This window comes from Drosophila grimshawi, unplaced genomic scaffold, assembly GCF_018153295.1.
Source record: "Drosophila grimshawi isolate 15287-2541.00 unplaced genomic scaffold, ASM1815329v1 contig_1377, whole genome shotgun sequence".
Classification (NCBI taxonomy): Eukaryota; Metazoa; Arthropoda; class Insecta; order Diptera; family Drosophilidae; genus Drosophila; species Drosophila grimshawi.
In genome coordinates this window covers 16850641-17094433 of record NW_025062900.1, presented here as the reverse complement: position 1 = coordinate 17094433, position 243793 = coordinate 16850641, and the positions used below count along the sequence as shown (strand labels likewise).

General features: G+C 39.7%; 47 protein-coding genes, 1 long non-coding RNA gene and 2 other non-coding genes across 66 annotated transcripts; 26 read left to right on the top strand and 24 right to left on the bottom strand.

Annotated features, from left to right (window-relative positions):
* Window positions 1–1641: 1641 nt before the first annotated feature.
* Window positions 1642–2470, bottom strand: LOC6562884. The gene has a single exon (XM_001987866.3). It carries the CDS (start codon window positions 2360–2362, stop codon window positions 1688–1690), a length of 675 nt encoding a protein of 224 aa, XP_001987902.1. The 5' UTR covers window positions 2363–2470; the 3' UTR covers window positions 1642–1687.
* A 556-nt stretch (window positions 2471–3026) lies between these two features.
* Window positions 3027–5585, bottom strand: LOC6561627 (cryptochrome-2). Of its 2 annotated transcripts, XR_004365107.2 has the most exons (4): window positions 4836–5585; window positions 3806–4778; window positions 3336–3424; window positions 3027–3195 (listed from the first exon to the last, which is right to left on the bottom strand). XR_004365107.2 is itself a non-coding variant. In XM_001987867.3 (2 exons), the coding sequence occupies exons 1-2, from the start codon at window positions 5482–5484 to the stop codon at window positions 3811–3813; spliced, it is 1617 nt and encodes a 538-aa protein (XP_001987903.1). In that variant the 5' UTR covers window positions 5485–5584; the 3' UTR covers window positions 3740–3810. The 2 variants fall into 2 exon arrangements, 1 of the variants encoding a protein (XP_001987903.1); XM_001987867.3 differs by lacking the exons at window positions 3027–3195; window positions 3336–3424 and having other exon boundaries at window positions 3740–4778; window positions 4836–5584.
* A 68-nt stretch (window positions 5586–5653) lies between these two features.
* LOC6561628 (sperm-associated antigen 7) lies at window positions 5654–6882 on the top strand. The gene has a single exon (XM_001987868.3). The coding sequence runs from the start codon at window positions 5815–5817 to the stop codon at window positions 6562–6564; it is 750 nt and encodes a 249-aa protein (XP_001987904.1). The 5' UTR covers window positions 5654–5814; the 3' UTR covers window positions 6565–6882.
* Window positions 6883–7046: 164 nt separating this feature from the next.
* LOC6562667 (transmembrane protein 230) lies at window positions 7047–8766 on the top strand. The gene is made up of 4 exons (XM_001987869.3): window positions 7047–7152; window positions 7334–7438; window positions 7621–8382; window positions 8444–8766. Exons 3-4 carry the CDS (start codon window positions 8188–8190, stop codon window positions 8630–8632), a joined length of 384 nt encoding a protein of 127 aa, XP_001987905.1. The 5' UTR covers window positions 7047–7152; window positions 7334–7438; window positions 7621–8187; the 3' UTR covers window positions 8633–8766.
* On the top strand, window positions 7187–7265 carry LOC116805356. The gene has a single exon (XR_004365144.1). It is a non-coding gene; the product is annotated as a small nucleolar RNA Me28S-Cm2645 (small nucleolar RNA).
* Window positions 7487–7554, top strand: LOC116805354. The gene has a single exon (XR_004365142.1). It is a non-coding gene; the product is annotated as a small nucleolar RNA Me28S-Cm2645 (small nucleolar RNA).
* Window positions 8767–8805: 39 nt separating the features above from the next.
* LOC6562668 (protein brunelleschi) lies at window positions 8806–14223 on the bottom strand. The gene is made up of 10 exons (XM_001987870.2): window positions 13615–14223; window positions 12701–13543; window positions 11814–12634; window positions 11487–11730; window positions 10868–11424; window positions 10314–10804; window positions 10061–10254; window positions 9811–10002; window positions 9543–9750; window positions 8806–9477 (listed from the first exon to the last, which is right to left on the bottom strand). The coding sequence occupies exons 1-10, from the start codon at window positions 13805–13807 to the stop codon at window positions 9186–9188; spliced, it is 4035 nt and encodes a 1344-aa protein (XP_001987906.1). The 5' UTR covers window positions 13808–14223; the 3' UTR covers window positions 8806–9185.
* Window positions 14224–14759: 536 nt separating this feature from the next.
* Window positions 14760–16049, top strand: LOC6562580. 3 transcript variants are annotated; one of them, XM_032736234.1, is made up of 2 exons: window positions 14760–15721; window positions 15797–16049. In XM_032736234.1, exons 1-2 carry the CDS (start codon window positions 14813–14815, stop codon window positions 15887–15889), a joined length of 1002 nt encoding a protein of 333 aa, XP_032592125.1. In that variant the 5' UTR covers window positions 14760–14812; the 3' UTR covers window positions 15890–16049. The 3 variants fall into 3 exon arrangements, with proteins under 3 accessions (XP_032592125.1, XP_001987907.2, XP_043070457.1); XM_001987871.2 differs by having other exon boundaries at window positions 14797–15730; window positions 15797–16028; XM_043214522.1 differs by having other exon boundaries at window positions 14797–15740; window positions 15797–16028.
* Window positions 16050–16345: 296 nt separating this feature from the next.
* Window positions 16346–19012, top strand: LOC6562373 (eEF1A lysine and N-terminal methyltransferase homolog). Its single transcript, XM_001987872.2, has 8 exons — window positions 16346–16516; window positions 16634–16756; window positions 16828–17064; window positions 17133–17337; window positions 17400–18018; window positions 18081–18273; window positions 18332–18471; window positions 18534–19012. Exons 1-8 carry the CDS (start codon window positions 16425–16427, stop codon window positions 18938–18940), a joined length of 2016 nt encoding a protein of 671 aa, XP_001987908.1. The 5' UTR covers window positions 16346–16424; the 3' UTR covers window positions 18941–19012.
* Window positions 19013–19023: 11 nt separating this feature from the next.
* Window positions 19024–33083, bottom strand: LOC6562374. Of its 2 annotated transcripts, none has more exons than XM_032736617.2 (6): window positions 32847–33083; window positions 32085–32741; window positions 23847–24040; window positions 21749–23787; window positions 20263–20947; window positions 19024–20196 (listed from the first exon to the last, which is right to left on the bottom strand). In XM_032736617.2, exons 1-6 carry the CDS (start codon window positions 32897–32899, stop codon window positions 19478–19480), a joined length of 4347 nt encoding a protein of 1448 aa, XP_032592508.2. In that variant the 5' UTR covers window positions 32900–33083; the 3' UTR covers window positions 19024–19477. The 2 variants fall into 2 exon arrangements, with proteins under 2 accessions (XP_032592508.2, XP_032592509.2); XM_032736618.2 differs by lacking the exons at window positions 32085–32741; window positions 32847–33083 and adding exons at window positions 24135–24290; window positions 26931–27077.
* A 259-nt stretch (window positions 33084–33342) lies between these two features.
* Window positions 33343–36079, top strand: LOC6562287 (serine/threonine-protein kinase TBK1). Its single transcript, XM_001987874.2, has 7 exons — window positions 33343–33500; window positions 33576–34602; window positions 34664–34815; window positions 34898–35025; window positions 35092–35167; window positions 35230–35354; window positions 35415–36079. Exons 1-7 carry the CDS (start codon window positions 33417–33419, stop codon window positions 35959–35961), a joined length of 2139 nt encoding a protein of 712 aa, XP_001987910.1. The 5' UTR covers window positions 33343–33416; the 3' UTR covers window positions 35962–36079.
* A 218-nt stretch (window positions 36080–36297) lies between these two features.
* Window positions 36298–37363, top strand: LOC6562288. The gene has a single exon (XM_001987875.2). The coding sequence runs from the start codon at window positions 36380–36382 to the stop codon at window positions 37250–37252; it is 873 nt and encodes a 290-aa protein (XP_001987911.1). The 5' UTR covers window positions 36298–36379; the 3' UTR covers window positions 37253–37363.
* A 3686-nt stretch (window positions 37364–41049) lies between these two features.
* LOC6561614 (probable nuclear hormone receptor HR38) lies at window positions 41050–70543 on the bottom strand. Of its 2 annotated transcripts, none has more exons than XM_032736601.1 (5): window positions 69580–70543; window positions 45549–45871; window positions 43100–44287; window positions 41480–42635; window positions 41050–41407 (listed from the first exon to the last, which is right to left on the bottom strand). In XM_032736601.1, the coding sequence occupies exons 2-5, from the start codon at window positions 45567–45569 to the stop codon at window positions 41151–41153; spliced, it is 2622 nt and encodes an 873-aa protein (XP_032592492.1). In that variant the 5' UTR covers window positions 45570–45871; window positions 69580–70543; the 3' UTR covers window positions 41050–41150. The 2 variants fall into 2 exon arrangements, with proteins under 2 accessions (XP_032592492.1, XP_043070578.1); XM_043214643.1 differs by lacking the exon at window positions 69580–70543 and adding an exon at window positions 68856–69027.
* Window positions 70544–79339: 8796 nt separating this feature from the next.
* Window positions 79340–81519, bottom strand: LOC6562680 (F-box/LRR-repeat protein 2). Of its 2 annotated transcripts, none has more exons than XM_032736253.2 (3): window positions 80916–81519; window positions 80132–80835; window positions 79340–79601 (listed from the first exon to the last, which is right to left on the bottom strand). In XM_032736253.2, the coding sequence occupies exons 1-3, from the start codon at window positions 81448–81450 to the stop codon at window positions 79527–79529; spliced, it is 1314 nt and encodes a 437-aa protein (XP_032592144.2). In that variant the 5' UTR covers window positions 81451–81519; the 3' UTR covers window positions 79340–79526. The 2 variants fall into 2 exon arrangements, with proteins under 2 accessions (XP_032592144.2, XP_001987913.3); XM_001987877.3 differs by having other exon boundaries at window positions 79340–79593; window positions 80916–81492.
* A 1224-nt stretch (window positions 81520–82743) lies between these two features.
* LOC6562681 (carcinine transporter) lies at window positions 82744–85783 on the bottom strand. Of its 2 annotated transcripts, XM_032736595.2 has the most exons (8): window positions 85618–85766; window positions 85512–85548; window positions 85324–85425; window positions 84843–85043; window positions 84426–84684; window positions 83622–84213; window positions 83128–83526; window positions 82744–83066 (listed from the first exon to the last, which is right to left on the bottom strand). In XM_032736595.2, exons 1-8 carry the CDS (start codon window positions 85680–85682, stop codon window positions 82790–82792), a joined length of 1932 nt encoding a protein of 643 aa, XP_032592486.1. In that variant the 5' UTR covers window positions 85683–85766; the 3' UTR covers window positions 82744–82789. The 2 variants fall into 2 exon arrangements, with proteins under 2 accessions (XP_032592486.1, XP_001987914.1); XM_001987878.3 differs by having other exon boundaries at window positions 85324–85548; window positions 85618–85783.
* An 88-nt stretch (window positions 85784–85871) lies between these two features.
* LOC6562784 (transmembrane 9 superfamily member 2) lies at window positions 85872–89612 on the bottom strand. Its single transcript, XM_001987879.3, has 5 exons — window positions 89206–89612; window positions 88454–88648; window positions 87401–88386; window positions 87176–87335; window positions 85872–87109 (listed from the first exon to the last, which is right to left on the bottom strand). The coding sequence occupies exons 1-5, from the start codon at window positions 89338–89340 to the stop codon at window positions 86606–86608; spliced, it is 1980 nt and encodes a 659-aa protein (XP_001987915.1). The 5' UTR covers window positions 89341–89612; the 3' UTR covers window positions 85872–86605.
* A 228-nt stretch (window positions 89613–89840) lies between these two features.
* Window positions 89841–94485, top strand: LOC6562215 (importin subunit beta). Of its 2 annotated transcripts, none has more exons than XM_001987880.3 (7): window positions 89841–90100; window positions 90324–90533; window positions 90933–91174; window positions 91284–92312; window positions 92372–93298; window positions 93365–93805; window positions 93881–94485. In XM_001987880.3, the coding sequence occupies exons 2-6, from the start codon at window positions 90476–90478 to the stop codon at window positions 93761–93763; spliced, it is 2655 nt and encodes an 884-aa protein (XP_001987916.1). In that variant the 5' UTR covers window positions 89841–90100; window positions 90324–90475; the 3' UTR covers window positions 93764–93805; window positions 93881–94485. The 2 variants fall into 2 exon arrangements, with proteins under 2 accessions (XP_001987916.1, XP_032592562.1); XM_032736671.2 differs by having other exon boundaries at window positions 89895–90096.
* Window positions 94486–94557: 72 nt separating this feature from the next.
* LOC116805343 lies at window positions 94558–98329 on the top strand. The gene is made up of 3 exons (XR_004365138.2): window positions 94558–94910; window positions 96495–96640; window positions 96801–98329. It is a non-coding gene; the product is annotated as an uncharacterized LOC116805343 (long non-coding RNA).
* Window positions 98330–98334: 5 nt separating this feature from the next.
* On the bottom strand, window positions 98335–99646 carry LOC6562216 (alpha-methylacyl-CoA racemase). The gene is made up of 2 exons (XM_001987881.3): window positions 99450–99646; window positions 98335–99390 (listed from the first exon to the last, which is right to left on the bottom strand). Exons 1-2 carry the CDS (start codon window positions 99555–99557, stop codon window positions 98377–98379), a joined length of 1122 nt encoding a protein of 373 aa, XP_001987917.1. The 5' UTR covers window positions 99558–99646; the 3' UTR covers window positions 98335–98376.
* Window positions 99647–99825: 179 nt separating this feature from the next.
* LOC6562473 (guanine nucleotide-binding protein-like 1) lies at window positions 99826–102234 on the top strand. Its single transcript, XM_001987882.2, has 5 exons — window positions 99826–100086; window positions 100153–100259; window positions 100316–100656; window positions 100727–101903; window positions 101986–102234. The coding sequence occupies exons 2-5, from the start codon at window positions 100181–100183 to the stop codon at window positions 102099–102101; spliced, it is 1713 nt and encodes a 570-aa protein (XP_001987918.1). The 5' UTR covers window positions 99826–100086; window positions 100153–100180; the 3' UTR covers window positions 102102–102234.
* On the bottom strand, window positions 101954–105522 carry LOC6562474 (ATP-dependent DNA/RNA helicase DHX36). The gene is made up of 6 exons (XM_001987883.3): window positions 103682–105522; window positions 103223–103615; window positions 102941–103054; window positions 102606–102878; window positions 102419–102547; window positions 101954–102326 (listed from the first exon to the last, which is right to left on the bottom strand). The coding sequence occupies exons 1-6, from the start codon at window positions 105484–105486 to the stop codon at window positions 102236–102238; spliced, it is 2805 nt and encodes a 934-aa protein (XP_001987919.1). The 5' UTR covers window positions 105487–105522; the 3' UTR covers window positions 101954–102235.
* Window positions 105523–105963: 441 nt separating this feature from the next.
* Window positions 105964–115172, bottom strand: LOC6562243 (unextended protein). Of its 2 annotated transcripts, XM_032736099.2 has the most exons (8): window positions 114588–115172; window positions 109862–110192; window positions 109603–109791; window positions 109331–109546; window positions 108853–109026; window positions 108143–108788; window positions 107799–108065; window positions 105964–107734 (listed from the first exon to the last, which is right to left on the bottom strand). In XM_032736099.2, the coding sequence occupies exons 1-8, from the start codon at window positions 114989–114991 to the stop codon at window positions 107175–107177; spliced, it is 2787 nt and encodes a 928-aa protein (XP_032591990.1). In that variant the 5' UTR covers window positions 114992–115172; the 3' UTR covers window positions 105964–107174. The 2 variants fall into 2 exon arrangements, with proteins under 2 accessions (XP_032591990.1, XP_032591991.1); XM_032736100.2 differs by lacking the exon at window positions 114588–115172 and having other exon boundaries at window positions 109603–109786; window positions 109862–109953.
* A 425-nt stretch (window positions 115173–115597) lies between these two features.
* Window positions 115598–118002, top strand: LOC6562850 (NHL repeat-containing protein 2). The gene is made up of 3 exons (XM_001987885.3): window positions 115598–115871; window positions 115931–117135; window positions 117193–118002. Exons 1-3 carry the CDS (start codon window positions 115688–115690, stop codon window positions 117988–117990), a joined length of 2187 nt encoding a protein of 728 aa, XP_001987921.1. The 5' UTR covers window positions 115598–115687; the 3' UTR covers window positions 117991–118002.
* Window positions 118003–118022: 20 nt separating this feature from the next.
* On the bottom strand, window positions 118023–119521 carry LOC6562851 (gamma-interferon-inducible lysosomal thiol reductase). The gene is made up of 4 exons (XM_032736690.1): window positions 119246–119521; window positions 118720–118881; window positions 118477–118659; window positions 118023–118412 (listed from the first exon to the last, which is right to left on the bottom strand). Exons 1-4 carry the CDS (start codon window positions 119348–119350, stop codon window positions 118164–118166), a joined length of 699 nt encoding a protein of 232 aa, XP_032592581.1. The 5' UTR covers window positions 119351–119521; the 3' UTR covers window positions 118023–118163.
* Window positions 119522–119884: 363 nt separating this feature from the next.
* LOC6562785 (haloacid dehalogenase-like hydrolase domain-containing protein 2) lies at window positions 119885–120984 on the bottom strand. Its single transcript, XM_001987887.3, has 4 exons — window positions 120896–120984; window positions 120533–120829; window positions 120256–120475; window positions 119885–120190 (listed from the first exon to the last, which is right to left on the bottom strand). Exons 1-4 carry the CDS (start codon window positions 120982–120984, stop codon window positions 120020–120022), a joined length of 777 nt encoding a protein of 258 aa, XP_001987923.1. The 3' UTR covers window positions 119885–120019.
* A 102-nt stretch (window positions 120985–121086) lies between these two features.
* LOC6562786 (mitochondrial ribosome-associated GTPase 2) lies at window positions 121087–122337 on the top strand. The gene is made up of 2 exons (XM_001987888.3): window positions 121087–121218; window positions 121277–122337. The coding sequence occupies exons 1-2, from the start codon at window positions 121099–121101 to the stop codon at window positions 122282–122284; spliced, it is 1128 nt and encodes a 375-aa protein (XP_001987924.1). The 5' UTR covers window positions 121087–121098; the 3' UTR covers window positions 122285–122337.
* Window positions 122334–123388, bottom strand: LOC6561426 (WD repeat-containing protein 82). The gene has a single exon (XM_001987889.2). The coding sequence runs from the start codon at window positions 123337–123339 to the stop codon at window positions 122386–122388; it is 954 nt and encodes a 317-aa protein (XP_001987925.1). The 5' UTR covers window positions 123340–123388; the 3' UTR covers window positions 122334–122385.
* A 230-nt stretch (window positions 123389–123618) lies between these two features.
* On the bottom strand, window positions 123619–125402 carry LOC116805254 (lipase member H-A-like). Its single transcript, XM_032736133.1, has 5 exons — window positions 125323–125402; window positions 124739–124802; window positions 124285–124674; window positions 123847–124218; window positions 123619–123775 (listed from the first exon to the last, which is right to left on the bottom strand). The coding sequence occupies exons 1-5, from the start codon at window positions 125369–125371 to the stop codon at window positions 123697–123699; spliced, it is 954 nt and encodes a 317-aa protein (XP_032592024.1). The 5' UTR covers window positions 125372–125402; the 3' UTR covers window positions 123619–123696.
* A 994-nt stretch (window positions 125403–126396) lies between these two features.
* On the bottom strand, window positions 126397–128308 carry LOC6561427 (lipase member H-A-like). The gene is made up of 5 exons (XM_032736310.1): window positions 128187–128308; window positions 127589–127652; window positions 127135–127524; window positions 126697–127068; window positions 126397–126625 (listed from the first exon to the last, which is right to left on the bottom strand). Exons 1-5 carry the CDS (start codon window positions 128233–128235, stop codon window positions 126541–126543), a joined length of 960 nt encoding a protein of 319 aa, XP_032592201.1. The 5' UTR covers window positions 128236–128308; the 3' UTR covers window positions 126397–126540.
* Window positions 128309–129310: 1002 nt separating this feature from the next.
* On the bottom strand, window positions 129311–130797 carry LOC116805219 (lipase member H-A-like). Its single transcript, XM_032735758.2, has 4 exons — window positions 130766–130797; window positions 129983–130372; window positions 129545–129916; window positions 129311–129473 (listed from the first exon to the last, which is right to left on the bottom strand). Exons 1-4 carry the CDS (start codon window positions 130795–130797, stop codon window positions 129389–129391), a joined length of 879 nt encoding a protein of 292 aa, XP_032591649.1. The 3' UTR covers window positions 129311–129388.
* A 1840-nt stretch (window positions 130798–132637) lies between these two features.
* Window positions 132638–135431, bottom strand: LOC6562902 (inactive pancreatic lipase-related protein 1). Of its 5 annotated transcripts, XM_032736309.1 has the most exons (7): window positions 135375–135431; window positions 134312–134430; window positions 134220–134254; window positions 133845–133911; window positions 133377–133784; window positions 132926–133312; window positions 132638–132849 (listed from the first exon to the last, which is right to left on the bottom strand). In XM_032736309.1, the coding sequence occupies exons 3-7, from the start codon at window positions 134245–134247 to the stop codon at window positions 132714–132716; spliced, it is 1026 nt and encodes a 341-aa protein (XP_032592200.1). In that variant the 5' UTR covers window positions 134248–134254; window positions 134312–134430; window positions 135375–135431; the 3' UTR covers window positions 132638–132713. The 5 variants fall into 5 exon arrangements, with proteins under 5 accessions (XP_032592200.1, XP_032592199.1, XP_001987927.1 ...); XM_032736308.1 differs by lacking the exon at window positions 134312–134430 and having other exon boundaries at window positions 135256–135431; XM_001987891.2 differs by lacking the exon at window positions 134312–134430 and having other exon boundaries at window positions 135319–135425.
* A 390-nt stretch (window positions 135432–135821) lies between these two features.
* LOC6562903 (serine/threonine-protein phosphatase PP2A 65 kDa regulatory subunit) lies at window positions 135822–139725 on the bottom strand. 2 transcript variants are annotated; one of them, XM_001987892.2, is made up of 8 exons: window positions 139397–139725; window positions 138973–139126; window positions 138406–138899; window positions 137857–138336; window positions 137297–137582; window positions 136959–137231; window positions 136610–136813; window positions 135822–136176 (listed from the first exon to the last, which is right to left on the bottom strand). In XM_001987892.2, exons 1-8 carry the CDS (start codon window positions 139478–139480, stop codon window positions 136151–136153), a joined length of 2001 nt encoding a protein of 666 aa, XP_001987928.2. In that variant the 5' UTR covers window positions 139481–139725; the 3' UTR covers window positions 135822–136150. The 2 variants fall into 2 exon arrangements, with proteins under 2 accessions (XP_001987928.2, XP_032592243.1); XM_032736352.2 differs by lacking the exon at window positions 136610–136813.
* Window positions 139726–139803: 78 nt separating this feature from the next.
* LOC6562189 (COP9 signalosome complex subunit 8) lies at window positions 139804–141962 on the bottom strand. The gene is made up of 5 exons (XM_001987893.3): window positions 141946–141962; window positions 140506–140576; window positions 140379–140443; window positions 140135–140313; window positions 139804–140079 (listed from the first exon to the last, which is right to left on the bottom strand). The coding sequence occupies exons 2-5, from the start codon at window positions 140560–140562 to the stop codon at window positions 139835–139837; spliced, it is 546 nt and encodes a 181-aa protein (XP_001987929.1). The 5' UTR covers window positions 140563–140576; window positions 141946–141962; the 3' UTR covers window positions 139804–139834.
* Window positions 140733–141702, top strand: LOC6562209 (40S ribosomal protein S13). The gene is made up of 3 exons (XM_001987894.2): window positions 140733–140806; window positions 141038–141165; window positions 141249–141702. The coding sequence occupies exons 1-3, from the start codon at window positions 140784–140786 to the stop codon at window positions 141551–141553; spliced, it is 456 nt and encodes a 151-aa protein (XP_001987930.1). The 5' UTR covers window positions 140733–140783; the 3' UTR covers window positions 141554–141702.
* A 187-nt stretch (window positions 141963–142149) lies between the features above and the next one.
* On the top strand, window positions 142150–149334 carry LOC6562210 (probable multidrug resistance-associated protein lethal(2)03659). The gene is made up of 9 exons (XM_001987895.2): window positions 142150–142313; window positions 143581–143679; window positions 143755–143840; window positions 144672–145201; window positions 145344–146953; window positions 147056–147627; window positions 147710–147975; window positions 148037–148966; window positions 149041–149334. Exons 2-9 carry the CDS (start codon window positions 143603–143605, stop codon window positions 149080–149082), a joined length of 4113 nt encoding a protein of 1370 aa, XP_001987931.1. The 5' UTR covers window positions 142150–142313; window positions 143581–143602; the 3' UTR covers window positions 149083–149334.
* A 377-nt stretch (window positions 149335–149711) lies between these two features.
* Window positions 149712–155703, top strand: LOC6562715 (probable multidrug resistance-associated protein lethal(2)03659). Its single transcript, XM_001987896.3, has 6 exons — window positions 149712–150067; window positions 150524–150772; window positions 151247–153244; window positions 153581–154784; window positions 154845–155261; window positions 155335–155703. The coding sequence occupies exons 1-6, from the start codon at window positions 150000–150002 to the stop codon at window positions 155371–155373; spliced, it is 3975 nt and encodes a 1324-aa protein (XP_001987932.1). The 5' UTR covers window positions 149712–149999; the 3' UTR covers window positions 155374–155703.
* Window positions 155704–155742: 39 nt separating this feature from the next.
* LOC6561922 (uncharacterized protein C1orf50 homolog) lies at window positions 155743–156600 on the top strand. Its single transcript, XM_001987897.3, has 4 exons — window positions 155743–155845; window positions 155951–156108; window positions 156163–156324; window positions 156383–156600. The coding sequence occupies exons 1-4, from the start codon at window positions 155788–155790 to the stop codon at window positions 156566–156568; spliced, it is 564 nt and encodes a 187-aa protein (XP_001987933.2). The 5' UTR covers window positions 155743–155787; the 3' UTR covers window positions 156569–156600.
* Window positions 156601–156773: 173 nt separating this feature from the next.
* On the top strand, window positions 156774–159533 carry LOC6561923 (protein hook). The gene is made up of 7 exons (XM_001987898.2): window positions 156774–157645; window positions 157700–157826; window positions 157884–158447; window positions 158513–158631; window positions 158703–158755; window positions 158822–158998; window positions 159071–159533. The coding sequence occupies exons 1-7, from the start codon at window positions 156873–156875 to the stop codon at window positions 159307–159309; spliced, it is 2052 nt and encodes a 683-aa protein (XP_001987934.1). The 5' UTR covers window positions 156774–156872; the 3' UTR covers window positions 159310–159533.
* Window positions 159518–162887, bottom strand: LOC6562515 (protein hairy). Its single transcript, XM_032736174.2, has 4 exons — window positions 162794–162887; window positions 161504–161815; window positions 161000–161427; window positions 159518–160933 (listed from the first exon to the last, which is right to left on the bottom strand). Exons 1-4 carry the CDS (start codon window positions 162840–162842, stop codon window positions 160217–160219), a joined length of 1506 nt encoding a protein of 501 aa, XP_032592065.1. The 5' UTR covers window positions 162843–162887; the 3' UTR covers window positions 159518–160216.
* A 15560-nt stretch (window positions 162888–178447) lies between these two features.
* On the bottom strand, window positions 178448–180007 carry LOC6562810 (endonuclease III-like protein 1). The gene is made up of 5 exons (XM_043214688.1): window positions 179968–180007; window positions 179803–179862; window positions 179312–179740; window positions 179093–179263; window positions 178448–179038 (listed from the first exon to the last, which is right to left on the bottom strand). The coding sequence occupies exons 2-5, from the start codon at window positions 179857–179859 to the stop codon at window positions 178610–178612; spliced, it is 1086 nt and encodes a 361-aa protein (XP_043070623.1). The 5' UTR covers window positions 179860–179862; window positions 179968–180007; the 3' UTR covers window positions 178448–178609.
* A 107-nt stretch (window positions 180008–180114) lies between these two features.
* Window positions 180115–188160, top strand: LOC6562811 (E3 ubiquitin-protein ligase MIB2). Its single transcript, XM_043214687.1, has 7 exons — window positions 180115–180540; window positions 181257–181356; window positions 182931–183098; window positions 183888–184557; window positions 184709–184871; window positions 184940–186683; window positions 186752–188160. The coding sequence occupies exons 2-7, from the start codon at window positions 181290–181292 to the stop codon at window positions 187108–187110; spliced, it is 3171 nt and encodes a 1056-aa protein (XP_043070622.1). The 5' UTR covers window positions 180115–180540; window positions 181257–181289; the 3' UTR covers window positions 187111–188160.
* A 257-nt stretch (window positions 188161–188417) lies between these two features.
* LOC6562921 (protein catecholamines up) lies at window positions 188418–189994 on the top strand. Its single transcript, XM_032736714.2, has 2 exons — window positions 188418–188877; window positions 188949–189994. Exons 1-2 carry the CDS (start codon window positions 188511–188513, stop codon window positions 189905–189907), a joined length of 1326 nt encoding a protein of 441 aa, XP_032592605.1. The 5' UTR covers window positions 188418–188510; the 3' UTR covers window positions 189908–189994.
* Window positions 189995–190200: 206 nt separating this feature from the next.
* On the bottom strand, window positions 190201–191956 carry LOC6562347 (tetratricopeptide repeat protein 19 homolog, mitochondrial). 2 transcript variants are annotated; one of them, XM_032736715.1, is made up of 3 exons: window positions 190915–191956; window positions 190671–190818; window positions 190201–190606 (listed from the first exon to the last, which is right to left on the bottom strand). In XM_032736715.1, exons 1-3 carry the CDS (start codon window positions 191592–191594, stop codon window positions 190355–190357), a joined length of 1080 nt encoding a protein of 359 aa, XP_032592606.1. In that variant the 5' UTR covers window positions 191595–191956; the 3' UTR covers window positions 190201–190354. The 2 variants fall into 2 exon arrangements, with proteins under 2 accessions (XP_032592606.1, XP_032592607.1); XM_032736716.2 differs by having other exon boundaries at window positions 190906–190961.
* A 103-nt stretch (window positions 191957–192059) lies between these two features.
* Window positions 192060–195604, top strand: LOC6562348 (apoptotic chromatin condensation inducer in the nucleus). Of its 2 annotated transcripts, XM_032736301.2 has the most exons (6): window positions 192827–192921; window positions 192998–193742; window positions 194037–194247; window positions 194313–194574; window positions 194637–194749; window positions 194819–195604. In XM_032736301.2, exons 1-6 carry the CDS (start codon window positions 192891–192893, stop codon window positions 194999–195001), a joined length of 1545 nt encoding a protein of 514 aa, XP_032592192.1. In that variant the 5' UTR covers window positions 192827–192890; the 3' UTR covers window positions 195002–195604. The 2 variants fall into 2 exon arrangements, with proteins under 2 accessions (XP_001987940.1, XP_032592192.1); XM_001987904.2 differs by having other exon boundaries at window positions 192060–193742.
* Window positions 195605–197110: 1506 nt separating this feature from the next.
* On the top strand, window positions 197111–197913 carry LOC6562870 (calcium load-activated calcium channel). The gene is made up of 3 exons (XM_001987905.3): window positions 197111–197202; window positions 197282–197359; window positions 197418–197913. Exons 1-3 carry the CDS (start codon window positions 197142–197144, stop codon window positions 197828–197830), a joined length of 552 nt encoding a protein of 183 aa, XP_001987941.1. The 5' UTR covers window positions 197111–197141; the 3' UTR covers window positions 197831–197913.
* LOC116805278 (FAD-dependent oxidoreductase domain-containing protein 1) lies at window positions 197874–199927 on the bottom strand. The gene is made up of 2 exons (XM_032736302.2): window positions 199413–199927; window positions 197874–199356 (listed from the first exon to the last, which is right to left on the bottom strand). The coding sequence occupies exons 1-2, from the start codon at window positions 199791–199793 to the stop codon at window positions 198562–198564; spliced, it is 1176 nt and encodes a 391-aa protein (XP_032592193.2). The 5' UTR covers window positions 199794–199927; the 3' UTR covers window positions 197874–198561.
* Window positions 199928–200047: 120 nt separating this feature from the next.
* LOC6562040 (probable 26S proteasome non-ATPase regulatory subunit 3) lies at window positions 200048–202017 on the top strand. The gene is made up of 2 exons (XM_001987906.3): window positions 200048–200304; window positions 200542–202017. The coding sequence occupies exons 1-2, from the start codon at window positions 200141–200143 to the stop codon at window positions 201860–201862; spliced, it is 1485 nt and encodes a 494-aa protein (XP_001987942.1). The 5' UTR covers window positions 200048–200140; the 3' UTR covers window positions 201863–202017.
* Window positions 202018–203174: 1157 nt separating this feature from the next.
* LOC116805279 (probable serine/threonine-protein kinase yakA) lies at window positions 203175–207075 on the top strand. Its single transcript, XM_032736303.2, has 3 exons — window positions 203175–203986; window positions 204253–204696; window positions 205029–207075. Exons 1-3 carry the CDS (start codon window positions 203285–203287, stop codon window positions 206397–206399), a joined length of 2517 nt encoding a protein of 838 aa, XP_032592194.1. The 5' UTR covers window positions 203175–203284; the 3' UTR covers window positions 206400–207075.
* Window positions 207076–209315: 2240 nt separating this feature from the next.
* On the top strand, window positions 209316–213419 carry LOC6562041 (protein phosphatase PHLPP-like protein). The gene is made up of 5 exons (XM_032735760.2): window positions 209316–209544; window positions 209596–209751; window positions 209818–209971; window positions 210548–211965; window positions 212358–213419. The coding sequence occupies exons 1-5, from the start codon at window positions 209419–209421 to the stop codon at window positions 213417–213419; spliced, it is 2916 nt and encodes a 971-aa protein (XP_032591651.2). The 5' UTR covers window positions 209316–209418.
* A 4805-nt stretch (window positions 213420–218224) lies between these two features.
* On the top strand, window positions 218225–220875 carry LOC6570728 (kinesin-like protein Klp59C). Its single transcript, XM_043214649.1, has 2 exons — window positions 218225–219581; window positions 219654–220875. The coding sequence occupies exons 1-2, from the start codon at window positions 218475–218477 to the stop codon at window positions 220707–220709; spliced, it is 2163 nt and encodes a 720-aa protein (XP_043070584.1). The 5' UTR covers window positions 218225–218474; the 3' UTR covers window positions 220710–220875.
* Window positions 220876–243793: the final 22918 nt, after the last annotated feature.

Genomic DNA, 243793 nt, shown 5'->3' with positions numbered 1-243793 from the left:
AAAAGATAAACTCTAAAATACCAGTGCGGAGAGCAAATTTCATTACTATATTCCGAATTTCAGATAGGATTTTTTCTAAGAATAATAGTCAGCATTTCTACATTTTTGAAATAGTTGCCATTATTAAAATGGTTCTTGGTTTCGGGCGATTTAATTTGTAGCTCGATTTTCTAAATCTTACAAAGAACTTTTCCGTATTCATCGGTTCTTTAAGGAAATAGTCCGGCGAACATCAGAGTATGGCAAAGTAGACGTTTTAAATGTGCTTTTTGTTATTGGCTCGAGGATGTCAGTTTATAAACATTTAAGCGGCTTAACTCGCTGGCTGACTTATCGCATTGTCATCAATTTGGTTAAGTAGATTTCCTACTGCCAAAACGTAATAGTATTTTTATTTGGTAGCAAACTGTGCAAGGAGCACGACGTGAACGTGGATATGGAGGAGGAGGCGGACGAGTAGGAAGAGCTGGTTGCTGTGGATGGGATTGTTGATTGAAATTGCTCACGCCCCATGTAACTCGAAGGAAGGACATCTAATTATTGCATTGATTGAAAACGAGTTGACTGAGTGTCGACGAAAGGAACATTTCGTTTTCCTGAATAAAAACTATTGCAAAAACACTTTTGCTAGCTGGCGATGTCTGCACTTAGGCACAATAATCAATCACGTTTATCTGGATAATTGTTTGCTTAACACAGGAATGGGCAAATATACCCATTTCATTTTCAATACACATTATTTGCGCTCAATTTCCTTTTGTTCATGCATATTATGTACAAATTCAAATAACTTAAAGCTGGCAATCAAACACGATGAGACAAAAGAGTTGTCTCTGTCCCCATACAATGTATGTCTAATACTGTGCATATATAGTATATATATTTATCAATGTATCCACTTGAGTCGAATTGTTTGCGACAATCAAATATTTATTGAAAGTATTACGCAACTGCTTTGTTCAATAGTAGAGCAAACTGATTGGCTTTAAATTGAAATCTGTTGTCTTGACACTTAAAGTGACAACTTTACTGAATTAGAAGCTATATTTTCTGATTTATTTTCAAGTAGCAATTTTTATTCTTCAAGTTATTTAAGTGGAGCTGCTTGATTAGCTTTAAAACCTTTACAGCTTGATGACTAGAGAATAAATACTTGTCAGGACGAAAATCTTTTTTAATCTCTCTCTCAATCTCCCTTCCCACACACACAGCGGTCATTATGGTCAACATACTTAACAACCAATTGGCACAGTTCATCTACACACACACAAACATAGCTTAGTGCATGTGTGTACGGCATAAAGAGGGTAATTTGTGTATTTTGCTGAGCACATATAAAAACGCTCACACAATAGCAATAAGGCTTCCGATTTGGATTCGGAATTATCTTCAGATTTGCTTATTTGCGCTCGTTTGTTGAATTGAAATTGCTTAATTTAGCAAATTATTTGGTAACAGTTTGTTGTTTTTTGGCCCGAACGCATACACACTCTCAAATCGACATTGGAAATAGACGTAATTAGCCCGAATTTGGTTTCTTGTTTGTGTTTCGAGAGCATATTTGCCTCGATTCTGCGTTCGCAATTTTCGGCCTTTGGTTAACCCAGTTCAATAGAGTGCTATTTTGTTGCTTGGCAAATGTATTTTAAAGTATAACATTGTTAAATTTAATATACTAAAACACGCATTACTTTATATCAAATTTGACCACACGCATATCATCGGCAACCGTTTTCAGATCCTCAATGTCTCGACGGAAGCGATAGGTGCCAATGTCCTTGCTGGCCTTTTCCGGTAGCTTAATTTTGATGCCCTTGTACTCGAAGCTTCCCTCTCGCTTCTCGGGCACCTCAAGCGCCTTCTCGCGTTTGTACTCATTGTCATTGCCTATTTCGATGTGTTGCGAATTTGTGTGCAGAGCTGGGCCCAACTCATCCTCATCAATGTCCTTCCAGCCATCGATTTCAATCGGCACAACTGGGTTGCCATCTCTGTCGAGCACTTGTGAAGTAGCTGATCCGTCTATATTTGCCTCACTGGATACTGAACTCTCTGGCTCTGTGGCTGCCTCACCAGTTTCAGGCCCAACTGTTGCGTTCACATCGCCAGCGGGTGTTATGGACGACAACACACTTTGCTCGAGCGATGGCATTGTTGTCAGAAAGTTGCGCGAAAACTCTTGATCTTCTTTGGCCAGATCATATATGTTAATGTCGCTGACCGAAATATCGCTATTCTCCGCATCTGTTAGCCTAGACAGCAGCCTCAGACAGGTTACAAAATTGGCTTTCGAAGTGTAACCCGAACCATTATTACGGGGCATTTGAATATTATTGCGCAGCCTGGCTAAGCTCCGGAACATTTTAAATATTTTCTTCTGTCTGCAAAATCACAAGAATCCCAAGGAAATATATTTGATTACAATTTTTTTTTTCAAAATTCGAGCTCATAATATGCCGAAACCAATGTGTGGTATGAGAATATTATTTAAATCAACTAACTCCCGAAAGACAGTGAAGTCAATTTCATCGACTGCTTGAATTTCTAAACCAAAAAATATTTCATTAGGACAAGTTATGTATTATAATTTAAACCGTACTTACTAAGTTGACGTAATTTAATAAATGGAAAGAAATGAAATAAAATTGGTTTTTATTAAAAGGAAAATCAAAGACAATCTTATTTCTTAATGTGAACAAAAATTCAGCATAAATTAAAAGTCTGTTAGGGGCAATCAAAAATTATAAAGCATACTTTTAGGATAAATAAAAAATCCAAAAACCAAATTAGTCTCGGAAAATCAAAAGTTGTAAAATCAACAGTCTGGGACAATTACTTTCAAGAAGAATAATTCTTAATTGTCCACATCATTGCAGATTTATTGAGGACATAATCAGGTCCATTCTGGGATGATTGCTTGGGAAGGATTCTCAACTTCGATTTGATGTAAAATCAATAGTTTTGGGCAAAAAAAAACACAAATTTTCTATTATGTTTAAACATTTTATTTTTATTCAACATGTATTTAAGCATATAAATTCAAATTTTTGTCTTCTGCGCCTATTCACAAATATAAAGGCTATTTGGGCCCCCTTGTTCATCAGAAATCCATTCGAAATTGATCAGGATGCCAATTTGGAAACTTAACATTCAAGTTGATGTCCCTGAAGTTAGTCACTTGTCATCGAAATGAATCTGTAAAAAGAATAAATAGTTTTAAGTTGCATGAATAATATGAACTGGTCACTAAAAATAACTTAATTATAATCAGCAATATCAATTTGATAAATCAGTCATGGATTTCAGGTGACTATTAATGATTTAACTGCACTTACTTAATCCTCACTTGTAGCCATGGATTTGCTTTAAAAAGGAATCCTTTGTCAGACAGGTTCTCCATTGGACATGCCTTTCATGTGATAGTCTGAAACGAATTAAATGTTATGTTACAAAGCACTGCAGTGAATAATAGTATTATTAATTAATAATCCAAACGATGCAGAATTTTAGCAACATTTCTAAGTTAGTTCCTATCTCGCTCTAAATGACTCGTCTTCAGCTTTAAAACTGGTAAGTTCGAGGGCATTTTAAAATACCTCAGAATACACCGATTGCAGCACCGAAGCACCGAAGCAGCACTTTCATCTACACTTTACTTACTTAAATACCTCACAAATATAAGAAAATATGCAAAGCTAAACAAACTGCTCTTTATTATATATAACATATATTTTTATGACTGCAGCGGGTCATATTTCAATTAAATAATTTCATATTTTGGTGGGCTTACAGAATATTTACTTACATCTCTCATTTTAAGAGTTTGTGTTTGAGTTTTGAGCCTGTGACTTTTGAGCTAGCTTTGCGCTTTCCAGTTGGGTGCTCTTCATATTCCTCTTCCTCCTCGTGCCCTTCTTCCTGTTTGCCCGTTCGCACTTCTCGATTCACTTTGTAGGCGTCGCTCATGCGTTTAATGTTCTCCTTGTGGACGACGTCATGGTTAACAATGCGGTGCGGATAATCGCTGCCCAGCACACAGCCATAATCTCTCTGTTCACCAAGTGTTGCCTTCCAGGGCTCATAGATGCATTTGGCTGGATATTTGGCCAATTCGGGTACATATTTCTTTATGTAGTCACCTTTGGGATCGGTTTTCTTGCCGAACGCAACGGGGCTATAGACCCGAAAGTACTGATGAAAGAACGCTGAGGCCGACAGCCACATCCAGTTGCCAGCGTTTAGGGCCCAGTCCTGATCCAGGAGCAGCTGCTCGAACACACGCTGACCCTCCTCCCAGCTGATCCAGAGATCGCCGCGTGTCAGGAAACAGGCAACCGCATGTCGCGCCAAATGATGGATCCAGCCCTCTTGGCGCAATTGTCGCATAATCGCATCGATAAACGGATATCCAGTACGTCCGTGCGCCCAAGCCTCCAGATGCTCCGGCTGTTCCTGCCACGGTATTTGCAAGCAGTATGCATTGCCCAGCATCCGATCGAAATTTGGCTCAGCTGCGGCAACTGTGTAATAAAACTCCCGCCACAGCAACTGACCCACGAGGGAAACTGGTGGCTTTGAGTGCTTCGGCTGCCGTGCCAGAATCTCTTGGAGCCGCTCATGGAATAACCGTGCGCTTAGGCAACCAAATTTTAAATACGGACTGAGCACCGTTGTACTGGGCTCCAGTGAATTGGGCGCCGTTTTTGGCTTCTCAAATTTGGCTACCCACTGCTCGTCAGCTAGAGATGCCTCCATGCGACGAAGTGCCTCCGATTCACCTGTTAAATACTGATTCATATGCTGCAACAAGGTGAAAGTGAATCCTTCTCACTTACCACCTGGAAATTTATTGATGCCTAAATCCTCGGGTCGCTTGACTAACTGCTCCAATGTGGGATAGTCGTAAATATCCGAGTCTGCCAACGGTTGCATGCCATCAGGCAGCTTCTTCGGCTTATTCAGCACTTTTGGCAACTTCAATTTCTCCACAATGCCCAAGAATTTTTGATAAGTAATCGGAGGTTTGCCCAGATTCCTGACTATGACCAATTCGGGATTATAGATTGTATGTGAACAATGGGTATCCACTTTTACACCCTGAGAAGCCGCCAATTGCTGTACAGCTGCATCACGCAATACTGCATAGGGTTCAATATCCGTCTCGTAAGTTAAGAGCTGCACTTGCCAACGCTCGAAGAGCCCGGGGAAAATATCAACGGGCTTGCCGCGTACGACAAACAGCCTAGTATTGAGCGCCCTGAGTTGCTGGTCCAGGTCAGAGAGCGATTGCTGAAGAAAGCGCCAACGGTTTGCGCCCACCTGCATCCAATCCAAGATGCCAGGATCCAGGATAAAGATGGGTCGCACATAGAACTTCTCTGGTGCGGCGCGGGCTACTTCGAAAATTTGGAACAGCGCAGGATTGTCGTGGACGCGGAGCCCCTTGCGAAACCAGTGCACCAGGGTGCGACGTTGTGCAGTCATCTCCCAACTCCAAATTATTTCCTCTTACCACTTTCTTGTTGATTTTCAAAAGCAAATTCCGCCTGCTCTTTGATGGGGCTGCCAACTCATGTGCAGCTTTGAAAGAATACCAAGTGGCATTTGGTATTTAAAATTGAGTATTTTGGTATTTTGGTGCACAAGCACCGGTAATAATCTTTTTTTATACAATACACATTATAATTCTATATAAATAATCCAAATGTTTGCGATAATTTACCAAATTAGCACCCAGCCATAGAGGAAAGTGCGCGTTAAATACGATAAGATATACGAGAGTAGTGCGTCTGTGCGCAATCGGCGCAAATCAAAATGGATTTGCTAAACTCCATATTAAACTCAATGGATGCGCCGCCAGCGACAAACGAACAGCAGAAGACGCTGATCAAAAAGCAGCGGGAGATGATGGAGCGCATGCAGAACAAGCAGAAGGAAGAGCTGCTGCGCTTCCGCAAGTATGTTGAGGAGAGGATGGGTCGCTTTGCCAAGGACGATCGCACATGCATCGAGTTCCAGCCGCTTGACAAGGTGCATCGCTCCGTCATTCATGAGATAGCGGAGAATGGCGGCTTCATAGCGATGAGCTTTGGCCGCGAGGACGAGGACCGCCACACGGTCGTCTACAAAAAGGAGCACCCACCCAGTGAGGACGAGATTACAGCACGCCGCAACGGCGACGGCTGGAGCAAGGACATAGCCAAAGAGTACTCCGAACGCCGGCAAGAGCGCCTTGCCCAGGAGCAATCGCAATCCACCACAGCCACCGAGTCGGACTGTAGCGCCTCATGTAGCAGCACAGATCCAGCCCATGCCGCTGAGGTGAAACCGACCAGCAATTACAAAGCAAAATATGCTCACCTCATCGGCGAATCGGCGGCTCTGCAAGCGGCGCGTAAAACGGAAACAAATCAGAGCTACGGCTTTGTGCCCAGTAAGAACAAGAAGGATATGCGATCCATCGAGCAGACTCTGGCAGACATACAGGCCAAGAAGCGCTTGAAACTACAACAGCAGCAACAGGAACAAGAGCAGGAGCAGGAACAGGAGCATGAAGAGCAATAAACAAATGGATCTGTTGTGTGAAAAATAGTTATAGGATATATATATATATATTATGTATGTGTGTACGAATGTTTTGTTATAATCAAAGTTAATCAATGCGAGGCGAGGCGGGTCGATGAAGGCAGACACGTTACTTCCAAATGTTGACCATACACAGACTGTATGTATCTGAAAGCAATTTAAATTGTAAGCCAGTTAAAAATTGAGAGCATTAATTAGCTGCCAGTGGTTTAAATCGAGTTATATCAACAATCAACAAGCAGTGTCCAATTAGCAATTTCTATTTATATAATAAAAACAAAAATCTTAGTCAATAGCAACAAAACGAACAGTGTTGTTTGTTTTCATAACAAAGTCTGCAACTAAAAATTACTGAAGTAGTATTGGAAAATGCTACTCAACACAGTATTTTAAAATACACAACATTTACCAGTGTTATTAGTGCCTGTCAACACCACGTGGAAGTCATTCAGATCGATGTTGGAACTGACGAGGAAATGTTGGTGAAGTTAAAGTGCGCTTGGATTATGAATCTATCAAAGATTGGTTGGTTATAGCCATGTGGCACAACTTCATCTACAGAGAATTGTAAGTATATATTGTATATAATTAATTAAACATTTTTCTTGTGATGATACTTACTGATAGGGACAACTGAATTATGTGATTGATTTATCATATTTATAATAAGCACTGATTTAAAAAATAATTGATATTTCAATCTCAATTCGCTACAATTGTTAGTAACCGCATATTTTATTTATTTCAGACAACGCACTTCCATTTGGAAGTAATATCCAAATAGCAAGAAAAAGCTGAGGAGAAATGGATGTCCATTGGAGCACCTGAAATATCTGGGACACGAGATGATGAAGTAAAAAGTTCATAGTTGTAAATTAACACATTACGATGACTTAACGTCACCAAAATGATGATATCTTAGATAGGGACTTCTGAAATCCATGATCGATTTATCACTTTACTGATTATTTTATTGGTTATTGATAACCAATATTTAATATTCGTATTACTCAACACTATTTAATTATTTTACAGATCCATTTTCCTTAGAGGGAGCGACAATCAATGCCATTAATTTGAGGTTAATTTACCCAAATGGCCATCGTGATAAATTTTTGTGAAATGAAATTGAAAGACAATTCTTGATTATAAAAAGATAAAAAAATATGGTGATAACTATACTTTTGCGTTTCAAAACTGCACCAAAATTATAAAAAACTTGGATTTTCTGGGATTAATAGATTTAGTTTAACTGTTATTGATAACATAATGGACATTTAAAAAAGGTTAACTGTACTTTATGGGCTTGGAATTCCCTTTTTTGAAATTAATAGCAAGCTATGAAAAAATTGGCGCATGAAAAAAAATACATATCTGTAAATTTTGGATAGTGTCGGAAAATGTTGGCGCCATTTTTTTGAACTGTCAGCTGTGAACATGCAACTCTATTACTGGTCAGCTGATTGCCAGATGTTCCTCTCACTGCCAGTAATCAGAATGTAACAATGTGAATAACAGAAGCCAAATATAATAACAAATAAGCATTAACTCAATCGACCGTGATGTGCTTGAACTGAATAAGCTAAACACAAGTGGCCAAATATGTTTCCCACCAAAACGGATTCCCGACGTCGCCTTAATGCCACCGCTTACTTAAATGTTGAAAATACCAAGGCTGCTGCCGACACCACGGAACCAGACGGCTTCGTAAATGAACAATGGACTGCGCCAAATGTGGATGAGTCAACGCCGTGGAAGACAATTGCAATTATAATCACACTGTTCATCGGTGGAACCGTATGTATGCTATACTATTTCAGTAAACTCAGATTATCAACTTTGCACAATTGTGGTCTAGACTTGTATTTGCTGTGCAGCCTTGGATTGGTTGGCGGACGCGAATCAAAATCGCTCCGATCGCATATGGGCGCTGATAATAATTGGTGTACTGACGATAATACCAGGCGGATATTACTTCTACATTCTGTCATGTATTCTGATGCGTCGCCAGGGCTACACAATGGACGACATACGTCGTTTGGGATAATTAAATATTTAACATTTTATTGAATTTTCATTTTCATCAATTGTATTTCTTATGTACGAACATGAAAAACTGCCGTGAGAACTCTGCATTTGTTTATTGTATAAAAATATTGTAAATACATACACGTTATCAAATGTTGCATTGTTTTTGAGAGTTTAGTGAGCGAAACATTTGCTAGCTATTTATATATATATATATTTCACTTTCATGTCATATATGTTGATTATATAGAGCATGCGATTTACATACATATATTATGGCCTTTTTCGCTATGAAGCAAAGTGAGTAGTTTGAGCTTAAATATATATACATGTAATGCTTATTCATTTATAAACAATTGCTTTTCATGTTACAACAAGGCTAAGCTATATATATATATATATGTATATATATATATTGTAGGTATATATTTTTGTATACACAGATTAACAGCGCTATCGCATAGACCAAACCTGATCGGGTACACACTCAGTACTCGGGATACATAATACAGAACGAAACAAATACAAGTACAGATATAACGAAATTTAACTACAAATATGGATATACTCAATTACGGCTCCATAACAGTCACCTCAATAGGCGGTATGAATTTCCATACATGCGGCTGCTGCTCGTCCAGGCTAGACGCCGAAAGTGTGTTTAAATTGGCTGATGGAGATGATAAAGTTTCTAATTGACTTAATTTGGTAGCTTCTGGACAGGAACGGGTCAAAATGCCGCTGCCCTGCTGCTGCGGCCTAGTGGCGCACTCAATGCTGGCCTTGAAGCGACCAGGCGTAAAGAATATCACAGAGCAATTGTGCTGCGATTGCGCCGACTTCTCCAAAACAGGGATTGTAATTCTAAATACAGATAAAATATTACATTATTTTGTGATTATTATAATTTGAAGCTATAATGTGCGTACCGGTTAGGTCCAGAAATTGCAACACGTGTCTCAAGATTGTAGTTCTCCATTCCATTTAAGTAGTCTTGATAAAATTTGATCGTCAGTACCAAATTCTTGAGCGGCTGCAATGATTGATTGGTGAGACTGATGCTTAGCTGTGCTCTCTGGCCAACGGTGCACGTCATCTCGCTGTGTGGCTGCACAGGCGCATCCTGGAAGCTTATATCTAAACAGCAAACAAACACACAATTAGTTAGATTTATATGAATTTCTAATAAATACTTACACCACTGAATAGGAGATACGGTTGTCAAATCAACCATTTCGTGCGATAGGACAATGCCGCGCAATGAGGCAACACCTTTAATGTCTGTGCCCGTCAACAGCCAATTAATCTTCACTCGCTCCGCAATGTGAGTTGAGCAAAGTTTGCTAAGGGCATCGCTGAAGGATAGAAGTTGCGTGCGAAAACACAGTTCTGTAAATTTAAGAAAAGCTTTACCAATGATACGCCAATAATAAAGATTAAAGATTACCGCGCTCCAAATTCTCAGCTACTTCCGCTGCGCGTGCTATGCAAACCTGCTCCAAGGAGCAGCGATCCACTGGAATGGGTACGCGGCAGCTTTCTTTGGCCTCAATGAGTATATTCTTGTTATCAGTGTAATTGAGCGACATTTCTTGAGCGGTTAAATTAGATATGTCCAAAACTAGGTAGAACTGGGAAGCGCTGCGAGGTAGTTGAAAGTTAGTATTAAGAATGATTGAAAACTCTGTTTACTTATGTACATCTCAGCGGGCAGTACATCCCAGCTAGTAATCTGGGCACTAGGAAGCAGTTCCAAATTAAAGGACACGGCACACTGTCGGCAATAGCCGGCGACCAAGGCCTCTCCACCAGAGTATTTGAGACGCAATTGAGCCTCAATGTGTTGGCTGCTCTGTGCGGGCCGTAGATTGGGCAATCCACCTACTGCGCCCGGTTGAACATTCAACGAAGCCAGCGACTGTTGGGCGCCAGATAAGGTTGAACGAACATTTAAATTCTGCGACTCCTGCTGGCGACGATGATCCGGTGAACCGACACGCATGGGAAGACTGGCATGGCCAGACATGTTGGAATAGGGTGATAGCGATGAGGCTCCATGTTCGTTGGAAGCGCCACCAGAGTTTGAATGTACAGAGCCGGCTGCCGGGGGCAGGGGGCATACAAAATCAGCATCCGCATAAATATGTAGTATAAATTCAATAGTGCTCAACGGAGCAACTGGCAGCTGAGCCTGCAACGTATAAATAATTGTTTTATTAGTGGATAATTGGCACAATTGATGGAATTAGCATACCTGCAGTGCCTTGTCATCAATGCGAAACATTTTCTTTTGTAGCTCCTGCTCCACATTTGAATTGATGCTCACTTCAAGGTGCTCTAGCGGCAACGTATCGCTCTCATTCCTAACCGTAATGGTGCAACTCGAGGATTCACCATTGTATAAGGTTAGGCTGGCAGATGTGACCACAATGTCCGCTCTGCTCATATTGCTAAAAGTGGCCGTCTGTGGCAGCGATGTCTTAATGGCGATACGTGGCAGAGCAGGTATCACCTCCACCAGGTAGTTTGGAGGCAAGTTGCGTCCTCGCATGTGCTTCAGCCGACAGTTAGACTTGACGCCCAACGTATGCGTGCTGTAGCCCTGCAGATCCAGTTGGCCAGTCTCAATGGGCGTGCCATGCAACGAGATGTGGGTGGGCGCATGCGGTTGCAAGATAATGGTTTGGGGCAGCGATTCAAAGACGACACCATTAGTAAGTAAACGCATATCGGTCACGGGCAGCTCAAACGGCAAAGGATTGCGAAGGGTCACACAAACCTCGCACAGATCGCTTTGCACCCACAGAAATGCTGGATAAAACTCAAATTAGTCCTTTTTTTTTTAGTTTGTAGGCTTTTTGTGATTAGCTTACCTATTTTATTTTTGTTCTTCTTCTTGTCCCTGCTATCGACCGAGTTAAAATGAATAGGCGTAAACAGAAATGGCCCGCTGTCGGCTTTGGCAATCTTGATCCGTTGCGGACGCAAGTGTGGAGGCAGATCCTTGACCACAACTTTCATGCAGTAGGGCAGATCGGTGAGATTGGCGGGCGGTATCACAGTCCCATTTTCCAGCACCAGAGGCACGGGCGAACCTTCGCATTGTGCGCTCAGATTCTACATGAAATCAAAAGAATTCATATTACATTATGAATAAGAGTAAGCTTAATAATAGATGTAACAAGTTTTCAAAGCCACACCTGCAACTGGACAGCCATTTCACTTTGCTCCGTTGCAGTCATATTGCCCCATTGGGTTTGGAGCAGAAACGTCATATGGCGGGTGGCTAGTGCAGAGTGTCCCAGACGTCTTGCTGCAGTTATGAGACTCTGCAGCAGATCTATTTGCAGGGCCGGCCAACCAGCGGCATTTTCAAGCACTTCAAGGGAATCCAGCGATAGCAGATAGCCAGTAAAGCTGCCCAACAATAGGCGATAGCTCTGCGTCCAGTCTGGCGCCTGACTGCCCTGGTGGACATGCTTAAGCGCGGCCAAGCGCTGAAAAAATGCTGCCTTGCGCTGATATCCGATCTGCTGATATAGTTCCGTAATAATTTCAAATTGTTTGACACGCTCTGGCTCACTCATGCTGAGATTAATGTAGAGAATATTTTGAAGGAACATCGCCACATCCAGGGGACTATTCTGTTCAATACAAATGCGGGTTGCCTTCAGTGCCGCCTCCGTCTCAATTGTGGCCGCGTGTCGGTATTTGCTATAATTGATTATCGCCTTGCGATAATAATTGGGTATTTCCTCCGGCTTGAGGATGTTGCCGGGAAGTTCGCCGTTGCGATGACCCATTGGAGCTACCGCCGATATTGTCGATGTCGAGGATGAGGATGTTGACGTTGTGGGCGTGCCCGACGCTGAGGAATTGTTCGTCAATATGGATGACACCGACGAGCAGGAAGATGAATGTGAGGTGAGCGCATCTGTGGTTGTTGCAGCGGTGACATTTATTTTCTTTGTTGCATCGCTGGCACGCCACTTTTCCGGCGTTTTTCGCAATGGTGAAGTGCCTAAAAGATCACCCAAATCGGTAGTTACAATATAAATCGAATTTATCAATTCCAATTGCAACTTGCCCGTTTCCTGCAGCGATGCATTTCTGTGCAGGGTTTCAATCTCACGCATTTGTGGATAGAGGATAACAGCCGACGCTGCACACAATCCTTCCTCGCTGGCGCCCACCCACAAGGAGTCGCCTACCGAGCGCAGCGTCTCATTGGCATTGTGGTACAGACTCAAGGCCTCGTCTAAGAGGCCAGCTTGCAAGGAAAGATCCGCCAGATTCTTCATCACACGGCCCACACAGCGTTTCCGATTGTTTCGCGACTCCATGTCCAGGCCCACAAAGTCCCGTTTCTCGAAGGGCGCCAATAGCAGACTGACCTTTTCCGCCTTCTCCCGCGAACGTTCCAGGCGCCGTGACTCCAGCACCCAAAATAATGCATTCAAAAAATCACCAATTCGCGCCTCCAGATCAACGCAGCTGTCCTGCTCGCGATAGAAAAATGCCTGCGACTTGAAATTCGATGGCGTGGTATACTCATCCTGGATGCGACCTGGTTGACATTCCTTAGTTCCCGTATCTGGTCGCACGCCGTGCTCACCAATTGTCTGCAGCACCGCATGCTTATTGTCCACGACGCTTAGACCATCCTTCATCTGGTGATTTATGATGGAATTGCTGTCGGCATCGGGTCCAAAGAAAATGGCACGCGACTCGTATAGTGTGCTGCCGTAGCGCACCTTCAGGGATTCGTGATGGCGGCACAGCTCATTGAGTTCCGTTTGATTGTCAAACTTTCCAATTGTGACGAGGCCCAGTAGACGGCGATGCGTTTGAAAATCACCCCAATCATTGTGCTCCACGGGATGATCGTGAATGAACCGAAAATAAACGTTGCGCACATTGCCGCTAGAGTCTAGACGAAAATGGAATTATCATCATAAGTCACTTAATTTAAGTGGAATACTAATTGAAAGTGTGTCGTACCCGTTACTTTGATATTATTGACACGTCGCACCTTCTCGAAGGCCCGCTGTAAAATGCGGGCTCGTGAAGGGCCTACGCCGCGTAGCAGCACCAGCAGGCAGCTATGATGCAGGGCATTCTGCTCATAGTCCAGCCGCGATATAACTGAATCCACGCCAACATTAGACGCTCCTGGTCCCGATACGGCACGCATTTGGGGACTTCACTGTTTTTGCCTCCCGTTCTAGATACTCAGACTCCACATTTCCACTAACGTTTAGTGCTCTTCGTGCCGCTGCTACTATGATTTGCCACTGGCATTGACATCGATGTGAGTGCCTAAATTAATTGCTATTGTTTCGCATTTAGTTGTGAGAAATGAGGCACAGTGCGATAATTTCGGATCGCCTCCCCTTTTTTATTATTTCACTGATACTGAGTACTTTCACTGTTCAACTTTCCTTACTGTCGTGGACATGCACTTGAGTCTGGGGGTGTGCCTAATGACATGTGTATGCAAGAATAGGGCAATCAATTACGTAAATATCACAAAACCAACAGAAACTAAACGCAAGTTAAATTTTATTAGAAAGAAATCAGTGCTCAGCTGCTGCTACTCACAGTGAATGCCAAAATCACAAAGTTCATGCGAATGGTTTCGTTAACAGAAGCCTGTTAATAACATTCAACAGAAACGATAAGCGCACTATGTACTCAGATATTTATTTATATTTTATTGCGTGTAAATACTTTATTTAGTCGGTCAGGCTTTTTTTTATAAATATAATGAGTATAGATGGCTTTTGTTATATATGCATATTAAGGGAAAAAAAAAGGGAAAAGGGAAATATATTGCAACACCCAACTAATTTACTTATGTTAATATTGATGAATATTTTAATTATTTTTCTGTTATGGTTTAAAATGCATGATTTTCTCTGAAAATATATCTGAATTTTGTATCCCAAAAAAATGCAATTGGGAACGGTTAAAAATTGTCCACTGCTATAATTTGATTAAAATTTAACCGATTTTCAAAAGCAACTTATTAAAAAAATAAACATACGAATGTTGAATAGAATTCAATATAAAATGAGTCTCAAATGCAAAAACATCGATATTATCGTTAGTGAAATGGAGGAGTTTCCATCACTATTTTCAAAAGTAAACAAATAAGAAATTCCAATGAGTATAGAAACTATAAAGAAACCGACGAAATATGAGTAGTCAAATAAAAAAATGCACCGGTTGCCAATTATTAGCACATGATTTTATGGAAATTATATTAGATGATGACAAATTAACAGACTTTCTAATAGGACACGGTGTCATCTGCGCTGAAAAATTTTGCGAAATTTGCAGCAAGCCCTGCCGCCTTGTTAAGTTGAAGGACAATTTAGTTTATCGTTGCCGCAGGACTCGCATTATTGCAAAAAATAAGAAGCGAAAGAAAGCGGCGTGTGACTTCATGCAGAGTGTAAGGAATAACACTTATTTTTCTGGCTCCCAATTGTCGATACGGGACATATGCCTCTTCATGCATTACGAAATGATTGAGATCAGTCCCATAACGGAGTTCCTCAAGCAGGAATTCAATTGTAGCACGGACACCGTCATCAACTGGAGACACTATTTGCGTGAAGTGTTCGTCGAATGGGCAGCCGACCTCAATTGCGGCAAGCTGGGAGGACCGGGAAGAACTGTCGAAATTTATGAGTTGATGGTCAGCAAGCGTAAAATAAATCGAGGGAAATTAAAGGATGGTCAATGGGTTCTTGTTGCCTTTGAGCGAGATGCGAAAAAGCTCTATATTAAACCCATCGAGAATAAAACAAAAGAAGATCTTTTGGGAATATTACAGGATAAAATTGAGGATGGTACGACCGTTATCTCATCTTACAGTTGCCTCGAGGACGAAGACTTTAGGCTCATTGAGGTGAACCATTCAATTTGCTTTGTGAAGGGACACACAAAACAAGTCGACAATATCTCAAAATATGCACGCAAAGATCTCGGCTACTTGGCGAGCTTTGTGTTTAAGGCGCACTACCCCAATTATCAGGACCGGTTCCATAACTTCTTGACCAAAATAGCAAAGCTTTATGAAACGCAACAAACAGAGGAGCAGGCAAGCAATGTGAATGCGGGTTCTTAATATATTTAAATTTAATAATTGTATTTACGGACACATATTTAATTGCAGCATGAAGATAAATTGATTGGCTTGGAGATTCAATTCTGCCAACAACAGGATAGTAGAAGATACTCTTGTGATGTGCAACAAGGATATAGTTAAAAGTTTGACAAGTCGTGATGAAATGTGCTTTCGCGATGGAAATATTTTTTGTTGCTGACAGCATGCACGTTGCATAAAATGGATATTGTTTTATTGAAGATAATTCGAATAAAACAGGCTCAAAAGTAGGCGAAGCACTTTTTTTTAGCAACTACTCCAACCGCCTTTTGTATTTATTTGGTAAAAGAAATTATTCAAAGCTGGTATCACTGCTCGCTTTCAATGCTATCGATACCAGCCTGGGTAGTAGGGGTATTATTACGCAAACTATGGCAGATTAGAAGCCATAATATTGAATGATAAATGCAATTTTTAAAGCTCTTCTGATTTTATTTGATACTCAAAGCTAGTTGACAAGTCAATTTACACATAATTTGCTTATCGAAACTAGCGATATCTTTGCTTTCTTAGCTCTCTGACAGTCTGACGTCACAATTTCATGGCAATATTTAGTACATTTTTCAATAAAATTGAAACAGCATCAGGCGCGATTAAAAACAAAGCTTCTTAATATTTGTTTTCTGATTAGTGAACAATGAATTTGCTGCCAAGAACGCGGGAAGAGTTTGGCCAAGCGGACTACTGGAATGAGTTCTTCAAGAAACGCGGCGAAAAGGCTTTCGAATGGTTTGTAATCACATAAATACATATTCTACATGTGCCGATTGCCGGCTGAGCACGTTTACCAAATCGGAGATGCTTAAAACTGTTCCTGACTATATTTAATAATATCAATTTTTATAGGTATGGCGAATACTTGGAGCTATGCGATCAGATACACAAGTATATAAAGCCCGCCGAAAAAATCCTGATGCTTGGTTGCGGTAATTCAAAGCTCAGCATGGACATGTATGACAAGGGATTCAGGTGTGCTTTAAATCCTTCATCTATTTATGTGAAGATGACTTTTATTCATTTATATTTATATAATTATATAGGGATATTACAAACATTGACATCTCATCGGTTGCTGTCAAGAAAATGATTGAAATCAACGCGCGTACACGTCCCGATATGAAGTTCATTCAGATGGATGCGACGGCGATGTCCTTTCAGGATGAGAGTTTCTCAGTGGCCTTGGACAAGGGCACACTGGACGCGATATTTGTGAATGACGACGAGGACACTAAGGCAACTGTCGAACTATATTTCACGGAAATATTGCGCACAATGCGGTTAGTTTTATCCACTCATCTCTCATGAGATGATCCTTTTGATTGATCCTTTTCTTTTCTAATTGCAGCAACGGTGGTCGCTATGTAGGCATATCCATGTTGCAGGAGCACATTATTAACTATTTGCTGGAATTTCTGCCGCGCCACAACTGCATGTTGCGCATTGTGCACTGCCTGGATGTGGAGCGTGCGAACAAGGAACGAAGCGAGGATGCCCTAACACTGCCTGTATTTGTCATAATTGCCACCAAGTTCAAGAACTTGCCCATGCCGGTGAGTAACTGCATCCGCATACTTTGGAATAACTCTTGACTCGTTAAAATACATTTTGACAGATTTTTGAATTTGGAGTGGGCAACGATAAAATGCAACGTTTTAGCTGCGCAACGGAACTCGTTAATGCTGTGGCATCGGTGCAGAAAGCGGCGCTGGTCTGCAATGGATTGGCTCGCTCCAGCATTGTGGGCCACAATGAGGTCACAATGGACTTGCATCGGGCCGCAGAGCCAACACCTCGCTACACAGTGCATATTCTGGATCAACCGGCAGCACGCGGTCTTGGCAAATATGCGGCATTTATTGTCCCCCAGGGAAGAGAGATTGAGTGGCTCTTTGCGACCCCGGCGGGTCGCAGAAAACTCCAGGCATCGGCCAAGTATCAGCGATTGGCTGTTGTCACATTGCATCGCGATCAGGTTTATAGCACACTGGACGAGGTGAAAAGTGAGCTGGGCTACAGTATCACGAACCTGGCACCGGCAGGCCTCAAGGAGAAGATACCTTATCTATCGCTTGGTTCCGAAGTGGGCAAGCGAGAGACGCTGATTTCTGGTTGCTCCCAAATATCTGGCGATTTTCGTATTGAAGAAGTAGAAATCGCTGATAAAACACTACGCCGTCTGATATTCCTCAGCAATCAGTTTGTGGTGCAGTCGGAGGCGCTGGTCAAAACAGGTAACAAACCGAACTTCATTAAATATTTGATATAATTTCATAATTTCATTTCTATAATCCAGTTAAAATCAAGGCCAAAAAGGATCGGAAAAAGATTGATTTTGGATACTTGGCGTGTCAACATCATCGCTTCATGTCCGTGGGCGTCCAGTTGGCGGCAACGATGCAGAGTCTGAAAAAGGATGTGTACAACGATGTGCTGGTGATTGGACTCGGTGGCGGTGGCCTGTGTAGTTTCCTGCATGCCGCATTTCCGTAAGCCTTCAAATCGGTTTTATCTATTGCCCCATCTCAGACATTGTTTTCCTTACAGTCAGGCTCGAGTAACGGCCGTAGAAATAGATCCCATAATGCTGGAAGTTGCTGAACAATATTTTGACCTGAAACAGGACGATCGCTTGCATGTTGTTATCGACGATGGCCTCGCTTTTGTCGAGCGTTGCCGCAATGAAGGTGGATGACTGAGTAATTGTCGGCCGATTGAATTTACTCTTATGCTGCTTTTAAATTTGTAGATATACAGTTTGGCGCTGTGCTTTTCGATGTTGACAGCAAAGATCTTACGCTCGGCATGAGCTGTCCACCCCGCAGTTTTCTGGCCAATAACATATTGCTGCACATCAAGGAGATCATTGGACCCAAGGGTCTGTTCATGTTAAATCTGGTGTGTCGTGATGAAACTTTGCGTGCGGAGGCTATAAACAATTTGCAACAAGTGTTTTCATCGGTGTGTAGCTATAAATTGGACGAGGACATAAATGAGGTTGTCTACTGTACCAATGCTGAGTACAAAACAGTGGAACAATGGAAGAAACAGTTGGGCACGGCTGGACGTTGCATGAACAGTGCTGTCAGGGATCAGAAATTGGCCAACAAGGATTCGGTTGATGTTGCGGATTTTTTGAGCGAATTGAAAATATAAATCAGTTTGTAAATTTGCTTTTAAATAAATGTTATTTGCTTTTATCTTAAATAAAAGTTAAATTAATTACTAATTTAATATGTTTGCTAAATTGCTAATAACAAAATAATGTGGCAAAGTTTTGCAGCCGATATCTGCATAACTTACAAGGCTTGGAATATTAAGTTAACTTATATGCCTATCGTGAAATAATCGCATTCATTATTTGATGCGTTGAATACATATTCATATATACATGTATAAGCAGCGAGCATATGAATTACATCTAAAAATCATGAAGGTATAATTAATTTGTTTTACAGTCATTTGCATATTACTGCAACACTAAGGAACTCTTGAGAGAAACGAAATTAATCTTTTTGCTCGATAATCTTTTTGTTTAGAAAACGTGTGTGTTTCATTTACAATTTTTTTGTTGTTTATTATCTACGAAAATAACAGTCTAATTGATGTTGCAGAACACAATTGAGAAGAAAACTACTCAGGAAATTAGTAAAATATATGATTAAAACACCCTACAAGCGAAACGAATTCTCATCAGAAGACCTTTCGAAAAATGTTATTGAAAGCCCGCTGCTTCTTCTTCGTTGTGGATGAGGTGGTGCTGGCGCCACTACTACTACTGCTGCCTTCTGTCTTGCCCGTGGCCTTTGTCTCGCCCGAGGACATTATGGCCTCGCCAAGTATGCGAAATGAGTTTTGCGTCGAATTAAACGGAAAATTTATCTCCGACAGGGATGAGCTGTCCAGACTGGCATTGGGTGTCAGCGATACGCTCGGAACTGACAACTGTTTGGCGTGCTTCTCGTTGCGCTTGAGACGATACCACTCCCAGGATGTGGCCTCATGCGCCGATTGGCTGCCCTTAACGCCGCCCATGCCATTCAAATTGCTGCCTTTGTTCTTGCTCTTGCTAAACGGCGACTTGAAGAACGCGGGCGAAGAAACGCGTCGCGATTTCTTCGTAGACTTCTCCGATTTGCCGTCAACAGTGTCCACAATCTGATAGCCGGAAGGGCCATCCGGCATAAATTCGTTGTAGGCCAAATCGCTGTTGGGTATGAAATTGCACAGATCTTCGTCATCCAGAATGAGACTTTCATCGAAATCGCTTTGCGTTGGTTCCTCCTCCGCGAGGCTACTCTGTGTGCAATTGGCGGGCGCCGAATCCTGACGCTTTAGCTCCTGTTGGTACAGCTGCTGGGACTTCTTTTTGGCCGCCTTGTGTGGCAACTTATTGTTATTTTTCAACGTATCTGCAAAAAAAAAACGTTGACATTGTTAATGCTATTGTTATTGCTATTGCCACACTCAATACTTACCCACATCGAAGAACTTGTCCGGATGTTCAGAGTACACAACCTGTGCCGAATCCAGGCTTGCGTGAAATGTGTGCTTTGCACCCTTCCGTTTGTGCAGCGATGTTCTGGTGTTGAACACGTTGCCAGCAATGTTGTTGTTACTGCCATAGCAAACGGATATCTTACGCTGTCTGCTATTGCTATTGGCAACCTCAGATGGGTCCACCACGGACACATCTCCGCACCCATTCAGTATGAGCATGGCCTCCTCACTGGGACGCCGCTGCTTGCCGGGTGACTGTTGCAACATCTGCTCGTACGATTTGCGACGACTCAACTTTTGATTGGCTAAGTCCGTTGTCGCTGTTGCCACCAGCGGCTGAAGTTGCTGGTTCTGGTGGCGCAACTTGCGATAGTAGACAGTGCCGACGACAAGCATCAGAAAGATGCAGGTGCCCACAATGATGATGACAAAGATGCAGGCCTGCACCTGGTACGTGAGCGCTCGGACATCGCCAGCCAGCTCGGCGCTCTGCTGCTGATACATTTGCTCCTGCTCAATGTAACGACGACTCTGCTCCTCGAGCGTACGCACGGTTAGCGTCTGTTGTGTAAGCGTCTGCTGCAACTCCTCCACCTGCTTCTTGTAGCGGCGCGACAGCTCCTCCAGATACTGGCCAGACAGCGACATATTGCGTTCGAGTGCCTGTAAACAGAAGAGAACAGTGAAAAACATTAAATAACGATTGGCTTGGCTGCTTGGCTACTAGGCCGCCACACTGATGTTGCCCCTAACAATGGCGATGACAAGGCCACCCTTGCAAAAAACGAAGAAGCTCAAATCAAAAATTATTCCAGCGATAGCGTAGGTGCGCCAAGCCCAGCCAAGCTACCCTTAATAAGTATGAAACACGCAAGGTTTCCCGCCACAAACACGATGTAGAAGTGAGCAGGACACAATGCGAACTTTGTATGTCCTTACTGATATCCTTTGCAGTGAGCTCATTTTTTTTATAATTCTAAATTACCCTTGATAAGCAAACTTTTCAAAGAAACAGTTCTAATATTAAACTAAATTAAATTGAAATCATTGTTCTTTTCGCATAAAATGTAATAAATGAATACTATATATCTCATACTTAGATTACTTGTAAAACTCATTGCTGGGAGTAGAGTATTAGAAAGTCGGTTACATCCGCATGCAAAGTCCTTACTTGAAAAAGTGTTTAAGGTTAGTCTGATAAAATCAAAACAGTTGCGTACAAATTGTTCCGCACTTTGATTTTTGATAAAGTGCATTTTTGCAAAGATGTTAAAGCATTGGATTTAGGTCCAATGTACAAATATTAAATATTTGAAGACAGAATACTTTGACCACAATATGAGGTATCTTTCAGTCGGGCATAATCGAGTAATGCCTTCTCATTATTAGTGCTTTTAGTCAGGCCAAGAATAATATGGAATTATAGTTGAGTGTACAAAGTGTTTTTGGTTAATCGATACTCACCTTAATGCGATTTGATAGCCTTATGAAGACGCTCTCAGATTGGGCTCCGTTTGTTAGTTTTGGCTGCAAATTGATGCCACCTGCACCACCAGCTGACACTACACCGCCTGCTGCTCCTGCTGCAGTGCCTGTGCTTCCGATGTGGGCATTGCCATTGACCACAGCCGCAGCAGCTGCAGCGGCGCCACCACCAGCAGTTATCGATGCCACCGTTGTGGTTAGCAGACTATCAATGCTCTCCCAGTTGGCAAGATTGCTGTCATCCAATCCACTTCCACTCCCCACCAAATCGCCACCGTCTGACTCGACTGTGGTAGCTGATGTTGGTGATTGCTCACTGGTCGTCACTGGACTATCAGGATTTATGGCCAACTCCATCTCTTTGACATCCATGGGTGTTCCTGCTGGCGTTGGGGTCCCCGCCTCGTCTCGCACAATGGACGCCGCTGAGCCTGTAGTTGTTGTGGGCACTTCTTTCTCAGTGTCCGTGGGTACATTAAATATATTCACATCCGATGGTGGTGCCTCGATTGTGGCTACTGGTTCAAAATTGACTTCAGTTGTGGTTGTTGTCTTGGGCGCTTCAGATGTTTCGGCGGTTACAATTTCCGGGCTGAGCGTGTCAGCTGCTGGCAAAGGCTCTTTCGGCGTAGTAGTTTTTACAGCTTCCGATTCCTTGGCCGGATCAGCTGTGGTCACATTCTCATTCAGTTGCTCGGCCACATTAAAATGCAGCTGCTGCTGCTGTTGCTTGGTCGCCGCCTGAGGCAACTTCACCGGCTGCTCTGCCGTTATGCTGTTGTACTCGGCCTGCAGAAGCATGCACATGGCGCCCACATGCTCCGTCGGCAGAATGCTCAGGTAGAAGCTCTGGCGCTTATCCATACCACTGCACGTTGCCTGCTGCTCTTTGATGCTTGCCGAGCCGAAGCTGATTTTATATTCTATGTGGCAGATACGTGTACGTAGGAGCTGTGCCCGCAGCTGTGGCAGCTGGAGCAGCTGCTGCAACTGCTCCGACTGACAGGAGAGCAGATTATTAATGCGCTCCACAACGGTAGAGTTGCAGCTTTGGCAGCTGTAATTGCCAGCTGTGGGTGTGAAACAGTGCAGCGACTCTGGCGAACGTAAGGCTTTCGTTGGCTTCACCAGAACCTGGGCGGCTTTTTTCACCATCTGAATGACGGCATCGGAGGCACTTTGAAAAATGTTGGCATTGCCTTGCAGTTGCTTGTGCGGCTGCTCCTGTCCGGCAAAGTCATCGTCAAAATCATCCAGTTCGTCGCTGTGTCGAATCTCTGTTTCAAATGCCTCAAACTCCGATGTGCCAAAGACGCGAAACAGGGAAATGGGGCAAAAGTGCTCCTTGGAGTAGTGCGAATGAATATCGACTCGCACGAACTTGCCAAATAGATGCGGATGCAGCTCGAACGTCTGCACCGTTCGCTTATCCTCTGCGGCAAAGCGACCCACATTGCTCCAGTCTCGAGTGGGAAAACGTTTCGAAACGGCAACCGTAAAATTTTTCGGCGACGAACTGAAAAGCTCAAAGTTGGCCAACTCGACTTTTTGGGCCTGGACTGCCTCGCACAGCTCGACCACAAACCAGATGCGACTGCCGCAGGTGCTCAGCATATATTCATCGCTAGAGTGGCTGAGAACTGCGCCCGTATTCGTGGCATCGCCGTTCGAGGCAATTATCTTGGCACCGCAGTCGGGCGATGCATAATTCTTGGCACGCGTCTTTAACGATGGCGCCTTTCCACTGCCCGATCCGGTTGCATTGCGACGCTGGGCTGAATTGTTGACCACCTGCTGCTCCAGCTCCATGGCCTGCTCCCGACTGGCCTCGGCCTCCATTTGCTTTTGCGCCCACTCCGAGAAGACGGGCATCGGCACCTCCTCGACACTGGCATTGCTGGCCGCACTTGACGCGATCGGTCCACCACTGTCACCAGTCGCATTCGCATCCGAGGTGGCATTCAGTTCGCCGGTGCCCAGCTCTAACCCTCCGCCCGGATCGTTCAACTTTTGCTCAGCTAATTGAATAAGATGATTAACTTTATTGTGGATCGGCTTTTATTTAAACTTTACTCACCATTTTGAACTACTTTCTCGGCACCCTCGAGTACTTCACTCGCCTGTTGACTCTCGCTTTGGTTGCTTGAATCGTGCGCAGGCGGCGCATTCGGCAATATGACCGCTTCCAAGCGATCCTTGACCTGCTCAACCTCCACCGGCAATTCGGTCGTTACTGTTACGGCCGGCAACTCCGGAATGATCTTGGGCAGGCTGCAATCGAACACAAATCATAAATATTTGTATTATAAATATAATATAAAGATATACATGTATGTGGCTAAATATTAAATAAAGACAATCTCACCTCATGAACACAGTCGATATGACTATGATTTGTGAACACCATAGAATCCACAAGAAGATTAAAAACATGGTTAAATTTCTTCTCAGCCTCTTTAACTCACAACTTATGAACTTCACAATCGATTGAGGCAGCATTTTGCTAATATTTATAGCAGTTCTACATGAATATCGTTTAACATAATAAGTAACAATGAGCTTACTATCAATAGCACCCAAAATATCTGCCTATATATGAGGGCTGAGTTTATCGACCTTAAAACGATTAAGTGGAAATGGATCAATGTTGCGTATTCAACAGACTGCTTCAGTTGACAGCTGGGCAAGATAATATGGAGTATATAGCTATTGAATGGGAATCGCACGTGCCAAACTAAAACAAGGCACAAACAAAAGCGAACACCTGTGCACAAAAATGCAAAGCCCCAAAGAAACAACAACGAAAAGTCGAACGTTTTTACAGCTGAGCGTATATATCTTTAAAGCTATAGTACTCAGTCGCGAGTGATCGAGTAGGGAGTGCCTAAAACTTGTTAAGAGTTCAGGGTTTGAATACCTAACCCACTTAATTATAATAAATTGAAATATAATTGTTTTAAATTATTTATATGTTTTTTTTTTATTTTCGATTGACAACCGTTTTTGTGTGTAAAGGAATACAAAAGTCTAGGAAGGGATCCTTGAAAATTACTTTCGTATCTAAAACGAACCTTTCTAGAGAACCAATTATTCTCCAAGGAATGTTAGCAAAATTTACTTTGAAATGACTAGGCAGATATCAGATGAGATATCAAATTCTAGCTGGACTACATTTTCCAGTCAGTATTAATCTGGATTTTCCAATAATAAAAGTTAAAATTTAAGAATGCATCTCCTACGCCGTAAAGAATATATTATATTAATAATTAACATTAATATAAATTAGTTTATTAATATATTTTAAATATAAATTTTACTTGTGCACAATTAGTCAGGGAAACACCGGATCGAATTTGCTGTTAATGAAAATGGAAAAGTATTGCGAAAACTGCACGCCGGATAAGTCACATTAGCCAATACTGTTCCGAAATATTAAATAATTTCCAGCTGTAAAGTTCATTTTATAAAAATATCAGCAAAGACTCTAAATTTTCAAAATATTGCTTAAGGAAAGGATATAATTCACAAATTTAAGCTTGGAATTTTAAGGCTGGAGTCAATCAATTTGGATGGCATTTTATTGGTAATCTTTCAAGGATCGTTAAATCAAATATCCGCAAAAATTGAGAAACAAAATATTTAAAAAAAACAGGGACTATGAAGCAATAATAAAATATAATACAATAATTGTAGGAGATATTAGTTTTGTGATTTACAAAAGGCTAGGTGTGAAAGTCACGGGAATACTTTTGACTTCATCTTTGAAGGATATTGTCTGTTATATAATATCAAATATTTGTAGCTTTAGCTTTCATGGTGCATTAATGTATGGACTGCTTGGAATTTGAACTCGTAAAAAGGTACCAGAGCGACTTGCAATACTTGTGGTCTTAACCATTAAAATAAAATACGAACTTGCAACTGAGACCTATGAACTGCGCTAATTTTAACACCTTAGAGCTGCTAAGTGGAGCGTAGCGGGAATCCCAATGGAAAGCTTATCAAATGGATTTCCTGACTGTGACCGAACGTATGAAATGTGTCCGATGTGTGTTAGGCAAAGTTGTTAGTTTCCTGTTAGTGGGCAACCCCCTTTTGGGCACGCCCCAAATCGCATTTAAATGCAGGAATTCTATAATCATTTTGTGCTGCAGCCACACGTGTCAACAACGCCCACTTCGATGGCGATGGCGATAGCGTGGGGCAAAGCTCCACCAAGTCTCCATCTGGTTGGCATATTTATGACTTGTCAGACTGCATCAAAAATTTCAACAGAAAACTGTCTGGGCAGCCAGCAGGCAATATAGCAAATGGTGCCCGGCTGGCTGCCCGGCTCTTTCCGGCAGTGGGCTACAAGTTTGGCAGGAATTTCTGTGTGTTTAATTTTTTTTATTTTATGTATTTGAATAAGCTAAGCACATAACAAATATTTTACTACTTTTTTACTATCAAATAATGCAGTGAAAATTTGCAATTTTCTTTAGATATGATTTTTTTTTGTAATATTTTCAGCAGTAAAACGGTGCCACTTAGAGAAGTTACTTAAAAGCTTTATGAACATTGGACAAATATATCCTGTTAAAATAGAGGACAAATCCTAGATCCTAGTTAACAGACGGCTTTCAATAACCGGAAATAGTTTTTGTTTACATTTCACTTCTGCTCGCAACAAGGAGGAAAAAGAATACTTGAGCTTTAATTAGTAGCTAATTTGAAAACGATATTTTAACAGTTGTAGTCTTTTTTTTTTAGCACATTCACAAAGTTGAAAGCGTGCTAAAAATAATTATAATCATTTTGCGAGTTAGTTGTACACGCGGAATTGTTCATCTAAAGACTTAATAGTCTGTCATCCGGTGTGGAGATCAATAAATATCAATAACAATCTGCCCAGCATTAAAGCTTTTGTTAATATTGTCATGGCAAACACAAAAAATTGCTTGCGAGCCACTGAAAATAATTGCAATTAAGCGCTCGTTATTCATATTTGTTAAATAACCAAACATGCGAAACCACTTTGGCTGCGGCTATCGACCAATGCAAATGATCTACTCAATGTGCTACTAGCTGGCTAAAAGGAAATAGCCATGGTCAGAAATGGCTAAACATTCGTTGACGCTGTTGGCCGAAGGATTGTTGTATGTTGTACGTTGTCGATTACATTTAAATGTGTTACGAATGTTATTGAGTTGAGTGCACTGCAGGCACAACATCTCACACACACGACACGAGACACGAGACAGGAGACACAGGATATTTAGGATATACGAATATATTTATTAATTATTGTTAATCAGATGTTGCGCATACGCGGACCCAACGAGCCAGCGTGCGTAGCGCACGTTCGCACCACTGGAAATCGAAATGAGAACTGAACGTATTCCAGACTAAGCTCTGGTAATTGTGCTCCAACTCTGTGCAGATATTCGCGCCTTATGGCGTAAACAGCGACAGAGAGAGAGAGAGAGAGAGTCACACACACACACACACACACACATACACGGAGACAAGCAGGCAGGCAGAAAGACACGCACACAGGTGCAAAGAGAGCGCGCTTCAACTCTCTGCCAAGATAAGCTCAACTCAGCATCAATATCAACATTTTTAGTGCACTTGCAAACTTGACGATGCAGTTGTTAACTCTGCTGCCGGCAAACTTGTCGCACAGCTTTGGCTTATAAGCGAATGTGTCTATGTGTGTGTGAGTGTGTATGTGTCTGTGTGAGTGTGTGTGTGTGTGTGTGTTTGCTTTTGTTTGTTATTAGTGTTGTTTTTGAAGCTACTGCTAGACATGCCAAATTGAAATCAAGTCAAATCCATAGAGACTAAACTTTCACACTCTGCAACATTTGAAAATTACCAAATAACTGACATTCTATGTTGATCGATATGCGTATAACTATAGTAATTAGAAGTTCAGTAAAATTATCACAAGAGTCGACTTTTAAAGCTATATCTCTCTTTTGAGATGAAGCTGTTATAGCCATTAGCAGTTGAGTTGGATTATCGATAATTGTTCGTTATATTTTTATCGTTGAAGAAACCCAAAAAGCCGGACTAGGCAAGTCGAGTCAAGGGTCTGCAACTCCTACATGCAATTTCACAAAAATTTTACTATACACTACGATTTTATATTTTTATTGGAAGTGCAACGGAAAGTGAAATTGCTGCCATAAGCTTCAAGTAAAGCTAACAAATAGCATTAAACCATTTGGCAATCTGCGTGCAGTCTGCGCCGTAAACAAAATTAGTGGCTACCGCCAAGTGACGCCTTCAGTGTCTTTGATGAGCGCCTCTTTTGTTTTTTGTAAAAACATACAAAACACTATCGACAACATCGGCAACTCCTTCAACGCGTCGTTGTCGTTGTCGTTGCCGTTGTCGCTGTCGTTGTCTTCTTCCTCGTCATCGTCGCCATCGTTGTGGTGTTGTCCACAAAAACAGAAAACACAAAAGGTTACCGAAAGCGACAATTGAATTGCTTAGCTGATGTTGTTTGTAGCTCTGCTTGCAGCTCACAGACGCCACTGAAAGATAAACACTTGTAATGCGAAAGTGTTTTGATGTCACAGCCGCTTACACAATGAACACCTCAACAACAGCAACAACAACAACAAATATGACTCTGGGCACACACACGATCTGCTAAGTGTTTGAAGCAACTCGAAATGCAACACTCAATGAGAGGCTTTTCACATAGAAGAGTTAATTTTTTCAGATATAAGCAGGCTCATGGGACATGAGATAAACCAAAGCTCAAATCTAAATTTGGAGCCTAATTGTTAGTAATCGATCAGTAAACGAAACTTCCTTCCAATTTGTGTAATCGTTTAATAAACGCAGCTTCCTTCCAATTTAAGCTTTAACAAAATTTAATAGCCAAGTGGACAAAACGGGTCTATTCCGCTTAAGTGTCGTTTGACGATCTACGAATTTAAAATTTCAATTTAGCAATGGGTTGATGGGTGGAAAACATGTGGTTTTAGGCGATTAGGGGGGAAAAAGGGAAAAAATATAAAATAATTTATAAAATGAACGAAAAATACACATTTTTCACCTTAAGTCATGTCAAAATGGATTCACCTCTAGATTAATAACAAAGTATTTTTTTGAATGTTATGTTTTTTTCTTTGATATACCCTTCTAAATAATCTTTAATGGGTGCTGGAAAATTGTTAAGCATTGGCAGCCACCGCCTTGATTATCTTCGACTCCTACGACTCGAAATTTCATTAGATTTCGCATTGGAATATTAAGCCATGCAGACAGACTGAAAACAATTAAACGGTGTACAAATGCCGGCAAAACAAAAACGAAAACCGGCTTGGCAAAAACACAAAAAATACAATTGTTGGCGTTTAATAGACAGGCAGGCTAGCAGGCTGGCAGTTAGCGCGCCTACGTCACATGGAAAAAGAGTGCTCGGAAAATGCAGTTGGAATGCGAATAACAAAACGAAGTGAAGGTGTACGACACGATTCGCAATATCTGCCGACAGACACCGGCTGGCTGGCTGGCTGGCTGGCTGGCTAATCGATGCAGCTTGACGAGATCAGTGATCGGCGACTGACGACTGACGAGCCCCAATCACCGATCAAACTGATTAAGCCAAAGTCAATGCGCGCCCGATCACAATCAATTAACAATTTGGACAGGTGAGCCGAGGTAGGCGTTCAGCGTTCAGCGTTTTATTTTATTTTTATTTTTCGTTTTTTGATAACAATCAATAATTTGTGTTAACTGCAAGCATTTGGCATATTAATAATCTCCCACAATTGGCTGACTTAATCATTTGCATAAGCGACAATCGCTGCCAGAAAGTCTGCTAGCTTTGATAGCAATGTCATGTTGTTGTTGTGGTTGTTGCTGTTGCTGTTGTATGTGATTATTGGCTGTTGTTGTTGTGTTGCAGATGTTGTGCTGGTGTTGTTGGCAACTTTGATTAGAGTAACAAGATCATGATGCATTTTCGAAAGCCTAAATTGCAAAACTTATTCGCAGAGTGGCGTCGAATCGAGTCGAGTCCTTACACATTCGCCGAAAGTGAAAGTACAACGATCATCGTTCGCTGCGATCACCTGCCATGTGTGAAATGTGTCTGGAGGGGAATTTTGGAAGACAGCATGATGCTTGAGACTCGAGACTTGATTGCTTGATTCTGGCGTACTCTATTGGGGCACACACATACACACACACACACACACAATTCAAATGCAACAAAACTGCTTTTATAACCCCAAAAAAAAAAAAAAAATGGAAAGTCGATTTTTACTGATAAAGTCATTTTTGATTTGAGAGAGCCCGTAGAGGAGACACCGCGTAAGCGATTAATATCAAGTCAAATCAAACTGAAATGCCCACTTTAAATATGGCGCCCATTTAACACTTTTACAAATACAACAACCAACAACAATGTTTTTTGGTAATTTTGAAATATGCTGTGCAAGGCCTTTAAAGGATCGGGGCGATCATCGATCGGCATTGGCGTTGGCGTTAACTCCCACAGCGTCTCGTCGGCTCGTAAATAAGAAAAATAGGAAAAATAATCAATATATATATATATAGATATATATACATATACAATAGTTCGCCCGACGCAGTTTCGGTTTGTTATTTTTTTCTTGGTTTTTTTTTTATGAACGAATTGGCCAACACCAATAGATAGATAGTCCAGACAGCTAGCTGGATAGACCAAAAGCAAAGACGACTGCAAAGGCATTTAGAAAGTCGCCGGCCGCCGCTCACACGACGATGCCGTTTAAGAGTCAGGGAAAATAAATTGAAAACTGTAAAGCAAATTACCGGTAAAATGCATTGTGACAAGAGCCGGCGTGGGTGTTTTTTTGTTGTTAACATTCGCCATTGGGCTCTCTTTACTTATGCATGTATGCATAGACATATTGCCGCTGGTTGTACTATAGAAACGAGCACGCAACTAATTACCTATCAAATAAATATTTCATCGCGACCATTTCTGACATACCTGGTAGCAGTACAAATACCTTAGCGTTTCATTAGCTTGCCATATTTTTTTTGGTTTTTTTTTTTGTTGGGTTGTTGTGCTTTATGAAGCTATTAACTTATATTATTCTTGTGTTTGGGTGTTTTACTTTTAATATCCATATACGAACTTTCTAAAACCAGTAAGACTCCTATCGATTTTTAATTTTTATGTACTGCATAAAAGTTTAAGGCTGGTCGGCCTTGAAGCAACGTTTCCCATGCTTACATCTATAAAAGTTTCTTTATTATTATTGGCTAAAAACTTTTATTATAATTGCATTTATTTAAAGCCGAAAATTTTGGTTTGTTAATTCACATTTCCTTAAAATGTAATTGCGTTGCATATTTTTAGGAGCGCTTCACGATTTTCAATCGAAAATAAAAATAATGATGAGAATCAATTAATCAAATTGGGCTTGGCAAGTCCTAAGGGCATTCGTGAAGGAATTAAAAGTAGCAATCAATAGTCATTTCTAAATTTTCTTCTAATGACTTTGGAATATTACCAATATACCTAATATACATAACATTGTATATTGAGTCGAGTTATATATTTATATATATATTGGGAATAAGGAAAGAAGTTTAAGAAAATATTAGTACGTTTTGTTTGGATCTACTGATCATATTAATTTATGAGTAGACTTTATGAAATTACAAAATGTGTTATTTAAGCAGAACTCAAATGTCCTTAGATGTGCAACAAAAGATTAAACGGGATATGTGTCACCCTACTGGACTCAAAGGGCATTGAAACAATCAGTTAATAGAAAGGCAAATCGAAATCGATAACTGTAAAAGCATTGCTACATATTTACACACATATGTAGGTTTATAAAATATACAAGAACAAAAAACAAACATACATATTTACACACATATTTAGGTTTATAAAAAATACAAGAGCAAAAAACAAACAGTTCAGGGAAATAAAATGATACGGGCGATGAAATTCCCCGTCATTATTTAAATGAGGGAAATACCACAGATTACACAGTGTCTACGATTCTAGAAAGGTCGCATTGTTTTTCTATCTCTATCTCATTCTCCCTCTATATGTCTGTCTCTTTCTACCTATCTCTCTAGTATTCAGTGCTCTTTCGCACGTCCAAGTCGAAGGAAATTTGTCGCTTGGCACGTTTTTATGCAAAACGCTTGTGTATTGATAATTGTTGTTACGCTTGGAGGCGCCTCTCACAGTTTGTCCACTTATCAATTATTTCTACTTAGTTGTATGTGTGTGTGTTGTTTGTACGAAACGAGTGTCATGGAAATTGTTCTTATGCAAATAGTGAAAATATAAATAACTCACCTCTCTTTCTCTTTCTGTTGTTGCTCGCTTTGTTGTTGTTGTTGCTGCTTTTTGTTTGTTGTTGTTGCTGCAACCGCATCGCCAACTTGCCTTGCTTGCTGCACTTGCTCATTTGCATCTGCATTTGTGTTTGTTTTTGTTTTTATATTATGATAATTTTCATTATTAGTATTAACATTGTTGATTAATTGATTTTTTGGCACTTGGGCTGTCCCTTCATTCCCTGCATCTTTATCATTATTATTATTATCATTTTCACTGTGTTGCACTAAGCTAATATACTCGTTATTATTATTATCATTATTGATATTTACACTGGGGGCATTTAAATTCACTGACGTGTCTCTTACAGCAGCAGTCGGTTTAGTTTTTTTTGCACTCGCACTCGCAATAGTTGTTGGCGTGTTGCTTGCCAACTTTTCCATCACACTGTCAACGTTATCTTCTGCCTTCTGACGACGTTTTGTAAGTTTTATGAAGTTTGTTCTAAACGAGTTGGCGACCTTCTCTTCGTTGACTATCCCTTCTAAGGAGGCAGGCGGTCTGTCCACTCGATGGTCCGCCTGACTGGCAGCTGCTGCTGCCTTTGCATTTCCTGTTGCTGCTGTTGTTGCAGCATCTGCTGCAGCAGCGTTGTCATAAAGCCAGAAACAGCAGCTGCAGTAAAAAAAAAAAATTAGAATCGAGAAAGTGGAAGAAAGGAAAATAAAATGGTTAGGAAAATGATTGGAAATGGTTGGAGCAAACAGTGTCTTTGCTTACCTTAGCAGTAGATTTATGTACATGAAGCGCACTAAATGTAATCGAATTTTCATCCTTTTGTTGTAAGGAGCGCGTACGCAACGTTTATTATTAATAAATAACAACGGAAGGCGTTTCGCGAATCGGCGCAACGATAAATTATGTGTCTCGGCCACGATTAATGCAGATATTTAGTGTGTTGTACATATTTACCATTCGCTCACGAACGAAATGGTGCACCCTTAAAAACCATGCACAAATCTGTCATATTGTGTCGAACTACAAAATAATAATATTAAAATGCTGCCAAAGTTGTCGCAGCGCAAAACAACAAAAATAACTAAGGATGGCCGCTGCCCGATAACATTAATCGATTACAAGCTCTCGTGACTAGTTTGGTCTTTGAGGCGCATTCACTTTTCGAATTTTTATAGTAATTGCTGAATTCACGATTTTATGTAAATGAACTAGTGGAATATATCGATAGCAATAGGCTAATCGAACCGAATAAAAAACTGCACGTACATCTGTTTTCACCAGTTAATCGCAGTAAATGTTTGCTTAAGAAATATAGTAACAATTTAATTAAAAATGTCATTCCTGCGTGGTTCTCTGAACTATGTCTGGTGCACGACCAGTGTGCTTGGCAAAGGTGCCACAGGATCTGTATTTCAGGTGTATACAAATCAAATTGTATTCATGTGCATGTCTTTATGTATATTTTTCTTGTCATTTCCTCTTTTTTATCAGGGAGTGAATAAGACAACTGGTGAATCGGTCGCCGTTAAGACATTCAATCCGTATAGTCACATGCGACCTGCCGATGTCCAGATGCGCGAATTTGAGGCCTTGAAGAAAGTGAACCATGAGAACATTGTCAAATTGCTGGCCATCGAGGAGGATCAGGAGGGACGCGGAAAGGTGATCGTCATGGAGCTGTGCACTGGCGGCAGTCTGTTTAATATACTTGACGATCCGGAGAACTCGTACGGTCTGCCAGAGCACGAGTTCCTGCTGGTGCTGGAGCACCTGTGCGCCGGCATGAAACATTTGCGTGACAATAAGTTGGTGCACCGCGATCTAAAGCCTGGCAACATTATGAAATTCATATCGGAGGACGGTCAAACCATATATAAGTTGACTGACTTTGGTGCTGCGCGCGAACTAGAAGATAACCAGCCGTTTGCCTCGCTCTATGGCACCGAAGAGTATCTGCATCCCGATCTCTATGAGCGCGCTGTGCTCCGCAAATCCATACAACGTTCATTTACAGCGAATGTGGATCTGTGGTCCATTGGGGTGACGCTATACCACGTGGCCACGGGCAATTTACCCTTTAGACCATATGGGGGTCGCAAGAATCGTGAGACAATGCATCAGATAACAACAAAAAAGGCCTCGGGCGTCATATCGGGCACACAGCTGGCTGAGAATGGACCCATTGAGTGGTCAACAACACTGCCGCCGCATGCACATTTATCGCAAGGATTGAAGACGCTCGTAACACCTTTGTTGGCCGGCCTCTTGGAGGAGAATCGAGATAAGACGTGGTCCTTTGATCGATTCTTCCAGGAGGTGACGCTAATACTGCGCAAGAGTGTCATTCACGTATTCTTCACGAATCGCGCCACTTCAGTGGAGGTGTTCCTTGAGCCGGATGAACAGATTGACAACTTCCGGGAACGTATATTCCTACAAACCGAAGTGCCACTGGAGAAGCAAATAATGCTATTCAATAACGAGCATCTCGAAAAGAAAGTCTCGCCACGCACTTTGGGTGAGTTCTTCCTGGCTATCTAACTATCTCTCTACGATCTTTGTTCATGTCTGTTTGTCAGTTAACGCATTTCCCAGCACAACCATGGATCAGCCCATATTCCTCTACAGCAATGATGACAACAATGTTCAATTGCCGCATCAACTGGAACTGCCCAAGTTCCCGGTATTTCCACCAAATGTTTCCGTTGAAAACGATGCGAGTCTGGCAAAGGTAAAGCCAACATCTGCTCTTCTAAACTTTTATATAATATATGTAAATATATAATGTCTGGTATATATTTCCCTTAATGCAGGCTGCATGCAGCGTGGGCCATGAGTGCAAAAGACGAGTGGACATCTTCACCACCATGGACATTCTTATCAAGAAGGGAGTGGAGCAGTTTATCGAGATGCTTATTACCACAATTACACTGCTGTTGAAGTGAGTAAATCAATTGGGAAAATAATGCTCTACCAACTCTAACACCCAATTTATATCACATCACAGAAAAACTGAAAGTTTTGACAATCTGCTCTCGACGGTGGTTGACTACGCAGATGTGGTGCAGAGCACCGCCAGTATGGTAAGTTAGGAGAACCACTTTTACCACATAAGAACATCATAAACATGTGTCTATTTCCGCAGACCAAGGGTGATCAGGAATTGAGGTCACTTGCCAGCTCCTTGGACAGTGTTAAAACTGAATTCGATGGAGCCGCCGATGTAATCACACAGATGTACAAACATTATGTGACAGACGACGAGCTAAAGTGAATAGAAAAGTAAATGCCAAGGCAATTGGGTTTTGTTGATACATTCTTCATTTACAGCGATCAGTGGTCATCGCTGATGCACGGCAAGAAGTGTCCTTGCCGCACACGGGCCAGCGCACAGGCAAAGTATTTGGTGGAGCGCCTGCGCGACTCTTGGCAACACCTGCTCCGAGATCGGGCCACACGCACTTTAACGTACAATGATGAGCAATTCCATGCGCTGGAGAAAATAAAAGTGGATCACAATGGGAAACGGATTAAGCAGCTGCTGCTCGACAACGTTAGCCCAGCTGTAGCTCAAATGGCCGAATGCCTGGCCGATTGGTATAAACTGGCGCAGACTGTGTATCTGAAGACACAGATTCTGGAGAAGGATGTGCGCGATTGTGAGCGCAAATTACATGCAATTCGCGATGAGCTATATCACATTAAGTCGGAGCAGAAACTGGATGCTGACACCAGGAACATAAACAGCAATAATCAATTGGCCAAAATCGAGGAACGCAATCGGTTGCGCATTATGAAGCAGCAGCAACTGGAAGTGATGGCTGTGATGAAGAAGAACAGCGATTTGATAGCTCTGCTGAACAATTTTGCGGTTTGATAAGTGTGTTAAACAATTTAGACGGTACACTTTATTCCATAGTATGTGTATATAATCAGTATAATATAAGTAAAATACTTAAGTATAATTATCAATAATAACAAAGTGCACTTTATCTACAAATTGGTTTATTACTGCTTCGAGGCTCCAATAATTTTAGAAATGTATATACCTTCATTTTTGCAATATTATTAATTTTTATTTAGAAAACAAACTTGAAAACTTTTCATCTTGTAAAAATATCAACTCTTAAACCTTGTTTCGTTAATCGATAGTTGACATTTTTGAGAATATTGAGTCGTAAGCCTATCGATAGTTTCAAGTGAACTTATTGTATATCGGGAGATTGTGAAGGGTGTTTCGCATTTGTTTTCATTTTATTTTGTTATTGTTTATTTAAAATGTTCTTGTGTACAACATGCTGTCATTACTGAGTTCAGTAGCGAATCTTATTGACATTGTGCTGCTGAAACCAATTACGTCCACAATTGAGACGCTGCTAGCGGCCATTTACTACTTTTTTGCCGGTAGCTGTTTTGTAGGTTACTGGCTGGTTCAAGGCGGCGCTCACATCTGGAGCTTCCTCTGCTACGGTTTTCAGTTAGCTGCGACTATATTCAAAGACTTCACAATCTTCTACAGCAATCTGCGTCACATAGTCTGCGATATTTCCGACTACATTTACGATGGCACCGGCGATGCATTGATATTGGCAAGGAATGTATTCAAGGGGATATTTCTATTTTTGGCCGACGTGCTCATTGGAATTGGCAATTGTACATTGTGGATAGTGCTTCTGTTGCCACGATTCATCATTGTCATCTTGGACTATTTAATACTAGCACTTCATTACGTGGCTGCTTGTATTGTTGAGCATGGCACATATTTGCTTAATAACATCTTTCGACTCTCCATTGGCATCGTCCTGCTCCTGGTGCTCTATGTGTTCCGCGGCTATGTGTATTACTATGCCGTCTATCTGCTAAGGAAACTACGCTATGAGATGTCAACAAAAGTGTATGGAGCTCTGCAGAGTGCATCAAGATGGATAGACCAACAATTATCCTGGGTGATGCAGAAATTTGAGATCAGCGAACGAACTGAGAATGCATCGCCAAACCGAATCATTTGTGTAGTTTGCCTGGACCGCAGCCGGAATATTGTAATGCTGCCCTGCCGGCATCTCTGTGTGTGCAAGGAGTGCTCCTTGCGGCTAGAACGTCTCGAAGATGAACGTCGGTGTCCCGTTTGTCGGCACTCTGTGGACGCACTGATGGTTGTCTATGACTGACTTAATATTAGTTTTGGTGTATAATTTTTGTATTGATTTTTGTATATTTTATTTAAGACAACCAATTAGAGCTTAACATAAGTTTTTTATATAAAATCCACTACTATTCTCCTTCTATTTTGTTTCAATAATAAACTGATTCACTGCTGGTTAGTGGTTGATGGTTAGTGATGAATTTTAACAAGTCGATGTGCAAAAGTTAAGTAATGTAGGCAATACAAGTAACACCCTCACTTTTTCAAGAATACATCTCCTGTATGGGCTCTTCGGAATTGGACACATGATATAATCACTTTAATAATTATACTTGGGGTATAGATAGCATCTAGAGAAAGAAAACTCACTCGTTTAACACTCAAGAAAAAAGTAAACATTTTTATTTGAAATCAGTGAAATCAGTATACATTATGTAAATATGTATATGGTTGGTTTTAGAACTAATTTGCTCAAAAGGCATTTTAAAAAATTGTATGCTTAAATGTTTATTTTATCGAAATGAAATGATTTGTATTTGCTTATTATGCCGTTTCAGCTGAATTTCCATTGCGGATATACATATGTATGTAGATAAATAACGTTCAGTTACGTTTTGGTTGGTACTAACAATATGAAATGAAACAATACAAAATAAGGACAAATTACACAACGGACTATATAACAATGCATAATATTATATACATATAATATATGTATGTATGTATATGTAAATATTATATTTGTATGTATACATAGCATCTTTAGGTATAGTATTCTTCTAGAAATTTGCTGGTAATACGCGCATAATATATTTAATAAATCATGCCTTCAACTTTAACATTTTCTTGTGCTTCAAATACGCTATATGTATATATGTATGTAAATCATTGCGATGCAAACAAGTTACATCCTTTTTCAAAGGACATGACATTTTTTTCTTTTGGCTAATATATGTTTTTTTTTTCTTTTTGAAAAATAAAGATTTTTTCAAAAATCGATCCGATTATTTATAAAAAAAACGTACAATTTGTTTTCTCATCCATAAAGCTTCATGGGCTCTTAATTGTATAAATATATATATATATGTATACTTATTTTAGGTAAGTACATAATAAAATATATGTAATTATATGTATGTGTATGTATATATTCAAAATATGAATTTTTATAGTATATATATTTTTGTATTGAAAAGTGTACTAAAACGCATTTCATTGAAAAATGTATCGTTTAAATTCTCAAAAATATGCACACCATAAATTTCCATACCTTACATATGTATGTGATTATATATATATATATACATATGTAGGTATGTATGTACATATAAAATTACAAAAGAACATTTAACACAAACAAATGTGTTATGGATTCTTCAGTTAAAGTGCAAAAGTTTCCGGTAAAAGTTCTCTATTCAAAATATATGTATATATGTTTGCTAATGTACGAGTATACATATTCTAAAGGTACAAAGTATGTTGTATGTATGTATGTATATATATATTTCTATATGTATATAATTATATCTGGACTTAATGTGTATTTGCTTGCTATACGAACGACAGATTCTCAATTATTTACATATGATACAAGAACGGACAGAATTTTATATGTTTTTGTATTGTTTTCTTTTTCTATTTTTCGATATGTAACGGCTAGATAATGGCAACATCATGGATTCTGAATCCAAATTTTGTTTATAGTTTCAAACCAATTTGGTAACATTGTGTGTGTGTACTATATTATTTAATTTCAAACGATTTTAACCGATACTTAAGATTAGGATTAACATTTATTAGGGCTCACACAAGTGCTTTTCTTACAGATACTTAGTATGCATACACTCTAAGCAAAATGGCTGTTTAAATATATACATACATATATGTATGTACATCTATATTCGTAATAGTACTCCAATAGTTACATAGATTACTTTTCCTTAATTCAATAAATATATAAAAGTTATTTCTGAATTTACAAAATATTTGCTCAACATTATGAAAAATTATGAAAATAATTTTTGATAATTTTTTAATGGCAGAATTTAATTTTTCTAATGAGTGATTTTTCGCTTGCTAATCTTCAACTTTTTTGAGGGGAATTCATATATTTCACCAAAAAACTCATCTATTTTCAAATGCAAGCAATATATACTTGCAAATCTAGCTAAATGGTATACGAACACTTGTTCTGAATATATAAAACTCACCTCTCAAAAAAATTGATAATTAAATATTGATTATTTATACATCCTAATAAAACTTTACAATAGAAAAAAATATAGAATAGATTTTCTTATTATTGGTTCCTAAATTTAGCTTAAGCAAATTGTGTGCAACTCTCACCGCATTTTGGATGTTGCATAGTGTTATCAATGAGGAATACAACAACAAAAATATGATTTTAAATTTATATATTGCCAATAAAGTAATAAAAAATAAGTTAATAACACTTAGGGCTTGTATTGTGCTTTTGAAAGCTTGAAGAGATATGTTTTCTTATTCGTTAAGCCTAAAAATGTTTTGTAGTCTTTAGTTTAATCCATCGAATTTCTTAATGTGTAATACATAAGTGGAAAGTTGTCTACTATAAAGGCTGTATGTACTTTAAATATTTGCTATCTAAGAATTGTATGATTTTTGTATCATGCAGATTTGTATATCGTTTTCCTTTTAAGGAAAATTTATAGGTATGTATATGTTATAAAATATATGTAAGTTACAAAATAAATCATATAAAAATTGGACATATACATATGTAAGTAAGTATAAATGTGTGTAGATATATTTAACGCCAATCTAACACAAAATCACATAGAGGGCCGTTAATCAAAATTACACATAGAGAGAGAGAGAGAGAGAAAGAGATATTGAGAGAGAGAGAGAGAGAGACAGTGATGTCTCCTTAGTAATTCTTTGAGAACTCATTTGAAGTAAATATTATATATCTAATTCATGAATTATAAATACATTTATTAATGAGCGACGATTAGAAAATAACTATGCTTATTCTATATTTAGTCTAAGTATGTATATACATTGTCTTATACATTAGTTTGTGTGTTTCTGTGCAGATCTGTATGTGTCAGACACGAATCACATAAAGGTACTTAAACTCTCTTTGTGCACTGGGCCGTGTGGTAACAGTTTCAACCAAGAATTCATGAACGTCAAAACAAAAATCCTACATACTACCTACCTAAATATATCTAAAACTATGTTACTGATTATTATTATTATTTAATGTGTAGCTGGTATCTTAAAACAATTGACTAGAAGTAAGCTACGAGAAGGCAAGGCGAAAGAACTCTGATTTGTACTTGAAGGCAAGTATAAATTGGTCGAATTGAATATAAAGGGTTGTTAGTTACAATACATACATATGCACACAAGTTGTGCGTGTTGCTGCCTATTGATTTTGACAGTTGGAATAAAACAATTAACGTCAACAAGTTGTGTGATTTCTGTGCTGGCAAGCTGACAGACAAGTCACGAATACCTTATTCGTCGACAATTTACGACTTGAACCCACTGTAATCTGAACCCGCTGAAATGCTTCAAATATTCATGAACCGGGCTATTCTGATTTGGCCGTGGTCAAAGTTTTCTGTGCTGTCAAACTACGCATGGATGGGAAATTTATTGAATAGGGCTTTCTTGATTTTTCTAGAATTCCTACTTGATAACATTTTTTGTTTATTGTTAGTAGATTTATACTATATGGGGATGGTTTTGTCTCATTTTCTTTGAGATCACTTAGTATCTAGTTAAGGGTATACCAATACTATACATATATACATACTACTCACGTATATATATGTATATATATATATGTATATGTTATGTTTAATTATGTTATTAAAAGCTAAAGTTTAAGGAAGCAAAGTTATGTGATGTGATGTGATTTGATGTATGTGTGGCGCCTAAAAGGGCAACGTGGTGACGAACATGTTCTCGATTAATGCCGGTGCAGGCACCAGATCCTCCAGTTTTAAATAGAATATCCGCTGTAATCCCTGCACGCTCAAAGAGCGCAATTCGGGCAATTTTCCCAGGAGTCGACTGAAATAATGTTGCTTCTTTTGCGCTTCCGCATTGTAGGTGACATGATCCCGCAGGCTGCCAATGATCTTCATTTGCAACTGCTCCACTTTCTTTGGCTCACGCAGGCCATGACGCTCTACAAGAATTGACAGAGAGTAAAAATTAAGCATAAATAGATTTATATATGTATTTAGTTGAGATGCCTCACCTGTTATCAGGGTTAGTGCACAGAGGCAGGCAAATGCCGATATGTCAATCTCGAGATTTTGCAGGCTGCGACTAAACTCCATGATGCCGTTCAACCAATCGCCAAAGGATCTCTGGCACTGATTCCGATGGAGCACTGTGCCATTGCAGAATATCATCTTGGTCTCATCGCTGCGTGCCCGATACGACAGACGCAAGACGAACAATTCCAGCGAGGCGGATTGAAAGAGCAGTTCCTGATCCTCGGAGGTGAGATCCAGATAGCCGGGTATCTTCTCAGCAAACTGTTTGATCACATCCACCGAGCTGGTGAGCAACTGATAGAACTGATGCACCTTGTCAGCCTCACTCATGGCCAGTGCACTGGCCACAATTGGCGGCGTGAGCGGATCGAGTGGCTCCTCGTAGTGTGTGTAGTCGAGGCACGAGGGATCCGGTGTTGTATCCACATGACTGCGCACCAGCGCCGTTATCAGCGATATGGGCGGCGATGGTGGTGACTCCTGCGGCGACTTTGGCTTCGATGGTAATCGTCCGCGGCGACCCTTCAAAGAATCCGTGCGCACCACTTCCTTGACCATGCCCACCACCAAACACTTTTGAAAGCGACAGAACTGACAGCGATTACGTCGCCGCTTATCCACCGGACAGCTCTTGTCCGCCAGGCACACATACTTGGACCCCTTCTGCACGGTTCGCTTGAAGAATCCCTTGCAGCCCTCACAGGTTCGCACACCATAGTGCTGACAGGCGGCGGTATCTCCGCACACTGCGCACAACTGCGAGGAGCTCGCCGACTGCAGCAGTCTGCCCGCCTGGCTGTGTAGGAGATCCACACCAGCTCCACTCACTGGTGAACTGGCCGCTGAATTGGGCGTGGAACTCAACTGCACCTGCAGGGCATGAGCATGAGCATGTCGCGGACCAAGAGTCAACTTGGCCAGTTTGGGACTGTGTGCAGCAGCAGCGGGCGAAACGGAACGTTGCACGGGCAACGAGGCACGTCGCATGGGCGGCATAGAGACGGCGACGACGGAATTGGAGCCGGAGGTGGGACCAGCATTGGCATCGGCGGCAGCAGCGTTCGCTGCCTCCAGCTCTGATATGGTGGGAAATGTGGGCAGAGAGAAACGCTCGCCATTATTCATGTTGTAGTTCTGAAAAAATATTAATAATTGTATGTATAAGCAAGTGGTACACTGGAAAAAAAAACAAATACATTTCGAGCATAGAAAAAAAAACCATTATTGAATTAAATTGAAATTTTACAAACTAATCTTTTCATCAATAAAGAACCATTTGCTCAGAATGAGTATAGTTTCTAAGATCGGTATAAATTAAGATACGAAGGGCTCCAATTGAGGTAAAATATATTGTAGTAGTAGTATTTTTACTAGTTATATATATATATATATATATATATTTATGGAAAATAATTTTCTTTAATTTTCTACGAATATATATTTCAATATAATTTTCTTAAATTTTCCATAAATATATATTTTTATAACTAGTAGAACATAAGTATTTTTTACTTTTTTAGTTTAAAGAAAATATTATTTGAAGTATAGTTGAATACTTTTTTTTTGAGTGTCTTAATGTGTGAACAGGTGCTACTTACATGCTGCTGATAGCCATGTTGTTGCTGTTGTTGTTGGCCATAGAACAGATCATTCTGGCCACTGTACTCATAGAGCGAGCTGGCTGATGAGCTTGGCGAGAATTTGGAAGCGCCATTGATGGCATTGAAATGGCCATGATAGTTGTAGCTGCCACTGCTGCTGTTGTTGTTGTTTGCGTTGTTGTTGCTGTTGTTGTTGCTATTGTTGTTGCCGGAATGTGAGAGGTGTGTGGGTTGAGCTTGATGCAATTGATGCAGCGACTGCAGCTGCCCGGAGGGAGGACCTGAACTAAGACCCGCCAACACTTCCGCAGCGGTGTTGGTCAGCGGAAAGCAATCATCATCCATTTTGAGGGTTAGCAACTGATCGGAGGGCGTGGCAGTGGGGGGCGTGGGACTGCCGCTGCTGCTGGTGTATTTGAGGGAATAGGTCTCTTGGAAACTGGGTAGGCTGCTGCCGCACGAGAGCGGCCCCCCAATTGGTGAGATCAGTAAATCGCTGGCGCCGTGTCGCTGCCGTTGCAACTGATGGACTGCCTGCAGATGTTGTTGTTGTTGTTGCTGTAGTTGTTGTTGCTGCTGGGCGTGTAGAGCAATAGCGGGATCACTGCTGGAGCGTAGACTGAGCAGACAGATCGAATGGTGATCCTGCTCGGAGCTGCCAGCTGGCTGATCTTGGATGGAGGAGAGTCGCTTGTCGCGCAGGCACGTCAGCTTGGTGAGATTCTCAATGGAGCTAGTGATGTCCTCGCTGCTGCCAATCAATGTCTCATGGGAGGACGGCGGCGGCACATCCACCTGTGTATCCGGATAGCTGGCGACCGAGTGGTGCTCCAGTGCCGGCGATAGTAGGGAGTTGTTCGAGTCCGAGGGGAAAAATAAATCCGAGAAGAGTTCACTGTGCGTGACGGCTGCATCGGCCAGATTGCTTATCAGCTGATCCTCCTCATGGGAGAGCAATGTGTCCTGGCTGGATGTGGGCAGCAGCAAGTGTTGATTGTGTTGTTGATGCGATTGCAGGGTTTGCTGATGCTGATGATGATGCCGGTGATTATGATGATGATGATGATTATGATGATGTCCAGCACTACTCTCTGCTGCTGCTGCTGCTGCTGCCGACGTCGCTGTTGTCGTTGTCACGGTTTGCGTTGAGAAATTGTCGAACGACGAGAGTGAACTAAAGGAGCTCTGCAATGCACAAGAGTTCATCAAGGACTAAATTAGTAAGTCACACAGCACAGACAGCTAAGCATAGTTTCTAGCTCTAGCCACAAGGGTGGAGTCCCAATCGACGACGACAGCTAGACATGCGCGATGCTAGCGACTGCTCTGATTGGTTCTAAGGATTGCAACCCCTATACGAAATTGACAGGCATCTAATTCTGTAATTGGTTATGCTGTCTGTCTGGTCTGCGTGTCTGTTAACACATATGCATTTATTTTTTATTAAATTCAATTAGACAGCTATTGTGGTTTCCCAAGTACTTTTCTGCTCACACTCTAACCTCCTCACAGCAGGCAATTAACGCAGACATTCAGCAAAGTCATTTGTTTTGCAACATGCAAATTTCCAAATATATATATTTTGCTAATGGGTGGAATTCTACGCAACAGCTGCTAAAAAATTATTTAAAAAAATGAATGCTTAAGCTGTGCTACCTTAATTTCTGAATCTATGATTCCATAAAGTGCTTTCTAAATTTCTTACTATTCTTACAGCTTTTAGCATGGTTTGATATGGCATCTAAAAATTATGAAACATTCAATTGAATTAAACGTTAAGCGATCGGTTAATTTCTATTATTATTAAATAGATAAATATTATTTTAATTATATTTGTAGATAGCTGAATTATCCTTTTCCTCTTTTTATAGTAAAAAAGCTTTATAATATTATAAGTATTAGAAATGCTCTTTGACCTAATTTATGGATAAATTTACATTTATTTTAGATAAATGGCTGAAAGAAATATATTGCTTGGGGTGGTCAAAGCAATTTAGAGACTATAAGATCATTTAATATTTTTACTCTAGTTACTTAAGTTCTAAGATCAATTTCTAATCTTTGTTAATTAAGCTATTTCAAGCTGAAACATAAGATTCAGCCATAAACCTTCATTTATTCATCTTATTTGACTATTTTGAATCCTTACTTAAGCAATTTCTAATCTTTGTTATATAAACCATAAAAAATGAGAATCTTTCACAAGAATTTCCTTTATTAATTTTATTAATTTTTCTTATTTGAATTCGATACGTTAATCTTATTCTTCATTATTTTTGAGTGGCTTAGTGTAGTGCCCTAGTCAGCCTTTTCAGGATAATATCTAATTCTCCAATTTCATCTCTATGTATGCACCTCATTTAATATAATTCTATACACATTCTCTCTGAATTTAACAGAGTATTGTTAAGCTACAATGCTAAATAGATATGATTCTTCCACTTACATTGGGTTGCAAAAGTAACATGCTTGTAGTCGATTGGTTAGTTAGCCTCACTTGGCTGAGTTTAGTGCGTTCTGCAGTTGTTGCCGTCACAGTTTCTGCAACTTTTGAATCTGATTCTGTGTCGGTTTCTGTTTCGGCTTTGGGTGATCGAACTGGAGCTGTTGTCGTCGTTATCCTCGCTGTTCCACTGGATACACTTTCGCTCTTTACGTTTTTCAATTTGCTGGCGATTTTTGTGAAAGGTCTCGAGCCTTGCTCCGTTAATTTTGTGGGTGGCGTTCTGCGGGACTCACTGGATGTGGTTGTTGGTGTTGTATCTGCACCTGCAAGGATATCAAAAGTGGAAAATGTGTTTAGCATTTATATGCTTGGCTGGGAATGCATGAAGGCGTGAATGTCAAGCGGTGTCTGGGGTGCAAATACATTGATGATTCTTGTGAGCATTATAGTATAATGTCAGTGATTCAGCTGCACAAACATAACACACAATAAATATGTAAATATGTACATGAGAAGATTCATACTTGGTTTGGGAGCAAGATATTGCCAAAAAAAAAAAATGCACATATATATAAATATATATTGTTGTTGGCCAATTGTCTTGCGTTCCACACGCAAGCAACCGTATCGAATGTCTTAATTAGAAATGCTTTTGTGCCGCTGTCCAAGTCACCAAGTCTCGACTTTGTAGATAGACACTTCTGTATGACACGAGGCAGGGGCAGGGGGGAGACAAGGAGGCTTGGCTGAGGGGGCAGAGCTGAGTTGAGCTCACGTTGCCGCCTAAGAGATGCTTTTGGCAGGGTTGTAGTCGAGCCAGCTCCAAAACGAGGATCACATCTCAATCGTAGTTAATGCTGCACATTAAATGTAATAAATTTTGTTGGCCATTGCAGCACGTCGACTCCGCTGGCTGACTGGCTGCCTCGTTGCCTGGCTGCCACTGCTGGGCCCACGTTGCGGGTGTTCGGTTTTGATTATAATAAATATTATGGCTTATTCGAATTGCAAAATGACAGTTTGTCGTTTTTTTTTTTGGATTTTGTTGCTGTTATGGATGTTGTTGTTATTTGTGTTTTCATATTCATATTTCACAAAATTATTTTCCCAATCTTTTTAAAGTAATCTAGGACTCAAAGTTGTTGAAAAGATCTCTTACAAAAGAGTTCGAAGACTTAAAATAACTAAAAAGCAAATATTTTGAGCGAGCTTAACGATTTCATGCATTGAAACAATTCTTAAACATATTATTTTAAGTTGCGGAAGCTTTTTTATAACTCTTTTATTTCGAATTAGAATTTTAGACTTCGGAATAAAAAAAAAAACATCTAAAATAAGAACAACTATCAAAAATTTAGTACTTTAATGTCTTAGGACAATTAACACTTGAGAAAACTAAAGAATTGATTTCGATATCCAAAAAGCTCAAGCATGAACAATTATTACAAAGTTGAGCTCTTCTGGTTTTTTAAAACATTTAACATCCTGATTGCGGTTTTATATATTCCTGTCCGAAATGCAGTTCCAAGGAAAATTCGAATGAAATAATTATTCGAGGGTATATCAATTATATTAAACAACCTAAATAAAATCATTTCTCATTTATATACATGGGTAAGCCGCTATCAAAACTCATCAAATCAATGCAAATTCTTTCTAATACACAATTGTTTTTCTTGTATTTTGTATCATCGGCAATCTTGCGGCAGCCATCAGACGATAAAACAATGCCCAAACAGACAAAGATTTCAAAATCGAAATGAAATATCATTGCACTGCTAATAGCCCTGGGTCATTTAGAAAGCAATTGATCGATACCCTTTGAGGTATGGCAATAAAATTCCCCCGAAAAACTACCGTGGGCTACTGTACAACAACAACAACAGCAGCAGCAGCAGCAACAACAAACAGCAACAAATACAACAAAAAGAAAAAGCTACCGGGAAGAGCGTGCGATAAACATTTAATATAACAATGTGCCATTGTTTTTATTGCCCATGGGCAATAGCAATCATGTTTGTGGACTCCAAGAGAGCGTCTACTTTTGGGTTGGGTTTTTTTGGCTACGAAATCGCAGCCAGTTGCATCTTCAAAATTTTCATTCGACTGCATTTTTTTTCTAATTGTTTTTGATGTCATTTTGACTGAAGGCAGCATAAACAATTTCTTTTGTTTACAATCATTGCGAGCTTACAAATTTATTGCAATGCCTTGCAATCGCTAAATAAAGAAGAAGAAAAAAGCAGCCCGAATCGCTGTTTTCTCGTGGCTTCTTCTCGTTGCATAAGCCATCTAATTTTTTTTCCTATTTTTATTTTTTTTTTCTTTTTTATATAAGTTTGTTAATACATATTATTTTGCAAGCAGGCAAGACTGAAGTCTTTGCATGTACTTTGAACTGCGAACTCCATTGCACGCTCCAAGAAAGGCCTGATCAATGGACATGGACATATGCATCTGCCCGAAACTGACAGTCGAAGCGAGGGAACACACACACACACACACACACAGAGAGACACACACACACACACACTGCACATACAGCAACAACTCGGAGACAGACAGACTTGCGCAGTGACCCCAAGAAATGGTAATGCGTCGTGGTCGACAGTATTTTTGGCGGGTTTTGGCGCACGGGTCAGGCGGCTCTAGTGACTCTGACTGGGCTCTGGCACTCAGTCATTGAGTCAGTGGGTGCAACAGCGAAAAAAAAAAACAAAAATGAAAAAAACAAAAAAAAACAACAACGTTGCACCAGAAAACGAGACGAGACGTAGCTGAGACGAGTTGAGATTCAGCTGCCTTGGGTACGGCTTCGTGTGAAGTTTTGTGAGAAGTAAACAAATGGGCTTCAGACTTGGGCCAAGGAATTAGTCATTTTGGACCGTTGTTGTTGGCTGCGCTTGCTGCAGGTATTTTATTTATTGTTTTTTTGTTTTTTTGTTTTTTTTTTTTTTTGTCAGCGGCGACTGCGGAGGCGTCGATGCTATCGCCTTTAAAATATCCACGACAACGTAGACGCTCTGCCCCAATACTAGACTCTAACGACGAGACGTAGACCTGCGCCTAGGCTGCAAAACTTCCTGGCAGTACCTTTGATGATGCCCCATTGTTGATATTGTTGTTGTTGTTGCTGTTGTTGTTGTTGTTGTTGGGTACTTGTTTAGACTTTCACTATTAATTGTCGATTTTCATCGATGTGGCTGTTGTTGCCTTCGAAGTTGTTGATGTTGTTGTTGTCTCTGATGCAGCACTAAATGTAATACTTAATGGGCAATGGGTAATGGGGTTGGTATTTAAAGTTGTGCAAAAACTAAAGAAGAAGATGAAGAAAAAACCCAATTTCTGTGAAATTCATATCGAAATTGGATCTATTACTCAATGCTCGTCGAGTGAGAGACAATTTGATTGATTTATGCAATCGCATTCGCATTCGCAGTCTTATGCTATGCCTCATTGTAGTCGCCTCCTCTTCAACTAGTAATTGCCCGAGTCGTCTCAACTCCAAGGCTTTGCACATACACTTTGGTTATATCATGAACACTTTGCAACCTGATAATGTGTTTATATATATATATATATATATATATATAGTTATATTAAGTGGGGTTTACTTTTTAACATTTAATAATCACGTGTCCATCAAAAAGGACAAGCGAATTCAAAGCTTTTGAAAAATACAAAATATTAGTTATATTAACGGGTGAGATAAAGAAAGCTAAAGATACAAATTATGCACATTAAAGTGTTTATAAACCTAACAACAAACAAGCTTAATTTATTATATATTTTATTTATAACTAAGTTTATTTGAGTAAATTAAAATAATTAAATATAAGTCAGTTATTGGCATGTATTTCTGTCATTTCCATAAAATTTAAACAATTTTTTGATTTAATCATTTGAAAATTATTGGAGTAAAGAGAAAGAGTAATTCGAATTAATTAAAAATAGGTCAGCTTGATGACATATATTCCTGCCATATTCTGCTCAATAAACGTTGTGATTTATTGATAAATTAATTAAAATCAAATAATAATATTCATTGCCAACCCATTGTCAACTGCATTCTGGCAACAAAAAGACAAATGAAAAAATTAACGCTTCATATAAACCAAAAATTAAATAAACAAGGGCTCGAGTTGAGGGTGACCGACTTGGATATACTCTGTATTTAGTCAAATTCTTTTAAAATTATGCACAATAAACGTGGGTCTGAAATCGAAGTTTATGGATGAAAAGCATGAATATGATTTGTTCCCAATAATCACCTGTATATATATAGATATATATACTGTAAGCAATCGAGGATATATTCTTACGCCTGCCATGTACATTTTCACAACTGCATTCTACGCTTTATAAACATTTTTTAATGGGTATCGGGTACTAAAAAAAATTGCTCACAAACAATTCGAAAAAATGTACACTTTAAATGCTAAGTAAACCACAAGACGACTTACGACCAGATCGACAACGACGGCGTCATCGTTTTTTAATCGCTGCAAAAAAGTATCGAAGGCCATCTTGGACATTTCATAGTCAGAGCCAGAGTCGAAGCCGGCCATCCGAGGGGATTGAAGTCACTTAATACGCGCGTGAGCGCATCTTAACCAGTTGGGACACCATACAACCCCCCCGCTCGGCCGCTCCCACTCTAGATTGGATGGAGCGCATTGGCCAATACTTTGGCTTTGGCACATGGCGACAATGCACTCTGGAACTTAGCCGGACAAGTAATAGCCAAGGCAGATGCAGAGACTGACAGAGGCTGAGGCTGAGGCTGAGGCAGCTGCTGCATTGATACTAAAACTGAGTATATTGTGTACTTATAAGCTGTCCAGTGTTCGTCGAAATATGCAAAAGCGGATTCATAAAAACAGCGGCAAGCACCGATTGCGATGTGTGTCTGTTCCAAAAATTTGCATGAAATTCTAATAAAAGATTTACCGTTTTGTTGCTTAGGTGTTAGCAGATGGGTAAATGCAGCCTCTATTTAAATATTCTGAACAAAACTGGTTTAATTGAAATTGGAGTGTTGTATCATATGTGGATATGTGGATATGAGAATCACATGCATGGCTTTCGGATTTACCAGTAAGTAACCAGTTCTAAGTCACATACCAAAAATATAATAAATATGCACTTTGCTCAATTTTATGTATTTCTCTTTCGCTTTCATCATTAGTATTCTCTTTTATTGCTATTTATAAATTTTAGCAGAGAATACATTTCAATATACTTCATAAATCTTTTAATTTATTGTACAAAATTTCATTGAAGTGTTTCAAATCTATTTAATATGCATGATAAAAAATACTCTCCAGAATAGAAACACTTTTGATTATGTAAATGAATACTTTTCATTATTCTTGCAGTTTATTGTATAATATTTATTAGAATTTATGTTTTTTTTTTTATAATACATAGAAAGTGAAATTTATGTATCGAAAGGGAGTCTTTGGTTTATTTCGAATCTCGTAAATATTATTTAAGTATTTTAAATCGCTTAAATGGAAATGTGCATGCTTTTCACAAAACATTACAAATGTCGCACAGACATTCAGTTTTTTTTTTTTTGTTCATTTATAGCTTGCATCTAATTTACAAATTCAGCTTAAAGTGGCCCAAACTTGGTTCGACGTTTAAGCCAAGTTTGCGGCTGTCGGGTCAAAGGTGCAGAGACTGCAGTGCATCAACGTCGAGGTGAGTCGACGCCTGATTGACATGGCTGAGACAAAGATAAATAAGCTGCCAGTTTTGGAACGCCGCTTACATAATTGCGAGTATGCATACCACTTTTCCTTCTTGGCCACGTTTCTAAGCGCGCGCATCCAACATCAAAAGCCCAGCACCCAAAACAAAACAAGGTGCAGCCTGGGAGCGGGTGGGAAGCTGCCCAGCCAAATAAATACAAATTTGACACAATTTTTTCTTTGCTACTTGTGCTTTTTGCATTTGCTGCTGCTGCTGCTGCTGTTACATTGTTGCCAAAATAGTTTTTGCAACGAAATATCAGCGAGCGAAGCTAAAAACCTATCTAAACATGCAAGCCAACATGCGAATATATTTTTTACGAGGGTGGCTTGTAAGAAATTAACCTAATAGGAAAGAATATATCCAACAGGTTTTTCAAGATGCATGTGTGTCAATTCAGTAGCAAACATTTTTACGAGTATACTTAATTTAATAAAATGTTGAGGAATTGCAAAAAATGGCTTGAGTTGCCAAACACATAATACTTGAGTCTTCAAATACATGTTGAGGAATTTAAGCTTGAGAAAATGGTATATAGTTTCTAGGCCTTACTATTCAGCGAATTTTCAGCGAATATGGTTCGATCTGATCTGGTCTTAGACAAATAGGTTTCTTACACTTTTATGTAAGTTTAGAGGTTTTATTAAAAAACCATAAATAAAATGCAACTAGTTGGAGTAACTTGATTGATTTGGCAGGAGTGCAGATCATATAAATTATAAAACCTTAACTTAAGAGTTGTTTAGTAAACTTTGTGGCATACAAAAAACGTGGATTTACTTTCCTGATCGTAATACATTTTTACTCAAATTAATCGTGAAGCAATTCGTATACTTTCTAAACAATAAAAAACATGCAATAAATCTGATTCGCTCAAAAGTCGACAGCTAATTTGTGCCACACTTTTGTACTCAATGCAATATAATCTATCCATAAATATACCCTCAATATATAAAAGTATTAATCCTGCCTTAAACTTCATCTGCTTAAAGCCGCATTGGCAATCGAATTAGTGTTAATTTCAGTTGTCGACTTGCTATTGTTGCAAAAGTGCACGTTTTGTGCTATGAAAAGCAAACAGATCCGAATTGCTAGATCGGGACATACCGATAGCAGCCAGTGGAAGAAGCCAGAACGAGGGAGAGAGAGATAAATAAAGGGAGAAAGAGATAGAGAGAGAAATAGTGAGAGAGAGATGAGGCTTGGCCTGCGAACCAAATCGATAGCGAGCTAAACAAAACGAGCGAAGTTCCCAGCAGGTTGCAGCAGCACCGGCTCCACCGGCTTCTCAAAACAACAATAACAACACCCAAAGGCAGCCAACCACAGCATTAAATCACCAATAATGCTTTGTATATGGGTAACTGTGAGATGCAGCGCCGGCTCCCAAAAATCTTAACCTCATCGTCGACGTCGTCGTCGTTGTTGTCATTGTTGTAGTGTTGGCTGCTGGGACACAAATTGGGCCTAACCCATATATTTGTCAGTGAGTTGCAGGCGTGCTCATGAAGATTTGATTTAGTGTACGGCACCAACGAAATCGTTATTTTTGCATATCTAAATTTAAGTTTTGTATCTTACAGATGCATAAGTGCACAATGCAATTTTATACAGACATACAAACATACTAATAGATACTCCAAACCTTTACACAGCTCTCGCGCTCGCCGGTAACAAATTGTTGTGGTTCGAGAAGCTTGTGTGAGAAAATCGAACAGTTTAGAAAAACTAACTGGCTTAAAGCTCTAAACACATCGATGTGAATATCAAGAGTGCTAACTTTAATATGCCAAACAAATATCTGCACTGTCTACAATATATTTAAATTTTTGAGCTCATATTTAAAACGATTCCATTTTCGCATTGAAATAAAACTGTCCGGAAATCCTAAAAATTCCAACACACTTTTGAGCGAGGCGAACTACTTTAAAGTTGGCAAGTTCATTAATTTTATTAACTCTATCATTTTCAGCTCTCTCTGTCTCATCGACACACAGGCAAAGGGCACTCTGAGACGCCTACACCATTTGTCGACTGTATACAACTGAATATTACCTAATGTATTTCTAAGTGCCCATATGTTTATGCCCCATTATCAAAATAAACATTTATGTGCACGTATGTATGTGTTTTTCGCATTGCTGCCTCGAGTTATAGAGATTATGAGCAGCATAAACATGATCATCATCACCCCACATCCCATATCCCAAACACACTCAAAAACTATTCACATCCCATCCCATAACATGACATGCTTTAAATTTTCATGGATTCGCCGGTACACTCAGGAAATGAATGAAAGCCACAAACTTGTCTTAGATATCATTTTTGAGCTACGAAATGAATTTCTTAACCATGAAATTTGATTTATTTTGGTATACTTTTTAACAACAATTTATATTTTTGAGAAACACACAAACTTTTAAAAAATCTATGTTGTGCTATTTTTTTAATATTTCAGATCGAGTTTTTGTTTTGTTGAGTGTAGCTGGTAGCTTTTACAGCTCAGTTTTATTTTTTTGGTGAGGAATTCATGGCATCATCATCCTAGGCAAGGCAATACCGACTTGAATCTGACTCAGGCTCCGAGTCAACTTGCTGCACACGCTTTGACTGCAGTTTAAACGTGTCTTCAAGTCGGTTATTAAATCAATAATGAAGCACACGAAAGCCACCAGCAATACCCCCAAAAAGCACTACGAAATCTTTTGTGGGCAAGACACCAAGAAAACTTCATCATGACGATCATATTGTGACCAAACTCTGGCTACATCATTAGCACTCGTCGTCGTTGTTGTTGCTAGTGCTGGATAGTTGTTGTTGTTGTTGTTATTGTTGGTTTGTTGCTTGGTGTTGCTGTCGTTGTCGGTGTCGGTGTCTGTGGTACACCGGCTGACACACAAACATCGTGGAGTTCACGGAACGCACCCAAAAGCCAAGCTCACAGTTTTCGCCATTAGACGAGCTTTGTTATACCCACCAACTATTCAAACTAACACAATAGGGTATAATGAAGGTTTTGCAAAAAATCTATACAACAGGCGAAAGGAGCCCATAAAATGTATCAAATAAGTTCAATTTTCTTAAATTGCATTACAAGCACTACTTATAAGAAAAGTCTACAATTTTGTGCGTTTAATTTTTCGGCAAATATCAAAATCATAACTATATGATTTCATTATTAAAACAATTGGGAAATTATAAGAATCTATATATATAAATAGTTTAAAGCGCTACGGGGTATCTTCTAGTTTAGACTCTCTTTTTTAGTTTGCTTGTCTATTGTCAGACTTGAAGTTTCGTTTAGTTTTGAGGCGCTTCTCCTAGTTTTTTGTTTTATTTTGGTGTTTTTTGGGTCTTGTCTCAGCGTAGTCTCTGCCCAAAAAAAATCGAACTATTAACTTATTGCAGGCAGTGTAAACAAAGTTGGCTGTTGATTCGACGCGACGCGTCTCGTTTGCAATTCTTCGGCCACATTCCAAGGCATAAAAGGCCCGTCGTTTGCAAGGTGTCGAGGGTTAACTAAGGTGTGATAAATTTTTGTCTTTAGCTTCGATGTTGCCATCGATATTCCAAAAGGTCTGGCCGTGCTGCCTTTTTTTTCTAGCTTTTGTTTTGCGTGATCCTAAAAGAGCAAGTTGCCATAATTGTTTTATTATGCGATGCCATTGTATGGTATTTATGTGTGTACACACTGGCAGCAATGTGACATGCGCCTGTACAAAGCTGATTGCTACGAAAGCATTGCATGCGCATACAGGCAAATCCTGCAAAGTTCTCCCAGTCGCAAAAATCGAGTTCTTTCTCTAATATAATTATACAAATACTTATATGTACTTATGTATGTTTGTATTGTTGCATGTTTCTAATGGCTTTAAACAAATTAAGTGCGACCTGTGTTGACCGCTGTGTTGAAGTGTTAAAGCAGCACCAATGCTGCTATGAAGAAGCTGACACCTTCCACGAAATGTTAGCCAACTATTTACTTGGCGTTGTATTTATTTTCATTTCGTATATTTGGCTTCCTCACCCACACAACATAGCACAAAACTCTGTTGATTTTTGGCGATAATTAATAGGCAAAAAAACAACGGCAGCCACATTCGGAGGGACCAAAGCAAATGCACCTCCAACAGATTCAAACTCAAGCTCCAGCCTGCCGTGTGCTTGCCTGCTTCTTGTGTATAAAAATTTGTCTATTAAATGGTTGTTTTTGTTTTTTTTTTTTTTTATTGTTGCTGTTGTTATTTTTGTTGCTGGCAGCATCACACGCAAGACGACGGGGCGACTTTAACTGTTTTGCTTGTCTATTACTTAATTGCCGGCCAGCGGACATAAGTAGCAAGGGGAGACAAGAGTCAAGGGGGTATTTCACCCATAATAACAATTAGCGTGGCATTTTAATATGCATTATGTGGTGAAAAGATCGAAAACTGATTTCACACAGCCACAGCAGAAGAAGAGTCACGATTTAAGCCAGGACGATGAGGAAGCTGCAATAGCAGCAATAGATGCACCACCAGCACCAGCACCAGCACCAGCAGCTAAAGATGCAGCCAAAGATGATGCAGTTTAAGATATGAATATATATTTGTATGTAAATATATGTATGTGTGTATATACATATATATGTATATATATATACATATATATATGGTAATTAAGCTTGGCATAAATGGCGAATGCAATTTTTACAACAAAGAACTGAGATCATTGATATGCCAATAATTAATTAACATATCAGAAATATTTTAGAATTGTCATATTTGTATATCTTATATCTGTTCAAATGGGAATTCTTAAAATATTTGCTGAGAAGTTAAGTGCATAGTAAAAATAAATAAGAAAATACACATGCACTTTTGATAAATATAAGAAGCATACTTTTTTTTTACCTTTGGGTCCATTTTTAAGTATTTAATGAAGATCACTTTATACAATTTCCTAATTTAGGCAATTATCAAACACAATAATTAAAATCAGATGTTCTGTGCGTTAGACAAGTAAAGAAATTAACCTTCAGACTCTGAAATATTATTGAAAGAAAATTGGCTTAATTCGGAAACACAAAAAATATTTGAAAAATAAACTGGGGACAATAATGAAAACAAAGAATATGGCACTAATAGAAAAATTAAGATTCAAAAGTAATTAAAATCACAAATACCCGCATAAATTCAAGTGTGCCTTGTTTTATCTAGTTTTCGTTGGTTTTTGCTTGCACTGACTAAAACAAGATGTGTAGAAAAAAAATATGCCGGTTCATGCATGTCATCAAAATATGGTTTAAGCAAAAACTGTCTGAATCTGAATTTGAGCAGAGTGCAAAATGAAATATCCGTTGACAGCTCGGCGAGCACAAGCAGAAAATAAAGCTAAATGAATTGTACATTCAGCACTCTGTGGTCAATATGGAAACCTGTTGATGATGATGCTCAGATCTCTGCAACAGTTTCCCATGGCGGCAACAGCAACAGTGGAAGAAGAAGCAGCAGCAGCTACAGATCGCCAAAACACACACACACACACATTCATAGAAGTTGATTAAAATTTGTAGATGCGGCGAGCAGGCTGCGTTTAATTTAGTCGAATCAACGCTTTTGTGGCCGCCTCTATCTAAATCTTTTATTTGCTAAGCGCATTAGCGGCACTCAAACTGGTAAGCGCATACGAGTACTACTTCTTTATACTAATACAGCAAACGAAAGCAAAACCGAAACCGAAACAGAAACAAAAAATAAAAATTAAATCCCAAATTTACGCATACATTTAACACCCAAAGCACAGTTATCGTACAAACAAAGCAACAATGGGCGTATAACACTGCGAGGCATCAAATTTATGATACCCTAGAAAAATAATCTATCTTACAATCCAACTATCCATTTATCTGTTCGTCTATGCACATCTAGTATCTTACAAAGATGATAGCTAAAATAAAATTCTATTTTTATATTTACAAATATGTTAAAAGAATTTGCTGTGCGAATAAACGCTTCTTGAAATTCAAATCTTTAAGGTATTTCAAGAGAGCATCGAAGCGTTTATGCAAGTGTTTTTTAAGTTAATTGCTTATCCGCTTTTATTTCTTGTCTATTGACATACCCTATATAGCCAAAGGGTATTAGAATTATGTCATCAAATTTGACCACATATCAGCAATATATTTAGCAAGTATTACCAACTTAACGCACCTTACAGGATTTCATTTTTAAAACATGTTTTCATTTATACTTTAAGTCGTTAATAGACTTCATATAATTGGGAATACCCAATAATTAAAAAAGTCCATAAATTTTACATTGAAGCCAGCTGGCTATGAATTTAATCTTGATACCCTCTGGTTTTAGAGTTTCCCATTAATCTAAAAACCTAAATAATCAATTTTAAATTTATTTGCTACTCAGAAAATAACAGCTCAGAAATATTTAATAGTCCTAGAATGAAAATCGCCTTGAAAACTAAAAGAAAATCGCCCTAAAATTTAAAATGGCCCTGAAACTATAAAAATGAAATAATTCTAGTTTCTAGAAATAGTTTCTATTTATATGGATTTCTTCTGTTTTTTAGGAATATATTTCTTAATAATCGGAAATATTTCTAAGAATTAAAATTGCACAACTTGCATATTCAAAATATACTTTCTGTATAATAATGATATTCTTTCTGAGTGTCTGACTATTTGTTCGGCAAGGGTATTAAATCGTTGCCATATCACAGCTAACTGTTCTTTCTTGTTTTCTGTTGTGGCATTGTCTGCGCTTATATGGAACGATTAGAACTCCGTTGATTTGTATCTAAGATGAGCGCTTGGTGCGCCGATGGCGATGGCGACGACATTGTCATAAATTTAGACGATAACTATAGAAATAGAATAAAGCGCGTCGCCGAAGGGGAACCGGTTAAACCACTTTTACTCTCATCATTGGCCGCATCATAAGCAGGCCAGCGTCCATATCTGATCGCCATGGTTAGCGGACGCAAACGCTTCGATATCTGTCTCTGTCATCGACTGCGACTACGACTACGAATCCGACTCGGACTCGGACTGTCTTGGATTGCAGTGTGTCATCGCGCAAATGTTGCGCCGTAAACCAATTTTAATTTATGCTAATTGTTCAACGTTGTGGCAATTAGATGGCAAACTCGCGAGAAAACAAATCCGAGCTCCAAACTGCAAACGAAAGCGGACTCAAAATTCAATTGATATTCCGAAACAATATAATAGATATATATATTCTATATATTTCTACACATGCATATTTTATATATATAGTTTATGCAGCAATTTGTTAAACCTTCTCGTGACTAGATCCAAGTTTTGCACGCATTTTTTTGGCAACTGATTTACAAGGTCTCCGCCATTTGATCGATGCACAATTGCCGGCAACTGATGGCAGCGACAATTATGTTGATTGGCAAGCGATCGATGTGCCGAAAGATAGACACGGTTAGAGATAGAGTTGGAGATAGAGAGCGGCAGGGAAACAAACGCAAACACAAACACAAACACAGAAACAGAAATAGAAACAGAAACAGAAAACTTGCCCCATAATTCATCGTATTTTATTTATTTGTGTTGTTGGCTCTCTTGTCTTATTGTTGCTGCTTTTGTTGTTATTGGTTATTTTTCAACCTGTTGTTGTTGGTGTTATTGGTATCTGAGGTGTGTGTTTTTTACCCTCAGTTACCAGAATGGCGTGTTAAATGCACAACAAGGTTCTTGTTTCATCCGTTAGATCCGTAATACTCCAGCGGCTATCGATAAAATGACTTTTTTTTTGTATTATTATGCCTTTTTACATACTGTTTTTTTTTTTTTCTTTTTTCTTGGAGCCATAAATCATTTGATGCTGTGGGAATCGAGTTGTGGTGGTGTCTATATATGTATGTAGCTGTATCTGTAACTATGTGTCGTTTTCTATTGGCTGCACAAAAAGTTCAATGTTAAACAGCGAGCAGCGAGCAGCGAGCACACAAAAGAATTTGCCACAGTTCAAAGCATCGTTCATTATTCAGCTACAACTCCAATTCCAATTGCAAGTCTGCTTCCACATCCAATTGTCATAGTGCCAGAGTCAGAGATTGCAAAGTCAACAGTTAACTAGGTAAGTCAAAAAAGCCAAAAGGTTTTACAAATTGAATATCGGAAAAACTGGGCCAATCTTTGGGGGCTTGCTTTGATTTGGTTTGCCTTCAAAACGCTCAAAGGCTATGACTGTGAAATACTTAAATCAGGGCTTGTCAAAAAACTTTTTATTTTAAAAGGATGGGAGCTGCTTTAATTGGTATGAAAGGTTTTTCTATGAGCATTAACTGTATCTAATCTAGAAGTGGAAAATTCATCAGTTTCAGTTTGAAGAACAACATTTTCAACTTTTTATTCACATCAAATTAATGAATAAAATAAATAATTAGGCGAAATTTAATTTCATCTAATTGAAGATTGAAGAAATATACGTTCTACATGTAATTGAAAATGTCTTCAATTGTAAACATATTCATAGTATACATTTTTGGCATTTGAATACATTTTCTGTGACTTAATAAAATGTTTTCTTTGTTTTTTAAAAAACATTTAAAAATTCTGTTTAAGGATATAGATTATATATATGAAAGATTTATTTCCTTAAGTGTGGATTAACGACTTTATAAAAATATACATATATCACAAGTCAAGTCTGAGTCTGAAATCGTTAATTGATACTTAGAAAAAGATCGTTCGATATTTTCGTACATAATTATGATATCTACTGCAAGGGTATGCAAAAAATGAATGTTTAAAGTGCCTGATAGTATCTTGAGAATGAATGTATTAATTAGTGGAAATAAAAGCTAAGAATAGCAGTAGTTATATATGTAGATGGAAGGTAAAACATTGCCTTGGGGAATGTAGATTCCCCGGTTGCGTCAAAGTGCAATCACAAAAGTGAAGGTTTCGTTGCAGTCAAGGTGCAGCTGGTGCACAAGATTGGCACATCTGCCACTTATTTGCCATTACTCGCAGTTGCAGTCCGATCACACATCGAGCGACTGTTGCCCCTCTTTGGTCAGTCTGAGAACATACAAAATGTTGTTTTTTTGTTTATTTCTTCTTTTTTTGCAAGATGCATTGAATTAAGCAATGAGTCCATTAAGATTGTAACTAAATACGAGCTCTGTTATGTTTGAAGCTATAGTTTAGTATCAGATATCTACCCGACTCCTCTCCGTACACATATACATATAGTATATGTATTTAAATACTTGCATAAGCAGATTAAATTAAAACAATAGAGAAATTACTGAGTTGAACTGGCAGACAGACTTGTTAGTCCACCTCTTTCTTATATATATCGTTGCCTGTCTATGTATGCATTTAATATATTTAAATATACAAAACTGAATCTTTGGCTCTGCTGACGTAGCCGTTATTGATATTTTTATTGAAATTTATAGCATCAAATAAACACATAGAAATTATGTTAAGTAGTCGATCATATTCATTATAAGTAATATTAAAATTGATAAATATTCTATACCAGACTGCCAATGATTCAGAACGCGTTTCAATTCGACTGCGTTCGGCGCTTGTTGTCATTCTTGGTTTTTATTATGGTATTGTTTTGCTATTTGACAAACTTGTCACATTGTTGCTTCTAGTTTAAATTTGCGATGTTTGTCATGTTAATGAGATGCGATTGCTATTCTTGTCCAAGCTAAATATAGTTGTTGATATGGCGAAAACCGCATCAGGAACGATCTTTGTGTGTATTACCAATGTTATATTATGCAACGTTTTATTACCAAGCACTTTGGTATATAATAAAAACCTAAAAATATGTTGTTTTTTTTTGTTATTAGAGCACAAAAAACACACAAAAATATGTATTCCACAATAGGAATTATTGAAATATTGCAATAAGTGAAAGCTAAAGTTGTATGCAATAAAAATAAAAATATAAATAAATATATTCTTAAAGCAACAATTTAAGCAACCACTGTGATCGACCAGTTGATACGTGTATTCAAATATGTATATAAGTTGAGCCATTAAATAATAATAATAATAACTGTGTTTATATTTTGCAGGCAGCACGTGGTATGCGCAATATTACGCATACGCAGTGATGGCAGGACAACGCACACTGGCGATGGTGAAGAGTGAAGAGAAAATGGGCAGCAAGCGCAGAATGGAACCAGAGCGAGCTTCCATTGTATACACAAGTTACGCACTCACACAATCTGACGTGCTTGAGGATGCTCTGTCTCGCTTCCTCGTTGACGTCATCAGTTCTATTTTGGACATGGCAACTAGCAGCAATGCGAAACGTGCAAAGAGAAACGAGTCTCTTATGTGCTGCGGCTCGCTTTATCGATCCGAGGATAAACACATGTACGAGTATGCGTGCGTGTGTGTGTGTGTGTGTGTGTGTGCAGGACGAAAAAAGAGAAAGCGAACAAGGAATGTGGTGGCCAGCTGTCAATCCAGTGGGTACTGTAGTCAAAGCCAAGGACGTCACGATTTTCAAGTGCGTGCATGTATGTCTGTATATATGTCTGTTTGTATATATGTATGTCTGTCTGTATATGTATATATATACAGTGCAAATAGTACTTAACGATGCGTTGATTTGTGTTGTCCTTTAGTTAATAATATGGCAACGCAAGAAGGGCTCGCCACAAGCACGCATGGGAAAATGTATTTATGTAATACATACATATGATAAAGTTTCCTTTATATACATACACACATATTATGCAGTATATATTCATATGTATGTATTACATTACATACAGTTTCTATACGCAATTATTGAAATCGATATGTTGTTTGGCATAGTCCAAGTTATCTTTCCTTTAATTCTGATTTTCCAAAAACGAAAAAAAAAACATAATCAGACATATCGGAAACCCATAGGAAATGATAACAACAACAGTTGGAGTTCATAATAAAAAGAGAGAACAGAAGAAACTTCCGTTATACCAAAGATTAAATACACTTGCAACATTTTTGTGGCAAAAAACATGTCCAGATCAAGTTATAATTACTCAAACAATCATTTTTATTGACAATATATGCAAGCTTAGTAAAAATTTCCATGAACTATAGATAAATTCCGCAAATAGAGCATTTATTCTATAAACATTTCTAAGATTTCCAAAAATGAAATGAATGAAAATGAAATGAAGAATAAATGCGATTTTTCACAAAGTCTGTGCACTAAATTTGATAACAACTTGTTACAAATTATTCATATATTTATTCATTAACAAAATACTAAGTAATAAGCATAATATATTATTAATGATTACCAAGCTAGGCCTTCTACTCTCTTCAAAAGATATACTACTCTCTTCAAGGATATATTTATTTGAAGGCATTTCAAATATCTCCTCAAATGCGTTACACGTTGCATATACAAATTCATGGACCCTATGCAAAATCTGGTATCGAGAAAGACAAGAAATTCTGTGAGTGAAAAGAGGGTGTATATAAAACAGTTGTAACGCTTGGGGTTTTGGGTTACGGACTGTTGGTAACTGTGAAATCATCATGGGGCTGGCTAGAAAAAGCCAAACAAAAATAGAGAGACGGAACGAGAGCGCGAAAGAGGGAAACAGAGAGAGAGAGAGAAAGAGGGGGCATGGAGAGGCAGAGAGAGAGCGAGGTAACGAAACGACCTTGAAAGCAACGGAAGAGAAAATACGAGCGCGATTTTGTGAGAGGCACAACTCGGTTCGGGAGTTAAACTTTTCCTTTTTGTTTTTGCTGTTGCTGTTGCTGTTGCAGCTGTTAAGCACACGAATACACACGCACACACACACACACACACATATACATGTACATGTGCTCGATATATAAGATAACGACGACGACCCCGACCTACAGCTGGTCACATACTCAATGACGTCACAACGCGTCTGTGGACTATTTTTGGTGTCGGTTTGAAACCACAGACGCACACACACACACATGCATATACACACATGCATATACACACATGCACACACACACATGCACACACATATATATACACACAGTTTTCACTTAGATTACGCCATCAAATGTGTGGTGTAGCTTTTAGACCCCCGGAACCCATTTCCCATTTAGGGTTTGAGCTCCACAATTTCTTGAGCTGCAATTTATTTTTACACACACTTTTTTTTTTTTTTTTGGTTGGCTGTTAACGTTAAATTATTCTAGCGCCCTTATAAATAGTTAGCTCAGCTAATAAAGGTCATTGTTTTTCATTGTGTCCGTCACTACTAATATAGATGCCACTTTTTGCAGCCATAATTTTTTTGTCGCCAACCAATTGTTTTTTGCTTCTTTTACTGACTGATTGTCAATCAAGCAAACGCCGTCGCATCTTCAACGGCGGCAACATTAATACAAGAAACAAGTTAGGCGCCAAAACATGAAATAAACAAGCCAATTGGCTAAATGCATACATACACATGGACACATGCTATAAAGATATAAAAAAAAAAACAAAATAATAATAAAAAAAAATACCGAAAAATGTTTATAATTTTGACAACAACAACAATTTGTTGTGCTTCGTGTTTGCTTGCCTGCTTTTGGCAAATTTTCCTTCAAACAAGAACGGCTGAAAAGCAGAAGCTGCTTGCAAACAATCTTCTAAGCAGCAGCTATTAGGAAACATTTTTGCTGCATGTATGGATGTATGTATGTGTATAGTTTTGGGCGCACATTACAACACCAAGTCGACAACGACAACAACAACAACAACTTGTGATAGAGGCAAGTTGTCAGATGAGAAGTGAAGGAGAAGGGGGACCGGCACTCTCAACAACTTGTTATCCGCTGCTTCTCAGTTATTTCAAAGATTTGACAGCGTTTATTCTACCCCTGATTACAGTTGGATACGCCAAGCGAATTTGCGCAAATAATTCAAATAGTTAAACGAGACAAGCAAAAAAGTTCGGTTTTTGCTTCTTTTACTTCTAACGCATTTCTATTTGAGTTGCAACAAAAAAAATCCCCGCATATCTTAATGGAATTAACTTGGCTTACACGTAAAATGATTGTGTAACTTTTCATTTTTTTTACTGTAAGATTTATGGTTCTTAAAAATGCGCTAAACATGTTTATCTCTGTATCTGTTTAGTATTATTGGCATTAAAAGCTGATTATTTTGGTTACCTCTTGCAAAAGTCTTAATAATATTGTCAAAAAAAACAAAACTATTTATCTTATTTTGAATAATTGAATTTAAAGTTAATCACTTTGTCATATTTGTAAATTAAAAATTTGGTTGTAAAAAGGTGTTATTTTCGATTACAGCAAGGCTTGGTTCCAAATATATATATATATATATAGACAAATGTATCTCAGAAGAATGCACATATATCCAAATTGCAATGAAAATTCTCAAAACCACATTTAAAAACTATTAAAATGCTTGTCCCTAGGAATCGATTTTAAATAAAGAAGAGAGAAAAAAATATTTGTATTCTAAACTATTCAATGTAATTTCTAGAGTTAAAAACTGAAACTATTTTTTCTTCTTGAAAAAATTGGTGAGAACACTTAATGGCTGACCATCATTTCCAGTACGAGCGTCGACATTGGCCAATCGAGTGCAGTGCATAATGAAGAAATAAACAAAATTATAAGCAAAACGAGGTAAAAGCAACAACAAGTGGCCAACGGCTAGGCAATCCAATCAGTCTCAAATTAAGGCTTACATATGCCATGCGCCCCAAGCAGCAATAAAAATTGACCAACAGACCAAAAAAAACAAAAACTAACCAAAATAACGCCAACAACAATAACAACAACACGAAAATCACTAACGAAAAAACTAAATAAATATAAAAAATGCTTTAAGAAAACCAGCTAGTTGCCGATGTGCCCTGGTGACGCCTCAAAATGCATTCCGATGCTGCTGTTGCTGCTGTTGCTGCTGTTGCTGATGCTTCTTAGCCTCGACTGGTTCTGAGTCTGGGCAGCTGAGGATCAACTCGGATCATCTCGGATCACCTCGGATCACGTTGACTATTCAATGGATGCATTTGCAAACGAAAAGTGTGACATCGCCGCGTGATCCGAGGACAATGCACTCGCCACATCATTGGCAAAGATACTCGCAAATTACAGCAACAATACTCAGATACTGCAATTAAATTGAAAGCGAAATCAAAACATACGAACTATGCGGAATCGATTGCGCCCAGTGAAAATAACCAGATAAATTTGTGAATTACAAGAACAACGACAACAGGCTTCCCAAAATCTATTATTGGCCCCACTCAAACCTGCTTGGCAATTATATATATGTATGTTTGTAGTCGTGTATGTATGTGAATATCAGCAATTTCCCCAGTGGCAAATTTTACGGCAATTGTTTAAAAGTAGAAATTATTTGAGCAATGCTCAGCGACAACAAATAGAAAAGACAAAAACGAAAGAATTACGTTTTGGCCGTTTTCCGTATTTATTTAAAACAAGTAAGTACGCAAATAGTTTGTACTCAGTGTAATAAGAGGGAGACGTAGTTCGAGTATCTTGAGAAGCGTGTGAACCACATTGAAGTGTCGCAGATAGCAAATATGCCAATTAATGGCAAAGAAAACGAATACAATCACTGCAAATACAAATGCAAATATAATAAAATCAAAGCAGCCAATCCAACCCATCATTATTATTACGTCATTAAGGTTGACTCGCATTTCGATGATTTCGATGATTGTATTGTTTTTAAAAAATAATACAAATACAAACAAAAATCTCTATTGTTGTGGCATCCCAAAAACAACTGAAACTGGACGCTGTTGCCCATTGGATGAGCTGCTGTAGATTTGAACTCAGATACTTGATATCCCATAGCTGATGATGATCGATCCAAGACAATAGTAGTATGCTCATCCATCTCGTTGGAGGCAAGTTTTGCTTATAAAACTCGCATAAATCAACACAAATAATTAAGCCGTGGCCAGCGTCAATAATAATGATAATAAGCCAAGCCGCAAAAAATGAGATATGTTTTTCGTATTATTATTTTTTTTTTAATTTTGGCTATATTTGTGGTATACGTTTGTGAATGAAGTGCAAAAGTTACAATAGTAATAAATTTAGCAACATTAAAAACGGCCTTTTTTAACCAGATAATAATGAATATGCAGGACACATAAAAAATTATTTCAATTGTGTTAGAAACTGTGAATGACACACATAAAAATAGGTTAAGCACATGAGAAAGGTGGAAAATAAAAATAAAATATAATAATATGTTTAATATTTAAGAAGAAAAGCTACAAAAGTAATTGCGCCAATAAATTTAGCAAAACTTTGAAAAAAATGTGTTTGGAACTGTAAATGATAAATAAATAAAAAAAAATTATTTAAATACTTAAAAATCAAAATATACAAATTGACGCCAAAAAATCGAAGAAGTTTTTTTAAGAATTAATTAATTAATAAATGCAGGACCCATAAAAAATATTAATAGGTTTAATTGCTTAATTCAATAAGTGATATGAAAAAAGTTTAGGCAGATGAAAATATGATACAAAAAATAATCATAATTAATAAGACAAAATATATATAAGAATTTTGAATATTAATGAAACCGCTTGTAAAGCGAATCACACAAAAAAAATATATTATTTTTATTTTTTTTTCTCATTCATTAAGCTTATATTTAGATGAAATAAATTAGCAGTTAATTCAAATCGAATAATTAGCTTAACAAGTGATATAGTCTTCAGATCCGATGAGAAACGATTCCGATAACGGAACACAGTTTAATTAATATAGTTTCAAAACTTGGAAGATCCCTGCAAGGACCGTTTAATACACGCACGGCAAGGGTATAAAAGGAGGCGTGTGCATGGCAACAGCAACAGCCACACAACAAAAGTGTTCAGCAAAGATTATTGAAATTTTGGTTTTCTATTGTTAATTATAAAAACAACAAAAAATTCACACGCCAAAAGAGAAATAAAAACAAAACCGAAACGAAATAAGCTGACGGCTGCCAATAAAAGAAACAATAATGACTCTTGATTATATTTTACATAGTAGAAAATGCAGCCTCATAGGCAACTGTGGCAACGTCATCAACACGTGGTTCGCAATATATATATATAAATCATAAATGCACATACTCTATATATATGTATACATATATATGTATGTATGTAGGTATGAACAATATTCATGCCATAATATTTGCACTTCTGACGCACTTGATCACTTTCTCGAATGCTATCTTTGCACTCGGCAACGACATCTATTTGATGGTTGCGGTGGCCGGTGTTCAAGTTCAAACGATTCGTTGTGGGCACCTTATGCCGACTATGACGTGCCACACGCTGCATGCTGTTGTTCTTGTACACGTCCCGTGTAATCCGTGGAACGGCTGTAACGGTTTGCATTTGGCTAAATGGCGTCGCTGGCGTCATGGTTCGTCATCTGTTTACCGGCCACTTTTGGTTCCTCTTGCCAATATTCTTCATTACGATTAATACGTAGTGCAATAGCAAAAAGAACGCCAGTTTGCTATATTTTATCTACTCTTATATATTATATTTGTGTGTAATAATATTAATAATAGCAAGCAACGTTTGTGTTGTCTTTCGCCCTAAAATTAAACTGCAATCTTGAACAGGTTCCAAGTATCTTGCATGGAACACAATCTCCACCTCATTTAGGTCGATTCGCAAAATGTTATTATAGTTTAGTCTAATATTTTAACTGTTGTATTTGATTATGTCTTGTTTTATAATTTAAACTATCTTCAAAAATTCACGAACTGCTGACTGTTAATGATTTCTTCTATGTGACTTCATTGTCTATTAAATAAATAAATTTACTTCCTTTTCATAAGACCGACGTATATACATGCCACATACAGTTTAAAAATGCACCGCATTGGTTGGGTTAATAAAAGTGCGGTGGACAGTACACACACACACACACACACACAACACACACACTATATGGGTGACTGTGTATGTGCTAGTCATGTTTATTATACACATACAGTTTATAAATCATTTTGCGTCAGACCCTCTGTCTCCGTCTCTGGTTCTGCCCCTGCTTTTGCCCCCTGAATCGGGCTCTGCCTCTATTTGCGCCGCTGCAATGTGTCTGCCACAGTGGCTGCTCTTCTTCGCCGTCTGCTGCCTTTTGGCGATGCTTTGCTGACGCTGGTAAACATTTGGTATGACCAACCATACATACATAGATACAAATCCATCTACTATGGAGTCGGCAATGGCTAAACTTATATTTCTATTATTTGCTAAATATTTCGCTACTGATGCAAAATTTATGTCGTCATTGTCTGCAGGCGTCTAAATCATTTGCTTATGCGTCTTGGCAAGCATTTAAGATTTTGCTTTTATTTTCATTTAATTATACACAGACGATTTGGCAATGCGTAATATTGCGCATACGCAACGTGCAACTAGCAATTAGAAAACCATCACCAAAAGAAGGTACAGGGAGTTGAAGTTGAGTTGGAGTTGAAGGAAGAGAAGTAGTTGTTGTCATACATATACATATACATATATATATATATAGATATATATACATACACGTGTGTATTCCGTTGCTATGCCAACTAGTGTTCACATAGAACCCGCTGCTTCCAGCCAACTGCTGTTGGCCGGAGGAGCCGTTGACAGAGCAGCTCAAATGTCCAATATCACAGCCGTCGGGAAATAGATTGCGGCACGGATAGATAACAGCCGGAAATGTTACGGCTGCAGTTGTTGTTGTTGTTGCTGCTGCTGCTGCTGCTGCTGCTGCTGCTGCTGTCGTTGGTTTTGTTGCTATTGGTGTTGTGTGATTTGTGGCAACAACATTTAAATTCTGTCTATAGCATGAATTGTTATTGATCTCATAGTAGATGTTGCTTTCGTAGGATGGAAATGCATACAAGGATTCGCACTTGATGGCCGGCAATTGATGCAGTTGCTGCTGCGGCAGCATTAGATCATTTTCAATGTTTCTACTGTTGCTATGATTGTTGTTGTTACTACTGATGTTGTTGTTGTTGTTGTTACTACTGATGTTGTTGTTGTTGTTGCAGCTGTGGCTTAGCGTTGGCGCCGCTTCTTGCTTCACCACAATCAGGGAGGCAAGACGATCGCGCATTATAGTTAATGAAGTTCAGCTTGAAATGTGCGTAATGAAGGTGATAAACAAATGATGATGATGACACAATAACAGCAATAACATTAAACACGAAACACAACATTAATATGAGCACAGAGACAACAGCACCAAATATGGAACACATAGGATCAATATAAACACCTGTGTGGCGCACTCCAAGCCGATGGAGATCCAGCCCGACGTCCAAAATTGTGAACAACTTCCTTTTTTATTCAAGCACTGCAATTGTTGTAGTTTTTCTTATAGTTCTTGGTTTTGTTTGTTGTTGCCGTTGTTGTTGTTGTTGTTTTTGTTGTTGTAATGAGACCTTGCAGTTATTATTGCTGTCTTCATTATCTATGTATGCACTAAAATGTACACACACACATACACACATATAAGCACTCGCGGCAGTGTCCTTGCTTTTTTTGCATGTCCTTAGACTTGAACTTGCTTTAGAATTTAGCGTTTGCGCAGTTTCCCCACTGGCGACGTAAGCAATCGACGACGTAATGACTTACTCACGTTTATATATACACGGATATACGTACGGATGTGGGGATGTATGTGTAGGCGGGTGTATGTATATATACGCGTAGTAACTGTAGCACAAGGACTTTTCGCTCAATGTTATTTTTTGCAAGAAATGCACCGAAGACATCAACAAAGATACGGATACGTATTAATTATTAAGAACAGCTGCAGCTGCAACGGCAAGTCAAGTCAACCAATTGGATTTGTAATTGATTTTATTTATGCTGCAAATTTGCACTTGCAATTAGTTCACATTACACATACGCACCGTGTGCCACACGAGCGCAACGGTTTTTTAGCTGAGATTACGCATACGACGCGTTGACAACATTGGCTTCCGTTTCCGCATTGGACTAGACGAGACAACTTGTTGCAAATTGGAGACAATTCTTTCAACACACACACACACACACGCACACACACCTGATTAATATGTATTTTTTGTATTGTTATAATTATGAATTGCTTAATACTGTACGCGAATAAATACATACGAATTGATGTGATTGATATTGAAAAGTGCCGTTAGCAAATTATATATTTCTATGTTATTTTGTTGTCGCTTAAATTATTGAGTGTTGTTTGGTTTTGATTTGTTTTGTGTTTTAATTATATTGTTGTTTTGCTTGCTAGCTGTTTTGCGAATAGGTTGTTAACAATGCGGCGTCTGTGACGCGACTGAACTTCTCTTTACGGTTACACGCGACTATATCCAAACGGAGGAGCACACAACGAAACGAACCGAGCCCCAACCGAAACCGAAACCAAACCCGAAATCGACTCTGCAATCGTCGCAATCGGTTTTTGCGCTTTGCCAGCTGGTCTCTATTTGTAGCTGCTGTTTGTGTGCGTGTGTGTGTGTTGGCGGTTCGGCTGCAGCACAACACACGACCTACCTTGTCCGCTCAGCTATCGGCTGAGGGTAAAGCTATACTGTAAGCGCAATTACGTCATTCCCGAACCATCATCATCATCAACCAGTGCAGGAGCAGGGGGAGGCGGACGAGCAACAACAACAGCTCGTGCGAGCAAAAATCGATGACGTCGTGGTTAGAGCGCCTGCGCTGCACCGCTGCCAAAGCACACGCACACATATATATAGATATATATATATATATATACGATGGGCAGCAGCAGCAGCTTTGTTGACGACGCTTCGCATGAAAGCGAAGACGGAAATAATTTGCGTCATAAAAAAGCTCTCTCTGTCTCTCTCGCTCGTACACGCAGTGTTCGTTAAATGCCTACAGGCAGGTGACAACAGCCATGGCAATTGATTTTTTTTCATCGCTTCACCTGAAATACACGCTCACTCTCTCTCTCTTCCGCTCTCTCTGTCAGTCTATCTCTGTTGGCTGCACCCACACACACACACACGCCCACATCGACACCATCCTTAGCAAACAGAAACAGAGCCGGCTTGCGGTTTCATAGGAATACCGGCACGGGGATCTCCTTCTAACTATATAGGCCCATATATATACATAGCTATTTGTGTGTGTGTGTGTGTTCTTATGTGCTACTGCCCCTGTATGTGGGTAAAATTGATATACTTAGAATGACTGAATGCATAATGCATAATGCTTAGGAAGGGGGTGGAGGGGAAGAGAGATTTTCAATTGGACAATAATTACTTGCATATTTAGTGCGAAGTGCCCTTAAGACCATTATATAATGCATACTAAAACATACCTATTTTTGTGGCTCAGAAGCAATCAATCAATTTTAATTTACTGTTAGCTTAAGTATCTCTCTAAAAATAAATAGTTATTATATTAAAAAACAATTGAAGTATTTAAAAATGAGCCACTAAGTAGATTACAGCATAATTGTAGTATAAATTATTGATACACATGGGTATTTGTACAAAGGATTGTAAGAACAAAAGAATGTAATTAATTGATATTTAATTATTCGTTATTATTTATCGTTTATCTTTCAAATCTATGTTTAATGGCCTTTCAGAAGATTGATCAATGTTCCAAAATTAAATGTTCTTTAAGTGTTTATTTATATATATTAATAATGATAATTTGATAATGTGATGAACAATTTCAAATAATTCCCTTTTAGTCTTTTATAGTTGTAACTCAAGTTAAGCATGACTAACTCATTAAATATGAAAATCAATTCAAATTATGTTAACTTCTAATACATCAGAATTAAAAGAGCCACGCCCAAAACATTTTATTAGTAATACAACAAAAAAAAATCGAAACTGGTATACAAATTAATGATCGCATCAGCAATGTCAGTTGTAATTATATTAAATAGCAATATTAAGGCACTTTACCATTGACACCAACTGGGCTCGCAGCTCGTAAGCACGAGCAGCAAACACGAATGCAAGTAACGGCAAACTGAAACTGAAAGCAACAAGTGGCACCCATACACACACACACACACACACACACAGTCAAAGCTCGGCTCACAATCCTCTGTGAGAGACACAGTGAGTGGGAGAGTGAGAGTGAGAGTCGGCTTTGGCGTCGGCGTCGGCGTCGGCTTCAGCTTCGGCTTCAGCTTCGGCTACGCCACTGTTTGATTTCCAGTTTGAGGCGGAGTATTAGTATAGTAGAGAAGTAGGTGAGGCCACAAACGTTTCGTTTCGTTTCGTTTTCATTTTCATTTTCGTTTTCGTTCGTTTTGCTAGTCGTCGTGCTTTGCTGTGCTGCACTCGTTGTGGCTATTTTTAGACAGATTCCAAGCCACGTTTTCTAACTGTTGTTAGCGTGTGTGTATATATATATGTATATGTATGTATGACTCTGACTCTGAGCCGAAGTCTGAGTCGGCGGGGCTAAAGACAAACGTGAGATCGTCGGTCAGCCGATTTGGGCGCAGAGGGCTCTTCCTTTCGATTTCGCTATGATATTTTTTTGTTTGTTCCCATAATGCTTTTGCTGTGCCTTCGGCTCTAGCTGCAGTTCACCTTAATTGTGCATGTGTGTGTGTGTACGTGTGTGTGTGTCTGTATGTACGTATTAATACAAGTTGAATTTTGGGAGCGACGCAAGTGGAACTGGTCTGGGGGCCATGCATGCGCTGATCGTGTTGTTTTTGTTGTTGTTGTTGTATTTATTTAGTGGTGCTTCTGATGTTGTTGGTGTTGCTGTTTGCTGACCCGCTCGTGGCCCCAAAAAGTGCATGCATCGAGCTCTCAACTTGTCTGTGGGCAAGCGTTGGAGTCGCTTCCAAGATGTTATTGTTGCTGTTGCTGTTGTTGTTGTTGTTGTTGTTGTTGGTTTTATTGGCTGTATTAAGCATGACATGCCAAAGCCAAACCAAAGTCGAAACCGAAGCCGCAGCCAAGCCAAGCCAATAGTTTTGGGGCACTCCTTCCTTTTGTTGTTGCTGCCGCTGCTGTTGCCACTGCCTTTTCTTTCGCTTTTCTGATGATATTCTAAATGTGCTGCGCCAAATTTACTTCGTTTTGCTACAGTTGCGGTCAAAATAATAGTAGTGATGATGATATTAAAATATAGCTCATATCAAAATACGGCTCATTGCACTGCTGAAAAGCTGAAAACCTCTTCAAAATCTACAATATGTAGAAAAATGCATTCAATGCAATCTGCAAAATAAATGCTTTGTTTCTCATCTCATCAAAATTCTTTTATTTTATTTTTTTTTAATATTATTTACCGGCTGGAAAACTGAGAAAATTTCAATATAATTCCACAATTATCATTTTGATCGGCTCATTTGCGATCAATTTAAAGTTTTCAATTCACATTGTAATGTTTAAATATTTTTCATAATTTTTGAAGTATTTTTTAACTATTAGCTACAAATATTTTGACCGCAGCTGTACATCTGCTTAGATATATACATATATTTGTATTTTTTTTCTTCGTTTTTATATTGTTTTGCTGCTGGCTTAATGCATGTATCGTTTTCGCATCGTTGCTCAAAGTTCGTGAGTTTAATTTAAGGAATTTTAGCTCTTTTTGATTGCTATTTAGTCTTTGATTTTTCTGTCTCTCCCTCGGTTGCTTTGCCAAATTTCAATTAGCAAGCGGCACTTTGCGTTTACCTATTGCGAATGTTAGTGGCTGCTACTATTGTTGTTGTTGTTGTTGTTGCTGCTGTTGTTGGTGTTGTTGTACGGCACATTTGTGACGGCGCCTTTTGAATCATTTGCATAAATTGCTTTTGGTTTTTGGCCAACCCTTTGCCGCCGTTTCGCTTTGCTTTGCTTTGCTTTGGTTTTGGGATTTTGGTTTTTGGTTTGATTCGCTTGGGTTTACTCTTTTCCCGGACCTGTTGTAGACATGCCCATTTTATCGATGACCCACCTATCCATTACCAAGCATAACTATAAGCCAAGACACCCATAACATCCTATGCTAATTTTGTAAAGTTGACTGCGTTGCCTGCAGGTGCATTTTGTGGCGAATTATTGTCATTATTGTATATATACTTGTCTTTAGTTTCTGTCTTCATTTTTGTTTCTGTTGTGGAAGACTTTTTTGCACTTTTGCAATGCAGCATTTTCGTATTATTCACTGTGATTTGTACATTAAGTATTTTATGCAAGCTTTGAGGCTATTTTAAGCATTGCCCTGCTGACAAATTACAATTTATGACGTATACGTCATAATATCACGTATACGCCTAGCGCACGAATGAAGTGATGATAACAACAGCACTATGGTGGCAGAGGTTTTATGCAATCCTTATACAAATAAATAAAGTTAATTAAAGTTGTACAATTCAAGTGTAAAAATACATGCAAAATGAATGTTTTCATTAAGTTGTATGAGATAGTCAAAGTTTTATCAATCTATGAAAAGCGAACAAATAGGAAAATAAAAAAATACCTTTAATATTTTTCAGCTGTCAATTGTTGTATGAGATTATTTTGATTTCTAATTTTTTGATTGCTTGCCCCCGCTAAACATATGTCCCGTTGCCTGTTTTTTTAGTTGTTAGTCATGCAACGATTTTCCGGGCAATAAATCAAATATAGGAGCTCCCCAATGCAATCAGCTTGTATCGCGTGCGTGTTTGATCATGTCTGTCCTTTGCCTATTCCGCTATCATCACTCTGACCCATAAAAAAGACAAACACGCACAACTTCGAGCAACGTCATCAAACTCAATGAGTCTTTGACCTCAACGCACCACCAATAATTAAAGACACGTAATTAATAACGTTACGTTACGTTTTGTTACGTTACGTTACGTATCTGTCAATTTGAAACGAAAAAAACGAAAATTGAGAAAGTTATTTACGTAATTTAACTTTGACATTGAACTAAATTAATGTGATTTGAGCTTTTAGCTTCAACATGAAAGATTCAACGCCTTGTTAACAACATAATTTTAGACATACAAATTGTGGCATGTGGCATGGGTAAAGACGAGTATCGTAATAGATACTTCGCCCACTGGTGATTATCAATTTCCAGTGTTAATTAGCGTGCGATTAAATATAGCGCAACGCATTTCCCGCTGAATTGGCTTTGATTCGGTTCGGTTTGGTCGCAAATGCCGTGACGTCATTGAATCATTGTGCGAAATCAATAAACAAAGACGTCATCAAGTTGGGTGGCACGCGACGCGTGGACAGACATGCGCTCGCAACATGAATGAAAACTGCCAAGCGCACAAATCTGTTAAGACAGAGAGAGAGAAAGAGAGAGAGAGAGAGCGCGTAGATAAAATGCCGGCCGGCAATGGAGGGTTGTGACGTCAACGTTGCTTTTGTTATTGCTTTTATGCTCTCTCGCTCGCGCTCTCTCTCTCTCTCTCGCTCTGTCCGCTGGCACGTGCGTCGATGACGTCGCTGTTGCTCTCAGCTTACCTCGTTGCGCACTCTCTCTCGCTCTCTCTCTCTCTCTATCTCGCTGTATCTCTCGCTGTATCTCTCGCTGTCTCTTTCCATGTGACGTCACAGTCACAGTTCGTCAACTGCTGAACTGCTCCAATATGCGGCAGCCAAACATTTATAGCGCCATCCCGCTCGCTTTGACGTCACGCGTGGAGTACGCGTGGGCCTCTATTTTTTTTAGACTGAGCTGATGATGTCACTGTCGCACTCTGTGCACTCGACTGCATCAGGTTCACACACATGTGCATATCCGTGTGTGTGTGTGTGTGACGTATAAATTTAGCCAAAGGATAACGTCACGTGCTGGCGGCTTTTTTCCGCCCAAAAATAGTTTACAGTTTTGCATATCCAAAAGTGATTTGCCATTTAATTTACAATAGCACACTTTTCCAGCGTGGAGCCCAAATAACAACAAGAACAGAAATAAAACTTTTTAGCACGTAAAGTGTTTGTAGTGGCCATGTTAAAAATAAATTCGGAAAACGTATAGAAAAAGTGTTCGGGTATACAAAAGATACATAAATCTGCATAAACATAAATCTGAGGTAGGAATTCCAATGCACCCCAACCAACCTGCTTTAATGTTTTCAAAAGTATTATTTATTTCACATTCAGTTTCTTAACTGATTTTCTTTTTAAGCAAAAAAAAAATTAAGCCTCAAATAAATTGTCGAATTAGCTCTTCGTCCTAATCAGGAATATATACAACAACTTTTGCATCGAATATTTCCTTACATTCCTCTAATATATTCTTCATTCTACGAATTTTATAAATTTATATGTTTAATTATATTTCACCCAATTGCCAAAGCAGAGGAATATTTTGTTGCCAAATCCACTTTTTCGGCACTCGGCTTTCACATTAGAGTTTAGCTGTTGACGCCTTGGAGGCCAAGTAGCTCCGTGGGAAGTCACTTAACGTGCGAGGATGGCTGGCTCAGATATGAATTTTAAAGCGATGTAAAAAGTTGTGTAAATGTGAAGTCTAAAAATACGATAAGATTTCATTAAAATATATTGATCTGCCATTTAAAAGGAGCAAAACAGAAATAGAATGCCGTTTGCAAAGTTTTAATTGCGAATGTGAACAGAACAAAAAAACGGAGCCGGCAACATCCAAGCAGATTCCAAGCAAAATCCAATCAGAAGCCGAGTGGCAAACTGAAGACACTGCTTATGGCAATAACTCGCACCCGTGGCGCTTGGACAGCTGCTTAGGTTCTCTATTCTTTGGTCTGCGGTCTGCGGTCTGCTGTCTATGGTCTGTGGTCTCTCTGGTTGGTTGGCTAGCAGTGTTGACCTCGACCTGTCCCGTCTTCTCATGCTCAGAGCAATATGTGTTATGTTCGAACTTCGAAGTCTCTCCACAGATTATTTATGTGAAGCACTTAGAACTAGAGAGACTAGACTAAGCTAGCATGGCTCGGCACGATTACGTCTTTATATACTGAATTGTATAGATTTGTATCAACTGATAGTTGCGTGTAATTCTCCAGCAGCAGCTAAGATCAGCAGACACCACTAGCCAGACATGCAGCTCGGCCAATAATTGAAAGGCAGCAACAACATGCGATTGTTAAGCCAACGGGTTTGTCAAACTGAAGACAGCTACATGATACACACATACACACACACATATATATATATATATATAATATATATATACATAACTGCATAGATCCGCTGAATAGCCTTATAGCTTTAGCTTTAGTTTGACTTGGCACGGCACCTTGACAAGCCTGCACACGTCTTCACAAATGCCAGTTGGCAACCGATACAAAGATGATGCTGCTGATGATGATGATGATGATGATGATGGGGAATGTTGCAGTTGCAGTTGTAATTGGAGTTCGGCGATGGTGAAGGTGAAGTTCCATCTTTGATGTGAGCTTTGTGTTCGCTTAGTATTTCTGCATGTTAATAAAGAGCTTAAGTTAACTAGCTTAATTAACTATTTTAATTATAAACCTTAACTGATACACTTAATTAAAACAACTTATTGCAATACATTATAAATAATAATATTTATAATTTAACTGAAATCTAACCATGTTATTTGGCTTCGTCGGAGCTAGAACTAACCCAAACGTAGACCAAAACGACATGTCGTTTTTATGTTTGAAAATCATTGTAATCAGAATTGAGGAGTGCTGTGTAAATGAACATGCAGCATTATTACACTCAGAAAAAAAGACTTCTTGATTTTTAGAATAGATATTTTTTATAAATAAAAAAAAACACATAAATAACTCCACAGCTTGTTGAACGCACGATGTGAATCTCTTCCTGAAAAAGTATTTAATTGTAAAACGATTATAATTTTAATTATAATAATCAAACAATAAAAACTTGTTAAGAAATTGATTTCTAAAAAAATAAAAATATTAAAATTCTAAGACCGGAACATATTTCTAGTTTTCAGTGCGGTTTTCAAAATTCAGATCGATTTTTTTTCTGAGTGTAGTTACTAAAATCATAAGCATGTTTTTACATGTCGTACCAAACATTAAATTTTGATATACACAAATAACTATTCTGATGTCATTATTATTTTGTATATAACCATTAACGGTTTTATTACTACATTAAATTACTTGTGTCTCATTTAGATTTCAACACTATTTTTTTATTATTTTTTATTATAGGCAGCAACCAGATGGGAACTGCATATACCTATTATGCATTAGAATTATTTATAGATATATATATATATTTCTCAAGCCCAAGGATATAGAACTTGTACTTATTTATTATTTTTATGGAAAATTAAAAATCCACTTTTAATGATAAATGCTTTGAGCGACTTTTTTAGTGATCACTCAAGAGTAAAGCCAAAAAAAGAAAAATGTGTGTGTTTAAAAAACAATCTCCTATAAATTTTACAACAGCTTTGACAATTTGTGTGTGTATTTTGGATTGTGGCTAAGATGATCAAAGATCTATTACAAGTATCGATTGCTTGTCGAGCGCCGGAATGCGATCATCCACAGAAAATGTCAAACCATCGAACCCAGAAGAAGTACAAAAGAACATACACACAATTAGTCAATTGGCAAGACTGCAAAGAGACACCAGACACCTGAACATGTCAAGGTGATTTATTTACATATATGTATGTATGTATGTATGTAAATATTTTCATACCCGGCAGGCCAATGTGTGATGTCAATGGGTTATGTGTAGTACTAGAACTAAGTCACAGCGAACGCTATTTAAGGAGACCGAGTCGAGGTCAACAGCAATATTGGCAAGCATTGTGATTGTGAATCAATTGTGAGTGCAGTGACTACAACTGGCTGGACAATGAGTGCATTCGATGACTAACCGTCGCTGACCATAGGTGAGCTCTAATTGTTGTTTCACTGCACAAAGTGTGTTAACTGGGCTTCCTGCTGCTAACACAGACATCACCGTCATCATCATCATCATCATCATCATTATCATCATCATTAACAACATCGACAACAATATCGGCAAAGTTCAAGCAACAATTGAATGCGAAATTTATTGCAACAAGCAACTGAGACTCGAATCGAATCGAAACGAATTGAATCGAATCCATTTGATTTGTTTTTATTATTATTTTTTTCTTACTTATTAAATCCATAACAACAAAACTTGGCAATTATCGAAACTATTACAGTTCCATAATGGAGCATTGTGTGCGTGTTTTAGATGCGCTGCGATTGTTCAATAAATCCAATATAGTTAGTACTTCCTTGTGGGTGAACCCAATAACTCAGTCCAATCGATTCGTGAAGTTCAACTTGACGTGTTTTTGCGGATAGCACTTTTGATTTAGATAACTGGGATGCTGCGGATGTGCAGGGAAGTTAAGTTCAAAGCAACTAAGGCGGCACTTTTCGACAGTGATCGCTAGTTAACACCCTGTACCCACAACAAATATATGTTTTTCTAACTTCTTAAATATAGGGGAGAGATTATATATTTAGAGAGATTATTTATTTATGGATATGCTGTGCTGTGCTCTTATAATCGGTATTTATTGATTATTTTGATTAGAGACTTATATAACCAAGTCTAAATTCCTAATTCTGCATAGTAATTAAAATTAGCTCTAATAATCGATATTTATCGATTAGTTTGTTTTGAGCATGATATATACTAGACAAGTCTACATTCTAAATACTTTCCAGTCAATCTTTATGCAATTCTTCACAAATCTCTAATTGATATTTCAACTTCCTAATTCTTTCAACATATTTTGTTCTGTTTTGCACATTTTAACTGTTTAAGATTTCTACTTCTGCCATTGCCAAATCTTCCTCAATCCAATAGGTATAGAGTATAAAAAAAAAAAACATTTAATCAAGCACTACGCACCTCGAGCATTGTGTTTGTGATCTTGGTGTGTGCCACATTGAGGATCATTGAGCGACCCGTCCCCTTGCCACAGCAGCTGATGGCATTGAAGACCAAGTTGTTGGTGATTTGATTACAATGATTGATATCCATGCGATTTAGTTGGGGGCAGCGGCAAATCAAATTGGCTAGTCCCGTGTCCGTGACACTGCCACACCAGGACAATCCCAGTAGCTTCAGCTGGGGTAGATCATTGAACAACAGGAAGTGACTATCCTCCAGCACATCATTGTCGCTAAAGTGCAATTGCAATAGAGTGTTCAATTGTCCCAGGCATGTTGCATGCTCATTGCCAATCTCAAACTGTCCCGTTAAATTGAGATATTGGAGCTTGCTGTCCCGCTTCTCGGCCAGCGCCGAAAGGAAGTCCAAGTTGAGCTCATTGCTGGTGGATATATAGGTCTTAAGAGTGCATCGTTTCAGGTTCACCAGTTGGGCGATCACCTCGAAGTGAACATCACAATTTGAGAAGGTTAAATCCTCCAGATCCACACAGCATTTGGCAATCTTCTCATAGAGCGATTGATTCATCACATCAAAACAGCAACCTTCCAAAACGAGAACTCGCAACTTTTTCAGAGTTATCCCCAGCTCACCGGAATTCCACAGCAGACAATCTCGCAGCACAATTGTCTGTAGTTTGGGAAAGTCGCACAGATGTTTGCCTAAAGCAATTTATTTATTAAAATAAAATTTCAAATCAAATTCTTGACTATATTGGTAGATGGCAAGTTATGTTGTTTACCCGTGTAGCAGCCGTTGATCAGTTCAAAGAACTCCAATTCCTGGTTGCTCTCCATGTCTAAATTTAAAACATCCTCGACATCGCTGCAATGGATGCTTACTCGACGCAGATGCGTCAATCGCGACAACAACTGACCAAATCGGAACTCATCGGTCACATTACTAAAATGGATTTCTTCCAAGTTCTTGCAATATTCGGCGATAAACTCGACAATCAGAGATTCCTTATGGTACGAAGCAGTGTTCACCATCAGCACGGTTATAAATGGTCCAGCCACTTCGAAGAAAACAATCAGATCGGGCAGCTGCATCTGCTCCACATCCTGTGCATTCAGTGAGTGGCTTCGTTGTCTGCGCGCCCAGTTATCAAAGGCGTCCCTGAATTTGGGTGCCACACACGCCAAGTGAACCTTGTCGCTCAGTTGTGGTATATAGTTGAATAGTTGACATATGATATCCTCGTGCAGGCACATTATGGGGCAACTAGTGGAGTCCTGGTGTGGATGCTGCGACACCATTCCAGAGTTTCCAGACATGCTTACGGCTTATACATAAAATTTGCAATGCTTCATTGTTGTTGACAAGTTTCAAAAATGATTGTGATTCATATACTCGTACATATTAAAAGTTTAATACTCCGATCCGAGTATACACAATCATAATCTCATATATCTATTATATTTGAATGCTTCCTATCGCTGTCTCTAGAAGATTACGGCTAACAGCTGCAGGTAATTTTCATTCCTCAAATCGAATCAGGTAATAAACAATCGGTGTTAATGTTTGTTTTTGTTTGGCAGCAATTAATTGCATAATTGCTTGCATAAATGCATAAATAAATAAAAACAAACAATGCGGGTCTAATGAGAAATCGCTTGTACAGTTATATGTATATATATATACATATGTATATTATGACAAATGCTATGTTGGTATGGTATAAGTACTGTTAATATCGTATATATGGCGGATGTGCTGAAAGCATTGTATTTTGTAGTGGATGCTCAAAGGGTAAATTAATGTTGTTTAATTGTTTATGTGCTCGTATCCGAAACTCACTTAGTAAGTGAATAATTTTATTACCATAAGTTTGGCTTTAACATTATTGTTGATTAAAAGGATATACTTATTTATTAATTTAAAATCGACACTGAAAAATATTTCAATAAAAAATGAATTAAATGACATATGATCATTCTTTGGCATCTATGTCAATAATGCATTTAAATACAAGAAATTCATGTAAATATGATATCCAGAAAAAAAAAACAGATTTTTATAGATATGTTCCATAACATTTAAATGCTATTATACTTTATTATACTTGTTGTAGGATAAATTGTTATACAGAATATTTCAAAGTGAAATTGCTACTAAAGTTTTGTGAATATTGTATTTGTAGAGATTTTTCGTGCTATGTTTTTTGTTTGGTATTTATATATTGTTTTTATACCCTGAACCAGCGAAAAATAAGAATAAATGTATGATGAAGTTGTGCAAAAATAAGGAAACAATCCCGATTCCATAAAGTTTGTATATATTATTCATAAGTCTATCCATCTATATAAGAGCTGGAGAATTCCAATTCGTCCTCGATTTCCGAACGCAATCAAAGACAAGCAATATCATTCAATTAATATATGATACACCCTAATACAAACTTGATTAAGATCGGATAAGAAAATGTGTTTTCAAACAGAGCAAACTATTATCTCCAAAACGTATTTTCACATTGAACAAACTTCAATCAGCATGACTACTATCTATTGCTGGGTTCAGGGTACTTCCTAGTCGAGCTGTCTCGACTAGAGCATTCAAACATCTTTAAATTATAATACACGCATTTACAGTTCACACACATACACACACACACACTCAAATCCAGTGCGTCAACTGCATGGTGCCATCATGAGTCCTCTGTGTATCCATAACACTCATCTGGCGCACCAAGCGCTTCATCGAACTCCGATGCGGTCGTCCGACACCTCCACTACCACTTGCACCAAGCTCCAGCGGTGTGCTTTCATCAGAATGGGGCTGTTGCCGTTGACGGCGACTATCTCGAAGCTCTAGTTCCACTTCGGAAGCGGTATTGGAGGAGCCACCCAATACATCCAAGTTCTCATAGGAAGATGGCGGAGACAGAGCATCGCTGCAAGAAAGCGGAATATATGAAGATAGCCAACAGATTAGTTGGTAACCCATTTACTTACGGTTGCGGCTTGCAGCGAAAGCAATCTTTAAATTGCCAATTCTTGCCAAACTCTTCGCCCTCCTCGATGGTCTGCGGCAGGCGATGATGCAGAGTCTCTGGCAAACGCAAACCAGTCATGCCACCCAACATCGATACAAATCCCATAATCACCAATGGTAGCTTTAAGTTGTCCTTGCCCAGATAGGTGACAAATGGTATCACTATCAGCCCCAATCCGCCAATGTAGCTAGAGGCACCAATCCCAATGCCTCGAACTTGAGTCGGATATAGCTCGCCGGCAAAGGGATAAATGATTAGGAAAGAAGCCGATAGTAGCGCCTTCGATATGAGATAAAGTATCAATGTCTCATCGATTGCGTCATCGGGCAACATTACGGTTATAATGCACGCAGCTCCGCTAGATAAGATTAGAGCAATTATATAGATTAGACAACAGAAAACAGGTAACAAATTGAAAAAAAAAAACATTGTTAAAAATCTATCTGTAATTACCCCAATATCATTGATAAGCTGAGAGGCCAACGACGACCCCAAGTGTCCATAAAATACCAGCAGCACAGATAACTCGGCAGCTCCACTACGGCGGACAGAAAGAAGCTAACGTATTGATTGGTGCCCAGCGAGGGACCATAATAACTAAGTCCCAGATAGACGGTCTCATTGGCAAACCAGCTGAGCGTAATCAATATCGTCTTTAGCCGCATGTTGGGCGTGCGACACAGATCCATGAGGCCCACATTGGCCACTTTTTTCTTCTGCTTTTTCAGTTTGTCTCTTTTGATTTGCGCCTCCAACTTACTGTGCACTGCCTCCGGAAATTGTCGTCCATTCACGCGCGCCATGCGCTCCAGTATTTTCAGCGCCTCCTCCAGACGACCGCGCATCAGTAGCCAACGTGGCGACTCTGGCATTATGAATATGTACAGGAAGTAGAAATAGAATGGAATTGATGTGTAGTAGGAAAGGCGCACCCAATCCCGCTCCAGATAGGTCACCAGCGACAGCAGCATTATGCTCGACGTGTAAAAGGTGCACGTCATCACGGTCACAAAGGAACGATACTTCTCTCCAACGAGTTCCAAAGCTGAAACGAGTAAGAGCCAACAGATTATTAATCGTATATCAGTTTAGTAACATTTTCCTGACTAATAATTAAGGAAATTTAACATTAATCTACTTCTCAAATTTAATAATTCTCATTCTAAAATTGTGGGACTTTGCGCTTATAGCTCTACAATTTTGGAAGTTTGTCAGTTTTCATAGTCTACATAAAAAGGTTAAAAGCTTAATACCCACATATGATAAAGGGTATTTGATATACAGCTGGAATAGTCAGTCCGACGACCACACGACTGCCCGCCCATGTCCAGAAGTCGGTGCTCAGCGAGGTAATCAAACTGCCCGCCAGCAATGTGGCCAGACACGTGAAATAGGAGAGTCTACGCCCGGCTCTATCATTGAGCAGTCCAAATAGATAAACACCCACAGGTCCACCAGTGTTGAGGGCAGCGAGTCCAATGGTCGGATATATGTCCTGATCGCATACCAGATCGAACTGTTAACGGATGCAACAGTTGAGTGATGAATTGATTATCAAAGTGCTGGAGCAGAGTATGACATGAAAGGGTACAAATGATGATTGTTCAAAGAGCTGCTCTAAATGAGGCTTAATGTGGATCAGTTGTGGATCGCTTTGGCTATGGACTTAATCACATCGATCACAATAGAGGACCAGACACTGGTCGTGTTGTACTCCCAGCCTTGGCTGCACTTGATCAGCGGCCAGCTGCTATTGGGCTCCAGTGTTGTCACATCATTCCCAGCACTGTCAACAATATTATCAACAGATTCGAGCAACTGCGTCCAATTGACACCGTAAGTGTAACATTTACTGTAGACCAACTCATCATTTTCCTTAAAAAAAATAATAATAAATAAAATTATCTTATATATTAGGGTGCCGAAGAAATCCGAGTTAGATCCCACAAGGTACCACAACGGTTCAAGTTGACCACCGTCTAACCTGGCATAGAAATATAAGATTTCTATACATATATAAATCGTCGAATTTTTTGTTGTTTGCGGTTTTTATATAATTGTATCTAACTCCAAATTCTCAGCAACTCTAATAAAACTTGAGTTCCTTTATTTCGTATGTTGATTTTTAAACTGAAAACTTTAAGAGTTGGCTTACCAGTTCCTTGGGTATGGACAAATATTTACGCTGTTCGAGATCCATGTGGAAGAGGTCAGGAACTCGGCACCAATAGTCATCGGGAGTGTCGGCCATGAAGAGCTGGTTGAAGGCACAAAATCCGCATGGTATGCAAGCAGGCAGACAAATGCCAAAGACGAGCAGCTTCTGATATTTGCCAAACTCACCAATGACTGGCAGCAGATCGTCCAAATCGAAGGCCTCCTAAAATGCATATCAACTATAACTATAAATTTTTGTTGGAATCATATGAGGGTCCATCGGATTACTAACATCGACTGATTGCTGAGCCTCGGGCTGGCTTCGTTGTCGCAACTCCGATAGCTCATCGTATTCATCTTCACTGTCCACAATTTGGTGTGTCATTTAGTCTGGGATTGATTGTTGCTGCAATTTAGTTGGCAATTTATTTTTGAAATCAATTTTGCAAACTTTCAGCGGAAGCCTCAAAACTGTTTTTGCCATCGGATGCAGTTTGGAGGGTTGCAACCCTTGATCAAAATTTTTAAACTATAGAGGGCGCTCTCTTTTTTTTTCATTTTTGGTTGGATTTTTCATTTATTTTTTAGTTCCAAGTTAGTTTTAATTCGTTTAAACTAAAGTACATATTTTAAAATATTACACGTATGAATTATATGTTGAGAATCCAAGCCTCAATTACAATCGTTTGGATGGCTCTGATTTAACGAATACACAAAAGGTAAAGTACTTCAAATTACAAATCAGTACATTTTAATTTGCAGGAAGTGGATTTCATGTTTAAACAAAATAATTATTGTTGGGAACAGTAATTTATTTATGATTATTTCTTTTGGTTTTTTTTTATTTTTATTTTTTGGAAATGTATTTGTATGTATATATCTCCAGAAGTGGACGTTAAATTTGAAAAGATGAAATTTCTTGCCAAAGATTTGATAGTTTGTTTTTAAAACATGTAAACTACACACAATTGATTTTCACCCTTTCTCGTACTTTCTGATTTTTCCTTAACATTATTGCGCGCATCGGTACTACCACATAGTCACATATGTATATATAACTATATACATATTTTTATGTAGTATATGCATATTAATAAGTTCATTATAATAAACAGAAAACCGGCTGTTCACGCACAGCGCAGAAATCACACACATTAGGCTTAAGTGTAAATTGTGGCTACACATACAAAAACACACGGGCATACACACGGACAGACTCCCACAAGCACACACACACGCACACACACACACATTGTATAAATACGTGATGTATGCTGAGCCTAATCCACCTTGACAACGCTATAGATTTTCCGTATGAACCAGAAGCAAGCAAAGAATCCAATTGTGCCGGTTAGCAAAAAGAACAAGAATACCATAATGGCGGTATATCCAAAGTAGAGGAACGTCGATGCGCTGTCCTTAATGGATAGTTTTGTGACAAAGTAGTGGCAACAATAGATGAATAGATAAACGGCTGTGAAGCCCGATGTAAGAAATGATCGCCACCACCAATGATAGTCTTCCGCGCATAGATGGAAATAACAAAGCAAGATCGTTGTCTCTGAGCATGTGATGATAAGTATAAGGAACACGAGAAAGAGAAATCCGAACATGTAGTACATCTGATTTGACCACAGCGAACTGAGAATGAAGAACAGCTGTATGAAGATGCAGCCAAACGGCAGAACACCGCCCATAACAATTCCGGGAATCGGCTGCGTATAGACTGACTGATCGGGTATCTGTCGCGGTATTTGATTGGTACGCACCGGATGCTCCAAAGCCTAAAAGTCAAAGAGTGTGAATTTGAGCAAAATTAAAGATGAAAATGAATATAATAGATTACGTACGCGTTTGCGAAAACCAAAGTAGGCGCCAACAAAGGTTAAGGGCACGGAAACTCCAAACCACAGAGCCAGCAAGGCAATCAGTGTGCTGAATGGCACAGCGCCAGAGCTACTCTCACCCCATAGCACCAAATTCATCACAAAGAACAGCGAAAATACGATTCTAGACAAAAGAAATTATATAAAATTAGTAAGCATTCGTAGTTATTTTATTTGGCATCAACTCACCCGGGGCATACTATTGAGGTAAGGATGACGTTGCTCTTCCATTTTACACCGCCAAAGCTCTTGTAGATTCTTGCCGAAACATAACCAGCGGGCGTTCCCAGTGATACGAACAACACCATGGAGCAGGTCATCAAGGCGCCACGATTTGCAGGCGACAAGAATCCAAGACAGGCAAATGCCAAGGTGACCATTGACATGACCAAGACCTGAACACCAGAGCCAAGAAAGACGGACAAAAGCATTCCTTTGCGTGGCGGCCGAAAAACATCACCATGTACCAGTTTCCAACCGAATTCCTCTTGTGCATCCTCCCCACTGTCCATCTGATTATATCTGGCGATATCCTTGTGCAGTGTGCGCAGCATAATCATCGCCACCATGCCACTCAAGAAAAGTACGATGACCAGCGAATTGAGAATTGAGAACCATTGAATATTAGTATGCGGCATTGATTCCAGTATATAATCCCAACGCGACGACCATTTTACATTATTATTCTGTACGAATTTCACACCGTACGTGTAAACTATATTCTGAACTTCGCCTGCCTTGAGGGAACTCTCGCGTATGGCCAGCGGCTCAGGGCCCAAACAATTGGGCTTTTCGGGATCGGCGTGAAGCAAGGATTTTGGCGTTACTTTAACAGAAATTATACGACCACTGCTACCTCCAAAGCCCATGCCCCAATCCTCTTGAGCGCCACTGTGATAAGTGATCTCCAGATCCACATGATTGAATGGATAATAGTGCAGTGGACGACTGTAAATTGTATTGATGGGGCAACCTTCGCCGTCGGCGCGTACCAGGCAGCCCATTGGGAAGCCAGTGCTGCAATACGGCTTACCCGTCTCCAGCTGATAACACCAAGTTACGGGCATATTGTCCACAATCCAATGATGCTGGTAGTTAAGACTGATACCCTTCTTAAGCACCATCATTCGTCGGTCACTATCCCCGACACCGCCGGTATAATTTTTGCGACAAGCCTTTCGAATAATAAATACTAAATCAATCGACTGCCAACTGTGAGATTTGCATACTGAATGCACTTACCACGGCGCATTCCACATCCTCCATAAACTGTATTTTGTAAGGGCCCGGTCGTATACGCTCACCAAATACAACTTGGCCAAGATTCTCAACTGGCGAGTTCTCCTCTTTTCCCAGACAGAAATCAAAGTGATGATACTCATAGGGTATGACAGATTCCTCAGTATTTAAGCGGTTAACGTATAAAACAACATCAGACTGCAGCATTAATATAAAATATAATATATTTTGTTATAATTTTTACGTTTTGTGGATATGCAGATTAAAAATATCATAAAATGAACAACCTAATAATACTGATAACAAAAAAACATTAAAAACTCCTGCTTAACACGAGACAAATATCAGAATTGCTGTTTCCGACTAACTGATAAAAAGTAGGCGAAATAATTTGATATGTTCTCTAATTAATGAAGAGCGTACCTCGATCGCCGACCTCCCGCTTAATCAACAAACAAGCACATACATACACACACGTATTAAGTATATATGTTTATGTTCTATCTTTGCGCTTAGGCACATGTACTTTTGGATACGCAAGCATGTTTAAAACAAAAGTATCTACGTCAGCACACAGCCACCCACACGACAGCATTCCACGAAGCAATATCACTCTCAGTAGGCAAGCAGGGTGCTTATCATTACTTCCGTTGGGGAACAAGAGTTGGAATAGCCATTAACTATTAACTATAAATAATAAACACACTCATATGTGTGTGGGTGTGTGTGTACATGTGACCAACACACTCACTTACCTTGCACGTAGTTGTCCCATCGGACTTCTTGCAAAAGTTGACCGGTGCAAGACCAGGTAGATAGAAGGCTTCACAGGCGATCAAGACGAGCAGAAGCAGCCCCAAAACGGTGCATTGGCACCGTGATGGTATCATTATTCTTAGTATTTTGACAACAAAAGCAGCAGACACAAGTGCAATCACAATCGAGCAGCAGTGAGTTATCTACCACGTCGATCTAACACTCGTTCTAGACTGGTTAGCCAGATGTGACCCTGAATCCTCGAAGTTGTCTGTTTAAACAGCAGTCGCAGTTCAATTGTCAAGCTTTTGTTTCCTATTTTTTCGGCTTATTTCTGACTGACAAACGTCAGCACTGTGCAATTGCAAAAACGGCGTTGCCACTTCACAGGACTGCCAACTTGGCCAAGTGGCCATAGGGTTACTGTTATAGTCATTTATGTCTTTGTCAGAAAATTTGAATTATTAAATGTTAAATGTGTAGAAATAAATATAGTAAATTAAATGCAATTTATTAATATTAATATCGGATACTTTGATTTCAATATTTATAGGTGACGCCCATCAACTTCAAACGCAACTGGCAGCTACGACTAAACAGTGTTGCCATCGTGCACAAAGATCGACGCGCAGTAATTTTCCATGTGGGGTCGAGTATTATTCAGAACCGGCCTGCTTCTCATTCTTTCTCAATTCACGTTTTATTGGACACAAAAAATTCCTGTTCAAAGTTAATTACGACTAGATAACATTACATTGACATTAACATTAACAATTTCAACGACAGTTTGTCCCTTGTCCCGAGTTTTCTGACAGTTCGCGTAGCCAATATCGAAATAGCAACACAGCATCAGCAGACGCGCAGACAAAGGGGAAACAGAGACACGCACAGTGAGTAAGTTAAAAAGCGAAAAAAATCAATTTTAGGACGACGCAAATATTCGGATATTGTACGTCGCGTTCTCAATCTAAAAAGCAAATTCATTTCATTTTTCTTGAAGTTGTAGGCCTCATTTGCCTTTGTTCCATAAGCTAGCTTGTGTTTTTTCTATTCTATTATCGTGTTAGCTGTACAAAAATATAAAAAAAAATAATTTTTTGGTTTAATCATTTGGCAGCTGCTGCTCGCTCGGTATTGTCTATATATTCACGCATACATACAAACACACCATAGAAAGCTGAGTGATTACGAAAAAATATCCACACATTCGCGCCTTTAACAGCAGCTACGACATTTTTACACGAAATTGAAAGTAAGAAGAGCGCAAAAATGACTTCGGACATAACAAGGCAATTAATTGCTATATTGGAAAAGACCGTCTCACCAGGTAAGTGATGAAAACCATTCTCTAAATGTGCATCTCGATGACGAGGAGGCACCTATAAAAAGCATTTAAAGTTCAATTGCTCAGGGCCAGCTAAAAGCCATTTTGTTATAGGTGATGCGTCGCAACGTCGGCGGCGACTGTGACGCATGAATATGTGTGTGTTGCGCAGGGTTGCAATCGAGCATAAGCGTATGTTTAGTTGCTACACACACAACAATCGCCTATATACATACATATATATGTAGATATACATATATATTTATATGAACAAATGAGCAAAAGCGTATATACGCACACACATAAGTACATACATACATAAAATAGCCTCAACAACTTAGATTTAGGACTTTGTGAACATAACCTCAATTTGTATTTGATATATTTTCTTACTTGCCGCAGACAAAAATGAGCTGCTCTCGGCGAAAAACTATCTGGAGCAGGCAGCCGCCAGCAATCTGCCAGAATTCCTCAAGGCTCTCTCAAAAATCCTCGTGGAAACAACAAACAGTGCCGTGGCGCGCATGGCAGCTGGTCTTCAATTGAAAAATCACCTAACGAGTAAGGATGAAAATATCAGTCAACAGTATCAGGAGAGATGGCACCAGTTTCCCGAGGAGACCAGAGAGTTGATCAAAAATAATGTATGTTAAATGCGCTACCCATAATATAGCCGTATATTTTACGTTTCGCCTGAAATATGGGTAACAATTGATATATTTATTTTGAATTGCCTTTTCCACCTTCCATCAGATACTTTCTGCCTTGGGCACAGAGAACACGCGACCCTCTTGTGCCGCCCAGTGTGTTGCTTATGTGGCGGTAATTGAGCTGCCCATCAATCGTTGGGGCATTCTCATCCAGACGCTGGTAAACAAAGTCGTCAGCGAAGGCTCCAGCGAAATGCACCGAGAGGCGGCGCTTGAGGCTATTGGTTACATTTGTCAGGATATCCGTTATGGTGTCCTCGAGAATCAGTCCAATCAGGTGCTAACGGCTATCATACACGGAATGCGCAAGCAGGAGCCCAGCAACCATGTGAGATTGGCTGCTACAACATCGCTGCACAACTCACTGGAGTTCACCAAGGCCAATTTTGAGAAGGAAATGGAGCGAAACTTCATCATGGAGGTGGTGTGCGAGGCGACGCAGTGCACCGACACACAGATTTGTGTTGCTGCCTTGCAGTGTTTGGTGAAGATCATGTCGCTCTACTATCAATTCATGGAGCCATACATGGCACAGGCACTCTTCCCCATTACACTGGAGGCCATGAAGTCGGACAATGACGCCATTGCCCTGCAGGGCATTGAGTTCTGGTCGAACGTGAGCGATGAGGAAATCGATCTGTCCATCGAGAGTCAGGAGGCAACCGATCTAGGCAGGCCGCCGCCACGTGCCTCCAAGCATTATGCACGTGGTGCTCTCCAGTTCTTGACGCCGGTGCTAGTTGAGAAGTTAACCAAACAGGACGAGTGCGACGACGAAGACAGCTGGAGTCCGTCGAAAGCGTCCTCCGTGTGCCTAATGTTGTTGGCCACCTGCTGCGAGGACGAAATCGTGCCGCATGTCTTGCCATTCATCAAGGATAACATTGAGTCACCCAATTGGCGCTATCGCGATGCTGCCGTCATGACATTCGGTTCTGTGCTCAATGGCCTGGAAGCCAACACGCTCAAGCCTCTTGTTGAGCAGGCAATGCCAACCCTAATTCGACTCATGTACGATTCTAGCGTCATCGTGCGCGACACCACGGCTTGGACCTTTGGACGTATATGCGATGTAAGTACAGATTAAAGTTAAATTAAAAACAAATATTCAAACTCAATAATAAACTATAGATCATCCCGGAAGCCGCAATCAACAAGACATATTTGCAAACATTGCTCGAGTGCTTCGTGAAAAGTCTAAAGTCGGAACCGCGTGTGGCGGCAAACGTATGCTGGGCCTTCATCGGCTTGTCGGACGCCGCCTATGAGGCTGCCATTGTCAGCGAGGGAGAAACACCGGTGACCTATGCCCTGTCGCCCTACTTTGAATTCATTATCACACAACTGTTGGAGACCACCGATCGGTCGGACGGTGCTCAGGCCAATTTGCGTAGCGCTGCCTATGAGGCGTTGATGGACATGATCAAGAATTCACCGCTGGATTGCTATCTGGTTGTGCAGCGCACAACAATTGTCATCTTGGAGCGTCTGAATCAGGTCATGCAGATGGAGTCGCATATTAGCAACCACAGCGATCGCCATCAGTTCAATGACTTGCAGTCGCTGCTCTGCGCCACACTCCAAAGTGTGCTGCGTAAGGTGCGCGAGGAGGATGCTCCGCAGATTTCGGACGCCATCATGACCGCTCTTCTGACCATGTTTAGCTCCAGTGCCGGAAAGTCGGGCGGCGTTCAAGAGGACGCGTTCTTGGCCGTCTCTACGCTGGTCGAGCTACTTGGCTTTCAATTTGTCAAATACATGCCGGCCTTTAAAGATTTTCTAATAATGGGTCTCAAGAATCATCAGGAGTACCAGGTTTGCTGTGCCTCCGTTGGACTCACTGGCGACATTTGCCGCGCCCTCAAACATTTGATGGTGCCCTACTGCGATGAGATTATGTCCGTACTAATGAACGATCTTGCTGAACCGAATCTTCATCGCAGTGTTAAGCCGCAAATACTGTCCGCCTTTGGCGATATGGCGCTAAGCATTGGCAGCGAGTTTCTGAAATATTTAAATGTCGTTCTGGACATGTTGCGTGCTGCCTCCAATTTGCAGGTATGCAAAATCACAACTGCTATTTCCCAATTGAACATCAATAATTAACTTTAATTTTTATTATAGGTGGATAACTCTAGTTTCGACATGAGCGAATACATCAATGAGCTGCGCGAGAGTGTTTTGGAGGCCTACACCGGGATCATTCAGGGTCTCAAGGGAGTCGATCAGACTGCCAATCAGGATGTATTCCACATGGAGCCCCATCTGTTGCACATTATTAACTTCATAAAGCGCATTGCGCAAGAGGGTGAGGTCTCCGACTCGATGATGGCCAGTGCAGCGGGCTTCATCGGTGATTTGTGCACCTCGTTCGGACCACGTCTCTATCCATTGCTGGATGATGTGATCATTACACAATTCCTCGCCGAGGGTAAGCGCTCCAAAGGTCAGCGCACCAAAATGCTATGCACATGGGCAGCCAAGGAGATCAAGAAGATGAACAGCCAGGTCATTGCCCAGTAAATTGGGATCCCATTTTAGTTATGTATGTTCGCAGCCAAACTGGTGAGTAGAGTGTTCTGATTTAACAAAAATCACAACATTTGACTTTAATTAAGCCATTTACACATCTTCTTACAGTTCAGTCCGAATTCGAAAATTCTATCTGCTGTTTGTTTGTCCGATTTATTGTTGCTGTGCGACGCCTAAAATTTAAGACAATTTTGTTTATACATTTCATTGTAAGCCAAATCCTGCTACGATTATGATATTTATATTGTTATTTTTGTGTGAGCTTATTAGTAAATTTGATAATTCCTAAGAAGCGTAATCAAAGTCCCCATTACCAACTACAAAACATTTTCTCTATAAGCACTATGACAACTTTATCGCTTAAGCAGCCTGCTATCACAACAATTCCTGTTATGACTAATTAGAAACCGATTTTAATCATTATTTCACAAACAAAAGCAACAAAAAAAAACATAAAAAAAACCTTTAAAAAAAAAAAAGCGCAGTTATGTCTGTCTCTATTGAGTTGTTAATATAAGTAAAAAGTCGGTAACAATTTATAAAAATTACATAAATCCAACAATACACATAAAACTACTACATTAAATACACAGCAATATTGGATAAAATCGTCTTATGGCTGCAACATACTTCTTAAGGTTTACCCAATGTAACATCTTCCATAACAAACAAAAACAAAGATGAAAAATAAGAACCGAAGCAGGTTCTGCTGTGTAAGTGAAATCTTTAGTTATATTAAATGTGTGCTTGCATGTGTGCTTGTGTGTGTTTGCGTGAAGTATGAGTATTATGTATGTGTGTGTGTGTGTGTGTGCGAATATATGTGTATGTAATTTAGTGATTATGTGAATGCATCGAATGCCTGAGAGAAATAGTGCGAAGTCTGAAATGCCGATTGCTTGATGAGAGTGTGTGTTGAGTGTGACTGCCATCAGCCCAAACAACTTTCCAATGAATCCTTTGAAATTGATTACCAAATCTCCACGTCTATCTATAGTGTGAATCTGAAGAATGTGGATGTCAGAACTGAAACTAAATGGTTTGTGATTGAAGTTTTATGAGAGAGACAACAGTCTCTGCCCCATATCAAACTTCAAATGCGCGCGTGTGTGGCGTGTGTTGTGTGATATTACTAAATGTAAGTTTTTTCTAGTGATCAGTAAACGTAACTGAAATATGTATGATATGAATGACTTAATTGTAAGCAAATTTAAAAACAAAAGCACCGAGATACCAAACTTAAATTCATAAACACCAAAAACGAAACGAAAAAAAAAAATATGAAAAAAGATTTTAAACGGATGCCAATTAAAATTGGGGAAAATACAGATGAGAAACTGAAACACTCATTACAAATATAATAAGGAAACAACAAACGACAAAAACAGCAAACACAAACAAAAACAACAAAAAATATATATTAAGTAAACATATAAATTGGAAAAAACGTTTTGTAAAGCAAATATTGATTTATTTATATATTAATTAGCTCACATTGATTCCAAATCCAGATAATGACGCTAAATTTGCAAATTATTTTAAATGACAAGAAACAATATGCAAAAACAAACAAACGAATACAGTAACAACCAAACAACTACCTGCAGCGTCTTATCGAATTGTACTCGTATATATACATAGTTAAACAAACAAACAAACAAATACTACACTACAACAACAACAACTACTACTACTACTAAACTAACAAAAACGGACCAGGGTAACACTACAGTACTTCATTTTACATACTATTATAGTAGACTACATAAACAACTTTTAGGACAGTTTAGGACATAAACACACGTCGTTGATTTCTTAACAAATACAATAATTGTTTCCTTCTATTTGTTTTTGTCACATATTAGTGTTGCCAGCGCTCGGGAAAAATCACTAAAGGCCTTCGGGAAAAACCACTAAATAAGAGTATCTTAGAAAATTAACAAAAAATTGAATAGAAAATCGGGTTTCAAAACATTTGGTTTTTTGGCTACAATAATTAATAAGCAACAAAAATTATTGAATTTGTCAGTATAAAAAAAACATTGGCGATTCGAAAAATCTAAAAAAAAAAACCGACTAATATTGTTTTAAAAAAATTTCGTTAGCAAGTTAATAAAACCACTGAAACTGGTGGTAATCCCACCAAAATGGCAACACTTATACACACATATATATATACATACACATTCAAGGTGCCCAAAAGCCAAAAGAAATGTATTTCAAGCATAATCAAATTCGAACAAAATAATCCCGTTTAAAATCTTTTGACAATTATTTGCAAAACTCAATGCAAAGGATGTCTTAAAAAAAAAAATCTCGGATATGACCGGGACTTTAGATTAAGTGGCAAATGTGTCTAATAGAACAAAAAGCAACTTGTAATTTGATATACCGTTTGTTAAACTACTTTAATTATGTAACAATTTGTACGATTCATTCGGTTAAATGCAAAAGAAATTCAGTTACCATTTTGTCAAAACAAATGCCATTTCAAAGTTGATAACTAAATCTAAATATATGTATTCCGATTGGTATTGATATTAGACTCAATCTAAATATCGCACAGCCGTCCAAGTTCAGTTTCGGTTTCGGTTTGGCTCATTTTATTTTTTAAAATTTTGCATATAAAAATAAATTTGGTTATTTTTAGTAACTTCTTTGAACTGGCAACTGTTTATTTTTGCTCTTTACAATTGCTGCATTACAATATGGTTATAAACAGAATTTGAATTGCCAAAATAAATTAGAATGATGTTGATATTGATGTATGTCTGTCGCTGCATCAGTGCCGGATAGCGTCGTGTGTGAAAGAGAGAGAGAGCTAGACGCCAATTGGAACATGGACTCTTATGGCTGTGCTATGCGAACGTAAGTTGCATAAAAGTTACATTCAAATATTTTATACTTATTATGTGTAGTAGGTAGTTAAGAAACATTTTTCACATAATCTATACTGATCGTATATCATATTTATACTGATAATTAATTCGTTTTTATAAATCTTTTTTTATTTTGCACAATCTTATAGGTGTATTTTGGTGAATGATACGTGATGAGAGATGAAACATGTGCTTGTGTGATGATGATGATGATGATAATGATGAATATCTGATGACAATGGATGTATTTAAAATAATAGCGTGACTGCGTGTCTGAAAGTGACGAACAGAAATTTTCCGAAAGAAACCTGTTTAAAGGCTCATCCTGCACAAATTTACAAATATGTAGAAGAATATTATTAACGAAGTCTGCTGCATATGTGTAGTATTTGTATGTATGTTGTTTGAGTGTGCAAGACTATGACTGATATATTGTGTGTGAGTGTTACTATCATTCCAGACTCTCAAATTAATTTAGAAACTAATACAAAATAAAAAAAGAATAAAACAAATGTAAATTGAAATGGTCGATCTGGCTCAGTTATAATAATAATTATAACTTGGCCATTGCAAGTCCAATTAGTCTATAAGTATATACGTAATCGGTTTAGGCCGATACCAAGGTGTGAGTGTCGTATATTATGTATTATGAGTGTGTGTGTGTGTGTGTGCGTGTGTGTATGATTACATATATATGCGTGTGTGTGTGTGTTTGTGTGTATGAAGAGTTGTTTAAAGCACCACGCGCAGCAGAGCAAAATGTAAAGAAACGAAACATATTTTTTGTAAGAATGTAAACAAAACAAAAGGAAAACAAAAACAAAAAAAAAAAACAATTGTTAGTGTAAACATTAACAAGAATACAAAAACCCAAAAAACGACATGGAAAGTGAACGAAAACAAATTGAAAACGTAACAAATGGTACTGATTTTATACTGAGAACTGAGACTTATACAATACATAAATACTTACAACTACATAAGGACTATCATTAATTACTTTACGCTGGACGTACGAAAACTAACTAACTAACTTACGGAAAAATAGTAAAATTTACACAACACGTAACTTATAAATAAATAAAAAAAGAAAGAAAAAAAAACGAAAACAAAAACAAAAACGAAACACATGCATGATGCAATAATATATCGATGTATGCAGGCACATTGTGTGTAGACACATTTACACAGACATACATGAACATATATTATACATACATGGATGAATGCATATTTACAAATAAATATATATATAAATATTTAAAAATAATAAATTGGTAACGCTGACGCGCGGTGCTTTAGCCCAAAAACAAATGAGTCTAAACTAATAATGTGTGTATTGTGGTATTATGGTATCTCTGCAAGGCGTGTAATTACTGTATGCGTGTGTGTTAAGAGGTGTGTGGTGTGTCTGATGAATGCAAAATCCGAAATCAAATTATACTTGTTTCTTAAGTTTGTCCTTTAACGAAATTGTATGTCTAACCCAAAATCTGATTGAATTCCTTTAAAAACAATGATGAGAATTATTTAGTTTATGTTGCACTTACTTTAAGCTAAGAACAAGTATGTATAAAGTGTGGCCTAAATGTTTATAAAATGTATGACTGATAGTTTGTACGTGATGAATATAAAAATTGTAATTGTATTTGTGTGCAAGAGATAGAATAAAAGTATTTTGAATGAAAGAAACCAAAATAATGTCTTTTATTTACAATGTACAATCTACAACTTGGATTTAAGAGGCGGCAACGTCAACACTCCCTCCTCCTGAAGTTGACACAGTTCTTTAGGTCTTAGGTTCAGTTCATCTAGCAAGGACTTCTCGTTACTTTGAGTATTCTGCCGTATTTGGCCAGGTGTGCGACTTAAGCGCGGCGCAGGACATGGTGCCCAGGCGTCAGCGACACTCACAAATGATTCTCGTTCTGCGTTGTGACGATGCTGTTGGGCCTTTGACCAGTCCACTACCGGATAGACACAAGCGTCCACATCCTCAAACAAAGCTGACCATTCGTCTTGGTTTTTAGTTAGAAATATATCCGTTAATAGCTGTTTGCCATGCATTTGATGTTCATCTCCAAATTGTGATAAATCCGGCGGCAATTGCAAGCGTTCCTTCAGAATCTCAAAAAATTGTGGCTCCAATGCAGCCACTGACATATAAAGTCCATCTTTCGTTCTATATGTGTCATAGAAATAAGCACCACCATCGATCAAGTTACGTCCACGTTTTTGCTCCCAAATTCCAAGGTTCCGTGACATGAATAGCCAGCTGGCCACATAGGCAGCGCCCTCCACCATAGACGCATCGATGACCTGGCCTCGACCGGACTTATAGCGTTCCAGCAATGCCACACATATGCCCAAGGCACACATAACGCTGCCCCCAGCAAAATCAGCTAGAATATTAATTGGCGCCGTTGGTTTCTCATGTTCGCGGCCCAGCATTGAGAGCACGCCCGAGACAGCTGCATAATTGAGATCGTGGCCGGCCCGCGCTGCCAATGGACCTTGTTGCCCAAAGCCCGTAAGGCGCGCATAGATCAAACGCGGATTGCTAGTGCACAATACCTCCGGACCCAAATTCAGTTTCTCCATGACTCCCGGTCGAAAGGGCTCAATTAACACATCAGATTTATTGGCCAGTTGCTGCACAAGCCGCTGACCGCCATCTTTCTTCAGATTGATGACCAGAGTGCGTTTGCCTTGGTGCAACATATCGATCGAATCCACCACCTGTTGATGATCTTGAGCAAAGTCCGGCAACAATTTGAATCATTTTGTCATTTACATACCTTGTCAATGCGGGTAACGCTTGCCCCAAAATCGGCCAGTATTTTGCCACATAATGGACCGGGAGCCAAGCCCACAAATTCCAAAACTTTAATGCCTCTTAATGGCATTTGAACAAGTTTAAGTAACAACAAATATATGATTACCTTTGGCTAATAAAAATATTAGCTCAAACACAAAGTTCATCTTTAATAATGTTAATTTAACAGGTTTCAAATGTGGTATTTTAATACCAACCACAGTCCACAGTCAGCTGATTCGTGCATTGGGCGCAAATATTCTACACGAAAAGCCATGCAGAATATTTTCAAATAGCCGATAGAGAAGAGCGATATGTCTTCAACTTGAACGAATACTTTACGAGTATCTAGTTACAGTCGTTACCAGTGAGCAACAGGAATGTTGTGCCCAAATTAAGAAAGTTATTGCTTGTAATTTATAATACGTAAATAGCGAATATAACTATTGTCTGACAATAAGGTGGATGAGTAATCAACGCAGTTTGAAACGGTTTTCATAATACCAGAACATACTGAATACGACGATAAAATGCCCTAAAAATAACAAAACACCCTCAAATTGTTCATTTTGACATTTGGCTGTCAAAACAATCGAGCAATTTGAATAAAGCCAAACAAGGTTAGTAGACTAAAGTAATTAAAATATTAATAAGTAAAGTAATAATTGCCAAATTATGCAATATAGCAATACTAATCACGGATAACATTTCAAGATGCCTCAGCAACGACGAAAAGTGCCATTTAGCGGCAAAAAGAAGAAAGACCAATTGCTACAAAAGCGCAACACAAAAGGTAAATAAATAATTAAATCGCAAACAAAAAAATTGTCTGTTTAACTATACTTACAGGTCCGTCCAAGTACTTGCGCTCCAATCAGGAATCCTACGAGGATAGCGATGCCCCCGAGACGACAATGGATCGCAAGGTTATGGAGCAGCCCTTTCCACGCGGCGGCGGAGGAGGACGCAATAAGAACGTAAACCGTTACAATCTTCAGTTCATGCAGGAGAACAAGAAGGAGATCGAACTGATGAAGGAGGAGGGATTCAAGCCCCTCGATGTGCTGACAGCGGCACAAAGGGAGATCGATTCGAGCTATTTCAACAGCTATGATTTTCCAGTACGACCACCTTGGAACTATGAGCAGAGCAAAGAGCTTTTGGATCGCAATGAAAATCGGTATTTTAAGGTAAGAGTTTTGTTTTATTAAATTAGATAGATTTTGAGAATGAATGGACATATGACGTCATGGTTTGCAGGAGTATGTGGATAAGCTGTTGCAGAAACGTAGCGATGTCAAAGGACTTTCCCTCTTCGAGCTTAACTTGGAGACGTGGCGTCAGCTTTGGCGTGTCCTGGAATTATCCGACATATTGCTCATCACTGTGGATGTGCGCTATGCCTCACTGATGTTTCCTCCCTCACTCTACGACTATATTGTGCATACACTGCAGAAGCATGCGATTGTTGTGCTGAATAAAGTGGATCTTGTTGCACCCGAGGCTGTCGTTGCCTGGCGGCACTATTTCAGCGAACACTATCCGGAGGTGCGTTTGGTGATCTTTGCATCGTATTCAGCGCGCAGCCGCAATCAGCGTGGCCGGCATCGTCAAAGCCTGGAGGGTGTATACAATATCTATCGCGAATGCCAGCGCTATGTCCAGGGTGACGTAGATCTCTCGGCATGGGAGCAAAAGATTCGCGACGATATGCGCAACGAGGAGTTGGAGGTGGACGTGGATGCCACGAAGCCGCAATGCGAAGGCGAAGTGAAAATCACAAATACCATTGATACCACACCGCATCAGCACGAGAAATTCAACAGTGGGGTGTTGAGCATTGGCTGCCTTGGGTTTCCCAATGTGGGTAAATCATCGCTGATTAATGCGCTCAAGGGACGTAAGGTGGTCAGCGTTAGTCGTACACCCGGCCACACAAAGCATTTCCAGACCATATTCCTCTCGCAGCATGTGCGCGTCTGCGACTGTCCTGGTCTCGTGTTCCCCTCCAGCACGCCAAAGAGTCTGCAAGTGCTGCTCGGCAGCTTTCCCATTTCCCAGTTGCAAGTGCCTTATCGCTCACTTAAGCTGCTGGGCGAGCACCTGGATCTGCCGCAGTTACTCCGTTTGCCACTGCCCGAGGATTACAGCGAGTGGTCGGCTGTGGCCATTTCGGATGCCTGGGCATATAAGCGTGGATTTCTCACCGCCAAAGCAGCGCGTCCGGATCGCTATCGTGCCGCCAATCATATATTGCGTATGTGTCTGGCTGGTCAACAGCAATTGGTGCTGCAGTTCTATCCGCCCGGCTATGATGATCAACGCGAACGATGGCAACAGCATCCCGATCTGGTCGAGGTGAAAAAATATCAGCAGTTGGATATTGATGAGCCGGACAGCGAGACCTATGAGGACACTTCTTCCATTTGCTCGGACAGTAAGTTGAACACAAAAGCTCAACTCTAAATACATTCGTTAAGCATTATATTATATATTATATTTATTATTATTTATTATAGCCGCTGATAGCGATGACAATGACGAGGACAGCTCCAACGACGAAACCAATGCGGATGAGGATGATTGCGATAAAGCGCGCTCGAGGAACGTATTTGCTCTGCTTGAGGATGACTAAGCCTTGCGCATTGGTCCTAACGACATTAATTTATATACATTTTTAATACAACTATTATAAATAAATATTTTGGTAACATCACACAGTGATTTGATCATTTACACAATAAACCTATTTATATAAAAAACCAAAATTTAAATGTCATCAATCTCGTCGGAATCCATTACTTCGTCGTCGTCATCATCACCCATCCTTTCATCAATCGAGAGAAGAACTTCTATGGCTCTGTCAAAAATTAAATAAAAGGATAGGAACATTGTTAATAATTATATGTATACATAAGGATAGAAAAAAGTTCACAGATGAAAGTCATTTACTGGATTAACTTGTTGTCATCACTGCTTTCTGTTATCTGAGCTGGATTCAGGGCCTTTTCAAGCAGCAACAGGGCCAAGTTTTTCCGTAAATCAATTACTACGGACGCTGTCTCCGGATCGCACTTGAAACTGGAAACGAGAGTCACAATAAAATTCTTGCATTAAACCACTTCAAATGTGTGCTTACTAATAAGTTTGGGCCACCGATATATATGGGGTTTTGTCAACGGCACCCGACTCGACGCCATCGCCAAAAATGATTAAAGCCATGGGGAACACCATGGTGGCGTCCAGAAGATAAAGCGCTGTTGATTTCTGCCGTTGAAAATACACAAAGTAATTGGAATCGAATCCTCGTTCGCCGCTGTTCACCGATGATGGATGAAAATTACAACGACGACCATCGTCTGTGGACATGTTGTGAATGGCGCGCACTCGATTCTTAATTTGTCGAGATTTGCTATTCGAGACGAATAAAATATAAATATGGTTGATAGAATATACAAATAGAGCAGAGCTCACCATAAGTGGGCCATGTTTGGATAGAGGCCACCACCTATTATAGCGCGAAGTAGTGGAATCTTCTCAGAATTGATGTTCGAAGAGTCGTGCAAGCAATCGGATGAAGTTAGAAATCTGTGAACAGAATAAATATTCGACTATCAGAGTATTAACTTTATGGGCCTTGGCTTAAGACATATTTAACGAATCAATTTAGCATATGGGATTGCAGATGTCTCCTTCTGGCTTTTACAAATACGGATAGTTTCAATTTCTAATTACTGATGGATTTTTGTTTCTTACTTGTAATTGCATAGGAGATCGGCAAATTGTTGTTTCATGCGCTCCAGCTGCTGTATTGTTCTTTGGCTGATGAAATTACTGTAGCAAAAGTCGCGATACCGATGCGCCTCGCAGCTCTCGCGATAGGCACAAATGGTGTTGTGCACCATTAGATGATCACTGCGCATCTGACGCGACAACTTGCGCTTGACCTCGTCTACCCGACGCTCCTGACCCATGGGCGTATAGAAGGGACTCTTGAACGAGAGCGCAGCCGCTGCTGACGTAATGGGATCCAGGCAACGGAATAGCGCTGATATAAGTATCATTTTACCCATTTGCGGATCAATGGGCAGTTTGGCCAGATGCAAGCCCAGCGGCGTTAGCTGACCAACATTGTCAAGCGCCTCAATTCTGAGTGAAATAAATATAATTAATAGGTGATTATTTAATTACTGATTTTATTAGTTACAAACTCACCTCTTGAGCAGATTAACCGCATTGCTGACGGCCTTCTGGTCTGGTGCATCGATCATTGTTGGAAAAAATGCATACGGATCGTCGATGTGCAGCAATTTGAGGCTGAGCACAATGGACTCCAGTTTGCAGCGCAAGATCTCTGGCGTTGGCACCTCCGCCATCTGCGCCTCCCGTGCCCGACTAAATAGGTTATAACAAATGCCGGGCTGAACACGTCCTGCGCGTCCTTTGCGCTGCTGTGTATTGGCGAGCGTGACCCAGCACTCCTCCAGCGCCTGAATGTTCGTCTCGATGTCATAGCTGGTGACTTTGGTTCGTCCCGTATTGATCACATAGACAACATCGTCAATGGTCACCGAAGTCTCAGCAATAATCGTAGAGATTATAACCTTTCGCTTGCCCTGCGGTGCTCGCCGAAACACCGACTGTTGCTCCACGGATGGCAGCAGCGAATGCAGTGGATAGACTATCAACTGATCCCGCCAGCGTTGGCCCAGCGCCGAGCGAGGATTTGTCAGTGTGTTATGCAGTTTTGAAATCTTGTCGTAGCCTGGCATAAACACCAATATGGCACCACTTGACTGGCTACTGCATATGTAATAGACGAGATCGGCCACAAAGTCGATGTCCTCGCAACCCTCGGATTCAGGCAGCCGGAGCTGATCTAAGACTTTGTTATCATAGCTGCCACGCTGGCGTCTTAAGTATGGCTCGATCATGGCTCTATGCTCGGGCTGATCATGCCGGCGTCTGTTCTGTCGGCTGTCAAACTGATAGCCAGTCAGGGTGAGCACGTCCTCCAGGTAGAGCATCTTCACGGGATACATGACACCCTCGATGCGAAACATTCGACAATTGTCGAAATAATCACAGAAATCCTGTTCCCGCACAGTGGCACTCATCAGAATCACCTTCAGCGCCGGTCGATGGGGCAGAATTAATTTAAGTAATGCCATCAGAACATCTGTTTCCACGCTTCTCTCGTGAATCTCATCGAGGAGCAGAACACTGGCGCTGTGCATCAGTGGATCCGATTGCAATTGCTGCAGCAGCACACCAGTCGTGCAGTACGTGATGGAGGCGCGCTCTCGGGGCTTACGGCTTTCCAAGCGGATCTGATAGCCAACCGACTGGCCGAGGGATTCCACACGCTCGTAGCTAACTCTCTCCGCCACACTAATGGCCGAGATGCGACGCGGCTGGGTGCACACAATCCGACAGCTAGATCCAATGCCCTTTTCTATGCAATCGTCCAGCAGGAGTTGGGGCACCTGTGTGGTCTTTCCGCACCCGGTGCTGCCCACGATTAACACCACCTGGTTTTGTTCCACAGCCTCGATAATATCCGCAGCATACGCCATTGTTGGCAGTTTCATGCGCTCCTCGTAACGTGCTCGAACATCCCCAGATTCCATGCGCTCTTTCTGCTGCTTTTGCAGATGCTCATCCAAGCCGGGATTGCGCAATTTTAAATCCTTATTTTGTTCCTTTGTCTCGTCAATAAAAGTCTCAAAATTCACACTCAACAAATGGCGAAACTGTTCTTTAAATTTCGCATCCAAGCGCTGCTCCTTCGATTCGCGACCAGCCTTAAACTGCTCCAGGTATTCGGTGACTCGCCGTAGAATTCCCGGCGGAACGCTAACATCACAGCCCAACCGAATTTTTGGCTCATCTGTGGTGGCATTGTTTTTACGTTGGCGTGCAAGATTCCTGTAATACAGGCCAATCTCCTTGCCTTTCAGTCCGGGCGGACGAGCGTGGGATTTGCCGCCACGCGAATATGACTTTCCACCACGATGCATTTTTTCCACAAGCAATCAATGAAATTAACTAAATGCAGCAAAGGAAACTTTTTGTTTGTGCAACTGTTTACGTTATTCTGTTAAACTCAAATGGTGCTGTGCGATTTCGATAGCGTATATTTCATTCGATTTTTTTAGCGCCCAGGGTATGTTATAATCGTTGCTATAAATTAACAGTGGGCTTACATTACAGTTCAACGATTTGTTTGAATTGAATTGCAGTTGAATTTGTATGTTAAAAGTAAACTTTTAATAAATTGTAAATTTGTTAATGCAGCTTTTTGTTTCATTTGCATTTAGAACTAAAACCATCTATAACATTTTAAGCCAGATATAACCGACCGAAGAACAGATGAGATCAGGTGGAAATGTGCCTTTTGATGATAGAATTAAGACTCTCAACAGGGTCGACCAGTAACTCCAAAACTGTGAACATTGACCCGAATAATAAAGAACCCAAATAATTATAGTTTTAAAAATCTTGTACATTTTATATACGAATATATATTGTAAATACATATAAGGAAGTAACAAAGTATCTCTATTGAAATTGATTTTCATTTATCTTTTAATAGTAAATATATGTATATATATGAATCTTTAAAATTTATAATTTATTGCAAGCACATATTTCAGTAGATGTATGTAGGTTCTTTGCAAGAATCTTTCCAAAAAAATAATTTACCTAATGCCAACGCCTGGTCGGAACAGCCACTTAACTTAGCGCCACTCACAAATGCGATGGACATATAAAAACCAATTAACTCTGTTTCTTCATGTATGTACATATTGTATTTTCTGTTTGTAGTTGTAGTTGTATTTTTAGTTATATATTTATGTATGAATGTAGGTATGCATTTATTCTAAGTTAACATAGGTAATGTATGCATATATATAAATATACGCTTCTCATTTGTATTATACATTATAAACTGCTAATTAACACCTTTAGTTAAATAAATAACGAATGAGAAGTTTTGAACTTCTCAATTAATACAGTTATGCTACATGAAGTGTGTGGGATAATTTGATTGTAGAATGCATTTTAATAACGCAATCCTATTAAACAACAATACAGTTAAAACAAAACTTGTGCACATTGATAAAGTATATATAGGAGAATCCTTACTAATATAACATCTTCTTTTGACTTGACTTTGAAAGGGGGAACTAAACTATTCAATTTATGCATGTAAGCAGAACAATAAACAAATTTAACAACAAATTCTTAATTAATTAACGCTGCGGTCATACACACATTAATTCATGTCATTTAATAGGAAGTAGAAATAGGGTGTGGATTTGAAAAGCAATAGTGATTAATTTCTCTTCTTAAGTACGTACTTCATGAGGTAATACATGTGTAATATGTGTGTAATAATTTCAGGTTTTCAGAAATCTCAGGACTGTTATTTTGATATAGAAACTATCATTGAAAATTTAGCGTTTTTACTTTTTTGTTTGTATCTAAACATAAATCTCTAATTCACTTTTACAAAATAAGGAAAAACACAATTCTAGTCAATTTGCAAATTGATGTCGAAAAACAAGCAATAATATAAATAACAATATTTAAGGAAAAAAGAAAGCATTCTGATTTTGCATTTAAAGAACGGCGAGTGATTCTTATGAAAAATTTAATTTGCGGCAGCTAGGTCTTAATGTAAAGAGTTCTCCGAAGACTGTCGTTATTGAGGTTTACTTTGCCGGGGCTCGTTATTTTCTTCCGGTTTTGGCAAAAGCGGCGTGGATGCCGCTGTTCCATTCCTTTCATCGTTTTCTCCATTTTGAAGATCACCTGTCACATCCGAAGTAACCAAGCTACTCAATGATCCATCTTCCGTACGTTCAGGACCAATTCGATGACCCGTGTTGAGTTGCCCACTAGCACTGTTGCTTCTATCATCATGCGATAGATCATTGTTTAAGGGCGACGATGCTCCACTCCTGTTCGGCTTGGATGAACGTCTTGCGCTCTGGCTGGTTGTCAGATACCGAGACTTATCATCTTCCGTTATCGAATGCAGCAGTCGCTCAACTTCATCATCGAATGTTTCACTTGAAAACGTTCCCGATTTGCGACTCTTTTCCAAAAGAGTCGCTTTCTTTGCAGTAAGGTACAGACTACGTTTAATGGCAATATATATCACATCCGTAGATGCACGAACAGAGTAATCAGGAACGAAAGTTTGACGAATTTTCGAATCCATATTTAAAGACTGTAGCGATCCCATCTGAGTTGGAGAATCTACATATAACGTAAGTTTTAATTAGTAAATGTCCATGGGTATATTTCAATTTAGCGTGCATACCAACAACGACATTCTGCACCAATGCCTGTGTTCCAAAATAAGTAAACGGCCCACTATCAAAGAGAAGACCCTCCTTGCCAATCGTCACTTCGACACGACCCTCTAATATAAGTACAAAATAGTCGATAGCCTTCCCCTGCGTGAATATGTACAATGAGGGGTCATCCTTATTTTTCCCCTTTGATTTAATATTGTGGAAAACATCCTGATTAAGTAATCGCCGTAAGATCGGTTCTGAAATAACATCCTTCCTAAAGGCATCAACAGCTGTAAGTGAAATAAAGATAATAATGTCGCATTAAATATACACATATATATTAGATATTTTTATATTTAGCCTATACCTGTACTTAAGTACTGGAATGTTGCTAAAGTTAATTGAGGAGAAATCCGCACAGTTTGAGCCTCACGACGTTCAGCAAATGCCGAAAAGTCGGCTTTCTTATTACGCTTGCGACGAATTTTTGTGCGATTATCAATGAAAACATCCGTCTCATCAACGATTTCAGCTTGAATAAGCTCCTCAATAACATCTTCCAATGTGACAAGACCAACGGTTTCATAGAAGGGATCCCCATCACCTTCATTGTTGACGCGATGAACGAATGCAATGTGTCCGATCGTACCATCCTTGAACTGATTGAACATAATATCTAGAGTGAAGTCCTCGAAAACGAAATGAACGGGATTCTGGTAAAATTCACAGAGTGTCTTCAACGGCGTGTTATCATCAGTGTCAACAAATGCCAAATCCTTGATATACAGCAAAGTAACTATGTTCTTTCTATCGCCGTCGTAAACGGGAATTCGAGAATAACCCGAGTTCATGATCTCAGACACAGTTTCAAAGTCAAGCCGGGCTTCCAGCGAAAGCATATAAGCATCATTAATATGTGTCATAATATCGGCAACAGTTTTTCTACGCAGCTCCAATGCGCCGGATATAATATTCACTTCATTTTTATCCAGATCATTGACATCATTGGTGACCTGTGTTGTTAAGATATTTATAGATTTTATTCTAGCCTCTATTCTAGTCGTGGTTGTTACTTACACGAACAAGTTCCTTGAGGCGTTCACGATTGAACACATTGCCAATCTCTTCACCCAAGAGTGAATCTAGGATACGAGAAATTGGATACGACAGCGGTGCTGTTATCGCCATAACCGCTTTGGTTATCATAATGGTTTTGGCTCCAATTGCTAAACCATGTCTTGAACACACAGCCTGTAAACGAAATAATATTTTTCGAAATTAATGCATTTGAATATTGTCAAAGTTTGCTTTTAAATTTAAAGATGAGAGAGTCGTGTAACAGCATTAATGAAATCAAAGTCTTTTATTTTAAAAACAGAAAGAAGGAAAAAAGCGATTGCAGAAGTACGATAAAAATGAGCAAAATATTATGATTAAGAATCACAAAAGCGTATATTTATTTATGTGGGATTGAATGCATCATAATCATAAATCACTTTGATTGAGTATGTAACTCTTACAGAACCACACTCATCAAATTAAACGTAGAACCCACCTGAGGTGTAATTTCACCAAAGAGGACGATGGCCAGGGTGGAAATTAAGACAGCAAAAAGTCCAGAGGTCAAACCATCCAGTAGAATGGTAAAGGTGGAGTTAACCAACACATTACCCAAGAGGATACTGCACAACAGATAATTACCTTGGTCTCTCACAGGTGCTATTTTCGCAGCATACTTTTTTTCATTTGGCGTGCCAGTATTTTGTAATATCTAAAATAAACAATCTTTTAAATATCTATTTTATTTAGCTTATGCATGCTGCTTACTTTCAATTCGGTACGATCCAAGGACATTAGGCCCAAGTTTAAGCCCGAAAATAGGGCCGAAAAACACAGGCATATCACAATGATGATTATAGCCACCCAAAGAGGCAAAAGTGGTTCGTGCGTTCCGATCCTCATCCATACGGCGCTGCCCTGATGTTCTAGGGGTGTCGTTGCTGCTGCGCTGCTGTGCTATTAACCAATAAATGTATTAATTGTAGTAATTTGTTATCGAAATCGATCAAGCAATAGTGCAACTTACAGCAATTCCCTCGTCGATTTTCGCACAAACATACAGTACACTCTTGGAGTACGGGAATTTCACCGTATATAAGGCCATAGTACCATCGGGCCAGACTTGTTTTGGCTCAAAGATTTCTGTGGCCGGCTTGAGACAGGCTCCCTGATATTCATTTTCCTCATTTGTAAACGCAATAACTGTCCTCTCCTGCAAGCCAATACCAAATATGCGAATCGTGTGCTCTTTATTGCTCAACAAACTTGGTACACCAAGTTCATACTCCTGGTCCTCACTTTCAAAACGCATTCCAAGAATGCGAATATTGCTTTTCGCTTTGCGTGCTAACCGAATTCTAAAATCAAAGTCAATTATTATTAATTTGATAATTCAGTAATTATGGCAAACATTTGTCTTAAAAATATAACAAATAGGAAAAAAAGAAAGTAATAAGCATCCACAACATATTTAATTTAAAAATGAATTCATTTTTGGGAAATTCTCTTAGTCATAGAATATACACAGTTTTCTTATTGTGTTGGCAACAGGTAATCACAATTTGTATAATATCTTGTATCTTGGCGCTTAGTCAGGATTTTATCAACATCATAAAAATTACCCAAACTTAAGCAAATATGCCAAACGATGTGTTAGTTTTGAAGCAGATAAATATATATTTTTCTGACTGCTATCTATCTTGTTTTTTACCAAGCTGATTAGGGCTGATTAAACAGCATTTGTGACGTGGATAATGCCCACTCGAGTGTTATGCAATCTTAACAAAATTCGTATTTCTTACTCACAAATCGATTGAGATCTTTAGGTTATTGATTGATAAATTTGCCATAGAAACCAAAACTTACTAAATTCAACCACATCCAATATAGATTATCTGAACTGTATTGGCCCCGTCAGATTTGAGCTTGCGTCACAAGCAACATTGTCTTATCATTTATAACTTTATCATCAGCAATTGTGTATATATATATATATACATATGTATCTCACTCGATCGAGTACACATCTCAGACAATCTCAATGTACTAGTATGTGTGTGTGTATTTGTGCTCAGGGTTTCAACAGCGCGCTGCAGTTAAATACCACTTAAAAGTGTTTGCAAGATTTTTATCAATCCCAATTTATTTTAACCCGTACTTTTGTATGGTGAAGCACGTGCTCGCTAATGATTAATTGTTTGTTATTTATAGTAACGTAAAGTATATAGTATTTATACTTATGAGTAACCTAACAAAATCAGTCTCATATAAATAATAAGCTTGTTTTCTTAATTTAATTCAGATCAATGTATCCTGTGATCTGTAAAGAAGCTCATGCAATTCTATCTATCTGTAACCATAGATCGTGTGAGAAATACAAATATATAGATATTTTCCACTTTCCCACATTTGGCCACTTCCAGTTTCAAGCATCAATTTCAGAGAGACCCAAAAAACATTATGTAAATTGCTTTCAATTGTTGATGCTGCCTCAATTCGTTTGCCAAGCCAACTAATTCAATTATTTTGCGTCTCGAACAATGCTCGAACAACATTTGTAAGCATATCTTAAAGCAAACGCGGGTCAACAAAACTGAAACTATTTTATTGAACTGATGACTTAATAAAATTCCTGCATATATATGTACAATGATCATGCATATTATTTTTTGAGTTGCCACTAATTATGTACATGACGTAAAAGTATCGGAAACGCAAATATCAGAAGAAAGCAATAAGAATATGAAAAAATCGAAATAATTTCTCAACTGACGCAATCCAGATTGATTTGGATCGTGCGATACAATGAAAATAAGAATCATTGCCAGCAGCGCAATTGTTGTGTTTGGCAATATTCAAAATAATTCTATAAGTGTGTACATACAAATAAATATTTGTATGTATATATACAGCATGTATACATAAATGTATGTATGTTTTATGTGATGTGTGTATTGATTTTGGTGCGGCTTCGCCAAATATATGTGAGAACACTTGCATGTACCTAAACTTGTACCTGTATTATGAGTGGCGTACATATGAACGTACGTATGTATGTCTGTGTTAGCCTTCGACTGTGTGTGTGTGTGTACTAAGTTTGTTAGCTCAAACTTAAACGTGACGCCCGACGTGACTGGCTAAAATGCTATGGCTAAGACTGGGTACGCAGCAATGAGTCATTAGCGAAAATGTTTGCGGTTAGCTGCAGTGCTTCCCAAACTGTGGCCAAGGAGCTGTCGCCCATCCGTTTGCCACAAGCAAAGGCAAAGCAAAACGAACACAACAAAATGAAAACATTGAAAGCAATGTTTTGACTCACTTGTATGTATGTGTATGTATGTATGTGTATGTATGTATGTGTATTTATGTACGTGTATATATGTATGTATGTATCATACACACACACACACACACAAGCGAATTTGGGAACATAAATATGAAGCAAGAAATGGTGATGCTTTTGCATACATAAAATTTACTATTAATAGAATTTGGCAGTCAAAACAAACCAAAGATACAGACTCAATGCGTGTTATATGTATGTATGAATAATTTTAATAAATATATATGTATATCTTTCAGCAAGTGCAAGTAACAATGAACATTTTTAGTTCATGCACATACATATAATCTAGCCCTTGCATCAATAAATACGTATGTATCTATGAATATATGTGACCTCAATATTATTTTTTTCAAATTTGCTCTTCAACGAATTCTGAGATTTATGAGAGCAACAAGTCAAGTAATTGTGGGCTCAAATCTAAAAACAAACATAAGCCATACATGCTCACATTTAAGTATCTATGTAGGTTCCTCTCCGAGTGTGTTCCTATTATGTGTACATAAAGTGTGTGTATGTTTTTGTGACTGTTGTGCGTTGATAAACATTAAATGATAACATGAAGAAATTGAGTCACAGCCGCCTGCAGAGTTTATATATGAAATAAAATAAATATATTTATCGGTATCGCATTACTCTGTACCCAGTCCCCCAAAGGCAAATTGAGTACATTAATTATGTGCGAAGTGGAATGATATGTTATTTAAGGATCAAGTTAAAAATAGTTCAGCTTAAAGTCAAAGTCACCTGCTTGCAACTGGGAACAGAGTATTGCGTAGTCGGTTACATACGATAAAGCTTTAGTTTACTAGAATTGATGTAGAAAGAATGTCGCAAGCAATTGACATTGAGATAAGTGCCAAATCTCATCCCGAATGATGAATTTCTAATTAGCATACATTTTCTGAAACAATAACAAAATACATTTACAGACGGCACAGCACAAACCGGCACAAAACAACAACAAATATAATAATAATATTGGGAAACAATACAAAACGTTAAATTAGCAGATATGTTTCGGTCAAAAACTTATAGCGAAACATGCTCATAAATGATTTCCTTTTAACGGTTCAGTTTTTTGGAAAATTTAGGCAGTGGAAGATTTGGAACCGCAATAAAATATTTTTTTATTTGCCTTTGAACATACATAATATATGGTTCATACTGTGTACATATTCAATATATATACATTTTATACGTAGGCATTTACCATTGAAAATCAGGGTAAAACGCAGATTACAGCCAGTCAGTGTAGATAAGCTATCTTTAAGGAGACCAGACACTCAAACGGCAACTTAATAATTTTACAACAAAGTTTTATACACACTACCAACAAAATGGGGAATATATTAAATATACATTTTTCTATTCCCAACGATCCCTCGTTAATCAAAACAAATATATAAAAAGCACACTTCTAAAGAAACACACAGGCACACATACACATACACATACAAAGCATATTTCGTCATTTTCAATGTGTATATGTATTAATTTGTGTATGTACTTTACCACAATAAAAAAGTACGCATCGGGATGCAGAAGTCTGAATACCCTTTCCGTTCAACAAAGTAGCTTTTTATTTTTGACCAACATTTTACAAGCGTTCAACTTATTTGAAACTAAATTATCTTTCCTCAATTATTATCAGCTGATGTTGGGAGAGAATTTATGCATATTCAATTTAGGGTAGGAAATACTTAAAAGAAATCGTCATCACAAATGATTTAATGCAACACTTTAATTTATTAAATATTATAGTCATATATATTTGTTCTTGTTGACTATTTAAATTAGCTGTCAACATAAATTAAAAGCAAGTCTGTAAGCAGCAGAAAATAGTCGCCGGATCTTTAAGTATACAATATTTGGCTGTTCGTTTTCGAGACCTTCACTTCGAAAACTTTCAAAATGTGTACAAATCGAAAGTTGAACAAATTTTCAAAAAACATATATTTATAAACACACGGATATATACAAATGCATATTTATTTATTATTGAACAATCATAAATATGAAAGTCAGATCTTAAAACATTTCCCAAACATTCCAGAATCAGAATAGAACACAGTGGCAATATGAAAGCGACAATCATTGGATAAATAATAAAAAATGTGGTTTTTATTAAGATCGCATAAATTATCTGTTCTCGTTTATTGTTTTTTTTTTTTATGGAGAAGCAATCTAACAAAATTGACGCCTTCAACGAATTTATTCCGTTATTTGATGCACAGCACAGCACACTAACTGAGTCGATCAAACCCAGTCAGTCATATATATATTTATACATATTTAAATTACGTATATATGTTCATATGTATGTACATATTAGTTTCGTCTATTGCACACACTATTTGATACACATATATTTATGTAGATTATTTTGAAATTATGCTTCTAAACTTGCCTTCTTTGTATTTCTGGCAACCGCAATTGCCTCAATCTGGGAGCAATATTGGTTTTGGAGTTATTTACGTTGCCCTCTGCCAGCAGATTATTATTTATTAGTAAATTCGATGATTTTATCGTGGTAAGTGGGGCATCGCCATCGCTATCAATATCATTTGCATAAGAGCCGAGGCCCAAATGTATACAATTCGTGAATGTTAGAATTGCAATTAGAAAGACAAAACAAATGCTGTTTGTTGTTGTCTTTGGACCTCCCAAGGTAACACATAATTTTGGACGTGCAATTGATTTTCCATCTCTCACACGCGGCATTCGCACAATCGAGTTGTCGTTAATTATTTTTGAGTTTGACACTTTAGTCCGTTTATAGCATTGTTTCAAGCACTTTTCCCTTTTTTCCATAATACGTATTTGCTGTGACTTTTTCCCGTAGGATTTATGAATGTGAATTTATTATATATTTGAGAAAACAACGACCGAGCGACAATCCGTTGGCTCAAGTTAAGTTAAGTTGGAAGAAACAATATGCCAGCTTCTGCTATGCGCTATATACACATGCATGTAAGTTATAATTGCCACCAGTGTGACCGTAGCCATCAAAACAATAAATACTCCGCAAAGTAAATAATACTAGCAACGTTCTGTTCAGTCGGTGATGGCCGCTACATAATTCTCTGCTGAAAACAGGTGTGAAGGAGTCACCTGAATTATGCACTTTGACTCTGACTCCCTGCAAGTCACTTTAAGCACTTTATGTTGTACATCCAATTACGCAAATCTTCAATATCAAATTAATCCTCTTGCTGAAATTATTTTATTAATTCAAGTAAACTCATTCTCCAACTTAAACTATCCATCTTTCGCTTGCAACAAATTAACTTTAAATTTTTAATTGGTTTACTTAAACGTTTCTGACTGTATTGTTTTTGTTTGTCTTTTTTTTCTTTTCGTATTATTTCTTTCGATCTCTCATGCTTCGATCATCGATAGTTGTCAGCAACAATAATTACATACATGTATATCGATAGGTTTAAATAAGTCATAATTTTTGTTACTAATATAGCACTCTCGGTAATAAAAATTGAACAAAGCATAAGAATGGAGTGTTCGGTGGACTTGTCCGCAATCGATATTGTTACTTACCTTACCGAGGAACTACAGCAAAATTATCGCAGCAACAAAAACAATAGAGCAAAAGTATTTGAAGAGTTTTTTGGACGATGGAACGCAGACGACAATTCCATTGCGAAAGTGAAATCCTTACAATTTGAATTCGATTGTGGTATGTGCCAAAGTTCTTAATGTCAATACTGATTAAAACATATTCAAAATTCCATTTAGATTTGGATTGGTTCAATGTGAGTCGGCCGCTGACACTTGCCGGATTGCATGGCAAACTGGTTGTTCTGGATTTCTTCACATACTGCTGTATTAACTGCATGCATGTGTTGCCTGAGCTGCGAGCTCTCGAAGAGAGATTCACCGTTGAAAAAGGCCTCGTCGTTGTCGGCGTGCATAGCCCCAAGTTCGAGAATGAGCGCACAGCCGCAAATATTCTCTCGGCAGCGCAGCGTTATGGAATCAAGCACCCCATTGTCAACGATTCGAAGACCTCCTTATGGCAAGCACTGAGCATACGCTGCTGGCCCTCGCTCCTGGTACTGAGTCCGAGCGGGCTGCCGATGTTGCTGCTGATGGGTGAGGGACATAGCGAATTTCTGCACGACTTCGTCGGTGCAGCCTTAACCTATTTTGGACGGCAGCAGAAGATCGATAACAGCAGTTTGCCACTGCAGCTGTCGACGGATCTGCAACCGGCGTCGAATCTCCGTTTCCCAGCAAAAATATCCCGGTTTTCGGATCGTTATGCTATTGCTGATGCGGGCAACAATCGCGTGCTGGTCGTTACAATTGCCGGAATCGTGGAACATAAGATTGGAGGACTCGATAATGGATTAGTGGATGGCGATTTATTGACGGCACGGTTCAATAATCCGCAAGGAGTTGCATTTCTGGATGAGCACACACTCATCGTGGCTGACACCGATAATCATGCACTTCGACAAATATCTCTAAAAAATGGAATTGTTGAAACACTGGCAGGCACAGGATACCAGGGCAACGAGCGTGTGGGTGGAAAATTAGGACAATTACAGCCGCTATCATCGCCCTGGGATGTTGCAGTGTTTCGCACACGAGACATGGACATGTCCTTCCACGTCGACGAATTGAATGTGCCCGAGAAGACAATCGTCTTGATTGCCATGGCCGGCACCCATCAGATTTGGGGCTATTTTCCCGAAGGCATTATTTGGTGGAAGTTCCGCAAGTTTGAGCCACGATGCTGTGTGTCACTGATTGGTAACGGGCTCGAGGAGAATCGCAACAACTCCTATCCGCAAAATGCCGCTTTTGCGCAACCATCCGGCTTAGCCATGACCAGCGATTATCTTTTTGTGGCGGATAGTGAGAGCTCCAGCATACGCAAAGCCTCAATGGTCGATGGGAAAGTGATGCCAGTTGTTGGCGGAGATCGCAATCCATTGGTAAGTTTCCAACCCAATGCATCATGGCTATTGTAATTTAATGTTTACTTATTATAGAATTTGTTTGCTTTTGGCGATGAGGATGGTAAACTCTATAACGCAAAATTGCAGCATCCATTGGGTGTTGCATTCAATCATATCGATCGCAAGCTTTATGTGGCTGACACATATAATCACAAAATCAAAGTAATTGATATAGATACCAATATAATTTCAACGTTGGTAATCAAGAACCAAGATGACAGCATCCTTACACTGAGAGAGCCATCTGGCCTTTGTGTAGATGCAAGTGGACATCAATTATTAGTTGCTGATACAAACAATCACTCAATTCATATCATTGATTTAACAACGAATAAGGCTCGACGTTTTTTGCTCGACTTTAAGCAGATTCCCTCATCTACTAGCGAAACAGATGCTCCGCTGAGTGCATCGAAAGCAACTGGTTTGCAGCTAGTTAAGAGTATTCCTCTGCTTCAGCACAAGCGCAGCACTTTAAATTTCATCATCAAGCTAGCGTCGGACTTGAAGTTCACAGCAGATGCCCCACAAAAGTGGATGATGCGAAGCATTAATCCTGCTCTAGAAATGAAGCAAACGCGTGGTCAATTAACGGACGGCAAATGCATTTTGCAAATAAAACATTTAGAGAATGTTGTCCCTGGAAATCAAAGTGCACTGGCGATTGAATTTTCATTGAGTCTGTGTGACGCTAAAAGCTGCCTTATAAAAAGATTTACGGTTTCCATTACCAGCGAAGATGATGGAAATTTGCATGCCAAATCCAGTGCTGATGATAATTCGCTAAGCACGGAAATTGGAGTATATGTAAATCAATCTAATATTAGTTTATGATAGTTAAAAAAAAAGTGTAAACCTTTTACGAATTAATTATGTTGACTAACGTATGTTCTTTTTATATTTATTAATTAATTGTAAAACTCAAGAATTCAATTTAATAAACAATTGTCAATTTGCAAAAATTGCAGTCTATATATAAAAATTGATTTATGTAAAAATATTTTGAACTAATGTTTGCAAATTTTCTCAGCCTGATCCATGCCTGCTGCCACCTTGCATATCTCGCCAAGTAGATCCTTTAAAATTGACGCCTGTCTTCCCTGCGATCCATCTAATGTTATTGTTGGAATGAATGTGACTTGGGGTCGAAGTGCGGATGTTGCATCGCCGTTCAGTTTCATCAATTCCGATCCATGATTGCTATCAAAGCACTTTTGAATCAGATCAATATTCTCAAAATTGTGTTGCTTGGCACACTAGGAAATATAAGGTAATCGTTAACGTTTGAAATATGTAAATAATCATTTAAATAGACGAAACCTTGTGCATAGCATCTTTGGGTAATCGGTTGTCCCGAATCATACAGTTAACAACTTCTAAGCGGATTAATGGATCATCGATAATTTCTGCTACGCATGCATGATAAATGTTCGCTTGGCATTCTGTGGCACCGTGTTGGCAGTCAAAGATCAGTTTACCCTCAGCGTCTGTCTTTGTGTGGGCCTTGAAATCGAAAACCACATGTTTTTTTTGTTCAAACATTCATTTATGGTATTTGCTTACCTTGCCATAAGGCACAAGCTGAACCTCCATAATGGGAGCAGCATTTTTGTACGCGGGCAACAATTGCTTGGTAATAAAGTATTTGGAGTCCGGGCAAAGAGCCTCATAGAACACCATTACCAACACTGGCTCTCCGGTGCTTCTTCGGTAGTTCGCTTCGTCCTTGGATTGCCATGGACATTTAAAATAAAAACCAAAACACATTGTCATTAATATTACGATAATAACTATGTATTGGTAAGTTAATCTAACCAGACAAAATAGAGTACGTCAGCGAGGCTAAAAGTTATTTAGTAGACTAAAAGAAAATTTGATAATGAAATAATAATAAAAAAGATGCTAGTCATTTTTTAAATACTGAAAATTTGTATGTTAAATACAAATATAAATGACCAACGTGTATGCACACATGCATATATTGATAAGTACTTATATATATATAATATATATATATATATAGATTACAAATCCTAAACATACATGTATATGCAACTGTTTTCTCCAGTAATCATAATTCATCGCTTACCTTCAAATCCGGTAGTGGACGATTGAAGAGTAGAAAGCGCAGCAAGAGGCCCAGTAGGGCAATTAATAATATAACTAAAAAAATGCGTTTCCGTGTTGGTATCATTTATCCAACTCATTGAGCGAAATATTATTTGTGCAGTATGTGCAATTTACAAAAACAAAAACGTCAAGTCATACACGCCAAAGCTTAAAAGGTGAATAAACAATTAAAGTAATAAACTAACATTGTGTCAATAAAGTATGTACGGTCTCAAATTGCGAGTCTTGCACAATTACTAAAATATACCAACCGAAAAGATACCACAAAAATTCGATGCAAATAACAATGCAACACTGCGTCGATTATTAAATTAAATTACAGTTCAAATTTATACTCAACAATTAGTGTTCGCAACACTTTCATTAGATTTTTATAAATATAAGATAGCAAGTCGACGAAGCATAATTTTATTTAGTCATCAGGATATTGAATTAATTTTGTTTGTATTGTAATATACGAAAATGGAAAGGGCGCACATTAAAGTTTTAAGTAAACTAATTATTACGTTATATTGGTTCGATTTAAATACGAGCAAAAACTTATTGCTACGCCCCGACTTTAACTGCAAAGCATCCATGAATATTATACATACATATATGCAAATTTTAATTACATTTATTTTCCATGTTACAAATTATTCACACCTAAATTGTAATTTAGTTAGAAACGGTAAAATCTGGTGCATTTGCTATTTGCTGGTTTTTTGTTTTCGGAAAGCGTACAATTAAAAATTTAACTTCTATTTTTACATAGCACCCAGTCAACTGCCTCGGAAAAGTTGGTCACCACAGCTGTTGGTGGTGTCGACATGGCTGCCAATGCGTCCGGCAAGAATTTACCCGTCTTGACCAGTACGCCCTGCAGACCCACTTTCATGGCACCGGCAATATCATCATTGGCATCCTAGAAATGCACATGACCACAGTAATATATCAATCAATTAATATGTAAACATAATTTCAGCTTACATCACCAATCATCACGCATTCTTCCGGTCTCAAGCTGGCAGGCAAGGCGCTTTGGAAAAAGAAGCGATTCGGCTTGCCAATAATCGTTGCCGTACTCCCAGTCGCATACTCCAGTCCTTTGACGAAGCACCCCGGACCCAAAGCTAGGCCATCCGCTCGCTTATAGTACTTGCCCTGATGCACGGCCACAAGTTTGTGTGTCTTCTCCTGAAGCAGCACACTGATTAAAAATTACATTTTATTTATGTGTGTCGCAATACTTAATTTATTAGCTTACTTGAATGCCTTATTCATGTGGTCGTAGTCGAACGCATTGGGCGCCAGACCGACAACAACCGAATCCAGTGGACGACTCGTGTCTTCTTCAGGGAAATCCTTACGTGCATCACTCGTCAGCAAATAGAAGGGATTCAATTTCTCATTCAATACAAATGTGGCAGCTGCGCTCAGTGAACTGTAAATCTCTGAGATCTCCAGTTGGAAGCCAATTTTAGAAAGCCGTTCAAAAAGTGTAGATTTCGAGTCTTTCGTGGTGTTTGTTACAAACCTAACGGAAACCCCGCTGTCCCGAAGTCTAGAAGTATATATATATGTAAATTTATCTATGTACATGCACATATAAATATTAAACCTGTTATACCTTTGTAATGCAACAGGAGCGTTTGGCGTTGGATCATCCTCTACATGCAAAGTACCGCTAAGATCAATGAGTGCTGCTTTTATGGACATTTTTCTGAAATGCACAAAACTTCGGGGTCCCAGCATTGAATTGCTATCGATAGCATCAGCTGACAACATACAAGTATATCGATATCTTGGATTGATATAAAGGAACTCGACGAAATGTCGCTGTTTTCAATCCCAAGCCGATTGGTCTTTAAATGTTTTGGCAAAAACCGAGTGAACTATTGCCAGATTGCGGCTGCACTGCGTCCCAAAAAGGGAAAGTCCACACGCAAAGAGGTAGGCCCAATAAGACAAATCTGTTTACATAACAATTAGTCCGAGCATCCACTTTTAGGCTCAATACTTTTCGGATGCGAAGCGAGTGAGGACCGTTGGTGGCAAGGGCGGCGACGGCTGCGTCTCGTTCCTGCAGCTGTGGTGCAATGAGCGCGCCGGACCCGATGGCGGTGATGGTGGCAATGGTGGTCATGTCATCCTCCAAGCCTCCAACGATGTGCGTAACTTCAATCATGTTAGCAGTGTACTTCGAGCCAGCGAAGGTGGCATTGGGGGCGCCAAGGAATGCCATGGTAAGAATGCTAAGCACACGGTGATCAAAGTGCCCATCGGAACCGTTGTGCGAAGCGGGAAAGGTCTGATTGTGGCTGATTTGGCCACTGCGGATCTGATGTTTGTGGCAGCACGTGGCGGAGCCGGTGGGAAGGGGAATCGCTTCTTCACCACCGACAAGGAGACCAGTCCCAAGGTGTGCGAATACGGACCACCTGGCGAGGACAGCAGCTACATTTTGGAGCTGCGCAGCATGGCTGAGGTCGGCATGATCGGCTTTCCCAATGCCGGCAAGAGCACCTTGCTAAATGCGTTGACACGCGCCAAGCCAAAAGTGGCGCCATATGCATTCACAACGCTGCGTCCGCATTTGGGCACCGTGCAGTACGAGGATCATGTGCAGTTGACCATTGCCGATCTGCCTGGCCTTGTGCCGGATGCACATCGCAACAAGGGACTAGGTATACAGTTCCTCAAGCACGCCGAGCGTTGTACGCTGCTCTTGTTTGTGCTCGATGCCAGTGCACCTGAGCCGTGGACGCAATACCAACAACTAAAGCACGAACTGGAGCAGTTTGGTGGCAGTCTGGCAAATCGACCGCAGCTGGTGGTGGCCAATAAAATGGATGTGCCAGCCAGTGCATCCAACTACGAACAATTGCAGCAGCAGTTAGATGAGCCAAAATTGCTGGGGATCAGCGCCAAGATGGGCCACAATCTGACCCAACTCCTGAGCACCATACGCACCACCTACGAGCGACACAAGACAAAGCAGCAGATGGGATCGTCTTAGTTGATTTTAACATTATAATACTGTTGCAATTAATTAAACTTTTAAAGTATTTAGTATTAATTGTTTACTTAAATATACCAAAATATATAAGACTATGTACTCTAAAGACCCTCCTCGGAGGTGGGCAGCCAGAAGGCCATGTTCGTGCATGCCGAGGCGAGCATCATGTATTTGGGATTGAACTGCACACACTGCACAGGACCGGGATGATCGCCATTCAGCACAGAGACCTTGTTACCGGTGTCCGCGTTCCAGATGTGCACACGGCCATCGGTGCTGCCGGAGAAGATGAACTGTGAGTCCGGACTGAAGCTCGCCTCGATAGCAATACCCTTGTTGTTCGGATAGCCCGTAAATGTCTGCAACGGAGTCCCATGGAAGGCATCAACAAGACGTATAACCGAACCGTTCGTACTGATCAATATTGTTTTGCCATCGCGCGAAAATTTCAATCCCGTCCAGTCGCACTCCTTCTCCTGGTTGAGCTTGAAAGTGACAAAGGGTCCCTTATCAAACGAGCGCAAATCGTATAATTTAATGCTCTCCGAATTGACGCCGGCGGCAAAGATCAGACCCTCGGGATCGTAGGCTGCAATGGGGCGACCGGACAAATGCATCAGGCCCTGACAATTTGGTGAACGCAAGTCCCACAGGCGCAGCGTCTTGTCCAGTGAACCGGACAGAAAAGTATCCTCCACCGGCGAAATGCACAGCGAAATCACCTTCTTTGTGTGCCCGGGAAAATAGCGCAAGTACTTGTTGTCGTGCAAGCTAAGATATCTGATCGTATCGTCCACCTTTGTCGAACTGTGTATTGCCGTATTGTTTGCATGTGTAAAGTGAATGAGATCCACACCATACTTCTTCGAGTTCACCGTCCTGGACTGGGTACCTTTCTCGCAATCGTATATAACAATTTGGTCATCCTCGCTGCAGGAGATTAGATGCTCGCCATTTGGTGCAAAGTCGATGGCGTTGATTTTATCTGTGTTCTCGCGAAATATCTTGGCCACCTTAAAGCTTCGCACAACGGAGTCAATGAGCTTTATTTTCATTTTGATAAATTTTTGTTTTTAACAGCAAGTTTCTTATGTTTTACTTATGTGTGCAAGAAGCCACGAGAGATGCGCGATACTCTCGCAACGAGGTTGAGTATTCGGTATCGATAAGTCAATTCATTGATATCGATACTTTAATATAGACTCTGGCGCGTTATATGTAGACTTTAAAAAATAACTAAAGAACATCACGACAAGCACCAGAACAACAAATTAATGTTCAAAAATCAACGATTTATTTTCAAATCTAAACATCTGCCGTTGATATATGTATATTGGTATCGTAAGATGCATCAATAATATAATTTGATAATATAATAATAACAATCGGTTTTAGCATTACCTAAAAGTTCCTTACATGTATGTAAGGCCCTTCTCTCCACGTGCAAAGGGTGTTTCGCCATTCGTTTGCAAGTAATAATTGCCACGTGCACTAAAATAAAATATTTAAAGAGAATACAAATCAATTTTCTTAAAAACATATTCGTCTCCCTTCTAACTTACGTTGTGGGACAATAATGACCCATGACAGCTTCACCAGATTCGGTAACATTCAGCTTGAAGAGTCTCCAGTTTTTGGCAGCCAACGCATTAAATTTTTCAGGAAAACGATCGGATACACTCTCGGCCCAAAACCACCAGCTACGCTGATGGCTACACACAATACTCTCCGGGAGCATTTTTTTCGGACAACCCGGCTGCAATGTTCTGCCCCCATTAGGCCAGAAATCCGCTGTGCCAGTGCTGAACGGTGCTCCAGACTTCCCCGCATCTGTGTGTATAACATCTACGAATTCGGCATCATCTTTTGACAGGTGTTTGTTTATGCCAGCGTTCAAGTAGAATAAAGGGAAGGCTGGATCCAAGGCGCTAATTCTGAGCAAGTATGGTATGAAATGAATTATCAGGTGAAGAACTTTGTAGTTCATGTTGCGAAGTCACCTTTTAATTTTCTTGACACCGTTGGATTGCTTAAGGATCTCTCGACCAGTATTGCCAGCCAACTGTCCGCCCAGTGAGTGCCCAACAATGTGTAGTTTCTCAATATCCAAGCCTTGGTCAAACATTTCAAGCAAAACTGTTGCCAAATGTGATCCCAATCGATTTACATTGACCACCGCATCCAATGCATAATCACCACCCGCCAGTTGTGCCCAATCCAGAATAATTAAGTTTGTATCATTGCGCTCCGAATAGGCCTCTGCGATGACTTGAATGCTTTCCGAATTCATATTCTCATTAAAACCATGCAAATACAACACAGTAGTTTTAGTAGAGTCTAATTTGTCCACCAAGTTCTTGGAGTCGCTAAGATTGTAGACGTCTTCTAGGCTGCATCAGTAGGAATAGAGGTATTTGTATTAAAGGAGTACTGAATGAAGTAGTGAATACTAACAATACAAATTTAGCTGTTGATAAATCTGAAGTGGAATTTGAGAGAGGGAGGCTCCATAGTAACACTGAAAAAAAAAATATATATATAAAGTTTATAATTACGTAAATATATGATGATGATCCCATTTCAATTTAATTTATGTATTAGGTTATACAGTGGCGATCTCAAAAATTCGGGCATTATTATAGAATCATTTTCTTTATATTTTTAATTTTTTCTGTAACTTATCTTTCTTAACTTAATTTAACTTTTCGTAGAATATCCTTTCACCTAACGGTGTTAATTTTCCGGCAAAATCAATAGTAAAAACTGGACCATATTGTCTAAGCACATTTATCTTACTCGGAAATAATATCAGAACGATTCTGCTCATTCTTTGTCATCGTGACAAATCTTAACTTCTAACAAATGTCTAAATATTTATGAACAGCTTTCATGCATCAATTTGTTTTTAATTTCTCACATATGTTTCATTAGTCAGATTTTCTGAGGTTCATCAAAATATTAATAAAAAAATATAAGAAAACTGTGTTTGTCGTATGGGGATTTTTGTGATCCTTTTAATATGTGCATGGATTATATACCACTTTGTGTTATCATAGCTATAAGCACAAGCCACAAATTTGCAAGCATTTTAACACTTAATTGAAAAGGCACAGTTGGTTAGGGCCGAGGTCTTATTGTGTCGACGTAAAATTAGTAACTAAATAACAATTGTTTCTAACTCTACTTAAATACACGGTTCCCTCGATCTTAGTGGAAATGCTTGATGATCTTTGAACTTTGATCAAACTACTAAGAGATTTTAGTTTTTACATTTCGCGCATTAGAACTCTACTCCCACCACTCTACTAAAATACCTAAGATGTTTTCTTTATTGCCATGAAATCTTAAGAAAATGTAAATACCTTTACCGATCTACATGATCGATCCAACAACTTAGTATTGTATATTTTAATTTAAAATTTAGGTATTTCGGTTTTTAAAGCAGGCTGAATAAATTTAATGTTGAAATCAAAATATGATGAAACTCATATTTAACATAATTAAAAACAGAGTACCTCACGAAGATAAGCGAAAATGATTAAGTGTTGTTAATAAATCATTAATATAATTACTCTTGCAAAGAAGTTGCCACTTTTACATGCCAGCTGTAAGCTAGTAATTAAAATTGTGTAAATATATATTCTAAGTGTACACATAAGCTAAACATTTGCCAGCAATGTGATAAAAGCATCTACGTATATTGTTTTGCATACCTTAACCATTTTCCATATTCATTTCGTTTGTACTGTTTGGCGCTAAACGAAATTTAAGAAACATTTGATAAAAAAAGGCTTAACAATCGAAACATATAAAATATTATAACCCTGATGTTTAGTTAACAAAAGCACGCAACAATTTATTAAAATATCACATCATTTTGCGCAAAATACATTATAATTCTTTGATTTAGTTTTCGGGTTCTGTGACTTCATAAGTATTGTTATTGCCCATAAGTTCATTTGGATCCACATCCACAACTTACGTTGTGAGACAATTGTGACCCATCACTACAGCCTGATCAGATAAATAAATTCATTGATATCGATACTTTAATATCGATTCTGTTGGCGCAATTTATGTAGACCTTAAGAAATCTAAAGAAAAACAACAAATTAATGTTCAAAAATCATCGATTTATTTTCAAATCTAAACATTTGCCGTTGATGTATGTATATATTTGTATCATAAGATATAATAATAATATATTTTGATTGTATAATAATAACATATAGGTATTGGCATTACCTAAAAGTTCCTTACATGTACATGTATGTAAGGCCCTTCTCTCCACGTGCAAAGGGTGTTTCGCCATTCGTTTGCAAGTAATAGTTGCCACGTGCACTAAAATAAAATATTTAAAGTAAATACAAATCAATTTAATTAAAAACATATTCGTCTCCCTTCTAACTTACGTTGTGGGACAATAATGACCCATGACAGCTTTATCAGGTTTCTTAACATTTAGCATGAATAATATCCAGTTTTCGGCAGCCACCGCATTAAATTTTTCAGGAAAACGATCGGATACACTCTCGGCCCAAAACCACCAGCTACGCTGATGGCTACACAAATCAATAGGGTTGAGCATTTCATTCTGGCAACCCGGCTGAGGTGCAGTGCCACCATTAGGCCAGAAATCCGCTGTGCCAGTGCTGAACGGTGCTCCATAGTGCCACGCATCTGTGTGTATAACATCTACGAATTCGGCATCATCTTTTGACAGGTGTTTGATTATGCCAGCGTTCAAGTAGAATAGAGGGAAGGCTGGATCCAAGGCGCTAATTCTGAGCAAGTATGGTATGAAATGAATTATCAGGTGAAGAACTTTGTAGTTCATGTTGCGAAGTCACCTTTTAATTTTCTTGACACCGTTGGATTGCTTAAGGATCTCTCGACCAGTATTGCCAGCCAACTGTCCGCCCAGTGAGTGAGCAACAATGTGTAGTTTCTCAATATCCAAGCCTTGGTCAAACATTTCAAGCAAAACTGTTGCCAAATGTGATCCCAATCGATTTACATTGACAACCGCATCCAATGCATAATCACCACCCGCCAGTTGTGCCCAATCCAGAATAATTAAGTTTGTATCACTGCGCTCCGAATAGGCCTCTGCGATGACTTGAATGCTCTCCGAATTCATATTCTCACCAAAACCATGCAAATACAACACAGTAGTTTTAGTAGAGTCTAATTTGTCCACCAAGTTCTTGGAGTCGCTAAGATTGTAGACGTCTTCTAGGCTGCATCAGTAGGGAAAGAGTTATTTGTATTAAAGGAGTACTGAATGAAGTAGTGAATACTAACAATACAAATTTAGCTGTTGATAAGTCTGACGTGAAATTTAAGAGAGGGAGGCTCCATAGTAACACTGAAAAGTAAATATATATAAGGTTTATAATTACGTAAATATATGATGATGATCCCATTTCAATTTAATTTATGTATTAGTTTATACAGTGGCGATTTCAAAAATTCGGCCATGGTTATGAAATTATTTTCTTTAATTTTCGAATTTTTTAATATTCTCTCAGCAATGTGACTAATGAAAGTTTTCGTAGAATACTCGTATCCTTTTACTTAACGGTGTTAATTTTCCTGCAAAATCAATAGTAAAAACTGGACCATATTGTCTAAGCACATTTATCTTACTCGGGAAAAATATCAGTATGATTCTGCTCCATGGCATATCGATAATATTATTGTTTTTCAACTGCAACTTCTAACAAATGTCTAAATATTTATGAACAGCTTTCATGTAACAATTTATTTTTAATTTCTCACATATGTTTCATTAGTCAGATTTTCTGAGGTTCATTAAAATATTAATAAAAAAATATAAGAAAACTGTGTTTGTAGTATGGGGATTTTTGTGATCCGTTTAATATGTGCATGGATTATATACCACTTTGTGTTATCATAGCTATAAGCACAAGCCACAAATTTGCAAGCATTTTAACACTTAAATGAAAAGGCACAGTTGGTTAGGGCCGAGGTCTTATTGTGTCGACGTAAAATTAGTAACTAAATAACAATCGTTTCTAACTCTACTTAAATACACGGTTCCCTCGATCTGAGTGGAAATGCTTGATGATTTTTGAACTTTGATCAAACTACTAAGATATTTTGGTTTTACATCTCGCGCATTAGAACTATACTCCACTCTACTTAGATACCAAAAATGTTTTCTTTATTGCCATAAAATCTTAAGAATATGTACCTACCTTTGCCGACCTAAATGATCGGTCCAACAACTTAGTATTGTATATTTTAATTTAAAATTTAGGTATTTCGGTTTTTAAAGCAGGCTGAATAAATTTAATGTTGAAATCAAAATATGATGAAACTTATATTTAACATAATTAAAAACAGAGTACCTCACGAAGATAAGCGAAAATGATTAAGTGTTGTTAACAAATCATTATTATAATTACTCTTGCAAATAAGCTGCCACTTTTACTTGCCAGCTGTAAGCTAGTAATTAAAATTGTGTAAATATATATTCTAAGCTAAATATTTGACACCAATGTGATGAAAGCATCTACGTATATTGTTTTGCATACCTTAACCATTTTCCATATTCATTTCGTTTGTACTGTTTGGCGCTAAACGAAATTTAAGTAACCTTTGGAAAAAAAAATAATTTTACAATCGAAACATATCAAATATTATAAACCTGATGTTCAGTTAACAAAAGCAAGCAACAATTATTAAAATAGCACTTAATTGTGCGCTAAATACATTATAATTCTTTGATTTAGTTTTCGGGTTCTGTGACTTCATAAGTATTGTTATTGCCCATAAGTTCATTTGGATCCACATCCACAACTTACGTTGTGGGACAATTGTGACCCATCACTACAGCCTGATCAGATAAATAAATTCATTGATATCGATACTTTAATATCGATTCTGTTGGCGCAATTTATGTAGACCTTAAGAAATCTAAAGAAAAACAACAAATTAATGTTCAAAAATCATCGATTTATTTTCAAATCTAAACATTTGCCGTTGATGTATGTATATATTTGTATCATAAGATATAATAATAATATATTTTGATTGTATAATAATAACATATAGGTATTGGCATTACCTAAAAGTTCCTTACATGTACATGTATGTAAGGCCCTTCTCTCCACGTGCAAAGGGTGTTTCGCCATTCGTTTGCAAGTAATAGTTGCCACGTGCACTAAAATAAAATATTTAAGGTAAATACAAATCAATTTTCTTAAAAACATATTCGTCTCCCTTCTAACTTACGTTGTGGGACAATAATGACCCATGACAGCTTTATCAGGTTTCTTAACATTTAGCATGAATAATATCCAGTTTTCGGCAGCCACCGCATTAAATTTTTCAGGAAAACGATCAGATACACTCTCGGCCCAAAACCACCAGCTACGCTGATGGCTACACAAATCAATAGGGTTGAGCATTTCATTCTGGCAACCCGGCTGAGGTGCAGTGCCACCATTAGGGTAGAAATCCGCTGTGCATGTGCTGATCGGTGCCCCAAAGCGAAACCCATCTGTGTGTATAGCATCTACTGATTCGGCATCATCTTTTGACAGGTGTTTGATTATGCCAGCGTTAAAGTAGAAAAGAGGGAAGGCTGGATCCAAGCCGCTAATTCTGAGCAAGTATGGTATGAAATGAATTATCAGGTGAAGAACTTTGTAGTTCATGTTGCGAAGTCACCTTTTTATTTTCTTGACACCGTTGGATTGCTTAAGGATCTCACGACCAGTATTGCCAGCCAACTGTCCGCCCAGTGAGTGCCCAACAATGTGCAGTTTCACAATATCCAAGCCTTGGTCAAACATTTCAAGCAAAACTGTTGCCAAATATTGTGCCAATTGTTGTAAATTCACCAACACAAGGGATAAATAATTATCTTCCGCTAGTTGAGACCAATCCAGAATAATTAAGTTTGTATCACTGCGCTCCGAATAGGCCTCTGCGATAACTTGAACGCTCTCGGAATTAATATTCTCATTCAAACCATGCATATACAACACAGTAGTTTTAGTAGAGTCTAATTTGTCCACCAAGTTCTTGGAGTCGCTAAGATTGTAGACGTCTTCTTGGCTGCATAAGTAGGGATAGAGGTATTTTTATTAAAGGAGTACTGAATGAAGTAGTGAATACTAACAATACAAATCGAGTTGTTGATAAATCTGACGTGGAATTTGAGAGAGGGAGGCTCCATAGTAACACTGAAAAGAAAGTATATTTCAATGGTATAATTACGTAAATATATGATGATGATCCCATTTCAATTTAATGTTTATACAGTAACGATCTCAAAAATTCGGGCATGGTTATGGAATCATTTTCTTTAATTTTCGAATTTTTTAATATTCTCTCAGCAATGTGACTAATGAAAGTTTTCGTAGAATATCCTTTTACTTAACGGTGTTAATTTTCCGGCAAAATCAATAGTAAAAACTGGACCATATTGTCTAAGCACATTTATCTTACTCGGAAAAAATATCAGTATGATTCTGCTCCATGTCATATTGGTAATATTATTTTCAACTGCAACTTCTGACAATTTTCGAAATACTTATGAACAGCTTTCATGTATCAACTTACTTATTCTGGAATTTCTGGAAAAAATACAAATATTTTTCGCTTGAATTAAATTAAAAACACATATTTTTGTCACACCTGTTTCAATAGATATACAGAGGCTCACTCAAATATATTTATTTATTATATTTATATAAAAACACATATTATTCTCTCACCTGTTTCAATAGATATACTGACGTCATTAAAATATTAATAAATAAGTGCGAACGTTGCAATTGGGTGTAACCGACTGCGAACTAATCTGATACCATAAGAGCCAATAAGCCAAGAAAATCCGATCTTTGAAGGAGATTCCTTGTTATCTATCCTCAAAGTTTGCCTTTAAAATTGCGCATGATATAGGCTATTGAGAATTTTGGTTCCTAGTATCTTCCTTCCAAGTTTGCTAACTATAGCTCTTAAATTGCGGGAGATATAAGGTATTTTCGTTTGGTCCAAAATTGTATATAGTTTTCTCGACTTACACTAAAATGTGCAACGTTGTTGGGAGGTAGACTGGGCGTCAATCTCTTAGGGAGTTACTATTAACATACTTTCAATATTTGGTGATTTCTAGGGCCGAAGTTCATGAGGGGTGTGGGCGTGTGTGGGCGTGATCGGAAAATGTATATGAAGATCTTTGAACAAGGTTGCCAGCAAGTTACCTTTGGTGACGCAATCTTTAAAATTGTAGCAGATATGTGGACTTATCGATGTACACTTTCTGATATATCGGCTTTGGCCCACATGGGCGCAATTCTGGGCGTGACCATGCAAATTTGTTATCGGTTCTTAAAGACGGATACCAGTAATATACATACAAAATTTGACGGATCTAACTCAAAAGCTGCAGAAGATATTGTCACTTCAAATTTTCAGGGGAGAGGGGACCGAAGTTGGCATATGCTGATCTTTGAAGGACATCGGTGACTGTACATTTGGTGACTGTAGCCTTAAAATTATGGAACATATGTGGTCTTATTGATTTGCCTTTTAGCCTTTTAGTGAACGTAACCCTCCAATTTTTACACTTTGTCTGGCGCGGGCCCAAACCAGTATTTGTTCCAAGTTTCAAATTTATATCTCTAAGGATGTCGAAAAATGTGCGTCCATACCTTCGGTATCAGATTTTTAAAAATAAAAGAAAACGATTTTTGTCGTGTGTGGATTTTTGTATTCCCTTTAATATGTGCATGGATTATACACCACTTTGTGAAATCATAGCTAAAAGCACAAGCAACAAATTTGCAAGCACTTTAACATGACGTAAAATTAGTAACTAAATAACAATCGATTCTAACTCTATTTAAATACACGGTTTCTCTCGATCTGATTGGAAATGCTTGACGATCATTGAACTTCGATCAAAGTATTACGTTTTTATTTTTTACATCTCACGTTGACCTCTCTGTCTCTCTCCACCTTCACCTTCACATGATCGGTCCAACAATTTAGTATTGTATATTTTAATTTAAAATTAAGTTATTTCGGTTTTTAAAGCAGGCAGAATAAATTTAATGTTGAACGCAACATATGATGATACTCATATTTAACATAATTAAAAACAGAGTACTTCACGAGGATTAGCGAAAATGGTTGAGTGTTGTTAATAAATCATTATTATAATTACTCTTGCAAATATGTTGAGTCTTTTACTTGCCAGATGTGAACTAGTAATTAAACTTTCGTTTGTACTGTTTGTCGGTAAACTAAATTTAAGAAACATTTGGAAAAACATGACTTAACAATCGACACATATAAAATATTAAAAACCTCATGTTCAGTTAACAAAAGCAAGCAACAATTTATTAAAATAGCACTTAATTGTGCGCTAAATACATTATAATTCTTTGATTTACTTTTCGGGTACTGTGACTTCATAAGTATTGTTATTGCCCATAAGTTCCTTTGGATCCACATAGGTAATACCCTCTTTGCCACGTGCAAAGGGTGTTACGCCATTTGTTTGTAAGTAAAAATCGCCATGTACGCTAAAGTGTAATATATAATATATATAGTTCATAATATATGTATTTTAGCGGTTTTTTCGTGTTCTTATCAACTTACGTTGTGGGACAATTATGACCCATCACTACAGTCTGATCAGATTCTTCAATTTTTTTTTGTTTGAACTCTTCCCAGCTTTTGGCGGCCACGGCATCGAATTTAATAGGAAAACGATCAGATACACTCTCGGCCCAAAACCACCAGCTACGCCGATGGCTCGACAAATCATTATCGCTGAGCATTTTATAGTTGCGTTGCGGACAACCTGGCTGTAGTGTTTTGCCACCATTTGGCCAGAAGTCCACTGTACCAGAACTGCTGGGTGCTCCATAGAGCCACGCATCTGTGTGTATAATATCCACGAATTCGGCATCATTTTTATTGATATGGTTGGCTAATCCAGCGGTGAAATAGAAAAGTGGAAATGCTGGATCCAGGCCGGTTATTCTGGGCAAGAATGATACAAAATTAGTAAAGTCGTCAACTTACATATTGCTTAGTTAAAAATCACCGTTTTATTTTCATTGTACCCTTGGACCGCTTAAGGATCTCTCGACCAATAATCCCAGCCATCTGACCGCCCAGTGAGTGTCCAACAATGTGCAGTTTCTCAATATCTAAGCCATGGTCAAACATTTCAAGCAAAACTTTGGCAAGATATGGTCCCAACTGTTTTGCATTGACTACCGCATCGAATATATAATTGCCATCCGCCAGTTCACCCCAGTCCAGACAAATAAGATTTGTGTCGTTGCGGTCCAAATAGGCCTCCGCGATGACATGCATGCTCTCCACATCGGGATCCTCTAGATAGCCGTGCAAATACAAAACTGTATTCTTGCTTAAGTCCAAATGCTCATCTTCCAGAAGATTCTTCGAGTCGGTTAGATCATAAATATCGCTATCAGCTACGCTGGGTCTGTGAACAGAGGGTTGGTTTGTATTAAATGGATACTGAATGTTTTTAATGAATACTAACCCATAATACAATATGAATTTGGCTGTTGTTAAATCTGCCTTAGCTCTTTTAAGGCCACATAATAACCCTGAAAATACATGAGATACAAAAAAGTTGGCAATTACGTAAATATATGATGATTGTGGGAAAGGTATAAGTATATTAAAAAAAAAAAGATAATACAATTGCTCAATGGTTGCATATCATTTAGGATTGGCAATTTATCTATTTTAATGATTACCGTTTTCGGTAGTTATGAATCCCATTTAAATTTTAAATGGTGTATTATTATATATGTGCGGAATATATACATATACATACATAATAAATGACCGATATATGAATCGATATATATATATTTATATATATATAGATAAATTATGTTATTTTACTTACGTGATTTGTTTTTGATGGCCTTGTGCATATTTGTGCTGTAAGAAAAAAATATATAAATAAAACATAAACGGATTATTTGGATAAATATTCACATTTTTGCAATATTATTAAATATATTTTTTTTTATTCAAATTTTTGCAATATTAGCAGTTAGTTCCGGAATCTCCTTGGGTGTCCCACTCAAAATTTAGACCACTTCCAGTCACCTGTGCTGATTAGTAAAAACTAAGTGAAAATCCATATAGCTAAATCACGTTCAATCATTTAATACTAATTAAATTCTGACGCTTCGTATAGGATTTGTGATAAGATTAATATACAAACACACACACATATACATATATTTGTATAATAGGTAGGTATGTACATATATATTTATATATATAAACATGTATGTATATAAGTATGGTTTTTTGTAGGGTTGTCGATTTCTAAATCGCAGCAAAGCAATCTGCACCAAGCACTTCGTAATCATATTTTTTTTTTGTAACGGTAATGTCATAAATGTGTCCGCAACGGCACTTCAATTTACATTTATGACCCGCTGCAAAAGACACAGACACAGTGCTCAAAAGCGCCAGGCTAATCAGTGATGTCAGGGGCAGGGGAGGAAGGGGATTGCGGTAATAAGTTTAATGAAACGCGACACTTGAGCTCAAAGTACGATAGACGCCACAACATATTCGTGTTGTTAATGAACGTATTGTGAGTGCTTTGACAATCGTAGAGGCTAACATAAAACTATAAAAAAAAAACTAATTTTAGCTGTTCATATATTTTGTCAAATGTGTTTGTCGGTAAATAGCAGTAATATTTGAAGTGTAGCCTTAATTGCACTTTCTGAATTAAAGTATAGCCGCACAAACACTCGCACACATGCAAACCTAGACGAACACATTTACATACAAATACGAACTGTAATTGTGTACAAATGTGCGGCGAATCAGAAAATTATTTATTGGCTTTCTCTTTCGTTTTGAGCACAAGCACGCTCACACACACACACCAAAATTTGTGTTTACTGCCTTTAGCTAACCATCAATCAACACTCGATAATATTTGCCATGTAATTTATAACAAATATTAGGCAAGCACTCACAACAACCTGCACGCAATAGATCTAATTCGTCTGTTGACTCTGTAAACTATATTAACCTGTGCGCGCCAGCACGTTAAACTACAACGTATCGCCACGCAATGACAACCGAAACTGATCTGCGCCAGTAAACAGCACACACATGCTCATCACGCTCTCTTTTCTCCCTCTCTCACCATTTTCCGCTCATTACACAGTCGCTTGGCTTGCTCTCTGCTAAATACACACACACACACACACACACACGCACTCAAATGGCATACATACACGAAAGTGGCAAAACTGCAAACATATAATTAGAGTTTAAAAACAAGCAAAAAATATGCCATTCAGTTAAAAGTTTTTAAAATAAGTTAAATTTTTTCCAATACCAAAAATATTTAAATTAATAGCAGTTCAAATCAAATGTACATATTGTATATGGTTAATATTACATACATATATATAAATTTGATAATGCTATTCGACAAATAGTTAAAAAATAAATACAGATAAACATTTGAGAATACTTTTACAATAATTTTTATTTTGCATTCAGATGCGTTTAACCAATACATTTTGCCAAAGTCTACACATTTATTTGTTTTAATAATGAATTTAAGCTTATATGGTAAATTATGTATTTTATAAGTATGTAAGTAATATATTCTCTTGTGTCGCGTTTCTGTGGCTCTTTACTCTTTATTCATCTTCCTTCGCTCGCTCGACTTATGCATTTTGAAAATGTTAAATATGTAGGCTGTTCCGTTCGGGTTTACTTGTTGAGGTGCTGTGATCTCTTGCAGGACTCCTCCAGTTCTGCTCATGTGGTGTGTTTCTTCTCAAGGGATTTTAACTACAAGTTTCCGTTTTTAAGTGTTGCTACACAATAATTATATTTGTTTGTTGTTGCCAGCGTGTGAAATACATACATTTTAAAAATAGAATAAAAAATTAAATAGTTGATTACGCTGTAATGTTTAACAATAAGACAGAAAGTACAACACAATCAACAGGTGGAGGCGTGTTCGGGACCAGACCGGCAAAGAGACAGAGAAAATTATGAAACGACAATTAGTAATTAGTAATTAGACTCACAATTTAGTTAAAAGCTCTCTTAAGAACCACACACAATTTAATTAAATGTACAAATATTGGAAAGACACTAGGGAACACAAAGGATTCTTTTTTTTTTATATTTCGATTACTGCAACTTGTAAACTGTTGCTGATTAGCCAATGCATTGGATAAGGAGCTCAGCCCCAGACAAGAGGTTTTTTTTGTTGCACATTTATTGTCTACTCATCCTTCTAACATTCCGAAACACTCTTCTGCTGCTCATCCCCCTCCGCACTGGAGCTGTTCTCCGTTTTAGCATTTAGTTCGAGCAGCACGCCACCAGTCTCAGCTGCCGCTGAAATTGGTGGCGGCTCAACGATCAGCTTGGAGTCCATGGCCGCCTCAAGCTTCGCACCCATGCAGGGCGGCACAGCGGTTCTAAACACATTTAGTTCCATTTCTAAATGAAGATGCTTATATAGAGATTTCTATGACAAACTTTGTATGGTTTTATAGGTTTGAGTTGTGTTCTTTTGGCGTTCCGTGCTTTATCTCTGCATATGTGTGTGACGTATGTGCTTAATGTAGACTTGACCATTACTTACCGGCTGCTATGCCCGCAATCGCTTGTGCAGCAAAATGTTTCACATCGACATCGGCATCAGCATTCAGTTTGTCAAGCGTGGGCTTCACTTGCGCATCAATGACGCTCGCCTCGAGGAAGGGTGATATCTTCTGTAATGTTTTGGCCACATTGAAACGCACGTTGGCAACTGGATCAGTGGCAAGCAGCAGCACAGTGGGTAGCAACAGTTTTGTGGTTATATCCGTGCCACACACCTCAGCCAAAACATTAAGACAGAACAGACAGGTCATTCCTATATAAACAATAATATATAAGTTTAAATAAATACGCAATTTTATGTGTGCCTATTGTACGTACTGTGCAAATAGTTTTTGTTGCGTGACATGACTAATATCATTGGAATTATGGCCTGCTCGGCCCAAGGTGCGCCGAACTGTTCGACAAGTTTCTTCATATTCAAAGTGGCCGCCTCGCGTATGGCATAGACGTGATCATTGAGCCAGCCCATGCACAGACCGCGCAGCTTCTGGTCAAAGAAATCCTGACCCAGCTGACCAGCCAACGCGGGCATGTACTCAATGATGGCTAGGCGCACGCGCCACTTGGAATCCTCAGCCAGTTCCACAATGGCGGGCAGTAGGGACTGTCACAAAAAGAAAGAATATATTAGATATATAAAGCTGCTCATTTGAAGCTATACAGCAATTGCTCTTAGATTTTGATTTGATATTTGCGGGAATTATAAATAGATTTTTTAGAAACTTCTCTTTTACTTTATGTTAAAACATTTAATTTGGTCTTCATAAATAATGCATATACAAATAAGACATATGAAATTCATGCATAGACATGCATAGAAAAGATGCACTTGGAAAATAGAATTAATATTTTACAATTGTAATTTGAATTTCACTCACCTGACTTAGCTGTTGGATGCCAATGACATCGTTGACGCAATCCAAGTTGGAGATAATATTGAGACGAACTTCGGGGCACTCATCCTTCAACTGAATGAGGAACAGTGGCAGCAGCTGTTCGACAGTTTGATAGGCGCCCAGCATGGGACTGAGACCCATGATGACAGAGGCCAGCGCAGACTTGACATGTGGATTGGGATCCGAGACGAGGTCGCGTACATACGGCAAAATAGAGCTCAAGATAATCTGAACCTGATTGGCCTTGTCAAGGCTGGCGCAAAAGTCCTTCACTTTAGTAGCAACGGCAGCACGCACCTCCGCCTCGGCATCCTTAAGCAGATATTGGAAGGCGGGCACCAGATCGACACGAGTTATTTCCGGACCCACGGCTTTCTGTAAGTCAACAAATTTCTCGGCAACCATGTATCGAACACGCCAAGACGAATCGCTGGCACATTGACGTAACGTGGGCAACACCAACTGCAATGGTAATAGAATACACACATATGTGAAATATGACGAATTTCAGCGCAAGAATAATTTCTTTACATGTTCCACATCATCCTGAGGCAGCAGTTGTGCAATGCTCACACAAGCCTCCACGGCCAACAGTCGCACAGAGTCCTGATCGTCCTGCGCCAACTGCACAAAGTTGGGTATCAAGTCTGATTTGAGATACTCCGTCTCCACGACCTTGGCGAACTCGCCCAACTTATTGGCCGCGGCGCGTCGCACCATAGGCGTCTCGTCCTGGCACAATTTACGGAAATTGGCACGCAGCTCCGCTTTGACCGGCTGTGTGACCCGTGGATAACAGACGGAGAAGAGACCGCAGGCGGAAGTGCGCGAGGTGAACCAATCGCCGGAGACGAGGCGCTGTAGCGTCGGCACCACATGAATTTCCAAATCCAGGGCACTATGCTCGGCGGCAACGGTGCGCAAAGATTCCACAGCCTTGTCGCGCACCACGGTCTCCTCCACAGTGGCCAGGCTCTCCAGCGGAGGCAGCAAATACATGGCATATTCCGGACCACCCACAAGACCTAAGAAAATAAAATTTATTTTGATTATGTGCTTTTCCTTTTTGTTGTACTACCCCTAAGGGATTTTAGTTACTTGTGAAATTGCCCAATTGATCAGCTAATGCTAAGAGCACCTCATCCTCATCGTATATTGTCTCAGTTAGGAACGGTATCAGCTCGGAGCGAGTGCGTTCCTCGCCCAATGCGAGTGCAATCGTTGACAGCTTCTTGATTGAGTTCAAACGCAACTAAATGGAAAATTTTTTGGGTTAATTTTATTAAATTAATTAAATAAAGATATCAGATCTGCACACACACACAACTCACATACTTGGGTACTTTTATCATTCACATAGTGACGCACTTTTTTGCATAGATATACATACCTATGCATGCATATACATACATGCATACATACACACAGACATATGTATGTATGTAGAAATATAATTGTATATATTGAGACTCCACACGTTTATAATTGTGTGCATCTGAAGCAAGCAGAGAAATTAACCAACCTGTACATCCTCATTTTTCAATTCATCAATTAATACCGCAATGGGATAAAGAGAATCATCGACAGATTTGTCGCTTGCTGCCATTTTTCTTTTCTCACACACACAGTTGTACGGAAAATAGGTTTTTTTTTTCACCGCACGAAATACCAAATAGTCCGTAACTTGGTTGAACTGTTTAAAGTTAGATTAAATGCTTTCGCACAGTTTGTATCGCAAATCGTTTACAAATTTCTACCGTAAAAAATGTTTTCCCGATTGATTTTCCAGTGAAAATGCGCTGCCGTGCAATTTTTTTTATTCTTCCAAATGACACAACGAGACAGACGATACTACTCGATACCTGTTAACAGAACTACTCCCCGTGCCAACAGAACTGCTCCTCCAACTAACAGACAGACAAAAAGATGTTGACAAATAAAATAATTTAATTTGTATTCACTAATTTTCTAAAAATGACACAAATTCAGTCAACTTGAGCAACTGATCATCGCTGGCAATGCTAGGAGTCGGTTCCTTAATTTTCGGTTGCCATATATGCTCTTCACCATCCTGTTCGCGCGTCCAACCCAAGCAGGCACTTTTCAGTTCATCCGGAGTCATTTGCGTCATCTGCAGCAGATTGTGCTCGTAAATGGAGACATAGGCGCTGGATGTCAAGTTCAAGAGCTCCTCGCGCTGCTTGACTGCATTGGAAATAATCTATGAGTCAATTGTCTGAACATATTTCACTCCACTTACATAAAAGATCATCAATTATGAGCTTGTTGCTCTCGGACCATTCGTATTTAATATACTTGAAGAATTCGGAATATTTATTGTGTTGCAGCGCCAGATTCAGCAGATTTAGTTGAGCCAGTTCTTTGTTGTTCTCTTTCAGATTATTAGATATACGCATCCAAAGTAGCTTTGCACTGGCACTGTAAACAATACAAATTAAATTAACGTATAAGAATAATACATTATTTTAAATTATCTCACGCACAGTTTGTTTTGATAAAGATAAATCGCCATCAGCTGCTGGTAAAGCTCAGCGCCTGGTGAAATATTCTGTGGAAATACCGGAAGCTTTATATAAATGGAATTGCTTTGCCCATGGGCAATTGACACACCTCTAGCTCGTCGTTTTCCAGCTTATTCAGCAACTCACTGTATTTATCTTGCTGCATTTTTATTTGAATTACTGCAAGGAATTCGCTTCTAGAACAATACTTTTCAGAATGAGCAAAATCTACAGATGTAAAGAGTAACGAGTCGCACTTAACAGTGGTGAGCAGTTGTTAGGTGACAGTACCCAATGCAACCCTGCTTTGTGTAGACTTTAATTGTAGACTGTTGTTTGACAAGTCTCCACTTTCTTTTCGGTGTAAAAAACTAAGCTAGTAACATCATGGGTCGTATGCACGCTCCTGGGTAGTTGATTTTAATATTATCAATTAGCGAGTATTATTGTAAAATGTGCTTGATTAAAGTGCCAGTATATTCTCAACCAATAGCAGTATAAAAACTACATGTGGTGCACTAGTTTTGATCGTAAATTTGGCCACCATGGCAAGCACATGTTGCAAATGAATACGGCAGCTCTTCCTCTTCTCGTTGCCATTCACTGTCTATATTAACAAATACGATTGATTTCATTCGCAGCAAGGGTATTTCCCAATCAGCTTTGCCCTACAGGCGCTCAGTCCCCTCATGGTTGAAGCTCAATGCTGAGGATGTGAAGGAGCAGATCAGGAACCTTGGCAAGAAGGGCCTGACACCCTCAAAAATCGGTATTGTTATTATGATATATATAGTGTTTGTTTGAGGTTATGTTATAATGTATTTTTTTTATGTTGAATCTATCTAATTGTAGGCATCATCCTGCGTGACTCGCATGGTGTGGCTCAGGTGCGTTTTGTTAATGGCAACAAAATTCTGCGCATCATGAAATCGGTTGGCCTCAAGCCCGACATCCCCGAGGATCTGTACCACATGATCAAGAAGGCTGTTGCCATCCGCAAGCATTTGGAGCGCAGTCGCAAGGATAAGGACGGCAAGTTCCGTTTGATTCTGGTCGAGTCGAGAATCCACCGCCTCGCTCGCTACTACAAGACGAAGAGCGTCCTGCCCCCCAACTGGAAATACGAGTCCAGCACCGCTTCTGCTCTTGTTGCCTAAGTTTCTCAATATGTGAGTGTGCAGACATTTGATGAATGTACGAGGAGAACACAAAAGAAAAATAAAAACTAAAACTTTGAAGAAGAAAAAGAAACAACAAAAAAACCAAACAGTTTATCTGTTGGCAAATAAAATTGTACATAAGTTTATTAATTTGGTTTTATCTCTATGATAAAAAGAGGGGATGTTTGTTAGGGAGAATTTCAGATAGTCGTTGCCCGTAACAACTTGTTTTACCTTGTTAAACATACATTGTTTGTATTTGCACAGCGATCCAATTAAGTATATTCTATTGATTTAATTCCTTACAGGCATTTTATTAAATTCGATATTTTAAATCAGCTTAGGCTTAACAGTCGCTTTAAGATGATTCTTCTTAACATTTCGAGTACCTTGTTTTTGAATGATTTCCCATTAACAATCTATGTAAGACTTGTTGAATTATCCGTTTCACAAAATACACGCACATTCTTTGTATATACAGCAGAAACGTATGAGCAGGCAAATTCATATATTTGCTCATGTGTGCGAGCAAGCAATATGTGCTGCTGTTGGCGAATTCGCTGAAAATGTTCGAATGCCGCCAGCTGTTTCTCAGTAGCATGTTGCCCTTGCATGCATACGGTTCGGTTTTGTTGATGCTCGTCGGTTCTAACGTTCGTTATTGTTAATTGCCTTTCGTTCTAAACAAAAACAAAAAAAAAATACAACAAATTAGAGAATGATTTTGTAGTTTAATTGAGCGTCAATATAAACAAACGTATGTAATGGCTTATATTTTGATTCTCTTGAATTAAACAATTGCAGTTGTTTGCAATATGTGCTTTACATTTACTACATGTAAATTCGTAAATTTGTGTGTAATGGTGACTAGTTCGATTAGATAATTTACACAAAATTGAAGAAATTCCCGTCATTGTACATAACTATAGTTGAATCAGTGTTCGTGAGTGTGAACAGGAACTTCATTGTTGCATTGCTGCTGTTCCGGCTGTTCTAACTGTTAATGTGAATATAGCATAAATAGGTGCACACACAAACACACAACACACACATGCACACGTTCATACATAAATCGAATGTTCAAGCAAAGAAGAATAAACTAAATACATACATAAGGCAACCAAGTTTTGCAAGTGCCACCCGCGTGTTTATTTTAAGTAAATATGTACAAACTAACAAACATACATACAGACAAGGGCGTACCCAGTTCTTCGTAAAAGGGATTGGCGAATTATACGCACCCTGTTTCCATCCGCCCTTGTATACAGAAAAGCATGTGTATGTGTGCGTGACTTTCGGCAGTGAAGAATTGCCTTAGGGTTTCTATTCAAATGAGCCCGCAAACATCTGCTTATATGTGTCTGTATTGTATTTGATTGTTTATCAGTGTATGTATGCGGGTATATATTCAAAAATATACATATATGTGTCTGGAGTTCTCTTATATTACTCATTTTAGCGCACCCGAAGAAGACTAAAGCAAACAAAAAATAATTATTATATATATATATGTTTTTCTTAACTACCGTTATTTATTGGTTATTTGCCGGCAATAACACGAGGAGGCAAAAGTTTATTTAAAAAAAAACAAATACATATAACTGCATAAGGGGAGACGGATACGTGCTCGAATGTAAAGTTGCACCACACTCACAGACACACACACACCTGCAACAGGTGTTTACTGTTTGTTCACAAAATAGCTAACACATCGTGGGAATAAAGCGCAGCATTGACGTGAAAATCACAATTGATCACGAAAACTTTGCAGACAAAATTGAAGCCACTCATGGGAAGTGTATAAATACACCAATTACAGACTTGCTGACATTAGTAATTTACAGGTGTTTGCTGAATGGATTTTTAACTTATTAATTGATTTTCAAAAGTAAAAGATATTGTGTAATTACGTATAATGAATGATAATCAATCACAGCGATTGCAATAGTAATTAGCAATTAGCCACAAATTTAAAGATTCTTTTTTAAATTTTTTATGTTTATCTTATCTTAACCGTTACGTAGTTTCTTCAGCCCAACATACGCAATGCAGTCGGTCAAAACTGCTGACTTGCCGGAGAGTCCGCGAGAGAATGCCAATTTCATATCAGCGGCATGTTTCTGGTATGTGCTATTGATATTTGTTATAAATAATGTTAAGTCCAGCATTGTTTATCTATTATGTACGTATGTATTTAGGTACACCATGCCCACGTTCCTCAAGGGACGCAAGAAAATGCTGGGAACCGAGGATCTATACAAGGCATTGAAAGAACACAAGTCAGGTGCGTTTACACTACATAAATAAATAAATAAATAATTACCCATACTCGGCTTGTCCAAGTAAGCCTTATCATTTTCATGATATTCTACAAAAAAAAGAAGAAATCGAATTACAAAGTCAGCAAAGCTTTCCACTGTATAGATATGACACATAATAATGTGTACTCTTAAATAAATAAATACACATATACATAAGTACTATGTACAAATGTACGATCGGTTCAATTAATTCCATTTAATAATAACTTGCGCAATGAGAATCAATTGTAGACAAATATTGCGCCGATTTCCAGAACACTCCCCAAACAGAAGTGAAAACAGAAATAAAACAATTTCAATATAAATCGAATGCATTTGCTGATATGAATCCATCTGTCTTTTAAATATGTACATATATGCAAATTCGGTCAATGACTTGTCAATTATTTGTTTGAGAAAAATTTTGTAATTTTTCTTGTTGATAATGCGCGGCTTAAAATAATTTATTAATCATAATTGCGAGTTTTGCAATCCCAGCTTTATCTCATCTATAAAGCTAAAACATATAAAGTGCAAAGAGCACTAAGCAATAAGATGTTATTATTTATGAATAAATAAGGGATAAGTTAGATGTTATTTACTACAAAAATAAATATATAAATTACGTCTTTTAATGAGTAGTTGGCTTATCTTTTTAATGTTTCTTTTTTCTGTTTTTCTTAACAAAAAATTTGTATATATTTGATAATTTTGCTTTTCTTTTTTATTAATTAATTCATTTTTTATCATAAAAACATGTACAATTATTATATTATTTTACATACTTTTTGATTAAATGATCCAAACGTTTTTAGAAACACTTGGAAATGATTTATGTGCTGCCTGGGAACGAGAGCTACAAAAGAAGCAGGTGGACTCGAAAAAGGAGCCGAGTATGCTGTGTGCACTGATTCGTGTATTTGGATTGCAGTTCGGGCTGTTGGGTCTGGTGCTGTTCCTGCAGGAACTGTGTCTGCGCACGTTGCAGCCCCTGTGTCTGCTCAAGCTGATATCGTATTTTACGTACGGCTCGGAGACGCCTGAGTCCGCCTACTATTATGCGGCTGGTGTGATTGCCTGCAGTGCTCTCAATGTGATCATTATGCATCCCTACATGCTGGGCACCATGCACGTGGGCATGAAAATGCGTGTGGGAATATGCAGCATGATTTATCGCAAGGCTTTGCGATTGAGCAAGACGGCGCTGGGCGACACCACAGCTGGTCATATTGTGAATCTGATGTCCAATGATGTGGGTCGCTTGGACCTGGCCACCATATTTGTGCACTATCTGTGGGTGGGGCCGCTGGAGACGATTTTTATAACGTATCTGATGTACCTGGAGGTAATTGATATACCCAATTAATTATATAGAATATATCTATATAATTAGATAGTACAATTTTAAGCTGTTTTTAATATTTTATAATTGCTATTTGTCTACATTTATTTGCCTTGACACTGATACAATTCGGAATCTCTTGCAGATTGGCATTGCGGCTGTGTTTGGCGTAGCCTTCATGCTGCTCTTCATACCGATGCAGGCTTGGCTGGGCAAGAAGACCTCAGGGCTGAGGATGCGCACCGCTCTGCGTACGGATGAGCGTGTGCGGATGATGAATGAGATCATTGCTGGCATTCAAGTGATCAAGATGTATGCCTGGGAGTTGCCCTTCGAGCAAATGGTGGCATTTGCACGCAAAAAGGAAATCAATGCAATAAGACACGTTTCTTATATCAGGGGCATACTGTTATCCTTTATAATATTCCTAACGCGTGTTTCCATTTTTCTAAGTCTCGTGGGCTACGTGCTGCTGGGCACATTTCTAACACCCGAAAAGGCCTTTGTAATTACGGCCTATTATAATATACTGCGCACCACGATGACCGTCTTCTTTCCCCAAGGCATCTCACAAATGGCTGAAGCCCTGATTTCCATTAAACGCGTGCGCAACTATATGCTCTACGAAGAGACGGATGTCAGTGATAAGTCTCTGGAGCTGCCGCTCGCTTCGCCTGGCAGTAATCAAACCACGGTTCACTCAAAGCTCGAACACGAGCAGGAGAGGCTACTAACGCCTTCATCGCTGCCGCACATCAATGAAAATGCCGTGCTCTCCGAAGCGCAAATATCGATCAAGGATCTCAAGGCTAAATGGGACGTCAGCTCACCGGATTACACCCTCAATGGGGTTAATCTGCGCGTCCAGCCAGGCACCATGCTGGGCATTGTGGGACGCACTGGCGCCGGCAAGTCCAGCCTCATTCAGGCCATATTGGGTGAGCTGACAGCGGAATCCGGTGAGATTCATGTCAATGGCAGCTTCTCATACGCATCGCAGGAGCCCTGGCTATTTACTGGCACTGTGCGACAGAATATACTCTTTGGCCAGGCCATGGACAAGCGTCGCTATGCCCAGGTGGTGAAGAACTGTGCGCTCGAACGGGACTTTGAACTGTTGCCCTTTGGCGACAAGACAATTGTCGGTGAGCGGGGCGCCTCCCTGTCGGGTGGCCAAAAGGCACGCATCAGTTTGGCGCGTGCTGTTTATCGCCAGACGGCGATTTATCTGCTGGATGATCCACTGAGCGCTGTGGACACGCATGTCGCCCGCCATCTGTTCGAGAAGTGCATGCGCGGCTATTTGCGGGAGCGTATTGTGATCCTGGTCACACATCAGCTGCAATTCCTGCAGCATGCCGATCAGATTGTCATTATGGAAAAGGGCCAGGTGAGCGCCGTGGGCACATACGAATCGCTACGCGAATCAGGCCTAGACTTTGCCGCAATGCTGGCGGATTCGTCACGCGATGAGCATGGCATCGAGGAGCGCTCACGCTCCAGATCGGGCTCGGCCAGCGACAAGCGACGCAACAGTGAGCTGTCTCTCCTATCGCTGGCCGATTCCTGTCTGGATGAGTCATCGGCCGCCCAAATGCATGTGCAGGAGTCCCAGGAACACGGTCGCATCGGACTGGGACTGTACAACAAATACTTCAAGGCTGGCGGCGGTTTCTTCGCCTTCTTCGTCATGATGGGCTTCTGTGTGCTGTCCCAAGTAATGGCCTCCCTCGGCGACTATTTTCTTGCATATTGGTAAGCGTAAAACATTAGTTTTTATTTATTAATGGTTCAATGACTTATAATACCAATTTAAGATATTCCCAAATAATCAAATTCTAATATTGTTTATTGTAGGGTTGACAAGAAGGGAGGAAGTGTTAGGAGCATGAATGAAAACAGCACCCCCATCTTGAATTCAACTAATTCACCTGCCACAAACGATACGACAGCAATTGTCTCGCATGTCCTTGAATCACGCATGTCCATGTGGCTGCACGAATTGGGCTGGTCAGTGGATGCCGAAATGCTGGACACATATATATTTACCATAATCACAATTGCCACAATTGCTGTGACGTTGGCGCGTTCATTTCTATTCTTCAATTTGGCCATGAGGGCATCGATTCGGCTGCATAACTCCATGTTTCACGGCATCACGCGTGCTGCAATGTATTTTTTCAATACGAATCCCTCGGGTCGGATTCTGAATCGCTTCTCCAAGGATATGGGTCAAGTGGATGAGATACTACCGGCTGTCATGATGGATGTGATACAAATATTCTTAGCCTTAGGTGGCATTGTCATTGTCATTGCCATTGTCAATCCGTTGTTTCTCGTTCCCACGTTTGTGCTGGGCATTATTTTCTATCAGTTGCGTACGTTCTATCTGAAAACCTCACGTAATGTCAAACGCTTGGAGGCTATTAGTGAGTAAACTGTAATTTGTTACAATTGCAATCGCAATTATAACATCTATTATTATTTTAATTAATTGCATTTATAACCCAGCTCGTTCGCCGATTTACTCACACATGGCCGCCTCGCTGACGGGTCTGTCCACGATTCGAGCTTTTGGAGCACAGCGTGTCTTAATTAGCGAGTTCGATAATCATCAGAATTTGCATAGCTCGGCATTCTACATGTTCATTAGCACGTCACGTGCCTTTGGCTATTGGCTGGACTGTTTCTGTGTCATCTACATTGGCATTATCACACTCAGCTTCTTCATATTTCCGCCGGCCAATGGCGGCGTAGTGGGTTTGGCAATTACCCAAGTAAGTTGCATGCAGCTTACGCTCTAAGTTCTCTCATCCATTTTTTTAAACACTCTTTTAGGCTATGGGCATGACTGGCATGGTGCAGTGGGGCATGCGTCAGTCTGCGGAGCTGGAGAACACCATGACTGCCGTGGAGCGTGTCGTTGAGTATGAGGACATTGAACCGGAGGGCGCTTTGGAAGCGCCAGCTGATAAGAAACCGCCCAAGACCTGGCCCGAACATGGCAAGATTGCGTTTGAAGAGCTCAGTCTACGCTATTTCCCGGATCCCAAATCGGAATATGTGCTTAAGTCTCTCAACTTTGTTATCAGAGCACGTGAGAAAGTTGGCATTGTGGGTCGCACGGGTGCGGGCAAATCGTCGCTCATAAACGCCCTGTTCCGCCTCTCCTACACGGATGGCTCCATACTGATCGATAAGCGGGACACGCAAGTAATGGGCTTGCATGATCTGCGCAGCAAAATATCGATTATACCCCAGGAGCCGGTGCTCTTCTCTGGTACAATGCGCTACAATTTGGACCCCTTCGACGAGTATACCGATGAGAAGTTGTGGTCTTCCTTGGATGAGGTGAAGCTGAAGGATGTCGTTGCCGACCTGCCCAGTGGATTACAGAGTAAAATAACGGAGGGTGGCACCAATTTCAGTGTGGGCCAACGTCAATTAGTGTGCCTGGCCCGTGCCATTCTGCGCGAGAATCGCATCCTGGTCATGGATGAGGCCACTGCCAATGTGGATCCACAAACTGATGCCCTTATCCAGACGACCATTAGAAATAAGTTCAAAGAATGCACCGTACTTACAATTGCCCATAGGCTGCACACGATTATGGATTCCGACAAGGTGCTCGTCATGGATGCCGGCAGAGTGGTTGAATTTGGAACACCGCATGAACTCTTAACCTGTGCCGAAAGCAAAGTTTTCCATGATATGGTCAAGCAGACGGGCAAATCAACCTATGAAAATCTGCAGTTGGTTGCCAAGCAGGTAAGATGAATGCATTTCTCAATTGGTTAAAATTCAATTACAAATAAGTTTATATATATTCTTTTTATTTACAGGCATTTGAATCTGCTCAGCAAAATCGCAGATTATCGTCCTAAGGCCAGTGAACATTAAAACAATCAGGGATTTTTTATTATCATCGCAGTAGGTGCTTAAAAGCGGACTAGCCCTTCAACTGTAAATAATCTCATCCAATTCCAATAACCTTATTTTATATAAACCTATAATGTTTGTGCCTATGCATTGAATATTTTGTTAACGTTTAGATATTTCTATGTATGTATTAAGTGTGACAGTGCAAATAACGCAGTGCCTTCAAATTATATATATATATACAACTTGGGTGCTTACACACAAATGTTCTCATTTATTTCGAAAATATTGCTGATAAATTAAAATTATAGATTTAAATTTTCAAAAATTTGCTTATAACTATAAAAACAAAATTATTTTGGTTATTTTATGGTTCACTCTAATTCTCATGTAATGTAAATAAATATGTATGTATGTTTGCACTGAACATTGACGGTGTGGCAACACTTGCAATTGTGCCGGCATCAGCTGTGCGAACAGCTGTCAAATAAGATTATCAGAAACTTGGCTTTAGTTATATTTTGCATTGCAAACTGGATAGACATGAACTACTGCCAAGTGTTTGTTTTTGATTGAATGGAAAGCTTTTTTGTTTGTTGTTTATTAATTTCGTGTACATTTTTGTGACAAACAAGCGTCGTTGCATAATTTTTGTGATAAAACGCTGACGCAGCAGCATCTGTTCATCTGGAGTTTTTGACATAAACGTTTGTCAGCTGTTCGGCTAAACGTTTCGAAACGTTTCGAAACGTTTCATTATATTTACAGGGTATCGTGTGAACAGTTCTCCTTGAACAAAGCTTAAGCTCGAATTGAATGAGTTGCAGTGTTATTTTAATTGACTCTGTTCATTTAATTTGTGTAAATAAGTGCATTGACAATCGATTTGCCATACACGCATTGCAATTGAACTCGATGCAAGATGGCAGTTGATAAATTGACTCCAAACCCGCGGGAAAATGCTAATTGTCTATCCGCCATCATGTTCTGGTAAGTTTCCATATGTAAATACTAAAATTGAAGACTTATAAGCGCTATTAAGTTCGTAAATTACGCATATATGAATGACTACCTTAAAAGTTTTATCATTTCACAACTTACAAATTTGATCTTTTAAAGAGCATTCAAGTACACTTGTCCTATCTATTATTAATGATAAGATAAAATTCATTATTTCCGTATCAGCTGTAATTATAAATTATTTGCGTGGTCAGTTGACACGATTTAAATCTACTTAATTAAATGAAATGAATACAAAAAAGGTTAAAAAAAAATGTAAATGGAAATATTTGGTTAATGTTGTTGTTGAAATTCGATTGCAGCATATTAAGATAAGATGATTTTAAATGCAAATGAATTTCATTTTGTTTATAAAAACAGTTAGTTTTATTCAAAATTTGAAGAAAAATATAAAATATCTCTGAAAATAAACGTTTATCTTTGTAGCTTCGCCCTTCCCATTCTGTTCAAGGGCCGCAAAAAAAAACTGGAACCAAGCGATCTCTATGATGTGCTCGACGAGCATAAGGCAGATAAGCTGGGCGCCAAGCTATTCCAGACCTGGCTGGCGGAAGCCCAGCGAACAGCTGCCAATGGAACTAAAGACGCCAGCATGCTGAGAGTTGTACTCAAAGTGTTTGGCTGGCAACTGGTGATATCCGGCATTGTGATCGCAGTTCTCGAATTGGGTCTGAGGTGAGTGTATTTTACAGTTTAGGATCAAATTTACATTACAGTGGTCGCTCGATAAGTTGATCGAGCTAATGATTGTATAAGTATTATAAATAAAAGCAGTTTTTCTAATTGACATATCCCTGTTGCTAAGCACTAATACAGACTTTTGCTGGCTTCGAATGGGGCGTAAGCAATAAATAATATTGAAATTCTATTGCAAATTGCCTAGTTTAAAAAGTGAGCTAAAAAGACAATTTTAATTAAAATCTATAGTTCCCCTTAGTAAAATGAAGAATTTTTGAACTTTTAATTCAATTGTTAATTTTTAGTTTTCCCACTTTATTTGACAATTTTTTTTTTTTTTTTTAGATATTTGTAAATTTTGTAACGACTGCAAATATTAAATAGATTGCTAGAGAGGGACCACTATTTAGGAATTTGTACAGCTATATATATAAATATATATATATATATATATAATTTTCTTTTCTTCAGAGCCACTACTCCACTTCTGATGGCCGGCCTTATCTCAGAGTTTACGCTGTATGGGAACGGAAGCCATCTCAATGCCCAACTCTATGGCGCCGGCTTGGTGCTCTGCATCGTGATGAGTGTGCTGCTGTTTCATCCGTTCATGATGCACATGATGCATCTGGCGATGAAGATGCGAGTCGCTGTTAGCAGTGCCATCTACAGGAAGGCACTACGCTTGAGCCGCACTGCGCTGGGTGGCACCACCACTGGCCAAGTTGTGAATCTGGTGTCCAACGATTTGGGTCGCTTCGATCGGGCGCTCATCCACTTGCATTTCCTGTGGCTGGGTCCACTGGAGTTGCTGTTTGCCTCTTACTTCCTCTATCAGCAGATCGGAGTCTCCTCGATCTATGGCATTGCCATCCTGCTGCTCTACTTGCCACTCCAAACCTATCTGAGTAGATTAACGTCGTCGCTTCGCCTGCGAACCGCTTTGCGGACGGATCGACGGGTGCGGATGATGAATGAGATCATCGCTGGCATACAGGTGATCAAGATGTATGCCTGGGAGCTGCCCTTTGAGCAACTGGTGGGCAGAGCACGTGTCAGCGAGATGAGCGTTATACGCAAGGTCAACTACATTCGAGGAGTGCTGCTCTCCTTTGAGATTACGTTGGGACGGCTTGCCATCTTTGCCAGCCTGCTGGCCTATGTCCTGGCTGGTGGCCATCTCACTGCGGAGCAGGCTTTTTGCGTCACTGCGTTTTATAATATTTTGCGACGCTCGATGAGCAAATTCTTTCCCAGCGGCATGTCGCAGGTGGCCGAGCTGCTGGTCTCCTTGCGCCGTATAACCCAGTTTATGTTGCGCGATGAGACCCAGGTGCCGATGCTCCAAGAGGATCAGGAAAACGATAAAGCAACGGAAAAAAATAAACTTTTATCAAATGGCAATCAGCGGCTGTCCAGCTCAGATATATACGTCGAGATCAAGAATCTGAGAGCACGCTGGAGTCCGGAGCAGAGTGAACCCGTTCTGGATAACATCAATGTGCAACTGCACGGAAAGCAACTAGTGGCTGTCATCGGACCCGTTGGCGCTGGCAAATCGAGTCTGATACAAGCGATGCTCGGCGAGCTGAGCGCCGAGGCGGGCGAGGTGAAGTTAAACGGTCGCTGCTCCTATGCGGCACAGGAGCCGTGGCTCTTCAGCGCCACGGTGCGTGAGAATATACTCTTTGGCCTGCCACTGGACAGACACCGCTATCGCACCGTGGTCCGCATGTGCGCCTTGGAGCGGGACTTTGAGCTGTTGGCGCAGGGCGACAAGACGATTGTCGGGGAGCGGGGTGCATCGCTGTCGGGTGGCCAAAAGGCGCGCATTAGTCTGGCACGGGCTGTCTACCGCAAGGCCGATGTTTACCTGCTCGACGATCCGCTGAGCGCCGTGGATGCCCATGTGGGACGCCATCTGTTCGAGCAGTGCATGCGTGGATTTCTCGGCAAGCATCTCGTCATCTTGGTCACGCACCAGGTGCAGTTCCTCGAGCAGGCGGATCTGATTGTGTGCATGGACAAGGGCAAAATCACAGAAATCGGCAGCTACGAGCACATGCTGAAGAGTGGCCAGGATTTTGCTCAATTGCTGGCACAACGGCCGACAGAGCAAGCAGACGATGCAGAAGAAGCAGAGGATGAAGTTCAGGACAAGGCCAAGGATTTGGCTGGTGCTGGAGATGCAACGTCCACAGCCACTCAGTCGTATTCACGGCACAGCAGCCTGGATAGTCGCAACAGCATTTCGTCCGCGGGCTCCAATGCCGACGACTCACTGATGGCCAAGAAGGAGCAGCCGCCAAAGGAAATGCAGGAGATGCGCTCAGCGGCCAAAATCGGTTTGGATATGTATCACAAATACTTCGCGGCCGGCTGTGGCTGGCTGGTGTTTCTGCTGTTGATGTTCTTGTGCCTGGGTACTCAACTGATGGCGTCATCTGGCGATTACTTTTTGTCCTACTGGTGAGTAGCTGGAGAAAGTCCTGGAAGAGTTTCTTATAAGAATTATATTAGACGTGCTACAATGTTGCTTGCTTGCAAGCAGTGCATAATAGGAGATCTTACACTTAAAAGTAAATGCAATGTGGCTAGCTTTATGTAAACAAACTGCTTGCAAGCAGTGCATATGAGTTTATTTTGAATATCAATGTAAGCTAAACATCAAATGTTAATTGCCTTGAATTACAGTTCTGTTTCACTGTTAACCAAGCCTAACAGAATTAAAGTTGATTCAACAATGTTAATGTTAATATTGTTAAATTCTGATGTAGATTTTTCATAGATAATTATGTTTTGCAGGGTGAAGAGCAATTCGTCGTCATCGTTGGATATTTACTACTTTGCGGCCATCAATGTGGTTCTGATCATTTTTGCACTGCTGCGCACGCTTCTCTTCTTCAGTGTGGCGATGCACTCATCCACCCAGCTGCACAACTCAATGTTCCGGGGAATCACACATGCAGCGATGCATTTCTTCAATACGAATCCATCGGGTCGCATCCTCAATCGGTTCGCCATGGACATGGGTCAGGTGGATGAGGCGCTGCCCGCTGTGATGCTCGACTGCATCCAGATATCCCTCACACTGACCGGTATCATAAGCGTGCTGTGCATTACAAATCCCTATTATTTGATCAATACACTGGTTATGTTGCTCTGTTTCTATTATGTGCGAAACTTCTACTTGAGCACATCGCGGGATGTAAAGCGACTCGAAGCGGTTGCCCGTTCACCGATGTATTCGCATTTTGGAGCCACCCTGCATGGACTGCCGACGATTAGGGCGATGCGGGCACAGAGAATGTTGACTACGGAATATGATCATTACCAGGATAATCATTCGATTGGATACTATACATTCCTGTCCACAAGTCGAGCCTTTGGTTATTATCTTGACTTGTTCTGTGTGATTTATGTTTTGATCATAATCCTAAATAATTTTGTGAATCCCCCTGAGAATCCGGGTGAGATTGGCTTGGCCATTACGCAGGCAATGTCCATGACGGGTATGGTGCAGTGGGGCATGCGTCAATCGGCTGAGCTGGAGAACTCGATGACCTCCGTGGAGCGTGTGATCGAGTACAGCGGTCTGAAATCGGAAGGAGAATTCGCATCAGCACCGCATAAAAAACCGCCAGCAAGTTGGCCAGAAGACGGTCAAATTGTCGCCGATGACTTGAGTTTACGCTATACACCCGATCCTCAGGATCCTTATGTACTGAAATCCTTGAACTTTACAATTGAACCAAGGGAAAAAGTGGGTATTGTGGGCCGCACGGGTGCAGGCAAATCCTCGCTTATAAATGCCTTGTTTCGGCTGTCCTACAACGATGGCTCCATATTAATTGATAAGAGGGATACAGAAGAGATTGGCTTGCATGATCTGCGCAGTAAAATATCGATTATACCTCAGGAACCCGTGCTGTTCTCTGGCACAATACGCTATAATTTGGATCCCTTTGAACAATATCCGGACTCAAAGCTCTGGCAGGCCTTGGAGGAGGTAAGAGTGTAATACAGTAATTTACTAATTCTCACTAAACTTTTCAACTTTAAATTTCAGGTGCATCTCAAGGACGAAGTCTCCGAACTACCAATGGGTCTACAGAGCAACATTTCCGAGGGTGGCTCCAATTTCAGCGTAGGCCAACGTCAATTAGTGTGCTTGGCCCGTGCCATTCTGCGCGAGAATCGCATACTGGTCATGGATGAGGCCACTGCCAATGTGGATCCACAAACTGATGCACTTATCCAGACGACCATTAGAAATAAGTTCAAAGAATGCACCGTACTTACAATTGCCCATAGGCTGCACACGATTATGGATTCGGATAAGGTCATGGTATTAGATGCCGGACACGTTGTCGAATTTGGAGCACCCTATGAACTGTTGACAACATCCGAGAGTAATGTGTTCCATGGCATGGTTATGCAGACAGGGAAAACAACATTTGAACATCTGCTGGAAATTGCGCAACATGTAAGTAAATTAATAATTTAGTTTAATGAACACTTTACAAAAATACTAACATAACAATTTATATTTTTTACAGGCCTATTCGGAAGGGAAGTCGAAAACTGTTGAGGTTTAGTTCCTATATATGATTATTATTATGAACAAATTCAACAAAATATCAACCCAAGTTCATCTTTCACATCGAAGTCGGAGTCTGGGAATCGAACTCAGAGTTAATTATTCTTCTTTGTTTGTAAATGTCTGCCAAATGTACTTTTTAAATTGCCATCATTTTACATTTTGTTGAAATGCATTTACTTAACTAGGTAATATGTACATTTAAGAAAACAGTATTTAACGGAATGTTAATAAATATTGTAAAGGAAATTTATGAAAAATATTCCCATCTGGGGGATATTTTGTAATCGAGTCAATCGATAGATATCGCATTATAACACATGTTATTTGTTATTGTGAACAATTTGTAACAAATACGTCCCCGGCTCGGTCTACGTTTATTTAATTTACTTTCTTAATCAATGCTTGTGTAATGAAAAGGAGTGCAACAATGGAGCAGCAAATAAATTATGAAACCGCAATCAAAAAAGGTATGAAAGTTAACAGACTATATTCAACATTGGGAAAATATTTATGGACGAAGTAGATAAGAATAGTTTAAGAATTCGTAAAAATCCAATTTATTTTAAATACAGCTCAATTGGTGGAGAGAAACCCACAATTTCAAGTAGATCCAATGCGTGTTTCGATGCACGATGAAACTGACATAATACATCTAGCACAGGAAATACAATCTGCAGATAAGATGGTGAGGAATAGCACAAGCCAGAAATTGGTTGTTATTCTGGATCAGGTAAGCATTTTGTAGGCAAACGCTATTGAATTGTACACAACCAAAGTATTTCAGATAAAAATGCTGCAAGCACAAGCTATAGACATACTCAAGGAGTCTAACGAGAATCGGATGCTGCACAGTGTTGCGTGTAATTTCAACAAGAAACCTGGAAAAATCTATCATCTGTACCAAAAGTCAACGGGTCAAAACTATTTCAGCATGCTCTCACCAGAGGTAATAAAGAAACATGTAAACATCTGATAAGAAATGCTTCATACACATTTGCTCGTAGGAATGGAACAATTCTGTGGAACAGACGTATAAGGGCAGTTATAGGCTTGAATTTGACTCCAGCTGGACACCGATTGACAAAATCAAAGAACACGATAATAAACTGAAATGGGTGGAACAATGCATGGACAGTATTGATAGTGGCGCAATAGCAGCGATCGATTTCAATTCTCTTACAAATAATTAATTCTATGATCAAATAAATGCCTTTAATGACAATTGAGTGATATTTAAATTTAGTTAGTTGCCAGAACGTATTTGTAGGCAGACAAACAGAAAATCAAAAGCAAATTCGATAGCGGTAAACGTACAATAACCTGTATGAATCACTGGCGCTGTTAACAGCTCTTCAACTTATCGATAATTGCTTGGTGTGTTTTATCGGTATCGTGAGTGCAGCTGTTTTGTTTACGCTGCAACAGCTGTGTTGTTTTTTCCGTGAAGATTTCTAATTTTTTGTTTGGTTTTGTCATAATTTTATAACATTCACGATGTCCACTCAGAACGGAATGTATTATAGTCTGTTGGAGTGGTTCAAAACGCTCAATCTGAATGCACCGCATGCAAACGCCGAGGAGCTGGCAGATGGCGTTGCACTCGCTCAGGCATTAAATCAATTCGCACCCGAATCTTTCAGCGATTCGTGGCTGTCGAAAATCAAATCGAGCGCTGCAGGCAGCAATTGGCGTTTGCGGATGAGTAATCTAAAGAAGGTTGTTGAGGGCGTGTACGAATACTACAGCGATGTCCTAAACTATACGCTACAGCACGATTTTGTCAAGCCGGATGTGCAGGCGATTGCCGAGAAATGTGACCTCACCGAACTGGAGCGCCTGCTGCAACTGGTTTTAGGCTGTGCGGTCAACTGTGCTAAGAAGCAGTCATATATATGCGAGATTATGTGTCTTGAGGAGGAGCTGCAAGCGAACATTATGCGTGCGCTGCAAGAGCTGGAAACGTCAACACGTCAAACGACAGAGGGTGGCGTGGTCAGTTCGCTGTCACGCAACTCCTTGAGCGGCATGCTTGATGGCAATGCTAAGGCGCTGCAATCGCAGATGACGGAGGAGCGCGATGCCATGGCCCAGAAATGTTTCGAAACCGAGAAGAAAATGCTATTGCTCATCGATGAGAAAACCAATCTACAACAGGAATTGCAAAAGATACAACAGGAATTTGCACGGCTTGAGCATAACACAATTGGAGACGATGGTGTCTCGCTGGGTCCTATTCAAGCGGGCTCCGTGCGCTACAATGAGCTGAGGTAAGCTGATTAATCGAAATTTAAATTTATTGTAATTCTTAATATCCATTTCAGGCGTCAATTGGAATTGGTTAAGGAGGAACTGCTGCAGTCAGAAGGTGCACGTGAGGACCTTAAGATTAAGGCGCAGCAGCAGGAGACGGAGATGTTGCATATGCAACAGCGCATAGATGAACTAATGGCATGTACCCCAAGTCTATACCCAAAACTTTATTTAATATCATATCTATCTTAATAGAAAAGCACTGCAGTGCTGATCACACTTAAGGATGAAGTAGATGTGCTGCGCGAATCCACAGACAAACTAAAAGTATGCGAGGCTCAACTGGAGACCTACAAAAAGAAACTCGAGGAGTACAATGATCTGAAGAAACATGTCAAAATGCTCGAGGAGCGTAGTGCTGACTATGTGCAACAAAATGCACAGTTTGAAGAGGACGCCAAGCGGTATGCTAACACAAAGGGTCAAATAGAGCTCTTTAAGAAGGAAATACAGGATCTGCACACGAAACTGGATAATGAGAGCAGCAAAAATGTCAAGCTTGAGTTTGATAACAAGAATTTGGATAGCAAAAATCTGGCGTTACAACGGGAGAAAGATAATTTGCTCAAGGAGCGCGACAATCTGCGGGAGGCCTTCGATGAGCTGAAATGCGGACAACTGACAACCAACTCGGGCAGCTTGACGGGCACAACAATGTCGCGGGAACTTCAGCCGCCGGCTATGATGGACAAAATCCAGCGTCTGGAAGCGGAGAACAAGGCACTACGTGAGGGACAAGGTGGCCAAACAGCGCTGGCGGTAAATAATGTTTTATGTTCATGAAAAAAAAACCGATTTCAATTTGTGTATTTCTAATCTTGCAGCAACTGTTGGACGATGCAAACAAACGCTGCGAGAATTTGCGTGAACAGATGAAGACTGCCAATGAGCGTATTCTCTCCTTATCGCATGCCTCGCAAAGCGACGATCCCATATTAAAGGAGTGAGTACTAAAGCTAAGATTGTAATTTGAAACCAGCTGCATACTAATTATATTTATTTTTCATATAACAGAAATGAATTCAGCAAACAAATCAAACAGCTAATGGAACTCAATGAGCAAAAAAGTATGTGGAATCTAAATAATATCAACTAAAAGTATTATAATAATATTTTTATCAATCGTTGCTTAGCACTTCAAATTGAGGAATTTGCAACACAGAACTCAACGATGCAGTGCAAGATAACCCAGCTTGAGTCGTCTTTGAATACGCGAGAGCAGGAAGTTATGGCATATGAAGTCAAGTACCGCAAATGCGTGGAACGAGCCAAAGAAGTCATCAAAAACATTGATCCGCGCATAGCCAGTGGTTTGTTTAAATAAAATTTAACACAATTTAACATAAATTCAACTTTAATTAACCTCCACCCCATAATTGCAGTGCTGGAGGCAAATGCATTGGAGAAGAGCGTCGATGTCATCGAGGAGGAGTCGAAAACTAAAATGAGCGGCATGGAGGAACAGCTCATGGCCACCGCCTTCTACAGATTGGGTGTTAATGCTCAACGCGATGCTGTCGACTCCAAATTGGCCCTATTAATGGGTTCGGGGCAAACATTCCTGGCGCGTCAACGGCAATCGGCGCCACGCAAGTCTCTGACTACAATGAAATCAAAGTAGTCTTGATTTGCAGGCGTTAAATGTTCTTTAAAGGCAATATTATTTTTCGGTCTTAGCCTATATATATGCATATTTATATAACACACCAATATTTATTCGCGTTTTCAAAAAGATAATAATATTATTAATTTGCACTACTCTAAACTATATACATTGCGTTGTCTATCTAAAATAAAATTGTATATAAGAATTATCAAATGGATGCCAAAAAAAAGAAGAAAAAATATTTGTTATTTGTTAAATAATGTTAACGTTATTGCAGTTTTAATTTCAGTATTTGATACATTTTACTCAAGGTATTCGGACAAAACATAGTCTGGAATTATACAATTAGTTATGAACGGATAGTTTTTGTTTTTTTTTTTTATTCAGAGTCTTTTAGCATTGGCACACGTGAAAAATGCATTTAAATATTCGCATCTCGTGCTGGAATTTTTATACATTTATACGAGCAAGAGCTTAACAATAGGTTTTATCCTAAATACAGTGGACACTCGGAACTTGGACTTGCATAAAATAAAAGCACTTTGAATATAATTTTTGAGAATTTATGTTAATTATTTTCCGTTTTGAGTCAACTTTTGAGTAAAATATGTATAAAAACCCTATTAAATTGGTAAACAGAGCCTATCAAATTTAATTATATAGTACGAATATTAAATTTGACTTTGTTGTGCAGAAAAATAGAGCTGAGGTTTTCCGCTGGATTAAAATGAGCGTTTCAATTCGCGAGCGACCACTGTTTTATGCAGGTTTAGTTAGGAGCCAAAAGAACAAATCATATCATCCATAACAAAGCAACAAATTTGCGCAGTCTACATACATATACATATACATATATATAATAATATACTTAGTACATAAAAGCTATATCATCCCGAACTGTACAAGGCCAAGCATCGGAGAACTACCAGGGCCGCCACATGCTCTCATCGGAGCCCTGCTGGAGACCGAGGACAATCTGTTGTTGGTGTTGTTGCTGTTGTTGTTGTAGTTGCAGTTGCTGCTGTTGTGCCCGATACTCCTCCTCCTGACGCTGGCGCAGAGCCTGTCGTGCCGCACTGCTCGTCTGTGGACTAGCGTCCAGAGTTTCATTCTCATTGGAACCAATGCCGCTCTCCGAGCGCGGCGACGACTGTTGCGTTGCCGGTGCCGACTTCAGATCAGAGACACCCGAACTGACCGAAGCTGCCGCCGACGAGGAGGCCACCGAGGCGGGTCGCTCGCTGAGCATGGCTGCTGCTGCAACCGTTGAATTGCTGGCCATGCTATTGGCATAGGCAGCTGCCGCTGCGGCTGCCACATGCGCCGCCTCCAGGCTCCCGGCGAAATTGGGGCTCAGCTTACCGGCGAGATGCGGCTGCAGGCGCTGCAACTCAATCAGACGCTCGAAATCCGTGCGCGTTGCAATCGGATCCACAAGCGGCTGAGCGCTCAGGCCCAAGGCAGCTGCCAGTTGAACATAGTGCGGCGGGAGTACAAGCACACCATTCGGGGCGCCACCTTCAGCCTTCAGCTGCTGCTTATACTGCTCGAGCACATTGACGCAGACGACCTTGTTGCCCACATCGTTCTCATAGCCCAGTTCGATGACAGCGCCATTTGGTGGTGATTGTTGTTGCTGCTGTTGCTGTTGCTGCTGCTGCTGCTGTTGTTGTTGTGGCTGTGGTTGTTGCTGTTGCAGCTGTACTGTTGGGGTTTGGACCTGTGGCGTTTGTGGCACCGCCAGCTGCCCGCGATTGTTGTTCTCGTCCTGGGCGGAGTGCGCTGTTGTCGCCTGCAGCAGTACGCGCTGATCGCCTTTGCTGTAGTCCAGCGGATTCGAGTCCTGGCTGCTGTAGTCCAACGAATGCTCCTCGGGTAACGTTGCCGCTTTCTTGATATCGAAACAGGTGCTGCTGTTGTTGGGACTCTCGGCAAAATTCGACGTTGTTGTGTGCGGGCAAATCTCCACATCGATCTCGGCAATGCATTGATCCAGATGCCGGAGCAGGCGCGCCTTGGACCCGGGCTCCGATAGCGTGGGCATATTGCCCATGGGCGGCGGCTCCGGCGTGGCCAAATAACGAGCCACTTCCCGGGCACAATCCGTGTAGCCTGAACGATATTTATTCACAGCTGCTGGTGGCGTCAGACATAAAAGACTACAGTTTAGCCAGGGAAATGGGCAAATAGCGAAACAAATGCTACTCACTTGGATCATCGAGGTTGCGATGTCGCTGAAAATGGCGCACAGTGAGTTCCAATATGTCGGCCTTCTCCAATTTGGTATGCTTCGCCTGCCCATCGCCGTTTTTGGCATTCTGATGCTTGGTGGATTCCAAGATGAGCGCCTTCAGTATGGCCAGGCTCTGATTGATGCGTGCTCGCCGGCGTTTCTCCATGAGTGGTTTATTCGTACGCTTGCTAATTTCCTGCGATGAGGTTACATTTTGTGAGGAGCTCACCAGACCAATTGATTTGATGCCGCTGCCATTGGTTGAGCTTGAGGCGGAGAATCCGATGCCTATATATAATTAAATTACACTGATTTTAATATATGTATATGTATTTCATTATTTTATTTTTATATTCCTATTTTATATGCTTAAGAAAAATATATACTCGTGCATCATGGGAAAAAGGAAACATCTTCGACCGCATTTAGTATATATATTCTTGATCAGCATCAATAGCAGAGTCTATTTAGCTATGTCCTTTTCTAAAATCAAGCCGATCTCAGAAACTTTAAGAGCTAGTTACATCAAATCTGGAATATAAGCTATTTATTTCGTCTTATCCATAACTGCTCCCGTTTCGAGTATGTCAATATACAATAAAGACACAATAATAAATCAAATAGATAGCCTTACAATTGACATTTAATAAAATACCCTGACATATTATGGATCAACTGTTAGCATTTCATTAAGATATCGTATGAGAAACACAGGTTTTGTTAACCAACAAAATATAGGAGAAAGTAATATCAGCAAGCTTATTTAACAGCTGGGTCCAGGATATTTCCGTGTCGAGCTCTCCCGACTATAAAATTCTCCAGTTTGTCCACTTGGAACTGTTTTATTTTTAATCACATGATGTGTGCTTATTACGTTGTTTTTAAAATATTCCATGAAGTAAAATCCATTGAACTACGATAAATATGAAATCAGTTTGTAATAATGATCGATGCTAGAAATCATTATTTGCGTTCCATGAATAAAAAAAGGAAATAGCAGGTATGAAAATGTGCAAAGACGACGAGAGAGAAATCAAATCGAGCAAATTTCGCAATTCTCTTTTTTACAGATCTTCGCCGGAGCTTTGTTAGTATTCGTGTTTGCGAATCAGCTGGTCGTGTCTGTGTGACTGCTCGATGGCCTTGAAGGAACGGGACTAACTATCGACTGATCGATGTATTTAAATAATGGTTTGTTTACTTCAATAACTTAATGGTTTAGTGTAATTATTTATTTGGGAGTCGAACTTGAAAATTAATTATTACCCGCTGTTGATTTATTTTTGTTGTAATCCTTATCACGTTTTGCTGTCATTTTGACATTTTTACAGAACTCTTAATGAATTCCATACACGCGTCAACTTTTACAATTCGATTACGGTTAAACTAAAAACAAGGTTTTTCGGTTTTGCCGTTGGCTCTTTCGAAACTAACAACCACAAAAAATTACGTATTTTTACACGGCCTACAGATGGTAGCACAAAATTCCACAGAAAATCAAAAACGTCCAGCAAACTAACGAAACGTCCGCACTGGCCGAGAACAAACCGAGTACTGAAACCGAAACGAACTGCACACAACTCAACTCAACTGAACAGAAGCTAACGGTAAGCGTAACGGTGAAAAGTACTTCGACTTTTCGTTTTTACTTGCTTGCCTGCCCCTCCTGTCGCTTATGACGCCCGCCGTGTGTGCGCACAGCTCGTACAAAATTTGCCGACTGAATGGCTTGGGCTCTGTGCTTTGGGCTCTGGCTGTGGCTCTGGCTCGCCATCGCTATAGCCCTCGTCGTGTGGCGCAGCAACCAAAGCAGATTGGAGTCAACCAACAATAAAAACAAGAACAGCAGCAACAACAACGGCAATAACAACAGCAACACTGGCAACGGCGGCAACAGCAACAGCAACGCCTGGCTGACTGCCTGGCACGTTAATGGTGGTTGTGGTAATGGTTGCCTCACATATACACACACACAAGCACACGCAGACACACACACACACACAAACAGCAGCAGTAGTCGCAGTGCAAAGCTTTAACGACGCTGACGCGGCGGCGGCGGCGGCATGTTGCCAGTTGTGGGCGGCTGGGCGTTGGCAAATGCGGCAAATGTCAGCCAGTCGACGTGCCGCCAACGACAGTCGGACAGACGGCGTGACCATGTCTGGCTTTGGCGAGCACAGAAAGTTCGCACGTACGCGCGCCCCACACACACAAACAAACACACAGACACAAAGTTATACATACACACACACTGACATACAAATCAATTCGTTTAGGCACAAATATGATATCCCAGCAAACATTTAAATATTAGCAATGGAGACTAGTACTTTTTTTTAAATATACACAAATATTCGTGTTACAATTCATAACTATATAAATAGTTAGTGTAATTAATGATATTCAAATAGCAGAATAAATCGAATTGACAAGGCATTTGCCATTATATCTATATATATATTAAATTATTTCACTGTAATGAAAAACACAATTTTGTATATTATGTTAAGAGAATTGACTGCATTTAAAATTTGTAGCTTAGCTTAAGTTATTCAAGAAATAAAATATATAACAAATAAAGGAAAACAGTACACTTAACAATATCCCAAAATAAAAATACTTGAAAAAAAATTTAAATTTTACTTTACTTTTATTTTTTAATTAAGAAGTGTTATAATTATTCGAACTTTAACCCAGAAGCTATAATGTTCAATTTTGTGGCGACAGCTGTGCAAAAATATTGTCTATTGGGTTGCCTGCGCAAACGCCGTCAGGCAGCCAGTGAGTTAGCTATGGTTGTGGCCTGCGGGCGGGTATGAAAGTGATGCGGGGTGGGTACTTCGATGTATGTGTGTGTGTGTGTGTGAGTGTAAGTGGAGATGCTGACGATGACGGTTGCGATTGTGGGCTTGGGTTTGGGTTTGGGGTCGGGGTCGGGGTCGTCGTGCCGTTCGGCTACCCACATTGAAATCATAACACCAACGAGGCGAAACTTTAGCGCCGCAGCCAGCAGTCGTGGCAAATAATAAGCCAGGCGACAGCAATTCCAATGGAATGGGGCATCAACACCAGACGTAGACCATTCTGACAGCAGCAGGGACTATTAGATAAATACGACATCTATGTGAGAGGGTGCGGGACGGGGGATGGAGGAGTGTGCGGGAGACAGGGAAGGAAGGATGGTTGACGTTGCTTTTTGGACAGCAACTATCACAGCATAGCATAGATTTTTGACAAAAGGCACAAATTGCAGATATGCCTTTCAAAATCTGTTTATTTCGATAAATGCGCTTGTGCCAACAACAAATGCATTTCTATATTGGTCAATGACGTTCCACGATCAAGCTGCAAATTAAAGCAAAAAGTAAAGACTAAGCAGAAAGTCTGTGATATTTTGAGATCGCTCGAAAAGGTAAAACAAATTGTAACCACATAAAAGTATGCTACGTTTTCGTGACAACTTGATTAGCGGCTATTCTTGTCTATTTTTGGTTTAAAAAATGGTTGTTTATTGGCATTGCTCATTTCAAGTTGGGTCTAGAGTCCAGAACCACATGGCGTCCTCTTGTTACAGGACAAACTGTCCAAACTGTCAGCCTGTTGGGCATCTCTACATGCACTCTTACAGATGCAATCACAAACTGAAATACACACATCCGCCCACCATACACACACGCACATAGACATAAGTAAAATTGTTGAAGTGAGGCAGCCAGCCAGTCTTCCTCTTGCCTTCCTTCTGTGCGTTGGTAGCTGATGGCGCAGTCTGTAAAATTACTGAACTGAACTGAACGATGACTTGAATGCCACCGTTGATTGTGGCTGTGGATGGAATGGGATGTGGTGGTGGCATGTGGCGCTTGGCCTTCACAAGCATACACATAAATCGTTTATAGCCACACCGAGTCCCAGTCAGAGCCCCATACTAAGCTGTCGCTGTCGCTGATGCTGACTCTGACGCTGATGCTGATGCTACCCGTGCTCTTGTTTCTGCACGACTTGACTGCTCACACCGTGCCCACCCCCATCTCCCCTCCTTCCCACAATCGGCGGCAAGTAACATGCAAACGTTATATACATATATATGAATGAATGTATGTGTGTGTGTGTGCAACTTGGGTATTCAGTTGAACAAGTCGCATGTGCGGCCTAGGCGACAATCGGTTATCCGCTGCTTAGTCAGTATCGATATTGATTGATTCGATAACCAGCGTATGTGTGTCATTATCAGTTATCAGCAGTTATCGATATTGACAGTTCGCGCACCTGTTCAAACGCATTGATATCAAAGCGTACTGGGAACTGAGTAACAATGGAATGCATTAATAAAAGCTATGGACAGCAGTGAAAAGAGCGCTACCGCAATGTGGCAGCTGCAAAGTAATACTTCAACAACGGTATCCAACAACAACAATAACAGCAACAACAACAATAACAGGAGTGGCCAAGAGGTATTGGTAGCAAAACAGAAATGAAAATCAAACATTAAAAAAATAACAGCCCAGGACGATTGGGGCAACCTTCTATAGACACACACACACACACCCACAAAGAAATGGTCGGAAGTGCGCACAGTGGCAACTGGGCGACTAGCAACTAGCAACGTGCTGTTCCATGACAGTGGCAGTGGCACTGGCAGAGCCACATGGCTTGTTGGTTGTCGGCTAAAGAGAGAAAAATGACTAAATCAAAGGAAGTGCGCCACACGGGGTGAGTAAAAGCACGTACAATACGTTTGCATGTGCCTGTATGTGTGTGTGTGTGTGTGTGCTTTTTGACTCGTTACGTATATATGGAAGTGTGTGTGTATGTATACGTGTACTTGTGTGTGCGGTTGGGTCCTGGCGCGTGCTTCGAAAACAGGCAGCATGGCGGCTTGTACCACCGACAAAGGAAACCAGTTTGAAAAGTTCTATCTAAAACAAAAAAGTTTAGATTAATATATTTGGTTATTACTGTTTTTGTTTATTTAACATTTAAATATTACATTTTATTTTTAATTTATTTCCTACATAGACAAAATAAGTCATAGTAGAAAAATAGCGAGTAATCGTAACTGTAAATGCACAAGTAGTCTGGGCACACTCTGACCGCACAAAGAAAAAGAGAAATGAAAGCAGACAATTCATGGTTTGTCGATAATATATGCTTTGTGCTTAGTGATACCGATCAAAAAGCTGCATTTCTGTTTTCAATATCTATATTAGTGCCTGAATAGCCAAGGCGAAGTCAGACAAGACACATTTGCCGGGTGGACACTCAACCGCAATGTGGCAAAGGCAGAGGGCAAGCCAAGAGCCATTGGTGTGAAAAAAATTGAAATTTGCGAGAGTGCTCCAACTGCCGCATGGCGTGGCATGGTGTGGCATGGCGGCGACGGCTGACTGCCCTTCTCTCTGTATGACTGTGTGTGTTGCTGTGTGTGTGTGTGTGTATGTGAGTTTATTTGTGTGTCTGTGGGTGGCGTCGTTTGCACACTTCAATGCTAATGTTGGCCTGGCAGCGACGCCTGTCGTCGACATGCTCACTGTGTGTGTGTGTGTGTGCTTGTGTGCCGTGGCAAGTTGGGCCAGGGCGCGTGTCGCTTGTTCGTTTTGGGATTTTGGGTCGACGTTAGGGCGTGTGGGACGGTTGGTTGGGTTTGAGTGCGCGAGCAGCTTGTCTGTGTGGGTGGCCTGGGTGCTAAAACTTTTACCGTCGACTGCGCAAACAGAACAACAGCACAAACCACATCAACAAAAAAATACAAATAAAAAAAACAAAAATAAAAAAGCATAAAAGAACAATTACAGACGCTCTAGATATTTCCATATTCTAAAACGTCTACGAAATGATCAACATTCCGCTTTGCCAGCTTGCTTATGCAGCTGCCCACTTAACTAGGCAACAGTTTTCATCACATTTTCAATAAACCAACGCCACTGTCAAATTGTGTGACACCCTCCCAATCTAGACAGTAAATACAATAAAAAAAAGTTTGCAGTCTGTGTAAAAAAGAAAAAGGTTGACGAAATCATATGCCACGGGCCTGAGCAAACTTTCCATGCATACAACGACAAAAGGTTGCGTAAAATATATACATATATCTACCATATACACACACAGATACAAAAACATTTAACTGTGTGTGTGTGTGTGTGTCTAGGCCTGATCATCTGCCCTTAAATGATGTGCTTGCCTGTGTTGCACAAGGCAAGAACAACAATCAACACAAACAACCGCCAACAACCGCAAAATTTAACTCATAGAACTTTGCCGCATGCCAGCGGCGTTAGAAAAGATTGTAAAGAAAATGCGGTAAGCCAGGGCAAGTCTTACTTTTAAGACCCCCCCAATGGGGGGCTAAGTAGGTGCTTTCTCGTGCGGTTCACGCTGCTCAATAAGCGTGACCTGACACGTTGACGCTTCAAATATGTTCTGTTGCCTATCACAAAGGGCGCAACGGCATCTGCCTGCCTGCATTTGTATGTGTGTGTGAGTGTGTGTGTGTGTGCACGTGTGCAAATTGACAAACAACAACAGCAGCAGCTATTGACCGCACTTGCTATTAAGTATTTTATGGTTTCGCTGGTTTTTGTTGTGCACCTCTTTTCGCTGCTGTTGCAGCGTTGCCACTTACGCTAACAGTCAGCGTTACCATGTTGTACGCGTAGCAAATAAGTGCAGCCAACTTCATTGGGATCGTTAAGTGTTTTAAAGAATTTTCTTGAGCATGCAGTGGGAAAACTTAGAGATCACATATTAATAAAGATATATAGTTATGACTATGACTCATATTGAGCCCAAACGCAGTTGAAAGTTTTACAATATTTGAACTGTAGCTTTACTTGGTTTCAATATTATTTTAGTATTTATTTGTAAGTAATATAATATTACTTAATATTTTATAATATTTGTTATTAATATGAACTGAGATTTCTGCTTGGTATCCTAGATTTGACATGATATTATAAATTATTTGTGGTCACTTACAGTGTAAAATGTTATTTGAGATTGATGTTAACTGCAATTCTTACATTTTGAAGAATAACAATTGGATTGTATTAAGTTAGTTTAACTAAGGAGGAGTTTGTTTTACTGGAAGTTTGTTGGATAATTCGTACCAAACAGTTTTGACTGACTTGAGTGCTTAAGGTAGTAGAAGGCAGTGGGCAGTTATCTAGAAGTACACAAAAGTACTTTAAGGGAGAGGGCTTCAAAATACTGCTACTGATCTTAAAAGCTGGGAGATTTAGTTTCTCCCACTTCAAAATGGTCGCCCCCATTAGAAGCCTTCCTAAAATCTTTTGTTCATTACAAACAGACCCACATTTAAACTATGAGTTTCCTCTGCTAATGCATTTCATTCAGTAATTTATTCAACAGTAAAAATCATTATTAATTTTTTGGGTGTCTAAAGAAGCCATATAATGCTACATCATACCATGATCTTCCAGTTTAATAATCTTGCAATACCTTTTTCAGATCTATTATTCTTACTTACTTTTTGAAAGGGGTTCTTGTCATTTTTAATTATTTTACTAGTCAGCTTAACCTAAGTTAATTCTCGTTTCTGTGGCTCACTTCTCATTTTGCTTATATGGAATAAATAACAGATAGATGGCTGACTAAGTCATCTATCTGCGAAGGCCATAATAATCACCGTCGTACAATAAAGCATGTATTTTAATTTAAATTTAGCTAGCCACTGTTACGAAACACCTGGCCAAAAGCTTGAGGCGCCACTGCCGCTGTCCTCCTTTTAAACACGCCCATTGTCTATCGTCATCTGAAATTCTGCTTAATGAAGCAACGACTACGCTTCCTGTTTCAGCCAATTTAGTGTGAGTATGTAATTCTTTAGCTATTACGGACATCCACACAGCAGCGTGCCCCAAGAACCCCCCACAAACTCCAAGCTCCCAAGCGAGCTACAGCACCTGTGACAGACGAAGCAGCAGTCGGGGATACGACCTGGGACGCGTGCATAAAAAGTTACGCATACATAAAAGCCCCATTTTGACCCCTCAACCCCGACAGCCCCTCAATCCACCGCACGCCCCCAAGCCGCAACCAGTTGCCCAATCACAAAAACTCCCCAGCCATAAGCCACCTGCCCGCTGGCGACCCAGCAGCAATGCTTTCAACGTTTATCTCCGTAGCCAGTGCCGGGGTCCAGAGCCCCGAGCCGCCGTGACGCGCAATCAGACGCAGTCATTGTGTTTGAGTGAGTGTCTATGTATAAGTCTGTGTTTGTGTGTGTATGTGTGTGTGTGTCCGTGTGTGTGGACAAAATGGTGGCAACAAAATGTCCCACAATTACCACTGAGGCCACATCTAACGAAGCCGATGATGATTCCTATGACAATTTTCTATAGCTGGCAAGTGGCAACGGCCCGACGCTGGCCTGGCCTCGCCTGTCCTTTCTCTGTGCTGCCACGTCCCCGTCCCTGTCTCCCCGCCGTGGCTACCCAAATCCAACTAACAATCAGACATTGCCACCGCCACTCGCCAGTTGCAAGACCGGAGACGGGGGCCAGACGAGCGACCAGCCAACGCCATCCATTTATGCCCCATCGGCAACAGCAGTAGCAGCAGCAGCAGCTTTTCTGTCCGTCCCTAGCTGTCCGTGCGGTCCAAACGGTTTGTGTGCCTCAAGCCCCGCCATGTCTTCAGTTTCAAAGTTTTCTCATGTAACCAGCCAGCGCAGTGGATGAGGAGCAGCAGCAGCAGCAGCAGGGGGAGGGCAAACAACGGATGAATGAGCGGACGTGCCAACCGGGACTCATACCACCCCAGAAGAGGTTGCTTGCCAACGACGCGGCATTGCGGCTAAAAAGCCATGCCAATGCTCAAAGGCAGCCAGCCAGCAACGGAATGCCTATTACAACGGCAGCAACAACCAACCAACCAACAACAGCAACAACAACAACAGCAATGCAAACAGCAGCAATGTTTCAGACGACACACGCCAACAGCAACACCACATGGACATGGCGTGTTAGACAGCTACACACAGCTCCACACCCCAACAATAACAACAACAACTACAACAAAACGGAAAAAACAAGTATGTATGCTCTAGTGGTGAAAGCTCGACTAGGAGTTATCCTGTAGTCTTATATTCTGAATTTTTTCTTGTCGATTTTATTTATCTATTTATTTACTATCAACTAAAGTCAGTCGACACAAAAAAAAAAAATACAAAAAGTAAAAAATAAATGAAATTTTATTTAATTATAAACTTAAATAAAAAAATAAGAATATTTTTATAAGAATTCGGGGGTATGTAAATGCAAAATGTTGCGAGGACTGAGAAAAACCCTGAAAAAACCAAAGAAATTGTGTAAGTTATCGATACAATTAAATAAATCGATACAATTAAATTTACACCAATCTCTTATGATCTCAAAGCGGATATCGACTCCACTATTGATGCTGATCAAGAATATAAACACCTCACAGAGTTATAGCTGTTTTGCCTGTTACAAACTTGTTCACAACTTCATTATAGCCTTTCCACACAATTACAATTGGTTGAGGGTATAGAAAAAACACACTCACACGCACACTTACACACACGTATACACACGCACACCGCAACATTACGGGACCAAACGAACCCGCCGGCCTCTGACGCGACCTTTGTGCGAATGTTTGTGTGTGCACCCTGTAGGAAACTTTTCGAGCTGCTGTTGCTAAATTTGGCTTGCATTCGATAAGTCTGACTATGGCTAAAACTAAATGAAGTTCGCTGTTATAGTTTGAGTTGATGTGGAACTTAACTAGCTAGTAAAGCAATGGGCTCTTATAAAGTGATATTTTCTCATCAGAGATGTGGCAGAAAGTCAGTAATTTAATCACTTTAGCTTGGCTTATTTCTAAAGCTCCAAGTTTAAGTTATCCTTAAGACGAATCAAATTTAAGCTCTCCACCATAAGATTGAGTCTTACCAGCGTATTGTATGGTTTATGTTTCAGTATATAATGATAAAGAACCAACTTAAATCTCACTTTTAAAGCTATCTAAGATAATATTAATTTCGTATTTTGACAATATGTTCCATATCAACTATTTTTAGTAAGCGCGTAATTTTATTTTCATCTGCTCTGTATTCCAATGATCTAAATACCATTTGAATGTAAAGTAAAGAATGGTGGCGGAATAGAAAAAAAATAGAATAGAATTGAAAATAAAATCAAATATAACAAATTTATATACAAAAAATATTATAATTAATAAACCAAGTGTTTTATTACTATTTTTATTTACTAAATTATAGTTCATTATTATAATAAAGTTATATAACCTGTCGATTTTGCTAGAGAGAAAGCGTTTGTCTGACAGATTTCAAATGTTGAATAAAATTTTTGTAAAAACCTATTTACAGCAATTTCTGGGTTCAATCTCAAATGAAAATCGACACAGGTCAGTTACAAAATAGCATGAAAAGTGCCCTCCAATTGATTCGAATTAGCTAAAGTCGAAATATTGATAGGAATTGACTAAGCAAACACATTTGAATAACATTTCTATCTCTGTTTCGGAGTCAGCAGCATGTTAAATGCACTGCTTTTTGCACGCACTTAATTTCAGCTAGTCTATGCGTGTGTGTGTTTGTGTGTGGGCGTTCGTGTGTGTGTGTGTGTGTGTGTACAAAATCAGCCAACGCAAGCTGCCGCCGCCAGTTCGTCTGGCTTCCGTTTTTAATGTGTGTGTGTGTGTTTGTGTGTGCTTGTGAGTTGTTGTTGTGGTTGTTGTTGGAGTTGCCAGCAATTATTCCGTTAGTGCTGGATCACACCCCCAACCAGTCACACAGCCGGACAGGCAGTCAGGCAGTCAGGCAGGCAGGCAGGCAGGCAGGCAGACAGTGAACAGCAGGAAAGGCGCGTTCGCGTGGCTCGTTACTCACACCAAAGAGCGCAGCTGCTGCTCCTACTCCTTGCTTGTTGTTGCCAGTTTTTCCTTTGGGGGCTGCTGGCGCTGTTGCCGTTGCTGTTTTTTGTCGACACTTTTTCACGGTTTGCTCGCTTGGATGCTCTTTCGTGCGTTGCCGTCTGCCAGGCAACCCGCATCCGACAGTCCGCCCCTGCTCGCCCCCAATCCTACAATCCTCAATCCCCAGCTGCACACTGTGTGTGTATGTGTGTGTGTGTATTTTGCTTGTTTTCTCTAGGGGTGCTATGCGCTCGTTCCATCCTTGGCTCGTTCATTCGTTCGTTTGTTCGTTTGTTGGTTCGTTCGTTGAGCTTTGGCTTTGCTCCTCTTTGTTGCTCTTCGTCGTCCTTTTTTGCCAGAAAATCAAAACACACGTCTCGGCGTGCGGCGCACATCTGCATAGAATTTCTAAAGTACGTGCCATGGACAAATGGACAGACGATGGCAGCCTGGCAGCCTGGCATGCTGGTGGTGTGGCTCTGGTGGTGGGGCTTTTCCTTCCTTTTTTATTTTTCCATTGCGGCCGTTGTCGTTGCCATTGCCGTTTGCCACAACCAGCAACTTTGGCGTCTCGTCGTCGTCGTTGGTGGCGTTGTTGGCGTTGTGCACATTCATGGTTTACATAGCTACCACAGCAGTCAGCAGCCTGGCAGCCTGGCAAGCAATCCCTTGTCCGCATGTCCCCACGTCCTGTTTGTATGTCTGAAGGCATGGCGTGAACAGGACCTTTTCTCTTCAGTGCGAATAAAGTGAAAAGCTACACTGCACAAAAATGCCACCTCACTCAACAAGTATTCCTTTGGCACTAATGCAGCAATTTCATTGCATACTTTTCAGCGTGGCACGATTTTTTTTAAACTTTGGTACAAATAGTTTAATTTCCAGCTAAAACTATGTAAAATGTTTGTAATTGCATTATTTGACGGCATAGAAGGCCAAATATTTATAAATAATTATTTTTATTTAATTTATAATTATATTAACATTCTACTTTTATTTAAATAATGAGAAAGGATGAGCAAATTAATGAGCATTTATTAAAATAAAATTTGTAATTAAGAAAATCGGAAAAATATCAATTGCCTGCAAATAAGTCAAATAAGAATTTTTAATTAAAAATAAAATACATTTTACTTTAAGTTATTTTATTTGAATTGATTTCATTTTTTAAGCAATTATCTATTTTTGCAATTTATTTTGAAAAATACGCTTTTTTTCGAAACTTCAGCTTTGTTAATAAAATGCAGTTTTCATACCTGAAAATGAGTTTTTAATTGCGTGCTTGATGTATAGCATTAAAAGTATAATTTAATATAACAATAAATATTAAAAATGCAAAAAGTCAACCATTAGCTGATATTTTCACCCTTTTTGGGCAGAGAGTTTTAATATTTGGTATTGCAGCAATCGATGGAATTTACGAATGTTATTTGAGTTAATTGGCCGCGGCTACGAGCCGAATAGCTATAAATATTTGGTTGCCGTGTAAAGGCGGCGGGCGCGTGCGGTGCTCAACGCTTGGCATGATAATTTCTCGCTCCACAAATCAACTGGTATGTACGCGCAGAGCGCAATTCTAACACCCTTCAACAATAAACAGCATGTCACTTAGCTCAAACTTCAAAAGTGCCGTGTGCGGTATGGGTTAAAACGGCGGGGCGAAACACGACAAGCCAAGGCAAGAATACAGACGCGAGGAGAGGCGGGGCAACGCGACGTGGTGGTTAGGACACAGGACGACGACGACGATGCCGAGAAGGGCAGTCATCGACGTCGTTATGCGTCGCAAGTGCCGCTAGCGCCAACATGCTTCCGTGTCGTGCCACACAGTTTTTATTTGTCTTTGGCGGCGGCGGCAGCTTTTGACTGGCAAACGAACCGGGGTAGCACAGTGGCACAATTCTATTTCAACTCGAAATGTGGATTAGGTTGTGCAACTAGAGCAGCACCAAGCTTAACATTATTTGAGCATATTTGCAAAATTGTAAATGTGTAAATTGTTAGAAACTGATTCTTAAAGAAGTCATTCTGTCCAAAAATATCTTCAATTTTAGAAAACTTACGAATTTTTAGATTTCAATATATATATATACATATATATATTTCAGATGTATTTAATTTTAATATTTATTATTTTTATAAATATAGAACATTGATTTTATTAATAATATGATCAATTTCATCCACTTCTATGAGTTAACGAAACCACTGTATTATGTCGAATGACAAAGTTCTGTTTGCTCGAGGGGTTAAGCTTGTTGACGGTGGGAGGGGCAGGGGGAGGGGATGTGAATGGGAAGTCGCTCTGGCGATAATAAACAGACACACATACACGAAGCAAGCGAAATGACAGCCTGCGCTGAAGTGTGTCTGATGGGCGTCGTCAGGCTCAAGCTCTGGCGACGGCGCTTCGCTTGTTGATATTGTCGCACTTGTGTCGCTAGCACAGTGGTCAGACATTGCTCAAAAATATATAGCTTTAACTGTTAAATTTCATATGACTAACATATTTGTCATTAATTATTTATATATTAATATACACCTAATAATGTTATCTAATTAAATATACGATAGCTGCATTTGTTTTTATTGCCTGGTCACACTGTACCTGTAAGCATTTTGATTGTCATGGCAATTCGAAAGCATTTGTCGGTAGCTCGTTGCCCGCTCCCCGCTCCCCTCGCCAGGCACACTCACTGACAAACTCACTGAGCCGCTCATACAACCCCCCCACCCAAACAGCCAGCAGCTACTTGCCACATTTGGCTTTCTGCCAGGACCCAATGACTCTGTGTGTGTTTGTGTGTGTGAATGTGTGTATGTGGGTGCGGTGGGTGCGGCAACTAAAAATGCGACGTGCGAGATTATCGTGTCGCTTGTTGGTCGCCGACTTTGCCAAATACATACATACAGGCACACATACATATGTACATATATCGCATGCTGAAGTAGTTGTTGTTGCTGTTTTTGTGGCCTCCCCCATCTCGCCCCGTGTCTATATATCAAGGCACGCTGGCAGCACAACTTACGCTACTGATGGCGTTGATGATGGCAAAAGGGCAGCAACAGCAACGACAACAACAACAACAACAATAAAGTCGACGACAACAACAGAAAAAGTGTGGAGAAGCGTGCGCGCGAGGATAACGACACGATGCGAACGACAGCATAAAGCAGAAGGAGAGTTAGCTGTGTGTGTGTGTGTGTGCGACTAATTGGGTGAGAGAGAATGTGGGTGCTCAAATTGGTTTCGTGCTTTCGTGTGACGCGTGCGGAGGCGTGTAAGCTCTCTGTCTATGTGTGTGTGTGTGTTTGTGTGTGAGTTTGTGTGTGCGGGCACACTGGATGTCGTATCGTTGTAGTTGTTGTTGTTGCTGCCTGCCTGGCATGAATGCTTGATGCGTGACGGCAGCGACCGCCAGTTGTTGCCAGCAATTGGAATGGACACACAGGACACACAGTACGGACACCAGCACAAAACAACAGCAAAAAAAGAGAAAAATACAATTTGCGTCGTGTGGATGTGGATTTTGTATTTGTACGTTTCGTTTCGCTTATTTTTTTTCGCAAGTTTACTTTTGTTGTTTTGTGCTTGGGATTTGCACGCTCGTGCAAGGACTCGACACCTAGCCCCGATCCCTGCCCCACTCCCATTGACATCGCCTCTGTTTATGTCATTTTGTTTATGCTGCCCGCACCGACGCGAAATGCGCCATTTTTAAGCGACCCGTTTTAGTTTTTACTTCCACACACTGGATATATATTTGTTTGTGTGTGTGTGTGCGGTTGCGTCGCTGTCAACGTCATCGTCCCTGTCACATTTCTTTTCACCCTTTGGCCCTGCACCGCTCCTCCTATTTTCGTTTTGCGGCTGACTAAGTTGAATTCAACGCTGTGGGTAACATCTGTGTCTAGGCATCCCTAAAACATTTTTTGTTGTTATTTGCATAAATATAGCATACACTAAAGCTGGCCAATTTTACGAGAGGAAGCGCTAGAGGGAAAGCGAGTTGGAGAGAGCGATTATTAAGATTTGATCGCAGAACTAAAACATGTGCTTCATTGCACTACTACTGATTCTTATGAGCTGAATAAAAATCATTGGATGGAAGAACCATGGGAAAAGAACCGATAAACAATTGATCACATTAAGACTTCTATCGATTTGACAGCTGCTTTTTGTTGGCTGGCGAATGCAAATTTAATTAAATAATTGCTATAGCTATATATATTTTGGAAGAGATTTCTATAGTTTTGTTTTACGAATTGATAATTGTACTTTAATTATTACTATTAATATTTCCTTTACATTTCATATAGTTGTTAGTAAAAGATGTTTAAGTTTTTAAATGGGGAAAAAATGCGGCAACGAACCCGTTAAACATATTTGAACCCACAACGAGCAGTTGGAAGCGGCTCACTTGACTCTGGCTGAAACGTGAGAAAGGTGGGAAAGTCGGAAAGTAGGAATTGCGTACTGGGCTTAAATGAAAACCCCATAATTCGCCACAGGATGTCTCTGTGTGGCACTTGAAGGAAACTTTGGCTACTGTTTCGTGTGTGGGTCGGGCTGATAACGGCGACAAGTGGCAAGCCAGTGGGCGTGGCAGGACTGAAAGAGGATGGGGAATAAGAGCAGCAACATCGCGCTATGTTCTCACTTGTCGCATTGGAGTGGAGTTCCATTTGACTGTGCGACTGCGACTTGACTAACGGGGGCAGAGGGAGTTGCCTTATCCTTATGCACTGTACGTGTGTGTATAAGTGCACAGCACTCAAACACACACACACACACATACACACATGCACAAACAGACAAACATTTTCGCATGACTCCCGTGAAGACAGTTGGACGTTGCCTGCTCCTTGTTGTTGTCGCACGCTTAAGTAGTATAGCCCTCCCAAACCTTCCCAGCCACCCAACACCAAACGATGGCGCCGGGAACACACACACACACACACAGACAGGGAGGGAGAGAGAGACGCCTTGCTGCGCACGCCGGATGTGGATGGAGGCGAGGACACGTAAACAGCGTTGAATTACAGCCTGACAAACGGGGCGTTGAAGTCTCCAACTTAAAAGTTATGTCTGTGTGCGGGTTGTGGTGGGAGGTGGCACGTCTGTACCCTGCCTGTGCATCATTTATAAGCCATACTAGGCCACAGATTGTCTTGACACCCCAATCCCAAAAGCACCAAAAAACCCCATCCCCAAAAACTCCTCCTCCTTAAGGCGCGCACGCAACGAAGCCGATGATGATGAGTGCACGCCAGCCATAACTTGATGAGGAGGCGGGAATCGGGGATTGAGAGTGGGAGTGGGAGTGGGTGGAGTGTCACGTGCGACGGTTCCTTGTTGCTGTAGGTGTTCCTGCCGTTCCTGTTGTTCCTGCTGCCTATGCCATAATTCATGCGGCAAAGTTGAAATGAAGAGCAATTTATTGAATAATACTTTCTTGCATGAGGTCAACACACACGCTTAGACACCAGCACAGACGGACGACGTCGCAACAGGATCACAACTCCCGCCGAACTTTGACACGTGCGGCGAACATTCCAATTGACCATTCATCTAACAGACATAGTAGATATATATATATATAGTATATGTTCTATGTGTATTTTGATATCAAATGCAGATTGAGTTTGTTTCAAATTTTGCATTCACCTCTCAGAATTTTAAATGCGCTTAGACCTTTTTTTAATCAATTTACTTAATTTAAAATTAACGAAAATAGATAAGGGTATCTGAATATTTGGCAAATTGAGTAACTAATGCACTAATATTAAAGTCGAAATGATGACTATTTACCTACTCTGCTTAATAATTATGCATTCATTTTAGTTTTATTATATTTCATGATATCATCAATATTTCGAGATTTTCTTTTTATAATATACTGCGGAAATTTTTTCCTTTTTTCTCAATAGGTTATAGCTCATAAATGCAAAATGCTTTATTTTTTAATAATGAAAACATAAATATTTATTTATAATTGAGCATTTTATTTATAATTTTATATGCATTTTTACTTATGATTTTTACTTAAGCCTAAGAATAGCAAAATCATTTTGAAGCATATATCACACGATAGTCTTTTAGAGATTACAAATTTTCCAATTGATTTTCTCATGTAAAAATAGTAATGACAATCAAGTTGACCTTTAAATGGTAAGTTTAGTTTTTGATTTCGGTTCACTTTTCTTGGCCAGCGCAGAAGCGGGACATATGTCTCTATTGAGGCACTCGGAACAGTTGGGCCTGAGTGGGGTGCAAACCGTCTGGCCAAAACCGACGAATAGATGATTAACCTCGGCCCACAGCTGACGGGGCAACCAGGTCTCCAGCTGAATGCGCGTTTGCTCTGGCTCCTTGGTGGACTTGCTTAGCCAGGCCAAGCGATTGGCAATACGATGCACATGGGTATCGACGCCAATGCCGGTAATCTGATTCCAAGCGGTCGCCATGCAAATGTGCGCCATTTTAGGACCAACACCGGGCAGCTTCAGTAGCTCCGGTATGTTATCTGGAATGTCTTCGTTGTACTTGTCTACTAGTATTTGTGAGGTTTTCTTCAAGTACTTTGCTTTGTTCTGCAATGTGTTTGAAATGTAATTCTTGTTATTATATTTATAATTCAGACATACTTTATAGAAGCTGACTGGGTGCAGCAGGTTCTCCAGCACACCAACTGGCATGCTCTGCATGCTGGCAGGTGTTAAAGTTTGCGCCTTCAAACGTTTCATCGCCTCAAAAGTGGTTTCATCCTTTGTCTGACTGGACAGCATTAGAGCTACCAATTTGTGAAAGCGTTGCGTCTACAAAGACTTGTGTTAATTATTAATATGGATGCCTATATTGCTCACCTTTGCATCGGCATTAATATCGGCACACTGATGACAGCCTAGAGTATCAACTGGCGCTGGTTTCTGGGAGCGCATTAGACGAATGTTTTCCAGATGCTGCCACCAATTAGCATTTGGAATTTCCTGATGCTGCTCAGTTTTAACAGCTGCAATTTCTACTTTGAACTCTTTATGTGGTTCGACTTCTTCGCTCATCACTTCTAGCTTGCACTCTGGGAGGAGTTCGACCTTTGGCACAATATCACAGGCGATAATTGTTGCCGATCCCATTGCAATTTTTGTGGTTTTTGAAACGATTTCTTGGCGCCCCTTTTTGGCGGGCAAATTTGGTTTGGGCAGCGAATTCACCTGACGCTGTTTGCGAGTTTGTACAGGCGAAAAGTAGCGTGGCGCAGCTGCAGCTGCAACGCTAGGCAAATCCTCAATGTCCTGCATATGCAACAGGTAATTATAAACAAATAAATGTAAAAACTATTTAAAATCATTCTTACCAAAAGTTCATTTCTGGCACTTGTGATTTTCGGCTTCGCTACTTTATTGAACTTCATCAGCTTGCAGGATAAAGCATTATTTTGGTTAGACATTGATCTTAAGCAATTTTTGTATAGGTTGTGCATCAATTTGCAAGTACTTTTAAATATTTTAACAATACCAACTTTGTCTACGCTACTGGTGCACAGTGTGACCGTCTGTAGGAAAACAGCTGTTCTTGTTATGCTTATCAACTGGCGATGAGTGTGGAGTCTGTCGTTAAGTGAGGAGCGTAGTATCAGTATTTTTTCTAAAATACTTTTGCAAAATCGAATCCAACCTTAGACTGCAAATTGCAGCCACACTGTTTTACATTCATACAAATTAAAATAAAATTTATTTTAAATGTACAATTTTTGGCTAATAGTAATAAATTAACATGCTTTAAGCGTCGCAGCAAATAAAACACGAATACGCGGAGTGCTAAATTAAGAAGTGAACGTTAACAAAACAACACCCAACGCATAACATAAGTGACAAATTGTATATGGTTGTGGAATTTGTGTATATAACAGAACAGTATATGTTAAAATATAAATTATCAGTTCAAGTTGCACAAAAATGCACTGCTAATTTGTTGGGCTTAGAAATTTGGCTTTAGAACGTACAAAGCGTATCAGCGTTGAAAGAAAATTGCATACAATACACACACACACGCACACAGTTGTACATTTGACGGAAGAGGAAAAATTGCATTGGTAAGTTGTTGTTGTTATTGTGTCCCCATCACAACAAAAACAAACAAACAAATTGATGTAATATTGAAAGTAATTGTTAAAATGCTTAAAGCAAAACAGAGTGTGAACATTGCTCAATTGTGTAGCTATGCAGATATGTAAAATATATATAGGGTATATATATGTATCCATATGTCTTATCTCATGCGTCACTTCACTTTCTTCGTTGCGGCGACAGCAGCAGCAAAAACTTTTGAGGACAACATACATGTATGTACATATGTATGAATGTATGTAATTCTTCTTCTGTTTTACCGTAATCAACTCTGATTCATACATCAACAATGTATAAAATACACTGGGTTATTTCAAATGCTTGTCATACGGCACCTGATAGAGGTGAGCGCGTGTCTAAGCACGAGTCAAACTAATAACAATTGTGCACAGTTCGTGTTCATATTTTAAAAACCTTTGAAATACGCTCAATTACTTAATTTGTGCTGACTGCCCACCTGCATTCGCTGCGTCTCTTTTAAAGGTGCCATATCTAAATACATACATATATCTACATCTATATGTATTTCCAGTTAGACATGCGCTGATTTTATCGTTTGACCCAAATACTTGCGATGCTGCCCCCGCGATGCATTCAATTTGACATAATTTCTCTGAATGTTTTCTTATCATAATTTATCAATATTCATTTGGAATGCTAACCAATCTGAATATCTCTCCAGGCGACTGAAACGCAACAATTGAACGCAACTGGAATGCGTGCCGCCATTCCGCCCGGCGTACGTGTTGTACGCGGTCCAAATTGGATATGGTCGAATCAAGGTAGGATGGCAACAGCAAACAGCAAACACATACTTTGTATGTTGTTTTTTTGTTTTTTTTTTTTATTTATTAATTTTTTGTTTACCCATTTGAGGAATTAACTAGCTATAACAGTTTGTTTATAATGTGTGTACAAATATGTGTGTGTGTGTAAGCGATCTACACCTTTGGGGGTGCCAGTAAATGTAAAGTGGAGACGACGGGGATGGGGACGCTATTTTTAGCCACACTCAGTGCGGCGGAATGCTTCCCAAATGGCTTTGCTGAAACACACACACACATTTCGTATACAAAATGGCAGAGGTAAAGTGAGTGGGACGGGGGAGGAAGAGTAGGAGGTGGAGAGGGGTACATGTGCGACCTTTTTGCCAAGAGTTTTTTACGCCGCCCGTCATAAAAGAAGTCAAACGCCTGACGACGTCGTCGTCGTCGGCGTCGTCTGTTTGGGACGCGTGCCATTTGAATATCTTGTATTTTTAGATGCACATGGAACGGAGGGTCTGTCCAGGATTGCAGCTGCTGCTGCTGCTACTGCCAGAAAGTGGGATGGAAAACAAATATATAAATAGTCTTAATTACCAGCTAAACTATGCCGCTTAAAGCTGAAATAATAGCATCAAATAACAGCTGTGTGGCGTTCTGCTTGCTTCCAAGAATTGCTGGAAATCTCAGAAACCTTGCATATAAAACGTTTAATAATTAAGTAAAAATATTTATTAGACATCTGTATTAAAATTATAGCTTACTAAACGAGGCGTTCGATTCCTAAACAAATATATTTGGAAAATGCAACAAATATTAAATATTTTTGAATGTTTTATTATAAGTCATTAAATTTTAATCATAGAAAATATAATTTTTAGCAATTTGACTTCAGATTTGCACACTTTTTTCTTTATTATAACTACAATGTTCTTTTTTAATTTCATTTAATAAATCAAAGACAGTTAAAATACATTAAATTACACATAAAATTTAATTACACTTAAATAAAAAAAACAAGAAATATTTATAATTCTTCAACTGTATTTTATGTTGTGCAACAAGAGATAAACAGAGAGATTTTGCTTAAATAGTTGCCACAGTCAAACAGTCAAAAGTTGAAGCGTCTCTGGTAACAACTTTAGCCATACCCTAGCCTAATGTGCATGTCAAAAATAAATCAAATGCCAGCCGCCCATTAACCGAGGGGACAAAGTGGGGACCCAGAGTTGGGATGGGGGGGGAAGTTAAACAAATGCATTGCCTGCCACACGCATGTTTAAATTTAGAGTTTAGCTGCACACCCGCCTGTATATATGTATGAATATATATAAATATATATATATGGCAGATGTTTGGCAAGAGCGAGGAGCCCCCGTCGTCGTCGTGCTATTCGCACCGGATGAAACATTTCCTTGGGAGCGAGTAGCAACGAGCACTTCGTTGTTTTTGGGATTGGGGTGTGAATACCATTTATAAATAGCTCCCGAGCTAACGGAAACTCGTGGGGCGCGAAGCTGTAAAAATTGAGAATCTCAGCTCCATTACACAAAAGTGCTATAGAAATTCTGATTTCATTTTGTAACCAACAGACGACGGAGAAGGTCACGTTGGCACCGTTTGCGAAATAGGACGCTGCGGATCGACACATTCACCGGAGAATACGGTTGTGGTCAATTGGGATTCCGGCCATCGCACCAACTACAGAGTGGGCTATCAAAATCAATACGATCTAATTATTGTGGACAACGCACAAGTGGGTAAGTAACCGAATTGAGTGAACCAATTATTCGAGATAGAATCTTGGTGGTTTTCTTGTTTGTTTATTATCTGGGACAGAAAGCGTGTTATCAAATAAGTTAACAATTTTGTATGAGTTAATAGAGAGAGCCTACAAACCAAGAAAAATAGTCAGAGAAGAGGAGGATTTTGGAATATCGACAAGATTTTATAGAACCCATATAATCCTACTGGAAGTCTTTAGCTCATATTATTTCCAAAATGTATCGAATCTTTTTGAATAAGGGAAACTTGGAATGTTCAATAAGCGAAAAGTTCATTTGAGCTGTTCCTGCTATACGAGAATCTACAAAAAAACACTAAGATATAGTCGGGAGAGTGGAATTGGAATATCGAAAAGTTGTTCAAGAACCTATATACTATAGTTGAAGTTTTTAGCTCATGTATGCCCAGAGATATCATATAATTTCCAAAATGAATCGATTGTTGTTGAATAGAAAAAAATCGAAAGTTGATTAAGGGAAAAACATATTTTATTATTTTATCTTATTATTTGCTACACTTGAAGTCGTTTACATACTCCCAGAGATCGTCTCAGTTCTAGAAAATAACAATATTTCAATTCAGCTTGTATTTAATGTTGCCATTTGATAACTTTATTATAGGGTATACTGATTTTCTGCAAATGTATACAACAAGCAGAGCGAAACATCTCTGAGTCCATAAATTATTTATGTTCTTGTTGTTTTTTTTTTTCATTTTCAAATCGATATTGCATTCATTAATTGCCGCTTTCGTATTGTTTGCAGGTGTTCGTCATTCAAATGTGGTTTGTGATGGCTGCGCGAAGGCGGGCATAGCCGGCATTGTGTTCAAGTGCGCCCAGTGCACCAATTACCATTTGTGCGCCTACTGCTACGGCGGTAATCTGCACAATTTGGAGCATCCGTTTGTGCGTTACACCACGCCCACATCGTTGGGCGTACGCGTGCCGCCGCGCAAGGGATCGCAGCGCATACAGCTGCGCGGCATCTTTGTGGGCTCGAAGGTTGTGCGCGGTCCGGACTGGGAGTGGAACGACCAGGACGGCGGTGAGGGCAAAACGGGGCGTGTTATGGAAATACGCGGCTGGGACAACGAATCGTGTCGCAGTGTCGCCAACGTCTCCTGGGTAACCGGTTCAACGAACGTCTATCGTCTGGGCCACAAGGGCAACGTGGATCTAAAATATATAGCAGCTACTTGCGGCGGACAGTACTATAAGGATCATATGCCGGTGCTGGGCCAGCCCGAGGAGCAGCAACCAATCGTGGCCATGGTGAAGCCAAGCTTCTCGGTGGGCGATCGTGTCAAGGTCTGCCTCGAGGTGGATGCACTGATGAAGTTACAGCAGGGTCATGGTGGCTGGAATCCGCGCATGGTTGAACACCTGGCCAAACTGGGCACAGTACATCGCATCACCGAAAAGGGAGATATACGGTATGCATCAATGGACTAAAATAATCCAGGAAATTGTATTCGCTTCTTTGAAGTTTGAGTATTTAATTAGAATCGTTTGATTTTTTAAAATGAATCGATCTCAAAAATGTATAATTAAAATATCCATTAAATATTAATTTCCATTTTGCAGCGTTCAATACGAAAACTGCCCCAATCGCTGGACTTTTCATCCCGCCGCACTCGTCAAGGTTGTCTCGTTCCGTGTGGGCGATTTGGTGACAATTATAAGCGATGCACAAAAAGTACAGCAGCTGCAGAAGGGGCATGGCGAATGGATTGATATCATGCGTTATGTGAGTACAATTGGACATAGTTTCCCCACTTCACCAGATCAGCAACTAATCGTTGTGCTATCTTTCAGGCTCTGGGCAAGCTGTGTAAAGTGGTCAAGGTGTATTCGGATGGAGATCTGCGCATACAGCAGCTGGACGATGGCTTCGAGTGGACATTGAATCCGAAATGTGTGAAGCTGGAGCGTTCACCATTGGCGACGGCAGCCGAACGTTCCAATAGCATGATGGACTTGAGTCATCGCCGTACGGATCATGTGATGACACCGCTATCTGGTCTCTCCGGCAGCTCGGTGGCCGATAAGTTGGTGCGCGAAGCGGCCCAGGGACATTTGGACTTTGTGAAGCAATATCTGGATGTGAATCCTAGTCAGGTGGATGTGATGAGTGGCGGCAAGGCATGCATACAGGTTGCCTCACATCAGGGATTCGTCGAGCTGGTCAACTACCTCATCTCCAAAGGCGCCAATGTCAATGTGGTCGACAAGGAGGGCGATTCAGCACTGCACTATGCAGCCTTTGGCAATCAGCCGGAGACAATGCGTGTGCTGCTCGAGAATGGCGCCGCAGTGAATTTCCTCAACTCCAGCCACTGTTCGGCGCTGCACATTTGCGCGCACAAGAAGACGCCGCATTGTGTCCGCGAACTGCTGCAGCACAATGCGAACGTCAATATACAGGACTCTTATGGTGATACGGCGTTGCACGATGCCATCGGCAAGGAGAACACCGAAGTCGTTGAGCTCCTCTGCAATGCGCCAAATTTAGATTTTACGGTGAAGAACAATCGCGGCTTCAATGTGCTGCACCATGCGGCGCTCAAGGGCAATGTGGTCGCTGCACGACGCATCCTTCAGCTCTCCCGTCAACTGGTCAATGTGCGCAAAGATGATGGTTTTGCGGCGCTGCATCTGGCGGCGCTCAATGGGCATGCCCAGGTCGTCGAGACACTGGTCACTGAGGGTCAGGCCGAGCTGGATATACGCAACAATCGACGGCAGACGCCATTCCTGCTTGCTGTCTCGCAGGGACATCCGAGCGTTATCGAGCGCCTCGTCAAGCTGTCGTGTGACATTAATGCCAAGGATGAGGATGGCGATAACGCGATGCATCTGTGCGTCATCAAGAAATCCAATTTACAGCAAGCTGCAGAGCCATCCCAAGAGGATGCGCCCGAAATTCACAAGTTCTTCGTTAGCCTCGCACAGACGAGTGTGCGCAGCGAGGATCGCCTGATGTACAGCGTCCTCATTTACTTATCCCGGCACGGCTGTCGCGTCGAGCTGAATAATGCCAATGCCAGCATCTTCGAGTGGATCACAGATCGCAACATTAGGCAGCTGATCTTTGGCCAGCAAACGGAGGACTCGGCTGTCACAACGACGACGACGACATCAACGTCAGAGGCACCGACGCCTCTGCAACGTAATATGCATGCCTTGGACATAAACCCAGTGGACGAAGGATTTGTAGTTGTTGGCGATGCTGGCGAGGATGCAGCGGCGACCACACTGACGCTACCACCGCCACCAATGCAGCCCAAGCCCAGTGAGGCAACAACTACAGCTGCCGCCGCTTCTGCTGCTGCTGCTGGACTGCAGCCATCGCCGGCGAACAAGAAACTCAATTCGGATGCCACATGCAGTGCTGCTTCACCTCAGGTGGCGCCACGCAAAAAAGCACCAAAGCCGCCAGTGCCAACAACAGGAACAACAGCAGTCGACTCAAGTGCATCTGCAGCTGCATTGCCGGGCATAATCACTGGGCAGTTGGAGTGCATCGTTTGCAATGAGCCGCTGCAGCTGGTGCGCTTCGGTAAGCAACAAGCATAGATTCCATTTATAGCCAGTTCTTTTATTAACCTATTCCGTTTGTATTTATAGAGCCGTGCCTGCATCAAATTGCTTGCGAGGAATGCAGCATACGTATGAAGAAATGCCTGCGCTGCGGCGTTGCCATTGAGCGACGTTTGGATGCCAATGGCCGGCAAATCGTTAGCCAACAGTTGTCGTCGACATCGTCGCCCAGCGACCAGGCGCGTCTGCCTTCTGGTGATCTGTTGCGCTATCTGGAGAACAAAGTGCAGGAGTTTGAGGAGTCACACTTTTGTGGCATTTGCATGGAACGCAAACGGGATGTGGCATTCCTTTGCGGCCACGGGGCCTGCTCTCATTGTGCCGAAACGTTGCGCACTTGCCACATGTGCCGCAAGACGATACTAAAGAAGATCAACCTGTACTGAGCACCCAGTGCACCCAGCAATTCGTAACCAAAGTGGCTTGTATATATAAATACTACAAAAGATGTTTAAATTACATACGCATATATTTTCCGTGGATAACGTTGCGTGTCGTCAACACCTGATACCACCAATTCGATCCAGCATCATGACTTTATCTTATCTTTTTTCTTTCATTGTTTTTATTTACTTTTTTTTTTGGCAAATTTACTCCCATCTTATTATTTATTGAGCACCAGATTGGAATTGTTTTCGCGTTTCTGTAAACGATTTACATAAGGCATTAAATACTACATGTAAACAAGAATTGTTGCACTTACCACATCAACACACCCATATACACACACACGCGCACACACATACTCCTTTACAACCACACGCACACATGTCAATAGTTTATTAGCATCGTTTAACGACATCGAAAAACTAATTAAAATATATTAGATGTGTAATAATGTAAGCATTTTAATTGGAAACCCCAGATCATTTGAGTTATTTTGGAGGATTATCAGCCAGTTAAAACTCCAGACGCATTCGAATTTCCTAGAAGGACTTTCATTCTTGATAGTTTGAATGAATATTCCAGCTAGATTTTCTTCCTTCATTAAATAACTTATTGCCAGTAACCCGAGTCTCTTATTATCTGGAACCGCTACACAAATGTCTATCAACAATTAAAAGTTGCAGATTGTATATAAATTTAATATTTAAAAATGTATCTTTGTAGATCCTACTTGTGAAAATATTTTTTTAGATTCTGCTTTCCATCAAATTTTAATAATTAACTGTTGAAACCTCTCATTTATTAGATGTTTTGAAATCATTAAATGTTAAATATGGTAGTTATAATCATGTTGTGTTTGGCCTCTTTTATATAAATTTAAGTTTTTTAAAATGTGTAATTAATTGCGCATTGTAAACATCTCTAGAATGTAGAAACATAATTTATTTACATATATATTATTATGCTAAGTTTGCTTCCAGATAGTGTGTCTAACCGAACCATCGAATCGAGTAAAGTCCTGCCGGCAAAGGGTGCATTTAACAATCGAATTTAAAATGACAATACGTTCAAGAGGGCGAGTTTTTTGATTAACCATACGTGGAAAGCAACCTCGCTGTTGCTCCAGTACTACAAATATATTATGAAGTGTGAAATATTTCACTTACAACAAAGCTGAATCTTTATAAACAAATTTGATTATCGATAAATTTAACAATATGTTTCTGTCAGAAATAATACTAAAAATACTGCAAGCATCCGATACGAATTGAGCCAGGTATCGATGACGATTAACATATGAGTAGTTATCGCTTGGACAGAAAGCAAAGAAGAGAAAAAACACACACGTCACAATTACTACAAAAATACTTACGCGTGTGAAGAAGAAAAGTTAACAAATATGCCTAAACAGTTGGCGGATTTTCAGCCGTCAAGGTTTCAATTCTATCAAAAGGTGGCACTGGGCATCCTACTGATAGCCTTTTTGCTTTCGCTGCCGGCAATATGTCAGAGTCAAGGTGCCAGTTTTAAATACTCCCGCGAAGCAAATGAAAATTTTGATGCAAAGAATGCGCCGCCGGTAGTCCATGATCATCACGACCACGATCATGACCATCATGATCACCATGGACATGACCATCATGATCACCATGGACATGACCATCATGATCATCATGATCACCACGGACATGACCATAATGATCATCATGGACACAACCATCACCACCATGATCATGATCAACATGATAAAAAGCCGGCGTCATTAGGTGAGCGATGGATTGAGACAAGCAAACAATTGTTAAAGGCTTTTATAATGTTCGTTTTATTTGTTTTACAGATATGAAGAGCATTTGGATGCACTCAATGGGCTCGACGCTGCTTATCAGTGCCGCTCCCTTCGTGCTACTCTACATTATTCCATTAGATAATAGCGAGGCAATGAAACCCCGACTAAAAGTGTTGCTAGCATTTGCGTCCGGTGGTTTGCTGGGCGATGCTTTTCTACATTTGATACCACATGCCACGCATCCGCACAGTCACGGCGAGCATGGCCACGACCATGACCACGATCATCATCATCATGAGGAAGCCGAGGGCGAGGGTCATGGTCATGTGCATGATATGAGCGTTGGACTCTGGGTGCTCGGTGGCATTGTTGCCTTTCTGTCTGTTGAGAAATTAGTGCGCATACTTAAAGGAGGCGACGGATCTGGTGGACATGGACACAGTCACAGCGCATCAAAACCCGTTGTCAAGGAGAAGGAGACTGGGGCGGGGGATAAGAAAAAGTCAAAACCGAAACCGAAGGCAGCTGCCAAGACAACTGATGATGACGAGGGAGAAGTGGAAATTTCTGGTTATTTGAATTTGGCCGCAGACTTTGCGCACAATTTCACTGATGGTCTGGCCATTGGTGCTTCCTATCTGGCAGGCAACAGCATTGGCATTGTTACTACCATCACCATACTGCTGCACGAAGTGCCGCACGAGATTGGCGATTTCGCCATACTCATCAAATCCGGCTGCTCACGCCGCAAGGCCATGCTGCTCCAATTGGTGACAGCGCTGGGCGCTTTGGCGGGCACTGCGCTGGCTCTGGTGGGTGCAGGGAGCAGCGACGGCAGCTCGGCGCCCTGGGTGCTACCGTTTACAGCCGGTGGTTTCATATACATTGCCACGGTTAGTGTGCTGCCCGAATTGCTGGAGGAGTCGACGAAGCTGAAGCAATCCTTGAAGGAAATCTTTGCGCTTCTGACAGGCGTTGGGCTCATGATCGTTATAGCTAAGTTTGAATAATTGATACTACAGTGCAGCTAATTATAGCTTTGTTTCAGCAACTAAAATATTTGGTGTGATTAAACAAATATATATGGCCCAATAGTACTTCCAAACATATTTGGGAATCTAACAGTTTGTATTAAAATTAAGAAAAAACTCACAAAAATTGTGTTATGAATCGCAATTTTCATTTGCTGAAAAGTCGCCTTAACTATGAAATTACAATATTTTCACGAAATATTTATTTGTGGCTCAGAATTGAATAGGCTTTCAGCAATTCAAATTGTTTGCTTATTAAAATAATCAACTAATTTGGGAGGCACTACTGCAATATATATTAATACAGAGCTTATAACTTGCGCTTTTTCAGGGTTATCTGAACAATACAAAACCTTTGTAAAAATATCTGTACATGATTAACAATGGATGTGGTGTGGATGTTTCAATAACTGCGCCGTTCCACTCCTAGCGATTTATGCTGGACTTGATTTCGTTGAGACAATACTCAGCCTGCTCTATTGCGTCAGCGTTCTTGTGACTTTTACCCAGTTTCCAGGCGAGCTTACAAAACTTTTCCGCCTCTTTTAGTAGACCTTCGCGTAGGTAGACCAGACCCAAATTGGCTTGTATGACACCCTCTTGGGTAGCATCCTTCAGCTCCTTGGCTATGGACAGGGCATGCAAAAGCGTTTCCTTCGCCTCGGTGTAGTTTTCCAGCTATTACATTAAATATTGTAGTTGTATGCATATGTTAAGCGATTGGATGAGCTGATAGACCTACATTAACGTAAGCTACGCTGATATTATTCAAAATGGTCACCGAAGCATCATTGAGGGTACCATAGACTTCGACGAGGATCTCAAGGGCCTCCTTAAATAGATTCTTTGCCTCCGTGTATTTACCCTGCTTCATCAGCAACTGTCCAAACCTGCAGCCAATTAAACAAAAAAGTTGATTTTTAATTTAGTGTGTTAAGCTTTTGGTTATTTTTGGTTGTAAGGAAGCATGGAACAACCTTCAATACCAGTTTTTTGTCAGGCCATATAGCTCTAGTATATCATTGTCTTTCGGCATTTCCTTTACCAGTTTGGCAAGGCGTTGCAGAGTCCATGTGAAGCCCTGAAAGCTCTTCTCCAGTTCACCCTGTAGCTGCGACATATGAGCTATTTTCGAGCTGATGTGCAGAATCTTGGGACTGTCCTCTGTGTGCCCATCGGACATCAGGCGCTTCATCACATCCACGAATAACTTCTCGGCTTTTTTAAACTGTTCGCGTTCCATGGCAAGATTGGCCATTATATCGTAGACGTAGGTAATTCCATGGGATGACTGCAGGTCTTGGGCCATACGCAGTGAGAGATGCAGCATCTGCTCGGCTTTATCATATTGTTCGTTTTGTATACAAATTATCGAACGCTTTATGGTATTCACCAGTTTCGTTTCGGGCGTTTCTTCTGCGTCTTTGCCATCGCCGCTGCTAAATAAGTTGAAGCTAAACGCAGCCGTAAATATTAAGCCAGTGTTGGGATGTGCCGAGGAGCGTTGCTCCTGCTGCCAGTTATAAAAAGTGCATAATGATCTTGTTTGTTTTGCGTAACTCGGCGTTTGTTTCTTATGCAGATTGACAATTGAAAATTCATTGGGACGCACAAAACGCAGGCGACACAAGATTTGTGTCAATTTACAAAAATTCTTTACCATCATTTTGAATTTAATACATTGTACAATTAATTTATTAAATTTCTGTGCTGGGTACGCAAAATACGTTTGTTTCTGCTGCTCAATTACGAAATATGAGTCAATTCAGTGTTGTAAAGAGGGGACAGTTACAGATAAATTAGTGTCGCCAAACGCTTTGGCAAAATACTCATGTAAACTAAAAACAAATTAATTGATTTATCAGAACATTTTTTTAAACATTTTTCTTTGTATTTTGTTCATATTTATATAAGTTAAGTGTTGGGATAGTTGATCATAATTGTTATATTTCAATGAATTCACTAAATAGCTTGGTAAATAATTATGGTCTAGAAATACTGGCATTTATAAAAAAACATTCTTGTCGCACTACCAAGTAAAGCCAATATTGCCTTCACCTCATATAGGATTTTTCTATTAATCGATACTGAAAATTCGCAAAATTATCGATAGGTGACACTCGCGAAGCATAGCTTGCATCAAAATGCAACCCTACCTATTGATGGCGGATTGACGCTTTTCGCTGGCAACCAAAATTTTCTTTTACAAGCAATCAAAAAGGTTGCGCGCCGCAAAATAAGCCAAGAATTGTACGTTTGATATAATCGGGTACCGCTGTAGTTAAAAACAAGTGCAATAGCATTTAACTCGAGTGTTTTCATCAGTGGCATAAGTGTGCGGGAAGCATTTTTTTCTCACAGCTATGAGACGTCGTAGCGAGCGAAAAAAATCTTCATCGCCAGCACCGTTGCCGGCACGCCGCAGCAGACGATCGCTGAAGGTATCGGAAAATGAGAAAACCGAGGATGAGACGCCAGTCGAGAAGCCAGATGAATTAAAAGCGCCACCAATACTCGAAGAAATCAATGAGGAGCGCACTGAACGCGCCTCAAGCGAGGAACATGCGGTGGCGGCAGCGGCATCGCCAGTGCGCAAAAGCCGCAACACACGCACGACACCCAAGAAGCGTAATAGCGCTAGCAATCAGCGTGAGAAGAGTGGCGAGCGCAAGGTGGAAACAATACCCGAGGAAATGGAAAATGGCTCGGAGACAACTGCTGGCGACAACAACGTCGATATCGATAACAATCTATCGGCCGAAAAGGAACCCGATGAACAATTGGCCGAACAACAACGGCAAAAGGAGCCAGAGGCAGAGCCAATTAAACCGGAGAAAGTTCTAGAGGAAGAAGAAGATGCAGTAAAGGCACCCGAGAATCCGAAGGATGATGATGATCAAGCTGACGGAGGACAGGACACGGGCAAGGACACCAACAGCAATAGCAACAGCAACCGGGATGAATGTGCCACTGGCGAACGGAGCGTGGAAGAGGTAAAAGTTGCTTCTTCTTTAAGCTTTACAGCAAGTAAGGATGAGGACAATCTAAAAACCACAAGCGATGTATTAGAAATTCAAACAGAGGACGTGGAAGAAAGGAACTCTGAGAGATTGGAACAGGCAGAGAAGCCCAAAACGGATGACAACAAGCCAGTCAAACCAGTCAAAAGCGATGAACACACTGAGAATCACAAGGCAGGTGTCGAGCCAGCAACAGAGCCGACATCCAACCAGGATAAACAGGAATATGTGGCGCAACAGCGTTCCGTACGTAAACGCAAATGGCTGAGCAAAAAGGTGGCGGATCGAGCTCCACCGGTGCTGGCCATTTCAACGGATTCGCTGAAAAACATCATTGCCGACGTGGTGAATCCGGTGCCGCTTAGCGATGTGCAGTTGGAATCATCGTCGGAAGAGGAGGGCCTCGTCACCAGCGACCACGATACGGACGAGCATTCGCTGACGCCCGAGTTGCGCGTTATCAAAGATCGCGACGAGGGCAACGCGACCGATGACGAGCAGCAGAAACCACAAGCCAAGCCGAATGAGAAGGACACACCAACGGCGGCACTGGGTGCAAATAAATCAGCCGTCGAACTTGCTTCCAATGCTGCTGGTGGCGTTGCCGTTGCCCGCTCTCCCAGTCCAGCGCGCAATCGGGCCAGCCACGTTCTATTTATTACCAATCTGGTGCGTCCCTTTACGGTGCTGCAGCTAAAAGGACTGCTGGCGCGAACTGGCAAGATAATTGATGAGGATGGCTTCTGGATAGATCGCATCAAGTCCAAGTGCTATGTTGCATATGCCACAGAGGAGTACGTTTTTTGATTTCATACTATTCGTTTATTACACACATGCAGAGGTTGTTCAATTTTAGCACGAAATTTATATTGTATTGAAATAGACAGCTCAGCTCCCCATGAAGTCTATTTCTTCAAGTCCATAGGTCCATTTCCGTTTCTTTGTTAGTGAAATCTTGAAGATAATTTTTACTTCAAGTAGAAATATGGATAAAAATTGTCAATCTGTCTGCAAGTGTATTTAATTTATGGCTCATAATTATCCAATACGTGGACTAACATAATTATTATCCATAATTTATCCAACAGCGAAGCCATTGAGACACGTCACGCACTGCATGGCGTCCGTTGGCCGGTCTCGAATCCCAAGTGTTTGAATGTTGACTTTGGTAGCCGCACTGACATGGATCGAGCCATACAAACGACAAAGAATGAGGCACCCAAGTATCCACAGGATAATACCAGAGATAATCAACACTCGGGCAACACTTGGTCACGATTGGATGCAAGTGAAAAAAAGGTAGCAACTTATAAATTATGGCTTAACACATATGTAACTAATTGCAAAAATTCTTATAATCACAGCCGGTGCGTCCGGTTCGCGAATGGGATGTGGGCAAGAAGGAGCCCAATGAGCGCGACAAGTCAAGTAATGATAGGCGCCGCAGCAGTAAGGAGCGCGTTGACGCCAGATTGCGTGAATCCGATCGAGGTAAAGGCGGCGATGATGCCGAGCGCAGTGGACAGGATCGTAAGCGATCAAGGGAACGAGAACGCGGAGGACGCGAACGGGAGCGTGAACGCCCTGATCATCCTGCGCATGGTCGCAGCAGGAGCGGATCCCCAGGTAAGCAAAAGATCACACATCGTTGTAAATACATTTACTGAATTAAGATTCTTTTCGGGCAGCACTGAAATCGAGAAAGAAGGAAAATGAACCACCCATCAGACTATTAGATGACCTATTTCGCAAAACTAAGGGCACGCCATGCATTTATTGGTTGCCCCTCACGCCGGAAGCTGTAAGTGATGTATTGACTAGAACAATGCACTCCAATTTGTGACTAAATCTTCTGCAACTCTTTCTGTAGATCGCGGAAAAGGAGGCGTTCCGTCAGAAGCGCATTGAGGAACACAAACAGCGAATTAAGGAGCGCGAGGAGCGTAATAAGGAGCGCGAAAAGGATCGTGATCGTCAGCGGGATACACGTCGTAATCGCTCAAATGAACGTCGACGCTCGCGCAGTCGCGATCGGGAGCGACGGCGTTACTAGGCAGTAACTAAATGAACAAGCAAAATAAAACAAAAACAAATGAAGTCACCACAACAAATTTTAAGAGAAAACAACAAAACAAAATAATAGCAAGCAGAAGCAGCAGCGATTCATTTCGTGGGGCTCTCATGAAAGCCCTCACATTTTTATTTTTGCCATTTTGAGAATGTTCTGTGTGAAAATATTCCATTTGAAGTTAAGCTCAACTTCGAATTGAATATTTTTGCGCAAACACTCAGAAAGATGAATAACATTGAGATTTAAATTTCTTTTTTTCCCCTTTTCTCTATTTGCTGTTTTATATATATACCTACATATATACATAACTTGATTTGATTTCTTTCCCAAATGTAGCTTTTTACAGCGCGCATCCACAACAACAACAACAAGAACAACATCAGGCGGCAGGCAAGTGACACATGGATTTGTCTCAGTTTGGAGTCCTAAAACTCTAGCCGCGTTTAAGCTCGCCTATAATATACATAACTATATATTCAAGCAGCAAATGCAAATTAATTAAATGAATTATTGTAATTGAAATTTTAAAGAACTTAAATATAACTACTTCACAGATGGCAAGCTTGTGACCATGCCAAAATTTAACTTTTGTCTCTTTATTCTCTGTAAGTAATATATAAATTAGCTGGAAGCAATTCTGAATTTAATATACTAATATAAATATAAAGTATTTACAAATTTATTAATTTGTTAACTCCACTTCTGATATCGTTTTCCATTTGAATTTATAGATATATATAAAATAAATATTTAAAAGAGATTCGTGTAGCGCATATACAGTGTCTCAGATGTTATTTTGACCAGTGTAATGCAAAAAATTTAAAGTGCTATACAATTTAAACAAGGAAACGAACGCTAAGTGTTCAAATGCCAATTTGTTTCTTTCTCCGTCGTCGTGCATGGATGTTGCCTTTGAGTCTTTGGGATTCGGATCAGTATTGGACCCATCATTCCGTCCATCCGAACCTAAAATGTTGAATTTGGACTCATCTGCAAATATGACTGTGTTGCAGAACTCCAAATCCTTGTTCAAATGGGTTTTGGCGAACGTCATCCTAGTCCCTTTATTTTTTGATCTTATAAAGGCCTTCTTCCGTGGTACTCGTGCATTGAAGTCATGGTTGCGCAGAACACGGCGCACAGTTTCCACACTACACTTTTTCCCCATTTCTTCCTGCACCTGTTGAGACAGTTTTGGAGCCGATAGCTTTGGATTTTCCCTTATTTTCCTGATGATCCTCCGCTCTTCCTGTTCGGTGAAAATCTTGTTTGGTGCCATTCTGCCCTTGTCAGCTATCCGATTTTCGTCGACGAAGCGCCGAATGATGTTGAATACAGTTGACTTGCTTAAATTTACCATTTCAGCTATTTGGCGATGTGAATATCCCATTTTGAAGTGTTCCAGGATGAGTTTCCGTTGTTCAATGGTAGTCCGTTTGCCCATAGTCCTTGCTGGCTCGTTGCACCCTAGATGCAGAATATAACTGAGCTGACTATGAAGGATTGGTCTATTTATACCGAAAATATTCAACCTAACGTAAAAACTCCGGGTTTTATGGCACCCAGGTGTCCATAATGTAACTGTTCGAAATAAGCTTTGACCATAAATTGAGGTACGTTTTTTTTACATAACCCGACCTGGCAGGCGGGGAAACCCCAGTTTATTGGGGTCATATATTCATTTTGGTGGTTAATATACATGTATGTACCTGCCACAGGTCTTAGGAATTTTTGAAAAATAATGTATAATTAGTTTATGGCAGGCAATTAACTTTTTTGCTAGGCGCTGTTCCAGTTGAACTGTGAGACACTGTGCATGTATGTACCTGCCATAGGTCTTAGGAATTTTTGAAAAATAATGTATAATTAGTTAATAACAGGCAATTACAATTTTTGCTAGACACTGGTCGAAATAAGGTCTGATATACTGTATATATTTTAAACAATTTTAAATACATTTACCGCTTCCAATATATAAATTCGTATTTAACTGAAAAACCAAGTATCGCGTTCGATACTTTGCACGACTGCATTTCGATAACATTAACAGGGCTAAAGCAATATTTGCGTTCATCGCTATCGAATTAATTCATTAAAATTTTACTGTGGAAAGGTGTGAAAAATGTGGTCCGACACGTTTTTAATTGTATTTATATCAATATGCACAGCGTTTTTAGGTGAAGGCAAGTACTTAAAACCCGAGCAATCAATAATCACAATGCAGAAAAACTTAAAGTGGACACGTATTCATTTATCTTATAGGACTAACCTGGGTGCTGGTCTACCGTACCGAGAAATATCAGCGGCTAAAAACCGAGGTTGATAAACAGAGCAAGAAGTGTAAGTAGCTGCCGATATTAATTATTAGGTCATTAATCAGTTGCCAATTACGTTTTAGTGGAGCGCCAAAAGGAGACACATGGCGATTCGTTGGACAAATCGGTTAAGAAGAAACTCGAACGTTTCGAGGAGAAATTGAAGAATAACAATCGCGACTTGTCGCTGGTCAAGATGAAGTCCATGTTTGCCACAGGATTCGCATTTACAGCGTTGCTCAGCATGTTCAACAGCATATTCGATGGACGCGTCGTGGCCCAACTGCCCTTCACACCCATCTCGTGGATACAGGGTTTGAGCCACAGGAATCTGTCTGGTGATGATTATACCGACTGCTCATTCATATTTCTCTACATCCTGTGCACGATGTCGATACGCCAAAACATCCAGAAGCTGTTGGGCTTTGCGCCATCGCGTGCAGCTAGTAAACAGGGCGGCGGTCTTTTTGGTCCAACACCTGGGCAATTTAAATAGTAATTGTGTTGTTGGCGTGTTTCCTAGTTAAAATTCGGTTTGATTTTGTATTAATTGGTGTAATAAATTACATTTAATTTAAAGTGTTCTATTCATTGTTATTCAAGTGTTTATCCACAATCTATCACAAGTTTTTTTTATTATCAATTATGATTTGTAAAATCAAATTTCAAATGTGTTTTCAATTTATATTTATTCTAAGCGTTTTTTTTAATAGAGAAAGTGGTTAAAGCTGATTTTAAAAATATGAATTTTAAATTCATAACAATTGGATATGCTTGACTAATTTATGGGCAGTTATGTTATGTTTTAATTATTTTGTCTATTTTTTTATTCATTTAAATTTTTTTGTTTTTGATTTGCAGTAAGTTGCACTTAATTTAATTTAACGCGTTAAACTCATACATGGGCTTGTCCACAATTAATCTATCGAAGCTCAAACGTGATAAATCCAAGGTGCGAAACTGTCCGTCCATAATAAGCTCGGCGATGGCCCGACCGACAGCCGGCGACTGCTGGATGCCCTGCCCGCTGAAACCGGTGGCAATATACAGATTGTGGTAATACGGATGAGGGCCGAGAATGCCGTTCTCATCGTACACGTTGTAGTCGTAAGTGCCGGCAAAGCTATTCACAACATTGGCCGTTTCAAATGCGGGCAGACGCTTGACAAGCTCAGGTCTAATCTTCGAATGAAAATAATCGAGATTTCTACAGTTGGGATCATCATGTCACAGGTGACCATTGTGGGCGCATATGTAATGGCCACCCAAGCCCTGCCTGCGTATGAATATACCACTCGTGTCGAGTATCATGGGCATTGCCATGCCAGGAGCATCGCGTTCCTGCGCACTAAGCTCGTACATATAACGCTTCCGCGCATCAATGGGCAATGGCACCCTCAGCAACCCTGAAGACCGGCCAATGTGCGCCAGTCTGGCCACATTTCCGGAGTCGACGCCCGCTGCGATAATGCAAATAGCGAACTTTATGGTGCGCTTAGCACCATCTGCCATTTGTACAACAACCTGATCCAGACTCTGATAGCTGCCTTCAGTGGCGCTGGAATCGCCCGTCACAATGATGTCGTCCTGATTTTGGAATACAAAATCAACGACTTCGCCATGCACAAAATGACCACCATAGCCGAGGGCACCGCGTCTATAGTTTGTTAGCAGCGCCCAGGGATCGAACCAACCCTCCCGTTCCAGGCCAAGGCAGCCCAGTGCGACGTCTTTAGTATTGAGCCAAGGAAAACGTGACGCTAATCTTTCAGCGGTCAGCAGCTCATTGCGTGCGCCCAGCTCATTTTGCAGTTGTGACGTCTGCTTCAGCATGTCAGCATCCGCTTCGCCGGCGAGCACCAGTTGTCCATGTGGGGTATATTGGATGGGTATATCGGTGCCAAAGTGCTCCGGTGCATTGCGTAGAAATTCGGCACCAAACAGTGACATCTGTATGTTTTCGGGCAGCGAGAACTGCTGCGTTAGTGCACCAAGGGACACCCGCGTGGCGGATCTAGTATACTGGAGGTGAACGAATATATTTAACAGTAATCTTTTGCAATTCAAAAGTAACTTACCTTTTCGTCTTTTTCAACAACAACTACATTGAGACCGTTGCGCGCTTTTTCCTTCAGCCAGAAGGCAATGGAGCTACCGATGCCGCCACCTCCAACAATCAGGACATCGCAGTGAGTCTGAAACTCGTCGTCGAGTCCCTTGTCGCCTCCAAATTTGAATTTGCTTTGCGTTGCGATGGGTTTAGGGACATCTTTGTATTTTTCAGCAGTTGGCACAAAGAACTCCTTGATCTTAAGCATATCATTTCCAAGCAATCGAAAAGTTCGACGAATTGGATGTAGATCCTCGGGATCTTTGCCATCGGATGGATTACTACCCGTTGAGTAGGCACGCTGTAGTGGCAGCTGCAACTGACGCATAACATGTCTGCTACGTAGCATATTTAGATAGATTTTTTCATTCACTATTTAATAATTGAACGTTGAGTCTATATAATTTCTTAAAAATACATCACTATGAAATCTCATAACGTTCAGTGTGATAAACAGCTGATGAGCGGGCTTGTGGTAAAAGAAGAAGCGAAAATGTTCTGTTAATGTTATGTTAATGAATGCTAACAGTAAGATATCGATAAGTGCGTTTTTAACTACTCACGATTAAATTGTATGTCTGAATAATCGCTCATCTCTAGAGCCTGGCATTACTTGGCAATTTTGGATGCCGATTTCTGTGAAAAATAATTTAAAACATAAACAGTAGTGAAACGCAAATTGCAAGTGCTTGAAAAATGACAAATGCTGCTGATGTTGCAACACACGATGTAGAAATGGAGGTGGACGCCACGGCGGAAACGTTGGCGGATGAGAAGAAAAATCAAGACCTCGCCGCCGTTCAAGAAATACGCGAGCAAATTCGTCAGATTGAAAAGTCTGTTGCCTCCAAGGAATCACGGTGAGTGGACAAATATATTAATAATAACAAGAGCAGTGGTCACTGGATAGTTAGAATACTTCGAGTCCCATTTTAATGTTAATATTTTGTATATATATTTAAATATATATATATTATATTTGGAAGCCATTCGAGCACTTAATAACAGTAGTTGTTATAAGAAGGATTCTAATCTCCAACTGACTACATAAACTTTTGGCTGCATTCCACTTAAATAACTTAACAATCTTTCCTTAGCTTTATTTTGCGTGTGCTGCGCAATTTGCCCAACACTCGCCGTAAGCTGAATGGCGTCGTCTTCCGCAACTTGGCGCAAACCATTTATCCAGTTGGAGCTGAGCGCGAGGGCGCCTTGGCGTTGACGCCTGCCCTGGAGAAGGATGCCACCGAATTGCCCGATGTGGCCAAGAAGCAAGTGGCCACAAAGGCGCCCATTGCCGAAGTGGATGCCTATTTCTATTTGCTGCTGCTGGTCAAATTGATCGATGCTGGCGATTTGCAGCGTGCTGGTACTTGCTCCGATGCACTGATGTCCAAAATATCCATACAGAATCGTCGCACCTTGGATTTAATTGGTGCCAAATCGTATTTCTACTACTCACGCGTCGCCGAGCTGAATAACGGACTGGAAGGCATCCGGGCCTTTCTGCACGCCCGTCTCCGCACTGCAACGCTGCGCAACGATTTCGAGGGCCAGGCTGTCCTCCTCAATTGCTTGCTGCGTAACTACCTCCACTATGCGCTGTACGATCAGGCCGACAAGCTGGTCAAGAAGTCTGTCTATCCGGAGTCCGCTAGCAATAATGAGTGGGCGCGGTTTCTTTACTATTTGGGTCGCATCAAGGCCGCCAAGCTGGAGTACAGTGATGCCCACAAGCATCTTGTGCAGGCTTTGCGTAAATCACCACAACATGCTGCTATTGGCTTCCGCCAGACGGTGCAGAAATTGATAATTGTGGTGGAGCTGTTGCTGGGCAACATACCGGAGCGTGTGGTGTTCCGCCAGGCTGGGCTGCGCCAATCCCTGACACCGTATTTCCAGCTCACGCAGGCTGTTCGGTTGGGTAATCTGAAGCGTTTCGGCGATGTTGTCGCACAGTTTGGACCCAAGTTCCAACTGGATCACACATTCACTCTAATCATTCGGCTGCGACACAATGTAATCAAGACGGCAATACGCTCCATTGGACTCTCCTATTCCCGCATATCGCCAAAGGACATCGCCAAACGTTTGGTGTTGGACTCAGCGGAAGATGCCGAGTTTATTGTCTCGAAAGCTATACGCGATGGTGTTATTGAGGCGACTCTGGATCCGGCTCAGAACTATATGCGCAGCAAGGAGAGCACCGATATTTATAGTACTCGTGAGCCACAACTGGCGTTCCATGAACGCATCTCATTTTGCCTTAATCTGCACAATCAGAGCGTTAAGGCGATGCGCTATCCACCCAAATCCTATGGCAAGGACTTGGAGAGTGCCGAGGAGAGACGCGAGCGTGAGCAACAGGATTTGGAGCTGGCCAAGGAGATGGCTGAAGATGATGAGGATGGTTTCTAAGCACACGCTGCAGTTTATTCTTATGCATTAATACATTAATTTTTCATAGTTGTGTCGCGAATGAATTAATAATCATAATAAAATTAAATTTGAAAAATTCTGTAACAACTCACTGGAACTAAATCTGGATAAGTTGTATCAAATTCGGACTAATACATTATACGTCTTTCGCTAATTTTTTTAATACCATTGTTGCATACCTAGAAGGCAAATTTTTAAAATTCTTTTTTAAATTGGAACATTTTTTAAATTTTTTAAGCATTGAAATTATCACCGTGAAATATCGCAAAAATCGTAATATTTAAACGATATGTTGTAAGGTGTGCATTGTGAGTGTTGTCTAACAACAAAAGTAAAATTTGTAGCCCTCATCCGATTAATATCCATTACTTCATTTTTACTTCCAAAAATATATGCATTGACTTAAGGCATAATAGTGTAGTAAGTGTAATATTCCGAATAAATAATAATTAATTGGGAGCAAAAATATAGTTTGTGGCGGCATTGAACTATCGATAGGTAGGCACGCTGATAAAATAGATACGTATCGGAAATTATAAGACATCGATACATCTTTGCAATATCAACAACCCTATGTAGTTGCATTATTCTTGGAGCAGAAAGTAAAAAATTTGTGAAAACACACACACACAACGGCAATTAATTTGCAAAGTGTATGCAAATGCATGAAAGTATGAATTTGATAAAGTTCTCATCGCATCAATATTGAAAGAGTGTGTGCAGTGAGCGTGTAGTAAAGAAAAAAAACTACATGCAAGTAAGCAGCAGCAGCAGCAGTCACAGCCACAGCCAACTGCGCCAGCGACGAGTCGTCGAATCAACTTGAGTAGCGAGTAGATTTTTGTGTGGAGTCTCTCTGGCCACATTGGTGCAGCAGCGCCCGCAAATGTATGCGACAACTAGTAGTGGGCAGCAGCAGCAGCACCACCACCAGCAATCGACGTCTTTGTGAAGCAAAAAAAAAAAAAAAAAAAGAATAGAGAAAAACAACAACGAAACAGGAAAAAAATATAGAAAAAAACGTGCGTAAAAATTAATTAGTTGCCGCCACAGCAACGAGCACAGAGAGAAGAGAAGCGAGTGGAGAGTGGAGCAACAGAGCAGCTGCTGCCTCTCAATACAAGACGACATTTTAGTGTATTGTTGTTTTTGTTGTTGTTGTGGTTTTTGCACCCACCACACGTAACTAGAGCAGCAGCCACTATACACCGACTATACACATAAGCAAACATACACATACACACACATAAAGACACACACACACACACACATACAAAGACACACACACACACATATACACTTACACACATACAGAGGCAAACATAAATACATCTATATAAACACTCCAGGCTCGACTTTAGTTAGTATAGTAGATGCGTGCGTGCCACAACAAAATTGGAAATGATTTGTCCAAAAGACGTCCTGCAGTGGTTTAAGACTCTGGAGAGCTACAATCGCATCGATACCATGTGTTCATTGTTCGAGGCATGTTTGCCGTTCGAGCTGCGGTTTCTGGGCACATGCCTCGAGGATCTTGGCAGACGCGATTCGCCCGAGTTGCGCGGCATGGAGTTGCGCGCGAATAATCCGCAGGATCTTGCTGCCGACATGTACAACTGCCAGAAGGGAGAGCCGACTGATAAAAAGATACGCCGCAAAATGGCGCTGTATTTAGCACTGATTCGCGCCTGTAATCGCAATTGTGTTAGCGAAATTTTTCGCACCCTGGAATGTTGGGGCGAACGCGATTTCGCCTGCATCAACGATCAGGATGCGTTTTTGGAACTGTTGCTCGTCTATACAATGGCGGCCAGGCATCCGGTGTTCTCATACCATCAGAACACCAAATGTGCTGAAATTTTGGCCAAAATCAAGGAAACACAAATCATCAACCAGCAGCAGCAGCAGCAGCAACAACAACAACAGCTGCTGCAACAGCCACAGCCGGCGCAGCATCCACAACACTTGCTGCATCAGCAGCAGCAGCAACAACAGCAGCAGCCGCAGCAACCACCACCACCGCCTTTTCATCATCCCATGGTTCAATTAATGCAAACACAGCAGGTGGCAACGCCGATGATGTTTCCACAGCCTTGGACCAAGGTAAGAGCTTCGAATCATAACAAATTTGTAGTTTCCTTTTGTTGTTTGTTGTTGTTGAATTCCCAATTAATTAGAAATAATGCTTGTCAAGAAAACCTATTCAGAAGATGCGTCAAATATTTAACAACTAAATCTATCCCTATTTGATAATTTATTTAATAATAAACACAAAAAAATGTATTATTTGCTTGCATAATACATAATAATATGTGTTCTTATTCCTAACATGTTAAATCATTCACTTCTATTTACATTTGCACTTGCAGCTAATGCCGCCGGGATCTGAAGTCGACGGCATGCAACATCTGATGCAATCCAACATCACCATTCCAGCGGACACAAATGCCATAGCGGCGGCGAATGCATGGTCCATGCGCAATATATATGCAGTGCCGCCGCCGCAGCAGCAGGGGCCACAGAGCCTGGATCATCAGGTGCCACCGCCACAAGCCAGCTCGCCGATGCTAAGCAGTCAGCAGTCATCGCCATCGAGCAGTCGCACCACCAGCCCGCAGCGTGATCGCGGCGGCAGCGTTCCATTGCAACAGCAACAACAACAACAGCTACAAATGCGCAGTTTGCCGCAGCGTTTGGCTGGCAGCGCTAAAAATGCTCGTCGACCCTCCGTGGAGACAACACCACCACCGCCACCAACATCAACGTCCGTGGACGCTAATCTGACGACACAGCACGTCAAGCATTTCGACGAGGTAGGTTCAAGAGCAGAGCAGATCTTCCGGAATCGAATGCGTAACGCTCCATTTGCGAACATCCTTTGCAAAGTGGATTACTATTTAATTTAAAAATTCGGATATAGCTATCATTGGATACAAACATACAATTAATATCTTAAATCCTTGAAATACTTTTCTTTTGTCATATTACAAAGCCATTTAATATGTGAAACGATTGTTCCTTTACTGTTCCCTTGCTTGGGGAAGCTCTAAGCACTTTCTGTCCCGGCTTAAGTGGACATTTATCTATTGTAATTAAATTTATTATATTCTTGCAATTAAATTGATGTTTTTATGCATTCTTGCAGAATATCAGCGACGGCGGGGGCAACACCAGCGGCGCCAGCTTGTCCAGTATTATACGCAACGCAAGTTATACCCGTGGGGCACAACAGCGTATCAATGCGAATGCCTACATGCCCCCCGCACACCAGCAGCAGCAACCGTCGCCGGTAAGTCAGGAAACACAGCAGCAGCAGCACTATCAGATGAACAACTACATCAAGGCGAGCACACTTGCCCAGACGATGCATAATATGCATATAAGTGACGATGGCAGCGCTGCGACGAGGATAATCAATTCCAGTAAAAGTGCCGCAACGACCAGCAGCGAGTCGGGCTGCTCGAATGGTTCCTGTGGAGAGACAACGCCACCGGAAACGCCAACGCCGCTGACCAATCATACAGTAGGCATTGTGCCCAATTATCATCAGCAGCAACAGCAACAGCAGCAGCAAAAACATCATCTTAGCAAGCAGCAACTGAGTCTGCAGCATCGCTTAAATGGACGCAATGGTGTGGAGAAGAGCTATCAGCAAATATATACGACAAGCAATCCAAGCGATGCTCAGGCCTTGCAACAACAACAGCAGCAGCAGCAGCAAGCGCTGCTTATTAGTCCATCTGCAGTAACAGTGCCCACGACAACGGTGATGCTGCAGCCACAGCAGCAGCAACAACAACAGCAGCAGCAACAGCAGCAGCAACAGCAGCAGCAACAACAGCAACAGCAACAACAACCGCCGACAGCTTACAATGCAGCCACATATCCATATCATACGGCAAGTGGGCGTGGTCCGCCTCCTACGTTGATAAAGCCGCATCATGCGCCGCCGCCGGCACATACGTTGCACGGCTCGTTTCGTTTTACCTTGCCGCCACATAACGGTGAACTGATGTATCCGGCATATCATGCCGGATTGGCCTATCCGCCCGTGCCCGTTACCGCCACGCCCACAGGGGCGCCCACAGCTGTGACGGCCGGGCAGATTGGCCGCAACACGGCGCCCGTCGTCAGTACGAATTCGGTTACAGTGCAAACGCAAACGCCTACGTCACAGCAACAACAGCAGCAGCAATTGTTGGCAACAACAACGCCGTACAGTACGTTAAGTGTCTGTCCCATAACTGGAGCGAGCAGTGCTGTGGCCCAGAAGATCATCTCCTGCTACAATTGCGGCTCACAGACGCACACCGGTCGGGAGTGCCAGGAGGCGTCCATGGAGGATGTGACGCGCAGTGCCAACTACAAGCTGGACTACAGCCAGACAAACAGTGGCAGCAGCATCGATGGTCTTGTCGTGACCGAGGGACACAAGGATGTGGGCAGCATGCTCAAGAATGTGCCAGCAACAACGCCAACGGCGGCAACAGCTGCATTGACCAGCATGGGCAAATAGGCCATGTATAATAAACATATAATATACAAATATCATATGTGTATGATATACTACATTTATATATAAATAATTGATACATAATTAACATTTATTATAATTATTAACTACCTACACAATTTAACATTTATAAACGTTTGTAAAAGTGCGGGAAATCAAATTTCACGCCTTAGCCACGTCTCTTAGTTGTTTAAGCCCAATTTTTGCAAAATTGCGTTAGCCAGAACAAGTCGCCTATTAAAAAAAACAAAATAATTAACAAACCTTGCGCACCACAGGGGAAATTTGCAGACAGTAACTGTAGTTATATATATATATATACATATTAATATATAAAATATTATATCTTTTGTGTAACGCGCCCCCTCCCAAAAAATGAATATTTATACCATCTAAGTTGTATGCAAAAAGAGCAATAGACAAACAGAAAAACGAAGCAAATAACAATTTACAGAAGCAGCGGATAAATGTAGCAACTATTAAAATTTAATGAAATTTGTAAGGATGATTAAAAGAGAAATAGCAAAAGGACTTCACGCAATTCAAATAGCGCATCCGTATTGCAAAAGAAAAAAAATGCAAATAATTATATTGAGTGCGTATTTGTATGGAAAAACTATAATTTAAGGTAAAAACAAAACAAGAATAAATGCAAAAACAAGAAAGATAAGCAAAATAAAAAAGTAGCATTACAATAAAACGTTAGCAAATACCACAAAAAAACAAAAAAATCAACAAAAAGAAAAAAAAACAATTAAATAAAAAAATGTGTATAAACAAAATGAATAGTAGCACACACACACACAGACACAGACACGGACACATTACACACTCACTCAAAGTTGAGAGAGTGTACGAAAAACAGAGAGAGAGAAAAATGTGCTTAGTTAACGTTAACTATTAATCTAATTATAACTAATTTTTTCTTACTATTTATTTTTGCTGCTCCTTGGTTTAATCAGATTTTAGCATTGGTTTTTACATTGTATTATATAGATTATGATATATCCAGAAACACACACACCCTACAAATACTTGAATATGCCGTATGTTATGTATAAAACTCACATTATTTTTTTTCTCTTAGTATAACCTCGTACTTGACCATAAGTAATGCAAAACAATATATATATGTATATATATATATATATATGAATTTGTATATGTATACTTATATAGTTATATGGCCAAGTTGAGAATTATGTAATGGTAAAGATCACGCCAAACTCGCCCACAGTTAGAACTTAAATGCCTGCGTTTTTTGGTTACGTTATGTAAAAACGTTGTTACCTTTTTTATGGAAGCAAAAAACATTAAAAAAAAAAATAAAATAGGAAAAAAACAGAAAAAAACAATATTGAAATGAAATGAAATACATTATTAAAGAGTTTCTGCTAATGCGTAAGTGCATGACAAACGATTATTATATTTCAGTGAAAAATAAAAACAAATTGTTTCTTAAATTCGTGTAAAAAAAAAACACAAAGCCACAAAACAACTGTTTTATTTATACCCCCACATCTAAAAGTAACCTTGAAAATCGGAATACATCTAATAGTATGTCTAAACTAGCAGGTTCACTGTTAAACCGAGATGTGTCAATCTTAAGTGGGAATATACATATTTGTAAAGACCATAATTATGTATAACTATTCCGAGACAAACAGTGCATGGTGAGTATGAATCTAGAGCTCGTGCTCTCCAGAGAGCATTCGAGATTGCCAACTCCATGCAGAGTGCACCTTTGAAATACACACAGAAACCCTATTCGAATAGCGCAGTATCATCTACGTTACTTTTAGCGAGCACCCCTTTTAAAGTACAGTGAAAACTGACCGATGAGGCACTGAAAGTTTAAGACTTTGATCAACTTTTGTGTACAGTAAGCCATACTTACAGTTAGCTTAAGAGCAAGAGCACGGTTCGATCCAAGATATTGCCTTTAGGATCGGGTTCGGTAGCCTTGCTTAAGAGAAAGTGTTTTAAAGTATATTTGACTTATAATTTCAAATCTTTTTCCTTTTATTTTTAATCTTACAAATCATTGGGATCGATGAACAAAATCATTGAGTGAATTCGAAAACAAAATAAATATATTAAATTCAGACGCTTTTTATGGTATATTATGAGAACTAGTTTCAAGGATCGCTTGATAAGATAGAGATAGTTGGAGCTTTGCTTATGAGAAAGTATTGTAAATGAAATATTACTTTTCCTTTCGCATTTCTTACTTTTTTATTGAAAACTTTCAAATCGTTTGGATCGATGGACAAAAGCTTATGAAAATCGTTGAGTGAACTGGAAACAAATTTATATGTGTTCAACTCAACATTTTTTTTATATTATACGAATAGGTATTTATTTATAGGGAATGTGTACTGTATTTCTGATACTCAGCTGGATAAAAGCAAGAAATAATGGTTGCGCCAGAGATCTGGTGTGGTATACACCAACCAAAAGCTGCTTAGAGTCAACGAGGTAGTATGGCAACGAACCCAATGGAAAAAAATCCAAGTATGTTTGTATGTCTGTATATATGTATGTATTTATGTATGCTCATATGGAGGGAGCAAAAGCAACACCAACAAGAGCAAAGGCAACTGAGGAGTTCTCTCAAGCGTATCAGTTTTGGCTTGTTGTAACGGCAAGTAGTCTTCAGTTGTGCATAGACCTGGATCCGGTGTAGATTGTTGTGTCCAAGAAGAAGATTGAAGATATCCGCTCTTTTAAATACCCATAATTTTAACAGGTTGAATGCTTGATTAAAAATCGATTGCCTAAGAACTAAATATGATATGTGGTATTTTGTGAAATGATTTGTTTATTGGTTTATAAATACAACAATAATTTGTTCATAATTTTCGGTTTGTTTTAACATCAATTTTACCTGTGTATGCAGTAAGTTTTTGGCCGTTTTGCCTCAGCGTGCTCGTTCATGCATGCAGTGTGGTAAGTTGTTACCTTCCGGACCTCTCCTCCTCCCACGTCGAGTGTTAAGGGAAAACGAAAACGTAGACAAACAATGCTTAAGGCCGTAAAGAAAACGACTGAGGTAAACAAATCGAAATTAAAAGTTACGGCCAGTACTGCCAACGAGAATACCAACAACAACAGCAACAACAGCAACAGCAGCAGCAACAAGAACAGTAACAACAACAACAACAACAACAACAACAACAACAATAACAGTAACAGTAACAACAACGATAGCCAAGGCGCCTCTGAGTTGGCCATCAAGAACGGCTCCATCGTTGGCCAAAAGCCAGAAGGGAGCTCAAATGACAGTCCCCCATTGAAGAAACTCAGCTTGAAGGGCAACCAATTATGCGGCAGCATTTTGATTGGCAATTATAATGTAAGCATAGATATATATTATATTCATTTCGATTTCCATTATGAATTTACTTGCTTTTTTTTTCAGTACTTGACCCAATTGGAGGTGTGCGAAAATGAAATGGAGGTATTGGATCTGAGTACATTGGCCCAACTGGAAACATTGAAATGCAGTCGCAACAAGTTAATTGAGCTCATCATAAATGGCACCAATCTGCAGACCCTTGTAGCGGATCACAACTGTAAGTAATGCAATTTTTTTCAGAAATGTATTCTGGATAGAATTTGCTGACCAATTTAGGTAGTTTAATTTGTTTATTGTTTGCTGACCTCATTTTATATTTAAATATGTTGTTTTCTTGCTCCCAACTAAAGGTTTTTTTTAAATTTTTTTTTACATTCCAATTAATTTCGAATCCCGTTCACTCAGCTGTGTAGTTTCAAAACTTCTTTATATAAAAATAAAAAACCAACAAAATGTATATTTAAAGTATTTAAAACTAGCTACAAATATATTTGATAAGCTGTTTTATAAGAGACACACATTATTTTAAGCATCGCTTCCAATAATTAACTATTTTACTATTCGCATATTTATGCATCCTACGAAATCGAATCTTGAACCTGTTTTTTTATATAATTGAACTCAGGCTTTGGTGCAAACATTAAACTTATATTTGTTCTGCATTTTCAAAGCTATTAAAGTTGAAGATTGTATTAGGAACAGTGAGTTACTCCATTAACATATCTCATCTCCCATTAGAGTCTGTCCCATAATTTACATATTTTTAAACATATTTTGTTTCTATGTTTTAAAGGTCTGCAGAGCATTTCGATATCGAAAACTGTGCCTTTGAAGTTGCTGCACATAGACATCTCGGACAATTACTTCAGCACGTTGCCGCAATGGATTGGTGGCTGTGTGGCATTAAGCACACTCGCTGCCCCGCATAATCATCTGAGTCACATCAAGGAGCTGTTGAGGAATTATCGCATCAGCTGCCTGCGCTCCCTCAATCTATCGTACAATGCGCTGCAGCAGCTCGACTATTTGCCGGAGGCCTTCTGCAGCGTGACGCAGTTGCAGCTGCAGAGCAACGAGCTGCAACGGTTGCCCGAGAACTTTTTCACTGTGACTAACTCGCAGTTGAGCGCGTTGAATGCCTCATGCAATCGGTTGTCGCAGCTGCCGCGCTACGAGCAGAACAACAATGCGGCACTCGAGGAGCTCTGCTTGACGGGCAATCAGCTGAACGATAACATATTCGAGCCACTGTTGCATGCGGGCAGGCTGAAAGTGTTGCGCCTCGCCCACAATCGCATCGGTGTGCTGCCCGCTGAGTGTGTGCGCAACTGGCCCGAACTGGAGGTGCTGGTGCTATCGGGTAACATGCTGCAGCAGCTGCCGGATCAGGTGGCCAGCTTGAGTCAACTGAAGGTGCTGCGCTGCTGCAATAATCTGCTGTTGAGCACACCGCAGCTGGCCAAGCTGAACAAGTTGAAGATACTGGATTTGGCACACAATCATCTGGATCGCATTAATCTCTTGTCGCTGGTACCATCGCGCAATCTCAAGTACTTGGACCTGTCCGGCAATCAGCAGCTGCAGGTGGATGAGCAGCAACTGAAGGTCTGCCAGACGCAGAGTCAGCGCGTCTGGAGCCTAGTCGATGTCTCCGGCAACAATCGCGCCGCGTTGCCAACCAGCACAAGGCGTCCACCCGTGGAGTTTAACAAATCACCGTACAAGACCAAAGCGATACCTTGGTCCTTGGGCTTTGCCGAGTCGCCAGGCAATTTGCGCAAGCTGCTGGTGAGCCAGTTGCGTGCGGGGCACTATAACAATACGGATGAAGCGCTATTTGGTATGTTCGAGTCGGAGAGCGATGTGCGTCTGGCACAGCGGATGACCCAGCTGGTGCCCAGTCTCTTGAAGCAAGAGCAAACGCTGAAGGAGTCGCCCCTCAACGACTATCTGAAGTACACCCTGCTGTCGGCGCAGCGACAGTGCGGCGGTTGCCTCAGCAGCGCCACACTCTTCCACCTGCTCCGCCAGCCGGCAAAGGTGCGTGCCCTCAAATCGAAGCGTTATGTCCTCCGTCTGGTGCACATCGGCTACTTCGATGCGTATCTGGTGCGACGCACAACCCACCTGCGACTGACAGAGTCCGAATCCCACTGTGACAGCCATAAGCGGGCTCAAACTCAAACCCTGCCCGATCCACAACTGCTGGAGGTGAGCACTATTAAGACACATAAAATAGGAATACTATTTACTTAAGTGTACTTAAAACAGAAGATGTGTAATAGATACAGGTCTAATATATTATGCAAATTAAGACTTAATTCAAATATTGGGAACTTCATGCGACATGCAACTTTCTTATTCTTGCACGACTTCAAGAATTTTTATCTGGTTGAGGGTTTCGAGGTCTTCCAATGTTAAAGATACTAGGATACTACATATTCTTCTGGCTAAGGGGCAGAATTCATCTTCATTGTGACATTATGAATTCAGCTACTGATTATATCTAGGAAATCGTTAAAATCATGCGAAAATTCCTAAGCACCTCAGTTTGTTTGACATGAGCGAGATAATATTATTAATGTTATATATTCCCATCTTAGATAACGCTGAGCAACGACGATGAGTATCTGGTGCTGGGCAATGATCAGCTGTGGTCCGTCATGGACATTGGACGTGCGGCTCGAGAGATACGCAAGGAGGAGAATGCGCTGCTGGCGGCCAAGCGGCTGCTGGAGATTGCACAGAGCTTTGGTGCCACAGCGAATCTGAGTGTGATTGTGATACGCTTCAGTCACCTGAGCACCGATGTGGATCATCTGATACGGGAGCTCAAGCAGAGTGTGAGAAAGAAACCAGCGCTCATCTCCCCTCAACCGCCCCATTTATCAGTGAGCAAACGCACCTGTTGCGATAGGAGCAATGCCTGCCGGCATCGCAACTTGGAACAGGAGCTGCTTGTGGGCCGCAGTTCGCCCAGTGGACAAAGCAATCCGGAGTTACTGAAAAAAGAATTCGTTGAGAGTGAAGTGAGTACTGTGGCCAAGGATGAGTTCATTTTGGCACATGCTCGCGTGCTGCAGGAGGAGCAACAGCTGGAAATGCTGGACGAGACGGAGTCGGTGCTGTCTGAGGAGCAATTCAAATGCTGGGAATACATGCTGGAGCAGAACACCCAGCTCCTCTTCGACAAGGAGCTGAACACCATATCCAAATCGTTTTCCAAGCAGCGGCTGCCTGCAGCCAATCTCACAGCTGCCGATTGCAACGATCTGAAGTCGAGTCTCATTAGAAATGTGACCAACAAGTTCATCTCGAGCAGCACGCCTCAGTTGCCGCAGCCTTTGGGCGCCTACCAGCAGATGAAGCAGCTACCCACCGAACACTTTGGCAGCATGCGATCCTTCCAACAGTCGCCCAGCTATGGCTACAATCTCTTTGATGCGAAAGCCCGCGATGCCTATGCCAAATTGGGTGGTGGACCCCATGCGGCCTACTTTGGATCGCTGCAGCGTCGCATGCCCTGCAATTTGGAATATGATTTTACTGTTACCCAGGAGAGAGATCACAATATTCTGGATGAGGAGGAACTCGATGAGGATGGATACAACGAGCATGAGAGTCGTATGCGCAAATATTGGGGCGTGGCAACCACAGAGCTATAGATGAGGCGAAAACAAATTTGCATTCGTTTTTTTGTTGATGTTTTGGTATTTACTTCGATAAATAGGAAAAACAAATAATATCAATATCAAACACATAAAAAATTATGGTTTAATAATTGCATATAGAGTGTATTGAGTTTCTCAATCAATAATTACAAATAATTAATAAAATTTAAATAATTATGCTTAGTGTTTTCAATAGGTCATTTTAACAGATAGGCAATAAATTCGATTACCAAAACGGTTAATTTTTCATTTGTCGGATGGGCTTAGGTTGCTGCATTGGCTAAATTGCCCAACATACAAAATTTGTGAAGCACTTTTAGGGGCACAGGAGATGAGAAAAAACCATTGCATATTTCGGAGGGCAGTTGCCCTCCAAAGCAAAAGCAAAGCAAAAGTATATTATCCCAGCTTAAATTGTACCATATAAAGTCTGCAAGTCAACAGGAGACAATGCCATCGACGATGAGCGTAGTAATATCTTATTGAATTATATTTAAGCAGTCCCCTTCAATAGCTTTGGACGAACTAAGAGGTCTAAAAAATAAACTAAAATTGTATGCAACCGTTTTTAAAATCTGGAAGCAGTTGGTTCTTGTATTTGCTATAAGTATAATTGTGACTGCTTGCTGTCCAAACTAAATCTCAATTCTTTAACTGCACGCTTCTCCGATAGAGGGCTGGCAAAAGCAGCAGATGTAAAACGGATTTATTCTTTTCACACAGGTTTATTAATAAACCGTCAGACAGACAGTTTTTAAATTGTACTAACAGTATTTTGAGATAATACAAATTAAATATAATTATTGTGATACAGAGATATATAAACATGTTTAGATTATTTTAAAATTTACTGACCGTATTTTTAGATGATACAAATTATAATAATTGATCTGATTATTCATTGCGGCATCAAACAAGTGTCGACTGCCACACAAAAGTACTCATTAAAATTGAGAACTTAATTTAACAAGCACACAAATAACGCCCACATACTCAAGCTTATCCACATATACATATACAGATGTATACAGATATATTTATACATATAGATATATATATATACAAGTACATGTACGCCCCGTATTTGTGAGGTCACTGAGGCGCATAATTCATGTCAATATCAGAACTCATTTACTTGCGGTTGTTTTTAGCGATGCGTCGCGAAAGAAATTCATCTAAGTGGCAACGACATCAATAGGCGATAGACGATGTAAATGGTGGAAGAGGGGTGCAGGGTGTGTGTGTGTGTGTGTGTGTGTGTCGTTCCGAGTTGCCAGAGAGATGTATCTGCGTGTGGCTTTCTAATCATTTCGAATCGCTCAAGTGTATTACCGTTATAGGTCGCGTTAACAAGACGAGCGGCAGCAGAAATGTGTTGGGCAAATATGAAACTTTTGTTGAAGCACATCCGTTATCCGATTTGATGCTGTGGCTGCCATTGGACCAATATAATGACAAGAGGCTGGCAATTTTAATTACTTTGGCAGTCTCATTTGTTTCCACTTGTTGCCCATCAGTTAAAACTGAAGGCGTCCTTCAAATGACAATTTCATTTTCATTCACCATTCACCATTTTCCATTCCCATTTCCATTTGCCCATTCGCCCAAAACCAGAACATTTCGAACATTTTACACTTGAAAGCTCCACACTGATGTCTATCACAATGCCCATTACAACTTATTGCTGCGGCTACTTTTAATACACTAAATTAACTCTTGGGGTTTGACTCATGCTCCATGCCCCATGCCCCATGCCACATGCCCCATGCCAAACGGCACACCCACTCATGCCAGAAGCCCGACGATTTGTCACCCGTCCGCAGACGACGCGGATTTTATCTGTAGTTTATCTCGCCAGTGTTGATAAATAGCTTTGTGGTAATTAATTTGGCGTGAATGAAGTGCATAAAATAGCATATAAAAATAAAGTATAGAAACATAGTGTTTATATATATATAAATAACGGGGTACTTAATGTCGTCTAATACGATTGAAAGCAATGCATCGCTAAAGGCTCATTGTGATTATTTGAAAATTATTTGCAAGATATTTTGCTTCTGTTTTTCTGGCCAACACTATTCAAAAGCAAAACTAATTAACTAATTATGGCATTAACACCAAAGTTCATACTTAGCACATATTTTTAGTTATTTATAATGAGCCTATAAGGTTGCTGATTTTGCACACTAAATTTATCTTAATTATTTCCTGCTTATCTTCATATCTCGGATAACTTTGGTAAGGAAACCGGTTCAATTTGGATGTGTAATTTCGTGAACAAACAGCAACCCAGGTTGACACTGGATAGCAAGAGCAACAGCAGAAGAATACATTTCAAACACACAGTTCACTTGTTGGTAGAACTGAATTAGTCCAGCAACAGTCAACTGAAGGTGGTCAGCAGCAGCGCAAGCATCAACAATCATAGGACGAACTGTTAAAAGGACCCGTTGGTTCCGGAACAACTGCAGCAGCAGCAAATTGAAGCTGCCGGTGGTCAAATGCAACAGCAGCAAGTACATCATCTGCAGGCTAATCATTTTCGATTCTTGTAATGAGCTCCAACATCACCAAAGACTGCAACATGCTCTAGCCTACAATTTAAGGTCAATACCTAAAGCCAAATTTGTAGCCATTTGAAGCTCTAACATCACCAAAGACTGCAACATGCTCTAGCCTACAATTTAAGGTCAATACCTAAAGCCAAATTTGTAGCCAATCAACAGGCTTTTGCAACTAGTTCTAGTCTTTAAAAATTGCACATTCCTAAGAATATTGAAAATTAACCCTTGCTCCGTTTAAACTTATAACTTACAAAATTAGTTTATAACAAACGGAAAGGTAAAATGTACATAACAATTTATTGTAATAAATACTTGCAATAAATGCAGTGGACGAAAATACCAATTATTAATTAAAATCGATATTGAATTGGCTGGAAAAGTAAGTAAAGTTTCTAAGAATTATGACTTTTTTCTATTTACTTTCATTCAGAATTTGCATGATTCATGGAGCTTGTTAGTTTTTTATGATAATCGTAACGAATCGGAAGGAAAGATTTATTAAAAAAAGCCTCAATCATCTACTACTCCGTCATATCCCTTCAGGCTTTATTGTGGCTACATCAAAATCCAATTTCATAACTCACATCCTAACTGGCTCCCAATGAATGATAGTAAGCAATGTTCCGCTGGATTCTAAGCCACAATTGTTAACTCAACTTGAGATTTGAGTGAATACGCAAGTAAATGTATTCCCATAATTCAGTGGCATTTCCAAATCCGTTATTAAAACAGATGGGCGGCAACTAGAAGTCCTTCCATGCTTGTAAGCGGAAATGGCTTCACCTTGCGATGCTTGCTAAGGTAACCTATCAACACATCCGGCTACCATTCAGACACCTCTAAAACTTTTCTCATTATATGTGTCCACACACACACACACACTCCAGCGTTGCCTTCTGCCAACTTCCTGCCAGAATCACCGATGGCAGCAGCAGCAACCCTTTCCCCCTCTTGCCTTTGAACTAACCTAGGCACACTGCCACAATGCCTCTCTGAATGCTTCGGCGCTTTCAAAGACTTCCGTCATCGCCGAGACACTCGTCGTGTAAATTTGCATTTGCTTCTAATTACGTAGAACAGCAGTCCTGAAGAAGAAGCAGAAGAGCTAGAAACCAGTAGAATCCTTAAAACAAACGCAGCCAAGCCGCCCGCATCTGCATCAGCATCAGCATTAGCAGCTACGGCAATTGCAATTTATAATTTCAATTATATTTATATTTTCATGAGGGTTGCCACACAACCCCCAAACCCTGCTTCTGCTGCAACTCGGAAACACTACAAATCAAGTGCCACGCACGCAAATTTCCTTTAATTAAAACTAAACTTTTAAGAGTTTCGCCTACGGCATTCGCTCCCCAAAAAGATGCAGATGCCTGCCTGCATTCGTATCTGATCTGCATCTGCATCTGCATCTGGTAAGCACCGGAAAATTGCTTGCCTTTAACTTACAAACTTAGGGGTAGGTGATGTCATCTGCCAGTTGTATTTGTTGCCAGTCGGCCCAATGCGGGCCAAGTACTACATAACTTGACGCCAACTTTGCCCAAGAATCTCTTCCATACTAAAGTCAAAAAATAATGATGGGCTCACAAGAAGTGTGTGTGTGTGAGTGTCTGTGTGTGTGAGTGTCTGTGTGTGTATGTGTGAGTGTGTGTGAGGTGTATGTGAAAACTTTTATTTATTATAATGGGGAACTAGTTTTTGAGTGACTCTTAAAATATTGTGAATGGCACCCTTCACAACAGTTGTAGTTATAAACAAGTTTTGAGCAGCTCACAAAATATTTGTATAGTTAAGTCAGCTACAGTTCTTATTTGTAATTCAATTTTAATAACATTTTATTTACTTATTAATTCTTTAATAATTTAATTGAATATATTGTAATCTGCAAAACTGCAAGGGAGAAAACATAATATTTATAGTTGTGTATTTTGTGAAATATTTATTCATTTATTGTATAAAATGACTTAAAAAAAATAAACTTAACATTTTTAATTTTGTGCTGTGATTCAAGTAAGTAAAAGTAATTTGAACATGATGAATTTTGAGTTGTGTGGTTTATTCCCGATATTTTATATTCATTTCGAAAATGAATCAGTTCCGATTGGTCAGACGTAAGAACTTAAATTTTTCTTAAGTAGGCTCTGTTCATGGAAAACAAATTATGAAAAGAACATTGAAACAGCTTTTATAGAACACATCTGATTTGCTTTAGTATTTTTAACAGTAAAAAAAAAACAGCCACAAGTTGCCCATGGAAGAGGTCTTTTGCAGGGAATTCAAGTGCTGTTTTCTAAATAGATATATTTAGTCAGGTCAAGATTGCATTGCATCGATTGCCATTCGCAGAGATATCGAAACGAACGGGAAGCCTTAGCACAACACTCGGATGACAGACTCAAAAGTTTGTCACGAATATTTCAAATATATTTTTTATATTTCTTAAAACAAGAAGTATTTGTAGACACAAGTGAGTTGCCGCTATATGGAAAAGTTAACAATTGGCGATAAGATCAATATAAGGCGATCCGACGGATGCATTCAAACTGCAATAGTCGGCCTGAAGAGTATCGACCGGCAGATTGTGACCGTTGAATGGACTGAGGGCAGCAAGTGCAAAGGCAAGGAGATACCCTGGAGCGTAGTGGTGGAGCTTAATGCTTATTTGGTGAAAGAAGAGCCGCAACCGATGGAGACCAAACCGGAGTTGCCCAAGAGCGAGGCGAAGCCGAACTACAGCATGTACAGCAAGAAGGTGAACAGTCCCTACAAGAAGAGCCAGTGTGTCGGGAATAGACGGGAAGTGGTTGCCGCCAAGCAGGAGCCGGTTAAGCAAACGGTTAAGCCACCGGCTCCAGTTAATTTCGGCTACAATTCCAGCAGGAACTTGAATCCAGACAAAAAAATGCTGAACACACCGCGAGCCACTTCGAATGTTGTCCGCGAGGTGGAGCGCCTTAAGGAGCAGCGGGAGCAGCGACGCGCCGTGCACGATGAGCAGCGAAAGGAGAAGTACGAGCTGATGCTCAAGGATCCCGGCAATCCCAACTGGGAGGTCGCACTCATGGTGCGCACCTATCGTGACCAGTTAGTACTCAATCCGCTGCGCCAGCTGAGTTCGCGTGCTGCTCGCGTCCAACAGATCACCGTCTGTGTGCGCAAGCGTCCGATGAGTCAGCAGGAGGTGAATGCCAAGTCTGTGGACAACATCTCGGTGCCCAGTCGTGATACGCTGATTGTGCACGAGTTGCGCCATCGGGTGGATTTGACCAAGGTCCTGGAGCATCACAAGTTTCGCTTCGACTGCACATTCGATGAGAAGTGCAGCAATGCTTTGGTCTATGACCACACGGCTCGTCCCCTCATCCGCACCATGTTCGAGGGTGGCAATGCGACGTGCTTTGCTTACGGGCAGACGGGCAGCGGAAAGACGCACACCATGGGTGGCAAGTTTGCGGGCAAGAAACAGGACTGCAGCACAGGCATCTACGCAATGGCCGCTCGAGATGTGTTCGCCGAGCTGGCCACGCCCAAATATCATCAGCTGGGCGCCAATGTCATCTGTAGCTACTTTGAGATCTATGGCAATAAGGTAAGCAAATACTACAATCTTAATCCATGAACTCATCGATACCGTGTCCACCTATTCAACCGACTCAAATAGGTCTGTGACTTGCTGGTGAAGAGCAAACCGGTGCTGAGTGTTCTGGAGGATGGTAGCCAGCAGGTGGTCATTTGTGGCTTGACCAAGGTGCCAGTTGCCAGCGAGACGGATGTGTTGGGCCTTATCGAGCTGGGGAATCGAGCGCGTACCTCGGGCAAGACGTCCGTGAACATGAAGTCGTCCCGCTCGCATGCCGTCTTCCAGATGGGTCTGATTATGCCCGACCAGTGTGAGCCGTGCGGCAAGTGCTCCTTTGTCGATCTGGCTGGCAATGAGCGTGGCTCCGATACACAATCGTCTAGTTTGCAGACGCGTCGCGAGGGTGCCGAAATTAACAAGTCGCTGCTTTCGCTGAAGGAATGCATTCGCGCTTTGAGGCGTCGTTCGAGCCATTTGCCGTTCCGCGGCTCCAAGTTGACGCAGGTGCTGCGCGATTCGTTTATCGGTGGCGATCAGAACAAGTTGTGCATGATAGCCATGATCACGCCGGGCATGAGTTCCGTGGAGAACACACTGAACACACTCCGTTATGCGGATCGTGTCAAGGAATTGCTGACGAAAGAGGAAAATTCTCCGGATACTGAGTGCAATAAAGAGACCTCAATAAATAACGATGAGTTCGAGCCAAGCGAGGAGTCCAGCTGCTATTTCGATACAGAGTCGGATGAGCCCGGTGGTGACCATAACTCGAATTCAAGACAAATCTCGAATGACATTAAGTGTGACAGCAATTTGGTGATAAACGATGCTGACAACGATTCGGATTCCGATTCCGATTCCGATCACAATCTCGATGTCGATGTCGATGCCGAAACAGCCAAAATTGTCAAGCAACACGAAATACTCTTTAAATGTCTCGATTGTTTCAAGGATAACTTTGGGGACGTTCTGAAGGGCAGTTCTACTGCGCATACGAATAATCGGCGTCTATCCCAGTTGCTGTTAAATGTGGAGCCAAAACTATTTCAATTGCAGGCCCTTGTCAAACAGACACACACCATGGTCACAATCTACAATCTGAAGCGATGTGCTGGGAGTACGCAGAATGAGGGGTAAAATATCTCAAATGACTTGCAGTATTAATTGGGTGGACACCGACTACATTGACCAACAGTTATTTATTTTCAATATAGTTCACATCAGTATTGTATTATTATTTTATTGGATAACAATGTCAGGTTAATAAAACGCTGTTAATAAAAATTGCACGTATGTAGCACAAATCAGCAATTGTTGGTCAAATCTGTTACAAACAATCTAGCGCATAAAAACTAATATCACATTGCAAAAGTCGTTTAGACCATCAGATATAAATATTTGATATATTATACAATATATTTTTTATAATTAAAATATATGAAGACTGACTACAGAAATAATTCTGGGAATTATATATGAAATGAATTCTTAAGGACTTATGTGAAACCATAATTCCATTCCATTTGGCCTGCCCGAAAGTATGCTGTGAACAATTGACTCCTTTAACAACAATTCTTGAAAATTTTGTGACTTAACTGTGGAAACTTTTCCGATTTTTCCGATAATAACTTAGGTGACTCCAGTTTTTTATGCAATCATATCGATTTCCGTTAATCGATTTGACCGATTACCAATCTTAAAACTTGTTTGACCTGGGCACACACGAATATGTATTCCAAGTTTTAAGAACAAATATTGCACAACACCAATATGCTCTTATACCTTCGGTGGCAGAGTATAAGGACTGCAGCATGAATGTGGATTAGGATTATCATTTAAAAAGTATGTACGGGCATTGAAATTGTTTTCACAAATTTATTCCGTCACATATCCATCATAATAAAATCGCTGTCCTCAATGCCTGGCTAAAGTTCACTTGTGAGGACTTCCGCATCCTACTGGGCGAGTGCATGCAAACAACTTTTCGTTCATATCGAAGCACATTTTGGGAGCTGGTGAGGACCTCGTGATATATGAAAATGTGAGGAAGTGGGGTTTATGGCAACGCGAAATGTCTACACGATGGCAGTCAATTGCTCATTGCTCATTGAGTTGGCACACGATGCTGCGAGTTTTGAGCTCTTGCCGAGGAGCAGGCCCAGGACCTGAGCACTGCCTCCTAAGCCCTGGCAACATGGCAAAGCCCAGATGCAGCTGTGGCGACGACATCAAGAACGAACGAACGGACGCCAAAAGCAAAGTTCGGGGCAATAGATACGCGCAGAAATGTGAGTTTCTGGTTTAGTTGGAGTTTAGTTTACGTGCGCGTGGATTTCAAGCTGTGCGCGCACATAAGTTTGCAGCTTAACCATGTGAAATTCATAAGAGCACACAGCCGGATGGCAATACTCCACCAGCACTCTCCACTTTCCCTTTGCAGCCAGCACACCAAAAAACACACACATACTTGCAAACTCGTTGCCCTTGCCACCTTCTTCTCGCTCATATCTGCACTCAAAAAAATAAAATCGACTTGAAAACTATAAAGTTTTCCTTGTTTTTAGAAATAATTTCTAAATATACGAAAACGAATTTCTTAATATTATAAACACTTACTATATTTTTCAGATATATATAAATATATATTTCTTATATCTAAAAAGTAGAAAATTTTTAGAAAAAATCTCTTCTGAAAGAAGAAAATAATGAAATTTACTAAACTTAACAAAAGAAAAATCCTAGTTTAAAGAAAGACACAAACTTCAATTTTAGAAATATACTTTCGGCAAATGTGGGGAGTTACCCGTGGCGACATAATTTTCTTTCTGAGTGTATATTCACATAAAATACAGCACCGGCTAATGCATTGCCATTCTGCTCCTAAATAACCCCATCTTAACCTGCACGCATGCAGGCGGCAGTCAAAAAGTTGCCACACGAAAAGTTTAAAATTAAATGTAGCTGGATTTTCTAGTTGAAGGCCTTTATTTTTGGTTTTTGTTTTGGCTCCCCCATTTTAAATGGGGATATTGTTCGAGTTGGTATATGGATATACGTGTAGATTTATTCAAATAATTAATTTCTGTTAAGACATTTGACTTGCCTCTTGAAGGTATACTCGGGTGTTGCTTATAAGTATCTCTTTTAAATACTAAACTCTGAATTAATTAATTAATTATCCAACAAAGAGGTGCTCATATCTATTAAGATAATTTTTTTTCTCTTTATAATTACTAATCATTTCATGCTGTTCTCTATGGTCGAAGTTATCCTTGGAAATTACCAAGAAATGTTGCGTGCTTTGGCTAATTATGTTTTGGGCTAATGAAATATAATTTGAACAAAATTATTGAAAATTGACGGTAATTGAAATGAATTTGAACAAACTTGAATGCATGGTCATGTGTCGTGTTGGGCAACCATCAAAACACCGAAAAGTGTTGAAATCAAACGTGTCGAGTCAATGGCACGCGACAAGGCAAAGGATGTGGAGAAAGGACTGCAATTTGAAATGGTGGAACCCAAAGGCGCCTATTACACATTTTACTCAACCTATCGAAATTGCTGAGAAGTGCCCTGTGATTATGCACAGTGTTGTGGATTTTAGGATATGCAAAAGAAATGACTGAAATTACATATTATTGCCAATGGCTAGAAGTATTTTCTGCTTTACTTTAAGAAAACACTTTAAAAAAACGTCTGAAATACTATAATACATTAATGTATGTACATAAGCAATTCCAGTGGTTCTGCTTCAGCTGTGTGTGGGGGAGAATATTGCTTAATAAACTCAATAAATATAAAAATAAATTAACTGCAACTAAATGAGCCAAATAAATTCATTTACCGCTTACACGCGCCACTAGTGCTGCAAACCCACAGTTAAGTCTCTCTCCATCTCTCTTTGTCTCTCCCTTTCAGTCTCTCTCTCTCTCTCTCTCTCTCTCATCTGTCTCCCTCTCTGTTTCTCTATGTACAAGCACGTATCCACTAAACTCAATTGCCGACACATTGGGGGAAAAGCCAAGTGCAGTCTGCACTTGGGGGAGCTAAGCAACAACAGCTACAGCAGCAGCAGCAGCAACAGCAACAGCAACATGAACAACAACAACAGCAAAAATCGCCAAGGCAACTGTCGAGAGTTCCACGGGTCACAATCTTATCCGCTGCAGGTGATTTCAGCTCAATGACTGACTGAAGTTTGTTTGCTTTGCTTTTGTCAAGCAACTCTCAAAAGTATATTTCAGCTAATCCAATTGGGATTTTTTGGGATGTTAGGTAAATAGCTATGGCATCATGATTTTTCAATTCATTGCAATGAATGTATAGTGTACATTCAATTTACGATTTTCTCGAAAATAATATGTAGAGTTCCTCTGCCACTGCTAGGAGAGGACTACAATAATTGGGCTCTCTTTTCTTTATAGACGTATCGGAACTCGCCGATAACCCACAAAGGAAATTTCTTTATATCCAAGGATCGCTGTTTGAGTTTCACTTTCCTGTCGACAGCCGCGCTAACCTAACCCGACCGATGTATTCTAGGAAACATTAAATTATGGAAATTGAACATAAATTTTTGGGCGGTTTATGTGAGAAGTAGGAAACGAGTCTTTCAAAAGTCGTTGACAAGACCCAGGTAATCAATCAACGTAAGACAGGTAAATCAATGCGTTACTTCTTGGTAACAGCCCAGCAGAGTCCAAGCAACACCTACCAAAAAATATACAAATAGCAGGCGCATGGACGTTAAGGAGAACAGTTGCAAGTGATCTTTCAAATTGCAAACACTAAAATATTCTTGGTTATAATGAAATTTCATGTAAGTTCAATTCTGGCCTTTGGTTTCAATTGTGTGTATTTTAAACAGCATTTTGATATTTTAGCTGCAGGTGTTCATCCTGCTTGCACTTGCATTAGTTGCATTTGCTGCATCTCAAGGGCGCTGGAATAATTATCAACGTCGGCCACAGCACCGCTTTGGACAACAGTTGCAGCTGCAGCAGCAGCAGCGACACCTGCTGCGGCAACAACTACAACTGGAAATTGGTTAACGCTCTATTCGGCGGCAGTATCAAAAATGTAGCCTCTGTTGGTGGCATAAACTAATAGAATTCATAAAGATATATTGAGACTTAAACTTAAAATAATAATAATAATAATAATAAAATATGGACTGAAGTTAATGTAATTTCTATGTAGACATTTGGAATAATTACTAAGTATAATAACATGAAATATATTTCTTGGTCTCAACAATAAAAAAGTATTCAAAAAATATTATAGTAGTTCTTCTTTTTCTTACTCAAACTGGGTTTTATATTTTTCTCAATTATTTAAATGTATCGAGTTCTTAAATAACCGTTAAACGGAAAACAAAAGATTAATTTAAATATACTTAGGAATAAAAGAATAGCCACTTTTTCCATACGCAGTTCTCGTATGCTCTCAAGGATAATTATTCTTGAATTTTAATTTGCTGGATATTAGTCCACCTATTCACAGTATATCTAATAATAATAATCTGATCTAATAATAATAATTTAATATAATAATAATCCATTTAAATGACTGAAATATAAGAAGATAAGCTTGCAGGTTCTCCGAAAAAATTAGTCAAACAATTTCTTTAAATTAAAAAATATAAACAAAATTTGATCCTCTGATACTTTGAAAATATTTCATAAAGAGACAGCTGCGGTGCTCAAAATCTTTACATTTACCAAACCTGTTTTCTATATTATATATTTGATTAATACAGAAAGCCATTTGCTGTATTACTTATCCAGCTGATTCCACGTAGAAACTAGTTCTTTTGGCCAATTGCGTTCATGGCCAATTGTTATGCGCAAAGTTTGTGCAAGGGTTGTGTATGTCTAAGCCAAAATCGCCAAACTCTAATGAGTGTTATCGCCTTCAAATCTGCGTCAGAGCTATATCGAATGCTTTGTACTGGGATTTGGGTAAGGTTGCCTCCAAATTGCCCTCCCCGCATCCTATCTCACTTGGAACCGCATCAAACTCATTAAGCAGAAAACCCTTTGGCTGCTCTGCGCCAATTTTGGGTTCGACTTGTGTAATGACTTCATCTTTGTGGCTCTCTCTTATGGTGAGGACAATTTGCCAGCGCTGCTCTCATAGCCATTGCCAACAACAACAATAACAACAATAACAACAACAACAACAATAATAATAATGGTAACAGCAAGAACAACAACTACAACATTAAGCGCACACAGAACGCAACATTCGCAACTACAAACAACTTTTTAATTGCAATTAAATACGTAACAAGTTTTTAGTTGTAAGTGCGCAGAACTTCGCCTCGCCTCGGAGTTTTCACAGTGTCCATTGTTGTTGTTGTTTCGTCCTTGTTGTTTCGTCCTTGCTGCTGCGGCTTGTTATCAAAGTCAGCTATCTCTTATGCACATACATACGTATATATATTTATATATATATATATATATATATATCAAATTGCCTCTGTCTGTCTGTCTGTTTGAATGTGTGCTGGTTTTGTCTAAAATTGAGTTGTGCTCTTTGGGGTTTTAATTGTTAATTGTTGGCTTGGGCCACACGGTTGCCAGTTGTTGGCGACAACTTTGTCCATGGAGCGCGACAGATTATTGACGTGTTTAATCGCCAAAAGGAAACGACTAGATTTTGTCAACGATTAAAGTTCCAATTCTAAAAGCTGGAAAGCTATCCACATGAATCAAGCATTTTAAATGCCTAGCATTATTAAGAGTTTCAGTTACAATGCACTCAGTTCTTAGATCTTTTGAGCCTGTTTGGAGTTAGGCAATCGCTTCTTATTGACGTCTTTAATTCTCAAATGGAAAACACTTTGCTGAAGCACTGACTTCAAATCCTTTAAACAGCAACAATTAAGTTTCACAGACATTGAGTTTTAGATATATGAATAATAAATTTGCTTTTGTCTAATGATTTCACTTTCAGCATTTGCTTCTTATACCCTTGCAGAGGGCATTTTGATTTTGGTTCTAGTTTGGCAAACTCATTCAATATCTTATGCATTTGTACTTCACAACTTACGAAATGAACATAATAACGAAATATTCGATTACATATATGGCACCATCTGTGAAACTATATAACTACACAAATTTTAAAGAACACTTTAAACTGGTATCATGAGAAAAAGTTTTGTATGAAACGAAAATTTCAGCTTGCAAAATACTTTTACAATAGAATCGTCGATTCTTTAAGAATACGTCTCATTTTTATTGTGGACTGCTCTAAATGATATTCTATTCAATAGAATTCATATCTATTCTTAAGATTTCATTTGAATTGTATTGTGAATACAGATATATTTGGAAAGGAGATATATAGTCTCAAATAATCCGTTTTTCCCAACAATATTTATAAATTTGTTTTATATGTATTTTGTGGTTATTTAACTAATTGCATATTTAGCTAATCTCTAAGTTAAATATTCAACTAAAATGCCAAATAGCTCTTAAGCGCATGGTCGCCTGTATTTCACTCCCAGACATGTGTGCCACGCCCACATGTTCTGCTGCTGTCTAAATGACGTCAGTGGCTGCTCCTACTTCATGGCATATATTAGCTAACAATTGTCAGAATCGTATTCATATTCGCTCAACATTATTTTATCGTATTATTTTACTACATATGAGAGAACTGACAGGCTGAGAATTTGAATTGCTTTTTGTTTGCATGTCTCGTTTGCTGTCTCCCTCATCTCCACATCTCTCTCTCTCTCTCTCTCTCTCTCTCTCTCTCACTCTGCTCGTCTCTTTCCTTCGCTGTCTGTCTGTTTATTGCTCTGGATTTTGTTTGCCTGTCAGTCAGTTAGTTTCATTGTTGGTAATTATTTAGATGCATTTTATGCATAAATAAACCTACGCATTTCAAACTCAAAATCTTTAATGCAAAAGCTGTCTTACTGCTGTCCGGCAGGCATTGAGTACGGCATATTTGCTCGGAGAAGCAACGAGTATGCGGAAAAACACTAAAATGCAGCTGACTGTCATTAGAACGCCGCCGTCGCAGTAATCCCTCGACTTTCGCTCTAATTTAATCAAGTTATGTGCCAGGCAAAAACCCCGAAGGTTTTCTCTAATTTTTTTTTTCATATATTCTCTTTTTTTTTTTTTTGGTAATTTTCATTTTTTGGCTGTGGAAATATATGCAGAAATTACGTTGGCTAACAACTTTGGCAGTGCGGCCTTTATGTAAATTGCCCGGCAAATTAGTGAAAAACCGCGGACAGGTAGAAGGCAAGTTGTTGTGAGGTATGGTGAAGGGAGGTGAAGGGAAGCGAGTAGCCACTTGAAGGTGTGGCTCAAGTCGATGGCCCTCTCTCTTTTTTTCTTCTTCAGAATGACCTGTGTGTGCCCCTTCGGGCCAAGTGGTCGTCATAAAGTTTCATTAGATGTAAACGTTAAGCGGCAACAACGAGAACAACAACAACATACAACGACGTGGGTAACGTTGTCATCTTTTAATTTGTATTTAAATGAAACGGTAGATCAACAACCAAAGACAACCGACCAGGATACACACAGAAAAAAGGACATGTCGTGGGTGTGCTCAAAATGTTATTATCCAGATGCTCATAATTGGCTAATTCTTTTGCCTGAGGTAGCGCGCATACATATACATATTCTGAGCACGATAAGATTACGGCTCGAAGGCTCAGCATATCTTTATGATCATTAGCGAAATATACTCATTTTACCCATCAAATTGGTCCGTGAACACAAAATGTGCGAGAAAGATATTAAGCGTATTTTCGAATAACTTTTGTGTTTTTAAGATTGAACATAAATCTGAGAGAGGTCAATATGTTGCCTTGACTAAAATTACTTCAAATAAATGATTATGTATTCAAATTGAAATAGAGTTCGTATTCTATGATTTTTTCTTTGAGCTAAATTGACATAAAATATTTAAAAATTTTAAGTAAGTTTTACTTAATTTCTTTCTAAATGTATTAACTATTAACCAATGAATAATAATAATATAAAATAAAAATCGTTTAGAAAATAAATATAAATATATAATATATAAGTATATAGTTCGATATCCTAAAAATAAAAAATATTGACAACTATTTGTTTTTTTTAAAATCGTATTAAAACGATACAAGAATTGATTAATATAATTTAAGAAAAGGTAAAAACACACTCGCCCTGAAATTTAGAAAATCATCCTAGAAACTAAAAACATATTCTTCATATTCTTCATATATAGTCGAAAATAAAAATTCTAAAAAGTAGAAAGACATTTTCGATTTCTCAGAAATGTATTTCGTAAGAGCAGATTTGTTCATAACAATTATAAGCATTTATTTATATGTATTATTTTTAGATATTTTAGATATTATCTTTTCCTATCGATTGCTACATTGAAGTTTAGCTGATGTGTGCCAAGAGGACCTATTTTTCAGTTGGAAGTTATCGAGCCCTAGAATTTTATGAAATTCGAGCCGAATTTTTTTCTGAGTACATAATTAATATGAGTTAAATGAAGTCACAATTAGTTAAAGGATACACGATACAGTGTATTCGTTGGTACATTTAACTTGAGAACCTAAAATTTATGCACTTCTAGCTAATCATAAATCGAACAATTTGCTTAATATCGAGCCAGTTCCACATTCATTGCAATCATTTGAACTGGCTCACACCAAGCCGAAGGCGAAGAAGAAGAAGAACAATAATAACAACAACAACAACAAACAGATGGAGACAGAAATGTCAGCGTTCGCTTTGCGCAATTCCCTTTTGGCCTTTTGTCCGTCGCTTTCATCGCGTTTCGCCTTCGGCATTGCCTTGTCCTACTGCAGCAGTAAAAATGACTGCACACAGCTGTGCTTCATGGCTCTGCGACGCTACGGCAGTAAGATTTTATTAGCGGTGGTATTAGCAGCGACAGCGACACCCATCAACCATCCCCTCCGCTCCTCCCCCACCCACAACTTACAATCCAGAACAGTCGCCTCAGCCGGGGTCCCGCACACAGTGGTTGACGTTGCATATTAATGCAGGCATAAAAATATTTACAACTTTTTTATGCAGCAGCATTTTTGGCAAATTTAATATAATTTCTGGCCGTTTAATGAGACCATTGAAAAATGTTTTTCTGGTCGCCAACTCATCAGAAATGTTAAGTTGGGTTGCACCTTGCGGACACAACAAGTGTTTCGGTCATTATGGCCTTAAACTCGGCCCGCTGGCCAAACTCGTAAAAATTGGCAGAACCAACATTATGCAAAGTATGAGAAATGACCATAAAAAATATAGAAGGAGGAGGCGTCTTAAGTAGACGCCATTTTTCGACCACTGTGCTTGCGAAGAATTTTTGCATAGGTCGAGAGCTGGGAATTCTGTTGAGTTGGTTTTTGTCTTTCCACTAATCCAAGTGGCGGGCTCTCGAATTCCAATGCCTGGTTTCTGTCATGTGCAAGTGTTGGCGAAAAGGGGGGCGTGATGGAGGCGGAGTTTCGGTTGCGAACGCAGGCCATAAGCGAAAGGATTATACAAATAAAAATAAAGGCCAGGCGAGAGGTGTTATAAATTTGGGACAGCAGGTGAAAACAATTTGGTCCATAAACTTTTCGCTTAGCAGCAACCAGACAATAAATGAGAAAGAGAGAGAGAGAGATAGAGTCAGAGACAGAGGGGAAGGGAGTGAGAAAAACCCACAATCCGCAGCATGAGCCTGACTTCTGTTGTGGGCCCAAGCGATTTGACACAAAACAGCGCAAGGAAGCTGAAAGCCTGAAAGCAGTTGGACCCCAAAAAAGAACAATGCAAAACAGAAGAGATTAAAACAAGTTCTTTTTGCAAAGGACAGACATATTTTTTTGCTGATTGTTCGTAGAAAGCAAAATAAAAGAGTTTAAAATTCGCAAGTAGATAGATATGATATAAAATATATGGGAATCTGCGAAATGTGTGCGAGCTCCAAAATGGGTTCGAATCGGCTGAAAAGCAGCTAGCAAAGGATTCATGCGTGATTTAATATTTAAAATAAAAAAAAGGCAAAATCAACTCGACAAAGTATTTTAAACATTTTTAAAGCAAGTAAGAATGCTGTAGTCGAGTGAGTTTACCTACGAGATACCCAGAACGCAGTTGATAAATATATTATTCTAGTTTTATTGCTAAATTTCCTATTAAGTATTCTCTTTAAGAGAAATGCCCAATTTAAAATCTCTGACTGCGACAAATGCTTGTAAATTCAAATATGCATCGCAATCGTTGATAACAGCACGCTGCAGAATAAACACACACATATTGACTCGATTCGATTGTTAATTTATTGATATCGATTTTCGATTTATGCAAACAAAATGCTGTGAGTAATTGGTTCAATATTAGAATTCATTTTGAACTATGGCTTAAGTATTTCCTATCCTATGTTGATGAAATTCTATAGTTGTTTAATAATTTATCAGGGTATATGCAGTATTAATTGAAATGTTCTGCTTTAAAATTGTGGCTTTGAATGGTATCGGACATCGATATGTAATTATTATCGATAAAGTAAAATACACGTAATACACGCTGGGTATCTGATAACATATATTCTAAGTTTGAAGTCTCTAACTTTTTTAGTCCTTTAGAACTGAGTGTTCATAGAAACGGTCATGGATACATCGATATATATATTTGTATATATATTATGGGATCAAAGGCGCTTCCTTCTACCTGGCACTCTTGCACTACTTTTTTACCAGGGTATAATTAGTTCACTTAAGAAATACTATCTTAAATAGTTAGTTCTTCTCTTAAGGTTTGACAGATTTATAAAATGTTAAAATGTATAATATTTAATTCGAGGGCACACACTGCCAGAATCTACATAGTGAAGTGCATTTATTGAGCAAATCTATGGCCAATGGTCAAAAAGGAAAAAGCTAAAATGCAGTAGCAACAAGAACAAGAGAAGATTGAAAGAAAGTGCCACAATGACAGCAATTTTTCATGTTAGACGTGCTTTTTATGTGCACGGAAATTAAAGTAATCATTTTTTATTGCGCGAACAAACAAAGGCATTATATTTAACAGCATGGACAATAGGGATAGAAAAGTGAAAGAACATAGAGAGAGAGAGAGAGAGAGAGAGAGAGGGATAGTGTTAGTGAGTGGTTGGTGTAGTTGCAGCAAACCGCAAAATGCGCTGAAGGACAATTGAGTGCAGAGAAATATGGGGCGCTTGAGAAAGAAACTGCAAGCGGATACATGGTCCAAGCAAATAAGCAAAGCGAAGCAGCCAACAAACCCCAAAATAAACCCCAAACAAACCCCAACAAACTAACCCAACAAGGCAACAAACTCAGCAAACTCAACGAAGCGGTCGCTATGGGATCGGACGGACCTAGGCAAAGAACAAAGACTTTGGCAGCTGCGACAATGACAACAGCGAAATAAAAACATATAAAACCCGTAGAAAATTGCATTAAAATCTATGGAGTGTGCATTGAAAGTGCCGTTCCTCCTACCTACTCCTAGCCCTCCCCCTGCCTCAACAACAACTACTACCACCACTGCCTGAGATAGTGGCAGAGGCAGAGGCGGAGGCGGAGACGGAGACGGAGACCCATTATGAACTGCACGAGGGAGCACAAAGAACGAAGAAGTGTGGAAATGCACTCTTTCTCTGCCACTCTCCCCACACTCAGCACTCTCCTGTTCAAGCTATCTTTTGCTTTCTCTATTTCGCTTTGGTTTTTGGTTTTCGGAACTACGAAACGGCGAATTCGTGAAAAATTAAAGGAAAAAGGATATGACGCCACATTGCAACATGAACGCAAAATTGCGATTTTATTATATTTTAACAATGCACTTCGTTACGTGATTCCCACTAGAAATTGTCCTCATCGTTTCCCTATACCACTCTCCTTAGCCCTACAATGCCGTCATCCTGGTCGTTGTCGTTGCCGGTACTTGCCGTCTGGGGACACTCGAACGAACGGTTCTCGAGTGCCTAGCACCAATGATGGCTATGCATGCGATCCGGTCTCCTGCCAGTTATACACATAAGTTAAAATTTCACTCACAGTCATGTTTTATTTGTTCAAGAGTCGTAAATTTATTTTATTTCTCGCATGCGACGAGCATATCTATTAGAACGCATTGTTTGCCCAAAATTTGTTTCAATTTGTCTATCAAATGACGCTGCTGGGCCCAACTGAATTCATTTGGTAAATCCAACTTGACAGCCTGTTGAAATGTGCAAGTTGATTGCAGCCGTCCAACAAACAAAAATGTTGATTTGTGTTTTGTAAAATGGAGTATTTACATTGAAAAGTTTATGCAAATTGCGCACCAATTATATATTTTGTAGCGTAATACAAATACCAAGTGGATTGGTCTACGGATTACAAAATATTTTTTTGATATTCCAATGTCAACATAAATGAATGGAAGGCAGCCTCAAATATACTATTACATTTTTTTTTCTACAAAAACTCAAAGATAAATAACAAAATTCTATAAAACAGATATAATTACAATTTTCTGTTTCATTTAATTTAAAAAAAGTGAGAGCATTGCATTGATTACAAATAAATAATAATCATATCCTAATATAAAAAATGTATAGAATAAACAAAAAAATTTAATATTTAGAATATAAAATAATAAAAATAAATATACGTATAAGTAGCAATGTGCTTTTAAATTAAAGCAGTTAATCTGATTAGGAATAAAGGAAATTTTAGTTACAAAAATTAAGCGAAAAATATATATGCACAATATTATTTTTTGTTGTAAATAAAATATCAATTGAAGATTTTGTGTTCAGTTGCCGTTGAAAACAAATGCGATTTGTTGCAAATGATTGTTCAATGATTTATTCTATGCAAGCATTAATTTCTTCAAACAATTTTACATGACATTTATACTGATTAATTGACAAATTGGGCCAACAAACGAGACATAAATCAAAATGAAAACGAGACTTGACATTATAGTAAAAATCAACTTGTAATCGTATGAACATCGTTGTTGCTGTTACTGATGTTAATGTTGCTGATGTTGATGCAATGCACGTAACACGTTCCATGGTCAGCAATTTGTTTACAATATTTATGCAACAATTAATTGCTTGGCAAATGCTTTAAAATGATTGCCAGCTGCTGGCTAGCTTTTCACTTTAAATGCCAAACATTGTTGGACATAAATAATGGCCAGCCAAACCCACAGAGCAGACTAGACCAGTCGTATTATTATTGCTTGCTTTTCATTTGCGCTTCAAAAATGTTATTTACACTTTATGACTTCTTTATTTAACACTAATTGCTGCCTTTCAAGTCTTAGCATAGCAGCCACCATCCAAATCGCACCACCAGAGACGATATAAATAAAATGTTACAGGCAACAACAACAATAACAACAGAGAGCCGAGAGCAATAGCAATTTAACAAGATGATATATGTGCCTACGTAGTTAAATATTTAATGCCCTTTAAAAGGTTTCCATTATTTTCAGAGAGAGAAATCAAATAACACCTTAAATTGCATGACTTCACATGTTTATTTTGTTTCATTGACGGTATCTTGAGATAGAAAGTGTATAAACAAATTTCTAATTTTATCAAATGATGACGTTTTGTTCGTCTTTATATTAATATTGTTTAATTATTATTCTATCATCGAAGATTCATTTTATTGTTTTTAAAAACAGTATAGTAAGTAAGAATAGGGATAAAGTTTGATTGAAGGAAAATAGAATAATAAATTATATTTATTTCAATATTTTTAAATAAATATTAAAACATTTAAGAGGTTTTTAATATCAATTAGTATAAAATTTGAATAGTACATGTGATACCAGTAAATCGATATTCCCCTTGTTGCAGGGCACAATTGTGGAATGATGAGTTTTACTTTTTGGAGAGTCATAGATATGACCAGCAGTAACTCCCAATTTCTGTACTGGTTTTTACAACTTTCTTCGAAATCTCTCACTCACAACTCATCAGCAGCAACAAGAAATATAAACAAAGACATACACACACACACACACACACACATCTATTCTTTGACACTCACACACATGCAGATAATATCGCAAAAGTTGTGCTTTCTTCCTTGGTTTATTTTTATGCCTTTCCTTAGCATATGCTTCTTTATGGTTTCCGTCGCTCTCACGCTGCCTGTGTGTAAAGTTTATTTTTCTTACTTATTATTATTATTATTTTGGCGCTGTTCTTGTTGTTTTCTTGCTAAGCTGTTTGCTTGTGTGTGTGTGTTTGTCTGTGTATGCTTTCGTAATTAATTTCGTGCTTCGAAACATCTGCAGCTGGATTTTTACTGCAGCTTCCGTCAAATTACGCATACGCCCCGTGTAACGTGCAACTGGCAGACTTGGCAAAACTTGATGAGTTGGCTTTCTTATGTTTGTTTTTGTTTTCTTTATTTTATTTATTTTTTCTTTTCATTTTATTTCATTTGTTTTTTTTTTTCAACGCAATGCTCGCTTTAAGTTTTTGCAAAGCCGAACGCTAATTTAATGCTGCGAACAAATATTTGGCAGCCTCGACGAGTCGGACAGACAGGCAGACAGCCACACAATTGACACAGCAAATTCTGGTAAATTTCATAGTCAGAGCGAAGTGCAATGCTGCTCAGACGATGCACCGCACGGCGTATGTGCAATGTGCCGTAACCGGAACGGTACCTTGCCACAGCTATAGCTACCGTCACAGTCACTGATAAACAACAACAACAGCAACAGCAACAACAATGACTACAAGCCAAAGTGTGTTGCCTGTATGTGTAGCACAGGCAGTTGTTGTATACACTGCACCTCAAGAAATGTTATTTGGATTTGCTGAGCAAGCTACAGACAAAATAAGAATAGATAACATTTAACAGAATAGTAAGAAATTGATATTGAATGCCAAATCAAAAACGCATGCGAAAATAATGCAAATTTCTAATGATATATATATATTTAATGTTTAATGATGTCTTGTAAATAAAATAAGAAACAATTAAATAAACATTATTATTTATTTATTTATTCTCAACAGTTATTGTTGATGAATACTGCTTTATCGTATTAAAATTATTGTTAAATTTAGTTGGTTAAATGACTTTGATAAATCTCATTTGAAATGTTATGGAAAACATATATTTTTTAAAAATTACTTTGCCTAGCACCTAATAAAAATTGCAGTAGTGCATTTGGTTGCCGTTTTTTGAGCTTTTTTGTCGTTGGCATTTGAGGTTGCAGCATTTGCGTAAACCGCCGCAATGTCGTCTTGAAAAATAAACAATTGGCAAACCCACAGGATTTTCTGCATGTTGCAAGGCTGCCAGGGTGCAATCGAGACATTTGAAGCCGCTTTCGGCTGGCTCCGTTAGCCAAATTTGTGCACAACAATTTTTCTTAGCTGTTTGCCTTTTTTAAACTTTTTTTTTGTGTCTTTTGGTGTGGCATAATCTGACGTCTGTCAGATGATCAAACACTCAAAAATCACAAGCAGGAACTGAGGCGATGGAGTGCCAGGAGGTGAGCAGACGGGAGACGGGGGGCTACATAATCCGGCAGACAGATAAATGCTTAGAGTTTTACCGCAGATTTCACACTTCAATTTCTGGGTGCGGTTGCAAGGTAAGTAAATGTTTGTTATGGCAAGCAGCAGCAGCTGGTGGTAATAGTAGTTGTGCCATGTTGCAAGTCGTTTTCTATTTCGATTGTGTCAGTTACATGTTGCACACTCAACAATAACAAGCCGATGTGATGCCAAACGGGGTTGAGGCGAAGACGGCCAATGATTGGAAGCGCCCAGGCAATTGCACATTGGGCACGTATGCAAACAGCTGGCTACAAAGCAGGAAGGTTCAAGTTAGGTGGGAGCAGGACGAGAATAGCGCGGGCTACGCTTTGGTGACACTTTCGAGCTTCAATTTTGCCAGGCAAACGACATACACAACAACAAACACAACCAACAACAAAATAATAATAAAAAACAAAACAAAGCAACAGACAACTGCAAATGACGATTTCATTCGATCAGTTTACGTTTCTGGTTCGAAATTTTCGGTTTACTGTTCACCTACCGAGCAATTTCCGTTGCGTTTCGAGCAGACACAAAAATTGCAACTGCAATGGCTAAATACAAAGTAAGCAGCAAACGGAATTGCTCCAAGGCCAGGAAACGACTCACTAAGGCACTGCTCTGTTGGCGTTGTTGCTGCTACCCCCAGCCAGATGCCACATTCAACAGAGTTGCCAATAAAGCAGCACAGGAAGTGAGTTTGGTAACTAAAAACGACAGTCATCTGCCATAGATTTCACTCTGTTATAACTGCAAATATGCATTGCCTCTAATTTGTGTGGATGTGCGTTCCTTTGATGCTAATGAGAAACTAAATACTCAACATTCTGAGCTCTTTTCTCAAACTATTACATTATTTATTATTCTTTAATATTTGAGCTGTTTGTGACTTGAATTGTTTTGCAAATTACATGGCTTATATATGCATTTGATTTCCCCAATCTTTGCAATAATAAGGGTTATTCAATTAATAATGATTCACTCTATTTAAGTAAACAGAAATAGCTCACCATTTTCTGTCACACTTTATAACCACAAAAAGGGTTGCAAAGTGTGTGATTATTTATAAATATTGTTATTATAAATTTATGCTTTGCTTAATGTTCGGAATTAATAATCGAATTTAATTATAAATTCCAAGCCGATCATAGAGTAAAAGATGCCCACTTATACTGGGAAGACTTTTTAGAGAGCATAAGTCTGATTTATTATAATATAGAAAAATAAATACATTATTTTTTATTATTTGGTGGCTTTTTTTTTATATTTTTAACAAGTTAAATTGCTGGTTCCTGCTCAAGTCTTTTTTTATTTTTAATATACTCCATTATATTTTAAAGTCCGTCGGCATTCGTTTTCAGGGAGAGATTCACAGAAATATTATATAAATTGATTTGGATATATGCATATATATTTTATTTTATTATTTGTGCATGAGTTTTTCATTTTTATTTGGCAAACATGGCTATAGGTATATATAGCTAAGTAAAATGATTAGAATTAAGGTATGAATTCAATTATTTTGCTCTAAGTTGAGCATAGAGATCTAAGACATTTTAAGCGAAAGTAATTTATTTTTATTTTTGCTTTTAGTTTTTTTTTTTATTAGTAAAGTTGTTTCCCTATTGGCTGCTGCATCAGTATTAAAATGTAAAATTTGCTACACCTTTCCAGATATGTGTGACTTTCCACAATCTAAAATGTTTTCGATGTACATATATAAAAATCTTGTGATTTATTGCCCTTTTATTGTTTGGTTTTTCACCTTTTTTTCCTTTTTACTATCAATCATTGGCTTGATTAACTGCAATTTTCAATCTCTTTGAATAGCAGTACTAATCGAATAAAAAAAAGCTAACGTATGGCTTCTACTCTTCATATTGGGGCGTTATGAACGTGGATTTTGGGGCACTAAGCACACTGGACATCCAGGACATGATGGAAAAGAGCCGAAAGGACCACAAGTGGTTCGCTCTGTAAAATATCACACGTTGAAAACGTTTCGCGCCGCATTTGTGTGGCATTTAATTAAATGCATTTTTTTATCTCTTTTTTTAGCCATGACGTCACATAAAATATGCGCAGCAAAGAGGAAACGAGGACCACAAGAAATGAATGGAAACGAGAATGCAAGAGCCAAACGGGCGACTGTGCAAAAAGGTGTTAATGGTGACTATGAAATTCCATTTGCATTTTTCCACACACCTCTTAGCTGCAAAAAAGAAAAATAATAAAATTAAAATAAGCATGCTGCCAGAAAAAAGTGTCAAATTTTTAATGTAATTTTTTTGTAGTTACTGAACTTGTTGTGTGCCGCTAAGTAATGGTAATTAGGCGTGGAAAAATCCATTAGCCGAACCTGCCCCACAAGCTCTGTTTGTTGCAGCTGCTGCAGTTAGCACCTGGAGCAACAGACGGCTGCAATTAGGCGTTTGGTCAACATTTTTAATAAGTTTAAATGAAAATAACATTTGCAATAAGCCGTCAAACTATTGAATACTTTGTATTATAAAAATGTTTTCGTAGTTAACAGCTAAAGTTCATTGTTCATCTTAATATTTTTAATTGTAAGCATGTTTAATTAAACACACTTTTTTCTTGATTTATTTGAAGCCAAGAACCAATAATTAACTGATATGACTGCCTTTTTTTTGTTTTTTTTTTTTTTGTAATCCAGCCGTGAAAATGCTTTACCATAATTGCATAACACTTGAACTGAAAATGTGTGGTTGACAGGCGACATGTCATTTAACCGCAGAGGGGTGTTTTTTTTTGTATGCTATTTTTTCTTTGTAGTGGGGAGGATTTCAGTTCCAACATAATTGTTTTAAATTAATTGCGAATCGTGTATGCAAAAAGCATAAAGTACACTTCAAATATGTAAAGGAACAATGCGAAAAGCCTCTGCACAGCGGGTAATTTATTGACCACAACAACAACAGATACTCTCACATAACAACGGACTTAACTCCAATTCCAGCTTCAGTTATAACTCTAACTACAGCTTCAGGTCCAGTTGCAGCAAAATAAAATCGCATAAATCAAATAAAATTAACTCAAAGCGTACAGAAAGCAAATAGAGTGTGGAATTTGTAAAGCAGCCTCAGAGGCGGAACTTGCAACACAGACTAACACACTCACACAGTCACATGCACAACCAATCATACTTTATTTACTCTATAAAGTTTAGAACCTCGCTGCATCAAGTTAGACATCAGCCTTGCGACAATTTCCTAAATGCTTCGAACAAATGAAAATGGAACTGAAGCAAGAATATACAATTTACTCGCAAGCTGCTCATCTGCACTTAAACAGAATGTGCTAACAGGTGATGCATGAGCGATTTGTGAGTACCCTTTCATAAATCTTGAAAGTGTATGCACGTAGATATATTTTAAATAATAATAATAATACATATTTTATTTTAATTTAATTTTATTTGTGACTAAAGACAGTCCACAATTCTTAAATGTTTTCATAAAAAACTGAAAAGTATACTTAAAATTAAAGTTATAGCTGAAATTGTATAAAATTAAAAGGGGGAAACTAAATTAAAAAATCTAAATAGAAGATTAAAAATAAAAAGTATCATTAGTATTATCTACCGATCTTTTCCGGAGATATGTTAGTATTGAAAATTTAGTTAAAGGAAAATTATATTGTCTGTTCTAAAATAAATTCACTTAATCAAAGAATATATTCTCACATATTATCATTAAGCTTTTGTGCTCTGAATACAGGATTATAGTCATTTGTAAGATTTTTTCACATGTTTTTCACCTTTTTTTTTATAGATTTCATATAAAACTAAATTTTATCAACGATTTAAAATATGTTTCGTACTATTTGCCAAAACATTAACAGAAATATGTTTTCTTTTCTTTTTTTATTTTTGAAAAATATGTATTTTTTAAAGGAACTTTAAACTGAAATATTGTAGGGTATTCATATCTGAATTGAACTCCCGTATCTCGCATTATATGTCTACCGAAATCAGTATTTTTTCTAAGAAAATGCTCGCTGGTAAAAAAAAGACGAAACGTTTTACGATTCGGCAAGTGTGGCAAGACGAACATGCACGATGAGGTTTTAGGCGGGGAGGGCGGGTGAACCGCCAAGTTCAGCACTTTGGCGAGTCAAGTGCTTTTCATTTTCCGAGCACGTCGCCGCGTCATAAAACAAAAAACGCATGGAGCGCAACGGGGCGGGCACGTTTAGCATATATATTTTCACACTTGCAATCATACTTTAAGCAGATGAACACACACACAGAAATTGACACTAGAGATGGTACATTTGTGGCTAGATAGAGCAACCAAGCCAAAGATAGTTTAAAGAAAAACATAATAAATAAATAATAGTAAACATAAATAAATAACACAAACATATTTAGTAGAGAATGAGAAAGCGTTTATAAAAAAGAAAAGCTGAGGCTTGGGAAATCAATAATGGAAGAATAAAAAAAATGCAAATCCTTTTGCCAAATGATGAATGCTGCCACCAAACACCCTGGAAAACTACAACTTTGTTGGTTTCCTAACCACATTGGGATCACCGGAATTGAGTTAGGAGATGCTGCAGCTAAAACGATAACGATTACAATCATTCCAAAATAAATTTATTTACTACTAATGAATTATATTTATTTTTACTTTATTCTATTTGAAGTATACTATAATTTACTGTGTGAATTATATTACCTGAACATCGTTTTCAGTTCGAGCTGCTCATCTCTGGTAGCTTCATATGTGTTGCCATGGTTATCTTCATTTGCACACCCGAAAGTCGTGCCATAAAAGTGCGTCGGGATTGTCGCCAAAAACTTTTGCTTTCTTAATTTTTTGTCTACATGCACTGATAATAATTTTGTGTGTCTTGGTACGTTTTTGTTCGCCTCAAACCCCAATAATGATATCTTTTTATGTGCGAGCGCACTTTATGCGAAATTCGCTTCAGTTGGTTTTCCTCTCGGCTAAAGCGCTCAACTGTCAACGTCGATACTTTAATTAAAAGGTCATAGGTCGACGCGCATCATAATTACCAAAAGTGACAAAATTTCATAAATAATTTATTTAGAAATAAATTAATATTAATGCTGTCGGCCCTCCTGCCTAACTGCCTCACTGGCTAACTTGCAGGGGTAGTCAAATCTGCCTCCTTCATTGTTCTTCAACCGCTGACGTCTAGTCTGCAGAGTGTTAAAGGCAGAAAGAGAGAGCTCTGTGCTTTATACTCATTATGACTGAACTGGATTGACTTGGAATAGCAGTTTGCCTGGTAAACTGGCATTAAAAGGATTTCACCATGCCTCGCTACGCCCCGCCATTATATACATTTGACACTAATGACAGATATTGCTTTGAGTTTTTCGGGGGAAAATCTGTGAATCTGTACATTAAATATGCCCCAAATGCAAAATAGTTGCGCCTGAAAAGTTGTAGAGTTCAAAGCGCGCTCTAATGCTGATGAATGGCCGTCTCTGGAGTTTGATAAGCCACGTCGAATGTTTAATGGAACTGAAAGCTGATTGTACCCTAAACCCCAACCCCAACCCCAACCCAACCTAACCCCAACCGACTTCTATAGTGTTCTCCCGTTGCGAAACTTTGCACTGACACTTTCCGGGTTGACTCGTGGTTTCAACTGTTTTGGCTACGTTGGCAACTTTGCATGCGGTTTGTCTTTGGCTTTGGACACCGTTCTCTGTTGACACCCTCAACTCGACTATTCATCTATTTCCCACCCTTGCCGCAAATGAATTGCCGGCCAGTTGCAATTGCTGCACTTGATTTGCGGTACGACTTGATGGTTAACTATTATACAACTGTTGTTTGTCAACTCGACTCGACGACGTCACTTTCAACTTTGTTCAAACTGTGACCAACTCTCAGTCGACACGCTTAAGCAAAACGCATTTGAGGTTCTTCCAACAATTATTTAACTACAATTAAAAATGAGTAAATGCTCTAAAAATTAATCATCGTTTCTGTATAAATATAGCTACTTAGTTAGTAATTGTAAGTCCACTAAACGAAAACAATAAAATTGTAGTCTGAACGAAAAAAATATATTAAAAGCTAATTTTTTAATATAAATAATTTATAGTTAAATACGCGATAAATAGCAGACGTACGTCTTAAATAAATATTTAGCTGAAAATGGAAAATCAAATAAATTAATCTGTAAGAAAATACACTCTTCTCGTCATTCTTATTTAATTTTAAATGTGATTATGCTTCGCATTTGATTAGAGATTGAGATTTCGAACTCTTCCACTATCTTGAAGTTTCACATCAATCATCTTCTGTCACGCCTGCTGTATTTAGCGTCTTAAGTATGTGACAATTTTTTAAATTTAATTCATACTTTCCAAATGTCGAATAAATGTCTCTATATATAGGGAGAACACTCTTTTTGTTGTTCCTACATACATTTTATACTTATTTTAAAATCTAATTACGTTTCTCGCTTCCTCTTGAGCTGAGATTGGGTCTTCGCACTCTTCCACTTTCTTGAAGTTTCACATCAATCAACTTCTGTCACGCCTGCTGATTCATTTATCAATTAAACGTAATTGGGATTTTTTTCATTTACTGCCGAGCATCTTCTAGGCATCTCTTGTTGTTGGCTAATTAATAGCAGCCGTCTAGCTGGAAAAATTTTACCGCTAAAAATTGATGGGGCGTGGCTCATTAACCTATTGCTGCAATGGGTCTCCAGGGTTCGTTAGGAGCTAATTGCGCTTCGTTTCCATTTGCAAAGCTGTCAATCGAAATTTTACCAATTTTTTTTTATTTATGTTAATTTTATTTTATTTCGCTTCTGGCAGTTTTTTTTTAAATTTTTTTTTTTATTTTTGTGCTGCTGACGATTTTAGAATAAGGTTGCGCTCAATTGCTTTTGTAATCAATCAAAGTCGGAGCGAGCAGTCAGCCATATAGAGAGATAGAGTGAGGGAGCCAAAGAGGGGCGGTGGGTGTGTAAGTGAAAGGGCTTTAAGCTGCGCTTCCAAATGCAGCCAACTCATCTCGAAGAACCAGTTGCCGGTTTCGCCAGCTATTGGCTAAAAACCATGATTGTCATCATGTGAGTTGCGTGCTTCATTGGTGTGCGTGGTGTTGAAGTGACACTTGAGCGACACTTGACGCCCGATAATTGATATTGTCCCAGAGGAACAGGGTGGCCCGAGGACAGGATTTATAAGGAGCCAAGTATCCGCCTGGCGACAAGATGCTTGTAATTATCGCTGACACATACATAAATCGCTGTGGTCTGCAAGCTGCGCGTTTCTCAATGCCCTCAATGAATCAATGTCATCGAAATTTACATATTTTTTATACGCCTTAAGAGCCAACTACAACACAGTCAACATATAATACAAAATATATATGTACTTTTTATATCAAACATTATAGAACGTGAATTTTCAATAAAGGAAAAAGGGAGTATTTCAACTATGATGCTTTTATACTGCGCGTATCATTAATCAGCTGGACAACAGTAGACTAAATAGAGTCCATAGTTCCCTTTAGGACGCAGATATTTATTTATCAACTATATTATTATTATTATTATTATAATATAGGAACAGATTTAATTAATGGATAATATTTAAGCAATATAAATATTTTGATTTTGGTTAATAGATTGTTTTT

Excerpts from the sequence above, each read along its gene's own strand:
- LOC6562903 (XM_001987892.2), bottom strand. The coding sequence starts at position 139,480 with ATGGCAGCAAGCGACAAATCTGTCGATGATTCTCTTTATCCCATTGCG. Across the intron at positions 139,127-139,396 it reads TGAAAAATGAGGATGTACAG|TTGCGTTTGAACTCAATCAA; the intron begins GTTGGTTAATTT and ends TTTTCCATTTAG. Across the intron at positions 137,583-137,856 it reads GCATCCAACAGCTAAGTCAG|TCCCTACTGCCCGCCATTGT; the intron begins GTGAGTGAAATT and ends TTTTTGTGACAG.
- LOC6562785 (XM_001987887.3), bottom strand. The coding sequence starts at position 120,984 with ATGTCCATAAAAGCAGCACTCATTGATCTTAGCGGTACTTTGCATGTA. Across the intron at positions 120,830-120,895 it reads GCTCCTGTTGCATTACAAAG|ACTTCGGGACAGCGGGGTTT; the intron begins GTATAACAGGTT and ends ATATACTTCTAG. Across the intron at positions 120,476-120,532 it reads CACATGAATAAGGCATTCAA|TGTGCTGCTTCAGGAGAAGA; the intron begins GTAAGCTAATAA and ends ATTTTTAATCAG.
- LOC6562040 (XM_001987906.3), top strand. The coding sequence starts at position 200,141 with ATGACAAATGCTGCTGATGTTGCAACACACGATGTAGAAATGGAGGTG. Across the intron at positions 200,305-200,541 it reads GTTGCCTCCAAGGAATCACG|CTTTATTTTGCGTGTGCTGC; the intron begins GTGAGTGGACAA and ends ATCTTTCCTTAG.
- LOC6562870 (XM_001987905.3), top strand. The coding sequence starts at position 197,142 with ATGTGGTCCGACACGTTTTTAATTGTATTTATATCAATATGCACAGCG. Across the intron at positions 197,203-197,281 it reads CACAGCGTTTTTAGGTGAAG|GACTAACCTGGGTGCTGGTC; the intron begins GCAAGTACTTAA and ends TTTATCTTATAG. Across the intron at positions 197,360-197,417 it reads TGATAAACAGAGCAAGAAGT|TGGAGCGCCAAAAGGAGACA; the intron begins GTAAGTAGCTGC and ends ATTACGTTTTAG.
- LOC6562784 (XM_001987879.3), bottom strand. The coding sequence starts at position 89,340 with ATGATACCATCACGGTGCCAATGCACCGTTTTGGGGCTGCTTCTGCTC. Across the intron at positions 88,649-89,205 it reads ATGGGACAACTACGTGCAAG|TCTGATGTTGTTTTATACGT; the intron begins GTAAGTGAGTGT and ends TTAATGCTGCAG. Across the intron at positions 88,387-88,453 it reads AGGATGTGGAATGCGCCGTG|GCTTGTCGCAAAAATTATAC; the intron begins GTAAGTGCATTC and ends ATTATTCGAAAG.
- LOC6562667 (XM_001987869.3), top strand. The coding sequence starts at position 8,188 with ATGTTTCCCACCAAAACGGATTCCCGACGTCGCCTTAATGCCACCGCT. Across the intron at positions 8,383-8,443 it reads CACTGTTCATCGGTGGAACC|ACTTGTATTTGCTGTGCAGC; the intron begins GTATGTATGCTA and ends ATTGTGGTCTAG.
- LOC6562474 (XM_001987883.3), bottom strand. The coding sequence starts at position 105,486 with ATGCATCGTGGTGGAAAGTCATATTCGCGTGGCGGCAAATCCCACGCT. Across the intron at positions 103,055-103,222 it reads GATCTCCTATGCAATTACAA|ATTTCTAACTTCATCCGATT; the intron begins GTAAGAAACAAA and ends TTCTGTTCACAG. Across the intron at positions 102,548-102,605 it reads TCGGTGGCCCAAACTTATTA|TTTCAAGTGCGATCCGGAGA; the intron begins GTAAGCACACAT and ends TCTCGTTTCCAG.
- LOC6562348 (XM_001987904.2), top strand. The coding sequence starts at position 192,292 with ATGAGACGTCGTAGCGAGCGAAAAAAATCTTCATCGCCAGCACCGTTG. Across the intron at positions 194,248-194,312 it reads TGGATGCAAGTGAAAAAAAG|CCGGTGCGTCCGGTTCGCGA; the intron begins GTAGCAACTTAT and ends TTATAATCACAG. Across the intron at positions 194,575-194,636 it reads CAGCAGGAGCGGATCCCCAG|CACTGAAATCGAGAAAGAAG; the intron begins GTAAGCAAAAGA and ends CTTTTCGGGCAG.
- LOC116805219 (XM_032735758.2), bottom strand. The coding sequence starts at position 130,797 with ATGGAGCAGAATCATACTGATATTTTTTCCGA. Across the intron at positions 130,373-130,765 it reads CATACTGATATTTTTTCCGA|CCAAGAAGACGTCTACAATC; the intron begins GTAAGATAAATG and ends CTACTTATGCAG. Across the intron at positions 129,917-129,982 it reads GGTGTCAAGAAAATAAAAAG|AATTAGCGGCTTGGATCCAG; the intron begins GTGACTTCGCAA and ends ATACTTGCTCAG.
- LOC6562515 (XM_032736174.2), bottom strand. The coding sequence starts at position 162,842 with ATGACAGCAAAACGTGATAAGGATTACAACAAAAATAAATCAACAGCG. Across the intron at positions 161,816-162,793 it reads CAAAAATAAATCAACAGCGG|GCATCGGATTCTCCGCCTCA; the intron begins GTAATAATTAAT and ends AATTATATATAG. Across the intron at positions 160,934-160,999 it reads CACAGGTCCAAACCCCAACA|CAGCAACAACAATCACCACC; the intron begins GTACAGCTGCAA and ends CAACAGCAACAG.
- LOC6562580 (XM_001987871.2), top strand. The coding sequence starts at position 14,813 with ATGAGTAGTCAAATAAAAAAATGCACCGGTTGCCAATTATTAGCACAT. Across the intron at positions 15,731-15,796 it reads CAGAGGAGCAGGCAAGCAAT|CATGAAGATAAATTGATTGG; the intron begins GTGAATGCGGGT and ends ATTTAATTGCAG.
- LOC6562287 (XM_001987874.2), top strand. The coding sequence starts at position 33,417 with ATGTCATTCCTGCGTGGTTCTCTGAACTATGTCTGGTGCACGACCAGT. Across the intron at positions 33,501-33,575 it reads CCACAGGATCTGTATTTCAG|GGAGTGAATAAGACAACTGG; the intron begins GTGTATACAAAT and ends CTTTTTTATCAG. Across the intron at positions 35,168-35,229 it reads TGCAGAGCACCGCCAGTATG|ACCAAGGGTGATCAGGAATT; the intron begins GTAAGTTAGGAG and ends CTATTTCCGCAG.
- LOC6562374 (XM_032736617.2), bottom strand. The coding sequence starts at position 32,899 with ATGAAAATTCGATTACATTTAGTGCGCTTCATGTACATAAATCTACTG. Across the intron at positions 20,948-21,748 it reads GGCTATCAAATCGCATTAAG|GCACTCGAACGCAATATGTC; the intron begins GTGAGTATCGAT and ends TTCTGTTTACAG. Across the intron at positions 20,197-20,262 it reads GGACAAGTTCTTCGATGTGG|ATACGTTGAAAAATAACAAT; the intron begins GTAAGTATTGAG and ends TTTTTTTTGCAG.
- LOC6562210 (XM_001987895.2), top strand. The coding sequence starts at position 143,603 with ATGCAGTCGGTCAAAACTGCTGACTTGCCGGAGAGTCCGCGAGAGAAT. Across the intron at positions 147,628-147,709 it reads CAAACGCTTGGAGGCTATTA|CTCGTTCGCCGATTTACTCA; the intron begins GTGAGTAAACTG and ends TTTATAACCCAG. Across the intron at positions 148,967-149,040 it reads TGCAGTTGGTTGCCAAGCAG|GCATTTGAATCTGCTCAGCA; the intron begins GTAAGATGAATG and ends TTTTATTTACAG.
- LOC116805254 (XM_032736133.1), bottom strand. The coding sequence starts at position 125,371 with ATGCTTGCAAATTTGTGGCTTGTGCTTATAGCTATGATAACACAAAGT. Across the intron at positions 124,803-125,322 it reads AGCTATGATAACACAAAGTG|TGTTACTATGGAGCCTCCCT; the intron begins GTATATAATCCA and ends TTTTTTTTTCAG. Across the intron at positions 124,219-124,284 it reads GGTGTCAAGAAAATTAAAAG|AATTAGCGCCTTGGATCCAG; the intron begins GTGACTTCGCAA and ends ATACTTGCTCAG.
- LOC6562373 (XM_001987872.2), top strand. The coding sequence starts at position 16,425 with ATGAATTTGCTGCCAAGAACGCGGGAAGAGTTTGGCCAAGCGGACTAC. Across the intron at positions 16,757-16,827 it reads ATGTATGACAAGGGATTCAG|GGATATTACAAACATTGACA; the intron begins GTGTGCTTTAAA and ends ATAATTATATAG. Across the intron at positions 18,274-18,331 it reads TTCCTGCATGCCGCATTTCC|TCAGGCTCGAGTAACGGCCG; the intron begins GTAAGCCTTCAA and ends TTTTCCTTACAG.
- LOC6562902 (XM_032736308.1), bottom strand. The coding sequence starts at position 134,247 with ATGCACAAGGCCATCAAAAACAAATCAC. Across the intron at positions 133,912-134,219 it reads GGCCATCAAAAACAAATCAC|GGTTATTATGTGGCCTTAAA; the intron begins GTAAGTAAAATA and ends ATGTATTTTCAG. Across the intron at positions 133,785-133,844 it reads AAATTCATATTGTATTATGG|ACCCAGCGTAGCTGATAGCG; the intron begins GTTAGTATTCAT and ends CTCTGTTCACAG.
- LOC6561922 (XM_001987897.3), top strand. The coding sequence starts at position 155,788 with ATGAAAAGGAGTGCAACAATGGAGCAGCAAATAAATTATGAAACCGCA. Across the intron at positions 155,846-155,950 it reads TGAAACCGCAATCAAAAAAG|CTCAATTGGTGGAGAGAAAC; the intron begins GTATGAAAGTTA and ends TTTTAAATACAG. Across the intron at positions 156,109-156,162 it reads TGGTTGTTATTCTGGATCAG|ATAAAAATGCTGCAAGCACA; the intron begins GTAAGCATTTTG and ends AAAGTATTTCAG.
- LOC6562243 (XM_032736099.2), bottom strand. The coding sequence starts at position 114,991 with ATGGAAAAAAGGGAAAAGTGCTTGAAACAATGCTATAAACGGACTAAA. Across the intron at positions 109,792-109,861 it reads AAATCGACGAGGGAATTGCT|CACAGCAGCGCAGCAGCAAC; the intron begins GTAAGTTGCACT and ends ATTGGTTAATAG. Across the intron at positions 108,789-108,852 it reads GCCTCAAGGAACTTGTTCGT|GTCACCAATGATGTCAATGA; the intron begins GTAAGTAACAAC and ends TTAACAACACAG.
- LOC6562884 (XM_001987866.3), bottom strand. The coding sequence starts at position 2,362 with ATGTTCCGGAGCTTAGCCAGGCTGCGCAATAATATTCAAATGCCCCGT.
- LOC6561614 (XM_032736601.1), bottom strand. The coding sequence starts at position 45,569 with ATGTTACTTTTGCAACCCAAT. Across the intron at positions 44,288-45,548 it reads TGTTACTTTTGCAACCCAAT|AGCTCCTTTAGTTCACTCTC; the intron begins GTAAGTGGAAGA and ends TGTGCATTGCAG. Across the intron at positions 41,408-41,479 it reads TGCACTAACCCTGATAACAG|AGCGTCATGGCCTGCGTGAG; the intron begins GTGAGGCATCTC and ends CAATTCTTGTAG.
- LOC6561427 (XM_032736310.1), bottom strand. The coding sequence starts at position 128,235 with ATGCTTGCAAATTTGTGGCTTGTGCTTATAGCTATGATAACACAAAGT. Across the intron at positions 127,653-128,186 it reads AGCTATGATAACACAAAGTG|TGTTACTATGGAGCCTCCCT; the intron begins GTATATAATCCA and ends TTTACTTTTCAG. Across the intron at positions 127,525-127,588 it reads TCAACAGCTAAATTTGTATT|CCTAGAAGACGTCTACAATC; the intron begins GTTAGTATTCAC and ends CTACTGATGCAG.
- LOC6561628 (XM_001987868.3), top strand. The coding sequence starts at position 5,815 with ATGGATTTGCTAAACTCCATATTAAACTCAATGGATGCGCCGCCAGCG.
- LOC6562811 (XM_043214687.1), top strand. The coding sequence starts at position 181,290 with ATGCGTGCCGCCATTCCGCCCGGCGTACGTGTTGTACGCGGTCCAAAT. Across the intron at positions 183,099-183,887 it reads TGTGGACAACGCACAAGTGG|GTGTTCGTCATTCAAATGTG; the intron begins GTAAGTAACCGA and ends TATTGTTTGCAG. Across the intron at positions 184,872-184,939 it reads GGATTGATATCATGCGTTAT|GCTCTGGGCAAGCTGTGTAA; the intron begins GTGAGTACAATT and ends GCTATCTTTCAG.
- LOC116805279 (XM_032736303.2), top strand. The coding sequence starts at position 203,285 with ATGATTTGTCCAAAAGACGTCCTGCAGTGGTTTAAGACTCTGGAGAGC. Across the intron at positions 203,987-204,252 it reads TTCCACAGCCTTGGACCAAG|CTAATGCCGCCGGGATCTGA; the intron begins GTAAGAGCTTCG and ends TTGCACTTGCAG. Across the intron at positions 204,697-205,028 it reads ACGTCAAGCATTTCGACGAG|AATATCAGCGACGGCGGGGG; the intron begins GTAGGTTCAAGA and ends GCATTCTTGCAG.
- LOC6562189 (XM_001987893.3), bottom strand. The coding sequence starts at position 140,562 with ATGCAGCAAGATAAATACAGTGAGTTGCTGAATAAGCTGGAAAACGAC. Across the intron at positions 140,444-140,505 it reads TGGAAAACGACGAGCTAGAG|AATATTTCACCAGGCGCTGA; the intron begins GTGTGTCAATTG and ends GTATTTCCACAG. Across the intron at positions 140,314-140,378 it reads TATCTTTATCAAAACAAACT|TGCCAGTGCAAAGCTACTTT; the intron begins GTGCGTGAGATA and ends TATTGTTTACAG.
- LOC6562786 (XM_001987888.3), top strand. The coding sequence starts at position 121,099 with ATGTCGCTGTTTTCAATCCCAAGCCGATTGGTCTTTAAATGTTTTGGC. Across the intron at positions 121,219-121,276 it reads GAAAGTCCACACGCAAAGAG|GCTCAATACTTTTCGGATGC; the intron begins GTAGGCCCAATA and ends ATCCACTTTTAG.
- LOC6561923 (XM_001987898.2), top strand. The coding sequence starts at position 156,873 with ATGTCCACTCAGAACGGAATGTATTATAGTCTGTTGGAGTGGTTCAAA. Across the intron at positions 158,448-158,512 it reads GTGGCCAAACAGCGCTGGCG|CAACTGTTGGACGATGCAAA; the intron begins GTAAATAATGTT and ends CTAATCTTGCAG. Across the intron at positions 158,756-158,821 it reads GGAACTCAATGAGCAAAAAA|CACTTCAAATTGAGGAATTT; the intron begins GTATGTGGAATC and ends ATCGTTGCTTAG.
- LOC6562810 (XM_043214688.1), bottom strand. The coding sequence starts at position 179,859 with ATGAAGTTCAATAAAGTAGCGAAGCCGAAAATCACAAGTGCCAGAAAT. Across the intron at positions 179,264-179,311 it reads ATATTAATGCCGATGCAAAG|ACGCAACGCTTTCACAAATT; the intron begins GTGAGCAATATA and ends AAGTCTTTGTAG. Across the intron at positions 179,039-179,092 it reads ACCCAGTCAGCTTCTATAAA|AACAAAGCAAAGTACTTGAA; the intron begins GTATGTCTGAAT and ends AACACATTGCAG.
- LOC6562681 (XM_001987878.3), bottom strand. The coding sequence starts at position 85,710 with ATGACACACCAAATTGTGGACAGTGAAGATGAATACGATGAGCTATCG. Across the intron at positions 84,214-84,425 it reads TCAAATACCCTTTATCATAT|CTTTGGAACTCGTTGGAGAG; the intron begins GTGGGTATTAAG and ends TACTCGTTTCAG. Across the intron at positions 83,527-83,621 it reads AGCTTATCAATGATATTGGG|CGGAGCTGCGTGCATTATAA; the intron begins GTAATTACAGAT and ends AATCTTATCTAG.
- LOC6562288 (XM_001987875.2), top strand. The coding sequence starts at position 36,380 with ATGCTGTCATTACTGAGTTCAGTAGCGAATCTTATTGACATTGTGCTG.
- LOC6562216 (XM_001987881.3), bottom strand. The coding sequence starts at position 99,557 with ATGCCATTAAGAGGCATTAAAGTTTTGGAATTTGTGGGCTTGGCTCCC. Across the intron at positions 99,391-99,449 it reads GCGTTACCCGCATTGACAAG|GTGGTGGATTCGATCGATAT; the intron begins GTATGTAAATGA and ends GATCATCAACAG.
- LOC6562473 (XM_001987882.2), top strand. The coding sequence starts at position 100,181 with ATGCCTCAGCAACGACGAAAAGTGCCATTTAGCGGCAAAAAGAAGAAA. Across the intron at positions 100,260-100,315 it reads ACAAAAGCGCAACACAAAAG|GTCCGTCCAAGTACTTGCGC; the intron begins GTAAATAAATAA and ends CTATACTTACAG. Across the intron at positions 101,904-101,985 it reads TTCTTCCATTTGCTCGGACA|CCGCTGATAGCGATGACAAT; the intron begins GTAAGTTGAACA and ends TATTTATTATAG.
- LOC6562680 (XM_001987877.3), bottom strand. The coding sequence starts at position 81,450 with ATGTCTGGAAACTCTGGAATGGTGTCGCAGCATCCACACCAGGACTCC. Across the intron at positions 80,836-80,915 it reads GATCAACGGCTGCTACACGG|GCAAACATCTGTGCGACTTT; the intron begins GTAAACAACATA and ends AAATTGCTTTAG. Across the intron at positions 79,594-80,131 it reads TCACAAACACAATGCTCGAG|TTATCTAAATCAAAAGTGCT; the intron begins GTGCGTAGTGCT and ends GCAGCATCCCAG.
- LOC6561426 (XM_001987889.2), bottom strand. The coding sequence starts at position 123,339 with ATGAAAATAAAGCTCATTGACTCCGTTGTGCGAAGCTTTAAGGTGGCC.
- LOC116805278 (XM_032736302.2), bottom strand. The coding sequence starts at position 199,793 with ATGCTACGTAGCAGACATGTTATGCGTCAGTTGCAGCTGCCACTACAG. Across the intron at positions 199,357-199,412 it reads TTGTTGAAAAAGACGAAAAG|TATACTAGATCCGCCACGCG; the intron begins GTAAGTTACTTT and ends GTTCACCTCCAG.
- LOC6562715 (XM_001987896.3), top strand. The coding sequence starts at position 150,000 with ATGGCAGTTGATAAATTGACTCCAAACCCGCGGGAAAATGCTAATTGT. Across the intron at positions 153,245-153,580 it reads GATTACTTTTTGTCCTACTG|GGTGAAGAGCAATTCGTCGT; the intron begins GTGAGTAGCTGG and ends TATGTTTTGCAG. Across the intron at positions 154,785-154,844 it reads TCTGGCAGGCCTTGGAGGAG|GTGCATCTCAAGGACGAAGT; the intron begins GTAAGAGTGTAA and ends TTTAAATTTCAG.
- LOC6562215 (XM_001987880.3), top strand. The coding sequence starts at position 90,476 with ATGACTTCGGACATAACAAGGCAATTAATTGCTATATTGGAAAAGACC. Across the intron at positions 90,534-90,932 it reads GGAAAAGACCGTCTCACCAG|ACAAAAATGAGCTGCTCTCG; the intron begins GTAAGTGATGAA and ends TACTTGCCGCAG. Across the intron at positions 91,175-91,283 it reads GAGAGTTGATCAAAAATAAT|ATACTTTCTGCCTTGGGCAC; the intron begins GTATGTTAAATG and ends ACCTTCCATCAG.
- LOC6562921 (XM_032736714.2), top strand. The coding sequence starts at position 188,511 with ATGCCTAAACAGTTGGCGGATTTTCAGCCGTCAAGGTTTCAATTCTAT. Across the intron at positions 188,878-188,948 it reads TAAAAAGCCGGCGTCATTAG|ATATGAAGAGCATTTGGATG; the intron begins GTGAGCGATGGA and ends TTTGTTTTACAG.
- LOC6562209 (XM_001987894.2), top strand. The coding sequence starts at position 140,784 with ATGGGTCGTATGCACGCTCCTGG. Across the intron at positions 140,807-141,037 it reads GGTCGTATGCACGCTCCTGG|CAAGGGTATTTCCCAATCAG; the intron begins GTAGTTGATTTT and ends TTTCATTCGCAG. Across the intron at positions 141,166-141,248 it reads CCTGACACCCTCAAAAATCG|GCATCATCCTGCGTGACTCG; the intron begins GTATTGTTATTA and ends ATCTAATTGTAG.
- LOC6562851 (XM_032736690.1), bottom strand. The coding sequence starts at position 119,350 with ATGATACCAACACGGAAACGCATTTTTTTAGTTATATTATTAATTGCC. Across the intron at positions 118,882-119,245 it reads GTCCACTACCGGATTTGAAG|GACGAAGCGAACTACCGAAG; the intron begins GTAAGCGATGAA and ends TGGCAATCCAAG. Across the intron at positions 118,660-118,719 it reads AGCTTGTGCCTTATGGCAAG|GCCCACACAAAGACAGACGC; the intron begins GTAAGCAAATAC and ends TTCGATTTCAAG.
- LOC6562347 (XM_032736715.1), bottom strand. The coding sequence starts at position 191,594 with ATGATGGTAAAGAATTTTTGTAAATTGACACAAATCTTGTGTCGCCTG. Across the intron at positions 190,819-190,914 it reads TATGGCCTGACAAAAAACTG|GTTTGGACAGTTGCTGATGA; the intron begins GTATTGAAGGTT and ends AATTGGCTGCAG. Across the intron at positions 190,607-190,670 it reads TCAGCGTAGCTTACGTTAAT|CTGGAAAACTACACCGAGGC; the intron begins GTAGGTCTATCA and ends TTAATGTAATAG.
- LOC6562041 (XM_032735760.2), top strand. The coding sequence starts at position 209,419 with ATGCTTAAGGCCGTAAAGAAAACGACTGAGGTAAACAAATCGAAATTA. Across the intron at positions 209,545-209,595 it reads GCAGCAGCAACAAGAACAGT|AACAACGATAGCCAAGGCGC; the intron begins AACAACAACAAC and ends AGTAACAGTAAC. Across the intron at positions 211,966-212,357 it reads CCGATCCACAACTGCTGGAG|ATAACGCTGAGCAACGACGA; the intron begins GTGAGCACTATT and ends TTCCCATCTTAG.
- LOC6562850 (XM_001987885.3), top strand. The coding sequence starts at position 115,688 with ATGGAGTGTTCGGTGGACTTGTCCGCAATCGATATTGTTACTTACCTT. Across the intron at positions 115,872-115,930 it reads ACAATTTGAATTCGATTGTG|ATTTGGATTGGTTCAATGTG; the intron begins GTATGTGCCAAA and ends AATTCCATTTAG. Across the intron at positions 117,136-117,192 it reads GCGGAGATCGCAATCCATTG|AATTTGTTTGCTTTTGGCGA; the intron begins GTAAGTTTCCAA and ends TACTTATTATAG.
- LOC6561627 (XM_001987867.3), bottom strand. The coding sequence starts at position 5,484 with ATGACTGCACAACGTCGCACCCTGGTGCACTGGTTTCGCAAGGGGCTC. Across the intron at positions 4,779-4,835 it reads CATCAATAAATTTCCAGGTG|GTGAATCGGAGGCACTTCGT; the intron begins GTAAGTGAGAAG and ends AGTATTTAACAG.
- LOC6570728 (XM_043214649.1), top strand. The coding sequence starts at position 218,475 with ATGGAAAAGTTAACAATTGGCGATAAGATCAATATAAGGCGATCCGAC. Across the intron at positions 219,582-219,653 it reads TTGAGATCTATGGCAATAAG|GTCTGTGACTTGCTGGTGAA; the intron begins GTAAGCAAATAC and ends CGACTCAAATAG.
- LOC6562668 (XM_001987870.2), bottom strand. The coding sequence starts at position 13,807 with ATGCGTGCCGTATCGGGACCAGGAGCGTCTAATGTTGGCGTGGATTCA. Across the intron at positions 13,544-13,614 it reads CAATAATATCAAAGTAACGG|ACTCTAGCGGCAATGTGCGC; the intron begins GTACGACACACT and ends ATTTTCGTCTAG. Across the intron at positions 11,731-11,813 it reads AAATGGCTGTCCAGTTGCAG|AATCTGAGCGCACAATGCGA; the intron begins GTGTGGCTTTGA and ends GATTTCATGTAG.